Genomic DNA, 282,147 nt, shown 5'->3' with positions numbered 1-282,147 from the left:
ATCCCTCCGCTCCAACGTGGCCCCACTCCAGCTCCAGATTTGTACCTGCCCAGAGTCTAGACGGCCCATATGTCCTCCCTCGTGGCCTGAAGCAAAGCCTGTGTCAGCGGGTCTGGCAGCCTTGAACCCGTTGTTCTCCTGACTGTTCCAATCCATCTCGAACACGTTGTCCCTGAAACCATTATCATTCCTTTCCAACAGAATTTATTAAGTGGGAAGAGATTCTGGGAGACTCTCAGGCAAATTCCGTCGCTTTGGCGCCTGAAGCAAACGGCCCCTCCAAGCCTGGTTTAGATCTGCCTGGGGTGCCAAGCACTTCCCTGGCTCCTTTGCCTGAGGGCGGGCCTGAGATCAAAGGGAGCAGCAGCCACAGACCCTCTTAAACACAGGGCTCTTCTAGTAACTTCCAAACCCTGCCAACATCGGTGAGAAGGGAGAAATCTGAAGAAGACCTCGGGGGGAGCCGCTCCCATACCGAAGGGGTACAAAGTGAGGGTCACCCTTCCCACCAACATTCTAGGCACTGGGCCTGCATCTGGGGAGCGGGGGGGTGGGTGTGCGTGAACCCGGCGCTGCATTAATGCTGGTATAAAGGAGCATGAGGCTGGTTGGCCTTCCAGAGGTCTACAGTTTATAGAAGCATGCTTTGAGCACCTGCTGTGTGCAGGGCATATAGTAAGCACCCTGGGGTGGGGTGAGGGAGAAACAGAACTGACTCGTGTTTGCATCTGGACGTGTACACAAGCAGCAGCCGGGAAGCAAGGCTCAGCTCGTGGGTTGATCGCGGTGGAAACGGTGTGGATGATCCGCCTGCTGTAATGCGGGTGTTTTTGCTGCAACAAAGGCAGCTCAGCTGTGCAGGGAAGAGGGCCGTGAGCTGGTCCGGGGATAAGTAGGATCTCGATTTATTGGGGCTCTCCCTGGGCTGCTCAGCAGTGCTGGCCCTTGCCCTTGAGCCAATCTGGGTGTCCTCACATGGCATCCCCAACACAAATCTAACTAACTCCAATCTAGGGATAAATAAGGTAACACTTGCTAAAGTTTTCCAAAGGAGACGGAAGAGAAATTTATCTCACGCTCAAAGAGCAAAACCTTCCCCCAAACTGTTTCTTTCCGCAGGGCTCTGATCTTTGTCAGGGTTTCTGTTGCTACTGGAGCTGCCTCATCCGTCCTTTACATGCCCCCCAGGTCTCCTTCTCCCTGCTCTCCGAGCTTCCAAGCCATCTCCCGTCTCTGAATTTCCATTCAGAAATCCATTCCCTTCAGCTGTCAGATGATTTAGCAGGAGGAAGAGCCCAATGACTGTCTGACCAGAGCTATATACTGTTACGGGCTGAACTGTGTCCCCTGCAAAATTCATATGTTGAGGTCCTCAGGCCCAGTTCCTCAGAATGTGACCTTATTTGGAGAGAGGGTCTTTAGAAAGGCAGTCAAGTTAAAACAAGGTCATTAGGGTGCGTCCTAATCCAGTATAACTGGTGTCCTTATACAAAGGGGAAATTTGGAGACAGGCAGGAATATGGGAAGAACGCCACGTGGAGAGACACAGGGAGAACACGGCATCTGCAAGCCAAGCAGAGTGGCCTGCAACAGATGCTCCCTCCCAGCCCTCAGAAGGAACCAGCCCTGCTGACACCTTGATCTTGGCCTTCCAGCCTCCAGAACCCTGAGATGAGACATTCCTGTTGTTTAAGCCCCTCCCCACCCACGCCGCCTGCCTTACTTTGTTACAGCAACCCCGGCGAATTAATCCACCTCTGCAGGAGCCCCTGGCTGAGTGGGGCTTCAGCTCATCCTGCTGCAGAGGAGAGGAGCAAGGCAGGCATCCCAGCAAGGAGACCCAGCAAAAGCCAATGCCTGGGGACAGAGCATCCAGGGAGGCCGGTGGCCTGGCTCTGGGGGAGGGTTGGTGATGACAAGCATCAGAGAACAAGGCGGCCAGGCCAGGCCAAAGGAGAGGGGGGCTGGGCTGTGGAGCCCAGATGTGAAATGTATTGCCATATTCATTCCCTCTTTGTTCCACAGAGGTTGCATGCAGCTGCATCCAGTTTCTCCAGAGCCACAGCTCTCTCGAACCCAGGGTTCACTCTGGATATCTTCACGGTAAGTGTGCTGCCTCTGTGCCGGCCCCCAGGGTCACCCTGTCCACCACGTGACCGCAGCTCCCGTTCTGAGACGTTCAGCTCCATGCTTACCTTGGCCTTATTCTCTGGTCAGCCTCCCTCCCTCCAGATCGTCACAGGTCCTCTCTGTTCTGTTCCGTGTGTCCCCTGAGCCCCTCTGCTGGGGTCTGACGGCCCGCTCCGCGCGGCGAGTGGACCACACGCTGCAGGACGGGGAACGGGAGGAGGTCGGGGCTGGAAGTCAGGAGACAGCTTTTCTGAACTTCAGTTTCCTCATCTACAGAATGGCCAGGCGGACTCCACTGTCTCCCCAGTTTGAATCTTCTAAGGATCTTTAAATAATTGTTACCTCTTCATAGAACAGGTATTCTGACAAAAAGTGGGGCAGGAAGGGTGGGAAATGGGGTCTTCTGGTCTCTCTGGGGTTCCCCAGCAAGGCAATCCCACAGAAGCCAGGGCTTTCGGGGCAAGCTTTTTTCCGTCTACTGATGGAATCAGGAAGTCTCCTCTGGGGTCGGTGCCAGAGAGAGGAGCCCCTGGCCACCCACCGCGGAGGGTCCCTCTGGCTCATCCTCCGGTGGCCATTCTCCTTGTCGCCGCCAGGTGGCGCTGCAGGACCATAGCCCTGAGCCGTCCTCAGCCCACGGCTCCCCCAGAGCCCTTCCTTGGAGAAGAAACCAAGAGGCTAAAGCGTAAACTCGAGGCCTGGCCTTCTTCTAACGCTCCAATGCCTTCTAGAGCCTTTCAAGAGTTGACTCAAAGGCATCTAGCCTGTCCCTGCCACCTGACGTCAGAAGTGGCAAAGTGCTGAGAGCCCGGCTGCCGGAATCCACACGGGCCAGCACCCAAGGGTCTGAGCCCACCGTCCTGCCATGCGTCCTCCCTCCCGGGAGGACTGCCTTCCCCTTCGCCCCCCTCTGCTCCAGAAAACCAGAGCCACGCAACATCCACAGACACCCGCTTCAGGGAGGAAGACCTCTGTGAGTCTCGAGGTCACAAAAAATAAACAGAACCAGACAAAACACCAACACCAGTCTTCACAGATGGAGCCTTCTGGCTGGGAAATCAGCTTCCCTCCTCCACCTACATTCCTCCTGGAACTCCTCCACACTCCAGGGGGAACCCACACTACAGCACCCACACTCACCACATACACGCATACACACATACACATACCATGTAAACACATACACCACGTGTACACACTACGCACACACATGCCATACGCCAAGTACACACGATACACGCACCACATACCACACACGGAACACACACCCCACACCCCCCACACACACATGCACACACTCACCACATACACCTCACGCAGCAGCTTTGAAGGGTGATCCCAGAACTGGCCCCTGTGTGACCTTCACGCTGACTTGGAAGCAATTGAGTGATCATCCTTCCACGTGAAATGCCAGGTCACGAGAACGGCTGGCCAACCCCCCTGCTGCATTCACCTGCAGAACTTGCAGTGCAGCGGGCGGCACAAGTGCAGGCAGAGAAGGACTCGGGAATAATTCTAGAATATCTGATCAATACGTGTTTCCTCGGACCTTTGCTTTTTTTTTTTTTTTTTTTTGCGGTACGCGGGCCTCTCGCCGCCGTGGCGTCTCCCGTTACAGAGCACAGGCTCCGGACGCGCAGGCGCTGCAGCGGCCACAGCTCACGGGCCCAGCCGCTCCGCGGCACGTGGGATCCTCCCGGACCGGGGCTCGAACCCGCGTCCCCCGCATCGGCAGGTGGACTCTCAACCACTGCGCCACCAGGGAAGCCCGGACCTTTGCTATTTTTGTCAAGAGTTCTAGGCTATTGAAAGAAAAGAACCATCAATGAGGTAATGGAAAGGAGGGGATGAAAGCTGATAGACCCCAAATCACATCTTTTACATTTTAGGTAACCTCTTCGGCCCTAACCCTTGGCTACTAATGAGGGAGGATTTTCTTCCCTTTTCTTGCAGAATAAGGGCCTGTGTGACCCAGGAACAACGTTCCTTCCCTTCCAGAGCTCAAGGGCAGGTCACTGCTTGGCATTAAGCCAAGAGCAGAGGCCAGTGAGACCATTGGAACCCCTAAGGCCAGAGACCCCAGAGGGTCGGCCAGGCCAGCACTGTGTGAGGGTCAAGGTCAGGCCACCTTCCCTCCAGGCCCATCCGCTGCCCACAACAGCCAAGGTGGTGTGTGAGCCAGAGAGAAAACGCACCGGCGGGGGCCCTCACCCCCCAGGACCGGGCTCCCTACGGATCTTGGAGGCCTAAGGACGGTGCTCAGGGCCAGGACAGTGGTCAATACAGACGTGAGAAGCAACAGGCGTCGGGCACCTCGTAGGGAAGGGAGCTGCGAGTCCCCTCCAGCTCCGTCTCAGCCCAAAGGCCAAGCAGAGAGAGGGGCCAAGGCTCTGCACAAAGTCATTCCTTGAAGCCCAAGTTCCATCCAGGCATCTTGAAGGAGAAACACTCAAAGCCACTTAGACCCACCTGACAAGTTGGTCATTAACTTGGTGCCTGGGAAGGTAGGGTTCAGCCTGCCAGCCCCTGTTTCTCAACAGTGACAGGGTGTTGTCCCCCAAAATGAGAATTGCCAGGACTTGCAAGATGATAACCGTCGCCCAGCAGGTTCCAGACAGTTAGCATGAAGGGCGATTCAAGGTGTGAGGAATCTCGAGAGCTGAGCCTCCGTTAGGGATTTGCTCTAGTCCTTCCGGCAGGGGTGATCCAGCTTCTGCATGAATACTTCTAGGAACAGAAGGCTCCCCCTTTTCTAAATCGGCCTGCTCTGTTGTTGAGAGTTCATTCTTCATTCTTCTATTGATGCAAACTCTGCTTTCAAGAATTTTGACCCACAGGTCCAAATTCCACCTCTGAAGCTCTGCAGAGAGCTCTTCTCTTCCCACGATGCAGGATGACCCAGGACTTGGTCACTGATCACTGTCTGCAAGGGGGGCGGGGGGGACGGTGTGAAGGAGCGAGAGGGACCACAGCCGCTGGACCAAGGCCACTGGCCACACTCATTCCTGGGAATCACCCAGAGCCGGCGGCTGGGGTGGAGCATATTCCTTTAAGGATCTCAGATTCTGGGGGTTGAAAGGATCCAAAAGCTGGCAGCCTCAGAGGAGAGGTTCGTGGCTCTCGGGGCTGAACCCTTGCACGTGGAAGGGTAGAGGCACGGACGTTTCTGAGACCTGGTGACCCTCATGCCGAGTGTAGACAGTCTCCAAAGGGGGTTTCCGGCAGGCGCCTCCCTACCCGTCTACACGTGCTGTCCGCTGTCAAGAGGTGGAGGCTCGCTCCCTGCCCCCTGCCCCGGGCTGGTTCTATAGCCCGCCTTGACCGATAGAAGGCAGCCGAAGTGACCACGCTAGTTCTAGGCCCAGCCTTTAGAAGGCCTGCCGGTTTCCACCGTCTCTCGGGGAACTCCAGCCACCCTGCAGTAAAGCAGCTCTGACGAGTCTGCTCAGCGATGAGAGCTCCGTGGGGCAGAAGCTTCCACTCCCCTCTCTCTGGCCCGCCTGCTGTCATGTCCACGTTCAAGTTCAGCCCAGCCCTGGAGCCCTCGCCCTTCTCCTCAGGCCTCTGCCCTCCTCTGTGGCGGCTCTGTAACCCTTCTGCCTGCAGCGTGCTGGGCCCGTGCCCGTCTGAGGCCTCCCTCCTTCCCTCCTGGGCCCCCCCACCCCGGCTTCACACGGCCCAGGCCCTGATGGAGAGACGGTGCTGGCAGCCAGAGCAGGGAGATGTCCAGACACGGTCATGGGTTTGATGGATGGAGGCCCTGGTTGATCCTGTTCCCTCTCTGTCTCTCACAGCTTCACTGCAGGATCAGCATCTGGGGGGCTGCCAGAGGGAGAGACGAGCACGGGAAGGTGGGAGGGAGAGTCTGAAGGGTGCGTGGCTCTGTGGGTTCCATCTCCTCCACGGAGCAGTTACAGACATTACCTCATCTCTCCGAGACAGGTCTCGGGATCTCCAGGATTCGAGGGGAAAGTGACTCTCTTTTCCTCCCTCCCTGCCCTGCTCACGGCACCTCCCCCCATGTGGACCCAGGGAGGCTGGGAAGGCCTGGAAGGGAAGAGTGGGTGGCCCAAGGGTGCTCCTGGGAAAGAGAAGAATCTGCCCGGACCCCTTCCCCTCAGCCCCAGAGAAAGGGTCCCCATGAGCCAGAGCTACACCCTGCCTCTTGGGGATGTGAGGTGACCCTCTGGGCTGGGCTGGTTGCCTGCCACCACCTCGGGCCCCAAGATTTGGTGGCCCCACTTCTCTTTGTCCCTGCACCCCGGCCTTTGAGTCCAGCTTAGCTGTGTGTCTGCGTGGTCCTCTCCACAGTGAGTCTATGGCCTTCTCAGGACAAGGGCTCCTATATCCATTTCGGTCCCTCAGCTACCCTTCTGCAGGCAATGTCTTTCATATAATAGTTGTGCTCAGTGAGTGAGAAGGTAAATACATAAATTAGAGTTTTGTGGAGTGGAGATAATGGGGAAGGACCTTGACCTTCCCCGGAACCCAGAAGATGGACTTCGGGCCAGACGTCTGGCCCACACCCAGCCCCACTGTCCCTGACCATGACCTGCAGACACTGCATGAGGCACAGGTGCCCGTGGAAGGTCCCAGGGGTGCCAGGACACTTGTCCCCACCCACCGTCTGGTTGTGCCGTGTGCCTGGGGTCAGGCTGCCCACCGCTGCTCCCTGTGGATGCAGAATGGAAGGGAGAGGTTTCTGGGACGGAGCCCATCTCTTGGGCCGCGATGGCGTCCACTCACTTGGCCTGCTGTGGCTTCCCTTCCTTTCACGGGGGCTATTATTGGCATTTCCCACTCATCCGCAAGACCTCAAAGGGACCTTTGGAAACCACGTGCAGGGGAGGAGGGATGAGAGGAACTCCACAGGCCAACTGCTTCTGGAAGTCACTGATCTCCAAACAGGAAGGCTGGTCTTTCCTGTTTAGACATCATGTCTGGAAAGGGGAAGTCAAGACCGAAGTAACAATAATAATTACATAAACCCCTGATATGTTAACATCACTCGTTGACGAAAATGGCTCTGTTTGGGTAGGACCGGCCAAGCCCTGTGGGGCACAGCTCTGCCGTGGGCTGCTGGGGTTGGATGATGAGCTGTGGCGTTTGGAAGGCTTGACCGGGAAGGGGATCCCTTAGGGACACCCCTAGATGCCTGAGGGACCCTTCAGGACCGAGGAGGGGTAGCGAAGGGGTGTGGGCTTCCTCTCAGCCCAGGTTCAAATCCCAACCCGGACCGTGCCAGCTGGTGAACATGCCTGGCTGCTCAGCTCCTCTGAGCTCTGAGCTGGAGAAAATACCCAGTTTCTCTGTGTGCATGGCCCGTATTGCCCATACCCTTGAACGTTTATGAGCAACCTTGAGCCAACTGGAAGAAATGCACAGGCTAACGGCGCAAACTTTATTTAATCTTGAGAGGAGAATGGTTGGATCAAAAAGGGGCAAAGGGGGCTTCCCTGGTGGCGCAGTGGTTGAGAGTCCGCCTGCCGATGCAGGGGACGCGGGTTCGTGCCCCGGTCCGGGAGGATCCCACGTGCCGCGGAGCGGCTGGGCCCGTGAGCCGTGGCCGCTGAGCCTGCGCGTCCGGAGCCTGTGCTCCGCAGCCAGAGAGGCCACGGCAGTGAGAGGCCCGCGTACCGCTAAAAAAAAAAAAGGGGGTGGGCAAAGGGGACTTGGTTTCCAGTGGGAGAAGCCTTCTCCCGTGGAGCCATACGCCGTAGGCCTGATCCAGCTCTCCTTGGGAGCTGATTGGTTCCACCCAGTGAAACCCTCATCCCCTTAGTGGGTGCTAATAAGCTAGGCTCTGCCCGGTGCAGTGACTGTCCACACGCGGTCCCACCATGTGTGCTCAGTGCAATTCAACCCCAGACGCATTTGTTGACAGCTGACCCCGCGTGTCTGTACGCAGAAAGGGAACCAGGAAAACAATGGCGATGGTTCCTTGGAATCCAACACCACCTCGGGGAACCATCTCCTGGCTCTTCCTTAGCCACTGAGAGTGGACTTTTCAATAGCATTTAAATGAATGGGGTCCTAGAGGGATTTCTGATTAAATACTTGAAGACACTTTCTGGGCGTGAGGATTGCCCGTGGAGATTTTGTTTCTTTCATTGCTTTGTTTATTTTAGGATGTTTCAGCTCCAGCCATGTTTAGGGGAAGAACTAACAAAGAAGGAAACCGAGGCACCTTAGGAAGAAGAGTGTGCTTCCTGCTCACACAGCGATTTGCAAAATCCAAGAGCACATCTGGAGAGCTGGGTGAGGCCCGATCGACTCAAGTTAATGTCGCCTCCCGTCTGATCCCAGTAAGCAAGTTGGTTCTGCAGGGCTGTCTGGATTTTTAAATCTGATGCTTGTTTTTATTTAACCGTGTCTGAGGTCTTCGTGAGAGACCACGAAGACATCAGAAATGGTGTTCCCTGAACCTAACACATTGTGAGCAAAAAAATATACATTAAAGGCTAATTGTTGAGCTATAAATTTTTAACACACTGCTGATGAACTCAGAACCTTTTAACGACAGTTGAATGAATAAGCCGTGGCCTTTAGAACAGAGGCAGTAACCAAGGTACACGCTTCTCATCTGCCAGCTGCCAGTGGACACGGGGCAACCACACCCCGCCCGTGTCCCCAGATACACTGCCCCCGAGCCAAAGGCGTGTCACCGGGCCACGCACAGCCTATGACCGCTTTGTCATCTGCTGTCTTCCCAAGACCACGAAAAGCAAACTATCTCTTTCTAAAGAAAGAAGTGACCGCCGAGATGGGGTGCACAGAACTTGCCGCTCCTGTGGCTGAGGTCACTGCTCCAGGTGGGGTCCTTCCCCCAGGGTCGTGGTCACCCCTGGTCACTGAGGCTCCTCTCCACCTGCCTCCACCCACATACCCTCCCAGACCCTGCAGACCGACAGCTTCGTCCCACACACCGGGGACCCTCTGAAGCCAGGAAGTTTGCTCTCCGTCGGCTTCTATTTTGGGAGCTTGGACTTGGCCCTGGAATTTTACAAGCCTAGGAGGAATTGGCGGGGCCTTGGCACTTTCCTTTGTCCCTGCCTCCCCTCCCCACAATGCCCTGCCCTCTGCGTCCTCAGGATGACAGATGCCCGATATCCCACGCAGTCCCAGGCAGATGCGGGAAAGCCAGCTCCCCACCCTGGCCTGCAGTTGTGGAGGGGGGTAGCTGGGAGAAGCAGGGGCCCAAGCCTGGTGAGGAGGACCTGGGCCGCCTTCAACTTTGCAGAAGGCCCCCAACGTGGGGAAAGTCTAAAACTTGGTGATTTTCAGCAGCAAAACTGTATTGTCCAGAGGCGGGCACCATGTCTGTTTCTGAGCTTAGGATACTGAGCAAGGAGGCTTGTGAATGAGCCCCTTGGCGGATGCCCTTGTTTGGGGGAATTATAACCCCCAACCCTAACAATCTTATCCTCAGCTTAGAGTCCCTTCTGTAGTCTACCCTCCTCTATTCCAGAGACCCCCCGAAAGCTTGCCACTTGGCCAGTTTCTTTACGGTAAAAAAAAAAAAAAACTCTCCTGTATAGCCTTTATGTTCCTAAATGGAAACATGACAACCCAGTCTGCACGTCTTGTCTTTGTTCATTTCTCCAGTGTTGGGCCCGAGAAAAATGAATAGGAGCCCAACGTACACTGGTGTGACAAGAGGACTCACCGAAGGCATCCTCCCAGAGTGAGGGACGGATCCGCGCAGAGGTGCAGCCTGCTTCTCCTTTTAGAGCCACAGAAAGACAATTTTGATACTTTTAGAGCAATCCTTTGCCTCTGCTTGCACGGGCCCGGAAGGATTGAGGCTCAGTTTCAGAGCACCCAGCTACTTGATAAAGCAAATCTGTTAATGATCAGGAAAGCTCATCCTTGAAATTGTCATTTGCCAGACAGGAAGCTCCAGTCGCAAACTGTTGTGAAAAATGGACTTCTGGCGAATGAAGTCGGGGCAGCCCCGGCGGGCAAGCCGAGAAGTTCTGGTTTCTGATCTCGTGAGCACCACGCAGTTGGGTTTGGGGAGACTACTCCTCGATGCAGGTAGACCAGTAACTCATGAGCTGTGGGGTTCCTGAGAGCGGACGCTTTGCCCTCTGTGCCCTCACACTGCCTGGCTCTCACTGAGTATCTGCTGGTTCAGTGTTTGTCCCTTGGTACTGAGGGACGCCCTCCCCCCTCAGCCGCACCACCTCATTTCAGACCAATGACACTGGTGTTATAAATAGGATTGGGATAACCGGTCTTCTGGAACTTAACCCCCAACTCCTCACAATTGTACTGTCTTTCTTGGAGCTACACGTAGGACCACTTAGGAGACTTGCCAACCCACACATCTGGTCCCAGTCTCTCCAGACTGATTTTTTGTGACATCTTGAGACCTCTCACCACCAGTCACCTTACAAGTTCCCAGGCTAAGAATGCCCCTCTTCCTCCTTTCCTACCCAGCTTTTGCCCATCCTTCACCCACCTCAACACAATCGTTCCTAATCACTCTCAGACCACCATGATCCTCCCCTGCTTAGCTGTTCAAATCTGAATTACCCTTTTGGGACTTATTCATTGATTTAACAAATATTTATTGAGCACCTACTATATGCTAGGTGCTAGAGATGAAGGATAAATCAAATGGCCCTACCTTCTTGGGGACCTGCCAAGCTTGAAGACTAGCTTCCGATTGTCACTTAGCTTTCCAAGCAGCCTAGCTATAGAGAGAGAACTCAGCAAACCCTTAAATGGTTAAGGATTTCATTCTGGTCTATAGATCAGCCTCTGTGAGTTTGGCTAATGCAAGTTTGACTCAAGAGACAGAGCCATTCTTGGTGTGCTGACAGCAAAGTTTCTGGGCATATGGGGCTGAGAGCCAGACAGAGGGATTATCGAATTCATGAAGAGGCAGCCCCTGTGGGCTTTCCTGAGTTCGTCCCGTCTTGTCACTCTGTACCTCCACAAAGTGATCACAGTCACCTCCTGACCGTGTGGAAATACAGAGCACACACAGATCACCATGGGGCATCCTCACTAAGTGCGCAGACAGACCCCAGAGCATTCACGCTCTGATGGATTGGACCTGCTTGGGTATCGTCTGGCTTCTGCCCTGCAGGGCCTCCATAGGTGTCTGTTCCTGAGCAAAGAGCTGATAAATGCCTGATTTAGAGCTTAAAAAACCCAGAAGGTTAATTAAAAGGAGAGCGTGCTTTCAATGACTTGAAAACTGTGAGCACAGGCCATTAAGTTAATCAGTCCCACTGGTTTGTGCTCAAAAGTGTTTTTAACTCAATTACTTCTAATTCTCTATTAACTCAATAGAAGGAGAGTTTTACAATAATTAACTTGCTCTAAAAAATAAAATTTCAGCCACAGCCTGAGCCGAAACAAGTTAAATCTGAGGGAGGATGTACAGAGAGTCTCCGTGTTGGCCGAGCTTCAAGCTGGTTCCCTCTACTCAATGTGCTAAAATTCGGGGATGCTAATATGGCGATAACGGTGTCATAATTTTCTATTTGTTCCTGCAAGTCTTTTCATTAATTGACTGATGTTGATTTTAGCCAATGCTTGGATCTTAGCCATAATCTCTAGGAGTAAATGATTTTTATAAATCATCATTTATGGAAATTCTATTTTTTATACAAAATCTTCAGTGCTTCCTCTAACATTGAGTATTGTCCCCTTCTCCACCCCCTTGGAATTCCATCTCCCTCACTTAGCCCAGGTCAGACTCATGTCTACATCACAGATTCTCCTCCAGTACGAAGTATTGAATAAATGATGCCAGAAGAGGCAGGGCTAGATCTTAGTGCCATTCGGCCACTTGTAGGCACTGCTTATTTTCTTTCTCTTTTTCTCTTATTTTTTAAATTTATTTTTTAATTGAAGTATAGTTGATTTACAATGTTGTGTTAATATCTGCTGTACAGCAAAGTGACTCAGTTATACTCTTTTTCATATTCTTTTCCATAACGGTTTATCCCAGGATATTGAATATAGTTCCCTGTGCTGTACAGTAGGACCTTGTTGTTTATCCATCCTGTATATAATAGTTTGCGTCTGCTGATCCCAAACTCCCAGTCCATCCCTCCCCTACCCTCCCTCCCCCTTGGCAACCACAAGTCTGCTTTCTATGTCTGTGATTCTGTTTCTGTTTCATAGATAGGTTCATTTGTGTCATATTTTAGATTCCACATATAAGTGATATCATATGATGTTTGTCTTTCTCTTTCTGACTTAGTGGTGCCTCATGGAGCTAAGGGTGAAGGGCTCGAGAACCAGCTACAGTTCAAGTTTCAGTTTCAAGAGTTCAAGCCAAGGGGTGAAACCAGATCCAGAGTAAAAGTCTAAATTCTACAAGGCAGCTCTGGAGACGAGCTGAAAGCAGTGTCAGGAGAGGGAGAGGGGGCAGGAGAACCCCCAGGAGCTCTGGGGTACATCACAGGAAGGGGGGCAGGATGGACATGCAGCCCGGTCCTACTGTTTTATTACCCAGGTCGGAGGTAGCCCTGGACCTGGGCCTATCATGACAGACGCCAGAGCTTTCTTCTACATCGACAGCTGCCCAGATGTGCACCTTTGTACACAGCTGCCGTGCTGTCTGGAAAGCCAACATGATTCTCTATTTCTCTCCTGTTCACATTCGAATTGTAGATGCGTGTGTTTCTTCTCCACCCAGATTCAGCCTCTCAACAGCAGAGAACATGTTTTATTCATCTCCGTATCAACCTGTCAATATTAACATTTGTCGTGCATTAATAATTACATTAATAATAAGAAAAAGATGAACAACTCTCCGGGTGCCAGGCGCTTGGCTAGGTGTTTACGTTAAGGCTCGCATTGACTTCTCAGAACAATCCTGGGCCATAAGGATCAACATGTCCATTTCAAAGATGAGAAAACTGAGGGTCAAAGAGGTTGAGCAAGGTAACCAACTCCTCCATCTGGTAAGTGGCAGACCCTGGCTTCAAACCAAATACGTTCCACACTGAAAGCAGGGCTGACTCCACAGAGGAACCGTATATCCAACTCTGGGCAAGAGGATGAGAACCAGAGTATCTGGGGAGGTGTGACGGGAAGTTAAAGGACTATGAGTGTTTCGGGGAGAGTCAGAGGAAGTAAGAATACAGACATTCCCCTTCTCTGAGCAATATCCAGATACAGCATTCGTCAGCAAGATGATAAGACTCATCTTGTCTCTAGACCCCGCCAGAACTCCCTGCTGCGGGTCCCTCGTGATTGTCTTGGAAGCCAGGAGATTGCCCTTTGCCTTCATAGAATAAGCCTACACACCTGGGAAGCAGGAGGGGTAGAGCTGCTCCAGGCCGCACAATGCAGTCGGCCCCAGCCTTGTGAAACGGGGTCAACCATCTCTGCTAAGCAGCTGAGGAGCTCAGAAAGAGGGGCCCTTTAGTTCTCGGGAACGCCTTGTGAAAATAAGAAGAGAACGGCTCACGTGCAAGGTAAGCCTCCAGCTTGCTTTAATTCTACACGCGAGCCCAGCCAGACTCCCGGCACGTGGGCCAGGCCCAGGGACAGACACTCTTACAGCTCGTGACAGGGCTCTAGGGTTGCCTTTCCGGTATTTCACACACACTGCACAACAGCCCTACACGTTCGGATCACGCATGGAATTGTATCCTCATGTTACAGATGAGGGAAATCAGACTCAGAGACCCTCCCAAGGTCACACAGCTGATATCTGGACACAAGTCCCAGTCCACCAGTTACCCCAGCACTCCGCTGGGACAAAGCAAGGAAGGGTGTGACTCGGTGTTGGAATTAGAAAGGTCCTCTGAGGCCGTCTAATCCACCCCCACCCGTGCAGCAGTCTCCTGGGCTTTGGGCCGAGAGGCACCGCCCACCTCCCCTTGCTCGAGGGTGCTAGGCCTGTACACTCAGCATCCAGAAGGACAACCCACACCACTGTGGGTGGCACCCACTGTCACAGCGTTCATCCTCACTTATCCGCTTGGAGCAGGGCTCCACTTGCCGCTCAGCGGACTGAGTCACTCAGAGCTCAGGCTGGACTGCAAAGCTCTGGGCGAACGAGAGGACAGGCCATCCAGCATTCTGGCAAATAGGCCACATCGACACCCACGCTAGTCTCATGCTGAGGGCAGGCTCGCTGGTTTGCTTCCAAATCCAGAATCTCCACTGCACGGCCTCTTTGAGGCAGTGGGCAGTGAGGGGCAGGCCTGCTCCTACTATAGATGCAAAATATCTGCTGCATGTATAAAAGGATTGTATGAATACCCAGAAGACAGGAAGTGCTCCAAGAAATAACAAGAGAAAGCCAATCCAGTGGCGTAAAAGCAAAGGATATGAGTAGGCAAGTCACGGAAGAGGCAATAAAAATGGCTAATTAATACACAAAAATATGCACAACACAAAACAAATTTAATCTCACAGTTAGATGCTATTACTCATCAGTTGGCAAAACTTAATGTGTTGGCGAGGATGTGGGAAAATGGGCACTGTCTGTGAGAATGCACGCTCATACAGACCTCTTGGAGTACATTTTAGCTGGATTTATTAAAATTTAAAATATGTGTTGTCTTAGACCTGCACTATCCAATATATAATAGTCACCAGCTACGTGTGCTTAAGTTTAAATGTTAATTAATTAAAATTAAACACAATTACAATTTCACTTCCTCAGTTGCAGTAGCTACATGTCAAGCGCTCAAAAGTTAGATGTTGGCAAGTGTCCACCATCTTGGATAGTGTGGAATAGAACAGTTTCATCATTGCAGAGAGTTCCATTGGCCAGCACTTCCTTAGATGCAGAAATTTCACTTGAAGATGTGAACTCTTTAAGAAATAATAACACACGAACCCACATGCACAAGGGTGTTTCCTGAAACATTGCAACAAGAGAAACTAGAAAAACTGGAAACCAGGACTACTAAAAAGAGAATGGTTAAATCATGGTCCATTCATACTATCCTTAGTAGTTTTCCATTTTACTAGAATAAAGATCTCTCGGATACAGTGTTAGGCAGGGAATTCCCTGGTGGTCCAGTGGTTAAGACTCTGGGCTTCCACTGCAGGGGGTGCAGGTCCAATCCTTGGTCAGGGAACTAAGATCCCACATGCCGTGTGATGCGGCCAAAAAAACCGAAAAATAAAGGAAAAAAAAAAAGAAATATAGTGTGAGGCAATGAAAAGCCAATAGCAAAATAATAGTAATAACAGTATTATCCCATTTGTATAAAAACTCATAAAACAAAATTGCATATTTCTGTAAGTTGCTCTATAAAGAATATCGATGACCCAGGATCGGAGGAGAGGGTTGGATCTGTCATTAGCACAGAATCTGACACTCACTGGGCTCTGTCCTGGCCCTACTGAATCACACTGGGGTCTGGGCCAGGTCCCCTAAATACTGGGTGTCTAAGTGTGAAAGCACCAGTGTGCACAGAGCTGTCACCAGCGCACCATCAACACGACAGCAGCAAAGGCCAGCAGTCCTGAGATCTCAGGGCCCTCCCCATTGGCACCAGTGTCCCCCAGTGAGAACTGGCGAGCAGCGGGGTGGCAGCAGCCCCCTGGCCAGTCCCCCCAGTCCACGGGGCTTCAAGGTTGGCCACAATGTTAAACATCAACACAGGGAGGAGGGCAGATGGCCGTCAGCTCAAGAGCAGGGGCAGACATCTGTTCAGACTCCCAAGAGATTCTGGGGAATTGGAGGACAATTTGAGGTGGGGGTGGATTTGCAGTAATTTTGCTTCATGACTGTGAACCATTTTATTCCTAGACCGGTGGATCAGTCTTCTTAGGCTGCCATAAGAAAACAAAACAGACTGGGTACCTTAAACCTGCGGTCCCCCAAAGTTTGGGCACCGGGGACCAGTTTTGTGAAAGACAATGTTTCCACAGACTGGCGGGGTGTGGGGGGAGGTGGGTGGGCAGGGATGATTTCGGGGGATTCAAGCGCATTATATTTATTGTGCACTTTATTTCTATTATTACTTTGAAATATATGATGTAATATATTGTATTATAATATATGATGAAATAACTATACAACTCACCATAATGCAGAATCAGTGGGAGCCCTGAGCTTGTTTTCCTGCAACTAGATGGTCCCATCCGGCGGTGATGGGAGACAGTGATACTCAAAATGTGTTGCTTATGTTCAATCTACTCTGTAATCTCGTTTTGGTTGCTGTCACTGCAGAAAACCCTTCTTCACAAAGATAGGGTGTTGGAAATGGAAGCAGGCTTTCCAGTGCTTTCGTGTCAATCTCAGGATATTCTGCCTTGACTTTAATCCAGAACGTACGGAGATTTGAAGTTGTCTCAAACATAATTTTTAAGGCCACCGTCATCTGCGATCACAAGCAGTTGATCCTCTTCTAGCACGGACAGAGTCGATTCCCCTGGCTTATTCACAAATGGGTCGCAGATCCTTTCCTTCCCAGTTCGGGGGTCTTTTCTGGTTGGGAAGTAATGCTCAAACTCTTCTGAAAGCTGAGATAGGTGACCATGCACCAGCTGGGAGAAAGAAGGCCCTGGCTCAGTCTCTTTCAAAATCTCTGCTAATGACTGAAACATGTCAAAAATCCCAGTGTTCACTCATCACCCCCGTAATTCCAGTTCGGCTTCGAATGCAGCCACTTTATCTGCCGACTTGAACTCAGTTGTTCTCCCCTGAAGTGACAGATTGAGTTCCTGGAGCAGCTTGAATATGTCACACAAGTCAGCAAGTCTTGCGATCCATTCTGTGTCACGGAATTGTGCTGCCAGTGGTGACTATTTTTCTAAAAGAAATCTCTAGAGTGTCTCTCGTAACTCAGAAACTCTGGCCAGTGATCTACCTTTAGAAAGCCATCTCACTTCTGTGCATAAGAGAAGACGTGAGGGCTCTGTGTCCATCTCCTCACAGAGCTGTGCAAACAGACGTGAGTTAAGGGCATATACTTTAACGTGCTTGATAATTTTAATCACATCCTGCAAAACATTGTTAAGTTCAGCTGACATTTTTCGGCTAGCCAGCATTTCTCTATGGATGACCCAGTGCGTAGACTCACATTCAGAAGCGACCTCTTTGACCCGAGTGGTGAAACCAGAAAGCCGTCCAGTCATGGCAGCCGCTCCGTCCGTGCATATGCTGACACAAAATGACCAATTCAGTTTTCCTGATATGTAATCATTCAAAGACTTGAATAGTTCTACGGCCGTGGTGTTGGTTGGCAACAAAAGTGCACATAACATATCCGCGTGCACATCCTCCTGAAAAATATATCACAAAGAAACCATCATTGTGGCCTTGTTGTCAACAGCAGTAGACTCGTCAACCTGGCTTATGTACCACAGTGACTCAATCCTCTCGAACAGGTGTGCCTCGGTATCCTCTGCTATTTCATCAAGTCGTCTAGTTATGGTGCTAGCCGAAGGAGGAACACGTGCCACCTTTTGAACTGCAGCCTCTCCTAAAAGTTCACAACAGAAGTCCCTAGCAGCAGGCGGGCTCAACTCTTCACCCACAGTAAAGGGCTTCTTAGCTTCAGCCATGCAGTCAGCCGCTAAGAATGATGCTCTCGTCAGACGTGTATGTGCAGACATATTTGACGAGGTGGTGGCCTTCAGTAATTGCTTCTGTTTCCGTGTGCACAACTTTTTTTCTTTTGAAAAACTCCAAAAGCTTGTCTTTTAATGCAGAGTGATTGGTGTCCATGTGGCAAAGCAGTTTTGAAGCTTGCATGGCTTCGTTGGATAGCCAGTCGCCGCATATTGTACAAAGCGGGCTTGGAGAACGTGAATCACCTGTTGCAATGAACCTGCAATTTAAGTAGGACTCTTGGTATTTTCTTTTAAATACACCTTTCGGGCTTCCCTGGTGGCGCGGTGGTTGAGAGTCCGCCTGCCGATGCAGGGGACGCGGGTTCGTGCCCCGGTCCGGGAAGATCCCACATGCCGCGGAGCGGCTGGGCCCCTGAGCCATGGCCGCTCAGCCTGCGCGTCCGGAGCCTGTGCTCCGCAACGGGAGAGGCCACAACAGTGAGAGGCCCGCGTACCGCAAACAAACAAATAAATACAGCTTTCTTTTGGTTGGCAGTCTTAGAGGCTTCTGCTGTCTCATCATTGGGTCTTTCCCCCTTTTCAAAGCAGCTCTCCAGCGACGTTTGTTTTGTACTCATTTGGGCTAGGGTTAGCTGTGGGCTTACCAAAACTGTGACTGAGACAAGTGCGCAGTGCGGGAAAGAGGCGCGGACGGAAGTGGTGAATCAAATAATGGGCGGGCCGCGCACGGACTAAAATAAGTGTCGGATTCTGACGTAAAGCCTGCCACCAGCTGCAGCTTATTGTCACCTGCCACTCACTGATAGCGTTTTGATATGAGTCTGCAAGCAGTTGATTTATGATGGTCTGTGTGCAGTCAAACCTCTCTGCCGCTGATGATCTGTATTTGCAGCCGCTCCCCAGCGCCGGCATCACCGCCTCAGCTCCACCTCAGATTGTCAGGCATTAGATTCCCATAAGGAGCACGCAACCTAGATCCCTCGCGTGCGCAGTTCACAATAGGGTTCGCGCTCCTATGAGAATCTAACGCCGTCGCTGATCTGACAGGGGGCGGAGCTCAGGCGGTAACGGGAGCGATGGGGAGCGACTGTAAATACAGACGAAGCTTCACTTGCCGGCCTTCCACTCACCTCCTGCTGTGCGGCCCAGTTCCTAACAGGCCACAGACCGGTACTGGTCCATGGCCTAGGGGTTGGGGACCCCTGCCTTAAACATTAGAAATTTATTTTCTCACAGTTCTGGAGGCCAGAAGTCAAGATCAAGGTGTCAGCTGGATTGATTTCTTCTGAGACCTCCTTGGCTTGTAGATGGCTGTCTTCTCCTCTGTCTTCACGTGGTCTTCCCTTTGTATGTATCTGTGTCCTTACCTCATTTTCTTATAAGGACACCAGTCATATTGGAATAGGGCCCACCCTAATGGCCTCATTTTAATTTAATCATCTCTTTAAATGCCCTCTCTCCAAACACAGTCACATTCTGAGGAACTGGGGGTTAAGAATTCAACCATGAGCTTGGGGCAAGTGCACACAAGTCAGCCCACAAAACTGGTATTGCCTGGGAAACACCAGTTGCTCCTTCAGTCAATCATTTGTTCACTCAAGAAATATTTATGGAGCCTCGTCTCTGTGGCAGGCACTGTATTTAGCCCTGAGGATACAAAGATGAATGAAACACAGGCTTGCACCTCAAGAAACTTGTAATCAGGAGACAAGTGCACAACTCACTCAATGAAACACAGATCTGCCTACCTGAGCCCAGCCACCAGCTGTCTGCTGACCTTTTTTCCAAGCCACCAACCACCATGGAGCCTCCTAGGCTCAGCTCTGCTTCCCTGCTGGGACACCTGCCACTTGAACTCTCTCTCTAATGCAAACTCCTTGCCTGAACAGGGACCAGAAATCGCCAGCACCCCTGGACATCATCCCTGATTCATCATCCATTCATTCAAGACTCATCTATTAAGCACTATGATAAGGCCTGTTCTGGACGCTCAGAGTTGTAAACAAGCAGACATGTCCCTGACCTCAAGGAGTTTATATTCTAAAATGGGGCAACATACAGTGATCAACAAAACAAATAAGTATAATCGCTGTGTTGAAAATAAAGTCATGCGAGGGGATACACAGTGACTAGAGGGGCTATTTTTTTTTTCTTTGCTGTACGCGGGCCTCTCACTGCTGTGGCCTCTCCCGTTGCAGAGCACAGGCTCCGGACGCGCAGGCTGAGCGGCCATGGCTCATGGGCCCAGCCGCTCCGCGGCATGTGGGATCTTCCCGGACCGGGGCACGAACCCGCGTCCCCTGCATCGGCAGCCAGACTCTCAACCACTGCGCCACCAGGGAAGCCCTAGAGGGGCTATTTTAAATAAAGTGGTCACCAACCAGATGAGGTGAATTTTGAGCAGAGAGACCTGAGGACCTGGGAGAGTGAGCCCTTCTGGTGAGTGTCTGCAAAGAGCATCGAATTGAGCAGATAAAACAACAAGTGCTCAAGGTGGGACCATGGACTATTTGGGGGAGAGCAAAGAGGCCAGCCTGGCTATCGCTGTGTGGGAAGATGTGATCTGGCACAGAACAGAGGAGGCACTCTCCTGCAGGACCTGGTGGGCTCTGGTCAGAAATTGTGCTCTGCTTACTCTGTGGGTGATGAGAGATCATCACAGGATTTTTAAAAATTAATTAATTTATTTATTTTTGGCTGTGTTGGGTCTTTGTTGCTACGTGCGGGCTTTCTCTAGTTGTGGCAAGCAGGGGCTACTCTTCATTGCTGCACACGGGCTTCTCATTGCGGTGGCTTCTCTTCTTGCAGGTCACATGCTCTAGGCACGTGGGCTTCAGTAGTTGTGGTGTAGCTCACGGCCTCTAGAGCACTGGCTCACTAGTTGTGACTCACAGGCTTAGTTGCTCCATGGCATGTGGGATCTTCCCAGACCAGGGCTCGAACCCATGTCTCCTGCATTGGCAGGTGGATTCTTAACCACTGTGCCACCAGGGAAGCCCCCCTCACAGGATTTTGAGTGTGATTGCTCACACTGGCTGTTTGGAGGGGAAATGACAGCAACTGTTGGGCAGCTCTATAAGACTCCAGGGAGAGAAGATGGTGCCCTAGCACTGGGGGTGGTGAGAAGTGATTAGATCAAAGGTAGAGCCAAAAGATAAGACAAGTGATTCAGACTTGCCCCCAATTTAGTCTAGAAATGGACAGAAGACATAAAAACAGGGTCAGTCTCTCTCCGTTCAACTTGCTAGTCCGAATCAACAACGCAGCATCACAAATGGGGAAGATGGTGATGCTTTAGAAAGACACCAATGATGTGATGTCTGGTTTTTATTAAATATCATAAGCAAATGATTAAATCCCACAGAAACAAAGGTACGGGCACCATCACAGTGCAAATGAATTTACTCCCAGTTCAGCCAAAGACCAACCCTTTTTCGGATCTGACAGTCAAAATTACTGTGAAGGACCCAGAACAGGAACTGATGTGCCCATCTTACAAATGGGGTCAGAGGGGCAGAGCCATGTCTATATTCTTCCTAGTACCACTGGAGAGAGTGCTGTGTTTTGAGAGTCTCTGAAATGGTGACTGTCACAGAACACAAAACCACTTCAACTCACAATTTCTGATCACAAAGCTGAATGGTTAGGCCTGAGGTCAAGCACCAGCCCAGCCCAGCTCTACCCATATATAGTCTCTGGACAGCCTGGCCCAGGGGACTGGGCAGTGGGTCAGTGGGCAGCATAGATCCTGGCCCTAGTTCCGCTTTGATTTAATGCTGTGACCCAGTTTCTCCATTTATACAGTGGTAACAATATCTCCCTTTTCCTTCCTTACTGGGAGACGAAGGCCCTAGCTATATCCAAGACACTAATGCGGTGGTTGGCAAGACCTAACAGTGCTGATTGGATTGCTGTCTCGGTGCAGGAAAGACAGGATTGTGTAGGGTCAAATGCAATGACTTTACATTGCACCAGAAAAGTGTTTTTGTCATCAGAGCACTTTCTACCATTATTATGGAGAGAAAGACAAGTATATCCAATGTCACCACTTCCTTTTAACAGTGTACCATAAGGCAAAAGAAAGAAAAATACAGCAGTTGTTCCGAAAAGAAGTAAAACTGTCTCTAATAGCAGATGACGTGATTGTGTATGTTGAAAGTCCAAAACAATACACAAACCATTAGAATTAATAAGCGGATTTAACAATGTCACTGGATAGAAGGTAAATATAAAAAATGAATTGTATTTCTATATACTAGCAACAAAGAATTGGAAAAGGAAATTTTTTATGGAGGTATAGTTGATTTATAATATTATATATTTTCAGGTGTACAAAAATACTGATTCAAAATTTTTATAGGTCATACTCCATTTAAAGTTTTTATAAAATATTGGCTATATTCCCTGTGTTGTACAATACATCCTTGTAGCTTATTTATTTTATACATAGTGGTTTGTAACTTTTAATCCTTTACCCCTATCTTGCTCTTCCCTCCGGTAACTACTAGTTTTTTCTCTATATCTGTGAGTCTTTTTCTGTTTTGTTATATTCATTCACTTATTTTTTTTTAGATTCCACATATAAGTGATATCATGCAGTATTTGTCTTTCTTTATCTGACTTATTTCATTTAGCATAATGCCCTCCAAGTCCATTCATGTTGCTGCAAGTGGCAAGATTTCATTCTTCTTTTATGACTAAGTACTATTCCACTGTATGTATATACCGCATCTTCTTTATCCATTCATCTGTTGATGGACACTTAGGTTACTTCCATATCTTGGCCATTGTAAATAATGCTGCTATGAACAATGGGGAGCATGTGTCTTTTCAAATTAGTCTTTTTGTTTTCTTCAGGTATACACCCAGTAGTGGAATTGCTAAATCATATGGTAGTTCTATTTTTAGTTTTTTGAGGAACCTCCATACTGTTTTTCACAGTGGCTGCACCAATTTCCATTCCCATCAACAGTGTATGAGGGTTCCCTTTTCTCCACATCCTCACCAACATTTGTTACTTGTGGCCTTTTTGATGATAGCCAGTTTGACAGGTGTGAGGTGATATCTCATTGTGGCTTTGATTGGCATTTCTCTGAAGATTTAGTGATGTTGAGCATCTTTTCATGTGCCTGTTGGCTATCTGCATGTCTTCTTTGGAAAAATATCTGTTCAGGCCTTCTGCCATTTTTTAATCAGGTTGTTTTTGGGTTTTTTTGTTTTTGCTTTTTGATACTGAGTTGAATGAGCTGTTTATATATTTTGGATATTAACCCCTTATCAGTCATATCATGTACAAAGATTTTCTCCCATTCAGTAGGTTGTCTCCATTTTGTCAATGTTTTCCATTGCTGTGCCAAAGCTTTTCAGTTTAATTAGGTTCTATTTGCTTATTTTTAGGGAAATTTTTTTTTTTTTTTTTTTTTTTTTTTTTTTTTTTTTTTTTTTGCGTTACGGGGGCCTCTCACTGTTGTGGCCTCTCCCGTTGCGGAGCACAGGCTCCGGACGCGCAGGCTCAGCGGCCATGGCTCACGGGCCCAGCCGCTCTGCGGCATGTGGGATCCTCCCGGACCGGGGCACGAACCCGTGTCCTCTGCATCGGCAGGCGGACTCTCAACCACTGCGCCACCAGGGAAGCCCCTCTATTTGCTTATTTTTGAGTTTGTTTCCTTTGCCTTAGGAGACAGACCCTAAAAAACATTGGTACAATTTGTGTCATTGTTCTATCTATGTTTTCTTCTAGGGGTTTTATGGGTTTTGGTCTTACATTTAGGTCTTTAATCCATTTTGAGTTTATTTTTGTATATGGTGTGAGAAAATGTTCTAATTTCATTCTTTGACATGTAGATGTCAATTTTTCCCAGCATACTTACTGAAGAGACTGCCTTTTCCCCATTGTATATTTTTGTCTCCTTTGTTGTAGATTACTTGACCATAAGTGCATGGGTTTATTTCCAGGCTTTCTATCCTATTCCATTTATCTATATGTCTGTTATTGTGCCAGTGCCATACTGCTTTGATTACTGTAGCACTGTAGTATAGTCTGAAGTCAGGGAATGTGATACCTTCAGCTCTTTCTCAAAATTGTTTTGGCTCTTCAGGGCCTTTTGTGTTTCCATACAAATTTTAAAATTATTTGTTCTACTTCTGTGAAAAATACCATTGGTAGTTTGATAGGGATTGCACTGAATCTGTAGATTGCCTTAGGTAGTATGGTCATTTAAAAATATTACTGTTTCTAATCTATAAGCACAGTATATCCTTCCATTTTTTAGTGTCATCTTTAATTTCTTTCATCAGTGTCTTATAGTTTTCTGAGTACAGGTCTTTTACCTCCTTAATTAGATTTATTCCTAGGTATTTTATTATTTTTGATGTGATGGTGAATGAGATTGTTTCCTTAATTTTTCTTTCTGATAGTTCATTGTTAGTGTATAGAAATGCAACAAATTTCTGTATATTAATTTCATATCCTGCAGCTTTACCAAAAACATTGATGAGCTCTAGTAGATTTTTGGTCATGTCTTTAGGATTTTCTATGTAGAGTATCATGTCATCTGCAAATAGCAACAGTTTTACTTCTTCCTTTCCAATTTGGATTCCTTTTATTTCTTTTTCTTGTTTGATTGTTGTGGCTAGAACTTCCAATACTATGCCAAATAAAAGTGGTGAGAGTGGGCATCCTTGTCTTCTTCCTGATCTTAGAGGAAACACTTTCAACTTTTCATAGTTGAGTACAATGTTAGCTGTGGGCTTATCATATATGGCCTTTATAATGTTGAGGTATGTTCCCTCTATACCCATTTTGTGGAGAGTTTTTATCAGAAATGGACGTCAAAAGCTTTTTCTGCATCTATTGGGATGATCATATGATATTTTCCTTCAGTTTGTTAAATGTGGTGTATTACATTGATTTGCAGATATTGAACAAGCCTTGCATCCCTGGGATAAATTCCACTTGATCAAGATGTATGACCCTTTTAATGTATTGTTGAATTTGGTTTGCTAATATTTTGTTGAGCATTTTTGCATCAGTGATTTTGGCCTGTAATTTTCTTTTTGTGTGTGATATCTTTGTCTGGTTTTGGTATTAGGGTGATTCTGGCCTCATAGAATGAGTTTGGAAACATTCCCTCTTCTGTAATTTTTTTAAAATAGTTTGAAAAGAATAGGTGTTAACTCTTCTCTAAATATTTGGTAGAATTCACCTGTGAAGCCATCTGGTCCTGGACTTTTGTTTTTTGAGAGTTTATTACTGATTTAATTTCATTACTGGTAATTGGTCTGTTCATATTTTCTATTTCTTCCTGGTTCAGTCTTGGAAGATTGTACATTTCTAGGAATTTGTCCATTTCTTCCACGTTGTCCATTTTATTGGCATATCATTGTTCATAGTAATCTCTTATGACCCTTTTGTATTTGGGGGATGTTAGTTGTAAGTTCTCCTTTTTCATTTCTGATTTTATTGATTTGGGCCCTCTTTCTTTTTTTCTCAATGAGTCTGGCTAAAAGTTTATCAGTTTTGTTTGTCTTTTCAAAGAACCAACTCTCAGTTTCATTGATCTTTCTATTATTAGTTTAAGCCTGAGGTAGTCTTAAACTTTGCTATAAATTTCCTTCTTAGAACTGTTTTTGCTGTGTCCCATAGATTTTGTGTTTTCATTTTCATTTACCTCCACGTATTTTTTTATTTCTTCAGTGATCCATTGGTTGTTCAGTAGCATATTGTTTAGCCTCTGCATGTTTGTGTTTTTTGCAATTTTTTCTTGTAGCTGATTTCTAGCCTCACAGTGTCATGGTCAGAAAAGATGCTTGATATAATTTCAATTTTCTTAAATTTACTGAGGCTTGTTTTGTGGCCTAGCATGTGGTCTATCCTGGAGAATGTTCCATGTGCACTTGAAAACAATGTGTATTCTGTAGCTTTTGGATGGAACATTCTATATATATTTATTAAGTTCATTTTGTCTAATGTGTCATTTAAGGCCAGTGTTTCCTTATTGGTTTTCTATCTTGATGATCTGTCCATTGATATAAGTGGGATGTTAAATTTCCCTACTATTATTGTATTACTGTCAGTTTCTCCCTTTATGTATGTTAACATTTGCTTTATGTATTTAGGTGCTCCTATGTTGGCTGCATATATATTTACAATTGTTATATCTTCTTCTTGAAATGATCCCTTGATCATTATGTAATGTTCTTCTCTGTCTCTTGTTACAGTCTTTGTTTTAATCAATATTTTTAACTGAAGCTTAGTTGATTTACAATGTTGTGTTAATTTTGCTGTACAGCAAAGTGATTCAGTTATATACATATATATATTTGCTGTACAGCAAAGTGATTCAGTTATATATATATATATTCTTTTGCTGTACAGCAAAATTAACATGGCATAGTAAATATATATATTTTTTCTTATATATACATATATTATTTTTTATATCTTTTCAATTATGGTTTATCATAAGATATTGAATATAGTTCTCTGTGTTATTCAGTAGAACCTTGTTGTTTATCCAACAGTCTTTGTTTTAAAGTCTATTTTGTCTGATATAAGTATTGCTACCCCTGCTTTCTTTTGATTTCCATTTTCATGGAATATCTTTTTCTACCCCCTCACTTTCAGTCTCCGTGTGTCTTTATATCTGAAATCTCTTGTAGGCAGCATATATATGGGTCTTGTTTTTACATCTATTCAGCCCCTCTATGTCTTTTTATTGGAACATTTTAAAAATGTTATTTACATTAACATCAAAAACACATCAACTATCTAAGAATAAGCCTAACAAAAGATGTGCAAGATCCCTATACTAAAAATCTGCAAAATATTGTGGAAAGAAATTAAAGATCTAAATAAATAAAGATGTATACCATGTCTGTGAATGAAAAGACTCAATGTTTTAAAGATGCTAATGCTCCCTAACTAGATCTATAGAGCCAATGCAATCATAATCAAAATCCCAGCAAGTTTTTTTAAGAACTTGGAGAAACTGATTTAAAAATTTATATACAAGCTCAAAGGATCTAGATTAATCAGGAATGTTCAGGACTTCCCTGATGGTCCAGTGGCTAAGACTCCATGTTTCCAATGCGGGGGTGGGTGGGTTTGATCCCTGGTCAGAGAACAAAGATCCCACATGCTGTGCGGTGCAGCCAAAAACAAAAAAACAACAAAAAAAAGAATGTTCAGGAAAAGAAGAACAAAGTTGGTAAGCACATTTCAAAGTGCAGTAATTAATTTCAAAGCTGCAGTAATTAAAAGAGTGTGGTGAAAGGATAGACATACAGACCAATGGCACAGGATGTAGAGTTCAAATATATATATATATATATATATATATATGTATATATATTCAATAGAGAAAAAGAAGGGTCCTTTCTTCTTTTTAAAAAAATAAATTTATTTATCTATTTTTGACTGTGTTGGGTCTTTGTTGCTGTACATGGGCTTTCTCTAATTGCAGCGAGTGGGAGCTACTCTTCATTGTGGTGCACGGGCTTCTCATTGCAGTGGCTTCTCTTATTGCAGAGCATGGTCTCTAGGCGCGCAGGCTTCAGTAGTTGTGGCACGCAGGCTCTAGAGCACAGGCTCAGTAGTTGTGGCGCATGGGCTTAGTTGCTCCATGGCATGTGGGATCCTCCCGGGCCAGGGCTCGAACCCGTGTCCCCTGCATTGGCAGGTGGATTCTTAACCAATGCGCCACCAGGGAAGCCCTTTGCACCAAGTTTTGAGTAATTTATTCAGATATATCTTCCAGATAACTGTTTCTTCTATTTATATATAATTAATTTCTTTGGTTGTGTTTTCAAATTCCCCTATCTTATTTTTATTTCTAGAAGTATTTTTTTTCTCAATTGACCTGATATTTTTTTCAATATAGTAACTTTGTTCTTTTCTCATATTTTCAATTTTACTTTTAAGTTCCTATAATAATTTTAAGCATATATATTTTATAGCCTACACTTGATAATTCTAATATCTGATTTTCTTGGGGTTTTGATTCTTCTGTTTGTTGTTTTTGCTAGCTTATTTCTGTAGTTTGAAATGTTTGAGCTCATATTTTTAGGCTTTCTCCAGTGGACTGTTGGCCTGAGGTTGAAAGCCTCATCCTTCAGAAGGGATATGTGTTTGTTTCTATCAGGCATCCCAAGAGCTTTACTGACCACTAATCATTTTTAGTTTTAGTTCTTAGAGATTACCAGGCCACATCTTCCTGTTTCTCTCATTTCTTAATGAGTGAAGTCTTTGTTTATTTCACTTTTAAACTTTATGTGTGCTTTTGTACGTGTTCACTGATTTGATTCTTACAGCATCACATAACTGGAAATAACCTAACTATCCACTGTAGGAGACCAGTTAAGTAAATTGTGGTATATCAATTTGGTGGAGTGTTATTCAGTCACTGAAAAAGTGAGATGGATCTATATATGCTGAAGTAGAACACTCTAAAAAGTTATGTGAAAAAAAAAAGGTGCAGAAGAGCCTTATAGTTTGCTGACATTTACATTTCAAAATTATATTATATTACAATGCTATATATTATATTATATAAATGTTCCATACATGTGTATGTATATATACTGTTTATGCATGAAAAATTTCTAGAAGAATGCTTTTGTTACTGGTAGTTAACTGGGTAATGAGACTGAATAGGTGTGGGACATTTGAACTGACTCTTTTAAAAAATGAGAATATATATTTTTTTAACCTAAGGATTTTTGTTCATTTGTTCTTGTTTATTTGTTTGTTTAAAGATGAAAGGATGAGAGGAGAAATGTCAAAAGAGAAAAGAAACCCATTTCACAGCTATATCATGTGGTTGCTTCAGTCCCACTTTCAAAGCCAGCAATGAAGTATAGGAACTGGTACCAAAGGAACAATTGTAACGCATCTCAACAGAACACCTGTTACCTGTACCCCCACCCCAGCCCTGCCCCACCTCAGCATCTTTACCAATAGTTTTATTACTTCTCTAATCATTCTCCCCACAAGATGTTGAGAACAGGAATAAGAACAGGTATGCTCCCTCTCAGGGGGGAGGGGAAGCTGAGTCCAGGGCAAGCCCTAAATCCTTAGGAAGCCCACCAGGCACATACACTGTGCTTCTCTGCAGCTCCACCTAGACAAATATGTCACTTGGCGCTTTAAGAACTTCTTGGAGCAGGAGTTCTCGTGTCAGTCATCTCATGTCCAGTGTCTTTGAGGGCAGAGCAAGTCCTATTTCCAGTGTAGCCTTAAGCACCCTTCCACTCAAAGCTGGACATCAGAGAAATCTCAGCATACTCTAAATTCTTGCGTAGATGCCAGGCCTAATGCCTGCCTTCAGGACACAATTAACCCCCTGACCTTCTCAAGCTTGATCAGATGCCAGTAAAAACTCATGTCAAATCCAGCAGTAATAACCCACAGCGTCTGGGCACGTGGCAGGAAGCAGACAGATGAACCCGCTACACGACATCCTCCTCCTCAGGCTTCACCACAGGCCATATGTTCCCTCCTCCAGGTGAAGACAAAAGAGTGTGAGGGGGGCACAAACCTCCACCCTCCCCCTGCTTCATTAAGAATAACCTCTTAGGAAAACAGCTGAGGAAATGAAAAATCTCTTGTTATTTCCATTAGGAGATATTATTGTCCAGGTTTTAGTGGCATTTGGACCTTCTCAAGGTAGAAGCTCAGGAGTCACCTTTGATGTCTTTGCGTCTTACCTCCCACAACCAGTTCATCTGCAATCTCATCAGCTCTATGTTCAAAGGATTTCCCCAGTGTGTGTGCTGCCACCACCTGAGTCGAAGTGATCAATCTCTCTCTCTCCCCTACTACAATCAAGTCTCTTACCAATAGCCAAAGTAAGCCTTCAAACAGGGAAGTCAAGGTACATCAGAGCAGGTCACACTCAAGGTATAAGCCCTCCTGAGAGCTCCTCAGTGACGCTTGGAGTCCCATCCCCACGGGGCACACGGCCCCCATGATCTACCCTTGCTACATCTCTCCAGCCTTGTCCCCCTCCCAACCCAGCCCTTCCTATGACTCCGCAGCAACACGCTGGACTCTTTCCATTCCTTGGGCATGATAAATGTGTCCCAGAGCCTGGGGTGCTCTCTCCAGCCTCTTTCCATGGCTGGCTCCTTGTCCTGGTTCCTCAGCTCTGGTCACCTTCTCAAGAAAGGCCCTCCCTGGCCACTCTTTCTGGTCTCCTGTTGCCCCTACACACCCATTGCCTGGTTTTCTCTTCCTCGAAGCACTTAGCAGTGTCTGCAATGAATGCATTCTTTTACTTACCTGTGTGTCCAGGTGCCCACAGAGGTAAGCTCCCTGACAGCAGGAACCTGCCTCTGTCTGCTTGTTCACCCATGTGTCCTGGAAAGCTGGCTAGTGCCCGGTCACACCATAAGAATTTATTCAATGAATGGATCATCTTTCCAGAAGGGGAAATGGCATGGATGGAGCCATCCACGTTCTCTTGCTGCTGGGTCAGCATTGGTGGCTGCACCGGGATGGGATGACCTCTCATACAAAGCGAACCAGCTAAGGCAGGAGACTAATCGGGACATGTGGCCTCGCTACCCTCCATCCAGGCCAGTTTTACCAGTGAGAGGTCCTATCTATGTCAGACACACACATACGCTCAGAGTGTGGCAAAGAGAGCAAGGGAAATCACACACTGGCTCTGGAGGCTTCTGCCTGACGTGACACAAGTCACCTCTACTGACAGTTCATTGGCCAAAGTAAGTCATGTGACCCCATCTGAGCTTCACCTCTACTGACAGTTCATTGGCCAAAGTAAGTCATGTGACCCCATCTGAGCTTCACCTCTACTGACAGTTCATTGGCCAAAGTAAGTCATGTGACCCCATCTGAGCTTCACAGGACCAAAATCACTAATCCTCTTTTTATTTTTTGGTACTTCACCGTGTTCCCTATTTACTAGGTTTATAGTCAGAGAACAAAGCTCTATTGGGTAAGGAATTGTGGCAACTCCTCCCCCACAAAGACCACACTTCCTCCTTTCCTTTAGTTTTCAAAGAGAAGAGCCGTGGTGAGGAAATGCCACATCTGGGATTTAGAAAGTCCTCCCTGCCGACTGGAAGGAATGGATGGGTGTGCGCAGGGTTGGAGACTGGGAGACCAGTTAGAAACCGACACAGCCGTCCAGGTGAGAAGGAAGGAAAAGGTCTCCAGGGATCTGTTTCTGTCAGTCGGGTGAATGGATATTGCCCTTCCCTGAGATGGGGACACGGGAAGTCACCGCCATGGGCCCGTTGAGGTGTCCCATCGGGACAGGTGCAACCTGTCCAACCCCAGAGACCATGACACACCCCAGGATTGGGTTGAGGGGAGTGAGGTACAAATTTTAAGGAGGTGCTCAGTCCTATAGGTCTCAGGGTCTTGCGAGTGCAGGGCTGGCCCTGAGTGTGATGCCTCCTTACATTTTGCACCCTTGCACCTCACTCACTCGCCTCACCCTAACCTCGATCCTGACAACCAGAGCACCATGGGCCCGAGACGCTCTTCCCAGGGCCCTGTGAGCATCATTTTTTACCTGCCAGGGTCAGACTCAGCCTCCACAGGACCCCCCTGTGTGGTGGGATGGCTGGACACTGACCCTGGCCCCCAGGCCCCCGCCACTGCCGTCGCCAGTGCCCTATTTCATCCACCTCTGACGTCTTGTGGATTCCCGTGTCCGCCTGCCTGGTCCTTACTAAGCAACCTGGACATTCCAGGTCTCTACCGGATGCCACACACCCCTCTGGGCCCCGTGGATCCGGCCTTGCTGCAGCTCCGGGGCCCCTGCCAATGACTGGAGCCCCGTGGAGGCTGCCAGCCATACAGAGGACGCCTGTGAGCCTCACAGGAGATGCTGGGGGCAGGGGGGCGGCCGACACAGAGCTGGGCCCTGGGGCCAGCGCCGTCACGTGGCGAAGGCATTTACACAGGCGGGCTGCCGTCCTTTCCTGAGTCTGGAAATAGGTCTGCCTGGTTACAGGAATCCCACAAACACAGCAACGCAGAGGGAGGCGGGACCAGAGACTCAGAAGCCTCCCAATTTCGTCTGAAAGCAGAAACACCCAGCCGAAAAAGCCACAGGGCACAACCTGTAATCACTGCTTAAGAAGCTGCAGAGACTATGTTTCCAGGAGAAGCAGGAGCGAAGGGAACTTGCAGAGGACCCGAGCGTACAGGCCAGGAACCCCCTGAGCCAGCCCCACGGGGCCCCCTTCCAGAGCCCACCCGAGGCTGTTCCAGCTCAGACGAGGGGTGAAAGCCCCGGGCCCTCCCTCACTGGCCCTGCTCTGTCGCTGGAACTGCTTCCCTGACAGGAGGAAGGAAGCAAGCACAACTCCTGGGCCCTCCTCGTTGGGTGCCACTAACTCCCCAGCGCACCTGGAGTGTGCAGCCCAGAGGTCGCCCGCCGCCCGCCCCGCCTCCTTCGTCTCCCTGGGGGCGGAGGAGGCACTGCTGTCTTCCCAGCCCCCCCACCCCCACCCCCACCCCGCCTGCCAATCGAGCTCAGCCCCCAGCCCTGCCGGCCTGCGGAGAGGCTGGGACCGGGCTGGACACGGGGCGCCAGCTCACACTCCTCTCTTTCCTCCTGCCCTCTGCGCCCCCACCTCTCCTTCCCTGCTCTCCTTCGCTCCGTCCCTGTCTGTCCCTGGGGGTTCACCTCCCCGCAGGACTCCAGGGGAGTAGGGGCCCAGGGGGCCAGGTAAAAGGCAGGACTCCCCATCAAATCCGAATATCAAATAAACAACCGATTTGGTTTTTGTGGGTTTTTTTGGTACAAATACGGCCCATATTGTATTTGCTAAGCCGAGGGCTGGGGAGGCTCCCAGGAGTCCCAGGGCCCGCAGCCCCTCTGTCCTTCTCAGCCAGGTACCTGGTGACAGAGGCCGCATCATGGCCCTTCCCAGGCAGCCCCTGTACTCACCGTGCTCTTTCCAGAAACGGGAGTGAGATGGGGAGGGGAAGAGGGTGGGAGCGGGTACCGGAGCACCTAATGGCTTCAGGATGGGAGAGACTGGGTGCAAACAAGACGGGCCATGAAGGCAAATCGAGGCGTGAAACCCAGCTCTGGCTCTCATTGCTTCTGCCTTTAGGGAAGCCGTGTTCCCTCTCGGAGCCCCCGTTTCCTCATCTGGAGATGGAAATTCTAGTGCCTAGCTGAATAATTAGAAGCAATGGATATAAAGTGCCAGGTTCACAGAGACATTGGAAAACAGTAGCTACTGTCACGCTGGCTGTTGTCTGGTTAGTGTCGCCTGGTGGTGAACCAGGTGTCTAAGACCCTGCACTGTCCCTTCTCTAGAGAACTTGATGGGCAGCTGAGGTACCAAGCAGGTACCGTTCTATAAGGGCCCTTGCTGGGCCAGCAGGCCTGGAGCCTGGCCCTGGGGATGGAGGGTGACCGGGCCTTGCTCCGGAGCGGGACAGGCCTGGGGAAGCGACCCAGAGCCATGGTGATTGCCCGGGAGACCCTGGGAGGAGTGGGCGTGGCGTTTTCAGGCCATCCATGTGGCAGGCACCACCCTCAACACCCTCACACCCCACCTCCCCTGACCCAGGTGTCGGTCTGGTCACCAGAGGGTCCCAGACACGCAGTTGCTCCTACAAGTCCTGGGAAGCCAGCCCCGGGCTCACAGATAGCGGCGACGTGGGCCACAGCCGACCGGCGTGTGCCTCCCAGGCCAGAGGCCGCGGGGAAGGCAATTCCACAGCCTAGGAGCTTAGGGAGAACGAGAGGAAACATTTGTGCTGGCGAACACCTCTCAGCGGGGTGTCCTTTTGGGGTCCCGGCTCTGCTTGCGGGGAGGGCTGGCCCTGGAGGTGAAGGGTCAGGCCAGCCTGCCCAACCCCCATGCCTGGGACTCCCAAGGGGTGGCAGAGATGAGGTGCCAGTTGCCCTTGCATCTGTTTCCTCCGGGACCAGATGCGGAATTTGCAACGGTGCTGAGAAGGGGCAGCGCGCCTGCCCTGGCGGGGCCCCCGTTGCCTTCGTTCATGTTTCTGTTGGATACGGCCTCTCTCGCCACCAGCACTGCCTGCGGCTCTTCTTGGCAGCCCTGCTGTCATTTCCCGACAGAGCAGCCAATTTGAATGTAGACAAACATCTTCACCTCCAGATGCTTAGTTATTCTGTTCTTTTGAAATGGGGAGGAAACGCTTCCCAGCCACCTGAAGTTCCTTGGAGGAAGACAGGACAGAGCAGCAATTAGTGCCATGAACTGGGATCCCGGAAAGTCTGCGAGGGGCCTGGGTGTGTGCAGCCCAGGACTCCACCTGGGAGAGCCGGGCCCCGGCTAAGAAGCAGAGCACGGGCGGACATGGTGGACGATGTGGCTCGGGTCTACGAGGCACCGGAAGGTGTCTGTCCCTGGGCACCCCTTGTTCCCTGGCCACCAGCACAGGTGGCTTGCTCTCCCCGCACTACCTCCCGGAAAGGAAGGGCTACTGGGATGTGAGGTTTAAAAACACAACTTTCCTCCCATCCCCAAGGAGGAAGAAAAATCCAAGGAAGTTACAGGAAAGAAAGTGATCAGACGCTATTGACCACTTGGATTTTTCCAACAACTGTCCGTGACGGGCCTGGTCCGGGCCCTAGAGTCAGCGGTGGATTCGCCGTGTCCTGAGCACAAGGGGCTCTGCAACGAGGAGCAAAGAGAGGCTGCGCTCTGCAGCAGCCACACCGGTGACGTGAGGCCCCACTGCCCACATCACCGGCTAAGGACACACCAGACACCCCGGGATGCTGAGCCTGCAGGAGGAGGCTGATGCGTCTGAGGGGATCCTGAGCCCTTCTCTGCTACTTATGGCCAAGGAGACAGAACATCTTGGGTGTGGAAGGGACACCTGCTGATCCGCTCTGCCAGCGAAGTGAGCCCGTGGCTGCCGGCCCACAATTCCCACCCCCCGCCCCATTTAGTCCAGACCGGGTCTCGAGACCTTTCCCACTGGGCAGTTTCACTCTGGCGTCCATGTCCCATCCACCGCAGCCCAGAATGAGTGGATCCCGTTCCCCAACCCCGCCCCGAGCCTCCCAGATCACAAACCCACGACTGTGCTTATGCCACCCCAACTCTCTCTGTGCCCAGGACCCTGGCCGGGAGACCCAGTGCCCCCTGACCTCCCTCCTGACCACTCCCACCCGTGGGACTCACTGCATTGCCTTGGGGGCTTTCTGTGAATTGTGCCCTAAAATCTGTCCCTGGCTTCTGTTCTCTGGTTGTTTCTGGTAATGCTTGTGTTCCGCTCGTGAGTTGTGAAGGGTTGGAGTGTTCTGATCTCCCTCCACCCTCTCGACGCTGAATCCATGGTACTGTTTAAACGAAAGAGTGAGAAAGTGTACGAGTGAGTCAGTGAGCTTGCATGTCTTCTCCTCCAGAAGGATTTCCCTCTAGACCAGTGGTTCTCGCCTTGGCTGAATATTAGATTCACGCTGGGATCTTTCAGACACCCTGACGCCAGGGCTGCATCCTGACGCATTCAATCAGAATCTGCGGGGAGGGAACCGGCCATGTGTGCGTTTCCAACCTCCTGGGCAGGATGAAGAACCCACCTACCAGGCCCGTACTTCTCAGACGTTACAGGGTGTGTGAGAATCCCACGTGGATCTTGTTAAAAGGAAGATTCTGAATCCGTAGGGAGGAAGAGGGGCCTGAGATTCTATACTTCCAACAGGCGTCAAAGTGATACTGGTCCTGCCCGGTCCACAGGCTCACTTAAGGCACTGGATTATACTTGGAATTTTGGGGAACTGCCCTGTGTACAGCCCCAGCGGGGCCCTCTCACACTCTGATTGCTGGTTTCCTTCTCACCAGCCTGCGGGCAAGGTCACAGCCTTGCTCACCACTGAGCCGGCCACTGATAGCGCGAGGTAGCGTTCAATCACCGCGTGCGGGCGTGCGTGCACCAAGTAATTAACGGAACAGAATGAATTTCAAAGCGTCCAAATCCATAGTCCCACGGGTGCTCCCACCCCAAACAGACCCAGGGGCCTCCAGCTCATTGGCAGCACCCAACATCCTCTCCGCGGGCAGCCCGGAGCCCACCTGGCTGCCTGGACCGCTGGCCATGCGGGGCCAGAGCTTCGAGGCTGCTGGACTCAGAAAGGCACATCCTGCAGCTGAAACCCACACCAGCTGTGGCCGCCTGGCGCTCCCTAAGGAAGGGTGGGCCCAGCGCAGCTAATAGAGGAGCCGGAAGGAGGAAAGGGCAGGGCTGAGGGCTGGCCCCGGGGGAGATAAGCCTCTAATGATGGCCGCATCCGATCTGCCTCTCCTTCCTGCTAATCCTAAATCACAACAGTGTGAAATCTGAGCAAGTGTGAATGCCTTGCGCTCCAGCTGTTTCTCTTGTCAAGCCCCAATCCCAGCCTGTCCAGCAGGAAGCCCCGGCTCTGAGGATGTAGCAGTGAGATGCTGCAGGGCTGTGGCCCTGTCCCTGCAGGAGAAGAGGAGGGACGCCCCAGGCTGGGTACACCGCGGGGACCCCATCCTGGTCTCCGTTGCCCGGCAGCCACCGAAGCTCTGGTTGGGCCCCCCCCCCCCGGTTGCGGTCCCTCTCTCTCTCCCCAGGGAGCCCGAGGACCAGGCAGGACCAGTACCACTTCGGCGCCTGTTGGAAGCGTGGACTCTCAGGCCCCATTTCCTCCTTTCGGATTCAGAATCTTCTTTTTAACGAGCTGCACAGGGTATGCACACACCCCCTGTAACGTTTGAGAAGTGCGGGCCTGATACGTGGGTTCCCCATCCTGCCCCTGCCTGGGGAGCTTGGAAACACACGCGTGCCTCCTCCTGCCCCTGGGGGCCCCCACTTCTGCCTTCCTACCCCTGGGAGTCTCCCGGGGCCTCTGGGATGCAAACCCCGTGGCAGGGGATGGACAGGGGCAGCTGCCTCCCCGGAAGCAGGGACCCCGGGGAGACTGCCGGCCAGGCCAGGCAACAGGCCAGGGAATCCCCTGGGGGCGGCTCAACTGCTGGGGCTGGATTAGGGAGACGCAGCAACGAAGGCTGCTTCCGGGGGCTTCTCAAGCCCACAGATGGGCGGATCCCGGAACCCAGCCCACACGGGCCTCCAGGAGGAAGTGCCTGGGGAAACACCTGCCGGCCCTGGGTCAGAGCCCGGTGCGGGGAGAGCTGGAGACCGATGACCTGGGGTGCAATTCAGTCCCTGAACGGGGCTGGGAGAGCAAGGGGGCAACAGGCCAGGCAGGGCCAGCTGCCCCCTGCCCTGCTGCTCTCCCTGCCCTGTCAGGGCCTGGCGGGCGTGCTGACAGGGAAATGTAGGTAAGCGCTCTGTGCTTTTAGAGCTGAAAGGGTTCAGGGAGCTTCTGGCGACACGGGCCCCTTTCGGTGTTGTTGCCGCCTTCACAGCCCTCCCTCCTCTGCCGTGCACCCCCATGCGGGCCCCGGGGAGAGGCCAAGGCCACATCCTGGTGACTCGGCTGCCCCACCCTGGGGCTGATTGAACCGGAGGGCCCACCTACCCCGGGGGCCAGGCTGGCCCACCCAGCTGTCAGGTGTGCAGCTTGCCTGCCGCTGGGACTCCGGGAGCCCGGGTCGCACCCCGATTCCTCTCACAAAAAGCTTCCCCCTGAATTTGAAATAGATGGAAATTCTGGTCTGTGCAGGCGCATTATTCTTGTAAGATCCCTAGGCCGCTCAGCTTGACAGCCCTGGGCCTAGAGGCCAGGCCAGCTGCGGGGATGCCCAGCCTGCCTCGCCTGCAGGGCGACCTCTCACCTCTCTCCAAGAGGGTCCTGGGAGCCGAGAGGAGTGCACAGATCACAGGCGGACCTGACTTTGGTCCTAGCTCCAGGGGGGCGTCTGGATCCCATGAGGTCTGCCGGCTGCCCTCCTTCCTCAGGAATCCGAGGCTTCCTCTGGCCCCCTGACCTGGGGTGAGGCCGCCTGCCGCCTCCCGGCCCCGGCCCCGTCACCACATCAGGCAACAATTGTGCTTTGGCCCTGGGATAGCCCAATATCCAGTTTCCAGGAAGGTGGACTGCATTATTTGAACCTGAAACACACCAGGGGTAATAAGATCACTCTGAGAAAGCTGAGAAGCCTGTAATTTATTGAGAAGAGCTTGGCAGGCAGAAACCACCAGCCTCCGCAGTGACCCCGGGGAGGGGGCAGTGCTGGAATTAAAGAGTCCTCTCCTCACTGCCAAGTGATTCTCTCTCGGTCGGGAGGCAGGGACCTGGGGGCCCTAGAGCAGGGGACCCAGACTCACCCCATAAACTGCTGAGACGCAGTGGCCGTTTCTGAGGTCCTGAGGCTCCAGTCAGTTGCTGGAGGTACCCTCGTCAAATGCCCGGGGCCTCCCCAAGGCCTCTGGGATATTTCAGACTCCCTTGATCTACCATGAGAGGGGCACGCTCTCCAGCTTCCTGGAGAAAGCCCAGGACTTTTCCCAGCCCAAACCCTCAGTGCACAGGCTAAGCCCTTTCTTATGAAGACCCCGAAAGTTCAGAATTCAAACATGTTGAGGGGCAAGTAGAGACAGCGTTTACAGTGGGTCAAAAGAGGATGCTGAGTGGTGGGTCTGTGATCTAACGAGAAGCATGAGGTGAGATGCTTGATTTGCTGGGGTGCCACTACACCGAAAGGGACCAGAAAAGAGTGAGGAATTGAGGGATGCAGAGAGGAACCTGCCACTGTTGGATTCCACCACGTGCCACTGAGGGCTTCAGACGTCTTGGACCGTAAGTGTTACAACCCCCCTCTTCAGATGAGGAAACCGAGGTTCAGAGAATGAGCGCCCACCCTCACGAGTCCATCTGACTCCACCGGCCCAGGCTGAGTGGGTACAGTCTGGCCTCCGCACCTCAGTCCTCCACCATCAAGCCTGCATCACAGCCCTTCAGCACTCATTGGCCTGTTCCGTTAGATCTGCAGAGAAGAATGGAAATTAAGTGGTGGAGGGAAAGAAGAAAGAAGACAGTGACAGAGAAGGCCGGGGCCTGGGAGAAACGAAGGAGGGGAAGGGGCATAGGGACGGTGACCCGAGTCAGGTGGATGGCCCATCACTAACCTCTCAGGGCCTCTCTCCCGGCCTGTGGAAACCCAGTGTCCGAGAGCCCACTTTTCACTGAGCTGCTTGGGTGAAGCTCATGCTTATGAAAGTTTGAGAACCATTGGGGCCTGGGTTGGACTGTCCACTGCGGCAGCCGCTAGCCATGGGTAGCCATTTAAGAGGAAATAAATTAAAATTCAAAATTCAGTTCCTCAATCACCCAAGGCACATTTTAAGTGCTCAGTAGGCACTGGAGGCTGGTGGCTAGCGGACCTCACTGTCCATTTCCAGCTCTGCCCTGTTGCCCAGACACGGTAGAGGTTCGTGGCCCCTCCTCGGGCGTCCTCCCTGTGTCCTCAGAGGGTCCCCGTCTGCATGTGTCTAACAGAGACCAGCAATGTGCGTCGGCTCCCAGCTGGTGTCCCCAGCTCCACTCAGGCTCCAACCCAGACCTGCAGTTCCTGGTCACCAGGTGGCCACTATGTCCCCTTAGGCTCTGTCCTCCAGGGTCTCCGCAGAAGAGGGACCAGTGTGGAGAGACCAAGTGCCTTGGGACAGGTGGCCCCCATTCATGTTCCTGCCCTCACAGTCAAGACGTTGCTTCTGAATGGCAGGGGAACAAGATTGGGGGTGTCCTAGAGGACGCCCACCTGGGACCAAGGTCACACACAAGCAGTGCTGTTCCCCGCTCACAGCCCAGACCCAGGCAGGCGAAGGGATGGGCCTCAATTGTCAGTGGTGAGGGGGGTGGAGCCGGACTTGCATCCCCGCGGCCAGGGCTCCTGGGCCCTTGGTCTCCCTCTGCGCTGTCCCTCCAAGCCTGGCCTGGGAGCGTCCTGGCCTTCGGTTCACAGGACAAAGCCCGTGTCCCGGCCCTTCCTCTTGTGGGTCTGGAAAAGATGCCGAGCTGGGCCCATCTCGCTGATCAATGTCAGGATATCCCTTCTTCCCAGTTGAAAAGAAAAGCAGCTCAGGAATTTCCAGGCCTGGGGCGGCCTCCTGTTTACTCCTCTCAACCTGCTCCGGCCCATAGATAAGGAAGAGCAGCCCATTCTCTCCCTGCGCCCTGCATGTTTCCTGCCCGACTCCAGGCAGCTGCTTCCCAGTGGGCTTTTTCCCAGGGGGTCTGGTGGGCGCCGCCACAGGGCCTGCAGCGTGAGAAAGCAGGGGACGGGGGTGGGGGGGGCGGTGTCCAAGGCAAGTACCAGCAAGCAGGAAGGTGGCGAGAAAGGGCCCAGGCCAGCATGGCCCCGGGCACCCTGTAAGAATGAACCCACAGTAAACCATGTCACTTTCCGCAGAAGACAGGCCCCTTCTCCCCCTCCAGGGCTGCCTTACCTCTGCATCTGATGGCAGCCCAGATAGGAAGCTGACCAACCCCACTGGCCACCCAGCCAGCTGACGCCGTAAAGGAGAAACAAACCTGACTCCATATTGGATCTGTTCCCTTAGCCCTGACCCTTGTGCTCTGTGGCCTGCTGGTAGTCAGGCGGGCTCTGCAACTTTTGTAAAAGAATGTTGCCGATAGCCTGAAATACACAGGAGAGCCCATTCTCAGGGCTCTGACCTTTAAAGGCATAGCGCTTTCCCACTCACATAGAGATAAAAAGTTGCAGAACAGAGAATAGCAATCGTCTTGTTGAAGTTTTATGGGAACACGGTGACCAGATCTCGGCACTAACAGCTGCAAGAGCAAATGATTCCAGCACATTCCAGCAAGAAGAAGTCTGTAACAACCAAGCACAACCCCTCACCTTTTAGTACAAAAGAAGCCCGAATTTTAACTTGCGTAAGATGGTTCTTTGGGACACTAGTGCACCACCTTCTTGGTCTGCTGGCTTTCTGAATAAAGTCACTGTTCCTTGTCCCAACAACGTGTCTCTCAATTTATTGGCCTCTGATGTGGCAGCAATACGAGCTTGGGCTTGGTAACACATCCTTCCATCCATCCAACCATCCATCAGTTTACTTATTCATTCATTCAAAACTTAGCAGACACCTCACAGTGCAGGTTGAATTAATTTAAATGAGGATCATGTAAAGGTAAGTTACAAACTATAGACAAATATTCTACCACCATAATATGAAAGATAACTTTAAACAATAAAGGTTATAAAGTTGGGGTAGAAAATATCTCTGTGATACCCCAAGAATATAGTGGATGAAAACATTGATACAACTTTTGGAACATAAGTAAATACAGCTTATTTAAAACACGATGATGGTCACAGTGAGACAAACTGGAGTGGGATAAAGTTTTTATTACACTGAAGTATTTGCACAAATATATATACTGAAAACAAGTTTAAAAACAAGACTTCAACCTAAGTCTCTGGTTTTTAAACTCCAAATCCCTTGATATGTTTTAAGGTCTTGCTGCTTTATATCAGGATGATTCTAAAAATATATGAGTCTATTTGAATCCTAGTTTCAATATTTTTCACATCTCCCACTAAAAAAAAAAAAGTCTTACTTGTGCAATTACTTGCTTTGCAAATTCCCTTTTCTTGGAGGGCATCAATTTTGCTATTTAAGGACTGTAGCTTTCTTGAAAGCAGAGGTTCTACATCATCAGAGGCCCTCTGCTGTGCCCTGAATGCAATGGACTTTGGGTAAAGTTTTGTTACTTCAGCACAGCAAGGTGCTGAAGAGTGCCTGATCTCAGGAGTTTAGTCTAGTGAGAGAGAGACAGATAATCAGACAATTATAATAGCAGGTGATGGATGCAGATAGCAAACCTTGGTATCAGAGAGACTCCCTACTCTAATTACCTGTAGCTCCCTTCAGAATGGCCCAAACTGCTTAAAAAGATTGATGAGTCAGATTCTCCCAAGACCGAAATATGACATCAAAACACAGAATATAAAACCTTCCCTCCATCTCTGACAGGGCTCAAGATGAGTTCTCCCGGCCCAGGGTGGTTTTAAAGAATCAACCCACAGATGAAAAAAATCGCAGTTTTTGTTACAAAGGCAGGATTTGTGCCGAAATTAGTTTTCTGAATCATAGTGATTCAGAGGAAGGATTGAATTTTGTCTCAAAATGGGCTTTTCTAACCTCTGCTTACTGTCTGATGGCAATGTGTAGATATTTAAGTGCTGTATAATTTGCCATGATTGGCCGGGAAGGCATTCACCAAAGGAAATTTACTGTACCTACCAATCACAGCCTAGGGTCCTTTTCAGGGCAGGGCAAAGAAATTCAAGTTGGGATCTGTGAAAGAATTATTCAGCAATTCAAGATTATTCAGTATCTATCTGTCCTACCTGATATATGTGACTAATAACACATACACTCTTCAGAAAACTGAAGGTAAAGAGATCAAACTGTAGAAAAGAACAAACATGAGTGAACTTCAGTCTGAGTGAGGACGTTGCCAGAGATTTGCATGTTTCTCAAAGCCTTTCCTCAGATCTCTGCAGGAAAGGAAATTGTGCCGCAGGGAGGATAAAGCTTGTGGCTTTACACATCTCATCCTTTAAGGCTACATTGAATTAAGCACTTGCTTGCTGCTAGAATGCAGAGAACTAGGTCACCCCGCAGACCAGAGAGCTTCCCAAGGTAGAACAATGGCTCTCACGGGAGTGGGGAGCCTCCAACAAAGATCACATTTAAGACTATTTTAAAACAGATGCTATTTGATATTCTCAACTAGTGTTGAAAACATCTGGTAAAGTTTTGCTTAGAGATACTCCTACTGGACCTTTTTTTTTTAATCAGTGATATTTGTAAATGATCATGTGATGTTGCAAAGGCAGTAACACTACAGTAATTTTTTAAACTCTTAGAGGTTGGTTTTCTTAAGCAGGCTGAACGGGCTCTTTGTAATCGTGTTTAGATTATTGATTTATGTAGCAAATCCTTTCCCCTTTAAATAGCGGAAAGCTCAATTCCATTTCATTGATCAAAAATGTCCAATTACGATAGAGGTTGAGCAAATTTTACCCTGATTGTTACTTTGTTGCAAATTAAAACCAGCTCTTATAAGAACCTTACCTGGTTCCAAAGAAAAATATCTCTTGCTGCAAAGAAACTACCCTTCACTTTTTGGAAGCTGTAGATTACATTACAGAAAATTACGTGGAAAAAAATACGATTCGATGGGTAAATGTCACAGTATAGCTATTCCAGTAGATTTGAGGACATCAAATGCAACTCTAGCTTTACCACGATAGTCACAGGGTCAGGGATACCACAGAGTCTTTAATAACAAGCACAAGAAGGGCTTCCCTGGTGGCGCAGTGGTTGAGAGCCCGCGATGCAGGGGACATGGGTTCGTGCCCCGGTCCGGGAAGATCCCACGTGCCGCAGAGCGGCTGGGCCCGTGATCCATGGCCCCTGAGCCTGCGCGTCTGGAGCCTGTGCCCTGCAACGGCAGAGGCCACAGCAGGGAGAGGCCCGCATAACGCAAAAAAAAAAAAAAAAAAAAAAAAAAAAAGATAATAATAATAAGCAAAAATCATGAAATGTATCCAACTTTACGTGTCAGGTGAGAACGGTGGAGGTGTTGACCAGCATTTCAAACGCTGGCTTAAATCCCCTAAGAAGAGGGCAGGTGCTCTACAGAGCTCCTATCAACAAGTTGGGCCACTGACTTATCTTCTTACTGAAAATGAAAAGTAGATGGTTCTGAAGTTTCCCTAAAAGAAAATCCTTGTGGAACGGCCAGGCTTGGAAGAGTCATTTCTTATACTATGACTTCTGAACTCAGAACATCATTGCTTTATTTCCTGCCCCACTCCCAACTTCATACAGCATTCTCGTGCCCCCAGTCTCAGGAAGTCAGACTTACGGGCTGCAAACATCCATTAGGCTCTGCTGAGTTAGGAAACCATGTCCTAGTTGGCACTTGTGTTGTCAAGTTCATGTTCTAACTGATGGATTAGGGGAGTTGAAAGAAACTGTGTTGATTTTGGTTACTTAATGAGTTGTTTTTATGTGTGCATGCTGTGGTTTCAAAAGCCGATGAAAAGAGAAATGACACTTTTTTCCCATGAAAAATCTAAAATTAGGGCAGTTAAAATATTGTTAAGAACAAAAGGCACAAGATTCCACTAATCAACCATGGATATACATTACTTATCTTTTTTCCCTGTATATTTAATGCAAAGATAAGAAACTTAGTGTATAAAATTAAACATTAATGAAAGTGGCTGTTTAAAAAAAAACGCTGTAGATTAACATAACAACTAGAGATAAACTAAATGCCAGCAAACATTTTGGAAATATCCACTAGGGTATAAAGGGTATTTGAACACGATAGTTCTTTCTGCATTAAAAAAAAAAAAAAAAATCCCCTCTTGAGATTCAACAAATCTCTATTTTTATGACTATGTCTGAATCTTATGAAGAAAACCCAATGGAGTCTTTGGATTTTTTTTAACGTCGGCTTAACTTTTTCTTCTAAAATGACTCTCCTTATTAAAGAGAAAAGACACAGCTGTTTTCAAACTCATTGTTTCCTCATATTTCCTTCAGAATCTGTCCTCACCCCGGGCAGAAAGATGGTTTCCATGTGAGACTATGTGAACGAGGAACACTTCCTAATCTCCTGTAAGACCGCATTTGTAAAACTACTCCTCAAATCACCCGTTGCAAAAGTTTTAAAATTGGGAATGATTAAGGCTGGGGCAAAGATTATCGTAATGAAATTGAATATAATAACAGCTTAGCAAACTTTAAAGGACGTTGTTGTAGGAGGATGTGCATTTTATAGCAATTATAAAGGAGAAATGAATATACACAGATGAGGCTTTGTATATTATCTTGCAAGAAAAAAAAAGGGAAAAAAAGTTTTGAATAAACTATTCAAAATTGTTTGAATAGTTTATTTCAAACAGTACAGCTCTTCTCTGTGAAAAACTTTGTGCTGTTGGCCTATTACACTTTTCAATCAAGTAGGGATTTGAAAAGTGACCTTGCAAGGAAGAAGTCAGGAACAAACTTGGTAACAGGGCGAACCTCAGAGGTGTGTTCTGTTGCAGTAACGGAGAGTAAGAACATCCTTTTCATAAAAATACCCTTCAAGTTACAAATATTTCACAGTGAAAGGACTCTTTCCCCCTACTACAATTTAGCCTCTTCTCTGTTTTGCAGTCCCTCTAGGACAATGGATGAAATGTCTTTGTGAAACAGAGCTAGAAATAGTGATCCTTTGCTGCCCAGCAAGGAGGAATAATTTTTTTAAAAAAGCTTTCTGGTCCCAGGTAACAAATTCTCTAGAAAATTCCTGCATGAAAAATACAGTCAGATCAAAGTCCAAAGTCTGTAGATGAAATCAATGTGGATGAAATCAAGGTTCTGGCCACAGTCAAGGATGAGGGTAATGAAGCAGAAGGGGTGGGGGTGGTAGGGAAGACAGGCCCCCCTGGCATCCTGGAACCAGAGCAGGTGCACAGCAGGTCAAGAGCAGCACAGGACTGAGGCCCAGGGGAGAAGACAAAGGACTTCTCCTCTCCTCCTCCTAGGTCCATTTCACTCCAGTTTTTATTTTCTAAATGAAATGACAGCTCACCTGAAAGTCTCTCAGGTTGGACTCTCTGGAAAGAAGTTTGCTTCTCCTTTGCCCTTCAATTCAATCTGTGTCCATGCTCAGTAAAACAAACAAACAAACAAACAAAAAAACAACAACAACAAACTTGGGGTCACTACATTTTCACTGGCCAACTATATGTTTACACATTTCAGAAGAAAAACAAAGAATCTAGTGCTGGGGATTGTGACTCCTATTTTCAAGTGTTCCCTTCTCTTCCTTGGAGTTTTCTAACAGAATTAAGGGCACTACAAGGAGGTCAGCTCGGTGCTTTGTGTCCATCTAGAGGGGTGGGGTAGGGAGAGCGGGAGGGAGACGCAAGAGGGAGGGGATATGGGGATGTATGTATACGTATAGCTGATTTCCTTTGTTATACAGCAGAAACTAACCACTGTAAAGCAATTAGACTCCAAAAAATGTTAAAAAAAAAAAAAAAAAGAATTAAGCGCACTAGGAATGCACATATGATCCCGAACGTCAGGGTTACAAAGGAACTGGTCCGAAGAGGCAGCTTAGCAGCAGCATGTGTGGGAGAGACCTAGTGGGTTGAGTTCCCTTGAAGCTGCATGAGAAGCAGCTGTAAGGCTTGAGCCAGAAGTTATTTCCATCTCTAAGTGAACTACCAGAAGTACCATCCTGTCTCCCTGGGGCTGGTCCTCCTTCCTGTGCTGTATTGGAGTCTGTTTTGGGTACCACACTTGGGCAGGGAATTTGATAACCTTACTTATCCAGAGACCATAACTGCTCAATCAGTGTTTGAAATGCTTAAAACCTGGTCATGAGAAGAACAGTTGAGTGAACTAGGGATGTTAGTGGGAGGACACGATTACTGTTTTCAAATCGCTTTAGGGATGCCATCTGGCAGAGAGATGAAAGATGTGTGTTTTCACTTCAGAGAACAGAATGAGGACCAAACAGTGTAGAAAAACTACAGGACAACAGAGTTGGGTTCAACCAAGGTAGTCACGTAGTAAGTTTGTCACTGAAGTATTCAAGCAAAAGCTGGAAAGCTGCTTACGGAGATGTGGTTTGGTGCAGGTGGGTTGGAGTCAATGAATCACAAGACCCCTTCCAACTCTTTTTTAAAAAAATATTTATTTTATTTATTATTATTTCTTTTTGGCTGTGTTGGGTGTTTGTAAAGCTGCGGCGAGCGGGGGCTACTCTGTTGCTGTGCTGTGCGCGGGCTTCTCATTGCGGTGGCTTCTCTTGTTGCGGAGCTCAGGCTCTAGGCGCGTGGGCTTCAGCAGTTGCGGCTCGCAGGCTCTAGAGCGCAGGCTCAGTAGTTGTGGCGCACGGGGTTAGTTGCTCCGCGGCATGTGGCATCTTCCCCCACCAGGGCTCGAACCCGTGGCCCCTGCATTGGCAGGGGGATTCTTAACCACTGCGCCACCAGGGAAGCCTGCCCTTCCAACTCTTGACAGCTTTTTTCAGGTCCTGAATAACACGCAGATCTAAGTTGGAAAACCATCCTTAGAAAATAACTTTTGGAAAGAACGGTGTATTTAGAAATATTCCCTCCAATGTTCTTCAGAGGACCAAACTTCCCAGAAGGAAGAAGAATGCAGTGGAACTCTCCCTGTCTGGGGCAGGAATGCACACAGTATCAGATGACACCCTGTGAGGACGCTATGTCATCTGAAGAATTACCCAGAAAGTGTGCTCCAACAGCTCAAGGACTGGAGCTTGAGCTCATACAAGACACATGAGTGTCATTTAAGATGCTGGCTGCAGGCTCAGCATTTCCAGGTTAGTTGCCCAGTAAAATCACCCGTGCACATCCTGAGACACTTGAACCCAGGAGAAAGCAGCCATCCGAACACATCCCCCGAGGGGCAGAGATGGAAACAAACCTGCATAGAACAAGTTCCTCTATTCTGACTGCTTCAAGGGGCTGGGGCTCATCTGACCTGGGGCTCTCTTGGTCAAGATGCAACTTATCTTAAGAAATGTAGCACAATTTCAGGTAATCACCTCTCTTCATCTGTGCTTTCCCTTCTGTGACACTAAGATCACTGTCGCCTGACACAAGATGGTGCCCATGATTCCTGGGTGAATAGATGTAACCGTGGAACAACTGTACATTTTGGCTAATGTGGACAAAAGACACCAATTTAGATATGAATGGGTCATTGGCTTCATGTAAAGTCTACCTGTGCAGACAGGTGGAATGCACTATTTAAATGCTTGGCGATTCATTTCTGAATGAAGCCTCACCAAAAATAGAAATTTTAATGTTTAGTTACTGGAGCCCAACTGAAGTAGCTCTCTTAAAATCAGTGTTTGTTTTGAGCCCTCAAAAGTCCTTATTACTGACAACCAAAGGCACCAGAATAAGGGTATCAGGTAAATACAACTGCCAGGGAGAAATGAAAGTTCTAGAAAATTCAAACTCTAAATCTCTGACTCACTGCTATGAGAGGGGAGAGAGAGAGACAGACAATAACTTTTCAAGCTGGGTATAAACGTATAAAAACAACTGTACTTTTTGAAAATATAAAATCCCAAATAGCTAACACTTATTAGATAAGTGAGTTTGTTGATTGTTCATATGGAATCTAAAAGTATCTCATGGTTTTTGACAAAGTTAAACATGCTCGTTCCTGTATTTTTGGACTCCTTTTCTAAACTTCTGGATTTTACTTCCATTTCAAAGGAACAGTTGAGGCACTGGTTTGATACAATATTTATTAAAGTGTTTTTATTAACAAACTTTCGCCAGAAAGTTCCGAGTGTGTTACTACAGCAGGCACGTTGGCTTCAATGTTTGGTATTTGACAGTCCACAGAACTGCACTTAACTCTGACAATCCTGCCACGACTTTGTGGATTGTTTGGGCAGGACCTATAACCAGCCTCCGCCATTAAATGGTTAAAGACGAATTGGGGTTCACTCTGATTTAAGTGTTCTGAGTCTACGACGACATCAGTCTGTGACAGGCCTGGTTCCACTTGCCTTTCTGCCTTGTCAGTCGGACTCACTGAACTGGAGTCCTTGTTCGCAGCCCCTCCACTGCCCTCCACGTCCCTGACGTCTCTGTTTTTACAGGGCCCCCTTTGGTGAGGCTCAGGAGCACAGCACGCTTTGTGTGAAGCTCCAGCGCTTCTGCAGACCAGTGACGACGGCTCTGCCACCTTTGGAAGATGCTCTTCTAGGCTCTGAAGACTGGGTACGCTGGTCTTACTGAGTTTTTCTTGGGCCTGAATGTGCTGACCCGGGTGGTAGAAGAAACTCCTGGGCACAGAATTCTGCATTCCAGGAGGCTGCCCTCTGCCCCGTAGGCAGGGACAGTGGTGGATGTGTGGGACGGGAGGCAGGAAGCCCTCGGGGGCTTGGTGTGCAGCCTTCAGAGGAGCCAGGCCGTTCTGGACGTGCAGGAAGCTGCTTGCAGTGGGAAGGCACTGGTGGCACAAGCAGTCACCCACCTGCTGGCAAGACGGCAGGCCGTATTTCAGAGGTTTGTAGGCATGTGGGCAGCTACACCTCTGATTCAGAGAGAAGAAGTGACACATGGTGTGCTGTTCAAGAGAGGGCTGCAGCAAGGCAGAGCTGGTTTCAGTTTTGGTGCTTTGGTTGAGTTCGCTGTTGTAAGCTGTGCGTACAGGCATCCCTAACTTCTTGGCCTGGCTGTTGAAAAACTCAGAGCAGATGTGGGTCTCTTCGTAAGCGGCCTTCTCGGAGGCCATACAGCTGTGGGCGGCCAGAGGTTCTAATTCGTAAAACTCGTGCTCCATTTCAGCTTTTTGGCCCCTGGGATCTAAATGATAAGCATTCACGGTGTGTGTCTTGCTTTGTCCCTTGTCACCAGGACTTGGCGACAAGGTGTGGGAGAAGGCACTGCACTGGAGTGTTTTAGGTAAAGGAATCTGACCACAGGTGCCCTGCGGCCCAAGGCACCGGCACATGCACTGAAAGAAGAAGGTGGCGAAAGCCCAGCTGACACACATGATGAGCATCATGAAGGTGCCCAGCTGGGTGTAAGCCAGAACCGTGGAGGGCATCATCATGGCCCCAGCCACGAAGGTGGTGAGCGCGGCCATGGCGATGGCAGAGCCCATGCGACTCAGAGAGAAGATCACCTTCCCTTCCCGGTCGGCATCCGGGGCCAAGCGGTAAGCGACCCCGTAATGGACGGCGAAGTCTACAGACAGGCCGACCGCCACCGAAATGGTGACCGACTCCAAAACGTTTAGCTCCCAGCCCAGCAGGACGAGAGAACCGACGGTGACAAATATAGTTCCGGCGATCGAAATGATGGCATAAAGGCTTATGATGATGTTCCAAGTCGTAAGGAGCATCACACTAAAGGCCACGGCCACGGAGAGCCCCATGGCGATGAGGGTGCCGTCCGAGAGGCTGTCCTGGAGGTCATAGAACTCCAGATTGCTGACAAACCAGCCGTGGCTGAGGCCCTCGGGTGCAGAACTCAGCTCGTTGGAAATCCACGAGTCCACCTCTTTATAAAACTGGTGCATCTTTTCGTAAGCCAGTGTGAAGAGGTAGGTGCTCTGGAACTCTAGCACGACTGCCCTGATGGTATCATTGATATCGAACCTCGGCCCTGGGGTTTTGCTATCCAGATGGTAGCCCGTGCTCCTCTCCAGCTCCATGATGGCTCTCTTGATGCACAGCTCGAAAATCTCCTGCCTGTAGGGGAAGCTCCAGTGGCTGCAGCACGGGTACAGCGTAGGCTCATCGCAGTCCTGGTTTTCCATCCACTGCTTGAAGGTCTCAATGAAGCAGCTGGTGAAGTCCTGTTCGTCAGCCTGGTGGAAGAACGTCTGGTTTCTCAGTTTCTGGCAGAACTGCAAAATCCAGACCTGGGAAGCTGGGCTGGCGATGTTGAAGCCGCTGTCTAAGGTCAGCTTCCCTTTGCTCTTAGGGTTTAGGGGGTTGCCGTTGTCCTCTGGGGACACACCCCAGATGACCGTGATGGGCATGTGAAGCTCCTCTCCGTGGTGGACGCGCTCGAACATGAAAAGCTTTTTGTACTCGGCGTCGTAGCGTTCAAAAGGGTGGGACGACCTGAACACCTGGAACTCGGACAGCTCCAAAGAGGGCAGCTTCATCTTTGGGTTTATGCAGACGATGTAGGCCCCGCCCACAGTTAAGGCCAGGAACCAGACCAGCCATAGGTAGCGAAACTTAATGACGATGCACGGCAGTACTTTCTCAAAAAAAATTCGAGACGCTTCCGAAATGGCAAAAAGGACTTTGTAGCACTTCTGACAGGCCACCGTCCAGCAGCTTTTGTTATCGTATATTTGCTGCTGGGGCTTCTTGAAGCAGCTGAAGACATGGAGGAGATAGCGCTCGTGCAGGACCACCACGGCCGGAAGCCACGTGACCATCAGAACGTAATTCACCAGTATGGCTGTCCCCGCGTACACCCCAAAGCATCTGATGGCCGTGATGTCGCTCACGTAGTTGGCGTAGAAGGCGGCGGCCGTGGTAAAACTGGTGACGAACATGGAGAGGGCGGCGTGTTGCAGCGTGGTGCTCACCGTCTCCGCGGTTTCCGCGCGGGGCTTGTCGAATTTGGTGTAGTTCCAGACGTCACACAGGACAAACGCATCATCCGCTCCAATGCCCACCAAAATAATGAGTGCGGTGAGGTTCATGAAAGGGAAGAACTCAAAGTGAAACACCACGCGGTAGAGGAAATAGGACACAATCAAGGAACTGATGATGGCAAACATTGTCATCAGCGTGATAAACATGGACTTGGTGTAGACACACATGACCGAGAGGACGATCGCGATGGCGATGGCAGGATACACGGTATCCATCAGAAGATAATCCTGAAACAAACTGTGTTTGATCCCAAACTCAATGCCGGTGACGGTGGTGACGCCGTCGGAAGCGTTCCAGTTTTCGAAGTTGTCCAGATAAATGTTCATCATGCTCTCCCCTTTCTCTGTGGGCGAGAAGAGCAGGCTGTACTTTAAAGCGGGTGTGTAGTCGGCTGTCTTGGGGGCCATAAAGTCTTTGTCCACCAAGTAGTGCAGGATCTGGTACACAGCGTTGTACTTGGTACATTTTCGTGGCACGTTGGTGCACTTGAGCTGGTCCTTCCTCCGGGCCGCCATGTCCCAGCAGTCTGGCTCCAGGGTGCCATTCTGGTAGTGTTTGGCGCAGGTCCGAAGTAGCTTCAAGGTATGGGAAACGTCTCGCTCGACGATTTTCTGGCAGGATGATCTGTTGTTCAGAATAGCGATGTAGTTCCCCAGCGTCCAGCTGGGGCAGCAGGAGGCAGCCGTGGTCCTCTGGCAGAGATCACCAAACTGGGGGTGAGACCTGATCTGCAGAGACAGAGACACGCGGAAGAACTGACGTTTAAAATCAGTTCACAGAAAGGTCTGAATGACGGTGGCCTTGAGGGACTGGAAAGTTACAGAAGGTATAGAATCATCCTCTGAATGAGGTTATCAGTTTGAACACAAGGTGAGTTTTCCCCCCAAACCTGCTCTCTTGTGCTGCAGAAGGCTCACTAGGTTACTTCATTTGGAACAAGAAACTCCTATTTGGGGATGACATCCAAGTGCGAAACAATTTCCATCAATGCCAGTTGAGTTTCAAAAAGGAGGTAAAATTAACACCTCTTTAGTAAACAAGCCTTTTCAAAGTCACTTTAAAAAGCAATAAAATGGATAGGCTGTGAAGCTTACTGTATGTATACCTATGGGATTAATTAAGAGAACAATTGCCCAATTGATATGTAAAACGAATTTGTGGCTTTGCCTAAACTTTCTGGTAATCAGCATGAAATTTTTGGTGACAAAGGTACTATATTTCAATCAACTTGGAGGCAAAGATGAGAGTCTCTAGATAACTGTCAGACTCAAAAGAGTGATTCTGGTAATATCAGAAGCAGTGATGCCAAAGACGCATGAAAAACCTGGAATAAAATTGTTTCCTGATATATGAGTAGAGGGGGAAAATGTTCCTAAATTAAAATTATATGTGTGTGTGTATATATATATATATATGATTTTAAATAAACATATAAAAGTAATAAAACACTTCAGTAGGAATTTAATTATTTCTTCCACATCTTTCAAAGTTTATTCAAGTTGGCTAACTCCCCCTTTTGGGGAACTTTCTGTTTCGGTAAACAGGTGTCTGCTGCATATTAGTAAGTATAACAATTCTGGATTTAACGTGGATAGTATTTCATTTAGAACACTATTCCTGGAGAGGGCTTTCCTTCTTATGACTGTTCTTGTTATAGAAAATTGAAATTTGTTCCAATGTCAAAGCTGGCATTGCTAAGATAAGAGTGAAGCCTGCACAATCCCATCATCTTAAAAATCGATAAATTACAAATGGCCCCCTCTTCCCTGAGGGCGAGAATAAGAAATATTCCCCCTGCTCTTGAGCCTGTCCAGAGACTTCTCCGGAAGTGCCAGGGCTAAAGACGACCCACTCCTATCACTTTCCCTCATCTCTGTTTACCAAAGGTTGTTCCAGGGAAGAAACTCCAAAGTTCAAGAAGGGCATGAGTATTTTTTTTTTCTAATAAGATTAAAACCACCCTTTCCCTTTTATTACAGTAGGCTTTATCAATCATGTGTTGAAATATTTTCTCAAAGTAGAAGAGAAGTTGGCACAATTCACCTCTTTAAGAACTTAGACTTATCCAAGAACCAAGTTACTTGTAACTTGGCTATGAAGACACTTTACTGGGACTTACTCTGTAGGGGAAAGGTGTAGATGAAAGGAGACTGGCCATGTATTGGGAATTGCTGAAGTCGGGTGACCTGCAGATAGGGATTCATTCTACTATTCTACTTTTGCCTCTGTTTGACAATTTCCATAATAAAAAGTTGGGTTTTTTTTTTTTTTTAAGATACTCTATTGGGGGTAAAGAAAAATGAGCCAAAGGGTTATTATACAAGTGTACTAAAATAATGTTGATTTTAACACAGGTTTAATTTTTAAGCTCATTTTTTAAAGAGCGATAATTACTTGACATTTCATAAAATAGGATAATTAATATTTAATTGTTTCTGGGTTAAAATATTCACATGTGCTTAACTCAGGGGAAACTGAACCACCTAATAAATAACAGGAAACCCTGGAATAGCATCTCTCAGATAACCAGGTTTACCCCACAAAGGAATAACAGGCAAGTCCTTGGGGTCAGCGTGGTGAACTGAAAGAAAGGTAACACAACCCCAATGTCTGACAGGTTTCAGATGAAGAAAATGAACTGTATCTATTATGAAACCCACTATCAGCTAGAAGGAACATATTTGTACTTGCTCAAATAACCAAAAGCCAAAGATAAAGGAAATAGGGTTGCCAGCTAAAACTGGAAAAGAAAGCACAGAATTCTGTCCTTGAATAACCCCCCTTTCAAAGAATTGCAGGGGTTTTTTATGTGTATATCTGACCCAAGATTTAAAAGTTGGACATGACAAACACAGATCAAATACTACTCTGATGGCTGCTATCAAAAATAAATGCTGGGCTTCCCTGGTGGTGCAGTGGTTGTGAGTCCACCTGCCGATGCAGGGGACACGGGTTCGTGCCCCGGTCCGGGAAGATCCCACATGCCGCGGAGCGGCTGGGCCCGCGCGTCCGGAGCCTGTGCTCCGCAACGGGAGAGGCCACAACAGTGAGAGGCCCGCGTACCGCAAAATAAATAAATAAATAAATAAATAAATGCTAATGAGCCTCTGGAGGGCCAGTCCTCACATTCAAAGGTGATGGCTGATGTACAACCTTTGGAAAACAGTTTTTGAGGACTCTTTTACAGGGTAAGAAATAAGGACACAGAGAAGACATTTATCCTGAGTTGGATGCCAGTGCCCTGAATCTAAAGGAATGGAGCTCAAGGATTGTCTAGGCTTTCAGGGAGTATGTCCCCATCCATCCATCCATCCATCCATCCAAAAGGAAAAATATTTATTGAGCACCTATCAAGACAAATAAGGCAAAGTGGTCCTGCCCTCAAGGGGCTCACAGGGAAATCAGACAAGAAAACAAACCGTTACAAATCAACACGAGAAGCAGCATATTATGTGTAAGGGTCTATGTGAACCTGTGGACAGAGTGCCAAAGTCTGTAAGTGCGATGGGATAACGGCACAACTTAGTCATCTGGGACGGAGATAACTTCACACAGTCATATTTTATATTGTGGGGCTTAAAGAGCTTGGCAAGCAGGTGTATCTTTATGCAGAAGGCAGCTGCATCTTTGCCATGTTCTTGGGAAAGGGATTGACAGGAATGATTTTGAAATCTTTGAAGTTTATGAAAATAAGGATGGAGTTAATGAGAGCAATTTCTTGCAACTTTTATGAGGAATGCCCTTTTCATTCTAGGCATTCACAAATGGGATTTTTAGGGATCATTTTGCTTATGTGGTGATAACCCGTCTTTGCACACCTCCCTAGTTAAGATAGTAGCAGGGGTGGAGTTGGCTTCAAATAAGAGTAAAGGAAGAGGAGAGAAAAAGAAGAAACCAGCAGAGTTTTAAATGATACCTTAACTTTCAAAACTAATGGCCAAGTTGGAGATATGTTAAGAAGCTAAGGAAAGAATAAAGGGAAGAAAATTAAGCCCTTAATACCAGGCTAGACACTCCTTCCCCACGTGACCAAGTTCCTCATGTATTGAAAGTTGAAGGGAGCCTAGAGAGGAAGAAGAAAGCAAGGGCTCCATAGCTCTTTTTAAAACAAGCATCAGGAAACACATTTCTGGGGTCCTCGAAGCGTGTGAGGGGGGCATTCCAGCTGTCCACAAAAGCTACCCGAGTAGAAAGGGTCTTAGGCACCAAATTTCAAATCCCTTCTACAAGCTGATTCCTCTGAGCTCCAACATCTACACTATGCAAAGACTAAGAAATAGGGTAAAGGGCTTCCAGCAGAGTCAAGATTAGAGACACACACACTTCTTTGTTACTAATGCTGCCAGCGTGTCCTGTAGGAATGTCAAAGTGCAGAAAAAAGTAATGAAGAAGATCAGGGGAGTCAGCTGAGGCTCCTTTTGAAAAAGTCTAAATAAACAAGCATTTCTGTGAGGACGTAGACGCAGCATCAGAAACAGAAGCTCTTCACTCTGGAAACCAGCGCCCATCTGAACTATAAGTGGCATGTAATTTAAATGGGATCTGGAATTTGAACTCAACGTATCATCAACACAGGCAGGCAGCCACTGAAAGACCTGGTCTCGTGACATTACACTGATTACCAGATGCTTTCTGGAGTCAACCCACCAACAATTAAGCTTTTCTGCTCTGTACCATTTGGTGTGTGTCCCATTCAACTTGATAGTTGTTAATAACCAAGTGGTTAGGTACAATAGCTAGGATTTGAGGGGGGGAAAAGGGAAAGACTGCCAAGTAGCCTCAGGACATTTATTATGGCTCAAACCGCCATAATAAATAAAAATCCTCAAAGGGTCTTGTGCTGGGAGACTCAAAAAAGTACAGTAATAATCTGAAATCTGAACTGTTGACCAATAGTTATTATTTAAGATATCACTGAATACATTATCTCTATGAGAAACATGTTATTCTGGGTTCATAGCAGAGTTTGAGACTAGAATACAAGGGCATTTGCAACTGGCAAAAAAGTATTTAATTTAAAAAGTTAAAATTACAACCATGCTCCTTGAGGTAGTATTTTGGGGCCTTGATTCTCTTTATTCATTTACTGGTGTGGATCTACAATTGGCTTGACCATTCATTCAGATGTACGTGTCTTGGGTCTGTTCCTCAAATTTTCACAAGAGCATCATCACAAATTGTTATGTTCTTGACAGGGATTACAGACTTGAACTCACAGCTATCCAAGCCTTATTATGAGCCCAGTAGGAAAAACAACTCAGACAAGCAGATATCTATTCTTTTTGATAGCCTAAAGTTTGCAAATGCATCAAGCCAAACCATTAGAAACTCTGTATTTAGCTTTCATTGCTTTATCCCTGTAGAAATGCTTCTGCTATAATGTTTTCCTGCTACCAACCTACTTGAGATATGGTTTACAAACCAACTAAGAATCAATACTGTACCTCTCGTAAACCTGCTAAGAACTTTCTTCACAACATCACACTTCTTTTATGAACCCTACGGGAACAATCCTTTCCTGTCTTAGTAGGAGGAAAAGATGGGCTTCTTCTAAAAAACACATTTGTTACTCTACTTAAGTGACTTTTGTCTCTGATCATGAATTCCTTTTTGCTCTGGCTGCCAGGGAGGTTAGAGACAAGTTTGAAGCTCACCGCCACTCAAATATACAGAATTGTGGGGTATGCATTATTCTGTGTTCCATCTCATCCTCAGCTTTATTATTTTCCTCCCATTATTGTCCCTTCATGTAATTCACTCAACTTCTTTATCTTATCCTTTCTGTATACCTTTTTGTAAGCTACCGATTGATGCTGATTTTTATCATCTGAAATATATATAAAATAATATACTGTTTTCACTTATGAAAGCTATAATGGCACAGTACTGCTTACTGGCTTTTGAGTCCCTAAGAGTCTAAGATGTATTCACAGAATAAATTGCTGGATCTTTTAAAAAGTATACTTATTCTAGGCCATGATGATTCTTTGACGTTCAGTTGAGTGGGAAATGGTATACACAGCCAAACAAAGCAAAACACAAATATGGGCAGTGGTAATCTGCATTATGGAAGCATAAAGAATGGTGAGTAAAGGCACAGACTATGGAATTAGACTTGGCTGGGTTGAAATCCTGCATCTGCCACTTGCCACCTGTGTGAACTTTTCTCATCTATAAAATAGGCAATAATAATAATAGTGCTTCATTCGTAACACTGTCACGAGGATTAAATGAAATAATTCATTAAAGTGTTTGGCACACTTCCTGACAAATATTAACACCACTCAATAAACATCAGCTTTAGTCAACTGAGTGAATTCAATCACTCTAGTGTCTTCCAGGGAGGGAAGGTCTCAAGATTAACTGCAAGGGTAGAATAACGAGATCTAAGAGGTATAGAAGTTAATGAACTGTTCTCATCCAAGGTGTGATTATAAAGTAACCAGACTGGCTTAACTTCTCTAAACTTAACTGCTCATCTGTTAAAATGTATATCAACACATATATGTGGAATCTAGAAAAATGGTACAGATGAACCTTTTGTAGGGCAGAAAGAGAGATGTAGATGTAGAGAATGGGCATGTGGACACAGAGGGGGAAGGGGAGGGTGGGATGAGTTGGGAGATTAGCTTTGACATAAATACACTACCATGTGTAAAACAGATAGCTAGTGGGAACCTGCGGTATAGCACAGGGAGATCAGCTTGGCGCTCTGTGATGACTTAGATGGTGGGGGAGAGGGGGAGGGAAGTCCAAGAGGGAGGGGATATAGGTATACATATAGCTGATTCACTTCATTGTACAGCAGAAACTAACACAACATTGTAAAGCAATTTTACTCCAATTTTTAAAAATGGTGTTATTCCAAGGTCACAGGTCCATGGTGAGAGAAGTAAAGTACCCAGCATAAAGCCTTGCACATAGCAAGTGCTCTACATATACACTACTTTAGAGTTCACCTTCTATATGAGAAGGGTTGTAACCCACAACAAGAAGTATGTTCATAGCTTCTAAATAACCTACTGATAGCTGTAGAACAGAAGAAAATGTGACTAATAAAAACTGACCACTGATGAAGAAACTTTGGGTTATTTATAGATAGTTTGTGACTTTGGTCTATTTGGAGCTGCACAGAGACAAGATGTCACTCACAGAAAATCCCGATATCCTAATCAATGCAAAAGTTATTTTCAAAATATATAAAGAGCCTTTCAGAATGAAGAATAAAGTCAGGAGATCTGGGACCAGCCAACTAGGTGACCTGGGTAAGCCACTCAGTTCTCAGAAGGTACTTCTATCAGCACAATGAGATGCTGGTCTGTGGCTTATCTCAGAGAGTCCTTTCTACCTCCTGTTCCATTAAGAAACCCTGTTGATAGAACAGGTCATTGCACTGGATTGTCAGTCTAGCTCTTAGCAGGGCATGTGATTAGATTTTCAACTGACCAGTGATTTTACATTTTTTTTTTTTTTTTTTTTTTTTTTTTTTTTTTTTTTTTTTTTGCGGTATGCGGGCCTCTCACTGTTGTGGCCTCTCCCGTTGCCGAGCACAGGCTCCGGGCACACAGGCCTAGTGGCCATGGCTCACGGGCCCAGTTGCTCCGCGGCACGTGGGATCTTCCCGGACCAGGGCACGAACCCGTGTCTCCTGCATCAGCAGGCGGATTCTCAACCACTGCGCCACCAGGGAAGCCCTGATTTTACATTTTAGAATTATGCTAAGAACACGGGTTCCTTTTCTACCTGGTTACTGTGCTTGGGCAAGGCCATTAGTGACATCAGACAGAAGTTTCTACTTGGAGAAACTACCTCTGAACACATGAAACTGACAGCTCTTCCAAGCTGGGTAGGTGACTTTACACTTTCTGGTGCTGTCTTCTTGCATCTTTCTGTCTTGTAAAGCAGCAAGGTGTTTAGAGTTCAGAACAATCTGGATTGGATTACTTTGGCCATTTCCATAGATACTGTATTTATGCCCTTTGATGTCCCCTTTCCTAGCCTGTGCCCTAAATCTTCCTGTGAGGTCATGGGCCCAAATGACCCATTGATTGCCAGAAAGGTGAGCATTTCATTGCATAATTAAGATGCTGACAATCGCCTCAGGGGGAAAATGGAGTGAACAATGAAACTAGATTAGGAAGAGAAAATACAACAAAAGAATTTTAAAAAAAGGCTTAACTATTATCCTGAAAGGAAATAAGCTGTGAAATAATACAAAAGACTATCATGGACAAAGAACATGAGTGGGAAAGAAAAAGAGTGCTTTATTAAGAAAGATGGTTTGTTTTAAAGATGGGGAAGCAGAGACACTTTGATCCTGGGATCCGAAAGAATGCGAAGCCACTCTGCTCGTGTTTACTCCTCGGCAGGTAAGCCACTTGAGTGCTTTCATCGGATCAGGCACCAGGGTCAGCAGTAAAAGGAGTTTCAAAAGTATAACCTTATTTGTGCTAAACATATTTCAGTTTTGCTTTACATACCCTTGAATTATCTACATTGCACATTGATTTAATTGCAGGTAAATTCCACAGTGTCTCCCCTCCAGCTGAAGTAAAAACTACTCTGGAATATCGGTCACCTGGTGATAGGAGGAAAAAAAAAAGAAAAAGGTTTATGAATTATTCATTTATCTCAGAAGACTCAGCGTTCAGAAATAATTCAAACTGGGAAACCACCTGGGCAATTCATTAGCAGTAGGGAATCCTGTCTTTCATTAAACTCCAGGAGAAAAATGTAAAAAACTTTTCAAGAGTAACGCTATAATATTGCTTTAGCTCAAAGCCTTTGTCTACTCACTATATCTTAAAAATCGTAGTAGTTATGTAACGTATCTAGTTCTGATCAGACTATAATTAGGAAGAGCAATCCGTAAGAACTTTCAGCAGAAAATCAACTGAACGCCTCCCTCTTAATTTCACAACACATCACCCCAATGGTATATAAAATCAAAGAATGATGCACCCGGGAATATCAAGAATGGATTATAAGGATGTTGGCAGCTAACTAGAGAGCAAAGACGGCAAGTGATCAGCTTAAAAGCACTAAAAACAGTCAACTGAACGCAGAACGCTGGCCAGGATCACAGACACACTCCTCGTTCTGGTTGAGTGTTCAGAGTTCTAGAAAAAACATTTTGAAAATTATACTAATACAAAATATATTTCTGTATAAGGGAGGTTGTGTGATATCCTGGAAAGAGCATGGTCTTTATAGAGTTCGAACTGGGTGTAACCAGGTTCTGTCATCTACTAGCTGGATGATCTTAGGCAACTAACAACTTCTCTCAGCCTCGGTTTGGTTCCTCATCTGTAAAATAAAGACAGCAACACTTTCCCAAATAGGTGTGAGAATTAAATGAGGTACTGAAAAAAAAGGGTGCTCAGTAAGTACTGTTTCCGTTTCCTCAGCCATTAAAAAAATTAATATGAACCAACTGAAACAGAGTAGATTCGTTTTATATGATCTAAAATGCCTAATGGTGCTGACAAAGAAAATCAATTTGCAAACTTATGAATATAGCTTTATTACATGAAAAACTTCGTGGTCACGAAGTTTTCTTTAGTAAACTCTTGTCTTCAAGACAAATAAAGACCCTGAGGTTTGAGAAGACCTAGAAACATCAAAGACCCAATCAGGTCCTCTAGTGATCTCAGAAGACAGGGAAAAAAACATATTCTAGAAGGATTTTCAACAACAACAACAAAAAGCTGAAACCAGAAGAGCTTCAGTGTTAATATTCACTTAATCAGAAACTGGAGTTATTGCAATTCCTCATCCGTAACCATGAGGGCGAATCAATGACTTTCAAACTGACACATGTTTCCTTGAGGCCGGGAATTCCTCCTTCCTGGCAGCTGCACAGAGACCAGGCTGACTCTAGGCTACAGCGAATTTTATTTAGTGAATTTGCTGCCAACATTTAGAGATCTGGTGATTCCACATTGAAATCTCGATTCCTGGCCTCTGGGAATTTCTTACAATCTTTGGGCCCTCATTTTTTCAAGGCCACATGCTGCTGCATCAATCACCATCCCTTCCCGCATTCTTAACCCAGCTCACTTTTTTCATTCATATATGAGCTAGGTCCCTGAGGCATTCAAGCTTTGGACCTCTGGACTTCATTTTGTTCATCTCGCTACCTGTAATGTCTAATGACAAGGCTGGCACAAGAAGGCTATTAATATAGGTTTTTTTGAATGAATCAAAAATTGAGATAAATTTTTGACAATACTGTAGATTATTTCAGGGTTCAATGCAAAAAATGTACAAGGAATTTTTTAAATGCATTGAGATTTGGGGCAAGGTCAGGAATTTTATTAGATTTATATCTTTCTTGAAACTGAATATAAGTCAATCATCTCTCATTAATTTTTTTTTTTTTTTTTTTTTTTTTTTTTTTTTTTGCGGTATGCGGGCCTCTCACTGTTGTGGCCTCTCCCGTTGCGGAGCCCAGGCTCCGGACGCGCAGGCCTAGCGGCCATGGCTCACGGGCTTAGTTGCTCCGCGGCATGTGGGATCTTCCCGGACCAGGGCACGAACCCGTGTCTCCTGCATCGGCAGGCGGATTCTCAACCACTGCGCCACCAGGGAAGCCCCTCTCATTAATTTTTAATTTTAGGTAAATAAATTCAGATTACTGAATTTTGACTGACCTGGAGAAGTAAAATTACAAGTTAATTAAGCTAAAACCCCGTTAAGCATGATAGAAACAGTGAAGCTGTGTGACCAGCCGCCTACTTCTGACAGTCTAGGTTATCAATCATGTTCAATCCCAGGAAACTCCGAAAGGTTTGTCATCTACGATGTCACTCACTTGGAACGTCACAGAAAAAGCTGTCCTTGTGGAAGTTCCAGTCAACTTCTCTCTTCTCTCTCTCATAATGATCATCTGACCATCTCTCATCCCGATGGCTGGAACGGAACACAGTTTGATCTTCAATCAAGTCCTCACTATTTCAAGGCTGAGAAGCCTTACTGGTAACAATACAACCTCAAAGTCATGACCTATTAAGCGATTGATATTAAGTCGGAAGGATGAACATAAACAACCAACATTAATTTTCTCACTTCTGAAAAAGGAAGAAAAACCCCAAACCCTCACTAATATACAACAAAATCTTAAAAGACAATGACAATTTCAACAAATTCAGTGGCAAAGGTTTTGAGCCACACATTTTAGGTGTAATCTTTTTGCTCAGGCAATGTTTAAAAGTGGGATCCGTTAGCAGTGGTTTGTCTAAAAGTTAATCAATGATTACCTTTTGGCTTGTTCATCTGCATATTTAAAGGGGTAATTTGCTAATGTTGCTTTGTATCCTGTATTTTTCACCATGTTATTCCATGTGACCAGTCTCTGGCCTATTGCAGTCCCTCTTGGTTCAAAACCCTAAGGCAAAATATTACAAATTCCCATTAGTGTACCTCATTTCAGGCGAAGTATAGTTATAACAGCTTGGGAAGGCAATGTCAAGGTGATGTATAGCTTTCAACAGAAAATATACACGTTCCCCACAGCTACTCCAGAGGCGAACTGCATTAAGACAAGATGACTTGACATAATAATGATCACCTATTTACTGTGACAAACAGTTTGATTCTTTGGTATGTTACATGTCTCAGGAAAGAGGAAAGAAAAACGTATCTGAAGCTTCTCTTCCAAATTCATACCTGGCATTTATTTTTATGTTATTAAAAAATCATGGTCAAATTAAATTGTGTTATGCATGCAACAGTGTTTTACAAAGAGTTTATCATTATCCTTGCTCACACTTTCCTTACTATTCCACTTTCGAGGGACATTAACTTAAAAACAGACCCTGCTATCTCTCAGTAATACTGAAATTCCTTTAACGTCTTTGGGAAAAAAGGTGACATTCAGTCTTCAAGACTTTTTGAAGACGTTTTTACAGTCTGCAGATTCTCCAATTTTTCTGCTTTTTAGTTTAAACATGGAGACCAAGAAGCAAATTTCCACATTTTTGATGGTGAGCAAGTTACCTGACCCCTTTTAAGAACCCGAGAATACAGACATGTCTCTACTTTTCAGAAAGAGAATTGTATACTTACTGATGGCTTGAGAAGGTTTTTAATAAAAGAGATGGGATACTAAATAACATAATGCAACATGTCTTAAAATACTTAATCTTTTGAGATGATTGAGGTCTAAAGAAAATAAACAGATTCTACTGGCTCAATTCTCCTTACCAGCAATGGATCAGAGAAATCAGGAAGCTCTGGCACTAATACTCCAACCAAGGCACAGACCACGATGAACACGGTGCACATGCCCAAGACAACCACAGGCCAGTCTGCTATCAGGGCTGCATAACTACAAAAGCAGAGAGAGATCACAAAGAAAGCCTCTTAGAAGCAGAGTAAAGTTTCTTTGCTACCTAAGAGAGCAATTTGTTAAATCTTCCTATTTCAGACCTAGCACAGGTATTTATCAGTAAAAGATCTCATGAGATTATAAGCATTTCTACATAACTGTAGTAGAAAATTGGAAGATCACTGTCGTCTCATTTTTTTTGTGATAAAGTAGCAGTGGTCAGATGCTACAGGCTATTTGAGAGTAAGAATAATGTCCATTCCTGACAAATAACATTTCACTGCTCCATCTGTGCCTGGGAAAAAGAAGCTCTTAAATCTACACTTTCGAAGTGGAAAGAAATATATTTTACCAGAGGCTCCATCGTCCTTGCAGTGTCTTTCAGAACTTTTGTTTCTCCAGTTATTCCTTTCTCCCTACTTTTACTCCATCAGTTCTTGAAAAAGAGCTCAGCCCGTAAACAGGTTTAGGTAGTGTAAGTCATAAGAATAACCAAACCAAACTGAAACCTCCCCATAAACCTATTAACCTTCCATTTAGCTAAAACTTTCATGAACTTAGCCACTAGACATTGTGAGCTCCATGAGGGCAGAGACTATTGATTGATTGACTGGTTGATTTAGTGTAGTATCAGTGCCTAGAACAGTGCCTTTTAAAAAGGTGCTTGGTAGGGCTTCCCTGGTGGCACAGTGGTCGAGAATCCGCCTACCGATGCAGGGGACGCGGGTTCGTGCCCCGGTCCGGGAAGATCCCACGTGCCGCGGAGCAGCTGGGCCCGTGAGCCGTGGCCGCTGAGCCTGCGCGTCCGGAGCCTGTGCTCCGCAACGGGAGAGGCCACAACAGTGAGAGGCCCGCGTACCACAAAAAAAATAAAAAATAAAAAGGTGCTTGGTAACTATCTATTGATGCGATGAACAAAACCCATGTATGTACCTATCCTCCCCTCACTCTCTAATCACCACAGCCTGACTTTAGTTTCTTACTACGCCTCAGCAACTCCTCTCTGTTACCAAATGCCACCATTAAGCCATTTCTTCCAACACCCTTCCCACACCCTCATTCACCACCTCCCACTGAAATATCTGTTTCTGGGCCCTTCCATAAGATCCTGGACCATGCCTTCCTCACCTGATGCTTCCAGATCTCAGGAAGAACTGAGTGCTCCACAGAAGTTGACTAGACTGAACTTTTCTAAAATTCGAAATGTATTCTGCCAACTTCAGATTTCTTGAATTTTAATTAGAGAAAAACTGAAGCATTTAACTTGTGGACAATTATTCTCAAATTCTCAACAGTGTTATTTAGCTCACTGGGCTGCTCTGATGGCTATTTCTGGCTCATTTGAAATAGGCTTCTTGCTCATATACTTTGAGGTTTTTTTTTTTCAAAATCATGCTAGCAGTTTAAAGAAAGCTAGTGGCTTTAACCATCATTCTGAAAAACAACTATTATATGTCTCTAAGAATAGACAGCTGATTTTTATATTCTGATCTCTCAAATTCAGAGATCTGGCTTTGCGGAGATATTCAAATTAAATTTTAATAAGGAAGTTAAAATATAATATAATTATGCTTTAAGGGAGCACCCGCACGGGCATTTTTCATTATTGTTCTTTTAAAAGCAGCCTTCGGGGGCTTCCCTGGTGGCGCAGTGGTTGAGAATCCGCCTGCCGATGCGGGGGACGCGGGTTCGTGCCCCGGTCCGGGAAGATCCCACGTGCCGCGGAGCGGCTGGGCCCGTGAGCCATGGCCGCTGAGCCTGCGCGTCCGGAGCCTGTGCTCCGCAACGGGAGAGGCCACAACAGTGAGAGGCCCGCTGTACCACAAAAAAATAAATAAATAAATAATAATAAAAGCAACCTTCGGAAAATAAAGAATAATAGCCTGCACCCGCTAGGAGTTCCAGTTGCTCTCATGCTTTACATAGAGTATTATCTCATATAACTCTCAAAACAACTTTATGAGATGAAACCGAGGCACAGGCAGGTTAAATAACTTGTTAAAAGTCACAAGCTGGCCCAGCTCATAAAACAAGCACGTCCTGGAGGTATAATGTACAGCATGGTGACTATAGTTAATAATACTGTATTACGTACTGGAAAGTTGCTTAGAGAGTAGATCTTGAAAGTTCTCATTACAAGAAAGAAAAAAAAGGGCTTCCCTGGTGGCGCAGTGGTTGGGAGTCCGCCTGCCGATGCGGGAGACGCGCGTTCGTGCCCCGGTCCGGGAAGATCCCACATGCCGCGGAGCAACTAAGCCCGTGAGCCATGGCCGCTGGGCCTGCGCGTCCGGAGCCTGTGCTCCGCGACGGCAGAGGCCACAACAGTGAGAGGCCCGCATTTTTGTAACTATGTGTGGTGATGAATGTTAATGAAACTTATTTTGCAATACATACGAATATCAAATTATTATGTTATACACCTGAAACTAATATAATGCTACATGTCAATAATATCTCAAAAAAAAAAAGGTCACAAAGCTAGGAACCTAGGTAGTCTGGTTCTAGAGTCTGGCCTCTTAACCACTATGGTATCATCTCTTGCTTCAAACACAAGAGAAACAGAAGACATCAGGAAAAAGTCAACTTGCCACAAACAGATGCTTCCCCAAAGTGTCATTTGAAAATTAAATTCCTAAGCCACACTAATAGTTAATTTCTCTATGCAAAATCACCTAGACCCAAAGGACTTTAAGTTTGAACATTATTCACTAGACTGTAAATTCTGCATTTAAAAGCTCATTACAGAAAAATTATGCTAGATAAGATGGAATAACTTTTTAAGAACAATTCTGAACGTAATGAAAACAAATCACAATATGCTGATTGTAGTTGTTCAAATGTAAACACCAAGTGGTCAGAAGCCTTCGTATTTCTGGAACACACCCAAAGCTTATATTCTCTATACTTTATTTCCTCTTCTACCAAATGCAAACTAAGATGAAAGTAACCAGTTTGAAGCAATAAAGTCCTTTGTCAATAGCACTTTTGAGACTTTCTGTTCATTGCTTCAGACTTTACATTTTAGACCTTTAAAATATCAGCCCTATGAAATGAAAATGGCCCCAGGCTTACACAATTACTCATTATACTTTATGTTAAATGGATCAATTTTCTTTCAAATGAACCAGAAGGTATGCATTTTTACCTACAAACATGTTATCAATAGAGGGCAGTGGGCCCCAAATTGCTTAGTTTTCATACCGTGGTTTAATTTACCCATATAATGACTTTTTGTTTGTGTTCTTGAAAAATCTGCACACATGCATAGCAACCTTAAAAACCTCATTCAATAATTGCTTTTTCTTGCCTTTGAAAACATTTGGTTTTGATTTTACAGCACTGCTCTATACCATATCCATGCACTGACTACACATGGAAACTTTACGGCATTAGTGATTTCAGCACATTTCTTCCAAACACGTTTCACCTTACTATATTACAAGTCCACTTCCTCACAAAGCAGATGTTTCACATGCTAACCTCTCCTAGAGACAACTGTTCGCACTTAAGAAATGGAATCACCATCCTGAGGACATAAAGCACCACGGGGGGGAAAGCCCCAGCTATTTTGAGTAAATGTCATTCAGACAAGGGGTTTTTCTAAACACCACAAAACTGCTGAGGCTATTTCTGCTTCCTGCTGTCTATTCTAAGATGTTGTGTAACTATGGGCACCACGTGGGAAACAAAAGTTTCATGTATAAACCGAAACCCAGACAATGGCTGTAATATTAAGGGAAAAATCTAACAAAGCAGGAAAACTGGAGAAGTCAAGGAAATTAAAAATGACCTATACATTTTATCGCTATATTTTTTGGCTAACTCCCTTCATGGTGAGTCTGGGTTCCAAGTACCTATTCTAACTAAGTTTAAATTTGAATAAAGAACCTGCACATTCTTTTCTGTGCATTGGAAGAATTTTCCAAAGGACCACTCTTTTTACTATAGTATGTTCCTCTGTGTACCATTTACTACTTGTCTTTCATCGCCTGATCTTAATTTTGTACATCTTTAGACCACACACACAATTGTAAACGCAATCCACTTCTGTAACTCCTGGGTGACAGCAGGCAGTCATTTTCCAGTGACTGACCAGGTAACAAGTTTTCCTCAAGGCCCTACTGCTGTATCAGCTGCTTAGGTCAGGCCCGCAGTTGCTATCCGTGGCACTGCTCTGTAAAAAAGTGTATCCATGGCACTTCTCAGTAGGTTCAGTCTCAAATAGTACAGATATGAAGGACTCAGAAGAGCAGAGTGAATGGATTGCGTTGGTGGGTAAACGGTGGATCTGAGTTAAGTGGACAGGCTGCCTGGCACCCTGGTCCAGGCTGTTCCTGCTGTGATGGGTTTTCATGAGGCTCCAATGGGAAGTCCCTCAAATATCCTCATAGATTCTCAGCCACCTTATTATTGGCTTTATTCTGGGAAAAGATCAGAAATAACTGTTAAAACAAATGAAGTGTCTTACAGGGCTAACTTACTCTGTAGTGACATTATATGGGGGCCAGTTTTAAATGGGCCATTTGTATTACAATAAGGCCCTCCACCGTAAATTTTCCTCTCAGCTTACAAAGACTTTTTTCTTTTGCCCTTTGCTGCCTTTCTGGAAACACTCTTCTCTTTCACCCCTTCCTTTCTGAGCAGAGCCAGGCTTTAGAGAGTATGAGTACCTTGGACTTGAGGCCTCCTTTTCCCGACCAACCACCCAATCCTTAACCCCTGATAGCTTGACTTTTGCTCTCATGACTCTTCTGAAACTGCCAAAGTCAACTAACTCTCTTGGTTTTCATCTTCTTTGACCTGAGCAATATTTAACACTTCAGCTATACTGCTTGCTTCCTAAAATAAAAATCTCTTCTTCCTCGGTTTCTTTCTTTCTGTTTCCTTTAATATCTCTCCCTTATTCCTCTTGGCCTTTAAGGGTACCCATTTCTAAATGTTATTAATCATAACATTTCTAGTGGCAGCAACTATCAATTTAGTGGGAGGAATGATTGCAGCTTATGGAATTTCACAGAGGAAAACAGTACAGCACTCTTTCTTTCTTGTGAAGTAATAAACTCATTCAACAATTAACATTACATATTAAGAAGGCAGGCATTCTGGGAATAAAATAATAGCAGACATGGATATTATCCTCAAGGAACTTAGAGCCTAATTCAGAAAATCAGACAGGTGCACAAATACCTACAAAATCAGGTCAACAGAAGGATACAGATAAGATGTTTTGCGAATTCAATGAAGGAAGTGAGTACTTCCAGCTGGGGTAGGAAAGGGGAATCAGAAAAGGCTAATTTTAGGAAGAAGTTGTATTTATATGTGTATATACTGAAAAGAATAAATTCAGGTTTTTAAAAATACCAATCTATTAACAGAGACAAATATATACGAATCTTTCAAAACATAAAACTTCTGGTCACTTCAGAAGATCCTATTATTTCTAGAAAAATGGAAATTCATTTTCTTCATATGCCATATTTACTTGTAAAACCTCTCTCCATCTTTTTTCCATAATTTTTTTTTGCAAAACTGGGTAAGTAAAATGTAGTATATGCATACAATGGAATATCGTTCAGTCTTACATAGGAAGGAAATTCTGACACATGCTACAACATGGATGAAGCTTGAGGACATTATGCTAAGTGAAATCAGCCAGTCACAAAAGGACAAATACCGCACTCTTCCACCCATGTGAGATATTAGAGTAATGCAATTCATAGAGACAGGGTAGAATAGTGGTTGCCAGAAGCTGGGGGGAGAAAGAAATGAGGAGGTACTATTTAATGGGTTATAGAGGTTCAGTTTGGAAAGTTGAAAAAAGTTCTGGAGATGAACAGTGTGACGGCTGTATAATAATGTGAATGTACTTAATGCCACACAATTGTATACTTGAAAATGGTTCAAATGGTAAATTTTATGCTATGTCTACTTTATTACAATTTTAAAAATATTTTTTAAATGTGAAAGGAGTTTACTAACTAACATTTATGTAGTAATTTTACTCCAAAGAAAGGATGACTCTCGTGAGATAGGCTTCAGAGTTATTCGCATCTGAGCTTCTTTAGCAAATGAATTTCAAAGATCACTAAGAACTTCTTAAATAATATTATATCTGGAACCACAATGTGCACGATGTACAAGGACAGCTGATGAGACGATGCTTTTTTCAGAACCTCTTGTCCATTTAACATTTTGCTTTCCTGCTATAAAACGAAAATTAAAATTTTCCACATAAACGAATACCTCCATCTTAACATGACAGCAAAAGTTTTAGAAACACAGACAACCCAGCTGAAATAAATTGCCATGAATGTAAGTCGTGGTAGTTGGCTGAACAGTTTTTCTCTTAATAAGTAGGACACTGAGAAGACAATCCATTACAGGAAAGAATTCAAAACAATTAGGCAAATATACATGATTAAACCCAAATCGCATTTAAAGGCCAAATGTCTCCCTTGGGATTAAAACCACTTTTGGAGGTACAGGGTTCCTCAAGCAGCCAACTCAGAGGAAATTTAGTTTTCCTTCACAAAAATATGAACGAGGAAGGCGAAAACAGCGGCAAAATGTGAAGAAAATACTAAAAGGGGAAAAGCATATACTTATTTAACAAGATAATCCAGACTACTTTACCTTTTTGGTAACTTGAAAGGTCTGGATGGGCTGGAAAAAAAAAGCAAAGGAGAAACAATCAGAAACAAGGCATTGTAATAGAAACACATGCTTTATATATGTATTTAACATTTTACTTGTTATCTCTCTTTACGAAAAAAATCCTGGAAGGCTTGAAAAGGACTCTATTTGAGAGATTTTGGATTTAACAATGAATGTTGACCATCTTGTATACCAGTAGGGGGCATCTTCCCAGACTCTTATCACACCCTCTTAAAGGAATCATAGTCATACCGTGTAACATTCCCCACATCTACAGCTACAGACCCCCTCATCTCTCTCACAACAAGAAGCCACATACAAGTCTCCAATCCAGGCTGCTTCTTACTTATCAAGGATCCCCCAACATCTTTTTTTTTTTTTTTTTTTTAATAGGACATCGATACCTTCTTCAACTAGAAATATTGTATTCCTTCTTCAGCTACAAGTCACTACTCATGTTTCACCATTCTGGAATGCAGTGGTTCTCACAGTGACGGATGAAGATCCCTGGGAGTTCCTGAGATCCTTCACAGAGTTTGTGAGGGCCTCCCTTTTCCAACCCCCATACCTGTTTTAAAGCTGGGTTTTCTCCATAATTTTGTATATTTCAACCAAACAGCAGACTGCAGTAGATGGCAGAAGCAGGTATGAGAATGCTGCTGTCTTCTCTGAAGCCACACATCAAAGAGACTTGCAAAAATGTGAAATGATACTAATCATCTCACTAAACATTTTTTTTTTGTTTTGGAAATGATATTGTTTTTCATGAAAAATATTATTTACATTAACATGTAAAGGGCTTACTGTCATTATTTCAAATAAGTTAAATTAAAAATTTTTAATTTCTGTTTCAATTCCAGTATGGCACATATCAGATACAACACACATAAACAAAATACCTTTGGACCCTTAATAATTTTTCAAAGTGTAAAGGGGTCGTGAGATCAGAAAGTTTGATCACCATTACGCTAATACTGAGAGTATACTTAAATATTTGCTGAATAAATGAATAAATTTCCTACCTGTGTACTCTCTCCTAACCTGAAATCTTCCACCAGGCTGTCCCATACTTTGAGGAAATAAAACAAAATGAAAAATCTATCTTCTAGTCTTTCTACTTCAAGCTATTACTCTTCCAGTAATTAGAGCCTTATTTTAGAATTTCTTTGAGATCTAAAGTTTCCTTTCATATTTTCCCTCTCCATTACATGTCTCACTAATATACATGTATTCATTCTTAAAAAATATTTATTTAACTCCTGTTACAGCCATGAATGAGACCAACAGGGTCCCAAACTTCATGGAACTTGCATTCTAGAACGCACTTTGCATTAATCTGTTTACATGAAAGATGCACATATTCTAAATTTCATGCTTTATGTACATGTTCTCGTTAATGAGTCTAAGCCCCTTAAAAATACTAAACTCAAGGAGATGGAACAACTCCAGAGAGTGCAAGCACTGGGAACAATGTTAGAGAAGAGACACATTCCAATTTCATCACAGTCCTATCGGTAGAGATGGGCCTCAGTTTGCCTTTGGTCATTCAGGGTCGTAGGAACAGAGCTGTAGAGAGAACTCATGTTTCTTGATTCCTAATTTGCTGTTCTTAGTCCTGTGTGTGTCGGTCTGTAATACCAGGGGGGAAAACGACATAGGGATAAATCATAAAGTATTCATCTGTCATACAGGAAAAGAAGTATTATTTCTTTTGGGAGCTGTGGAATTTAAAGTCAGAGTTTCCAGTAAGAAGAGCATAAGAGAACTTGTTGCTTTACGAGCAAGTATGAGACCAAATATTCACAGCATTACTAAAGAAAGCCCCTCAAAGTGCATTCTTCTTATATATGTACAATAAAGAGAATTCAGTTTTAAAAGCTAAAAACGGACATTAAATCATACCCAGCGACCACATCTTATTTGTGTTCACATCTCCATAACCTAGTAGAATGTGTGGTCCTTTGTGGATGTCAGATCAGAGTTTGCTGGATTAATGAATGAGCATCTTTTACTACTTTTCTCAGGTTCAACAGCTTTGAAGTCAGTAGTCAATGGATAGCAAGAAAATGAGGACATAAATAGCAACAGGAAAATTTAGTTTTATTTTCTATTTGTTTATCTCTCTTTCTGTTAAACACACACACACACACACACACACACACACACACACACACACGCACTTTGTAACTTCAGCCCATTCCTATCTGCCAATCCTAAGCTCCTTTACCACTTTACTATATTTTCTAAGTTTTCGTTTGTGCCTCTGAATCCTATAATAGAGGCCCTCTTATTCCTCAGTGCTGCAGGCCTCATTAATTGGTGGCTAATCAGAAAGGTTAAAGTAAAAAATTCTAAAAAAAGTGCCATATACATTCCTTAAATATCTAATTGTAACTTAAATTTAAATGTATACTCAGCTGCCAATCTTGTCTTACTTATCATACTGCATTGTCTATGATTTCCAGTTTTGGAGGACTTCAGATACTTGTGAATAGCCTGAGTTCACTAATTACAATATATAATATAAGTTTTGGTGATTTCCCCCCAAATCTTTTACAGTTGTTTCTCTCATGCCTAATTCAATATCAATTTTGTGGATGTGGTTAAGCCAGGCCATCTGAGCGCAGAGGGAAAGATCACACCTACAACCCCAGGAGCTGGTGAAGCACCTGGAAACTTGCTCTACACAAACGGGGCTTTCAATAAAAATGTCTGCTACTGAAGAACTCATGAAGAACACTCGTTCTGGGGGGGTAAATCTACCAAGGGAAAAACCCCACCATCTTCTCAAATATAATTATATATTGATTCTTTAAATATGCGTTTTATTGAGATATAATTCACATACCATATAATTAATCCATTTAAACTGTACAAGTTAATGGGTTTTAGTACTTCCACGGAGTTGTGTGTCCATCACCACAACCACAATGCTTTTTTTTTTTTTTTTTTTGCGGTACGCGGGCCTCTCACTGTTGTGGCCTCTCCCATTGCGGAGCACAGGCTGAGGACGCGCAGGCGCAGCGGCCATGGCTCACGGGCCCAGCCGCTCCGCGGCACGTGGGATCTTCCCGGACCGGGGCACGAACCCGCGTCCCCTGCATCAGCAGGCGGACTCTCAACCACTGCGCCACCAGGGGAGCCCACACACAGTGCTTTTTAAAGAACATGCTATCTGAACGCCAATGATGAAGCTATTAATGAGCTTTGCGAGAAAATTTATTTTTTACAGAGAGGGAGAGTAAGACACTGACCAAGGAAGCCAATCGCTTAACCTGTATACAAAGCCTTAATTTTTCACTCCCAGTTTTCAAGTTACACATCCTCAAAACTACCTCTTGAATCGCCACAAGAAGTTAACAGATTTTGCTGTCTTTAGATCCAAGGTGATCCCCATGGCCAGAGCTCTGGGATAAATCATACCAAGCAGTTGCAAAAATATATTTTATTATATACATTTTGGGTTGTAACAAATGTAAATATTCTTTTTCCTCCTACTCACCCCCATATTAACTTTTTTTTTAACTGAGAAATTCATGGATCTATGACTAGTTTGCTCCCACGAGACAGAAACAAGTACATATTCATCACATTCTTTCTGCTTGAGTAAAGACCTCATTTTATGTTAAATTTGAGACAATAAGTAGAGATTGTTGACATCAGTTGAAAAAGAAAAACTAAGGTTACCACAAAGATACCTCCTGGGAAAACATAAGTTCCCTTTGAAGTTTTTATACTAATGGACATGACAAACAGATGTTTGAAACACCAAAACCACAACTGCAGGTAAAACATGAAACCTGTTTGATTTATGGTTTATGGTGTTGCCATCTTGAATTATGCCCTACAATCTCTTACCAGAACATACCTGTTTAAGGAGGCAAGCAAGGGAATCCACCACATACTTCCGTGATCAAAAATAGCCTTCCTCCAGCTGTACCCTCTTTCCGATTTGCTACCTTTAATAGCTATCTAATAAAATCTGCAGAATGATTTTTTTCCCCCAACCTCAGTCTTGTGTTGCTAAATAACAACTGGTAAAAACAAACAAGAGAGAAACCATGTTTTTCAAAGGTTCATTCATTCACCTTTTAATATTGTCTGGTCAAAACTCATGCCAAAAATCAAAAAAACAAATAAAAAAGAATAATCTTATGTGGGAACATCTGCTTGTTCTTTGGTCAGGGTTGTAGGCTTTTTTTCTGCTGAGAAAAAGTCCCAAAAGGCAGATGACATTTGCATGCCCCATGACACACTCCCACAGGCTGTAGCGTAAATAAGCTTGGGTTGTGCACAATCCCCAGATGACTAGCTGGAGTGTCTCTCTCCCACTCAAGAGAGCATTTCTGTGTGCGAGTGGATGACACTGACGTGATTGTAGGGCTAAGCTCAACTCTGCTTTCAAAACAATCAATAAGGCACTTATAACTCAGTACTCATAATAAGTAATTAACTGCCCCTGGCACTTCACACTTGAGAACTGTAACAGCAGTTGAGAACCTTGGCTCCAGCTCCGATGACCAGTGAACAGTGGTATGTGCACATGTATCGGTCAAGGGACCAACTAACGACACCGTAAAGGTCTCAGAAGGAGGGAAGGTGCGGGGTGCAGAGTGGGGTGATCGTGACAGTGGGGGTTGGGGGATGCAGAGAGGCAAGGAAGATTTTTTTAAAAGGTAATTTGTATGTGAGGGAAAAAAGTTAACAAGAAACAGAAAAAAATGTAGAAAAGCTACAAATGGCCTGATTTTTTGGTTTCCCTCACCTTTTCTCTGTCTTTTGATAATTTTGGGGAAGACAGTGGGAGATTGTAGGGTGAGGGAAACGGGACAATTGAAACATGAAAACATGCTACCCGTCTAGAGAACTCAATTGTTGACATAGCTGCAGAATTAATATCACGACTTAGAAAGGGGCAGTATCAAGTTTCACAAATTCCAAATAGCTCTTCCTAGCATTCAGGAAAATCAAAGCTACGGGAAAAAAAGAGCTTTGTATATTTCTGAACAACTAACATGCTATGAAGGACATATATTTTCTACTTCATGGCAGTAACCAAATTTAAATAAGAAAGTGCTTAAAGTAGCACATTTTAGTCTCAATAGTCCCATCCTTTAGTCCCATTGGATTGTGCCACATTGCCTTTTTGTAAAAGGGCATTTTGCAAGCAACATCTTTAGCTCATTGCTGGTATGTTAGGAAGAAAGTATCTGAAAATAAAGAATCCACACTTTGATGAGCATTCTTTTGAAGATTTCCAACAAAAACAAAACCAATCTTCATCACTAAGTATTTCCATGAATCACCACTGGCACATTTGGGGTCTATCGTGAAGATGAAACAGACACCCTGTAGACAAGCTGAGCTCGGCCTCTAATTTATCTTCAGGCACCAGAGCTAAATGTTTATGGTCTGTGTCAAGTGATTTGAAGGATAACAATAACCACACTACTTGCGTAATGCATGTCCTGAATGCTCAAGAGCTGTTGACTCAAAAGTACTGGTCATCTTGCTGCCTCAAACTGTTGTAACCGACCAGAGTCCCACTACTACACAAAATAGAAAATAAACTAGGAGACCAAGGATAAGGTTGGGAGTGGAGGGCTAATATTTTAAAGAGCATGTAATAAACACCTATCTCTTTATAAATGTTAAAAAAGAAATTCAGCATAAATTAAATAAATATTTGAGCATGAGGAAACTGTCTTTAAGAAAGTAGTGAACGAAGTAATTAAAAGATGTGAGTTAAAATAAACAACAAGGACCTACTGTATAGCGCAGGGAACTATATTCAATGTCTTGTAGTAACCGATTATGGAAAAGAATCTGGAAAAGAATATATATATATATATATATGTATATGTAAGAAAAAAGATGTGAGCTCAAGTCTGGACCCTGAAACTCATTAGCTGAATGATCTGAACAAATCCTTTAATTTCTCAGGATTTGTGAGAAATGGATAATACCTGAAAGTGAGCTGTATGAGTAACAGTTTTCTGTAAACTGTTGAGCGTTATCCAAAGATAAAAAGGTCTAGCTCCCCCTCCTCGCCCTCCCCCTCATCCTCTGCTACCACCACCACCGCCATTACGAGTAGTTCATCTGGAAATGGCGTTCGAGCATCAGTTAAGCAGTAATGCAGAAGACTAATGAGGAATGAAGTGTAATGCCCTGCTATTCATAAGCACTGTGAACCTTTATGATTTACTTTACAAGATTCAGATGGCGCTTGCTGCTAGCTGAATATAATAAAAATAAGTGGTATCACACCCGCAAGCCTAATCAGAACAAGAAATTGTTAGAACTGTAAGAAACCCTAAAAGTCATCCTTCTAATCTTTGTTTTCACATTAACAAAGAAGGAAAAGGGTCAAGGATCACAGAGCAAGTCAATGAAGAGCCAGGTCTGGAATGCAAATTTTCTGACTTGATCCTGTACTTTTTGGCCGCAACCTGGAAGAGAGTGCCCTGATGCAGATGATGAGAAGCTGCTGGTGAACCAAAAACGAAAAGGAGGGCAGAACAGGAAGATCTTATTCAAGAGCAAATGGTGTGTGTTCACGAAAGTGCACATGCAAGGATGTTCACTGAGGTGTCGTTTACAGGAAGGAAAAAAGGGAGAGCAACCGAAAAGTCCAGCTTTAATGGATGCTTCAATGAACGGTGGTACATCCATACTATGAAACACTGGACAGAATGAATGCACAAACGTACACATACACATACTGATATGGAAAGAGCAGCAAGACAAAGTGAGAAGTTTCAAAATAATTCATCCAGTATTTATGGGAAAAATGATATACAAAATATGTAAATGTATGCTAAAAACTCAGAAGGGAACATGGCAAATCAATAGTCTTGTTTACCATGAGAGAAGGAATCAAAAGTGAGTTTTACTTCGTATTTTTGAATTCTTCATGAGAATGTTTCATGAATTCGTTGTAAAGTTAAAAAGAAGTGAAAAAGAACTTTATAAAGGGAAATTGTATATGCATTCATTTAGGTACATGTGATTGAAATATTTTCTTTGAAAATTTCTCTCACTGATACAGAATTTGGGGAGAATGGAAGCATCCCAGCTAACTATATACTAGAAGAAAATAGGTAACGCTATACACAGATGATAAATTTTCAAAGAACTTAAAACAAAATACATTTAATACAAAATCTAGAGTTAATTTTGTTCAATTCAAATATTTACTGCACAGTTCAAATGACACCAAGTACTTTGATCTTCATTGGAATCACCTGGTTAAGCTTAAATAAAGAAAGGGATTTCCAGGGTCCTTCCCAGGGATCTGGTTCAGTAGGTTTTGGAATAGAGCTTATTACACAGTCAGAGCTTGAACCACTGTTTTGGACAATTTGCCAGGAAAATGTGACTTCCAGACAAGAAACAATTAGAGAATAATACAAGAAAATAATTGAAACTTAAAGGTATAGGACAAAATATTAAGTGAGTGGGGACCAGGGAGATAACATTGGAACAGCATACCCCAAAGAGTAGCTCCTGAACCTGACGTAAGTAGAATTTGAACTAGGTCTTGAAGGACGGATAGATTTCAGACAGATAAACAGGAAGCAGAGGGAACGGAAACAGACGCTGTCGAGACCTAAGCCAGACACTCCCGTAGCAGCGTGAGCGATGTCAGTACGACTTAGGAGGGACTAGCGCGGAGGGTAGCTTATTGGAGTAGGCGGGAAGCAAGCAATAGAAATAGGAAGCTGCTGAAGTTTCTTGGGGGCAAGAATGGATACAATGAAAACACTATTTTACGATGAATGATCTGGTGGCAAGGTGCAGGAAACACTAAAGATAAGAAGATCAGGTTGGGAGCTAGTGTAGAGTTCTAGGTGTACAGTACTGAGAGGAAAAGAAATGGCAAAGACTTTAAACTTCCTTTAATGATTCAGAGGACCTCTGAGGATCTTATACATACATATGTGAATCAAAATATGAGTATCTATTGTCATAAATATAGTATTATATAATAATATATAGTATTATTAATTAATTATATAATCAATTTTATTAATCATACAATTATATATTTATTACCTAATATTATATAATTATAAAATATATTAATACAATGAATGTACTATATATAATTATATAATCAGTAATATTAAAATAAATATATATATTACAAGAAAAATTCGGTGAAATTTTGGATAAACCAAGGTTTATATATTCTATGTATAACACACTTCCATACTCTGGGTTGTTTAATATTTCTACATAATGATGTACTTTAAGTACAATTAGAAATGCCTAAAACTACAATTAACTTATCTCTATATAATGAATTAAAAATAGTTGTGGTGCTTACTGAAATGAAGCTAGTGATACTTTGAATTACAACGCCAAGGGGTTGTCCAGAAGGTTAATCTGGAAGTTGAGGGCATAGTTTTACAAGTATATTTTGGGGGTTTACATTAAGCCTGATTCAACAAATATATTTTATTACTTTCATTAAGATAAGAAAGATACACAAACATTTCTCCACTTTCAAAATTTTATGGATCATATCTGTAAAAAAGTAAAAATGTTTTGTATTTTCATTACAAAGTACACAAATTATACAACTAAGAGTTCGTATGTTAATTAAAATCTCGGTAAAAGAAACGGCACAGTGGTTGAGAATCCACCTGCCAATGCAGGGGTCACGGGTTCAAGCCCTGGTCCAGGAAGATCCCACATGCTGTGGGGCTATTAAGCCCATGCACCACAACTACTGAACGTGTGCTCTACACCCGCACGCCACAACTACTGAGCCCACGTGCCACAACTACTGAAGCCCGCGTGCCTAGAGCCCATGCTCCGCAACAAGAGAAGCCACCGCAGTGAGAAGCCCGCACACCGCAACAAAGAGTGGCCCCCACTCGCTGCAACTTGAGAAAGCCCGCGCACAGCAACGAAGACCCAACGCAGCCAAAAATAAATAAATAAATAAATTTATTTTAAAAAATCCACCTCAGTGAAGGTCTATTTGCATTCCTGAAAATAAGTTACCTATTTCATTAATAGGATAAGGCCTTCATCAATTAGACTGGAGATCAAAATTATAAACATAATCATAATTCACAAACCTGCCAATTATTTTCTCCAACATTGCTGGTCTCCAATTTTTAGTATAACATGTCTGCATTTTGTTCAATGTTAAGAACTATTATTTGAGCTCCACGTTACAAGATTATTAATCTTTTAAAAATTCATTTCCCACATATTTTGGCCCCCACCAAGTTATTCAGTATCATTCAAGTTTGAGTTTGGAAGGTTAAAAGTCACACCTGCTACCAAAAAACTCTGCGGGGGTGGGGAAGTTAAAAAAATAATAAAAATCCACTGTATCAAAATGAATTCCAACAGTGTAACCAATATCTTGCAGCTGTTGTGATATCTTCATTTTACTGGCCATGAGGATAGATTATTCCCTCAACTTCTACAGAAATTCTTTAGTTATGCTTTTAAGAACAACTATATATATATATATATATAACAATATATAGTGAAATTGATTTTTCTTCCTTAACTAAATTTTCTCATATTTATCCTTTAACTAAAAAGTTAAATTTATATAACTCAATGGTCAGAAGCTTTAATAAAAAAGATCAAAAGCAAAAAAAAAAAAGCTTTAATAATAAAAAATAAATAAAAATTAAAAATAAAAATAAATAAATAAATAAATAAAATAAAATTAAAAATAAATAAATACATAAATAAAATTAAATAAATACATAAATAAAATAAAAATTTAAAAAGCTTTAATAAAAAAAGGTCAAAGCAAAACTCTTAATACAGTTTTTATAAAAATAATACTGATAGAAAAGGGTTTTCTTCTCAAAGTCTGAGGTTAAAAAAATAAAAATCAACTATGCTTAAAAGAATGAGACTGAGGGCTTCCCTGGTGGCGCAGTGGTTGAGAGTCCGCCTGCCGATGCAGGGGATACGGGTTCGTGCCCCGGTCCGGGAAGATCCCACATGCCACGGAGCGGCTGGGCCCGTGAGCCATGGCCGCTGAGCCTGTGCGTCCGGAGCCTGTGCCCCGCAACGGGAGAGGCCACAACAGTGAGAGGCCCGCGTACCACAAAAAAAAAAAAAAAAGAATGAGACTGAGAATAAATGAGAATTTTCTTAAGAGAAATGAGGAAAACCCAACATGGCGGTGGGACCATGTGTCCTCAAGCCGTGGTGAGGCCCACGTTACCTTCTGGTGCCAGGGCAGCTAGGCTAAAATGTAAAGTTCACTGCATTCAATTCAAAGCATAGGTTCTGTCTGCAACCCCAAAACCTATCATACCAAACACCATGAAACCAAGCTGAGGAACTTACTCTAAGAACAATGTACTAAAAAGACCACAGTGAGAAGTAAGAAGACCTGCGGTTAACTGGGGATTAATCTTGGGTTTTTAACCTCTCTGGCTTCAATGTCCTCATCTGCAATATAAAGAGAGTTGAATTAAATTATTTCTAAGGTCCTTTCCTGCTGTGAAATTCTACTGTATTCTCGTGTGCAATTTCAGAGAGTTCCATCACGTAAGTATTTCAACACTCTGCCACGGCAAAAGCTGGGAAGCCAGGTCCCCCTCATCAAAATTCCATGTTGAAATACTTCATGTGAATAATCAATAAACCCTTCCCCCACCCATAAGGTAGGTAAGCACTATAGTGTTTTAAAATGCTTTGAAAGAGAACGCTGGCTCCTTATATGAGTAGCTAGAGAGATTGGCTTTCTAAGTGGCTAGATAAATGGTTTATGAGAAAAAGGGCTATGTACGAGGATGGGGCAGAGTTCCCCAGGCTAATGGCAGATAAATATGAAGAGGGATGAACTGTGATGTAGTACCACATTTTTGGTAGTATGTGTCAAAGGAGGAAAAAATGCTGTAGGAAATCATGCCAAGTTATCAAAGACGCTGGTGGGATAAGAAGTGGTGAGGAATCATCTAGTTCACCAACCTAGTGAGTTTTACCAGAAGAGAAAACATGAAGGAGTGCTCACGTTAAAAGGGTTATTCTGAGGAGATGTATTTTGTGTTTTCTGTTTTGATGTTAGTTTGGTTTTCTGATTATAAAACTAACATACAGTTTTCTTAAAGCCTGAAAAATGCAGAAAATTATGAAGAAAAAAATCATCCATACTCTTACTATACTGATCTAACCTCTGTAATTCTTTTTTTTTTTTTGATCTATTTCCTTTCAGTATTTTTTCCTTTGTGCCTAAATATACGCCGTAACTATGCACACAATTGGGACCATACTGGATGCATAAAGTGTTACCACTTCTGATTATGAGTTTTTCCCATGTAATTAAAAGCTTCTGAAAACATGATTTTTTAGTAGCTATAGAATCTTCCATTATATTTCCCAAATTTATTTAACATATATACATGATGATAATCACATAAATATATTACTTTATGTCTCTTTTGCTTATATATATATCTCTTTCCTCTTTACTTATGAGTATTAAAGCTCTGAAACATCAAAATTTTCCTAGTTTGTGATATGGTTTTTTTTTTTTGCGGTACGCGGGCCTCTCACCGTTGTGGCCTCTCCCCTTGCGGAGCACAGGCTCCGGACGCGCAGGCTCAGCGGCCATGGCCCACGGGCCCAGCCACTCCACGGCATGCGGGATCCTCCCGGACCGGGGCACGAACCCGCGTCCCCTGCATCGGCAGGCGGACTCTCAACCACTGCGCCACCAGGGAAGCCCTGTGATATGTTTTTTAACATGATTTTTTGACATGCATTTTAAATTTTCAATAGCTGGAATTTTCCTTTGTAATTTGATGACTACTTTTATAGTTAAAGAGATATCCTCGATCCAGATGTCAGTTTTTCCCAATTCCACTTACTAATAATCTAGGCCAGTAATAATCTATTACTTTGTGATGCTTTGATTATTATTTTCTGTAAGGCCTCACTTTAAGGGGAAAAGTAGAGTCCAAAAATTCATTTTTATAAAATATATGGCATTTGATATGATCAGCTCGAATAACGAGCTGATCATGATGCACCTGTTCAGCTAGGAGACTGAATTTCCATGGTCTGGCTGAACCATCCAAATCCGTCCTAGTACACAGTTTGGCACCATCTAGTAACAGTTGTTCACTTGGGTTTAATTATCAATGGGGACAAATGTGGATTTGGAGGTTGACTGCTCCTTCCAGGACTACAATAGTGGTAACAGAAATCTCTCAGTTAGTCGGTGCCTATTTGTTAGCCAGATTTGGGGAAACTGGGCTGAGAGAGTATGGAAATATGGAGATCCACTTTCTGCCTCCCTACTTCCTGAAAGAGGGTTACCTATGATCAGAAGATAAGGTAAGTCTGGCCCTGTTTGAGAATGGGGGTTAGGTGGAAGTCGGGAGCCCACTGAGTTTTTGAGGAGTTTTACTCTATTAACGTTTTAAACATGCTAGGGTCTGTTTCACCTGGCCTAGTGGATCCACTGATCCAATTCTTTTCACAGAATCACACTGTTTTAGTTACTCTGGAGTCAAGATAGCCAAGTCCCAGGATGGAATATATTTAGGAAATCCTAATTCCCTTTAAAGAACTAACAGGTTTAGAGTATTATTCTTGCATCTGTAACTTGAAAACAATTTCAGTTAGTGAAAGATCAAAAGAGGTTATTAAATGGGCCCCCAACCAAATACAAGAACCTTGACTCTCCAGTGACATGCACATGCTAAATTACAGTCCAGAACAAAGATTGTAAAGGAAATTTCATAAGTTTTTCAGCTCATTCAGAACAACTTCATAACAAGACAACTAACTGCATGAACCTCAAGGGCTGTATTAAGGCAAGTTTCCCATATGCTTTCCTTGTGAACAGATATTTCTTACAAAGTAAACTCACATTCAATTTTAAGTCAACTGAGCGCAGTAAGTTTTCCCAGAACCTGACTTATGTCAAAGGTTGAAGTATTTTGGAGGAAAAGGCTTACATATGTAGAATCCAAGGGCTCTCTCTTGTCATAAATGTTAAAAACACCCTTTCTTTTCCTTCTTCCTGGCCCTACATCTGGCTCTTCCATATGGAAAACTTAAATCTTTTTGTAATCTTGGCTTACTTCTATCATAAAATCTTTGGCAGAAGGATGGGAAAGATGCGTTACTACCTTCCCTAAGGAAGGCTGCCTAAGGACAGCCCTTTATTTTCTCAGGATTATTAAATCATTCATTTTGTCATCTCTTCTCCGCTCTAGAAATTCCAGTTCACTAAGCACTTTTGAGCAGTAAAAAGTAAAAACACAATTTCTACTCTCAAGTACCAAAATAGGAAGATGAGAGGCTAACAGAAGATGCAAGCGGGAAAGCAAAAAAGGCAAGATATGTGCGAGAATGTGATTATGTCACAGAATACTCTACTTTTCAGATTCCGGAAGAAAAATGCAGCTCACATATGCAAAATAGATAACCAACAAGGACCTACTGTATGGCACAAGTAACTCTGCTCAATATTCTGTAATAACTTAAATAGGAAAAGAATTTTAAAAAGAATAGATACATGTATATGTATAACTCAATCACTTTTCTGTACACCCGAAACTAATACATTGTTAATTAACTTTACTCCAATATAAAATAAAAATTTAAAAATAAAATAAAAACTCAAAAAAATGTAGCTTAGGGGCTTTCCTGGTGGCGCAGTGGTTAAGAATCTGACTGCCAATTCAGGGGACACGGGTTCGAGCCCTGGTCCGGGAAGATCCCACATGCCAAGGAGCAACTAAGCCTGTGCGCCACAACTACTGAGCCTGCGCTCTAGAGCCTGCAAGCCACAACTACTGAAACCTGCGTGCCACAACTACTGCAGCCCGCGTGCCTAGAGCCCGTGCTCCGCAACAAGAGAAGCCACCGCAATGAGAAGCCCGCACACCGCAACGAAGAGTAGCCCCTGCACGCCGCCGCAACTAGAGAAAGCCCATGCGCAGCAACGAAGACCCGATGCAGCCAAAAATAAATAAATAAAATAAATAAATTTATTTTCAAAAATGTACTTAAGTTTTCTATCTTCAAATCAAGGAAAAAAATATACACATATTTAAACAGCAAGGTGGTAGCTCAGAGTGGAGCTTGGTTTACTAAGAAACTCTCCTGGAGGGAGGTAAGTATGCCAGCCCTTAAGCCTTCCTCCTGCCTCCAATCTCCCTCCCACTGCACAGTCAGGAATATAAAAATTAAGAGAACATTATCCCTGCCTTCCAAGTGTATACAGACTGGCCAAGAAGGTGAAAGGATATTTTAGAATTAAAGGGGAGAGATCCTTAAATCCCTTATGTCATTCTTTTAAACCATTCCTATTTCACCAACTCTTCAATAAGAGGCACAAAGTTTAAGTGTTCAGCTAGATGGGTTTTACATCCATGTAACCACCACTCAGATCAAGAAACAGAACATTTCCCAGAAACCCCAAAGGCTTGCATGTGCCCCTTCCAATCAATAAACATAATCAGAAGTAACCAATATTCAGGCTTCTATCACCATAGATTAGTTTTGCCTAAAGGATCACCCTTTTAAAGAGAGCCAAAGATAAAAGTTTAAGTACCTTAGATAGCTAAAATTCAGGTTAGCTGAAGTTTAGGGACATAGATTAAAAAGGAAGTCCCCCCCGGTAACTAACTCCTAGTGAGTCTTAATTGATCTTTTCTCTTGAAGCTTTAGAAATACCTGTCCAAATGACTTAAAAGATAGAGATCTTAGATTACCTATAAAAGGCCTTGGATGAGCAACGGGACTTCGTTGATCTACAGTAAAACTAGTCCTGGTATTGTTGTCTGTCATTATGTTATTTTTGAACAGATTATTTTAAAAAATCCACATTGTTCTGCTTCCTTAAATTTTAGTTTCTTCCAAAGTTCAAGATCTTTCCTGGGTCAACAATATCTAGTTACAGTACGTGGCTATGCTTACACTTAGGGTGCAAGGGCTTCAGTTGAAGGATTACAAAGTGCTCTTCCTCTGATACTTTGTTTGGCAGGATATTTAAATAAAGATGTCCTACAGCCTATTGTGAATTATAGGGATTCCATCACCATGAGAACTACAGACAGGAAATGGGGATCTGAAATTTTTAACAGTTGAGAAGGGGTAAGAAAAAAACAATAAGCAAGGTATTATGGAAATGACAGTCATGTGAAGGGTGGAAAAGGGGGCTCCATCAACAGTGAGAGAGGTCAGAGACGGTCACAGCACATAGGATAAGAAGGAAAGGCATAGGGTGATGAAAAGCATAGAGTCATGAAATGCAAAAAAGAAGACACCTTATGAAGGGATGGTAAACGGGGATTACATGCTATTGAACTAAGGAGGAGAAGAAATGAGATGAGTTTCTCAAAGAGGTCACTGACCCCAGTATCGCCAGGAAAGGAGTGATGGTAAAAGTCAGACTGCAAGGCATTAAAAAGGAAAGAAGTCGTACAAAGTAAAAGCATTAAGTGTACTGATATATTAAAAATAATAATAGTCAACATTTACAGAACTTCACTATGTGCCAAACACTGTCCTAAACACTTGACATATATTAAACTATTTTTTAATTCTTAAACAATCCTATGAGGTAGGTACAGATTTTATAGGTAAGGAACTGAAGCACAGAGAGGTTAAATAAGTTGCCCAAGCTCACACAGTTAGTGTTAGAGGCAGGATTCAAACCCAGGCAATCTACTGCAGAGCCCACCCTCTTAACCTCGATGCTACACTCCACCAAAATTTCAGTTGTTTTCATAATATAGTCGTAGGTGATGCTGCCATGGTTCAGGGGTTGAGAGAGTAAACTGTGCTTTGAGTAAACTAGAGACAGAGGCGTACGTGGAAAAAGCTGCTGGAGGAAGTATATTTAGGAGTTAGCAGTGAGGACTGAGCTATGCCAGACTGCATGAGTCATAATAAGAAAGGTCTACAGTTTCCGTCTTCTTACAGCGAGCACTGTTTGGTAGTCTTGGAGCTGGAGTAAAGGCACCCAAAACCCTGAAGATGACAGCATGGAGTGTGATATTTAGATAGAGAATTCAGTTTAGACACAAAGGAAATGTTACATCTAAAATGTGGAAAATCTATTTCTTACTACTAGCATGTCCAAGAACCTACTGTGTATGTCCCCGCACTAGTGTTTAAGTACACTAGGGACATGGTAGAATCAGATGGGAGAAATCAGGCAGGATTCTTCCTGGGGATCTGTGCAAGGAAGTGCTGTGAATATACCCTTTCCCTGATATAAAAAGGACTTGGGCAGCCTGGGGCAAGTTATCTGTGCTTTTCCTGATTATTTGTGTAATCTCTGATGAGTGGGATCTCAGCTCTGTGGTTTAAAGAATGAATCTGCACAAGTGCTTACTACATAGCTAGCACTCAGTAATTGTTTCTTGAACTACTGCTAAAACTAAAAAAATTTAGCAAAAAAAAAAAAATCATTCTCTTACGTTTGAGCAGCACAGAGATGTGACCAAGAGGAAAGCCTTCACAATCAGACAGACCAGGACTCAATTCCAGGCTCTACTGCTTATTATTAGCTATTTAATTAATCTTTTAAACACAATTTAATTTTTCCAAACCATAGTTTCTTCATCTCTAAAATGGAAATGACCGTAATAGCTCTGAATTCCTTGGGCTGTTTTCAGGATTAAATCAGACAGTGCATGTAAAATATAATACAATGTCCGGTATATCGTAAGGGTTCAATAAAATCATTAATAGTCTTATTATAAACTTGAGACCTTATGCCATTAAAGTCCATTTTCTTCACCAAATACAGGTACAATGCACGACCAAGTTCTACTTCACAATTTAGAAAAAATTCTTTATACTCAGAGACTATTATTCATTATTTTGGAATATATTAGAATATTTGTAATAATAAAACTTACTATTAAAATTCTTAGAAAGGTTATTTTGTTATAAAATTACACAAAAGAGATACTCATGTGATAGCAGAATAAGAAATAATTTAAATATGATCTAAATTGCAATGTTGATGGAGAACTAAATATTCTTAATTGCTTACATGACCAGATATAGTCAAGTACATTATTAACATAGAAATGCTTTATAGGTGATTATATTTCCATACAAAGCTTGTATCTGTGGGTGAAAGAGGAGATATACCTCTTCAAAATGTTCTTCATCTCTTCCCATTTTGAAATCTTGAAGAAGATTTCATCAGTGGAACACGTATAATGTTCCATTTAAGTGTACTCTAAGTTTAAATTTTATAGACTTAATTCACAGTGATGAACTGTTTTTCTTTTAAATCATGACTTTTAAACAGACTATCTGAGATTAGTCCTTTTAACTAAAGAAAAATAAAATACTTGATTTCTAAACTATGTGATACTAAAATCATATTTAAACCCATGTTGAATTTACCTCTCAAGATATATCTAGACCCCTGATTATGACCATTCTTACCTTCAATAATTAACGTCTACATATTAAATATAAAAATTTATGTCCTCTTTATAACTGACAGGAATATGTCAGTCTAAGACAGAAAACTGCTGAAATGTCCATGGATTATGGGCAATCCTACGGCTGAATTTCCTTTGCTGCCTTTCGCTTCTGTCTACTTTATTGCTTAAGCAACCAGTGGCTACTGATTAGCTAAGAAAAACTCACCTCCAATTTAGCTGTTATGTAATTTACAGTTTTCCCCCTGGAGACATTAATACTGCAGAGATGTGATAAAAGACTGCTGTGAAGAATGATAAAAATGTGCATTTTTCACATATTTATAAATCCCCATGACAATTTCACCAAACTTGCTGGCAAAAGAAAAATACCTGACATTTAAGGACATCTCTCCAACGGGAATGCAGAAAGGCAAAACTGTACACTCACAGGATCTACTAAATGTTACATCAATTAGTGACCGAGCCTGGTAACCCAGCAAGGCATTTCTGTGTGATGTTCCATAAGAAAAATATGCTTTGTGCATAATGTACAATATTCCCTGTCTGTCCCACTCAGACTCAAAATTCTGTAAAGCTGGAACGAATCAGGCTTTCGTGTAACAGCTTGAGTTCCAATTTAAGTTAATAAGAAATTATTCTCTTATTAGTAGAGCCTGGCCCTAAGAAGCAAGCCAGAAATTACATTATTGTTTTCCCCTAGTTATTGCAGTACACAAGAAAAGAACTGTGTTATACAAAATTGGGTGAGAATTCCCTCTTATATAATTCAATAATTATTTCTTCTTAAGAAGATAGAGTTCCAGGCCTAGCAGATCAGTAGTCAAAGGGCAGCTATTCTGCCGTTCAGTAAAAGGTGAGGGAAGCAAGGCATGTGAAATTCATTTTCAAATGCATTTTGCCTCTGCCACTTATAAGGGGGAGGAGGGAGGAGCCAGAAGGTCAGAATTGCACGTGCTTCGGGTCGTGTGCAATGCACACCCCAAAAGAGGAATCTAAGAATGACTTTTTCTTTTTTTTTTTTTTTAAAGAAACAGTTTAAAGCAATTAGCATTCTGAAAAGGACAACTGGTTAATTAAAAATATTTTTAAATGACTGACAAGTAGCTTTGCTTGAAAGAAACCATTCTTCCTCAGCCCATGGAGTTAAATTTGCATAGTTAAGCTGGAGGTTATAAGCCAAACAGCCCCATGTGTTACATTTTAAAGTTATACTAAATTATAAAGCACTTGCCCTTAAACTCAAACCTTTCCATGCCAGACTGTTGCCGTGAGCCCCACACAAAACATGCTAAATGAGAGTGTAATATACACTTTTCTTAATACGATGAATAGTCCTCACTAATGGGAGATCCAAGGAAAGCTCCTAAGAAAGCCAGAAAAATCTTATTAAACTTAACTAACTTAAGAGGCTGGAATGCTGGGATGAAGGTTAAAATCTTCAAAAGCCAAAATACTCACCAGATACTAAGGCTGCTCACTTAGAATTTTAGGCTTTGGGAGATGGAGGTCAGGGGTAAGGAGGTTAAAAATAATTAATACAATTTGGAGCTCAATGTAGGGTTTACTTCTGCATTACATTGAGACCTTTTAACAAACAAATAATACATTTAAATAAATATCTCCTGGCGATTGCTTTACAATGAAGTAGTTTTAGTTTCTGGTAGCCAATAATGTAGCTCAATGGCCGACAGCTAGAGGGAAGAGATATGGAAACATATGTATAACTGATTCACTTTGTTGTAAAGCAGAAGCTAACACACCATTGTGAAGCAATTGTACTCCAATAAGATGTTAAATAAAAATAAAAAATAAAAAAATAAACCCCCCAAAAACACACCAAAGTTTCAGAATAATACCTAGAAAACAGAGACCCATAATATTTAGTGTTGGCCAGAACCAAAAAAATTATCTGAGTCTACTTCTCGATTATATATAAGTGGAAACGAAGATACATTCATTAATCAGATTTCTGTTTAAACTTCTAAAGTGTAGGGGGAAAAAGTGTGATACAGTAATATTCACTGATATCTGTCACCTCGTTCCTCACCAGGGCTAGAAGATTCCTCCTCCCTGAACTACCTTTTCTTCCCCCACAAAAAACACACTCCATCCCTTTAAAGGGACTTTCACTGTCAGGTCAAGGAGTTTGGGGAAACCATGGAAGATTTCTGAGCAGAGAAGTGACATAATGAAAGCAGTGTTTTAGGAAGGGGGAGGTGGGCAGGCCCAAGTGACCACAGATGCACAGAGGGTCTGAAGGAATGAATGTATTAACTGTCCATCCTTGTTTCTTACTAGACACACAAAATAGTGTTTAGAAAGAGCAAACGGCTCACCTTCCTGTAGAAATCATCATGCTTGAATCTCAAGCTATTTGATGACTATCAGAGCCCTCCCTGTACCATCCAAATGGGGAGAAGTAATTAATTTACCTAAACCAACAACTCAGCAAATTCACATAGTATATGGCATCAAATCTGGCCCTGGACCCTCTCATTTTGTTCTAAGTCATAATACATACAGACAAAGAAAAACCCCAACTCTTATTTAGGAATTTATGTTTCATCCACCAGTTCTATAATCTGCTGACTGCTTATAAAATCTCTTATACTAGATTTGCAAATATCCTAGAGGTGGCCAGAGCTGAGCAAACAGAAAGGTTATTCTGGGCTGACTCTCCCCAGTGCACAGTCTCCGGGCCCCTCCCTGTCTTCCTCAGAAGGGCTCCAGAATCATTTATGAAAGGAGCTTAGGAGCTGCGGGAGTGAACAGGGTCTTTACCTTTCCTCTCTTACGTTTTCATGAATGAGGCTGTAATTTTTTTTTTAAGTTAGAAACCAAGGCATGGGGGGGGGGTGGTTTAAAGGACAGGAGGAGTTATCCCTGCAAACAGACTCAAACAACAATTAATAAAACAACAATTAATAAAACAGTTAAGGGAACAAAGCCTTTTAAACCTTCTCCCACTGTTTGGGAAGTGTCTTACTCCAGGAGACCAATCTGCCTGATTTTCACTATCAAGATATCACAAAATTTAGTGCTGCATAAAAAGGACTTGACTGATGTTCAATTATTTATTCATTTCATTCAACAATTTCTGAGTGTTCACTAAGTGCCAGGCACCTTGGTAGGCCCTGGAGATAGACAAAAAGCAGTACAAAAGAAATGGTTCAACAAAAAAGCCTAGGGAAATATCATTGAATCAAAGGTATTAGAACTATGTAATTACTGCATATAAAGTACTTAGATACTTAATAAGTGCTTTTTTTTTTTTTTTTTTTTTTTTTTGCGGTACGCGGGCCTCTCACTGCTGTGGTCTCTCCCGTTGCGGAGCACAGGCTCCGGACGCGCAGGCTCAGCGGCCATGGCTCACGGGCCCAGCCCCTCCGCGGCATGTGGGATCTTCCCGGACCGGGGCACGAACCTGTGTCCCCTGCATAGGCAGGCGGACTCTCAACCACTGCGCCACCAGGGAAGCCCCAGTAAGTGCTTTTTATGATGATTCCACAACATTTGGAATCCACCGTTTGGGGGGAGAAGTCTTCTTTGACTAACTATAGCATATTGTTCTCCAAAGGTCGAATGAGATGAACCCAGTAGGCACAATGCCCTGGGCCGCCTCCTCTGAGCTCTTCTCCAGACAAAGGACGCTGCCTGCCAGGCTGCCTCACACTTGCTCCCACCCCCATGTGCTGCCGGCCTCCTTTCGCATATTTCAGGCAGTTCGTCTCCTGTCTGTTTTTGAAAGACCCATTTCACCTCCCATGGCGCTTTCTCTAAGCTATCGTATGACTCCATCTCCCTCTTTGGGACTCACATAACCCTCTAAACTCTGATTTTGGTTCTCAGAGACTGTGGTTATTTTTGCCCCAATCATCTCTCTCCTATTAGACAACAAATGGCTTGATGGCAGGGACCAATCTGACTTTGTGAGGTTTTTTAAAAATTTAAGCTTTGTCCATTTTTTTTTTTTTTTTGTGGTACGCGGGCCTCTCACTGCCGTGGCCTCTCCCGTTGCGGAGCACAGGCTCCGGACGCGCAGGCTCGGTGGCCATGGCTCACGGGCTCAGCCGCTCCACGGCATGTGGGATCTTCCCGGACCGGGGCACGAACCCGTGTCCCCTGCATTGGCAGGCGGATTCTCAACCACTGTGCCACCAGGGAAGCCCCTTTGTCCATTTTTCATGTAAAAAAAGATGTCCTGAGAACTGGGGAGGAGGAGTGATATCATTCATTCAACAAATATTTGAGTTGCAGTGATGCCCCAGGCACTAAACTCCAAAATACCAAGCAGTTGACTCTCTGGTTTGTGTTTTTTTTTAAAAGAGACATAGTTTTGTAGAATCATTTTTGCTGAAAAGAACACAACATAGTACAGCAATGAAAATTCTCCTATAAATGTTAAGTTCTATAAAGTCTTTTAAATTACACCTAACAATCCACTTAAGTTTGGAAAGAAGATGCGGTGGTACAATTGTTTTTTTTCTTCCTGGAGTCAGCGATGTAACTGATCCATAACAATGTCTTTTATGTTTTACTGTTTGCTAAATATTTTACCTTTTTAAACTTTTTTTTAACCGAAAAGAAAAATTTGAACCATTTCTCGTTTTTTCTTTACTCTCTAGAACCTGCTAAACAAGTAGGAGTACTATAGAAAGGGGGTAATTAAAGAATATATTTGCTTCATTCCAAAATGTTATATTAATTTCAAGAAATAAAGAGGGTATTGTTTCCTGACATTTATTATTTAAGAACGAGATGACCAAGGCTCATAGTCTGAAATGTACTATGGACTGTGCAATGTATTCCATGAGGCATAGCACGCTCTAAAATTCATTTATAGTATAAAGAAGTCTCTAAAAGAAATCCCACTAATAAAACAGGCCTTCACTCAATCTGACTGCCAAACTGACTTACTTTGGCAAGCAAGCTTGGAACATTTTAAATTTCACAAACATTATCCTGTTTTAAAAAAGTTAATTTTGACTACTTAAATGTAAAAATAAACCTTGGTTTTCAGTGAAATCAAGATTAAATCTTACCAGACTTCTAAAGTTAACTGTCATAATCAGATGTTACAATTAGTATAAAGTATAAAGGCTCTAAGTCTTTGGGGCTGTAGAGGCCCATTTATTCTCAACAACCCCCCTTTCCCTCTTCTAGAAGGCAAATTAGTGACCGTCTTTCCCACTTGCTCTTTCCTGTAGGTCAATGGGGTAAAAAGTATGCAATTTATAAATAAGAATGAAAAGCAATACATCGTGTATTCATTTAAATCAGGATTCAGTAAGAGCTTGATTTCTGCCACAATACTAACAGAATTAAGTGCACACACAACAACAACAACAAAAATTTAAGAGAAGAAAATGAAAGGAACAAATGTAGAAGGAGAAGAGAAAGGAGACTAATAATTTGGTTCTAGGCACTATGCTATGTGAAAAAAATAACCAGTTATTCCATTTTTACAGAGACAGAAACTAAGGCTGAGAGAGATGCAACATTTACCCAAGATCACAAAGCTATTCAATGGCAGAGCCAGGATTCATTCAAACACAGAGATTGCGTTCTAAAGCTCATGCTCTTCCCACCTCATGTTGTGTAGTGAGGAAAGGAGGAAGCATTGAGGAAAGAAAAGTGAGAGCTGTAATACAGCACTAGCAATTACTTCTAGAGGCTAGCTGTACTTATTTATCTACCTTTCAGAAAAAATTTGTTTTGACATTTGTACTTTAGATCTACTTACAAAAAGCTCAGGCCATAAATCAACTATACTTCAATAAAAAACAAACACAAGGGCTTCCCTGGTGGCACAGTGGTTGAGAGTCCGCCTGCCGATGCAGGGGACACGGGTTCGCGCCCCGGTCCGGGAAGATCCCACATGCCGCGGAGCGGCTGGGCCCGTGAGCCATGGCCGCTGAGCCTGCGCGTCCGGAGCCTGTGCTCCACAACGGGAGAGGCCACAACAGTGAGAGGCCCACGTACGGGGGGAGAAAAAAAAAAAAAAAAGCCCAGGCAACTAAAAATTCAATAAATTGATACTTTCATCTTTGGCTTGATCTGCAGAAGTTTTTGTAAGATGTAACTGTGGTTTCTAGAAGATGTCAAAGGATATTGCCTACTGGCTACGATGTTTTATAATATGGGGCTTTAGTCTTTCAGATTTTTGAAGAAAAGGGATTTTATCTTTTGTCATTTCTTAATGTTATATTTCAAACAAAATACAAGCAATCATACTCCAATTAATTAGAATTATGTTGACCAAAAAGGGTATTTACTGCCAAATACTGCTGTTACTCTACATCATACGTGCTCCATTTGCTGCCACAGAGGTTAAAAGGGGATCTCAGTTGCTTTAACAGAGGCAAAAAAGATAGTCCTGTCCAATAAAAGTTTCTGCAATGATGGAAATGTTCTGTATCTGTGCTGTCCAATATGGTAGCCACTCGTCACATCTGGCTATTGAGCACTTGAAATGTGCATAGCGTGACTGAAGAACTGAATTTTTAATCTTATTGGACCCTCCTGAACATCACAGGTCTAAAGAGAGCAGTTTAACCATTCCTCCCTGCCGAAGACACCTGCCAAGCAGTCCTGGCCAGGTTACTCTTTATGGCAATAGTATATAAAGACAAATGATTATTTGGCTATTAGTAACCTTCCAGTGGTAAGAGAGGAAAAGCGGAGAAGATGAATTTAGAAAACGATACATAGTCTGGTTCTTCTTTTTGGCTTGTGCTCCTGCAAAAGCTCTGATATCTAATTTTTGCGCTCCAGAGAATACAGCAGTCAATATTCGTAGATAAAAGAAGGCTATCTATCTGAGGTCAGCCCATGCTGAAATCTAAGTATCTTACCCTGTCCACATTACCTCTACATCTTTGAAATTGGGGACCATGCTTGCAGTTTTTACCTCTGCCTCCAGCACTTAACACTTACTAAGTATTCATTAAATTCTTGCTAAATAAGTGAGCAACCTTGAATTTCTCCATTCATTGCTCCAACATCTTAGAAGAGCCATTTGAGTTAAGTCTGGCGTTTTGGGCAAATCAGAGACTCTGGGATCGGTGTTAACGCCAAGGTTCACGCTACACTGCTGATGAAGTGTTCAGAGTGATTTTGGGTTCAAATTTCCCAACTAACTAAAATAACACAACTGCCGGGGCTCAGGGAAGCGGGGAGGGTGGAGCATGGCAGGCCAGGTGTAGCAAAGTAAGACCCTTTGGAAAATGATGCTCAGGTCTATAATTTACCCCTGGACGTTACGATACAACATATACAGAAGAACCAGATTTCAAGTGGTAGATTCTATCTCTTTTAACATAATACAAGAATTCTCATTTCTTACTTTTTAGGAAAAAGAGTTCCCTTCATAGAAAGTAACGAGTGTCCTAAGGGGAAACAAAAAGAAAACTTCTGAGAAAAGTGAGTGTGAAATTGGAAAACTAGTAAAGAACCCGGGGAGAAAGGAAATATAGGTTACAAAAATTATATAGTCACAATGTATGAGGAGGCAGGGACTATGTTTATTTAAGTTTTCAGGGGCTGAGCTAATGCTAGAGAGTTCCATGGTCCCCTCTGTGCCAAGCCTTCTTAACTCTATAGCTCTAATTCCTCCAGGGCGCCATGGGGAACATTCAACGTGACCATCTGTCTACAAAATCACCCTCAGAGAAATAAAAATGCATTTGGCAGGCACCCAAAATTACCACAGGTTCCCTACCATGATAATGAGTCTATGGCCATTGCCAAGTATCATTAATGGAGTCCCCATTACAATCAAGAACATTTTTTGCAACACCAAATTAAAACGTAAGTACAGTTTGGATAAGAAATCTTGTATGCTGTTTTTGGATGCAGAACTCCCTATTAATTGTGTCATAGTACCATTACCCCTCCACTTTAATATGGCGGTAAGAAGGTTTCCAAATGAATCATTCAAAACTTTGCTTCAACCAGCACACATGGAACGTGACTGGCTCCTGAGAAGCATTTTCCAGATCTCTGTAGGATAAAGAGCAAATCATTACCATTCAGCCTTCTAGATAACTTGGCTGTATTCAGGATGTAAAATTAGAAAATGCTATCTCTCCTGACCATCCAAATGACCCTTTCACTCTGGCCATCCTCTTCTCTTTACACTTCCTTAAGTAGACTTTTATTTTTGTACGCTTTCCCCTTCCAACTTCCCCCCACCTTCTACGTTCTGCGTCCTGCAGGCAGTCCCTTTATCATGTCCTGGTCATCCTTCAAGGGTCACTCAAATTCTCTCTTCTCACTCAGCCTGCCCCTAACCTTACTAACCTCCAGGGATCCTTCTCACCTCTGAACTCCTGAGTGCTTTATTGTTTATTATCATACTTATTTTATTCTTTAACTCCCCTGGTGATCCTGATGATCAGCTAGGTTTAGCACTTATGGGTATGGGCTCTGTCTCATGGTAGGGAGAGACTACTTTCTGCCATTTTTAATTCCTTAGTGTTCTCAATTAGTCACATTAATTAACAGCTGAGTGCTGGGTATAAGGATAGGAATCTACAAATGAAAAAGCCAGAAGCTTTAAAATGAGATCTATTTGAACTACTTAGTATTTGGTGATAAATGGAATCAAAAGAGAATATCCTAAATGTGATCCTTGCAATGATCTTAATTTAATCAACCAGAAGCTTAACAGAGAGTTTTAAAAAGCAAAAGACATATACAAGTGGTTGATTATAATGAATCTTTTAGATAGATTTATTAGAGCTTAAAGAGTCAAGAAGGGATGAAACAGAACTTACTGTAGAACAGAAGGTGGGGAAAAGGGAAATGGGAATGTGAATGACGGAAAGAAGGCGGCAAATGACCTGGGATAAAATTATATTTTCTATTTGAGTGACTCTTTAAAACATTCTCTATGGTTTAAGTACTTTACAAACAAATAACAACTTTAAAAATAAAACAAAATACCAACCAGGTGGGTGCATTTGTGGTGTAGGTGCAAACAGCAATAGCAACTGAAAATGCCTACGATCTTACATCCGTACACAAGTTTACTCCAAGGCTATCAACCTTTAAGATACTTTTTAAGTGATGTGAATACTCTATACTTATTATTATTATTTTTGTGTGTGTGTGGTATGCGGCCGCCTCTCACTGTTGTGGCCTCTCCCGTTGCGGAGCACAGGCTCCGGACGCGCAGGCTCAGTGGCCACGGCTCACGGGCCCAGCCACTCTGCGGCAAGTGGGATCCTCCCGGACCGGGGCACGAACCTGCGTCCCCTGCATCAGCAGGCGGACTCTCAACCACTGCGCCACCAGGGAAGGCCATATACTTTTATCAAATCATGAATACATCTTAAACATTAATTGAATAAAACTTCATTAAGTATTTGAGATTATCAATTTTTAAAAAAGCAACATGCAAGAAATCACAAAAGGAAAATAGATTTAGAGAGTTAACATTCCTGATAGAGATCAGCCTCTAGAACCTTCGTTCTAAGTTTCCTAAAAGTGTTGGGTAGAATGACTAATAAAAGGCAGCAAAGTATCACATGACATCCTCACTTACAGAATTTCTCAGCGAGGACACCCCACATAACCTATCCCAAACTGCCCTGCTCTCCCTTACACAGCAGCTACATCCATGTCCACATTTGCTTCGGTGGGTATCTTACTGGCTTGGGAAAGACAGACACGGCACCTGGCTTAGTTCCTTGCCCGTAGCACAATTCTGCAAATGCATACATGCTGGGCTGAACCGAAAGGCTGCAGTTTTCATCCTAGGATAACCTCCAACAGCACTGTTACCCTCAATGTAATTGTTACGCATTACTCAGCACGCTAATTCTTTCAAGAAAGCTCAAAGGATCACACTCTTCCGCTGTTACCGCCCCACCCTCCCTCCCCAGAAGCTCTGCTTGCTTCGAGTTCTTCTCCTGTCCTCTCCATTTTAGTGATCAGCATTACCATCTACCCATCTAGTTGCTCAAGCCAGGAAACTGAAAATCAGTTGTGATTCTTCTTCCCTTCCTCCCCCATATCCAATTGTTCACCAGATCTAGTAGATTCTACCTCATAAATCTCTCTAGCTGAAATTACTTCTAAATCCTGGATCAAGTCACCACCAGCTCTCACCTGAATTGCTATAACAAGCCTTCTAACAGTCTCCCTTCCTACAATAGTCCTGACCCAGTTCGATCTACTCTCCCCCATGCAGCTTATGGACCTCTCTAAAATGTGAATCTGGGCTTCCCTGGTGGCGCAGTGGTTGAGAATCCGCCTGCCGATGCAGGGGACACGGGTTCGTGCCCCGGTCCGGGAAGATCCCACATGCCGCGGAGCGGCTGGGCCCGTGAGCCATGGCCACTGAGCCTGTGCGTCCGGAGCCTGTGCTCCGCAACGGGAAAGGCCACAACAGTGAGAGGCCCGCGTACCACAAAAAAAAAACAAAAAAAACAAAACAAAACAAAATGTGAATCTGATAGTGTTTCTGTTCTGCTTAAAAATCTGTAATGCCACACCCATTAGGATGGCTATTATAAAACAAGTTTTAAAAAACCAAACAAACAGAAAAGAACAAGTGTCAGCAAGGATGTGCACAGCAGCTGTGGAGACAGTCTGGTGGTTCCTCAAGAAGTTAAACATAGAATTACCATATGCTCCAGTAATTGCACTCCTGGGTATACAACCAAAACAAGTGAAAGCGGGAACTCAAACAGATATTGTGCACACATGTTCACAGCAACATTATTCACAATAGCCGAAAGGTGGAGCAACCCAAGTGTCCATCGACAGATAAATGGATAAACACAATGTGGTCTATACATACAATGGGACATGATTCAGCCTTACAAAGGAAGACAATTTTGATACATGCTATGACTTGGATAAGCCTTGAAGACAGCATGCTAAGTGAAATCAGACAGTCATAAAAGAACAAATACTGTATGATTCCACTTATATGAGGTACCTAGAATAGCCAAATTCATGGAGATAGAAAATAGAACGGTGGTTGACAGGGGCTGGGGGAGGGAAGAATGGGAAATTATTGTTTAATGGATACAGAGTTTCAGTTTGGGAAGATGAAGAATGTTCTGGAGAAAGAATGGTGGTGATGGTTGCACAACAACGTGAATGTATTGAATTGTACGCGTACAAATGGTTCAAATGATAAATTTTATGTTCTATATATTTTTTCATTAAAAAAAAAGTCGTGCACACACAAAAATCTACACTGCCTCTCCACTGGCCTCAGGATAAAGTCCTGAGATCTCCTAATGTGATTCACAATGCCCCTCAGGATTTAGTCCCAATATACCTCTCCCCTTGCTATTACTCTTTGTTCCTTCAGGGCCTAGTCCTACTCAGCTATGTTGGAGCTGTGCTCACACTACTTTATAAATCTTTATACAAACTATTCCCACTGTCTACAAGACAACCTCTTCTCCATTTGTAATGTTTTCGATTTTCATCCCTGTATGTCCCTTCTTGGCATCTCTTATCACAATATTGTAGCTGCCTGTTTGCTTTTCTGTCTCCCTTCCTACTAGCTTATAGCCCTATGAAGGAAAAAATAAAGTCTCATCTCATTTAGAACTACATCTTTGGTGCCTGGCACATACAAATATTCAGTAAATACTGTTGATTATGTAAATTCATAAATGTAGCAGATAGGGAAGAGTTTCTGGAAGCACACATTTTACAATGAAGTATGTAATATACACAACTGGACACATACCATTCCTTCACAGGCATCTTTAAAAAGATTCTATGTCTGTTGCAGTTTATCAAAAGGCTCAAATTCTTGAGATAAAATTCTAATATGAAAGATTTCTCACATAAAATTCCAGTTTCCTCTACAATCCTTCCCGATGGACAAATATGGCGCTTTTTATCAGTTTGTTTTTTAATGCCATTCTATTTAAAGTTGTATGTACATAGGACACTCACTCCTTTAAAATTAGGTCATTCAGAAATGCTAAGCCAAAGTCCTGAAAATACTGTCAATGCCTGTCATATTGAAACAATTGGTTACTTATCTGTTGTTTTACTACTTTGTGAAGTTTTTTAAAGGTGGGATCAGCTTCAAAATGTAGAATTCTCTATCTCTTCTCACATCCTGCAACCATATAATTTATGATTCTGAAATATCAATATTTATGACCATATAATTTCAAAACTAACCACTTACACTGTTTCATTCAAAGTGGAAAGAGTCTAAAACTGGCCATGTAGCACAGTGCTGTCAGGACCAATCTTCTAAGAAATGGCTTTGGTGAAAGTTTTTATTATAGTTCTATAAACTAAAAGACTCTCACATCTAATATGGAAAAATGTATTCAGAAACTGTAGAAACACGCTAGAGAAGACTGCCCCTGCCCCCCACCCCTTGTCATTTCCCCCATCTTTCTCTTCCTCTCTTTTCAAAAGAGTGAAACCAAATAATTTCAGCAGCATCTAAAATCTGATGGTGAAAAGTATTTATTACTTAATCCCTGTCTGGATGTGACTTTTTTTTTTTTATTATTTATTTATTTATTTATTTTTTGTGGTACGTGGGCTTCTCACTGTTGTGGCCTCTCCCGTTGCGGAGCACAGGCTCCGGACGCGCAGGCTCAGCGGCCATGGCTCACGGGCCCAGCCGCTCCGCGGCACGTGGGATCTTCCCGGACCTGGGCACGAACCCGCGTCCCCTGCATCGGCAGGCGGACTCTCAACCACTGCGCCACCAGGGAAGCCCTGGATGTGACTTTTAAAAAACTTGATATATAATTGCCATATAACATTATACTAGTTTCAGGTGTACAACGTAATGATTTGATATTTGTTTGTATATATTGCAAAATGATCACCACAATAAGTCTCGTTAACATCCATTACCACACACATTTACAAAATTTTTTTTTTCTTTTGATGAGAACTTTTAAGATCTACTCTCTTAGCAACTTTCAGCTATACAATACACTATTATTAGCTACGGTGGCAATGCTGTATATTACATCCTCATGACATTTAGTTTAGAACTGGAAGTCTGTACTCACTCTTTAATTAAAAGTGAATATGCTATATGCATACAATGGATTACTACTCAGCAATAAAAAGGGAAACTAATACACGTAGCAATTAGTCTCAAAAATGTTATGAGTCAAAATTGCCAGACACAAAAGAGTACCTACTGTATGATTCCACTCATATGAAGTTTCAGAGCAAACAAAATAATTTATGGTAACAGAACTCAGAACAGTGCTTCTGGTGAAGAGAGAAGGAATGACTAAGAAGTGGCATAAAGGAACTTCCTGGGGTGACAGAAATGTTCTACATCCGACCAAGGTGTGCATTATACTAGTGTATACATTTGTCAAAACTGATGAAACCATACACTTAAGATATGTGCATTGTCCTGTATATAAATTATACCCTAACATTAAATGAGAAGGTTGTCCTCTAGCTCTTTTAAGACTTTTTATTACCAAAAAAAGTGAAATAATTCTTGGTCTCTATAAAGTACTCAGTATTTTTAAAAATATATTACCATTGCTCACCTGCAGTACATGTGATTTAACTTACCCACGGAAAAAATAGCTGGAAAGCACATATCAGAGAAACTATGGCCTGAAATGGGAAGGAGAACTGGCAATGATAGAGATTTTTCTAGTACTTTTCAATCTACCAGATCTGAAAACGTTTTACCAAAAAAAAAAAAAAAAAAAATATATATATATATATATATATATATATATATATATATATATATTTTTTTTTTTTTTTTTTTTTTTTTTTTTATGGTACGCGGGCCTCTCACTGTTGTGGCCTCTCCCGTTACGGAGAACAGGCTCCAGACACACAGGCTCTGCAGCCATGACTCACGGGCCCAGCCGCTCCGCGGCATGTGGGATCTTCCCGGACCAGGGCACGAACCCACGTCCCCTGCATCAGCAGGCGGACTCTCAACCACTGTGCCACCAGGGAAGCCCCCAAAAATATTTTTTAAAGCCCTATGCTACACATTTATAGGTTTCATCTGCTAAAAGGAATTGTTGCCTTCATACGATCTCAACGTATTACACAGTCACCCAAACCACGTGAAGAGAAATTGTGAGTACACCCATAAGGAAGCAACTGGTTTTGTACTTCTTTTTTGTAAATGTTGATCACTATCAATAATAGTAAATATAAGACTCCTGCTTAGGCAGCCTCATCACAAATATATCTATCCCCCATGTTTAATAATAGAAATTACTAACAATAAAACCTTCTACTGAACTTTATAATTCAAGGCCTAGCAGAGACATCTAACCAGGTCACAGAAGGAGAAAACGGAAGGAAGGGTTTAATTGACTAAGAAGTTAATGGATAAAACAGATATAATATTATTTCATTTGCATTTTAGTAGGCTTCACACAATCCACAAAATATGCGTTTTGTTTTGTTTTGGTTTTTGGGTTTTTTTGGCCACTCCACGTGGCTTTTGGGATCCTACTTCCCCAACCAGGGATTGAACCCGGGCCCTCGGCAGTGAAAGTGTGGAGTCCTAAACGCTGGACCGCCAGGGAATTCCTGAAATATGCACTTTTACTGGTTTCCTTTCCCTGATACATGTTTCTCTCCTCCTTTTGGAGCAATCAACACAAACAACCACATTCATGAGGAATTAGTTGAATGAGAAAGTTCAGCAAAACTTGTGGACCACTCACCTCATGTTGGCTATATGCTGCGGCACACGCTGATGCTGAAAATGGTCAGGCCACGGATGATGCAGGCAGAAGGATGGAGAGGGCTGAAGACAGCACGTTGCCTGATAAACAGGTGAATGGTTTGGACAGAGAGATGCAGAATACTCTGCGTGTGGCTGCATGCAACACGAGGCCAAAGCAGGAGGTGCTGCAGGGCTAGCGTCGGGAGGGCACTCTTGGTGACTGTCATGGGTAGTCAAAGGGTGATGGTATGGGCAAGGATGGCAGCACTGGGATAACATCTGAGGCGCTCTTTGGTTGTCTAAAGGCAGAAAGGATGATCTAACTGTGCCATTAACTTGCAGGCATCCATTTGGACTCACTTTTGTTCTGGGCGCTTCTGTGGGGACGAGCTGCTGGGCGGCAGGGTCTCCATCACAGGCGGGGAGGGCACTCGGGCTGGTAGCACTGGTTGCAATGCTGCCATTGCTCAGAACCACAAAATCGTTGTTCATAGCCATGCTCCAATTTCTGGACCCTAAGAAAGAAAATGATATAAAATCATCCAGTTACAGTCAGGCAGGCAATTATGTAAAAAAGATAGGAAAATGATTTTAAAACAGCTCTTTGAAAACAAGGGTTCTTGCAGGAGTTGTGAAGGCACTGGGGGAAGCCCGGTGCACCTGGAGCAGAGCCAGCCATGGGTTAGGCCTCCTCTTCCTTCCTCCCAGCTACACCGCGCACCTTGAGAGCCCTCTCCTATCGCACTGACCACTTCCTCCCTGCCCCATCTCCATTTTCAGTGCCCGTCTCCTCTCCTCATCCTAGATGTGCAAGTAGCAGTTAAGAATTAGAACATTTTAGGCTGGGGGTGGGAAGGGGGTAGAAGAGACAGAGGATACCAATATCATTCTTTAGCTTTTCAAGAATATCATGCTTGGGGTGTTCTGATATAGGAATAATGGGCAAAATGAAGGGCTCCTCTGAAGCAATTAGTTGTGTAGGTTCAGATAATGTGAATAATCTTAAGAATGCCTTATGTCTTTGAAAAATATCAAGAAAATATGATTTTTCCTCTAAGTCACTCAGGTCCTAGAACAAGAATAAACAAAAGAAAATAAAAACAAATTAGCTAAGCTAAGAACTGTGGCAACCAAGATATCAGATGCAAAAGTCTTATCCCCTAAACCAATGAATGTAATGCTAAAAAAATAATAAAACATGCCACATAAGTTGCCATGAACTTAATAATTTGTTTTCTATGCTATGTCCCACAGGTAGCAATGCCTGCACACAAGAAGAAGAATATTATGGCTGGAATTTGCTTCAAGTGAGATTTTTGTTATTAAGTTTTTCCCTCCACCAAAGGGTCCAGGCCTTCAATGTAAAGGAAAAATTAGTGTTCAAATTACCAGTAATATTTTTCTGTCCAGTCAACAAACAAAGGCAAAAACAGACAGCCTTCTTCCTCTCCCTTTGCCCACTTATCACCCTCTGACAAACATACACAATGTGCAGTAAGAAAAATAGGTCATCAAATGCTAGTGGTCTATTTAACCTACACAGGAAAGCCAACAAGAAAAAAAGAAAACCATTGTTTGGCTCACTAACCCTTCTGGCATGGCATTTTTCTGAGTGGACAAAACAGCTTCTGGAGAAATCTCTCTCCAGCCTCTCCCCACCTCTGTCAGACACACAGGTACTAGAAGAAATCATCTCTTTTCAGTCTGAGTACATGTAATGACTAAACCTGGGTCACCCATGAGGGGTATTTCTGAACAGGGAATGCCAGAAGGATGTGTAACGTTTCAATGTGACCACTAATACCCGGGAGATACTCACTGTACTAGGCAGGATGCAAATTTAGCATTATTGACTTATTTTCCTTTCAGATAGAGCTCATCAAACACTCAAACACACACACACACACACACACACACACACACACACACCCATTCAGCTATATAAACATCAACGCTGTAAGAAATGGAAGAATTAATGTAGACATTAAAAAATGTCTTCATAAATTAATTTAGTGGAAAAGACAAAGCATTTATAAATATCAAAACATATATGTAAATCAAGCAGATGCTACTTCTCTCATCAGCCTTACCATCACCATCACCAATCCCGACTGCCTTTTATAACGACCATTGAGAAGGATTTTTTGGGGGGCCAACCCACACGGCACGCGGAATCTTAGTTCCCCGACCAGGGATTGAATCCACAGCCCCTGCAGTGAAAGCACGAAGTCTTAACCACTGGACCGCCAGGGACGTCCCTGAGAAGGATTCTGAATTGTAGTAAACACAGTTGCTCTCTTCTTCAGTAAATCACTCCTGGGTATAAACACCTCCTATAAAACACTCAAATGATAGCCCCAACACAAAGCATTGGTAGTTAAAAAGTATTATCCAACTAGTGGGAAGATAAGGTAGATAAACTGGTAAGAGCCCTAAAGTGACCCAGGAGGCACAAACTCTAATCTTTTTTCCATCGCTTTCTTAATGTGCCATCTTAGCAAGATCTGCTCCCTTAAGCTTCCTTTTACTGAAGGATATATCCTCCCTTTTGTTGTTAACAAAAGAAAAGGCTGTATGCAAATGTTCTGAAAACAATAAAACATATTAATCAAAGGCCATCTAAAAAGGCACTCGAGTTTTTTAAAAGTTAATTGAAATTTAAGATGTTTATTTGTATGGTTAAGTGAAAGATAGTCTAGAAAATGTAAGAAGCAATTGCTTGATGAGATAAATTGTCATCTCATTGTACAAATACTCCACAGAAATCACAGAGGGCATAAGCTTTCTCTTGCCTCTACCCATGACTCATGTTTCCAAGCCTTCTCTTCAGATCTCAGCCAAGCTACCGGAGCTGATGCAATCTTCTAGGCTGAATGGGAAAATCAAGACCTCCTCCCTCTTGGCCCTTCCATCAGGTTAGAAGGAAGACTTTTCTAGTTTGTCGATTTGTTCTGACCATCCTAGGTTGGTTAATATCATTTCAGAGTCTATTTTTGGTATTTAATTCAATCAGTCATATTGACTATAATCACAGCTGTCAGGTGGGTTACCCTAGTGAGAAGTATCTAACAAAAATCCTCAGTTTTCAAGTGAAACTGGGCTTAAGACAGAGTGCCATCAACCTGGAACACTCACCAAAGTATCCTGAAATCCTCTCTAGACTCTCCGAAATTTCATCTGTTTCCCTATCTTCTAATTAAATCTGCTTGTCGTCAGGAAAAATTATTTTTCTTTTTCTTTGTAACAAGAATTACAACTATCATTCTCTCTTATTTTTATTGCAAATGCATCATATTGTACATAAGAGTTAAATAGATTTTTGCAGGCCAGCCAAGGGACCTAATCACCATGTATAACATTTTTTTCCCCAGTGTGGTAAAATGCACTTCAAGCGCCAAATAACTGACTTACGAATGATTTTGGGGGCACAACTTGTTTTGTAACTTGGAGATTTCTTGTAATGAAGTAGGTACAAGCGGAGAGTAAAGAATAATTTGAACTCTGACTTTGCATTGTATTTGAAGTAAGTCATATAAGCTTCCTATGATTCACTTTCTTCAATCATAAAATGGGAACAATCAAATTGACTTTATAAATAAGTTGTGGATTATAAGTAAAAAATAATAAAAAAGCAAAAGCAGACAAAAATTGTTCTAAGAAATGTTTACAGATTAAGTTCAGTGGATGTATTTGTGTAAGAATTCAGGTGACCAGGAGAACAGCAAAGTTTTGATCTAAAGTAAAGAGTTGACCTTAAGGTCACACAGAGAAAGACCTTATTTCTTTAGAAATGAGACAAATGAGACAAAAATTTGGTCTGAGCCAGAGAGAACAGGAAAGGAGATGAGAGAGTGGAAAATTCAACATCATAAAAATGAATTATTGTGATAAATGTAATACTATGTGATTATAAATGCAGTGATAATAGTATTTATGTGGGAAGTTTAAAATAAGTTTTGGATCAAATATAATGAACAATTTTAAAAGAGCTTTGTTGAAATCACCTGTTTTCCCCAGCGCCATGACACACAGGGACTGCCAAAAGAAAGCTATTCTTGAGACACTGGCTTGAGGTGTGATGGAGCCCCATGGCCATATATTTTAGTGTATTTCCTGTTGTTCATGAATATAACATGCCAGTATCAATACATCTGAAGCCACTAATCTCACACCTCCTATTTCACCTTTTCTATACTAGCATTTTTATGTCCCAAGTGCTTTAGCTGTTTGGGGACTGAGTATAAGGCGTTTGGCCAAAGACCAACTTTTGATTACATTTTAAAATTTAAGATATTTTTCTTTGAGCCTCAGTTCTTCACATGTATAAATCAGGATGGGAATCAATGTCTACCTGAGAATGTAAAAATATTTTGAAAACCATAAAGGGCTATGTATTTACAATGGAAGAATTATTATTATTGCTTGATCGAGTGATGAGAATATTAAAAAATATGGAGTGATGCTTCCTAGTTCCAAAGCTGAAATTATGTTTTAAAATGGCATCAGAGATATCTGTGGCTTAGAAGAAATGGCCTGGGTGGGTCTGAATTTGAAAGCTGACTCTACGGGATACTAACTTTGAGAACCTAGGTCAAGTTACTTACATTCTTAGAGCCTCTAAGTCTTGATTCTTCTTAGAGCTAAATTTGTTTGAAATGCAAATTGGTGCAACCTTCTAAAAGAGCAACACAGCACTACTAATCAAAATTTGAAATACCCTCATCCTTTGACTCACAATTCTACTAGGAGTTTACCCTTCGGATATATTTGAACAATGTGTAAAGATAAATGTCCGGATAAAGATGCTGACTGCACCACTGCTTGTAACCGTGAAAACTGGAAACCACCTGACTTATCAATAGGGGACTTAAATTCTGTCATATCCATACCTTGGGTACTCTGCACAACAAAAAAGAATGAGTTAAATCAGGATTATTGCTAGGGAAAGAAGTCCAAAGTACATCTTCATGTGTGAATAAAACCTAACTGCAGAAGAGCCTATGTGGTATGAATCCATTTCATTAAAAAAGTGGCAGAAACACACATGTATGGTTAGTATACACACAGATAATTTCTAGAAGGACCTAAGAAAATGCTAACATTGTTTCCTGCTGGAGAGTTGGATTGGGCCATTTGGAAGGGTAGAGAAGACTTTCACATTTTACTTTCTGCACTGCTTGCAAATTTACTACAAATGTGCCGTCTTCATAGTAATAAAATATTAATGAAACAACATATAAAGTTTCTAGCACAGTGACTAATAATGAACAGAAGATAATTATTATTAAAATGCAAAAACAGAAGCAAACTTATTTCACCTTAAAGGATAAACAGTCATCTCTTCACTGGATGCATTTTTAATTGTTTGTCTTCCAGTATATATCTGCTTTCTTACAATAGCACCCTACACAATATATCAAATAATTGGATAAAGCAGGAAATCAAAAAGGATTTAAGGAGCAAAAACAGATGAATACAAACTATTCGGAAAAAGGTTTTCAATATATCTTATCTCCCAGATTCCAAATTTTGGGAAACATAAATTATTATTTGTTGGACCAAAGCTATCTATGAACCAAAAGTATCATGACTAGTTTCATAAGCATTAAACAGAGAATACAGAGAATAAATATAGAGGCACTTCAATCAAATGTAAAGAGAAAAGTCATCAGAGCTCATGTGATTAGAAGGTTCAAACAATTACATCCTACTCTGGGCTCAGGACACTTACACCTATAAGATCAAAGGAAATTACCCTGCTTCGAAGACTAAAAGTAGTATCTCATTGAAAATTCTATCATATGGGCTTCCCTGGTGGCGCAGCGGTTGAGAGTCCACCTGCCGATGCAGAGGACATGGGTTCGCGCCCCGGTCCGGGAGGATCCCACATGCCGCGGAGCGGCTGGGCCCGTGAGCCATGGCCACTGAGCCTGCGCGTCCGGAGCCTGTGCTCCGCAACGGGAGAGGCCACAGCAATGAGAGGCCCGCGTACTGCAAAAAAAAAAAAAGGAAAAAGAAAAAGGAAATGCTATCATATAATCATAGGAGGAACTGCTGGAATTATGGAAATTTTATTCATCAACATATTACATGTGAAAATATGCGAATGACACATAATTTATCCAAAAGATGCCATCAAACTATTTAGGTGGCTCAACATCCAAAAAGCGTTATGAAAGCCTCTTAGTAGCTCCTTGCAATTGGAAGCCATAACTTTTTGTGGCCAGAAAACTGTCCAGTTAAAATCTAAAGGTAATGTACGGGCTTCCCTGGTGGCGCAGTGGTTGAGAGTCCGCCCACCGATGCAGGGGACACGGGTTCGTGCCCCGGTCCGGGAAGGTCCCACGTGCCGGCTGGGCCCGTGAGCTATGGCCGCTGGGCCTGCGCGTCCGGAGCCTGCGCTCCGCAACGGGAGAGGCCACAACAGTGAGAGGCCCGCGTACCACACACACAAAAATAAATAAAATAAAAATAATAATAAAATAAAATCTAAAGGTAATGTTGAAGAGAATACACAGACATGTTCCAATTACCACAGTAAGCACTCCGCAAAGCCATCACTATCCTTGACAAACACAGGGCTCAGAGAGCCTGAAGGGACAACATCGGCATCCGTATCAACAGTTACGCTGGTAGCCCTCTGCGGCATTGCCAAGCACTTTCACACACATGATCTCACTTGAGCTTATCCTCCTAATAGCCCTCAGAAAACCAGGCGTGGCAGGCATTACCGCTCTACTTTGCAAAAGAAAACCTGAGACACAGAGTCTGAGATGGTAAGGCCAGGAAGTCTGATGCCGAGGTCTTGAGGGCTTTCTGCTAAACTACATTCCATAAGCTTAGATAATGTATTCCAGAAGAACCCTTTGCTTCGTCGGATTCATAACATCAAACTTAACAATAAATGGCAAGACTGAATCAAAAACAAGATCGCATATTGTAGCCAATCATCTTTTTCAGAAGTGACGTTCCCTATAACACAGTTTCACTCGACAAAATACAAAACACTGATACCAGTGTTTCTCAAACATAGGGGTCACTTGGGGATGTTGCTACGATGTAGATTCTGATACAGTTCATCTGGAGTGGGACAAGAATCTTCCAACAACAAGCCCATACCGTTGGTCCCTGGAACACACTTTGTGTAGCAAGGCCAAAGCACAAACTAGGTGGGGAGGCTACAAGAGAATCAGGCCTAAGTAACGGCAAAATATGCCCAATTAAAGCGGAATGGATGCAACAAGTAGGGAAATGATACCAGTTAACAGAGAAATAAAGTCCTGTTTTTCTAATTAAGATAGAAAAGTAACAAATTTTTTTTTTTTGCGTTACGCGGGCCTCTCACTGTTGTGGCCTCTCCCGTTGCGGAGCACAGGCTCCGGACGCGCAGGCTCAGCGGCCATGGCTCACGGGCCCAGCTGCTCCGCGGCATGTGGGATCTTCCCGGACCGGGGCACGAACCCGCGTCCCCTGCATCGGCAGGCGGACTCTCAACCACTGCGCCACCAGGGAAGCCCAGTAACAAATTTTAATAGTAGAGGTTCTAGTGGATAACCAAGTTTAATTATGGCTTATTTCAGGACTCCTAAACTGTTGTGTACATAGAAATAACAACCAATCAGATTTTAATCTTTTTAGTGTAATGTATATGGATTGAAGCACCTTGCCCAGTTAACTGGGTGAGACAATCTTTTTCTGTCAAGTGATACTAGATAGTGGAGATACCTGGAGTCTTTTTTTCACACCAGGTATAAAGGCAGTTTGGGAGTACCTGTATTTATCATGCACCAAACCTGTTTTAATAGGAAGTTGGTCCCCTACAATGGCTTGATGCTTATCCTAAAATGATGGTGTCATTTTTTTATCACTGGTACCAAGATGCCCTGTTAATATCTAGTGCTACGGCAAGAGAAAAAACAGCTTCTCTAAATGCACCAGAGAAACAGACAAAGTATATTTGTGGCATCTTCTACAGTGGGACTGTTAAAGCTGGACGGTAGAAGGACATCAGCCAGGTTTTTTTCTCTAGGAATATATTTCCCTTCAAAGGGCTATTAAAATGTTTTTTTATCATCTCACTGTGTCAGACACTTTCCTCACAATACCTCTATGAAGATTTTATTAAACCCATTACAGAGAAAACTGAGGGTCAAAAATATTACAGTGTAACTAATGCAAATCACATGATTGGGAGTCAATCTTAGACCAGCGTGTCTCTGAAAGTAAGGCTTTTCAACCAACCTCAAATGCTTCTAGGGCAATGCCAAGTTCAGCTAGCTTTTATAGGACCACTAGAGGCTACTGATATAAAATTCAGTCTGAAGGTCCACGTGAAAAATATCCTCTGAATTCAATATTTCCCAAGACAGTTTTAAAAGGTACAATTCAGCATTCAATAGTGTCAGAGACATATTTCACTGAATTAAAAGAAGTGCTATCTACCCATGTTATCATATTATCCAAACCTGAAAAGCAAGGCAATGGATTAATCTTTGTTGTCATGTAGTATCTGGACTATTGCAAAATAATTTAATTGTGACCTGTCAGCAAAATCTGTATCTTTAATCAAAGAATCAGGCCCTCTTAAGGAACTAAAAAGTATAGTCTTAAATAAAGAAACATAATCTTCTCCCCTTCTGAGATGAATTACATTTTCTTATTTTTCTTTGAGTTCATGAACTTTCTACAATTAAACTCTCCTTCAATAAGAACACTTTAAGTATCTTCATGCAATCACCTATAAGCATTTTATATGTTGCAAAGAATTCTACAGAAATTAGGTACTACTGCTATCATTCCCCTTAATCATAAATTGCAATAAATTAGAGGCCATTTCCTCAAAGAAACAATGTTATACATTTGAGAATCTATACCACTAAACAAACATTTAATAAGAACCCACTAGGTATTACTATGCTTTGCATCACACTAGGAGAAAGCAAACTGTCGCGTTCTAGGAAATCTGAAAGTAAGGGATCACTATTCTTTTACAATGAAAACTCACTGTTGCCTATTAAATTTATATTATCAAGAAGGTAGTTTCAACTTATGTTAACAAACATCATCTCTGAAAATGAAATATACCTGACATTTTTATATAACCTCTTTTAAATTTGATTATACACAAGATGTATAGGTAAAGGCACCAATAAAGATAAACTATAAATGTTACACGTTTCATTTTTACAAAAACCATTCATAATATTTACAAGCAGCTTAATGATACAGAAGAAGAATTAAAATTGTCAGATACAGTTTTCCCCTTGCCCAGATTTACAGAACTATATTGATAGATAAGAGTTAAAAAATATTCAGAAGATATTAAAGTGTATGTGCCGTAGCAAATCTGAAGACACTGAATTTGGAAAGCAGTCTTATTGCTAGATATGAATTAGGTTGTCAAGGCTGAGATTTATACTTATGGGGTGAATGATAGGAATTTCAGGGCTGTGAAAACATCAGTCTCATTTTTCCCATGTTTTATGTTTAATGTACCTTTGGTAGAAGGTCTATGTGGGAAGAGAAATGTGGGTGTAAAATAAGGTTTATCTTTCACAGTCTGGGATAAATGATAGTCGAGAACATTATCTTTTTAGCATAAACACTTATCTACCTAAATATATATTTCAAGAGCACTATCACTACATTGCCGTTATTAAAGCAGTTTTCAGAGATATCTTTTCCAAGTTCATCCACCAAAATTATCATTCCACAAAATATTCACCACTTCTCCCCACACTTACAAGTGTAATAGCCATAAGCATCGACACCCTTAAAAAAGAGAAAGTACTCTGTTATCTCTGAGTTCCTATTTCAGATGAGTTCCAATTCTATAAAGCTGCAATAATTTCTTTTAACCCTAAGTCTGAAGATTTATGTTCAGTTGCATAACTAAGAATATACAAAATAAAACTAGAGAAGTTTCTATACTCAGAAATGCCGATCTCTGGTCTTTCAAAAAAAATTCTAGAAAGCCCACTAAACAGTTGTTATTTAACTCAAGAATCAGCTGAGACATCCATTTGGACCCTGCTGCAAGTCTTGAAGGGAACACAATAAATATAACAAATAGTCACAAAGTTACAAGTCTATTACAGTGGTTTCAACCCATTCTGCACACTAGAATCACTTCAGTAATATGAAAAAAAATTACAGACACAGGGCCCTGGCCCCAGACGTTATGATTTAATTCATATTGTAATGGGGTGTGGCCATTAGCAGTTTTAAATGCTCCCCAGATGATTCTAATGTGCAGCTAGGGTTCAGAACGATTGATGTATACTTTACTTAAATTAATGCTGATCAATTTATAAGAGCAAGCAACTGCCACTCAAAATATTCAATGTTGGTTCAGAAAATATTGCTTGAAATGCAGAATATTGCTGTATATTTGAAGACATTTGGACCTGGTACTCCATGTTAGACATGTATTATAGTATTTGGATTAGCTTTACTTCTTTTGGGGTTACCCTTGACGTTATAAGTGTGGGAACAAGGGTTCAGGGAAGAGAAATCCGTAATAAGACATTGGTTTGAGAGACAGCAGTGTGGAATTCATGTGGAACAATGTTGTAGAAACACAAAACAACTTGTCACACAGTCTCAAGTACTTATAGATCATTTGGATAGAGTTTAGGGTATAGCCAATTGGGCTAACGAGTTTATTTAACCCTCAAGAAAAAGTATCTCCCCCAACCCCTGGTCAGTCTCCAATATGAAGTCCCAAGCTTCTCTATTAAAAGAGCATGTTCCCTAAAGTTTTGTGCCAAAAAAAGAAAGAAAAAGAAAGAAAGAGAGAGAGAGAGAGAGAGAGAGAGAGAGAGAGAGAGAGAGAGAGAGAGAAGGAAAGAAGGAAGAAAAAAAAGAAAAAGAAAAAAAGAAAAGAGAAAGTACTTCTGATTGCATTTTAAGCATTTTAAACATTTCAATTCTAGAGTCAGACAACCTCCAGACACCAGGCCTCCTATCTAGCCTCACATCCTAGTAAAAAAAGAATTAATCACAAGATCCTTTGGTAATAAACAGGACCCCCAAGATGTGATAGGTTTATCTTCAAGCAATAAGATTCCATCTGAAATTATTCTGCCTCAACTAAAATCACAAAACATTGAGCAATCTATCTGTATCACTATAGCTCTTCCCCAGTAGAAACAGGATCATAGGACTGAGTTTAACTCATGTTGTTGAACAGATCACAAGCATGTCTAAAGACACCATGAATGTTTAATACTTAACACATCTCAAAAACCTCAAAATTTAGCAGCTCAAAGGAAAAAACCATCACCGAGATAAATCAGAAGAAAAAAATTCTACATGCACGCATTGTGAGGCAAAAGAATGTGAAGGGATTTTTAAAAAAACAACTTCCATAAAGACAAAAACTGAAATCAGTCACCATAAAGCACTTGAAAGGTTTTGATTTAGATGGTAACCTGTTGTTTCTTCATATTCCACTTAGAATTATCTAAGCTTTTCCCACTAATGCTAAGTATGTGACGCCAGGCTCCACTCCCTGCTGTTTTGTGAAGTTTGAGAAGTAGCAAATCAAATTTCCCAGAGCAGCTCCCCAAATGGGTTCTTCCCTGCAGAGCCCAGCAAATCAAGTCTCAGGGGTATCCTTCAGTCTACCGAGCAACTTGGGAAACATAACTCAAGGTATTTGTGTGAGACAATGGAAGACATCCTTTTACTTAAAGGATGCTGAGATTTACTTTCAGCTTAGAAAAACATCAAATATTTGAATTGGATCAGGAAAGTAAAGTAACTCTTAGCAAGAGTCTGGGTACACCTTTCATAAATCTTTTTCTATTCCTTACTTAAATTATCATTATAAATGCTTGTGTATTCTGCTGTTTGCTTTCTTGTATACATTAGGTGAACTGAAATTCCATCTACATTGTGCAAGTGGGATTCTTGTTTGCTCACAAAGGTAATTAAATTGTATTTTTCGGTTAAATAGGTGAATGTCCTTATTTCGACAGCATATAATAAAAACTATTGTGAATAGTTTCCTTCGAATCTAATATGCGAGCCTGAAATAAGTGAGCCTGTTGAATAGTGATTACAATAAAAGAATAGAAATTAAGAGAGAGAGAACAAAGGGCCACCCTCTTCCCCAAGTCTTGCTTTTTTCATTTATTTAGTTGCTTTGTTTTATATTTTTTCCACAAGGCTGAGAAGTTAAGCAGTTCCTTTGTCTTGATCCCAAACACCGTTTTATTTCCCGTGTTAGGATGTGATCAGGAACTGTAATTTTTGAAAAATCGGAAATGTTCATACAGTCAGTGTGTCAAGGCTGTCCATCACCCATACTGAACTATAAGAGCGTTATAAGAGTTGAACTGTTGAGGGTGCTCTGATCTAATCCCAGAAATGAAAGTAGTTAGAATGAAAGGCAAAGAATTGGTACACAGCAGACACTGAAAAGCAGATTTCCCCAGTTGCCAAAAAAGCATTGAGTGGTTCAATACAAACTAAAAAGACAACTGGGATTACAGTAAAATGTTGAATGAAGCCATTTTATAATATATATCATTTCCCAGACTGAGGCAAGGTTAACATGTATTTACTAAACTGCTTTGTAGGTCATTCATTTCAGACACTTAAGCATTACATATGTTTTCATAATCAATGCAAAGAGTTCATGCTCACAATTCTAAAATTCACGTCTAAGATGTAAGCTATATGAAGCATGGAAGATACATAAAAAATACTCTGCCTTATCTTTGTATACTAAAACAAAAACTGACAAGTGAAGTATAATCATCCAATAAAATGCTCCAATATTTAAGATTTGGCAAAGAAAGCATCCTGATAGTTTATTAAGAGATATAATTTTTAAAAAATAATGCTAAGACTATTTAACATTTTAAAAAGTAGAAATATGTCAGCAGACATTAAAACCATGGGAAGTAGTAAAGCCACTACCAGTGGAACACTCTAGAGTTTATTTACATAGTTTAGTGACTTCCCAGCCATCAAAGGGAATTGGAGTTTTCTGAAATTATAAATTATCATCTAAAATAACCCTTTTGTGGATAAAAAGGACATATTCATTCTTTTCCTTTCAACAGGAATACCTGTTAAAGAAAATTTTAGCAAATTGTAAAGTATGCTCTCTATTTCTTGCATTATCCCTGAAGAAAGTCATTTATGGTCAGTCAATGATTTGCATGAAATACCTCAGTTTTTGCCAAATTTTTATCCACTTGGTTTTAAAAAATTTTACATTTTACTACAAAACATACAAATATTTCCCAAGTTAAACTAGTTTGAAATTTTCTACTAGTCACATATAAATTATCCATTCTAATTTTAAGCAAAAGTAAATATGGCAAATACATTCTGATTTCTACTTTATGTAGTAAATCCAATGATAATGTAGTTATCATTGCCACCATTAAAATGAATACAATGCACAAAACGTTTAATCACCTCAAAAACAACTTGAGGGTGTATAGCGAGATGTGTATTTAAAATGAACATTGATAAAAATTAAACTTGCTGTGGAAGTTTGGCTCGCAAGTGTATATCTTCACGCAACTTCTTTTTTTTATAAATTGGAAGATGTTAATATTTTACTATTTTCTTACAATATTTAATTCACAAAAGTGGTTAAAGTGATTCCTACAATTCTACATCTATTTTTCTACCAACTGGCAATGACAGAAGCACGTATTTTCCAACTTCTGATCTAGATAGTGGTTAAAGAATCTCAACTCATGAAACAGCTGAACAACTTGAAATCTAAAGTTTCTTCCCAACTTCATAAAAAAAGCACATTTGAATAAACCTTAAGAAACAACTTACCTTACCTTACTGTGCTAGACTATCCTTCAAAAAAAACTTCGTAAGATTTTAATGCATTCAGATGTCGTTCAAAGCTTACACTGAAAAAAACTGTGAGCTGGAATTTTAAATTCAATCCAAGAAGCGCACAGCAAAGTTCCGTTTTTAAATAAATTCTCCCCAAATAACACATTCACAGGAGCATGAGTAAATGTATTACCTTTATGTTAAAAGAAGAAACGTCCCTGGTTCAGTTTGGTCTGCAAATGATTGCAGTAGCCACAGCCGAAACTGGCCGCAGGAACAGAGCATACAGAGAGCAACGAGGGAGTCTCAGGAGTAGCTCCTCAGAGCGGTGGGACAGACGGAATGCCAAGCACATGCAGATTGCTTTGAATTAAGCATGTTCGTTCGGGGCTGGAACTTTCCGTGTTTGCTCTCCTATAGGACAGGAGAGTTTTTCTCCTACTTAACCCCTGGGGGCAAGGTCTCAATAATGGTAACAGCTGGCATACAGAGGGGCTTGATCTGAGCACAAGGTCAGCAAGCCAGGATATGAAGGTGACATATAATTTCTAGCCTTTTCCTGCTTCTACAGGGAAATTGCACGAAGGACTGTTTTTAGTTATAACTTCCTTTGATCTTTTGGATTTAAAGTTACTTAGTAGATTAAAGCCATGCTAGCTGATATTATTTGCTTGCTTAGGCTAACTTAAGTGTTACAGATTCAGTTTTCTGACACATAGGGCTACTGCATTTAAACTAACACAAATAAACACCAATCCGTGTTTATTTCCAAGTTCCGGGGATTCTTGTGTTCTTTCACAAATGGCTGTTGAGACTCTGCTGTTAAGGCAGAAAGTTCATAATTTTTAAAAGAGGCAGAGTCTTCTCTATTAAAAAGGCAAGTATTATTTAAAGCAGTTGTAAGTGCTTTTCTTCAATTTTCCTAAACAAAAACAGTTTGTTACATGAATTTGACACTGCTTTTTTATAAATCTGTGGTCCTACTGATGCCAGTATTTAAAATTTCACAGCCACAACAACATAAAAACCTTACAAAAAACTGCAAACAAATGCTTTAAATTTACACATGACATCCATTGGCAAATAAGTGATAATTTACTGCATCCAGGAAATCTAACTTTTCATGACTTCTTTAATAAAAACGTATAAACAACTCTTTTAACAGGCTGTACTGATAGCAATTTCAAAATTAAAGAAGATAACGTGAGTAATCAAAGAAAAAATAGGTAAAATTGGGCTTCATCAAAATAAAAAACTTTTGTACATCAAAAAACATTATCAAGAAAGTGAAAAGAAAACCTACAGAATGGGAGAAAATATTTGCAAACCACATAACTAAAAGGCTAGTAACCATAAAATATAAAAAACGTACAAATCAGCAATAAAAACACAAATACTCCAATTTAAAAATAGGCAAAGTTTTGGAATAGAGGTTTTTCTAAAGAAAATATCCGAATGGCTAATATGCACATAAAAAAGATGTTCAACATCACTAGTTGTTAAGGAGTGCAAATTAAAACCACAATGAAAGACTACTTGACATCCACTAGGATAGCTATAATCAAAAGAAGAAAGAGGAAGGAAGGGAGGGAGGGAGGGAACAAACGTTGGCAAGGATATGGAAGAACTGGAACATCATACACTGCTGGTGGGAACATAAAATGGTATAGCCACTGGGGAAAATGGTCAGAAAATTAAACATAGAGTTAACACATGACACAGCAATTTCACTCCGGGTACACTTGAATCCCATTCTTTGTGGATCCCGCATTTGCATATTTGCCTACAATTTGTGATCCCCAAATAATCCTCAAGGTGTTTCTCAGTCCTTCAGACATGTACATACACAGAGTAGGGGAAAATCTGAGTCTTCCAACAAACATGTTCCCAGGTGAGGCTGAACAAGGTGACACACTGCCTTCTTGTTTCAGTTCTCACACTGAAAACAAGTGTTCCTTTTGCAGTCTATTTTGGTGCCATGTTTTTCACATTTTTGTGCTTTTGTTGGCAATTTCACTGTTTAAAATGGCCCTAAAGTGTCATATGCAGTGCTGTCTAGTGTTGCTAAGCTCAAGAAGGCTGTGATGTTCCTTACAGAGAAAGTACATGTGTTAGATAAGTTTACTTAGGCATGAGTTAATGGTGCTGTTGGATGTGAGTTCGATGTTAATGAATCAACAACATATATTAGATAAGGTATCTTTAAACAGAAACACACACAAAGCAAGGTCACGTACTGACTGTGTGTCAAAAATGTGACCAGAGTCTCAAAGGAACCTAACCCTGTATTTCCCTGCAGAGCAATGACTCAGTATTCACTAATTCTGTGTTTGCAGAGACTTTAAAGAATGTAACTACTGCAAATGAGGGGAATCGACTGAATATATACCCAAGAGAATTGAAAACATATGTTCATAAAAAACTTGTAATGAATGTTCATAGCAGCATTATTCACAACCAAGGAATCAACTCAAATGTCCATCAAATGACGCATGGATGAGCAAAATGTGGTACACGCATACAATGGAATATCATCCAGCCATAAGAAGGAATAAAGCACTGATACGTGTTAACAACATGGATGGACCTTGAAAACACTATGCTAAGCGAAAGCCAGACACAAAAGGTCACATACTGTATGATTCCATTTACATGAAATATCCAGAATACTCAAATCCATAGAGATAGAAAGCAGATTAGTGGATGCCAGGGGTTGGGGTATGGAGACAGAGGACAGGGAGTGACTGCTAAAAGATCTGGAGTTTCCTTTGGGGTGATAAAAATGTTGTAGAATTAGATAGTGATCATGGTTGCATAGCTTTGTGAATACAGTAAAACCCACTGAACTGTACACTTTAAAATGGTGAATTTTATGGTATGTGGATTCTGTCTTGATAGGAAAATAAGGAAGGTATAACATTCTAGCCATTAGCCCAATGGTTCTCAAATGTGAGTGCGCATCAGAATCTCCTAGAAGGTTTGGGAGGAGGCAGATTGCTGTGTCTCAGCCCCAAAGATTCTGATTCTGAGGTCTGGGATGGGGCTGGAGAATTTGCTTTTCTTCATGTCCCCAGGTGGTGCTGACTCGGCTGGTCTGAAACCCACATGTTGAGAACCAGTGTGTTAAACACAGTGTATGAACTTCTAGAGGGTAGGAAAGGTAACTTTCATCTCTGTATCTTCTAAATTTACCTAGAAAAGAGCCAGTCTTGGGGATGAAAAAGACAGGGAGGGAGGGAGGGAGGGAAAAGGAGAAGTATTTACTCAAGTAAATATATTGAAAGAGTCAGTCCCTGAAATCTTAGGGTATGCTGGTTTCATGCCATACGTATGCCAAATGCTGTAGTACCTAAAAATCCCCCAAAAGGAATTACAGAATTTAAATGAAAATGAAGGCATTTTTAACATTCTTTGATCATCTGAATAGTACTCTGGTTTAGTTTATTAAAACAGCTAATCCCATTTCATTGTGCGTGTTACTGCAAGAGAAGTAAACAAAGGTTCTAGAGTTGTGGATCCCATAAATTACTTTAAGAAACCTCTTAAATTAGTTAAGATGTCACGGAAACCGAAGACCTGAACTCAACTCATAAACGTGTAAATTCTTATTTCCATTTTTAGCAAAGGTACTGATTTGTACATTTAATCACTTTATTTAAAAATGGGTCTGGGTTAAAATACAATTACAATGCAATTTAAAGTACACTTCTGGTATTGTGACATGGAATCCATTATTATTTTGTAGATAATAATCAGGATTATTTCCAAGCTCTTTGTATGTTTCTCAACATATTAGAGTGAAAAAGAAAATGCTAATAACCTTACAAAGTTCTAAGCTTCTCTGAAAACAGTATCCCTTTTTTTCTTGGATCACATTACTTAGGTATCTTTCTTCATTACTAGGAACATGGAAAGGTTACAGGAGAGGGACAGAGAGACAAGAGCTGGCCAGAGAGGCACAACAGTTATACTTTTTAAAAAGTGAAAAAAATCACCTGCTGGTTCATTAAACTCTTTCACATCTGAACTCAATCCAAAATGTGATTCTAGATGTTGTTATATTTATTGACATTTAGAAGTCCCATCTATTAATCTTTGTGTGTGTGTGTGTGTGTGTTAAATGTCAAAACAGTTACGAATGAATAAACCGCAGTCTAAGGTAGATGGTAGAGTTCTGCTTCAGCAAGATTTTTACTTCGGTAGGGTCAAGTCAATAGCTTTGTCATTGGAAAGTACAAGTTCAGAAAAGTAATGACAGGAAAGTTCTTCAGATAATATTCTACATTGTGTTTTAGTGTTTCTAGAGTACAGATTGTTAGGTACACGCTAAAGACTTCAGCCCAGAACATTATTATATTGCTCAAGTCAGAGCCAGAACTGTGAAATCAGTGGAGTCCTAAAGTGCAGTCTCAGGTCTGCTACTCACTAGCTCTGTAACCTTGAACTAGTCACTTAATCCAGAGGTTAGGGCCTCCTATTTACAAAGTCCATACATTAGATGAAATAATCTCACAGGTCCCTCTCGACTCTGATTTCAGTTTTTATGAATTTGGATACCACTCAAATGGATAAAAACGAATCCCAGTTTTACTATTCAAATTTGGATTAAGGAAAAAACTATACAGTCAATGTTGAGTCAGTGAGTTTGGAGCAAAGACCATAATGCAAGCAAATTGGAGCAGAAACAAAATAACTGTTATGCTAAAATTCCTTTCCATCAAGGTGGAAATATGTGCGTCAGTCTTACATATCCCTCTCACCTGAATTTACATTTTAAAATCTTATCACTTCTTTTAAAATCTCATTTCCTGTTGAAAACTCTACCTCCAAAAGCTACCATTCTTACCAATGAAAATGTTATCACCTTGCTTATCTTCCACAGTTTGACATCTAAAGAATCTGCTCTTCTCCCTCACAGTCACCTCCAGCCCTGGAGTCCTTATCCGTGTCCTCTTCTAGTTTTCCTTGCTTTGTACTTTCTTCATACAGATCTGATAGTCAGCATTTATTTACTTTACAAGCCTTTTACTGTGCGAGCCTTTCAAAGGTCTCCCCTACACTTGCTCTCCCACTTTCTTTTTCCTCTAAGGTTGCGAATGTTACTGAAAAAAAGTCACCAGAGAGGGAAGCAGAGACATAAACCAAATGCAGACTCTCACCTCTGGAGGGTTCTCCGAGCTACTGAGATTCTTCTCATCTATCACAGATTCTTCACTGAAATCCCCACAGGGGCTGCTGGAAATCTTTCCCATGCTCCCCACCTTAACCCTCTCTGTGAAAAATGCTATCTATTTTATGAAAAGGAATGAAACTTTTTGACCACGAGTGCCTGCAAATATTACCATCTCTACCCCAAACTTTTTCTGGAACTCATCCCTTATCTCTCAAAATGTCCATGCCTCTTACCTAAATTAACTACTTACACACTAGGTCTGTGCTACCCAATAAGGTAGCCACTAGCCACATGCAACTACTTATAGTTAAAGTAATTAAAATTAAATGCAGTTAAAATTTGTGCACTCAGGTTGCACTAGCCACATTTCAAGTGCTCAACAGCTACATGTGGCTCGTGGCTACTGCACTGGACAGAGCAAAGAAAAAACTTTGCCCATCACTGCAAAGCTTCATTGGCTAGCGCTCCCCTAGATCTACAGGCTCCAGATCACTGCCATGTTTCTTTAGCCTGTCTCACTTGCCCTCCCCAAGTCCATCTACAACTCTTCCTCTTTGCCAGCTCCTTCATTATTTCCTTAGAAAAAATGTTTCCTTTGCCCCCAGCCTAAACAAGTAATCCTTCTCTTGGCCTGCTAGCGTTCAGGTCTATTTTTTCCTTTCCTTTCACTGCCAGGCAATACTCAAGCCTCACCTCCTCTCATTCCTTAACTTCTAACAATCTTACTCACCATCTAATACAACTGTTCCTTCAAAAACAAAACTCAGTGGTCCTTTCTCAATACGCATTTTCTTTTTTTTAAAAAAAAAATATTTATTTATTATTTATTTATTTTGGCTGCACCAGGTTTTAGTCGCAGCACACGGGATCTTCATTGTGGCATGCAAGATCTTTAGTTTCGGCATGCGGACTTCTTGGTCGTGGCACACAGGATCTTCGTTGTGGCATGTGGGATCTTTTAGTTGCAGCATGCGGGCTTCTTAGTTGTGGCATGCGGGATCTAGTTCCCTTGCCAGGGGATCTGGGCCCTTGCACTGGGAGCACAGAGTCTTACCCACTGGACCACCAGGGAAGTCCCAATATTCATTTTCTTTACATTTCTTCATTTCCCAACCCCACTGGCAATCTCTTTTCTCCTTGCTCAGTTTCCATTATTCTAACACTCTCTACCTCTTTAACCTCTATCCCATTTTCTTGGCAGATCCTCTGAATTCTTATTCTAAATCTTAGGCAATGTCCAAGGCTCTGTCCTCTGTCCTTTCTGCTCTATACTTGCTGCCTATATCATCACATTGAACCTTTTTTCAAAGTTCCACTTTTGCCACTTTTGCTTTCTAAGGACATTTCAATATATGTGTCCTGCCAGCAGCTCAAATTCAATAAAGTACAATACAAATTATCTTATCACGTTCAAACAACTTATTGATTTTCCTATTTCTATCTACACAGTCACTTAAGCCCCCAAATTTTAACTTAAAATATTCATTTATTGAACACCTGATCTGCACCTTTGACCTTTACACCACCATGTACCCTTATTTATTTATTTTCAAGACCTAGCCATTGTCACATAAACCCTCTCTTCCTTTCCATTCCCTATCCCACTTTCTAGGTACTATTCCCTGGAATTACTGCAACAGCCTACTAGATGTGACCTAATCTACGGTCCCCTAAAATTCCAATCTAAGCAACACAGAGCTTCCAGATTCATCATAACAGATAGACCTAACCAACCTGCTCTTCAGTCCAGACAACACTAATGGCTCCTCCATGCCACTAAGTAAAGTTTAAACATCTTACTGAGCTGGCATGCAAGACCCTCCAGTATCTGGGCCCTTTCCCTTCCTACTCAGTCCCCTTGCCAAACAGAACTTGCTTTACTCCAAACAAGCTTGCACACAACCCCTCAGTGCTTATGCTGTTCCTTCCACTTGCAATGGTCTTTGTTCACATTTCCAGCTGCCATCATCCCATCCGTTCTTTACAACACATGACAAACAACATATCTTCCATGAAGCCTTCTCTGATTGCCTAAGCCAGGAATTCTTTCATCCTCTCCTAAGTTATTGACCCTGAGAGCTCTCTTATGGCACTTAGCATGTGTGAATTTTTTTTATCATGGCCATTTGTATACCTCTCTTACCCTCTTAATCTACACCTAACAGCACAAGCTCTTTTATTATCATTTTCATATTCCTTAGGAAGATCTAGTACCTGGTAGGTACTTGACAAATACTTATTAAAAAATGATTTTTTACAATGTGTTACTATTACCTATACCCTTTATTAAACAGAATAAATGTAGTTTTGGAATGTAGTCTGCAAAATAAAATTCAAGACACAAAATCCTATTTTCCTGCTGATTTAAATGGGCCCTAAGGACCATTTCCACTATGGCTGTGGGAAAGAAACAACAGCCAAGATTCAATATATTTTAAGTATGACTGCAATATGTTGCACTTTTCTCTGCTTTTATTTTTTAAAATTTATTATTTATTTATTTGTTTATTTTTGGCTGTGTCGGGTCTTAGCTGCGGCACACAGGATCTTCGTTGCAGGCTCTCTAGTTGTGGTGCATGGGCTTTCTCTCTCTAGTTGTGGCGCGCCAGCTCCAGGGCGTGTGGGCTCTGTATTTCATGGCATGCAGGCTCCAGTTGAGGCACGCGAGCTCAGTAGCTGTGGCACGTGGGCTTAGTTGCCCCACGGCATGTGGGATCTTAGCTCAATGACCACGGATGGAACCCACATCCCCTACACTGGAAGGTGGATTCTTTACCACTGGACCGCCAGGGAAGTCCCTTTTCTCTGCTTTTAAATTCTGAATATTAAATTGCTGCAGAACACTAAGAGATGTCAGTAATTGGCTTTTCACCCTTTTCTCCAAACCAGTAGATGTCATTCCAGAAACTAATATGCAAGCGTATTCCTGGGCAGTTTTTTAAAATTTCTTTTTGTTTTGTTTCTAAGGTAGGATTTTCCTTGGCATGAGCAAAAATATTTTTAAGCAACGAAATTAAGTGAGTTTTTCCCCCGCAGTGAGCCATTCAATTTATGGACAATAGACTTTCTGTTTACTTGCCAATTGATCTTATTGTAGCAAATACGATTTCTGTGATAAAAGGCCTTGTAAACAAGTGAATCTGGGAAATCTTAATTTTTATTCATTACATCCTTTGCTTGGTTTCATTAAAAACTAGGTAACCGTATGCATTTTTTCAATAATCCAGAAAGCATTTTGGTCATCCAGAATGAAATGCACTTATCACTACCAAAATTTTTAATGAAGATCAGAAGCTGGGATATATATTTTAAGCAAAGAGCACAGAGGTTAGTAACTTTCAGAGAAAAAGTAGTCTTTTTTCTGTGAAGGAAAAAAATCTTACTAGGCAATACAAAACAACAGGCAAAAATTTCAGCTCTCCTGACCTAACAAAAAAATTGCTACTACAAAGAACTTTTTACATGTGAAAAATAACTAAAGCAAGTGAGTTTATTACAGGTTTCACGTTGGTATTCTGGTGAACATCTTGTCTTGACATGAGCACGCCGCACGAGAGCCTTTCTCCCACACAAAGCATGAAGAATGCTGTATATTTTAGAGGAGGAGAGGAGGCTCAGATTAGATAGTTTTATATCAAAAACAAGCTGGATCATTTCAGCCATAACAAAATAACTAGACTATAGATCATCTAAGAATATAATCTCGTGACACACGATGATTTAAAAGCAAAGCACAGTGCAGCCATGGGCTCTGGAGAGGTTCCAAAATATTTTTGGTTTGCAGTATAGGATTTCAAAGTAAGATATTTTACTTTTACAATAGATGCTCCTAGCATGAAATATACTCCTAGAATGAAGACTAGTGTGTCTTAACTCTAATCTAATTAGAACATTATTTTAATGGTTTCAGCTGCATTGTTACCAAACTTTAAAGGACTCTAAATGAATGTGGTATTACAGCATATGTTAAGAAGGATTATGACCAATAAATTGACATTTTCTGTAAGTCAGACTTCTAATATTTATGGAGAAAGTTACACTTGCTTTACTTATGTCATGAAATAAAAATACATGCAAGTTAATTTTCCAAAAGTCAGGCTTCATAGGAAAATATATGTGTCACTTGCATACAAACACCTGTCATCACTGCTAAAGGCTTAGATTAAGTAACACTATGACACATCACATTCTCTGATATAAAATGAAGTTGTATGGATGAAAGTAAATGAAAATTCTAATCCTATTTTATTTATTTATACTTTTTATAACATGCGGTAATATTATGTTTGGCAAGGAAAGAACCTTAAATTACCCGAACTCTAAGACTAAGGACGTTTATTAGGGTTAGATAGTTCATAAAAGTGGTGGGAGTTATTTTATATGTTGAAAACACACTCATTAGTTATTCAGAAGTTCAAGCAGTTCAAAATTATGAAACTCATGCTATGTCTGGCTACATATTTCATATTTCATATGTTTATATGAAATAAAATTCTGTGAGATGGCTGTAAAAAGATAAGAAATAATGCAGTAACAAACGGGAAAGGAGTAAGGATATTTATTTCTAGCAGAATATAAGAATATGAGATATATACTAGAAGACTAAAGTATCCCAACATGGCAGTGCTGTCAGACTCAAAATATAGGCCTGGCTGAAAGAATACATTTATAAATGGGATGCATTAGAAACTAGGATTAGTTACTATGGACAGTAAAGGTTATTTTTTTTTTCCACATTATCTTTTATTTTTGATGTCTAGTGTTAGTAACATGTATAACATCTACAGTGTTTTGTATCATATAAGAAAATATTGATGTAAGTACTGACAGATAATTCATCCTGCAAGCAGACAATGCAAACTCCCAGTATCAATAAATACAGTACCGTACTTAAAATGTATTTTCTCTTCCTTATGATTTTTCTTAATAACATTTTCTTTTCTCTAGCTTACTTTATTGTAAGAATATGTATATAGAACAAACAACATACAAAATAAGTGTTAATTGACTTTTTATGTTATCAGTAAGGCTTCCGGTAAACAGTTAAGTTTGGAGGAAGTCAAAAGTCAGACATGGGGCTTCCCTGGTGGCGCATTGGTTGAGAGTCCTCCTGCCGATGCAGGGGACACGGGTTCGTGCCCCAGTCCGGGAAGATCCCACATGCCGCGGAGCGGCTGGGCCCGTGAGCCACGGCCACTGGGCATGCGCGTCTGGAGCCTGTGCTCCGCAATGGGAGAGGCCACAATGGTCAGAGGCCCTCGTACCGCAAAAAAAAAAAAAAAAAAAAAAAAGTCAGACATGGATTCTCAACTGCACAGGGAGTTGGGGCTCCTAAACCCCAGGTTGTTCAAGGGTCAACTGCAATTCTCTTCATACATTATTGGATTTAATTTGCTAATAATTTGTTGAGTATTTTTTTCAACTATGTTAACGAGAGATATTGGTCTGTAGTTTTCTTTTTGTAATTCTTTGTCCGGTTTTGGTATTAGAATACTGCTTGCCTCAGAATGGGTTAGGAAATATTCCCTCTGTTTCTATCCTAGTAAAAGGTTATCTTAACATATTTAACATATTAACTTAATAGCATGACAAATGCCACTTCTAAAACACTGAAACAAAAATCATCACAACGACTGGTGGTCCTCAGGAACAAGGCATCTTTGGCACATTCATTGCAAACCCCCAATGCTGAACGTCTAAGCAAGCTCTGGGCGGTCATTACCATACCTGAATGGTAGACCTTTCTGAGCTGCCAGCCAGAATGGACCTCCTGGGTATGTACTGGTAAAGCTCCAGCTCCAGCGTTGGGAAGTGTGGCTACAACAGGGAAGACGTCCGACGCCCATACCAAGCCACCATGTGTGTGCTGTGACATGTACTACTACAGCTGCCCCCAACCTTTCTGGCGCCAGGCACTGGTTTCGTGGAAGACAATTTTTCCACAGACACAGCGTTGGGGGGCATGGTTTTGGGGTGATTCAAATGCATTACATTTATTGTGCACTTTATTTCTATTATTATTTTGAAATATATGATGTAATATATTGTATTATATGATGAAATAATTATACAACTCACCATAATGCAGAATCAGTGGGAGCCCTGAGCTTGTTTTCCTACAACTAGATGGTCCCATCCGGGGGTGATGGGAGACAGTGATACTCAAAATGTGTTGCTTATGTTCAGTCTACTCTGTAATCTTGTTTTGGTTGCTGTCACTGCAGAAATCCCTGCTTCACAAAGATAGGGTGTTGGAAATGGAAGCAGGCTTTCCAGTGCTTTCGTGTCAATCTCAGGATATTCCGCCTTGACTTTAATCCAGAACGTATGGAGATTTGAAGTTGTCTCAAACATAATTTTTAAGGCCACCGTCATCTGCGATCACAAGCAGTTGATCCTCTTCTAGCACGGACAGAGTCGATTCACCTGCCTTATTCACAAATGGGTCGCAGATCCATTCCTTCCCAGTTCGGGGGTCTTTTGTGGTTGGGAAGTAATGCTCAAACTCTTCTGAAAGCTGAGATAGGTGACCATGCACCAGCTGGGAGAAAGAAGGCCCTGGCTCAGTCTCTTTCAAAATCTCTGCTAATGATTGAAACATGTCAAAAATCCCAGTGATGGGGGCTTCCCTGCTGGCACAGTGGTTGAGAGTCCACCTGCCAATGCAGGGGACACGGGTTCGTGCCCCGGTCCGGGAGGATCCCGCGTGCCGCGGAGCGGCTGGGCCCGTGAGCCATGGCCGCTGAGCCTGCGCGTCCGGAGCCTGTGCTCCGCAACGGGAGAGGCTACAACAGTGAGAGGCCCGCGTACCGCAAACAAACAAATAAATACAGCTTTCTTTTGGTTGGCAGTCTTAGAGGCTTCTGCTGTCTCATCATTGGGTCTTTCCCCCTTTTCAAAGAAGCTCTCCAGCGACGTTTGTTTTGTACTCATTTGGGCTGGGGTTAGCTGTGGGCTTACCAAAACTGTGACTGAGACAAGTGCGCAGTGCAGGAAAGAGGCGCGGACGGAAGTGGTGAATCAAATAATGGGCGGGCCGCGCACGGACTAAAATAAGTGTCGGATTCTGACGTAAAGCCTGCCACCAGATGCAGCTTATTGTCACCTGCCACTCACTGATAGCGTTTTGATATGAGTCTGCAAGCAGTTGATTTATGATGGTCTCTGTGCAGTCAAACCTCTCTGCCGCTGATGATCTGTATTTGCAGCCGCTCCCCAGCGCCGGCATCACCGCCTCAGCTCCACCTCAGATCGTCGTCAGGCATTAAATTCCCATAAGGAGCACGCAACCTAGATCCCTCGCGTGCGCAGTTCACAATAGGGTTCGCGCTCCTATGAGAATCTAACGCTGTTGCTGATCTGACGGGGGGCGGTAACGGGAGCGATGGGGAGCGACTGTAAATACAGACAAAGCTTCACTTGCCGGCCTTCCACTCACCTCCTGCTGTGCGGCCCAGTTCCTAACAGGCCACAGACCGGTACCAGTCCACTCCCGGGGCTTGGGGACCCCTGTACTACTAGATTCTGGCATCCCCAAAAGGCTCAAGATACTATAACTGGGGCTAGATAAAACCTGCAGCAGCCAGTTGAGGCGTCCTTAACCTTAAACATCTTTAGAGAAGAAAATTCCACAACTTCCTTTGTTAAACTGTTCCAGGCACTAAAATAACCTAAGATCACAAAGACTTTTGACAAAAATGTAGGGAGAAAATACTTAAAGTGAATTTAAACATTTTTATTGCTTTATAACAAAACTCACAACCCAACTGTATATGGAAAATTACCACGATAAATATGTAACAAGCACTGGTTCAAGCACTGTCTTTGCAAAGAAACACCAAAGGAGATGGGAATTCTGTTACTCTGAATACAAAGCAACAACAAAATAAGCTTACACGATTACTGGCATCAAAAAAGTATTTATTAAGCAGGTCATTGTATCATACATACACACAACCTCTGCCTTAAAAAGAAACAGAGAAGAGATACTTATCACGATGTTATTATCCGGTATTTAGACTTCACAAAGGTCTATCACTGAAAGTGCCTTACCCTAAAGGAGAATGGAGGATGAAAAAATTGAGAGGTTGAAGAATTAGAACTAGTTAGTTCTTTGTTTTATTCCTAAATTAAGGCGTCTGCCTTGTTTTGTCACCCAATAGTCTTTGCTTTCCTGGATATCTCAGTCAACGATGAAGAATTCCTAAGTATGTGCTCTACTTACTAGCTTCAAGCCACATTTCCTTACATAGTACACCATCAACACAGCCCTCAGTCACAGCGAAGGAACGCTATGCACTCCCCCTTGCCATCCCTATGGGATATTAGGCAATGCAGTGTTCATTCCTTTCTCTGCCAAGTGGAATGCCTTAGTAATATGCATCCACACCCTGCTGGCTTTGCAAGAAGTCAAACCCAGCATCAAGGATCCAGCTCAGATGCCCTATATAGAAACAAGTAGAACTGTCACAAATCTCTAAAATGATCCCTAATCTTGCATAAAGCTAAAATGTACCATTTACTTAGATCAAAGAAACCTAACTTTTGGAAATAACTGCTTTTCTTAGTCTTGGATTATATTTGCAATGATGGCTACTGTTGATACACACTGACAACTGATGCTCAAACACAGTGTCCAGGACAGCTACAGTTGAACTCAGATTTTGTAAAGCCAGGAGTATAGGAGAGACTCAGTCTTTGCTACTGTGATCTTAACTTCATTACCCTTTTTGATACCGTCGAAGACTAAATTTTACAAGATCTCTCATTATATCTCCTAAGAGGGGGCAATATTGACAGTGCTTAGGCTCACAGTGATAAATAACTCTGTATCCTTTTCAAGAGGGTAAGTGAAAAAAATGGGGAGGTGAGCAAGATTGAAAAAGGAGGTGAGAAGATTGAAAGGAGGTAAGACCCTGGTGTCCATGTCATCTTGTCTCTGAGGTTAAAGCCCCCTGAACTGGTCCAAAGAAAATTTGAATCCAAATTAGTAATAATGTACAGGCCTCACCATGTCACAAGAAAATTTTTTTTTTTCTGATCCCAACTTCAAAGCATAAAACTAATATCCCATTGGTATAATATATTTTAAAAGGCAATTAAGTATGTATATAGTAACACATTTATTTCTGGATTCTGGTACTAGTATACTTGGAAGGTTCAATTGTGGGTTTGCACAAGTCTCCCTAAAAGAGTTTTTATTTTTTTTTAAAGTTCCTTTTAAAAACTTAAATTCCTGTCCTTTTGATCAAAACTAACTTCAAATAGAGGAACAAGGAATTTTATAACAGCCCGAAGATTTTAATGATTTCCTTTGGATCACCTGGCATCAGAGTATACTGGCGTGGGTAAGAGAAACATATAACAGCATTAGTTATATAGGCAGACCATACCTATTTTTTGTTTAGAATCTTATTTTCTGTTTTTAAATGAAATACTCTCACCTTTAAGTACAAATCGGGGAATAAAATAAGTTATCCCTACTTGGCTCTGGAGTGTACCAATTATACAGAAACAAGGAGTGTTTGAGTCCCAAATTTCCTAAAAGTTATCTCAAAGATGAATGCTAAGAAGAGATTCCTATTTCATTTTTATATTCCTATCTACCCTTTTACTAAAGATTTAATGTTAACATCTTGCGACTTTTTTTAAGACAAAAGATTTTTTAATGAAAGGAGAGGAAAATAGGAAAAGGAAGACTATCTCGGGTAAAAGCTTGTGCTAAGCACATAAAGGAATATAGTTCAAGTAGTTTTAATATGCTGTAAACCAACTTCTTTTTCAAATAAACTCTCTAATGTGGAAGTTCACATTTTGGATAATATGGGTCTAACAGTAACATCTCCACTCTTTTTTGAAACATACAAGCTAATATTTTAATATGTGAAAGCAAATTATCTGATCCGTGAAAAATAAATTTAATCCATTAATTTATTTGCTTAATTCTTTCATATTTTATAAAATGATTCAGTCTTAATTTTATATTTCACTTCTAGCCATTTCATAGCTAAACTTTTTAGGAGAATACAAGTGACCAAGAACCAAGGAGAAAGGGGTGGGGGGCAATACTTTTTACAACATCAGAATAAATCTTAATGTACTGCGTTCTGGTCACTATTTTTTATTTTATTCTAAAACTCTGAAGTATAGTTCGAAGTTTGTTAAAGTACAGTTTTGTTTTTGCTTTTCGCATTCCTGCTATAAAAATCTGGTCCTGTGGGTTGAGAGTCCTGCACATTGCCTCATATCCCAAGATCACTTCACTGCATATGGCAGCTCTACTTCATTCTTGCTCCCACTACATCACATATCAATACTCAGACTTGAAAGCACTTCCCTATCACACTGCTATTTTTCTAGCTCACATTCTTTAGTGAGACCTCAAGTCACCAAATAAGTTCAACAAAAGTTTACTGAAGCTTCTGAATATAGTGGGGTTACCTTTTATTTTCTGCTGCCTAATGAGCTCTGAGAATAAATTAAAGTTAAAAGGAACAATTTGATTGACACATGAGTCAACCCCCTATAATTAAGAAATCCCTTGTAGAAAAAGAGTTCAACATATGAGGAAACTAAAGCCAGTAGGGATAGAAGAGGAGGGAGCAAGGAGACAAGCAACACAAGGCAGATGGTAAAAGGAACATGGGAAATGGAAAACAGCTGGAGTATCAGTGTGATCAACTTAAGGCACACCCATGAAATAACGAGAAAGAGAGCTTCCCTAGTGGCGCAGTGGTTGAGAGTCCGCCCGCCGATGCAGGGGACGCGAGTTCGTGCCCCGGTCCGGGAAGATCCCACGTGCCGCGGAGCGGCTGGGCCCATGAGCCATGGCCGCTGAGCCTGCGCGTCCGGAGCCTGTGCTCTGCAACGGGAGAGGCCACAACAGTGAGAGGCCCGCGTACCGCAAAAAAAAAAAAATAATAATAATAATGGAAGAAAAGAAGCAAGACAGAAACTGAGGCAGTCTGAGGGGGAAACAGGAAACTGAGGGGAGAGGACAAAATAGAACACTGAAAATAGATAAGGCGGAAGAGAAATTCGGTGTCTTAACGCTGTAATCTAACACAGAGTGGTAATCTGGGCTTTTCAAACAATTTAATAGGAGAAAAGAAACACAAACGAAGAAAACTGCAACATTACACCTATCTACAGTTACTGCAAAGCACTCTTGCACACTGTGGTTCTGCTTGAAATTCCAACTGATTTTTTTCTTAGAACCCCATACCATTCATTCTAATGCTGTACACACAGGTACTTGGTTAAAGCACCTTAGTAAGAGTTTAGGAAAAATAGCTGACCACTGGACTTCCAGAAACAGGAGTCAGCCTCCTCTGGCCTACGGACAAGGGTCATCGGCGCACTGGTTGCTGCCTGCCAGCATGCACCCACTCCTTGCTACTTCTTGAGATGGCCCCCACCGCCTCACTCCCTCAGTAAAATGATCTCTTCCATCTGCAAAGGAAATTAAAAGGCACGGGATATTGGCACCCTTCCTTTGAAGAGTTCCTTAACTTTGCTCTACAGACTTACACTTGAAACACAGTAAAATCCATTCTCCCAGTCCCCTTGTTGAAAGATACCTTTGTCTCCTAAACAATTCAAATTGCAAACAGCAAGAGGCTTTGGTTTAGAGAAGATATTCTCCAATACTATGATATCCTTACTTTATACTAATACCTAATCAGCATTTATTCAGTCTAAAGATCAACTATGAACAAAGTGAAAAATAGGTTTAACTGTAAGCTACAATAACATAAAGAGATGGAGGCTTTCAAATGCTCTAAACTAATCATCAGGAAAAAGGAAAACACAACTTGAGAAAATATAATTTACCAAAAAAAAAAAAAAAAAGGAAGCCCCTAAATTGAATCCTCTTAAATCTTAAAGAAATGTATATTGCTCATTTATAGAATACAAATACTAGATTTTACCTAGAAAAAGTCAACTTTTTAATAACGATGCCATCCCATTTCTCTCAATACAGAGATACCCCCATGCCTTCCAGAAGGGTTCCAAAAGGTTGAGAAGAGCCCTCCCAATCACTCTCTTACATAAATCCTCAAGCCCAGCCAAACTATCCTCAAAATGAGTCTTGAACTTCACCTACATACAATTTGCGCAATCGCTCCTTCTCTCTCACTACTCAGTCTCCACGAGATTGACAAAGCAGAATCCTACCTATTTCTTCAAGGTACAGGTAAATTTCCTTTTCTCTTTTTAGACTGCTCTGCCTCACAGAGATCATTCTCTCTCTTGATTACCAAACTAGTTTCTATACCATGTATTGAATATTTAGTGTCTGAAGAGCATATATTTTTGTAGTTGGAGTAGTTAATGTTCTTGTTTAACATATCATGTTCACACATTCTCAAAGAGAAGAAAAAATTCTTACACCTCTGAAATTTAATCAATTTCAGTATTATTTTGTATTTTTGCCCACACCTCCCCTCTGGGATAGCTTTTCTTCTTGTTGAGTGTAACTTTTAGTTAGTATTTCTTCTGGGGAGGTTAGATGTATGGTAAACACTCGTATATTTGAAATTGTCTTAATTTTGCTCTCATCCTGGAATAACAGTTTAGCAGAGTACAAAATTCTATATACCATTATTTTTTTCTCAGAAGTTATTAGTTCACTGTCTTCTGGCATCTATGTTGCCAATGAGAAGTCTAGTATAGGTTGAACTGTAATTCCTTTAAGTAAAGCCTTTTTCTCCCAATATGAAAATATGTTTTCATATTTTCTCTTTTGTTTGATGTAGTTCTACTACGTTGTTTCTTGGTGTGGATTTACCTTTATTTATCCTGTTAAGTACCTGGGTGTACTTTTGATGTGATGACTCATGGCTTTCATCAATTCTGGAAAATTTAAGATATTATCTCCTCTGATCTTTGAACAACCCAAATATACTTATTTTACAACCTTGCTCAAAGTTGCATAGTAGTGAATTCACGTTCTAATTTTTTTGTTTTTTTGGCAGGTAGGGGAGTTTTTTTTTTTAACATGTTCTTTTGGCAATTAGTTTTGCAGGCTCATCTTTTAATGGGAGCATTTTTTATTTTGTTTTAACCTGGTTTTTCTTTCTTCCCGTCTTCTGAAAATTGTTTTTGTAGTTGCTTGCACTCGTTCCCTCTCCCAGCTGGATCTTGTACAAATTCTTAGCTCTATAACAGTCCAGATAATAATACTGTAAAACTTCAGCTCTGTGGTGATATTAGGGATATCACGGAGCCAGCAGACAAAATGACTCCGTTTCTGGCCCCTAAGCTGGGTTTTTATCCTACTTTCTCTCTTGGCTCACAGCTTTCAGTAACACTATGGTCCCCCAAAGTTGGCAGAGCTGGCAACTTTTTAGCCTCCGGTCACAATAATGGAAATCCGGTTGGAGGAAGGGTTCTCCTCACTCCATCCCCTTCTTTAAGCAGTGAGCCTGGCTCCATTCCCCACCTCCCAGGGAGCAGTGGAGCAGCTTTCTGCTTCTGGCCAGACGCTTGGCAGGCTCACAGTTCCAGCCCTACCTACAACTTGCTATTTCTGACCACTTTCTGGTCGTCTGAGATGTTTGCTTTGATTTTGAGTCAGCTGTGGCATTATCGCTTTCTCTTTTATTTTCTGTCATTGCCATGTGGAGGATGGTGCTGAAATAAGACCTTTGGAGCAATCCTGACCAGAACGCTCCTGTATCTCTTGTCTGAACCTGAGTGCCCAGTGTGGAGCCAAGTACAGACTAATTCTAGATAAGTAACTTTCACACAAAAAGTGCAGGTAGATGTGCATATACGAAAACATGTCAATGGAATCTTGAATCATGATAAAAGAGCATTAACACATTCATAAACGATCACAGTGGCATATATGTTTTCTTTGCGCTGATTAAAAATAACCATACTTGGGCTTCCCTGGTGGCGCAGAGGTTGAGAGTCCGCCTGCCGATGCAGGGGACGTGGGTTCGTGCCCCGGTCCGGGAGGAGCCCACATGCCGCGGAGCGGCTGGGCCCGCGAGCCATGGCCGCTGAGCCTGCGCGTCCGGAGCCTGTGCTCCGCAACGGGAGAGGCCACAGCAGAGAGAGGCCCGCGTACCACACACACACACACACACACACAAAATAACCATACTGTGCCTGTCAACCACATGAATGTGATAACTGTGTAATTCATAACGAGCTTGAAAGGGTTATAATTTTAAGACAATGAGTGAGTTAATTGGTCTAAAACACTCACCACAGTGCCTGATCTATCTCTTCCTGAATCCCTTTGTTCTCTATATACAATGTATTACTGGTGATATAATTTTAAGAAAAACATATATTGAATCAAAAACTGAAATTAACATGAATCAGTCCAAATCCCTTTTTAATTTAGCACATGTCATTCTCAGAAGTAACCCATCCCAAGAAGCATTTTTGTAGGAGGTATATACTACAAGGAAGAATAGAGGGTATTCCAAAGCACATCATGAAGCAACAGGATACAATACATTTACAAGGTGTGCTATAATAATCACAAAAAAGAGAGTTATAATCCCCAGCAATTCTCAAAAAGAAAAAAAAGAAAAAGAGGGGAAGAAAGAAAGAAAAAGAAAAGGACAAAGAATAAAAAAATCCATCAAGGGTCTTTAGCACTGGCCAAGAGAAAATGGTCTCTGTTTTTGGAAAAGGCATCAATTTATTTTACACTGAAATATTCTTGGAATGGAGAAAGTAAATTCATTAAGTTATTGATTTCAAAAGAAATAATGCTTAAGAATATCCAATTGCTTTTGATTTAATTCTCTGTCCATCACAGAACCTCTCTGATTTATAATTTTACCTTCCAGGAGAATAAACACAGCAAATGGAAGTGTATTGTTCTGTTTTGAGCTAGTTTTGTTCCCACCATAACATAAAAAATTGACATTATACTTTACAAATAAGTCTCCAGTTACTTCTGGCTAAACTGATAAGTGTCCTTCTACCAGCAAAGCTGAAAGCCTGAGGTTACTGCACCAAAGTACAAATGTCTCTATTTTGTTTAAAACTCTATACATTTAATGATTAATAATTTCTGCACAACTACACTAAATCATCAAATATTTCTATCGTTCAGTTTACAGTTGGAAATTAACCTTAGTGATCATCTCTTTTGTGGAATCCCTAATCTCATGGCTGTTATCTGTTACCTGATGAGCCTGCTGATACCAGAATTTCCTGGAAGGCCCATTAAAACACAGATTGCTGGGTCTTCCCCTTCCCCAGGACTCCTCACCAGATCCGGATTTAGTCGTTTCGGGCTAGGGCCCTGGAATTTACATTTCTAACAAGCTCCCAGATGAGGCTGAAGCTGCTAGTTGAGGAACCAACTTTGAGAACCACTGTTCTAGCTTGTTTCCCTTCTTACTATATCCTACAGAGTTAATCAAACGAATTCTCCTCATAGCAGACATTCATGTAATACCTAGAGCTCTCTTACTAAAGCTACTCAGTTTAACGTTAGCCCCTCTATAAATTAGATTCCTCATTTATTCTGACCTCATCTCTTGTCCAACCTAGCAAACCCTTTCACAATTCTTGCCACTTCTGTTCTCCCTCCGCTAGAAGGCTCTCCTTTTCTGCCAATAAATTTTCACTATTTTCTGAATCAATCTTCAGTCACTGATTCAATAAACATTTACGAAGTACCTGCAATACGTTAGTTACATGCTTGGTGCTGTGAAAAATACTGAGGTCAAACCCTTCCATAATTAACCTCTAATCAACTCCAAACACCCCATGACTCTATATCTATCTTAGAGATTAAATTGTTTAAACAATCAAGAACTACCGAAAACCCCCTCCCCGCAAACATTTCAAACTGGTTTTTCTAGGAGTGGAGATGGATATAGTGAGCCTATTATATTCTCTTTCCTGGTCCTCTTATAAGCTGGAATACATTTTAGAAAGTTCTAAAAAGAGTTAAGGTTTAATAAAAGATGCCATTATGTATAAGCTGAGTAGATTTGCAATATCTTCCTCTCCGTAGTAGGTTTTAAAAAAGTAATTGCTAGTAATTATAAGTTGATGCTTGGTATTCTTTCCAGAGAGAAGGAAACTGAAATATTTGAGGGCAGAAATAAAACTTAAATCTTAGTATCTCTGGAGTTTCACAGAGCACATAACAGAGGCTCAGACGTTAGACAGAAGGATGAAACCACACAACATCTGTTAAATTTCTCAGATAAAATATTTTTATAGATAATGCTATAGCAATACATATCAAATGGTAACATTTTACTCACTCTTTTGAATGAAATATTTTTAAAATCCTCAAAATCCTATGAGTACATTTTAAAATTTGCTTTTACTCATGCTTACTTAATTTTTAAATAATATTTATTCATATTCTAGTACAAATCTGAATGAAGGCATACAAGTTATCCGAAACTAATAACCCTATGGAAAAATGGAATTATTAATGCTAAAAGAAGCTTTCACATAGACCCAATTAAATCAATGTTATAATTCTATTAAAGCATGACAGAAGAGTCCATGTAAGTGCAATAAAGTTTCATGGAAATTCAGTCTGATACTAAGAATAAATTATATTCTATGAAAGCATAAATTATAAATAAGAAATAGTCTTACGAGAAGTCTGTAATTCCTCAGAAATTAGCCAACATATTCTTATAATCAAATTTATGCATTCAGTTTTCAGATAGCTACAGTGATGCTATATACTGTTTGTACAGTCTGCATTTGAAAAATGAAGTCATTCTTTAATTAGCTATTTCTATGCAAAAGTTAATGGATGTTTGAAAATGAGTTTTGTTACATGATTCTGTAAGCGTACTCTGTAATAACTAACATTACCACACAGCTGTATAAACATATTTACCATGACATATTCTTCTACCACAGGTGTATATTTTCCATTCTGAGCATTACTAATATGTATTTCATACTAGACTGATTTGGAGTTAACACTGAAGGGAAGAAATTTTTCTTAAATTATTTAACTACCAGTAAAATAAAATGTTAACCCAACAGAACACTTAATATGTCATAATCCATCTTATTTTTGTATTTTTTGTGCTCCAACTTGCTCCTAAAAGGGTTTATGGCAGCTATTTAATTTCCTTTTTATTTTATAAATATTAACAATAAAATCCTCACCTGCAAAGTAAATAAGATCAGCCTCAAAATAAATTAGGATTTGCATTTACCGGCAAACATCACTTGCAGCATGAGTATATTTTATATTTTTCTAGTAACATAGTAAAATATAGTTTAATAAGGTAAATAAAATATTCCAATAATATAATCAAATAAGTAGAAATCACTTTCTTAGGACATGAGCCCCTGAATAAACTAAAGATAAATTACCCTTTCTAAATTTAATATAAAGTATCATATTAAAAGATGTCAGAAATGAACTTTTAGCCTCTTTTGAACATCAAGAATGCTAGTATTAATTGATAATGAAAAAGTCTAGAAATATGTTAGTATATAAATAACATCGTTGGTATAGGTGAGAACAAATGGCTCGGTAATGACATCATGATGTAATAGACCAAAGGCTGAAGGATCACTTAAGAGCAGAGGCTTAGGAAGCTCCCATAAATATATTTTGGAGATTACTTTTTAGTTTTGGAAAAATAAAATAGATGAAAAACCTCACATTGGCAGGTAATCAAACACCTTCCATGTTTCATGTGATTTCTAAAGGTGTCTAAGCCTTTACATAAAGGACAGGAGAATATTTTTCAGCTGTGGTCCAACAACTATTAGCTTCATCCTCCCTGATTAGGAAGAGGAATAAGCAGACTACATTTCTTTTCCATAAAAGGAATCTGAATTGCAGGAGTACAGAGCATATACGCTAGGTTTTATTTGATCTGAACACAAATTCGGAAGCAAACTAGGAAATTTTAAAATATATTTAAGCACTAATTTGATATTTATTCACTCTGTCTCCTTCTGAGGGAATATCCCAAAGTAAGTCTTCTAAAGACAAATATCATATGATATCACTTATAGGTAGAATCTAAAATATGACACAAATGAACTTATCTACGAAACAGAAACAGACTCACAGACATAAAGAACAGACGTGTGGTTGCCAAGGGGGTTGGAGGGTAAGGAAGGGATGGACTTGGGGTATGGGATTAGTAGACGCAAACTATTATACATCGAATGGATAAACAACAAGGTCCTACTGTATACTGTACAGCACAGGGAACTATATTCAAAATCCTGTGATAAACCATAGTGGAAAAGAATACAAAAAGGAATGTGTGTGTGTGTGTGTGTGTGTGTGTGTGCGTGTGCATGTATGAAACTGAATCACTTTTCTGTACAGCAGAAATTAACACAACATTGTAAATCAACTATGCTTCAATAAAATATATCTAAAACGAAAAGTAAAACAAAAACAGAAGAACAGATCTCTTCCCTAGCGTCTGAGCAACCTTCTCAGAGCCTGGGGATGTCTTTGGTATCTGATAAATCAAGGATTTAGAGTACTAACGTTCGGTATACTTAGAAGGTAATGTCAAATATGCCTGGCACCTTCTAATTTTACATAGTGTAGATTAAGGTCACACTACACCTCAGGTTTCTAAATAGTGATCACAAAGGCAGTCTAAATAACACGAGCTCTTCAAAATCAGCTTACAGAGTTATTTGTTTTCTCACTCATTCTAAAGGGAAAAACACAACTTACGCAACTTGATATAAGAAAACCTATGCTCCAAATTCTTCACATTATTATATGAGTAGATATATTTATATATACAACTTTACATTTTAAAACTTACTTTTTACAATTAATGCTTACTTAGACATACCAAAATATTCACCCATTTCTTTGCTCGTATTGATTCTTGCATCTCATGCTTTCCATCTGGGTTCACTTTCTTTCTAGCTGAAGCATATGCTTTTACAGCTCTTTTGGCAAAAATCTATGAAGAGTATACATCCTCAGTCTCTGCAGGTTCCAAAATACCTTCTTTTCACTTTTACTCTTAAGTTATTTCCCTCAGTACTTTCAAGATAGTTTTCCACAGCCTTCTGGCATGTGTTAAGAAGTCTGGGGTCAATCTTAATTTTCATTCTTGGTACGAAACCTATCTTTTGTCTCTAGTCACTGTTAATACTTTCTCTTTTTCTTATAGATGACTATTTCATACTTTTTCTTGGTTCTTCAACCCCTGACAAATCCTTCTCTATCTTCACGTTGGGCTCGTGACCTGGGTATCTATTTCACTACACAAGCAATCAGAAGATACCTTCTACAACTGCAAACCATCACAGCTACTCACCTACCAGCACCTGTACACAAATTCGTTTTCTGCCATCTTGCCTGTTTCTTGAAATAAACTGTTCTCATTTCTAAGGCTAACCCCTACACTTATGTATTAGATTCCATTCCCTTTCACCTACTAAAGAACACTGTCAAGCAATTCTCTGAATAGGCAGAGCACTGAGGTTTTTAGGGAAGGGAAAATACTCCGTAAAATACTATAATGATGAATACATGTCATTATACATTTGCCGAAACCCACAGAATGTACAACACCAAGAGTGAACTGTAACGTAAACTCTGGACTTAAGGTGATTATGGTATGTCAGTGTAGGTCCATCAATTGTAACAAATGTACCACGCTGGTGGGGGGGACACTGATAGTGGAGGAAGCTAAGCATGTGGGGGGGGAAGGGGGTATATGGTAAATCCCTGTGCCTTCCTCTCAACTTTGCTGTTAATTAAAATTGCTCTAGAAAAATGTCTATTTTTAAAAAAGTAGGTTCTGGGTTTTTCTGGTTGTTGCTATTTTCATTTAAAGCTTCACTACAAGCAAGGTTCAGTCTTTCAGACTATCCAGTTATATATCACCCAGTTTGCAAATTTGTTGAGGGTCACTACTTTCCCATATTCGGACTAATCCATTACTCCATAGGATCTCCAACAGAACAAAGAAAACAGAAGTACTGAAAATCAACAAATTAAGTGTGTAGTAAAGTCAAAACCACTCATCAACTGGATTTTCTTTTTTATGTATCTCAACTACTGATACAGATAATCCAAATTAACTGTATCATGTAAATTTGTATGTATGACATAAATGTTTCACATATATTATCTCATTTAATCCCCATTCTTACCTGTAAAGGCAAGTACTATGATTAACCTCATTTTATCAGTGAGAAAACTAAGGCTTACAAAAATTGTCCCAAGTTATTTGATGAAAAAGTGGCAGAACTGATCACCAAACCTAGGCAGTTTGAATCCAGAGCCTAAACTCTTAACCATTGTACTATCAGTCTCAATTCTCAGGATTAATGTTAATAAGGAAATGTACACTATCCAATGCATGAATCCTATGAGGATTTTAGGAACTAAACTACCTTGAATTTTACTTATTTTAATTAATCTTACTAATTTACCTAATTACACAGCACATATTATACTTTTTAATTAAACTTTATAATAAAATTATTTGAACTCTTGAAATCAGAAACCTTTGAGGGTGTTAAAAACAAACCACTGTTTTTTGAAAATTTTTATTAAGGCAATCTCATTCCTTCAAGCCAGACAATATAAAATAAGGCCCTCACCCTTTGCAATGAACACATAATTTAAATGGAGATTTTATTTTGCATACTCAGTCCACGTAAAAGTTGGCATTCAATGCTCATAATTACTCTCAACCATTTATTTAATTACTATTAACCATTTCACCAACTTGGAAATCACACATGATAATTCATCAGTTTAGAAGACATTCTAACTTTCCCAGGCAGATACTGAAAGCAAATAACCTTAAAACTGTTTTAAATTTCCCCTTAGCATTAGAATCTGAGACTCTATTTTGTTGATTTCTCCCCTAAAATCAGCAGGTTGAAAATTTTGGGAGACAGCACAATGACATGGAAAGATTGTGTTTTTAAACATAATTTTTGTGAACTTTGGTTTTCGCAGGGCTTTACTGTAGGAATAAACTGAAAAAGGTTATATTCATACAAAGTGTTATTTTATATAGAAGCTGCTTAAAAAGATATTTACAATTTATTTTCTAAAAAGACATTTAAATCTTTTCTCCAGCAACATTAAAGATTAAACAACACAAAAGTTAATCTAACTCAATATTAGGTGCGTGCTTAGAAAAACCAGATCCGGGCCCAGGTACACTAACTAGATAATTTAATTTAAACTAGTCAAAAGCTGAGCTCAGATATATAAGAGATAGATGTAAGGGAATGAAAGTAATGTAATACAATCAAACCCTGATGCAACCTCACACATTATCTATTAAAAATGGAAACCGTAGCTTCTGCAGTGAGCTGTTCTGCTGTGTGGGTCATATGAGATGATGCATTTGAAAATGTTTTAAACCACGAGGCTTTTTTTTTTTTTTTTTTTTTTTGCAGTACGCAGGCCTCTCACTCTTGTGGTCTCTCCCATTGCGGAGCACAGGCTCCGGACGCACAGGCTCAGTGGCCAGGGCTCACGGACCCAGCTGCTCAGCGGCACGTGGGATCCTCCCGGACCAGGGCACGAACCCTTGTTCCCTGCATCGGCAGGCGGATTCTCAACCACTGCACCACCAGGGAAGCCCATGAGGCATTTTTAATTGAAAAAGATTATTATTGCTATGATGCATTTGAAAATGTTTTAAACCATTAGGCATTTTTTAATTGAAAAAGATTATTACTGCTATCATTAAACTAAAAATTCAGCAGGAAGGGTTTCAAGAGTTATAAATTATCTAAGAACTTTCCATTTGTTTTTCAACAGAATCACTTTTACACTTTAAAGAACACTCTATGCCACATTTTTAAAAACTAAGCTGAAACTTTAAGAACTGTGTTTCTTCCCCTGCTGTATGACCTCAGTCTTTAAAAAAATAATTCTCTTTACCACCTCTGAAAAAGAAATTTTGATACTGGCCTAAACTTTTATAATACATCAGCTAGTGTGGACTTTTTCCATTCAACACAATGTTTATGTCCCTGCAGTTAAATTTCTTCCATACACTATAAGCTACAATCCCTGAGAAAGTGACCAGAACTTTACAAATAAGAGGATTTAATAAGAAAGCTTATGTTTTTTTCTCAAAGAACATAGCTAGTGAAAATCAGATGTCAACAATTCATCTGCAGGACATCAAGACACAAAGCAGAAAAAAAATGACAGCAAAAATGCACTACTGACTCTGAAGATTTAAGACTTGGATTGAAAAAGATATATTCTTATGATTCAGATTAGATATAGAATTTTTTTTGAAAGTAAGTCCAAAACGGCATACTCTTGTTTTTAAGGCATGTGTAGTTTAACTAAAACCCTCAAATACTTTAGCCTCTGAAAATACAGCAGAGTAAATATAATAAAACTGGTATGTATTTTAAAAATATAAAACATTCAAATGAAAGTGAAAGCTACAGATGTTAAGAAATGTTTCCTTAAGGGAATGGGGCCTACCTCATTATTTCTGGATTTAACTAAAACTACTAGGTGCAAAATTAAATTATTCATGACACTGAATTGCCTCCTAGAAAGTTTAATAAAGCATCTTAGAAATACAGACCAACTCCCCATAAATTTAAGTGACAAATGCTTTTTCCAAAATACACAAAACTAGATGCTAACAATATTTTAATTATTTTAAAAACAATTTTATCATGTTATTTTTAAACTTTACTGAAATGTAATTTACACACAACAAAATGTACAGATGTTAAGTATACAGTTCAATGAGTTTTGACAAATGGATAGATACATCCATGTAACAACAAACCCAATCAAGCTACAGGATATCTCCACCACCACAGAAAGTTTTCTTGTACCATATTATAGCCCATCTCCCCAGCGTGTCCCACCCTAGGCTACCAATGACCTAATTTCTGTACTCATACATTACTTTTGCCTGTTCTAGAACGTTGTAAACGGGACCATATATTATGTACTCTTTTCTGCCAAGTCTCTTTTACTCAATACATGTCTGTGAGATTCATCCATAATGTTGCATGAATCAGTCTTCCGTTCATTTTCATTGCCGAGGAGTAGGCCACTGAATAACTATACTGCAATTTATTTATCCATTCCCTTACTGATAGACATCTAGGTTGTTTCCAGTTTTTGTCTATCATGAATAAAGCTGATACGAACATTCATGAATAAGTCGTTTTGTGGGCATATGTGTTCATCATTTCTTTAGGGTAAATATGAAGGTATGGAATTGCTGTGTCGTAAGGTACATGTATGTTTACTAAAAAACTGCCTGTTTTGCAAGTGGTTAGGCCATTTTACACTCCCATGAGAAATGTTCTATTTGTTCTGCTTTCTCTCCAATACTTCTTATTCTAAGTCTTTTTAATTTAAGCCACTCTGGTGGTTGTAAGTAGTATCTCATTGTGGGTTTTAAATAATTGAAGTGTTTTTTCCATCTTTGTCCATTTAAAAAATTGCCATATTATTGTGTTGTAAGAGTTCTTTAAGGTATTTTTTTTCAGGCACTGTGTTACAAATGTTTTGTCCTACTTTATATCTTGCTTATTCAGTTTTAAAATGGTTTCTTTTGAAGAGCAAAAATTTGTAATTATCTTGAAATCCAATTTATCAAAATATTTGTTTAATCTTATGAAAAGTGCCCTTTTTTGGTCCTAAGAAATTGCTGTGGTCTGAATGTATCCCCCCCAAATTTGTCTGTTAAATCCTAATGCCCAACGTAAGGGTGTTAGGAGGTGGGACCCTTACTAGGTGATTAGGTCATATGGGCAGAGCTCTCATGAATGGGATTAGTGCCCTTATAAAAGGGGCTCCAGAGATATTCCAAACTCTTCCCACCATGTGAGGATATAAGAGAAGTCTATAACCTGGAAGAGGGCCCTCACATGACCATGCTGGCAACTTCATCTCAGACTTACAGCCACCAGAACCGTGAGAACTACATTTCTGTTGTTTATAAGCTACCCAATCTATGGGCTTTTTTGTTTGTTTGTTTTGTTTTGTTTTTTTACAGCAGGCTGAATGAACCAAGACAAATCTTTGCCTACCCTAAGGCCACAAAGATTATCTGTTTTCTTGTAAAATTTTTGGTTTTAGGTTTTACAACATTTAGGTCTATGATTTATTTTTTGGTAATTTTTTTGATAACCAAGCATCTTATATTGAAAAGACTGATTTTTCTCCACTGAATTACCTTAGCACCTTTGCTGAAGAATCAATTGGCCAAATATGCATGGGTCTATACCTAGACTCCTTTCTGTCCCACTGATCCATTTGTCTATCAATAATGTTCTTTTAAAGAAGTAAATTGTACATTATATCCTCTATCTTGAAATAAGGAGTCTAGAACCAGGGTGACTGCTGATGCATTCCCAGCAACCCTTCATAAAGAAATAGTAACTCACAGGTGGAAAAAAATGGCAAAAGTTTGATCTTCAGTATTCTTTAAAATGATCAGTTATTCTTAAGACAGTAATTATAAGCCAAGGTAATATTAAAATGTGTTGAATTCGTTTTGAGTTGATTGTTATTCAGTTAACTACTTGGATTTAATACAGCAGCAAAAAAGCACCAAGGGGTGAGGGGTTCCTCTATAAAAGGTCACCAATAAGTCTTTCAGAATTTCCCCATTATGCTTCAGTTGGCCTTCAGCCGGATCATGCTTCCTTAGCCTCATCCTCGGTCAGCTGTTCCTAACCATAATCACCCAGCCCTGGCATCCTAGGTCGGCCTATTTGCCCACCACAATCAAGAGGTGTGAGTTCACTCCTTCTTAAGAGAGAAAACTGACCACGCTTTAGATTTTGAAATTCATCTATATGTCCACATATCCTTAGTTCCACCCCAAGAAGGAAGGAGAAGAAAAAAAGAAAAGGTCCTACTCAGATGCTTATTTTTCTACCCATATCCTTAATTTTATCCTTTGGGTCAAACTGGCATCTTAGGTGGCATTCCTGAGATTCAGAAAACAAGAAATTGAAATTCCCAGGAATTTTCAATATCATAAGTTATTCTGTATTTTTCATACCCTTATTTATGTTTGTAAATAACAAGTGTCAGTAATTATATATACAGTGAATAATTTTTCCATGATAGGGTTATACTACAAGTTTCAGAGGTTTTCTATATAACACAAGAGATTTAATAATAAAGGTGTGGTTTATTATTATTATCAACCAAAATATATTGTGACAAGAATATATATTTCAACAACATGTAAAAATGATCTGGACCTGATATAGACATCTAATAATAGAAAACATTAAATGAAGTGAACAGTAACACAAATGGCCAATAGAAATCACTTGAAAATTGAAAGGTAATACCACAAATATTTGATATATAAAAGTCACCATTTTTAAAATGGAAATTTTAAAATGCACAAAACAGAGTCTTGATCTTTGTTTCATGACAAACACTCCAGGCATAGAAAATTTTTTCATTTTACATAGATGGTGTGATCTTCAAGTTGGGCATTCAGGTACATTTTGCTTCATTTAAGCTCATTTCTTTTTTGAACAATGAAATTATTTTGTCTGCTTGCCCTGTTTCTGGTTTTGCCATTAAAGTCAATAGTGCTTTGGTAATTCAGATGATAGCTCAGTTTCTGATTTCATGTTGGAGTATTACGTGGCCACATTCACATCTCTTTGCATTTGTTCTATTAAAGTATTTACAAATAATCATAGCCTGTGGCAAACACCAAACACTGGAAACCTCTGAACATTATTAGATAGTATGGGAATTACATAAGGTTTGGGTCTCCTGGCAGGTTAATAACATAACATAGAAGCACGTGTCCAAATTACCAATTTAAGAACTTATTTGCTGTCAAAACTTGTTATTTCTTGGGACGTCACTCATTGGAATCATACGAAGTGGACTATGTGAGTAAACTTATTAATACTTATTTTGTTTGCAAGACTGACTAACAATTAGCGGTAGACAGGGCACGGAACGCACACTAATACATGGCAACGGCCACAGGCAAGACTGCTTGTGAATCCTCTTCTCCTACGTGCTCCTATCCAGGGTCTCAGAAATGTGCATCTTAACCCGTGACTCTCTGTGTCAGTCTTTTCCGCTCTTGCTTTGGACTTGATATCAATGGATTCCTTTGAATCCACAATCTCTGCCTTGGTAGCTAAACTTTAATTCTTACAGGAGCATCATTATACTTTCCCCATTTTCCTGATTTCTCCACCATTTGGAATCTGGAAAAAAGGAAGCAAATCCCACATGGAAATATATCTCTTAGATATCTTTATCTCCCTACCTATCCCCCCAGCCCCTCCCACCCCCCTTTGATTTTCTGCTCTTGGCTTTCGATCATGCCATCTTCTATAACTTTGTGCCCCCCTACTTATCCCGTTCCTTTCATTGCCAATTCTTAACATATTTGACTATTTATAGTATAAGTATATAAATATATAGTGTATAAATACATTTTCTATATTTACTCCTTCCACTTTCTCATTTGCTTTTTACCCCTCAACACACAAAAACCTGGTTTCTACTTTCACCAGGCTGCAGAGTCTGGTCTTACCAGGTTGCTACTGACCTCAAACTGACAAATGAGATCTCTTTTCAGGTCTCATTCTACTTGACCTCTGTGTAGTATTTGATGCTAATAACTAGTCCCTCTTTCTCAAAACTGTCTCCTAACTTGGTTTTCTAAGTAGTATTCGATCCAGTTTTTTGAAATTAATATTATTCCATATTGCTTTTTGCCTTTTTGTTGGCTTTTTGTTCTGTCCTCCTCTTTAAATACAGGTGCTTTTCAAGGTTCTAAGTTAAGTCCCAGCCCCCTCATCTAGAAAGAGTCTTCCTGAGTCATTTTAGCCAGCTTTGACCTAAATGCAGTTGACACCCAAAAGCTTATCTGCAGCCTCAGCCTCTCTCTTGACCTGCAGATACAAATTTCTGTCTACTTGGTATCTTTACCTGGAAATGGCAAAAACACTTTAACTCAACACGACTAGAGATGTAGGAAGTTGCCTTTGATTATTCTTTCCTTCACACCACATTTGGCTGGCCGTGAGGTCCTGTGTATCTATTCTACCTTCAAAGTGTTTCTGGAATCATCTCACTCCACTCTCGCTCTCAAGTTTCTATGCCTCAGCTACACTTCATTCCTTGAATGAGCCATGCTTCTCTCTAACACAAGACCTTCACAGATGCTGTTCTCTCTTCCTGAAAAAAAAGTGTTTTCCCCTCCCCTCTTCCTCACTTTGCTAACTCCTAGCGTTATGGGTTGAACTGTGTCTCCCCAGAATTCATATGTTGAGGTCCTAACCCCCCAGTACCTCAGAATGGGACCTTACTGGTAGATGATGCAGAGTAATTTGTTAAGATGAGGTCATACTGGAGTAGGGTGGGACCCTCCAATACGACTGGTGTCCTTATAGAAAAAGGAAGTCTGGACACAGACATGCACACAGGGAGAATGCCATGTGAAGATGAAGGCAAAGATCAGGGTGATGTGTCTACAAAGCAAGGAACACTAAAGACTGCCAGCAAATCACCAGAAGCTAGGACAGAGGCATGGGACAGATTCTCCCTCAAAGCCCTCAGATGCAACCAACCATGGACACCTTGATCTCACACTTCTAGTTTCCATAACTGTGAAGCAATAAGTTTCTGTTGTTTAAGCCATGTAGTCCGTGGCACTTGTTATGACAGCCCTTGGAATCTAACACACCTAGTCATTGTTCAGGTCTTAGCTCGAATGTCACTTCCTCCAGAAAGTCTTCCCTGACTCCCTCAAAATGGACTAGTCCCTCTTCCCTCACTTACATGGTCTCACAGCACTCTTTACTTTTCCTTTATGGCATTTATCAGATTTGTCTGAGTGACTAATTGTACTAATATTTGTCTCATCTTCTAGTCTATAAAATAGATCAGCACAGGTACATGATTAGTTCTCCCTGCATTACTGGTTTTGAAGCACTGATCCCCACCTGAAATGATCATAATCATTTATTTATGTTCCTTTTTATGGCTTGTTTCTCCCTCTGCAGAGCAAAACCCCAGTTTATAGAACAGTGCTGGGTACATGGTTGGTGTTCAATAACTATCTATTAAATGAACTAAGGCATAAATAAACTCCAAGAGGAGAACCCATGACTGTTTTGCTCACTATTGATTGTATCTCCAGTGTTCAACATATAGAAGTTGGTCATATAGAAAGCACTCAATAATTATATAGTATGCTGAATGAATGAATGAGCCTATTTACTAACGATAGGCATTTTATTATCAGGAAGCTTAAAAATATTAAAAGTTTGGAGATTGTAATCTTCCATACACTAAAGGAAATCTTTTTCAGTAAGAATATGTTATTCATCTATTTACCTCTGCTTTTCAGTTGATATTCGATATTTAAGAATATTTGCCAAAAAAAGAACTCAAAAGGCTAAGCTCTCAAAAGGCTCAGCTATGACTGATCTCAAAATGTTTTAAATTCATGGAACGAAGATATAAAACTTTTTATCACTTTCTTTGTTAAGGTTTCTTTTCTAAAACAGCAAAATGGAAAAGGCTTTTTAAAAGTTTTTTCAAGATTGTCAAAAATGAAAAATTGTCTTCCTTTGAACGCTATGTATTGCTGAAGTAATGCCAGCAACATTAAGACATTTTTTAAAATAAATTTATTTATTTATTTTTGGCTGCGTTGGGTCTTTGTTGCTGCTCTTGGGCTTTCTCTAGTTGTGGCAAGCGGGGGCTACTCTTCGTTGTGGTGCGCGGGCTTCTCATTGCGGTGGCTTCTCTTGTTGTGGCACATGGGCTCTAGGCACACAGGCTTCAGTAGTTGTAGCACGTGGGCTCAGTAGTTGTGGCACACAGGCTTAGTTGCTCCACGGCATGTGGGATCTTCCCAGACCAGGGCTCAAACCCATGTCCCCTGCATTGGCAGGTGGATTCTTTACCACTGCACTACCAGGGAAGCCCCCATCAAGACATTTAAAAAAATTACTTTCACCCATTATCCCATGTCTCTAATAGGTATTTTCCTTTTTCTACGTTTCTTGTAGCCTTTGATCCAAAGCATATATATTTTATGTAGCTGAATAACATGTGATTATGACTATAAGAGAAATAGTCACATGGGGAAAATGATAAACCAACTAAAAGCTACATTTTGGAACAAAAACAGTATACAAAACCAAGAGATAGTGTCCCAAGTGCTACTGTTTGTTTTCTGTCACCTCTAATCTGAAAATCTCTTGAAAGAGTGCCTTTTAAACAGGAATCTTTAGGAATTGCAGAAAAGCACTTATTGGGGGGAAAACAGATTCACCTATCATCAATCAGTTCAACAGACAAGGTGCACAAGGTAACTGGACACCAAGCAAAACCCTGGCTTTCAAGGGATTAAACATCAATTTATTTAATACTAGCTTCCTTAGATTTTGAGGGTTTTCCTTCTCTCACTCTTAACCTTAAAAATTCTTGACCTCACAAAGGATCTCAACACCCTTTGCCAAAATCACCATAATCAGAAATATAATACATATGCTACTCAAAGTATAAAATGTATTTTTAAAATAATTAGAATCTTAGAAAAAATTATTTATCTTAAATGTTTCAAGATTAAAAAGAAGTAAACAACCAAATAAACCAAGAAATTTCTTAAAAGTCTTTCAAATAGAAAAAAAACCCACAAAAAACTGAACATAACCAGTCACTCAAGATAAGGCAGTTAATAAAATGACATAAATAGAAACCTTAAGATTTTCATAGCTCTGAAAAAAGTTAACATTGTTGATGTTTAGAAAGATTTGGTTACTCTCACCCAGTTTGTGAGAGAAAATAAGGACTATTTGAACACTTTCTGGTTTATCTGCTATCTTCAATGTGCAACAGCATTTGTTATCAGAATACATTCTGATAAAAAACACTGAAAAACTCAAAATTTAAAATAGACCCTCCAGGACTTCCCTGGTGGCGCAGTGGTTAAGAATCCGCCTGCCAATTCAGGGGAATAGGGGTTCATTCCCTGGTCCGAGAAGATCCCACATGCCGCGAAGCAATTAAGCCCATGTGCCACAACTACTGAAGTCCGTGCGCCTAGAGCCGGTGCTCTGCAACAAGAGAAGCCACCGCAATGAGAAGCCCGCGCACCGCAATGAAGAGTAGCTCCCCCTCGCCGCAACTAGAGAAAGCCCGCGCGCAGCAACGAAGACCCAACGCAGCCAAAAATAAGTAAATAAATAAAATTAATTCTTAAAAAAAAATAAAATAAAAGACTCTCCCATTATTGTGGACATTCTAATTTCATCATTTTTATACTGCCCCACCCTCAGCATTCCCTTGCTCCAGAAAAAATTAACTAAAAGTAGAACTTTTAATCCTTTTCATTCAATAAAAAAATGAAAATTTTGCTTTAAAAATTCTTTCCTTTTTAAGATTGGCTTGTCCAACACATGTAATAGCTTGAAATGTTTACTTTTTAAAAGATGGTTGGTTCAATATGTATTTTCTATATATTTGCACGTAGAGATTTGCTTCAGCTCATTCACATCCATGTGGTAGTCAGCCTGTATTTCACATGTGATGCTTAGTATGATTGGCTAGTATGATTGGCTAGTATAAAGTTAAAATTTACTAGTGGGCCTTTCCCGCCATTGCACACCCGTCACTTAGAAGTGAATGGGGGAAACTCAAGTAGGGCCACGATGTGACTATTTTCGGTAACTCTGTAAAGCCAAACCATCTAGAAATGATCTTAAATGAAACAAGTGGTATGAAATGCCAACTTGTTCCTATCATTCAGGCAGATGCACTTTGCAAACCCACCCAAAACTGTGAAATCCTAAAAGGCCCATAGTTAATATTCTAGGGATTTGTAGCCAAGGACACAGAAGGGTCCCAATCTGAACCCAGGATCAGTAACTCAGATTAGTGACGGAAACAATCAAATGATAACAGGTCAGCAATGTCACTTCTCTGCTATTATGACCTCCAAACCCCATTCCAACCTGCTAAATTAGGACAAATGCTCTGTTTCCATTCTCAAAGACATCAATATTTTGAAAATGAAAACATTAAAAACAAAACCAATGTGATATTTATAAATAATTATCTATTCAATAGTTCAGGAAACTATTATGCCTGAAACTAACAAGTATTTTAAACCATGAATTTCAGTGTAATGGAGAAGAAAAAACTTTGACAATTTCTTTTAATCTCAACTGCCTGAAAAATATCCAGATGCTCTGGTTATGATCAGAAGAACAGCCAATCAGAAGGATGGCAAGCAGGCAGGAAAATAAGGGCTTGTACTTCAGGTATTCAAACAAGTATTTTAAAAATGTGCCTGTCTTAACAAGCAACATTGTAAGGTGTAAGAGGGTAACACACACCAGCTTTCAGTTTCCAATTTCCCATTAACCTGACATCAGGGGAGAAACCTGATAACTTGGTATCTCTGAAACTGGACCTTCAGCTTCTGTGATTTTTTTTTTTCCCCACTCAAAGTCCTTTTTAGCTGGTTTTTAAAAATATTTCAGCTACACACTTTGTGTTTATGGATAGTTGTGCATTTATCAATAAACTGGCCCTTCTCAGAAATGTCTGCAGTTAAAACATGCTGGTGCCTGAGAATTCTGGGAGATGCATTACACCGAACTGTAAGTTCCCATAAGGAATAATTTTGAACGCTAATCCTCTGCCTTTAGGTAAACCAGATTAATTCCAAATGATCTCTCTGGAAACTCTTTAAGTAAACATGATGTTTCAAATCACTTGTAGCTATCTTCAACTCCCTTTTGGCAAAGGATTTTTCCTTTTAAGCTTTCTAGGTCAAATGATTGGCCCTGTGTAAGCGAAGATTGCCTTGAGTCACTCTGCTTCAAAGGAAACGCAACAGAAGATGGTCTCTCAAAACAGTTCTGACATCAAAGTACACTCCAGCTTCCTATACCTTTGGAATTGACAAGGTTAGTCTATGCAAGCTAAGGAACTTCAAAGAGCTGGCCCCCAGCCAACCACATTTGTGCTCAGTTGCCTCTGATACTAAGTTAATCCTCCTTAAGTAAGAAATGCAGGTATTATTGACCAGAGAGAGCTAAACTGTGTCTTCTTAGAGTCAGCGGAGCTTTGTCTGAAAAGAAGTTTGGGAGCTTTGTTGACTTTTTCAATGTAATTTAGAGCACATAGTAAGTACTCAATAAACATTTTGTGAATGCATGAATGCCAGAATCTGATAGCATACAAAACAAGGGCAAACTAACGGGTGTGGCAGCCACTCCCATCATCTGGAGTGTTACCTAATAAACCTCAGGATGTTGCTCTGCTTCCTGCCTCAGATGATCTCTCAGCACTCACTATTCAGATCTGCCACTGCCTAGCTAGCTCTCTTTGTCGTCTGAATCAGAAAAACGTACAGGAGAAACATAAAAGGAATTTGTGCATCAGCGCCGTTACCTAATTTGGAGAGGCAACACTGAAAAATCTTTTCCTTCAGCCCGTTATCTCCTCATACCGGAGATGGCGGGACTCTATATGCTATATTACATAGATTGGTTTAAGCCTATACATTTCCTTCCAAGTTGCCCTCTCCAAGGGTTTTCAAACTTACTCCTATGGCAGAGCACCAGAAAATCGTGATGGTCTTTAGGAAATACCATGCTGACTCTTGGTGAGATGCTATAAAACAGGATATGTTTAATTCTGTCATACGAACTAGGAATAATTTCATAGCAGACGGTATTACTGTGTATATATTTTTTAACAAAACGCAACCAAGGGTCCATATATCACAATACAAAATAAGCTTATGAATTTTATATGATCATCAGTGATGATATGATTTAATTGTTCATTTGTCTTCCCATCTGTTTACTAACAGAAAGTAGAGAACTTACAAGAGAAAAATTCAAAACTGAGCAAATTCCATCCATTTGTCATTTTTCAGCCAACTTGGGAAAGACCACCTTTGCTATACCTAGCAAAGACACAAGCTAGGAGCTTGTGAGATATGAATGCTTGAGAATGAAACTATGACATAATCAGGGAGAGTAAAATAGAGGGGATGACTGCACCTCTGAAGCAGCCCCTAATTATGCCCCTGGCAAACGTCTTCAGAGAAGTAGACTGAGTCTTTCCAAGGTCCTAGACAGCCATGGCAACTCCCTCCTTAGCTTAGGAAGAAGGGTAGCACCTGGGGGCCCAGAGACATTTTCAGGGGATCTACAAAATCAAAACTATTTCCATGAAACAATATTAAGTCATTATGTGCCTTTTTCACTCATTCTCTCACAAGTGTCCAATGGAGTTTTCTAGAGGCTACATGATGTGCAATATTGCAACAGATGGTGTGTAAAAGTAGCCAGGAAAACCCAGCTGTCTTCTATTAAGCCAGACCTTCAAGATATTTGTAAACAATGTAAAACGATGCCACTACTCTAATTTTTTATTTTGGGAAATACAGTTATTTTACATGAAATATGTTAACATGCAATAGGTGTTTTTTTAATGACAATGAATATTTTAAAATTGTTTTAATTTCTACCATGGTAAAGCTTGATAGACATGACTCACATAAACAAAGCTCCATGAGGTCCTCAACCAATTTTAAGAGTATAAAGGGTTCTACAGATCAAAAAGTTTGACAGCCTCTGGTTTAGAGAGTAGGAAATGACTAGTCAAAGATCGAAAGGACAGTGCTAAGGAAAAGAAGTATATCAGAAACTTAGATGTGGGCTCAGAATAAATAAAACCAAAGCAACCTGCATTTTCACAGGGCCTGGGTGAGTTAATTCATTTATATTTATAGCCCTGTCCGTGTCATAATTATTTTGTGTTTTGCAAATCCCAGAACTCTCATTAATTGGGACTAGAGCTATTTAACTTAATTTAATTAATGTAATACACTAATTAGTCACTTAAAGATCCATTATCCTCTGCTTTTGGGGGGGGGAAAGAAGGGATCTTGTGTTGCCATAAATATTTAGTTCTGAATGAAGAGCTCCAAATTCAAGCCTAAACCACATGGGGTGGTCAAAAAGAGCTTCTGAATATTAGATACCCTGGAAACGCCCTGAGGAGATTTTTATTCAGTAGAGATGGCAAATTACAAACATCTGCCCTCAGTTTTTTTTTTTTTTTCAAAAGAAAGTCATCTTTTCTGTGCTACTTAGCAGTAGAATCTAAACTTTTTTCTTCTACCCCCCCATTAGAAAAGTATTCTTGAGCACATATCCCTAATTTAGAATATAAATTATAGAAATGTACTTCTGTACCAAGAAATTAGGTAAATTCAAACACATACAAATTAGAAAATTTAAAAGGACAGACGAAGGAAATAATAAAGTAAGCCTTCTCTTTTATTTATTAATGGTTCCAAAACTGTTTCATGAAACATTGTTTTCTTGTTTCTATATTGATACAGTGAGAACACTGTTATATATGCTTTTCTAAAGAAAATCTTGATTTAACCCTTTGTGATAAAGGTATTTGCAAGTCAGTTTCCCATTTCAGTTTATTTAGGTATTTATAGTGGCTGTCACAGTGGGGGGAAAAATCTCACAAATTATATACAGATCCAAATGGAAGAAGCATATCTTTAGCTGCATTACCAAATCATGACATTTATTTTTCAATTCTACCCATTAGTTGTTAGAGGTTTGTCTTCATGTACTGAGTGTTAATTAAAAATCTTAAAATGCCATAAGTGGTGACTTCAATAGCTAATACCTCAAGGTACAACAGGCACATAGAGTGAAATTAATCATTAATAACATGCACATATCTAAGAAGTTGAAGAACTGAGTTTCAAAGTCAGCGTAATAAACTTTTTTTTTAACATCTTTATTGGAGTATAATTGCTTTACAATGGTGTGTTAATTTCTGCTTTATAACAAAGTGAATGGGCTATACATAAGTGTAATAAACTCTTGTTACTCAAAGTGTAATTCACACCACTGCATCTGCTGCTTGTTATAAATGCAGATTCTCAAGCCCTATGCCAGATCTACTGACTTCAAATCTTTTGAATTAGATCCTCATATGATCTGAGAATCATATTAAAATTGAGAAGCACTGGGTGTGTGGCCAAGATGGTAGAGTAGAAAGACCCTGAGCACACCTCCTCCCACCGGCACATCAATCTTACAACTATTTACAGAGAAACTAGCAATGAGAACCTGAAGACCAGCAGAAAAGATCTTCTGCAACAAAAGATATAAAGAAAGGAACACAACAAGAGAGGTAAGAGGGGCAGAGACATACAGTCAAGACCCACACCCCCAGGGAGGTGACCCCAAATGGGCAGATAATCACAACCGCAGAGGTTTTCCCCATGAAGCAAGGAGCCCACGCCTCACATCAAGTTCAGGCTACCCAGCCTTGGGGTCCTGAACCTGGAAGATGAGCCTGCATACTATCTGGCTTTGAAGGCAGAAGGGCTTGCTATCAGGAAAGGCAGAGGGTGTGGGAAACGGGGACTCCACTCTTAAAGAGCGCACACAAAATCTCACATGCTCTGACACCCAGGGCAGAAGCAATAATTTGAAAGAAGCCTGGATCAGACCTACTTTCTGATCTTGGAGAGCCTCTCAGAGAAGCAGCAGGCAACTAGGACTCACCCTAATGACACAGATGCTGGCAGCAGCCATTCTGGGGAGCTCAGTCTACCAGGAGGACACTGGTGCTGGTAAGAGCCATTTTGGAGTATGCCCTCTAGCTTATTAGTGCCAAGACCCAAACTCACCCACCAGCTGGACAGCACCAGTCCTGGAGCCCCCTAGGCCAAGCAGCTGCCTGCACAGGGACACAGCTTTAACCATTAGCAGGCCAGCAGGACGAGTATGTGCTCCTGAGCTCCCTAGCAGCTGGGATCTAGCCTTGCCCACTTACAGGCTGACACCATCTCTGGGACCCCCAGGCCTGCAGCCAGAGACCCTGGGACAAGCTCTGTCTACTAGTGGTTTGGTACCAGGACCAGAACCCCCCACACTGTGCAGCCAGGCACACTGGGACATGGCTCTGCCTACCAATAGCATGCACCAGGATCAGTACTCCCCAGACCCCAGGCCTGGCCACCAGTGGGTGGCACCAGCCCTGGGACAATGCCAACTCCAGACCCACCCACCAGCTGGCCAACACCAGCACTGGGACTCCAGACCTCACAGCCAGCCACCCTGGGACTGGCTCCACCCACAAGCAGGCCAGCCCCAGGGCCCAGCTTTGCCCACCAGCAGCCAGCAGCCTTTGCACTAGGCAGGGCCTGGCAAACAAATGGGCTGGGAGCCTGTCACACCTACCAGCATGCCCACAGTAGTCAACCCTACCATGACAGAAGAGCCAACACAGCCACATTGGGGGCCCCCCCTAGAGAATATGGCTCTGATGAACAGAAGGGAGTGTGCTGTTAGATGCCATAGGATATCACCTACATAAGGCCACTTCTCCAGGATGGGGAAACGTAACGAACCCTATCAATATACAAATAAAAATAGAGAATCAGAAAAAATAAGGCAACAGAGAAATATTTTTGAAATGAAGGAACAAGATAAAAACTCAGAAGAAAAACTGAGCAAAGTTGAGATAAGCAATCTACCTGATAAAGAGTTCAAGGTAATGATCATCAAGATGTTCAATGCACTTGGGAGAAGAATGGAAGAATACAGTGAGAACTTTTAACAAAGAGTTAGGAAATACAAAGAATAACCAAACAGAACTAAAGAATACATGAACTGAAATTAAAAATACAGTAAAAGAAATCAACAGATTAGATGATACAGAGGAACAGATCAGTAAACTGGAAGATATAGCACTGAAAATCATGCAAGCTGAACAGAGAAAAGAAAAAAGAATGAAAAAACATGAGGATAGTTTAAGAGACCTCTGGGACAACATAAAGCATACTAACATTTGCATTACAGGGGTCCCAGAAGGAGGAGAGAGAGAGAGAAAGAGAAAGAGAGAGAGAGAGAGAGAGAGAGAGAGAGAGAAAGAGAGAGAGAGAAGGACAGAGAAGACATAATAGCTGACATAATAGCTGACAACTTCCCTAACCTGGGAAAGAAAACAGATATCCAAGTCCAGGAAGCAAAGAGAGTCATACACAAGATCAATCCAAAGAGGTCCACACCAAGACATATAGCAGCAGAATACACATTCTTTTCAAGGGCACACGAAACATTTTCCAGGATAGATCACATCCTAGGCCACAGAGCAAGCTTCGGTAAATTTAAGAAAACTGAAATCATATCAAGCATCTTTTCCAACCACAATGAAATGAGATTAGAAATCAAATAAATGAAAAAAAATCGCAAACACAAACTCGTGGAAACTAACCTATATACCATTAAACAACCAATGGTTCACTAAAGAAATCAAAGAGAAAATTAAAAAATACCAGGAGACAAATGAAAACATAAACACAATGATCCAAAATCTATGGGACACAGCAAAAGCAATTCTAAGAGAGAAGTTCACAGAGATACAAGCTTACCTCAGGAAACAAGAAAATTCCCAAATAAACTACTTAACTTTACACCTAGAGGAACTAGTAAAAGAAGAACAAACAAAACCAAAAGTTAGGAAAAGGAAAGAAGTAATAAAGATCAGAGTGAAAATAAATAAAATAGAGACTAAAACAATAGAAAAGATCGATGAACCTAAGAGCTGGTTCTTTAAAAAGATAAACCAATTGACAAACCTTTAGCCATACTCAACAAGAAAAAAAGAGAAAGGATTCAAATGAATTAAATCAGAAATGAAAATAGAGAAGTTACAACTGATACCACAGAAATACAAAAGATCACAAGAGATGACTATAAACAATTATACAGCAATAATGGATAACCTACAAGAACTGAACAAATACTGAGAAGTGTACAATCTCTCAGGACTGAATCAGGAAGAAATAGAAAATATGAACAGACCAATTACCAGTAATGAAATTGAATCAGTAATATAAAAAAACTCCCAACAAACAAGAGTACAGAACCAGATGGCTTCATAGGTGAATTCTATCAAACATTTAGAGAAGAGTTAACATCTATTCTTCTCAAACTATTCCAAAAAATTGCAGAGAAAGGAACGCTTCTGAATTCATTCCCAAGGCCAGAATCACCCTGATACCAAAACCAGACAAACATATCATACAAAAAGAAAATTACAGGCCAATATCACTGATGAACACAGATGTAAAAATTCTCAACAAAATATTAGCAAACTGAATTCAACACTATGTTAAAAGAATCATACACCATGATCAAGTAGGATTTAGCCCAGGGATGCAAGGATGGTTCAATATCTGCAAATCATACATCACATTAACAGACTGAAGAATAAAAATCATATGAACATCTCTAGAGATGCAGAAAAAGTTCCTGACAAAATTCAACATCCATTTATGGTAAAAACTTCACAAAGTGGGTATACAGGGAACATACCTGAACATTATAAAGGCCAAAATAAAAAACACTGTTCTAAAACATGTGACATATATATCACTTGAATGTCTAGTACCTAAGAACACATCACCTGTCTACAGGCACTCACTAGAAAATTCAACTTCAAATGGTCTGATATCTATACATTTTAAAAACCCTGAAATGACTTATATTTGAGTCAGAGATACATAACTATGTGCTTCTCTAGACTTTTTTTAACCATGATAGTTAGCCTTTCTAGATAAAAGCTTCCATAAAATCATGACTTAATTATTATCTTAGCCTTATAGATGGCACATCAGTTTAAGAAACAATCATCATATTTTCTGAAAAACTGCTATTAGTCCCATAAAATGTGCACTACTCAAGGGCATGAACCAAGTATTAGGTATTTTGTATCACTGAGAAACAGTATAGTGCCTCAGTACTTAGTAGCAATGTAATTAATATTTGCTAAATGGATGTATGAGAGAATAAATACAGCTATTACACGGGCCCTCACTCTTTGCAGGCGTTGTCATAAACATTTTATATATATTTTTATATCCTTACAACAATCCTACTTCCAATCCTAGAAGTAGGAACTGGAAGCTCAGAGAGAGAAAGTAACTTACCCCCATTACATACTTGAGAGAAAATGGATTTAAATTCAGGTCTGACTTCAAACCCGATAGACTAGACCAGTGGTTCTGAAACAGCTGAATATCAGAATCATCTGGGGGACTTTAAAAAAATAGATTCACACTTCTCTGAGGACAACTTTTTATACTGCTCTGACTCTTAGAATCATGATGTTTCACATAATCACAATACAAATAAACAAATAAATAAAACCCTAAACTGAATACAAACAGTAACAAATGATCCTAAGTGAAGGTTAAGTTGGGAACTCCCTGTAAATTTTCTGAAGGTTTTAAATTATTCCAAAATTAAAAGTAAAAAAAAAAGAGAAAGTCCCTGAGTCTAGGTGAATGAGTAAGAATTCCAGAGGAAAGAGACCGAGGAATTTACATCTTTAAATAGCCCAAGTGATTGTGATGTAGTCACCTGGCAGGAGTCTGGGAACCTAATTAGCAGCCAGGATTTTGAGAAAAAAAAAAAAAAAAAAAAAAAAAAAAAAAAAAAAAAAAAAAAGACAGAGTCCAATCAGTTATCATTTGGTGAGAGCCAACTACTCTCCAGTTGACAGATGAATAAGACAAGATGGGTTCTTGTCATCAAAGAGCTGTCAGTCAGGTAGCTATTTCTTAGAGTCAGAGTCCTGGTCAGCTTATAGTATGATTGCCCTCCATTTTAGTACAGAAGATGTATTTTGCATTTTGTCTACTTGTAAGCAAATTTAGCATACTGTCAAGTTTCCTTGTTTAAGTATATAATTGTAACACTAAACATTGTATATTTCCAGAGTCTTATGTATATATCCAATAAACCTTTTGCAAGCACATTTATAATCATATGTGTATAATTACAGACCCATGTATGCTTATGCCTATGCAACAATTTCTTGTAACTCTTGCATAGTCTGTCTCTAAACAATGTGTGATCTTTATCATGGAAAATGTGGAAACTGAAAAAAGTAATGTTTCTGTAAAAAACTTTGTACATATGTACACCCTTGGTTGTTGTTGCTGCTTTCCTCTTTGTCATCTTTTAAATTATTTTCTTAGCATAAATTTTCATGCTTGGAATCACTGGGTCAGAGGATATGAACATATTTATAGAGCTTAAATTGCACTGTCAAATTGCACTCTACACCCCACAACCTGACAAATACCGGGCGTTATCATCTTTAGAAAACAAAAAAAGTTAGTTTAAAAGACATGAAATTATTCTCCTACCTTATTTTAACTGGCATTTCTTTAATGGTACTATCCCAGAAGTTTTTTTGGTATATGGAGATATACACTTTTTCTATATTTATATATATTCTCTATATATTTTTCTATATTTATATATATGTTCTAAAACCTGGTCCAATCATAATCTTACACAATTCACTAAAGTTTTACATGTGGCAGTCTTCAGCATTCTTTCTGAAAACTTTCTTTGCAAAAATTTATCTTTTTAGCTTATATGTATTTAAATTTTTTTCACTATATTAATTTCTAAATATTTATACAGATATGCTACTCCAATATTTAATATATTAATTGCCATCATCATCATTTATTTCCAGTAGGTTTAGCATGTCATAAGAAGATAAGGAATTCATATAATTCCATCATAAAATTCTTTTCTCTGTCCTGTCAAATTCCATAGAAAACCAAGTCAGAAATGACAAATGGCCTAAAAGTAAAACATACAATATAGGAAGTTTTAAAACTGGAACAAAGGAAACACACATAGAATATTTTTCTCCATTCATTCATAAATTACAAAGACAAAAATTTAGTTCTTTAACATTAACCTGCAAATTTGCAATATTTCTGCTTCCCTCCCTAGACAAAGTATAGTGCAGACAAGAGAAGATCCCACCAAACTTCAATTTCCCTTTCTTTCTGCCATTGTACTGGAGTTCTTCTAAATATTTGCCATTCCCAGATTACTAAAATAGAATGAGAAACTGCTCCTTTGTAGTGCAGATGACAGAACAGCCCTCTAGAAGTAAAGAAAAACTCACATGCCTTCAAGTGAGGAATTAAATTTAAAGGTTAAATCTTAGAAGATGAGACAAAAATCATCAAAAATTAAATTATTGTTTTTATTTGCAAAATTATTTGCAATGTACAGTATTTTATTCTGGATTACCTCACAGCATGAATACATATGGTAAATAAACCATAATGAAAAAAATTAAGAAAATCTGAAACTTCATGTCAATTTCAGATAGAAATTAGATAATTCCTTGTATGTTCATACAGCATTTCCTTTAAAGATCTGTCAAAATTCCAATTCTATAGAAATGAAAATATCTGCTTTTAATCAATAATTCATTAATTAACATTAATTAAATGTTAATTGTTAAAATAAAATCCATAACCTTCCCCAACTTAAAATTTCTCTTTTGTTGGTCCATTCTTGTTAACTGCCTTCATAAATGTTTTAATTTGGTACAATAGTCTTATTTCATGCGTACATGTTGGATACACAAAGACACATAATACTCAAAAAATTATTCCAATCCACTCTTTTTAAAATAGGAATATCTTCCAAAATCTAGAATTAAAGATGGTCAAATCAGTATTTTTCCTTTAAATCAAAGGTATAAATGACCTGTAAAAACCTTCAGGCAAAACAACTGAAAATATTATGTTGCTAATTTTACAAGTTTGAACTATCCCTAATGCCAGCAGGCTTTTGTCAATAAATCCATTACAGAGTTGCAGACACAGCTCTTCAACATTGTACAGAGAATTGCAAGAAGGAAGAAAAAAAATAAAAGCACCTGTGTGAACATCTTTTTCCTTTATTAAAATCCATTAATGTGAACTGAAATGTTTCTTTATCAACAACTCTAAAGGACATTGACAAGTCCTGCTTTAGTAAGATATAGTAGGCCTCTCGGTTTTCTCAAACAAGTTAAAACCAATTTTCCTATATATAACACTTTTCTAGAACTCTTCTAGACAGTACATTTTAGGATGACTATCCAAGTTACATGTGGTCTTCTCTCTCCACTCTCAGGAAAGTCACACTTTCCACAGAACCATCTTTATTCTTGAGTGGTTCAATCAATAAGGATAATGTTGTCCTCTTTTTAAAAAAACTAAGTTCTCCCTTGTGATGAATAGCCTACACCGTGGAAAAGGAATCTGCTACGAAAGCCTGGGAAGACTGCATTCCCTAGCATGGAATGTCATCATGCAAATAAATGATTTTGAGTAAATAATGTTCATTCTCTCTATGATTACAAAAGTGGTACATGCAAACTGAAGAAAAACTGGACCACACAGAAAAGCATGAACAGTGAAATAATCGCCCATGATCCCATGCCTGAATACCCTCTGAACATCTTGGCACAGGTATTTTTAGCCTTTTCTTTTTTATACGTCCATGTCTGTTTCTCTTTTTGAAATATAACTCAGATTGTGCTTTCGGCTTTCTCCCCACTTAATATCACAACAATCACTTTCTCAATTTAAATTTTTTAAATATAAACTGTAACAGTTGCACATTTCACATATAGATACATTATAATTTATTCAAACATTCCCCTATGATTGAACATTTAGATCTCTTCTGATTTTTGTTACAAAAAAACCCCTCAATGAATATCTTTATGCATGACCTTTTTGTAAATTTATTATTATTTCCCTGAAACTCCTAGAAGTAGAGTCTTGATACATATTATAAAGTTGCTCTCTTGAATGTTCTGCCCATTTATATTCCAAAAGTAACCGCATGAATGTTCATTTCAACAGATCTTCAAGGACATGGAGTGTTTATTTTGTTAATCTAATAGGTGAAAACAGTATCTTATTTTAAATGTACACTTCTTTGATCACTAGAGAAACTAAATCTTTTCTGTTATATAGTAGTAATATATATGTCCTCTTTCGTGAATTGCCTTTTTGTCTGTTAAGATTTTTTAGTCTCCTTATCAATCTGTATTTTTAACAATTTATATTTCATAGGTATCAATCTTGTCATTTTTTTTTTTTTTTTTTTTTTTTTTTGGTACGCGGGCCTCTCACTGTTGTGGCCTCTCCCGTTGCGGGGCACAGGCTCCGGACGCGCAGGCTCAGTGGCCATGGCTCACGGACCCAGCCGCTCCGCGGCACGTGGGATCTTCCCGGACCAGGGCACGAACCCGTGTCTCCTGCATCGGCAGGCGGACTCTCAACCACTGCGCCACCAGGGAAGCCCAATCTTGTCATTTTTGATGCAACTACAGCATGACTAGCTTGTTTTCTGTCTTCTCCTTTTGTTTATAACTTTTATGTCCTAAAAAAGTGACTTTAAGTTTAAAATACATTCTTCATAATCTATAGGTAAAAATGTAGACAGCTGCATTTTGCAGAAAGTGCAAATTCTATAATATATGGATATTCCTTATATAATTTCAAAAATTGCTTCAGTCCTTCAAGTCATCACATGATATCACATGAGGTTACTAAAAAATAAATAAACAGGACATAGTTCACTCATTTCATCACTACCACCTCCTTCACCAACACAGTTACTCCACATTTTTTAACAACTACTGCTAAACATACTCACGTGAGGAAACAAGCATCAAACTTGCTTGTTTGGGTTTAAAGCACTTCAACATATTTTATATGGCAAAGGAAATGGAAAAACAAAAATATTTCACTGAGGTCTTAAACAATAAAGCCTGGTGTCTTATCGCCAGAGAGTAGACAGTCCCTTAAGATATTAAATAATTGTTTTTAAAACAAATGTTACACTAACAAGTGCAATTAAAAAACTAAGTCTTCAAGAGTCCTTCCTTGAGAGAGTCAATTTCAGGATAAAGTAAAACTACTAGAGCCCCTCCTCTATTATAGGGCAGTCTTTAACTGCTCAAAAGAAGAGACGAAAAAACAAAAAACCAAGCTGTCACATAAACAAATGCTAATTAAAATGCTGCTTTTATTTATATCCCCCAAAGCAGGTATTTACATTTCATCTCCTTACACATAAAATCGTACTACTAGTGTATCAAAGGGCAGATCTCAGCTTTCCTGTAATTAATTTTTTAAGATTACAGAGGTTCCCTTAAAGATCTTTTAAGAATTAAACAGAACATTTGAAGATTTTGCTTTCAAAGTAAATAAACTTAGAAAAAAATATAACATGTTATACTTCCACACTACTTTAGGGTTTACAAAAATGCGTTATCCATTAAGTGTTGTAGCTGATCATCATAACCCCTATCTTTCACATAGGGCAGCTATGCTGACAATAGGACACGATTCCCCATAAAGCGAATCACAGAGCAGACCTCCCTCCCTCAAGACCTTTCTGTAACACCCACTGTGCCTCCTTATAAAGCCAAATGTCTGTGAGCATAATGAAAGTCACTGAGCACCTTGGAGCCAACCTAAGCATTAAACCTAAGAACTCCTGGTTAGAAATGAGTAATAAAAAGCACTACCTAAAAAATGTGAACAATTGGCCAGAAATTAATAACAATAATAAATTAAAATTAACTTACTCATAACTCAATTACACTCAAAACATTCAGATGCTATTTTAACTTATTACATAGGCTAAATTTAAGTTTGCTGATAACTCATGCTGGCAAAGGTGCGGGGAAGTGTACACTGTTATACCTGTGGGAGGTAATGTAAACTAGTGCAAACTTTCTAGAGGACAACACAGTAATTATTATTAATAGTTTAAAAATACATCTTTAGGGCTTCCCTGGTGGCACAGTGGTTGAGAGTCCACCTGCCGATGCAGGGGACACGGGTTCGTGCCCCGGTCCGGGAAGATCCCACATGCCGCGGAGCGGCTGGGCCCGTGAGCCATGGCCACTGAGCCTGTGCGTCCGGACCCTGTGCTCCACGACGGGAGAGGCCACAACAGTGAGAGGCCCACGTACCACACACACAAAAAATAAATAAATAAAAATTAAAAAATAAATAAAATAAAAATACATCTTTAAAAATACCTTTAACCCAGAAATCCCTAATTACCACAGGAGTTTTCCCTATGACTAACCAAGAAGTTCATGAAAATAACATATACAGGGATGTTTGTTGTACCATTCTTTATTTAGTGAAGGAGAAAAAGAAGAAAAAAAAAAGGAAGAGGAGAGAGAAGGGAAAAGAAACAAATTATCCATCAATGGGTAACTAGTTAAATAAAAGTCTTTCCTATAACAGAATTGTATGCAGCCATTAAAAAAATGTTTATCTTCATAATTCTCTACTTTTAAACTTACACTTTCAGTCCTTGATTCTTTCCTTCCCTTTACTTACCAGTTTGCAGAATAACAAGTTGGTTCCTTAGCATCCTCTAAATGTGACCAATAAGGAAAGAAATGTTTTTCTTTTTTCAACCTATTTTTAAAAGCCAGCCCACACCTTCTCTCCTCTCATCCAATTTCCGGTCACCTCTTCGTTGCCGGAGGCGACTTAGAAATGCTTCAGAAACCAAGGGGAGCAGCTCCATAGCAGGGGAAGGGAAGGGAGTGATCTTTCAGAGTGAGAAGCAAGACACCAACAAACTCATTTATCTATCACCTGCCATGTGACACAGGGCATGGTGCCTTGGACATAGTAAAGCCTCAACAAGTATTTGTTTAATTCATTAATGTATGGAAAACATTTTAAACATTAATGTGTTAAGCACTTCAGTTGAAGGAGGGGTAAGCATATCAGTGGTCATTTTGGTAACAGCGCTTACACACAATGGAATCTATTTAGAATACTGTTAAATTCCTTGGTATTGGTTCACTATTTATTTTAGGCTCTAACTTTGTATAATACAACATAAACGTAGAATCTGTACAACTAAGGACTCTATTATATTGATATTTAAAGAAGATGACCATTAAGGTGAGCAATTATTGTTAAAAAGGATTATTGGGTGACCAACACTCTCTTCTGATTGCATAAAAGTTAAAACAAACTACCCATTGGTTTGTGGATGCAACTTCAGCTTCTTCATTCTTGTCTTCTAAAAGGCCATCACCACTAGCTCTGATTGTTCTGGGCCAGTTAGGCAGACCATTTTCTAGGACTCCCTCACAATGCCACATTGTTTAAAGTTGTTTCCAAACTGTCCTTCAAGCATTTCTTCTGTTCACCCGGATTTATGAAATTCTGGCTTAGTGGTCAGCATCTTCTAATTGCTCTTCTCACACCCCAAATTACGCAACAGGGCCCACAGAGTTCTGCAGACCTGGCCTTCCTACTTCTTCAGTATTATGCGGCACCTCCACTCTCCCCCTGGAAGTCTCCACTCCATCCTATCAGCCAGCCTCCTTTCGGGCCCTTCTAATGGCTATGCTCCCTCCTACAACATTTCAGGCTGCTCCCTCAGGTTGGACCGCTCTACCCTCCCCTCTTCACTGAAGTTCCTGCTCCTTTTCTTCAAAGCCCAGCTCTAAGGCACTTCTCAGGGAAGCCTTTCATGACTTCCCCTTGTCCTAGTCAGTTTGAGCTGCTATAACAAGAGTACTGTGGACTGGGTGGCTTAAACAACAAACATTGATTCCTCACAGGTTTGGAGGCTGAAGTCTGAGATGAGGGTGCCAGCATGGCTGGGCTCAGCTGAGAGCCCCCTTCCTGGTTTCCTTGCACGGCAGCTAGGAGACAGGAAGCGAGCTCTCTCAGGTCTTTTCTAAGAGCATTAATCCCATCATGCAGGCTCCACTCTCAGACCTAAGTATTTCCCAAAGGCCCCACCTCCAAATACCATCACATTGGGAATTAAGAGTTTCAACACATGAATTTGGAGGGGATGGGCGGGCACAAATACACATGGGCCATAATACCCCCTATTAGAAGGACTCATAGTACCTTGCACCTGTCCTTTAAGACACAGATCACAGGTACCGTTTACTTTTGTTTGGGTCATTAATTGATCATTTATTTCACCAACTAGACTGAAGTTATGTAAGGGTGGGGACAGTGCCTGTTCATATTTTATTCCCGGTGCTTGGCACTTCTGCATCTCAAGAACTAAAAAAAAGTACTTTAGGTATGTTATCTATTCCTCACAACAAACTGGGAAGGAGATATTATTATCCTCATTTTACAGATGAGGTAACAATCTCAGAGACATACAGCAACTTGCCCAAGGCTACAGAGGCAAGAAGAAGCAGAGAGAGGACAAACCCATGTTTCTCTTACTCCAGTGGCCATGTTCTTTCTCTCTCTTCTTGCTGCTTTTAGAACATCTTCACATATCTATCTTAATTTGTATGCATGTGAAATAATTCAAACATAAGATATCTATCTTAATTTGTATGCATGTGAAATAATTCAAACATAAGAGAAATATAAAGACTAATATAATGAATATCCATGTACTTGTTTCCCAGGTTTATAAAAGTCTTAACATTTTGACTTATTTGCCTTTTTTTTTGTTTAAATAAAACATTACATGCAAAATGGAGGCCCTGCAGATCATTCTGGAATCCTAGTTCCTTTCTTCCCTCCAAAGAGGTAACCAACTCTCCTAAATTTGGAGTTTTCATTCCATGCTTATCTTATATTACTACATATGTATCTATAAATAATATATGTACTATTTTGCATGTTTTCAAACTTTATACAAATACTATCATACCGTACCTATCATTCTGCAACTTTATTTCTCAATGCTGTTTTTGAGATTTATGTTCACACACAGCTCTACTTCATTCCTTTTAACTGCTTAACAGTATAAAGACATCAAAATTTATTAACCTATTCTTTTCTGATAAACACGTAGGTAGTTTTGATATGTTACAATTATAGACAGTGATGTAAAGAACCTATTTATGTGTGTCTCCTGTATATATGTAGGAATTACTCCAGTGTATTTAAGAAATGAAATAGCTGGTAAGAAGGATTTGTGAATAGAAAATGCAAAACTGCTCACCAAACTGTTGGTACTCTACTTTCATTTTTAATCTACTTACTAAAGATTAAAGACATATCACAGGGACTTCCCTGGTGGTGCAGTGTTTAAGAATCTGCCTGCCAACGCAGGCGACACAGGTTCGAGCCCTGGTTCGGGAAGATCCCACATGTCACGGAGCAACTAAGCCTGTGCGCCACAACTACTGAGCCTGTGCTCTAGAGCCCATGAGTCACAACTACTGAGCCCACGTGCCACAACTACTGAAGTCTGCGTGCTTAGAGCCTGAGCTCCAAAACAAGAGAAGCCACCACAATGAGAAGCCCATGCACTGCAACAAAGAGTAGCCCCCTCTCACCACAACTAGAGACAGCCCATGTGCAGCAATGAAGACCCAACATAGCTAGAAATAAATAGAATAAAAAATTTATTTAAAAATAGACATATCACATTATATACTCCAGAAGCTTAATCTTATTATTTTCTTCCCCCACCATGACTGATCAGTCATACCTCTCCCCATATACACATAGCAAGCAATGAATGCTTATGAAATAAAGTGAATATCCAAATCAGGGAAGTAAGAATAGCAGTTAAAAATTTATTAAACATTTGTTCTGTGTCAGACACTATTTTGAGAATTTTAAATAAATAATACCATCTAATCTTCATGAAAATCTTAAAAGGTAAATACTGTTATTATGGCATTTTGTTATCTGATAGATCAAATTTCCCTTCATAACTCTCCTTTTCAAAATTTTCCTATTTTCATATTTTTTTCTTCCAGGTTAGCTTTAGAATCATGTACGTATCTTAAAATGCAACAGTAAGATCAAGAATGTTTAAATTTAAATTCATAATAAAAACATCTAATAAATGTTTTCTGATTTTGTTCCCTATCCAAAATACTCTTTGCCCCTATAAGTGATCAAGAGAGGCTCTGGCCATTTCCCCTCTTTTTAGGCTCCTAGTACGTGGAAAAGGGGAAAAAAAGCCAAAATAGAGTTTAAATAATTTATAGTATATTTTATAGTTTAATGTCTTTAACACAAAGACAAAACACATACAATCATATATCATGACCTTATTGGGGGATAATATTAAAAATTTAAATCTAAGGCCCTCCAAGAATGTAAGGCCCAACCTCAATGACCCACCAGTCCAACCCCATTACAAGCCCAGAATTCTCTCTCATTTTCTATCTTCACCTTAACCCCTCCACAAAATTAGTAAACTAAAGTAATGGTTTCCTTTGACCTGATAAATATCTAATTTTCACTTGGAGTTATAATAATAGTAGGTATAAGAGATGGTCAGAATTCATGAAGGGTTAACTTTAATGTTTCACTTGAAAAGGAAACTATGCAAACTTATAATTTATAAAACTAAACTATGCAAATTTAGAGGCCTATAAGTTACATCTCAAAATGCGGAAAGAATCAAGGAGAAGATAAGATCCCTCTATTTTTCTTTATAATTGTTTCATCATGTATAATTTATTATGTTCCTTTGTAGCCTGAACCAACTAATCCTTAAAGTTATCATGAGCTTTTAGATCAGATGCCCCTGGTTTCTGCAAGTTTTACTGGCTCCTCAGAGAGAAAGAATTCACTTGTTAAAATGTAGTGCTTGAATCAGGTCTAGGTTACAATCTTATGGTCTCTTAAAGATATTAATTTGGAGCTACTTTGGTGAAAAAATAAAAGCTTTCTACAAGAGCAACTCATAACACACCTTACTCAAGAAAAGGGTTAGTATTTTGTTTTCTCCAGCCCAAATACACTCAAATTGTTACTTGTATTTTTTTTCATAGTTTTTAAATTGACTAGTTTTTAAATTTTATGTGAAGAACAGCTTTGTTGATGTTACATGAAACCTATGACTAACAGACTCCTGGTAAATATTTATATTTAAAAATATTTTTCTTTTATTAGTACCTCTGATATAAAACAAACAAACAACCTCTTAGGACCTGAAGCATCTCTAATGCTGGAAAAATACAAGGGCATTTACACTTATTTAGAGTTATTGAAGGCTCAGAGCCTTAGAACTTATGAAAATTCACAAGATGCAAAGAGTTTATTTTGTTCCCTTTTTAAATAAAAACTTTAATTACACTACATGTACATTTCTTGGCAAAAGGAAGGTTTGAGTCTTAACTGAATCAAGGGCATTATTTTTGAGCCTTGGTTTCCTTCACATGGAAACAATATTCACCTTTCACTGGTGAGTATACTAATCTAATCAGTTCACTGCTAAATACAAAAGATTTCTAAAATAAAATAAGAAAAAATACTTAACATTATGTAAATCAAGAATATGAGCATTAAAAAAATTTGATCTTAGGGAAAGCACATCTAAAAATTATCTTCAAGATATTTCTTTCTGTATATATGTTATTACTGAAGAATTTCAGTGAACAAGAAACTACCAGAGTTCAGCAATTTAGTGGCCAGATAATCTGTCTGTTTTCTTCTGTGGGAAATTCTCTTAACTAACTTCACAACTACAAGTTAATTTAAAAAATCATAAATACAAAAAGCTATAGATTGATTTTAAATTTTGTTTGTTAGATCTCTTTAATACAAAAGTAATAGATGCTTCCTGTAGCAAGTCAAACAGTATAACAATAAATGAAGAAATAGTTAATCATTCCTCCACCAAATTTAACTCCATAAAATGATAAATGCTAATAGCCTGGTTATTCTTCCATGTTCAATCAAATAATTGGGGTGGCCAAAAAGTTCGTTCGGGTTTTTCTGCTATACATTGTACGGAAAAACCCGAACGAACTTTTTGGTCAACGCAATAATATATAAACATCTCATATATATATACGTATATATATACTCACACACATATATATATACGGTTTTGCTTTAGTTTTAATGAAATATATTACACTGCAACTTGCCTTTTGCACTGCTATCATGGCTTTGCCTTCCATCAGAAGACACACAGTAAACCTAGTCTTTTTAATACCTATAAAAACACTGCACACTATGGATGTACCATAATTTATGCTCCTCATAATCATTCTCCCTCCTCTTTTTTTTCCACAATATATGTATTTTATTATATTATTTTTTCTTTTGAATTTATTTTATTTTTTATACAGCAGGTTCTTATTAGTTACCTATTTTATACATATTAGTGTATATATGTCAATCCTAATCTCCCAGTTCATCTCACCACCCCCCACCACCACTTTCCCCCCTTGGTGTCCATACGTTTGTTCCCTACATCTATGTCTCTATCTCTGCCCTGAAAACCGGTTCACCTGTACCATTTTTCTAGGTTCCACATATATGCCTTAATATACAATATTTGTTTTTCTCTTTCTGACTTACTTCACTTGTATGACAGTCTCTAGATCCATCCATGTCTCTACAAATGACCCAATTTCGTTCCTTTCTATGGCTGAGTAATATTCCATTGTATATATGTACCACAACTTCTTTATCGATTCAACTATCGATGGGCATTTAGGTTGCTTCCATGATCTGGCTATTGTAAATACTGCTGCAATGAACACTGAGGTGCATGTATCTTTTTGAATTATGGTTTTCTCTGGGTATATGCCCAGTAGTGGGATTGCTGGATCATATGATAGTTCTATTTTTAGTTTTTTAAGGAACGTCCATACTGTTCTTCATAGTGGCTGTATCAATTTACATTCCCACCAACAGTGCAAGAGGGTTCCCTTTTCTCCACACCTTCTCAGGCATTTGTTGTTTGTAGATATCCTGATGATGCCCATTCTAAATGGTGTGAGGTGATACCTCATTGTAGTTTTGATTTGCATTTCTCTAATAATTAGTGATGTTGAGCAGCTTTTCATGTGCTTCTTCGCCATAGGCATGTCTTCTTTAGAGAAATGTCTATTTAGCTCTTCTGCTCATTTTTGGATTGGGTTGTTTGTTTTTTTAATATTGAGTTGCATAAGCTGTTTATATACTCTGGAGATTAATCCTTTGTCCGTTGATTCGTTTGCAAATATTTTCTCCCATTCTGAGGGTTATCTTTTCGTCTTGATTGTAGTTTCCTTTGGTTTGCAAAAGCTTTTAAGTTTCTTTAGGTCCCGTTTGTTTATTTTTGTTTTTATTTCCATTACTCTAGGAGGTGGATCAAAAAATATCTTGCTGTGATTTATGTCAAACAGCGTTCTTCCTATGCTTTCTTCTAACAGTTTTATAGTGTCCAATCTTACATTTAGGTCTCTAATTCATTTTGAGTTTATTTTTATGTATGGTGTTAAGGAGTTTTCTAATTTCATTCTTTTACATGGTCCAGTTTTCCAGCACCAATTATTGAAGAGACTGTCTTTTCTCTATTGTATATCCTTGCCTCCTTTGTCAAAGATTAGTGGACCATAGGTGCATGGGTTTATCTCTGGGCTTTCTATCCTATTCCATTGATCTATATTTCTGTTTTTGTGTCAGTATCATACTGTCTTGATTACTATAGCTTTGTAGTATAGTCTGGAGTCAGGGAGCCTGATTCCTCCAGCTCCGTTTTTCTTTCTCAAGATTGCTTTGGCTATTTGGGGTCTTTTGTGTTGCCATACAAACTGTGCAATTGTCTGTTCTAGTGCTGTTTGAAATGCCGTTGGTAGTTTGATAGGGATTGCACTGAATCTGTAGATTGCTTTGGGTAGTATAGTCATTTTCACAATGTTGATTCTTCCAATCCAAGATTCTTCCAATCTGTTTATGTCATCTTTGATTTATTTCATCAGTGTCTTATTGTTTTCTGAGTACAGGTCTTTTACCTCCCTAGGTAGATTTATAGCTAGGTATTTTATTCTTTTTGTTGCAATGATAAATGAGATTGTTTCCTTAATTTCTCTTTCTGATTTTCATTGTTAGTGTATAGGAATGCAAGAGATTTCTGTGCATTGATTTTGTATCCTGAAACTTTACCAAATTCATTGATTAGCTCTAGTAGTTTTCTGGTGGCATCTTTAGGATTCTCTATGTATAGTATCATGTCATCTGCAAACAGTGACACTTTTACTTCTTCTTTTCCAATTTGAATTCCTTTTATTTCTTTTTCTTCTCTGATTGCCGTGGCTAGGACTTCCAAAACTATGTTGAATAATAGTGGCGAGAGTGGACATTCTTGTCTTGTTCCTGATCTTAGAGGAAATGCTTTCAGTTTTTCACCATTAAGAATGATGTTTGTTGTGGGTTTCTCGTATATGGCCTTTATTATGTTGAGGTAGGTTCCCTCTATGCCCAATTTCTGGAGAGTTTTTATCATAAATGGGTGTGGAATTTTGTCAAAATCTTTTTATGCATCTATTGAGATGATCATATGGTTTTTATTCTTCAATTTGTTAATATGGTGTATCACATTGATTGATTTGCCTATATTGAAGAATCCTTGCATCCCTGGGATAAATCCCGCTTGATCATGGTGTATGACCCTTTTAATGTGTTGTTGGATTCTGTTTGCTAGTATTTTGTTGAGGATTTTTGCATGTATGTTCATCAGTGATACTGGTCTGTAATATTCTTTTTTTTTGTAATATCTTTGTCTGGTTTTGGTATCAGGGTATTGGTGGCCTCATAGAATGAATTTGGGAGTGTTCCTTCCTCTGCAATTTTTTGGAAGAGTTTGAGAAGGATGGGTGTTAACTCTTCTCTATATGTTTGATAGAATTCACCTGTGAAGCCATCTGGTCCTGGACTTTTGTTTCTTGGAAGATTTTTAATCACGGTTTCAATTTCATTACTTGTGATTGGTCTGTTCATATTCCCTATTTCTTCCTGGTTCAGTCTTGGAAGGTTATACCTTTCTAAAATTTGTCCATTTCTTCCAGGTTGTCCATTTTATTGGCATAGAGTTGCTTATAGTAGTCTCTTAGGATGCTTTGTATTTCTGCAGTGTCTGTTGTAACTTCTCCTTTTTCATTTCTAATTTTACTGATTTGAGTCCTCTCCCTCTTTTTCTTGATGAGTCTGGCTAAAGGTTTTTCAATTTTGTTTATCTTCTCAAAGAACCAGCTTTTAGTTTTATTAATCTTTGCTATTGTTTTCTCTATTTCTATTTCATTTATTTCTGCTCAATCATTATGATTTCTTTCCTTCTACGAACTTTGGGTTTTGTTTGTTCTTCTTTCTCTAGTTCCTTTAGGTGTAAGGTTAGATTGCCTATTTGAGATTTTTCTTGTTTCTTGAGGTAGGCTTTTATTGCTATATACTTCCCTCTTAGAACTGCTTTTGCTGCATCCCATAGGATCATCATGTTTTCATTGTAATTTGTCTCTAGCTATTTTTTGATTTTCTCTTTGATTTCTTCAGTGATCTCTTGGTTATTCAGTAACATACTGTTTAGCATCCATGTGTTTGTGTTATTTACATTTTTTTCCCTGTAATTGATTTCTAATCTCATAGCTTTGTGGTTGGAAAAGATGTCTGATTTCTTCTCTTTTTAATTTTTGAATTTTATTTTACTTATTTATTTATACAGTAGGTTCTTATAGTCATCCATTTTATGTACATCAGTGTATACATGTCAATCCTAATCTCCCAATTCATGACACCACCACCCCCACCCCGATATAATTTCAATTTTCTTAAATTTACTGATGCTTTACTTGTGACCCAAGATGTGATCTATCCTGGAGAATGTTCCATGTGCACTTGAAAAGAAAGTGTAATCTGCTGGTTTTGGATGAAATGTCCTATAAATATCGATTAAATCTATCTGGTCTATTGTGTCATTTAAAGCTTGTGTTTCCTTATTAATTTTCTGTCTGGATGATCTATCCACTTGTGTAAGTGAGGTGTTCAATTCCCCCACTCTTACTGTGTTACTGTCGATTTCCTCTTTTAGAGCTGTTAGCAGTTGCCTTATGTATTGAGGTGCTCCTATGTTGGGTGTATATTTATAATTGTTATATCTTCTTCTTGGATTGATCCCTTGATCATTATGTAGTGTCCTTCCTTGTCTCTTGTAACATTCTTTATTTAAAGTCTATTTTATCTGATATGAGTATTGCTACTCCAGCTTTCTTCTGATTTCCATTTGCATGGAATATCTTTTGCCATCCCCTCACTTTCAGTCTGTATGTGTCCCTAGGTCTGAAGTGGGTCTCTTGTAGACAGCATATATATGGGTCTTGTTTTTGTATCCATTTAGTGAGCCTGTGTCTTTTGGTTGGAGCCAAAAGACATTTTAATTTAATACATTCACGTTTAAGGTAATTGTCGATATGTATTTTCCTGTGGACATTTTCTAATAGTTATGGGTTTGTTTTTGTAGGTCCTTTTCTTCTCTTGTGTTTCCCACTTAGAGAAGTTCCTTTAGCATTTGTTGTAGAGCTGGTTTAGTGGTGCTGAATTCTCTTAGCTTTTGCTTGTCTGTAAAGCTTTTGATTTCTCCATGAAATCTGAATGAGATCCTTGCTGGATAGAGAAATCTTGTACCTACAACACTTTCATCACTTTAAATATATTATGACACTCCCTTCTGGCTTGTAGTTTCTCCTGAGAAATCAGCTGTTACGTTTGATTACTATGTGTCTCGGTGTGTTTCTCCTTGAGTTTATCCTGCCTGGGACTCTCTGTGCTTCCTGGACTTGGGTGGTACTTCCTTTCTCAAGTTAGGGAAGTTTTCGACTATAATCTCTTCAAATATTTTCTCAGGTCCTTTCTCTCTCTCTTCTCCTTCTGGGACCCCTATAATGCGAACACTGTTGTGTTTAATGTTGTCCCAGAGGTCTCGTAGGCTGTCTTCATTTCTTTTCATTCTTTTTTCTTTATTCTGTTCCGTGGCAGTGAATTTCACCATTCTGTCTTCCAGGTCACTTCTCTGTTACTCTGCCTCAGTTATTCTGCTATTGATTCCTTCTAGTGTATTTTTTATTTCAGTTATTGTATTGTTCATCTCTGTTTGTTCTTTAATTCTTATAGGTGTTTTTTCTTTAATTCTTCTAGGTCTTTGTTAAACATTTCTTGCATTGTTCACTTGCTGGGTCTCATTTTGAAATACTCAGAGACTGCCCACCTAGTTTTTCCTTAGAGTTTATGCCAGTAAATATTGACATGGTGACCATATCTGTCACCAGCTATTTCAACCATAATGCTGTGTATGCAGTGGCCCAAGGGCTCCATGAAATGCTTTTGGTGAAAATGGAAATGGGATCTCCAGGACGTAGAGGCCAACCTATGCTTTTTCCTGGGCAGGTAAATGCCCTCCAGAAGCAAGACCTGCATTGATCACCTGATGGCATCTGGAGGTGCTATACTGCGATATAACATCATGACCATGCTTTTGTTTCAAGATTAACAGAATCAAACAAAGTGGATGGAGTTAGTTTTAGGCATGTCTGCAGTCGTTACAGCTATTTGCAGAATTCTGCCATTGGGAGCTTCAAATACAAATTATTTAATTAGAAAGTGTATCAAGGGACTTCCCTGGCAGTCCAGTGGTTAAGACTCTGGTCTTCCCATGTGGGGGCACGGGTTCAATCCCTGGTCAGGAAACTAAGCCCCACATGCCTCACGGCACAGTCAAAAAAGCAAACAAAAATAATAATAATAACAACAATAGAGGCTGCCTCTATCCGATGCTAGTCCATAAAATAAAATAATTTTTTTTAAAAAGTCATATGAACTTTTATTCTTCATTTGTTAATATGATGTATCATATTGATTGATTTGCAGATACTGAACCATCATTGCATCCATGGGGTGCAAACTGAATTCAATATTATGTTAAAAGGATCATACACCATGATCAAGTGGCTATCATTTATCTGTTATTCTGCCTCAGTTATTCTGCTATTGATTCCTTCTAGTGTATTTTTCATTTTAGTTATTGTATTGTTTGTCTCTGTTTGTTCTTTAATTCTTCTCTGTGTTTGTTCTTTAATTCTTCTAGGTCTTTGTTAAACATTTCTTGCATCTTCTCGATCTTTGCCTCCATTCTTTTTCCAGGTCCGGGATCATCTTTACTATCATTATACTGAATTCTTTTTCTGGAAGGTTGCCTGTAGCTACTTCATTTAGTTGTTTTTCTGGGGTATTATCTTGTTCCTTCATCTGGTAGAAAGTCCTCTGCCTTTTCATTTTCTCAGTCTTTATGGGAATGGGGTTTTCCTTCCACAGGCTACAGAACTGTAGTTCTTTTTGCTTCTGCTGTCTGCCCTCTCATTCTCCCTCCTCTTAATAGATATAATAAATGTACAGACTCTTTCCAAGTGTCTGCCCCAAATTTAACATCAAAAGAGTCTCCTTTCCCTTTATGTCTCCCTCTCATTAACTCCCCCTGCAATCAACACACTGGCCTGAGCAGCATGGAGGACAGAAAAGCTTCTTTTGCAAAATCAATTTGACATGTAAGGCTACCCTTCGGTGTCCTATATTTTAACATATATCACTGCCTAGACAAATCTGTACCAAAAGACACTGAATTCTTATATTATACAGTAGTTAGAAATCTATTATTTACAATAAAGATATACTGGACAGGGAACCATAAAACCAAGCTCTATTTCTAGCTTTGCTGTGAGTGAGTAATGTGACACTGTCAAGTTATTTAACTACTTGGAGGTCCATCTCCTTCTCTAAATAATGAATTGCTTGAACTACGTAATTTCCAAAGTCTCTTCACACTAAAGTCAATGATAACTATATTGTTCAATGAATACAGACTTTATGATAGCCCAGAGAGAGAAGTTTACTAAAAGAACCTCTGTATAACCTCAACAAAGGTTTTACTAACAAATTAACAGTACATACTATATTAAAAGAAAAAATATTGTAACTAAACAAGAAAGCAAAGTTTAAGTACTTTCAGAAGAACATAATTACATATTTACAGACAAATAATATGTTAATCACAATTATAATGGCCAATTCATTCAATAGTATGCCTAGAAATCTTATATTATTATATATGCTTGGCTTGGTTCCCATTATTACAGATCTTAAAAATAAAATTAATTTCTTTTAAAAATGTAGCAAGTGCTGAATGGCCATCAGGAGATTGGGCTCCACTTCTGCCTCAACCATTCAGTTTCTAGATTAAGTTTTTTCATCTGTAAAATTAAAAAGTAATTCCAAAGCTTTTAGGATTCATTCATTCATTCAACAGATCTTTACCAAGTATTTACAATGTTCCAGGCAGACACTGTGCTTTTGTACTAGGGATACAGTTGTGAATAAGAAACATGGCCACCCTAGGCTATTCTCATCGCTAAGACAGTATCAGTTTATGGTTCTGCACCTCAGACTGTTTTCTAATTCAAACTGGCCCTCGTCTTCAACTTCATTTAGTTAAATTTTAATATACATATTTTAAAATATTCATGTATCATTTTTGCAAACATTCTGCTGCACTGTTAAAGAACAGTGTTTATAATGTTGAGGTACATTCTCTCTATACCCACTTTGTGGAGTTTTGACCATAAATCGATGTTGAATTTTGTCAAGAATTTTTTCTGCATCTCTTGAGATGTTCATATGATTTTTATTCTTCAATTTGTTAATGTGATGTATCATATTGATTGATTTGCAGATACTGAACAATCATTGCATCTGTGAGATGCAAACTGAATTCAATATTATGTTAAAAGGATCATACACAATGATCAAGTGGCTATTTCTATTTACAGAGATAACCAAAACTGGCAACAAGGAATCTATGACATGACAACACCACCCACCCCAAAATACTTTTCCAACAACAATTTTAGGATTTTAGCTTTATATGCCTATACTTAAAAGATATAAATCCAGAGGAGTGGCCAAGATGGCAGAATAGGAAGCAGTGAGCTCACCATCTCCCATGGGCACACCAAATTTACAACTATTTACAGAGCAACTATTGATGAGAAAAACCAGAAGACTAGTAGAAAAGTTCTTCTACAACTAAAGATATAAAGAAGGAACAACCACGAGATGGGTAGGAGGGATGCAAAGATGGTGCAATATCTGCAAATCAATGTGATACATGACATTAACAAACTGAAAAATAAAAATCACATGATCATCTCAAAAGATGCAAAAAAAGCTTTTGACAAAATTCAACATCCATTTATGGTAAAAAGTCCACAAAGTAGGTACCAAGAGAATGCACCTCAACATTATAAAGACCATATATGATAAGCCCACAGCTAACATCATACTCAATGGTGAAAAGCTGAAAGCATTTCCTCTAAGATCAAGAATAAAACAAGGATACCCACTCTCACCACTTTTATTCAACATAATATTGGAAGTCCTAGCCACAGTAATCAGACAAGAAAAAGAAATAAAAGGAATACAAATTGGAAAAGAAGTAAAACTGTCACTGTTTGCAGATAACATGATACTAAACATAGAAAATCCTAAAGACTCCATCAAAAACTACGAGAACTCATAAATGAATTCAGTAATGCTGCAGAATTCAAAATTAATATACAGAAATCTGTTGCAGGGAGTCTCCTGGTGGTCTAGTGGTTAGGATTCGGCACTTTCACTGCCACGGCCCAGGCTCAATTCCCAGTCAGGGAACTCCTGCAAGCCACACAACACGGTCCAAAAGAAAGAAATAAAGAAATCTGTTGCATTTCTATACACTAACAAGAAACTATCAGAAAGAGAAATTAAGAAAACAATCCCATTTACAACTGTGCTGAAAAGAATAAAATACCTAGGAATAAATCTAACTAAGAAGGTAAAAGACCAGTACTTGGAAAACCATAAGACACTGATGAAAGAAATGAAAGATGACATTAACAAACGTAAAGATATACTGTGTTCATGGATTGGAAGCACTAACATTGTTAAAATGACCATACCACCCAAGGCAATCTACAGATTCAATGCAATCCCTATCAAAATGCCAATGGCATATTTCACACTACAAAACAAATAATTCTAAAATTTATATGGAATTACAGAAGATACTGACTAGACAAAACAATTGTGAGAAAGAAGAACAAAGCTCAAGGTATTAGGCTCTCTGGTTTCAAACTATATTACAAAGCTACAGTACTCAAAACAGTATGGTACTGATACAAAAACAGACACATAGATCAATGGAACAGAGTGTCCAGAAACGAACCCAACTTATATGGGCAATTAATCTGTGACACAGGAGACAAGAATATACAATGGAGAAAGGATAATCCCTTTAAATAAATGGTGTTACTAAAACTGGACAGCTACATGCAAAAGAATCAAACTGGACTACTTTCTCACACCATATATAAAAATAAACCCAAAATGGATTAAATACTTAAATGTTAAGACCTGAAACCATAAAACTTCCAGAAGAAAATATAGGCAGTATGCTCTTTGACACAGGTCTTAGTAATTTTTTTTGGATATGTCCACCCAGGCAAGGGAAACAAAAGCAAAAATAAACAAATGGGACTACATCAAACTAAAAATCTTTTGCAAAGTGAAGGAAACTATCAACAAAACAAAAAGGCCACCTATTAAATGGGAGAAGATATTTGCAAATGATATATCTGACAAGGGACTAGTATCCAAAACATACAAAGAACTCATACAACTCAACATCCAAAACACAAACAATCCAATTTAAAAATGGATTGTATGCAGAAGACCTTAATAGAAATTTCTTCAAATCTGACATAAACATGGTCAACAGGCTCATGAAAAGATGTTCATCACCACTAATCCTCAGGGAAATACAAATTAAAACCACAATGAGAAATCACCTCACACCTGTTAGAATGGCTATTATCAAAGAGACAATAAATAACCAGTGTTGATGAGGATGAAGAAAAAAGGAGGGCTTCCCTGGTGGCGCAGTGGTTGAGAATCCTCCTGCCGATGCAGGAGACATGGGTTCGTGCCCCAGTCCGGGAAGATCCCACATGCTGCGGAGCGGCTGGGCCCGTGAGCCATGGCTGCTGAGCCTGCGCGTCTGGAGCCTGTGCTCCGCAGAGGGAGAGACCACAACAGTGAGAGGCCCGCCTACCACAAAAAAAAAAAAAAAAAAAAAGAAAAAAGGAAACCCTCATGCTGATGGGAATGTAAATTGATACAGCCACTATGAAGAACAGTACGGAGGTTCCTTAAAAAACTACAAATAGAACTACCATACGACGCAACAATCCCACTACTGGGTTTATACCCTAAGAAAATCATAATTCAGAAAGAGTCATGTACCAAAATGTTCATTGCAGCTCTGTTTACAATAGCCAGGACATGGAAGCAACCTAAGTGTCCATCAACAGAAGAATGGATAAAGAAGATGTGGCACACATATACAATGGAATATTACTCAATCATAAAAAGAAATGAAACTGAGTTATTTGTAGTGAGGTGGATGGACCTGGAGTCTGTCATACAGAGTGAAGTAAGTCAGAAGGAGAAAAACAAATACCGTATGCTAACACAAATATATGGAATCTAAGAAAAAAAAATGTCATGAAGAGACTAGGGGTAGGATGGGAATAAAACACAGACCTACTAGAGCATGGACTTGAGGATATGGGGAGGGGGAAGGGTAAACTGTGACGAAGAGAGAGAGTGGCATGGACATATATACACTACCAAACGTAGGGAGGATAGCTAGTGGGAAGCAGCTGCATGGCACAGGGAGATCAGCTAGGTGGTTTGTGACCACCTAGAGGGGTGGGATAGGGAGGGTGGGAGGGAGGGAGACATAAGAGGCAAGAGATATGAGAACATATGTATATATATAACTGATTCACTTTGTTGTAAAGCAGAAACTAACACACCATTGTAAAGCAATTATACTCCAATAAAGATGTTTAAAAAAAATTAAAAATAGAACTACCATACAATCCAGCAACTCCACTCTTGGATACTTATCTAAAGAAAATGAAAACACTCATTTGAAAAGACATACGCATTCCTGTGTTCATAACAACAGTATTTTACAACAGCCAAGATATGGAAGCAACCTAAGTATCCATTGACAGATGAATGGATAAAGAAGAAATGGTATATACATGTACCATGGAGTATTACTCAACAATAAAAAAGAATGAAATGTTGCCTTTTGTGACAACTCAAACGAGCTTAGAGAATACTATACTACACGAAATAAGTCAGAGAAGGGCAAATACCACATAATTTCACTTATATGTGGAATCTAAAAAACAAAACTAATGAACAAACAGAAACAGTCATAGATACAGAAGACAAACAGATGTTTGCCAGAGAAGAGGGGACTGAGGGTGAGAGAGATAGGTGAGGGAGATTAAGAGGTAAAAACTTCCAGTTACAAAATAAATGAGTCATGGGTATGAAATGCACAATGTAGGGAATATAAGTCAATAATAATGTAATATCTTTGTATGGTGACAAATGATAACTAGACTAGCAATGATCCTTCTGTAATGTACAGAAATATCAAATCACTATGTTGTGTACCAGGAACTAACATAATGATGTAGGTCAATTATACTTCCAAAACAAATGAAGACACTCATAGAAAAAGAGATCAGATTTGTGGTTACCAGTGGCAGGAGGTAGGGAGGGGGAGGGAGAATTGTGTGATGATGGTCAAAAGGTACAAACTTCCAGTTATAAGATAAATAAGTACTAGGGATGTAAAGCACAACGTGATAAATACAATTAGCATTGCTGTATGTTATGTATGAAAGTTAAGAGAGTAAATCCTAAGAGTTCTCATCAGAAGGAAAAAATGTTTCTTCATTTTCTTTTTCTTTTTTTGTATCTATATGAGATAATGGATGTTTACTAAACTTATTGTGGCAATCATTTCATGATGTATGTACATCAAATCATTATGCTCTACACCTAAAACTTATACAGTGCTGTATGTCAATGATATCTCAATAAAACTGGATGGGGAAAATAAAAAGCCCGAAACAACAACAATAAATAAGACAACCTTTAGATTGCAACAAAAACATAATCATGAGTTTAAAAAAAAAAAAAAAAAAAGGAAGAGAAGAATACATAGAACCTTTAAAATTCTTTAAAACCTTGCCCTCAACAATTCAATCTTGGGAAAGAAGACTGTTTAGGTAAACTGCTATAAAGTTTTTCTTTACAGAAGACTTTCCAGACTGAAGTGCTTTAAATACCTTGATTTCTCTACTCATTTTAAAAGACACAGACTCTTGACACTCCCCCTTGTATACATGGGGGAAATTTTTTAAAATAAATGTTTCTATAAAGGGTTAAAGAAGCTATGTTGGAGAAAAACTTCTTTAAAACGAAAATAATCAATTCCCGGCCAATCTGATGGAAATGTCATACTGAACATAAAACTAACCCCCTTGTTTCTTTCCTACTTTTCTGGTACTGTGACATGAGAAATTATACATTGTGAATTCTACACTAGAAGTTACAATGCATATGCTATATTTAACATATTTTAGTTAAACAGAAAAAGTAAAAATAGAATAGTTCTTAAGCAAGTTTCTAGGGATAAACGAAGTTGGTGTGCCAGTAGTTGTTAGTTTTAATTACATCAGAGAGAAAAATAGACCTCATTTCCTGAGGTTTAAGGGGAAAAAAATCCACTTCAGGAGGTACCATCATTAATGGTTGTCCTAAATTGTAAATCTATAACCCTTGAGGGCATAGGTGAATGAAACCCTACTGGTTTTTCCCAAGATTACTCACAGAGTTAGTAATATAATTTGGCAATGATTCGTAAGGTTATCAGAAATTTCTAGTCCCTTGCTCATAAGTTACCTTCAAGCATTCTTGTTTATTGCAGCTTAATGACAAGCAGCAGTGAAATGGAAATTCTTTTTGCCTGACAGCAGGGTGTATAAGAAGAGAATTCAGATGAAGAACATATTTCACATCGCCAGAGCTGACAAAAGTGAAAAATGTGCCAGACAGCCTCTGCAAGCTACAATTTTTGTAATTAGAAATGCTGAAACCCTTTCAATGGTGCTGCCCACATTTGAGGGTTTTTATACAAAACAAAGGAACTATTTTTCTTATAGAGCAATTTTATTTTTATTTATGACTTTCTTATGAAAAAAGGATTGACTTCATAGTCATTGAATAATTTATCTAAATTCATTCTATAAATGGTAGAAAACAAGAATATTCTTATGGAGTCATATCTCATCTTGTATGAAAGTGAAAAATGAAGATATTGGAAAGAAGAGAGCCATTTGTTCAACAAAGCTTTAATCAATATCTACCTCATGCCAAGCACTGGTCACAGCCGGGAGGATGTACAAAGATAATACCACAACTATTTCATTTACTCATTCATTTACTCAAATACTTAAAGTATTCATCACTTAATGTCAAGGCTGGACAAGACACTCGAGATACAAAACAATACCACAGAGCTAAGTTTCTCACTGTTGGAGATGGGAGTTATAAATATAGGGGGAGATTAGAATAAATCCTGGGGTGTTGGATTTCAGTGGAAAAATTAATATGAACTCTTAATTAGTTACAGAACTTTAATTTAGACATAGACATAGATACACACACACACACACACACACACACACACACACACATTTTCTAGCTCAGTCTGTGAGATCTGAGACTTGAGAGGGTCTAGAACCAACGACACATTAGTAGCAATGAGCCAATAACCCAGATTTTAGTTTTTAAAAACCATTCTCCACTAAAAGGAACCAGGGCACCTTAGAAAAAGGCTGAGTCCAGGGCTGGGGCAAGGGAAGTACACAAAGAACCTAGGATAGCTTGTTATACCAAAGTAAGAAATTCTCAAAGAACAATGATGACATATGAAAAGGACAGAGGAGCAGTCACTGGCCAAATCCAGAATAATTCAAGCATCAAAATAATTAATGACAGTAATGCAATATAACTCCTTGAATAAAATAAGAATCTATGAGTTTGAATAATATAAATTAAAAATAAAGAGGAAAAAGGAAGTTCTTCCTTAGAGCAAAATGCCACCTAATAAATATGGAAAGATAGAATGATGGATGCTTACAGCTATTGGGTGAAAGTTTCATGAAGAACAAGATATTTACAGTTTCAAAGTACCTCCCCACAAATTACATATTAATTACAAAGGAAAAATAGTAATTTTACAGTGGAGAAACCTGGTAGACAGAATTTAAACAAGTGAAAATCAGTAATATTTGTACAAACTGATATCATGTGCTTACTGATACTGAGAAGGGTGCAACCCCCTTTCTATTGCTTTTCTGCCAAAACTACAAAACCTCAATCTGATCATGAGGACAAATTAGACAAATCCAAATTGAGGGATATTATACAACATGATTGACCTCTACTCTTTAGAATATGTTAAGGTCAAAAAGGAAAACAAAGGCTAAAGAACTGGTCCAGATTAATGGAGGTTAATGAGACATGAAAATTACAGTTGACCCTTGAGCAATGCAGGTGTTATTCTGCATATGACTTACAGTCAGAACCCCATATCTGCAGTTCCTCTGCATCGATCATAGACTGTGTAGTACTGTATTGGGTTGGCCACAAAGTTCGTCTGGTTTTTCCATAACATCTTACAGAAAAACCTGAACTAAGTTTTTGGCCAGGCCAATAGTCACGACCTCAAAACGGCCTGAAAAACACTGTTTTTGCCTGTCTTCCACTCAGTGCAGGAATGCCACATGAGAAAAAGAGTATTCCCGAAAAAAACAGGGTGCCTGCAATTCCTTGGTAGGAGCTGGTCCCACAGCACTCTTTAGCTAAGGGGCAAACTGAACTTGACTGATAGCCTCAAAGTAAGGTCCTGTTTTTCCTAACAACGAAGTTAGGCATGCAGGAGATTTCATGAAGCCTTAGACAATATAGTGCATTAACTCTAGTATGCCATTCAGGACCTGAAGGACTCTGGCGTCTGCATTACTCTTCGTGGAAGAACACACTGCACCCAAAGTCTCTCCTGTGTCTTCTGAGCAACATCAAGGGTAAAAGGCCGTTGGGATCAAGTATTTCTATGTAGAATTAGAGGGAACAAACTACTTTCTTCGTTGGATAGCTAGATGTCCACAGCTTCAAAACTGCCTCAGGAACACAGTTCTAGCTGGTCTTATCTTCAAGTGTCTAAGTGAGTAAACCTGAGTTGCACTGAACAAAACACTGTGCCTACAATTTCCTCTGGGATCTCATACAAGACGACTCTCACCTCCTGGGAAAACTAGATTTTAGGTCCAGCCAGAAAAAAAAGTACAGTTTTTCCCTCAACATTGCTAGGCATTTGGCAGATCCAAAGTCGCCTAGACCAAACTCAGATATTAACTTGGTATCCAATTCACCAAAAGCAGAACTCCATATGTCCAAAGTTTATTCACGTAGGGCCCAGGGTGCCCAATGTGGCTCTTGTGGCTAGTCAGAAACTCCAGGTAATTTTGCTGTGTATTCAAGTCTGCAATTGGAGACTGATGAGAAAACCAGTACTTCAGCCATTTGAAAGCTCAGTTTTGGGTTGGCCACAAATTTCATTGGGTTTTTCCATAACACCTTAAGGAAAATCCCAAACCAACTTTTTGGCCAGCCCAATAGTATTTACTATTGAAAAAATATCTGTGTACAAGTGGACCTGCATAGTTCAAATCCACACTATTCAAGGGTCAACTGTAAATGGAATGTTTGTTCCTGGATTAAATACTAGACTGAGGAAAAAAAATAGCTATAAAAGATACCATTGAGACAATGGACAAAGTTGACTACGGACTACAGATTCAAAAAAATAGTAGAAAATAGTATTATATCAAGGTTAAATTTCCTGATTTTGATAAGTATACTGTATTTTATATAAGGGAATGTTCTTCTTAAGAACTACATACTGAAGTATTTAGGGGTAAAGGGGCACCATGTTGGCAACTTTTTCTCAAATGGTTCAGAAAAACATTATGCGTATATAAAAAATTTCACAGTTAGAAAACAATTGGTGGGGTTCCTTGGTGGCACAGTGGTTGAGAATCCACCTGTCAATGCAGGGGACACGGGTTCAAGCCCTGGTCTGGGAAGATCCCACATGTTGCGGAGCAACTAAGCCCGTGCGCCACAACTACTGAGCCTGAGCTCTAGAGCCCGCGAGCAACAACTACTGAAGCCCACGCGCCTAGAGCCCAAGCTCCACAACAAGGGAAGCCACCACAATGAGAAGCCCACGCACCACGACGAAGAGTAGCCCCCACTCGCCACAACCAGAGAAAAGCCTGTGCGCACCAATGAAGACCCAACACAGCCAAAACTAAATAAATACATTTATTTTTTTAAAAATTAGCAAATCTGGGTAAACAGTATACTGGATATCCTTGTGCTAACTTTGTAAGTCTTCTTTAAGTCTGAATTGATATCAAAATAAAAAGTTATAAACAAATGAAACACTGTAGTTAATTCATTAATGAATGTAGTTATTCAGTTAACAGTTAAGATTTTACTATATGTCAGATAGTGGACAAAAATAAGTAGAAAACAAGATTCCTACCCTTCAGGACATCCCAGTCTTAAAAGGATTGCTCAGCCTTTCAAAAAACAAGTTGTAGAATTATCTTACTACCACTCTCTTTTAATGCAGCCAAAACTCCTCATGAGGAAAATGTATTGTGAAGGAGTAGAACATTTTCCCCACTATACTAGAAGTTATATAATAAACACTCCTAAAAATAAGTAAATTTATCTCCTGACAGAATTTTTGTTTTAAAAAATATTTGAGTTGTGATATAATCTACATTGCAGTAACATTACTAAAGAATTGGGGGGTATAACTTGCTTTCTTAATGCCAAATATTATGTTTAAATACCAAATTAATCATTCATTGTGATTTGAAAGAACAATAAAATAACACAATGATCAGGAACAACAAATGATGAAAAGGTGAAAACATATTTGTGAAGTACAGACCTTTTGGTGTTAACTGGAAACAAAAAGTGATATTACTTAAGAAAGACATGGGTGCAGACATAGAATAAAAGGACAGAACTGAAGGAATATACTCGAGTCATTGACACTTGTTGAATGCTTACAAATAGGAAAAACCCTTACTTCACAACCAGATTGGATTTTCCAAAGACTGAACAAATGGTAGTGACATCACTCAAAAATAAGATAGAAAGAACAAAAGTAAACATCTACTGGGCACTTACTATGTGCTGAGTAAAGCACTTACTATGTGCTTTATTTTACCTAATCCTCACAACAACCTCCATTAGGTAGGAACAATTCCCCCCTTATACAGATGAGGAGACTATGTTTGGGAAGAGAAGTTGAGAGACATGGTTAGTAAGTGACAGACAAGGGATTCAAAACTCCAGGTTTGTTTAACTCAAAAGCCATGCTCTTAAACACTACATAATCTGCTTTTCAATGAGATATGAGGATGATTTCAGTCAAAATATCTGAAGATCTTCTATATGCACATACTATGATAGACACTGGATAGACAGTGAATAAAAGTAACAACATAATCTGTGATTTCACAGAATTTACAGTCTACTATACCTAACTCACTGGAACAAAAGTGAAAAATTAGTAGCCTTCTTTAATAAAATACCTAGGAATAAACCTACCTAAGGAGAGAAAACACCTGTATGCAGAAAACTATAAGACACTGATGAAAGAAATTAAAGATGATACAAACAGATGGAGAGATATACCATGTTCTTGGATTGGAAGAATCAACATTGTGAAAATGACTCTACTACCCAAAGCAATCTACAGATTCAATGCAATCCCTATATCAAACTACCACTGGCATTTTTCACAGAACTAGAACAAAATATTTCACAATTTGTATGGAAACACAAAAGACCCCGAATAGCCAAAGCAATCTTGAAAAAGAAAAACAAAGCTGGAAGAATCAGGCTCCCTGACTCCAGACTATACTATAAAGCTACAGTAATCAAGACAGTATGGTACTGGTACAAAAACAGAAATATAGATCAATAGAACAGGATAGAAAGCCCAGAGATAAACCCACGCACATCTGGTCACCTTATCTTTGACAAAGGAGGCAAGAATATAAAATGGAGAAAAGACAGTCTCTTCAATAAGTGGTGCTGGGAAAACTGGACAGCTACATGTAAGAGAATGAAATTAGAACACTTCCTAACACCATACACAAAAATAAACTCAAAATGGATTAAAGACCTAAATGTAAGACTGGACACTATAAAACTCTTAGAGGAAAACATAGGCAGAGCACTCTATGACATAAATCACAGCAAGATCCTTTTTGATCCACTTCCTAGAGAAATGTAAATAAAAACAAAAATAAACAAATGGGACCTAACAAAAATAAACAAATGGGACAAATGGCACAGCAAAGGAAACCATAAACAAGATGAAAAGACAACCCTCAGAATAGGAGAAAATATTTGCAAATGAAGCAACTGACAAAGGATTAATCTCCAAAATATACAAGCAGCTCATGCAGCTCAGTATCAACAAAACAAACAACCCAATCTAAAAATGGGCAGAAGACCTAAATAGACATTTTTCCAAAGAAGATATACAGATTGCCAACAAACACAAGAAAGGATGATCAACATCACTAATCATTAGAAAAATGCAAATCAAAACTACAATGAGGTATCACTTCACACCAGTCAGAATGGCCATCATCAAAAAATCTACAAGCAATAAATGCTAGAGAGGGTGTGGAGAAAAGGGGACCCTGTTGCACTGTTGGTGGGAATGTAAATTGATACAGCCACTATGGAGAACAGTATGGAGGTTCCTTAAAAAACTAAAAATAGAACTACCATATGACCCAGCAATCCCACTACTGGGCATATACCCTGAGAAAACTGTAACTCAAAAAGAGTCAAGTACCACAGTGTTCATTGCAGCACTATTTACAATAGCCAGGATGTGGAAGCTACCTAAGTGTCCATCAACAGATGAATGGATAAAGATGTGGCACATATATACAATGGAATATTATTCGGCCATAAAAAGAAATGAAATTGAGTTATTTGTAGTGAGGTGGATGGACCTAGAGACTGTCATACAGAGTGAAGTAAGTCAGAAAGAGAAAAACAAGTACCATATGCTAACAAATATATATGGAATAATAATAAAAAAAAAAAGGTCCTGAAGAATGGCTCTCCCCCTAGGGGCAGAACAGGAATAAAGACGCAGATGTAGAGAATAGACCTGAGGACACAGGGAGGGGGAAGGCTAAGCTGGGACAAAGTGAGAGAGTGTCATGGACATATATACACTCCCAAATGTAAAACAGATAGCTAGTGGGAAGCAGCTGCATAGCACAGGGAGATCAGCTCGATGCTTTGTGACCACCTAGAGGGGTGGATAGGGAGGGTGGGAGGGAGACGCAAGAGGGAGGGGATATGGGGATATACATATACATACAGCTGATACACTTTGTATACAGCAGAAAGTAACACAACAATGTAAAGCAATTATACTCCAATAACGATGTTAAAAAAATTAGTAGCTTTCTTTATAGTGAAATGTATTATCAGTACTTAGAAGTTACAATAACGTAACCATCAATGACTTAAAAGTCTTGGGGAAGAGCATCCTCAGAATTAAATGCACAGTCACCACAAAATAAAGAGAACCTATAGGGAGAATATTCCTAGCCACTTGGCTATGATTTGATTGACTGTACTAACATATCTAAAGAAATACATTAATTCAGAAGAGAGGTGCATCAGCAATGGAAGTGGAGAGAAAACAGAAGGGCTGCCAGAGAGAGGGTTCCTTTGCCTAAGGACAGCCACATTCTGGTGAGAAGCACTGCCTTAATGTGGAGGAGGATGTAGCCCATTGCCATTAAATATCTTAAATTTTTAGTTTTACCAAAACAATCCATTTACAGTGTTAAAAGTAGTTCTACAAGGCAGATAATGGGAGTGAGAAAGTGGTCCCCTGCCCCAACTTTCTCCAGCTATCACTTTCTAGTCCTTCCACTAGCATTTCTAGATAACACGTTCATAACTGCTTTTTACAATTTTAAATTTCAAGCATTACACACTGACTTCCTACTATAGATGGATGTGGATTTAGCTGTCTGTAGCTTTCCCCTCCCCCCTTTCTCAATATAGTTCTATCACGGCTGTTGGTTAAATCAACATTGGGTGTTTTACATTATTATGACTAAATATTATTCCCAACTGAACCACTAAAAGAATGATGATTGGATTTTGTTTCTTGAAAAAACGTTTCCTTCTAATTAGCTGCCTATGCTTTTGTTAATTTGCTCAGTTTTCTATACATCTCAATGATATGAGGATAATTTCAGTCAAAGTATCTGAGGATCAATTATGCACACATTATGTGATAATGAACAAGATGCTCTACAATTCCTGACCTCACAGAATTTAGAGTCTAGAATGTATAACCAACTGGGACAATATTAATTTACCCCAAACTCTTCCTGGAATTCCTCCTAAATTAGTCAAATAATCAGACAGCCTGGTTTTCCTCTAACTGTATTTTCTTTTTTCTTCCACCTCCATTTTATTTTCTATCTCAACATCTTTTTAATCTACTTTTTTGGAAGACAGTCTCAATTTTCTCTCTCAAACCTCCCACTGAATTAATAATCGTTTAAATATTCAGAAGAGTTTATTCTTTAAGGGATCCTTTCTAGAGTGTCCTATTTTTTTAGAGATACAATATCTTCTCTTACCTCTGAGATTTTAATTACAGGTTTTTGAAATGTCTTTTGCTAGTACATTGTTTCTGTTCCTTTCACATTCTTTTTTAAAATTTTCCTGTTTGTTTTGGTTTCTTTCACATTAAAGACTTTTCCTCTAACATGTCTGTTCAAGTTAAGTGTGAGACAATAAAAAGATGAGCAATAGCTGTATGTAGAAGGCAGAACTTACTGTAGTAGATTTCACCATAGCAAACCAGTTTTTTTCACTGGGGACCCCAATGTCCTTACATGTAGCTCTTCTTTCTTTAGCTGTTCTTTTTCCCTGGAGAGATACCCTCCATTCTCCTGTGTGTGTTTGTTGGGGTAGAGGGAGAGAGGCGGTAATGAGCCTGGCAGCCTTCTGTGTGCTAGCCAAAGTGGGTAGAGAGAATTACAACTAGTAGGCAGACTCTGGTTTTGATCCTGTTAAAACCTAAATCAGACTATGTTGCCCCAACTGATTCTGAGAACATCAAGTCCTTACAATGGCCACAAAGGTCCCACATGATCTCTACCACCCAGCCCATGCTCCTCATCTCTCACTCCCCTCCAACCAACTAACTTCCTTGTTGCTTCAGGCCTGCCTCTACATTAGGGCCTTTGCACTGGCCATTCTTTTGCCTGCAGCACTCTCCCCCATGATCCCCATGGCTCATTCCCTGTCTTCCAAGTCATCGCTCAAATAACTCCTACTATGCCACCTCGTTTTAAACTACAACCCCTCCCACCCTGCACTCACAACCTCCCTTACCCTACTCTATTTCCTTCTTCCATAAGTATTTATCACCTTCTAACAAACTATACAAATCACTATTGTGTCTACTATTTATTGTTTATCTCCTCTCACAAAAACAGAGTTTGGTCTGTTTTTTATCACTAATATATCCCCAATACCTGTAACAGTGCCAAGCACATAACAGGTATATGCCCCTGTCCTTAACTATGCCCAATTCAACAGTTCTAGAAAATATACCTCTAGTCTTCCGTAAGAGTGGGAAAGGGCAGTCACCTGGCAGCATGCGGCGGAAACAGGAGCCCAGGAATCTTACTTTTCCTCATATAATGTTCAAACAATTCTCCTGTTTTCAACGCCACCAGCATGCCTGCTTTCAGAAATATCTGGTACCTTCAACTTTTGTCATTTTCCAGGGCTCCGCTCTTCAATTACTTTGCTTCTTATTTGCTTCCAACCTTCAAATGTTTAGGACTCTGTATTCTCCGCTCTACTGAATCAGGAAGTACTAGTCCATCCACTTTCTATCTTCCAAAATTCTGTTCAACTTTTGTCTACTGTTTTCACCTCTCCATTAGACTACAGTCATTTCAGTGGGGCGCAGAAAATGGAGCATGCGGTCATGGTCAATCTACCATATTTACCTTTACTGCTAAATATCTGAATCCTACAACCAACTCCCCTTCTTTATATCCCCTTGCTCTTCAGGAAATCTCCTGATAATGATGACTTCTTACACAGGTATACTCCAGTGATAGCTAGAAAACTCATCCTGTTTATTCCTTTTAGCAGGTAGGAACTCCATATACATTGGGCTATGACCTTGGTAAAGTCTCCTCAGGAGACATATCTACACTTAGGATGCTGACACACCACCAGACCAAAGTCACACTAAAATAGTACAACCTTACAAGCCTTTTGGGGGATAGCCAGCAAACCTTTTGTTTTTTATTCAATGGATAAGTGGATTAATTTATCCACTTTCCATATTTATTCATTTTCATTTATGAAAATATGAATATTTTCATATTTTAAATTTCAACAGAATAGAGCTGAATTACCAAAAAATGGGGAGGCCTAAAAAAGAACTAGAAGATAAATATAAGTAGGTAGGCACGTGGGTGGGCAGGTAGACAGACTGGACAGAGATAATTTATAATAAATATATAATCAACCATTTGCTGAGTACCAGATATGCCCTGGGCCTTATATAGGTACTTTATATCTACCATATTGTTAATCCTCACACCAACTTTATAATCTATTATCCCATTTTATAAATGCAAAAACTGACACTCAGAGATCTTATATCACTAACCTAAGGTCACAGATCCAGCAGAGATAAAGCCAGAACTTTATGCAATTCCAAATTCTATGATCTTTATATTATACAGACTGTTTTTTTTTCTTCTTCTCTTTTTAAAATTTATTTATTTATTTATTTTTGGCGGTGTTGGGTCTTCGTTTCTGTGCTAGGGCTTTCTCCAGTTGTGGCAAGCGGGGGCCACTCTTCATCGCGGTGCGCGGGCCTCTCACTATGGTGGCCTCTCTTGTTGCGGAGCACAGGCTCCAGACGCACAGGCTCTGTAGTTGTGGCTCACGGGCCTAGTTGCTCCATGGCATGTGGAATTTTCCCAGACCAGGGCTCGAACCCGTGTCCCCTCCATTGGCAGGCAGATTCTTAACAACTGCGCCACCAGGGAAGCCCCTACACACTGTTTTTAAGCATCAATTAAAACAGGTTAAAATGCAACATGATTCTGACTTTAACAAAATGATAATTGGTGATAACATTTTGAATGTTTCTGAAAGTTCTACTAATTTTGTAACAAGGATTCTAAGAAAAATGAAAACATATTGTCTATCCAATTCAACATTCTGTCCGCAGATGGCAAGCAGCATCAAAGGATATTTTGTGGTAGGAAACAGCTGCTGTCTATGACACCAACTTCAAAAACTTGGGGCAAGTCCTTAATACATCCTTATTTTTCTTTAATACCCTACTGTAAGCCTGTCTTCCGTTGTATTATGTCTATCATCAAGGTCATAACTATACTAGCCCTAAAACAAAGCCTAGTTATGTCAGTGTGAAAAACGCCCACTATCTCCAGTTGCTGGAATTTCAGGCACATTATCACTGGCTTCTCATGGGAAAAAGTCAGACACTGCCTTTAAGTTCAGAAAACGAAAATTAAACACAGTAAGCAGCCATACCTGGATTAGTAATGAATGACAGCAACACAGCCTGGAACTATTAGTTTCATCTGGGCCGGAAGGAATCTCAGTGGAGGAATTTTTGGCTGCAGCTCTGCTATTTGCTGAGAATTTTGAAAATTAAACACTGATCCACTAAAAATGGAATGTGCCTATGCAGATCACAGTAGTGTGTAGGCAGTTGCAGCCAAAAGTTGATATGAGATCTAATAAAGGACTGCATGTCAGAATAGTTTTCAATTTTTCCAACTGAACTGAACAAAAAATAAATGACAGTGATGGGGCTCAAAATATTCACACCCTGAAGCCGCCAAGCTAAATAATTTAATATCTTTTTGAACAGAAAAGCCTTTTCCCCCAGGACATATTTTTCAAAATATTAAATGTTCTGTTAGTTTAGCTTTCCCCTTGCGAGCAGCTGCATTCTTTTTTTTTTTTTTTTTGAAACTGGAGAGTGATGGTCTCGCCTCTCCTATAATTGGAGAAAAATTCCAGGCACATTAGATAGGAAGCATTCAAATCATATACTATTATTATAGCTTATAAATTATGGTACTCTTAATATTATGCAAAATTTGAATAAGTCAAAATATGCTCAAAAGGTAGGGAGAAAAACATGTTTTGAAATAAAAAGGAGGAAGCATTTTACACTGCAAAATTAAGCAAGTCATCTCTCTACATTTTGTTTCATTAAGCATGGAAAACACTTAGCAACCAACTAAGATTAATTGTGAAAAGCAGAATGCCCTGCTATAATGAGGACTTCACCCTTGATTTAAGAAGTATGGTGATGTGGATCTATCTACCTGTACATAATAACGATTTCCATGTGCTAATCCTGTGAAGGTTAGGACTCATTACTGGCTAAAATATGTTGCTTTCTAAATAGTTCAGTGTGTTGGTTACTTCCACCTATATTCTTCTTAATGAAGATAATATATTTTCCCATTTAATTAGATAATTAAAAACATAACTTTCAGGGCTTTAAAATATTAATTGTTTACATCTATCATTTCTAAACGGTATTATACAGCTCCACAGTGTGGAAAGTTCAAGTGTTGTATTTTCCTTACTTCCCTTGGTACAAAATGGCTGTGTGAGGAGAGGGGCAGAGGAGGAAATGTCAGAAGGAGGAAAGAACAGGGGAGACCAGGTGAAAGGGCCTGATGAGGTTCCTTTTCGTATGGACTCTTCAAGAGTTGGTATACAAACCCTCTAACTCAGGAGGGTTCTATGACAAAGAATTTGCTTTTATTTTCAAGTTCTTTGCTTTGCTTTGTATCTAGTAGGAGTCCCCTAGTTAAGGGAAGTGAGAGGAGAACAGGAGGGCAGCAGAGACCTCTCCCTTCTTGATAAACCTACTCCCATTGAGAACCCTGAGTGTTCTCTAAGGGACCCGTAAGCTCCCAAGACAAGTTTGAAAATGATTTAGACTGAACTGCCTCAGTTCCCCAGGAAACAAACAGAATTGCTGGCGCTCTAGAGAAGCCACTCCCCTAGCCCCCCAAATCTTGAGCATCTCAAGAAGTTGGGTACCCCCACTCATCTCCTTAACACTCAGGTTTCAAAGCACAGTCTTCTGGGAAGCCGTTTACAATGAAACAAACAAACAAACACTGGATCAGAATACTTAGGTTCAACAGCAAGATCCTCCTCTAGTCAACTAAAAGGAGGGCACTGAAGCACTCCACTTTATCACCTGAAAAGTGAAAGGGTCAGGATTAGTTTTGGTAACATTAAAATTATTCCTTAGAGCCCAGTGTTCAGAGCTATCTCCAAAACAGGCACTCTAGGACATCAGTTTCTATGATTCAGCCTTGTTAAAGGATCTACTCGTAAGAGAAACACAGTGATGAAAAATAATAAAGCTCTTCCAGTTTTACTCCCCCATATAGGCTGTGGTCAACATATCTTGCATATATATCTACATGTTTTCATTTCCAGAGCAAATTTTATGTTCCAAGGTACAAAAAATTTTTAGATTACTAGAGCTCCTTCTTTGTGGAACAGCCAAAAATCATGGCCTGCCATCAACTTTATTATTAAAACACAGAAAACAGATTAATCAACACTAAGTGAAAGGCTCTACTTTTTCTAACAAATAACGATTGGCAGCTGGCATTATAAAGCAAAATTTACTCCCTCCTCAGGCCCTACTCATTTCTTCACTGCACTTTGCACTATTTGTATATGAATATATACAGTATGTATACATATATACATGCATATGCATATATATGCATATGCAAATATATATATGTGTGTGTGTGTGTATATATATATATATACACACACACACACATATATATATATATTTGTTCTTCTTAAGGGCAAGAACCTTAGGTGCCATGTTTAGTACTGTACACCCAGCTCCTAGCACCTGCCTAGGCACTCAATTTATTTTTGTCATGTATGAATACAGTGCTGTGTTAGCTAAGCTCCACACAGTTATGGCACTTAGCTAAGCCAGGATTGATTACCAGTATTTTTTTAAAAAGATGGGGCCACGGGGTTTGTGTTTGTTAATTTGGTTTGATTTCTCCCCAGTAGAATCAAAGCCTTTGAAAATGGGCATTTTATTTCTGAGGTCAGAATTATCAGCACAGAGATGAAAGAAGCACTATTTTCAAAGGAATATTTTTCTTCTCTAGACTTTTACACATGATAAGACATATGAAGAATGTGATACTTGGGTATCTCCTTTTCCTAGAGGAGTTCTAAATTTTTCAGGCTGTCACGATGATTCACGTGAATGACGATTTTAGTTAAGAAAACAACTTTGCCTCTTTGACCAACTAGGAAAAAAATACCGAAAGTCTACATGACTGTTTTGTCATAGTTGACATGCCTTCCTTCAAAGGCTTAAAAGAAACCCCAAATGCTGTCAATTGGGGCTTTTTTCCTAGTGAATTTATAACTGATTCCAACTGTTTTTTCACTATACAATTAGCTTCTAAAATATTGAGTGCTTTGTTTCCAGAAATGGAAAAAAAAATAAAATTAAATGGAGAAATATCTACTTTGTTTTAAATTAAGCTGGCCATTTTTGTCATGAATATTTGAAATAGCGAAAATAATTTTATGGAATACGTAATGTTGTATTTCTAAAACCACTAACTTTTTTTTTTTTTTTTTTTGTGGTACGCGGGCCTCACTGTTGTGGCCTCTCCCTTGCGGAGCACAGGCTCCGGACGCGCAGGCTCAGCGGCCATGGCTCACGGGCCCAGCCGCTCCGCGGCACGTGGGATCTTCCCGGACCGGGGCACGAACCCACGTCCCCTGCATCGGCAGGCGGACTCCCAACCACTGCGCCACCAGGGAAGCCCAACCACTAACATTTTTAAAAACAAAGCTGATGAGTACAAATATGAAATCACAACACAGTATGCAACAATTAATGAATAACTTGGGAATTAAGTTCCTTTATAATAAATACTATGGTACAAATCTCATGTACTCTTTGAGTAGAGAGAACAAAGTAGTGAGCACCTTTCCATAAGTAGAGAGGCGCCCTAATACCAGTGAGGCAAACGGCAAAAAGGCCCAACAAATCATCTGGGAGGGAGGGTAGCTATAGCCCATGGAGCAATGGTTTTCAACCTTGGAGAATTTGTGAAACCCTGGTAAAGAACTACAGAAACTGTCCCTTAAAGAATGAGTCTTCATAAAATTTTGTATACAATTTCAGGGGTTCTTTTAGGCCCTCTGAAAGGCATTCAGAGATCTCAGGTTAAGAGCCCCTGAGGCAGAGATACAGGAAGGCCTATGAAGTGTAGAAAGTGTAGCCCACTGGGCCTGTCAGACAAAGTAATAGGAATTGGGAAATTTCTAAAGATAATAGAAACTTGGGGTAAAATGGGAGAAAACAGAGAGTTAAAAGAAAGAGAGAAAGAGTGAACAACATAGGAGCGAGTAGAGTAGAAAGAGAAGTGGGAAAATGAGAAAACTAAAGAGAAAGGGGAAAAATGAGAGTAAGCAGAGGAGAGAAGAAAGTTGGAGCAAAAATGCATGAGGGGAGGATGTCTGCTTACATTGAATTTTTTATGGCCAGCATTTACCAAGTCTTGCTGGAGTGCAAATAACACAGTAAGCATTTTTCATGTATTTACTCACTTAAATCTCACAACTACCATAGGGGATCCATTTTATACATTTCACAGCTCAAGAAACTGAGGCACAGAAAGGTTAACTATGCCGTTCAGTGGGCTAGCAGCAGAGCTGGGATTTAAACAGACCCGTTGTTTGCTCCCAGAGCCAGTCTCTACATTTTTATAGCAATGCCCACTACCCAGCCTGTCTTTCTGACACTTGAAAGGTATGCCCAGACCTCTCCTATTTGTATTCCTCCTGAAGACAATTTTCTAATAATGAAGGTGACACCAGGATGCATTATCTTTCTTAATAGACACTGTACCAAAATCTAAATTACACTCTCATCCAGATCTGAAATTGTCATGAGTTTCTTTTTTATCCCAGCTTTACTGAGAGACAATTGCCATATAACATGTGTGTCATGATTTTCATTTCAACTGCAATGGTACTTTTATTTAGGTTTTTGATCTTTGGAAATTCCGTAATTCCACTTGTCAAAATACTTCAAATGCATTAAAAGATTATCAAAACTGTAAAGAAATACAGCCTGTTAACAGTCCACTAATATTTACTCTGAATACTCACTATGGTGGTTTGAGTTCCACAGCCTCCTGGCATGGTCCATGTTTGTCAGATTGGTTGCCAGCTGTTTCACTTTAGTTATTTTTAACAATACTGTTTTGTTAAAGCTGCCTTCCCAAATCACGGATATATTTTTTAGCTACATTGGTCTTGAAAGGTTTATGTTATACAGATTTGGTCCATTGCATCGCAGTATGGTTTTGATTTAGAGGGCCTTTTTGGTATGGATCCTAGGTTTCCAAGTAACTACATTCATCTCAGAGTTTCAGCAATTGGTATTTTTCACATGATTACCAAGCAAAAAATAGAACATATGCTTCAAAGCTGGGGTACCCTCTCCTAAAACTGTGTTTCTCTTTTATAAGTGAATGGTGAAAATCATCTTGTCACAGGTGTGGAACATATATAGAACAGATGCTTAGATTTTATAATGCATCAACTTGATCCTACACAAATATAAATTAATTACATAATTTTAGTCACAGAACTAGAGGAAGCATTCAGAGGAAATAGTGTTAGAATGAGGTACTGAAATCACCATCATTTTGTTAATATGTAGTACAGTATGTGCATTCACTATTCAGGATAAAATATGGAGTACATAGAGTTAACATCTTTAAAAGCAGAAAATATACAAAAGAAGCATTCCAAAAATGTGGCTTTTCACCTTTTTTGTCATTGGTATTGTACAAGGATTAGGGGGTAGGGGGTCGGGGACAAATATGTACTTTGAGAAACAGTTCATGGGAAGGTAGCATAAAAACACTATTTAAATATTCTCATCATCCCATCCCTGTGTGTAGGAAAAAGTCTCAGTGAATGTGTGCAGTTCTAAGTATTTCCACATCAGTGGAAGGCAGCTAAAAACACTGGTGTGTGTGTATGTATACACTTTTCACATTATTTGTATTTGTTTGTTTATATGACTATTTCTGCAACTAGACTGTGAGTTGCTCAAGGTTGATGTTGTGACTTGTTTTATGCTCAGGGCCTCACATACTGAGGTGCTCAATAAACATCTGTTAAATGAAATAAGACATAGTCTCTTCCCTCAAAGAGCTTGTAATCTAGAACACCTATAATCCTGAATAAACATCATGTAATCTTGGTTGCATTTTTTTTTTTTTTTTTTTTTTTTTTTTTGTGGTAGGCGGGCCTCTCACTGTTGTGGTCTCTCCCTTTGCGGAGCACAGGCTCCGGACGCGCAGGCTCAGCAGCCATGGCTCACGGGCCCAGCCGCTCCGCGGCACGTGGGATCTTCCCAGACCGGGGCACGAACCCATGTCTCCTGCATCGGCAGGCGGATTCTCAACCACTGCGCCACCAGGGAAGCCCTGCATTTTTTAATATAATTTATCTGTATAAACAGAATGAGCTCTTGACATTTCTATAAGCATAGTATGAAAAATGAGGTGCTCTAAGTTTTTATGGAAAAAAAGAGATGCCAGTATTTCTTACTACACTTTTTCCCTTTTTTTGCAACTTACTCCCCTACTATTTTAAAAATTAATTCCTTTTACATTGAGATGATAATAACAATAATGGCTAATATGTGTTTGCTACTTTCTACTATATGGCTGGCATCTAATCATTTTATATGCAATTCTCATTTAAGGCTCACAATCACCCTATGAAGTACTATTACACTACCCCACTATCAGGCATGCAATGGAAGAAACAAACATATAAATAGAACATAAAAGTACAGAAATAGAACAATGTAAAACAGAATCCAATGGAGACAGCATTTCAACTCACTGGGGAAAAGATAAATTAATCAATATTAATGTTGGAATAACTAGCTATCCATTTGGAAAAGCAAAATATAATTAGATCCTAGAATAACCGCCCCCCCCCCAAATCTTAGGTAGGTTAAAGATTAAAATGTTTAAAATAAAAGGCAAAAAAAGTGATATGAAAGCCAGAAACACCTTTTTTTTAAACAGAGATTTACTATTCTCAAGTTTAAAATTCGATATGGCTCCTTTCTTCCTTTAGTTCTTTTCAGCCAATGGAATAATTGAGCCAAAATTCACTAGGAGGACCTTCCTCCCTCTCCCTTCTCTTTCATCCTTTCTCCCTTCCCCTGGGCTGGGCACAGCTGCTGGGGAGAGAAGAGTCAGCATGTCCTGGGGCAAAAATTTGGCCAGTTGTAGCCAGAAGATTTGTGATATATAAGGGAAATGAGCAAATAAGTAAATATATTGCAGTCAATGGAAGACAGGTTTCCTAACATGGAAAGAGGAAAGCCTAGGTGGGAAAACCCCATGATATTGGATTACAATTAAAGGTATAGGTATAAACTCATGGTTATTTATATAGATGGATTGATATAAAAATAAGTATAGATACATATGTTCTATATATATATATATACCTGTGTGTATATACCCACACATGTATATATAATTTCCAAGCTCTGTCTGCTGACAAGACCTAAAAGCAATGAGGCCTCTGTCCGCTGACAGGACCTAAAAGCAATGCTAGTATCTAGATCTTTGTTTCTAAATACCATTCTCCACTAAAAAGAGCCAGAGCTACTTGGAGAAATGCCTGAGTACAGGGCTTAGGCAGGGCAAGTACAAAATGAGCCTAGAATATTTTGTTATGAAAGAATATAAGAAAGGGCTCAATCACAGGGACATGTCAAAAGGACACAAGAGTCAGCTTTGAAGTAGCCTGTTTTCAATGGCCATTCCTAGTATAATTTGGGCATCAAAATAAATAAAAATAACACAATCTTACGTGAAAAGTATGATATGTCTGCATATCTAGACAAAAACTGAAAGATAACTTTATTAGTGGCTATGTTGTGATGGAAACAGGAGAGAAATACATGGAAACAATTTTTAAATCATGCTTTTTTTTTTAAGCCTCTTCTCTCAGCATTTTATTTATTTATTTATTTGTGGCCACACTGCGCTGCATGCGGAACTTCCCCGACCAGGGATCGAACCCACGCCCTCTGCAGTGGAAGTGCAGAGTCCTAACCACTGGACCACCAGAGAAGTCCAAATCATTCTTTTATACAGCAGATACAGTAGCTTCACTACAAAACTTTAAAACTTTGAAGCCATAAAAATTAACATAATGGAGGCTATGTAACACGTAGAAAACTAATTACAGTGGGTTAAAGAAAGAAATGTTCTAAGAATCTGGCTGTGCCCCAACATGTGTGCATGTGGACAAGGACTAAATATCCTGCTATCACATAATTCAATAGTGTGAAAATAGAATCCTTGTCCATTCATCATAAACCTTTTCCTTGTCCTGTAGTCCAGTCCTGGTCACAGGCCATACTATTTCCTGGAACCATAAGCTTTAGCCTCATCTTTACTCTCCATCCAATTCATCCTCACTCAATTAACACCTCTCAAGTAAATGATCTCCAAGATATGTTGTTAAATAGGGAAAAAGGAAAAAGGGGATATTACACTGTTTTTAGTGTACTACAATTTGGATAATAAATTGTAAAATAAAATACAAGCACACATTACATATATGCTTGTATGTGCATAAAGTCTCTGGAAAGATATTTAAGAAACTGGTATCATCTGCTGCCTCCAAGGAGAGGAACTGGTTGGCTGAAGGGCAAGGTTAGAGAGACTGATATTCTACCTTTATTTCTTTTGAATTTTGTACCATGTGCTTATGGTATCTATTTTTTAAAGTAATCTAAAATATATACAAGGGACTTCCCTGGTGGTGCAGTGGTTAAGAATCTGCCTGCCTATGCAGGGGACATTGGTTTGAACCCTGGTCCGGGAAGATACCATGTGCCATGGAGCAGCTAAGCCCGTACGCCACAACTACTGAGCCTGCGCTCTAGCGCCCACGAGCCACAACTACTGAGCTCATGTGCCGCAACTACTGAGCCTGCGTGCTGCAACTACTGAAGCCCACGCGCCTAGAGCCCGTGCTCCACAACAAGAGAAGCCACCGCAATGAGAAGCCCGCGCACTGCAACAAAGAGTAGCCCCCGCTTCCCGAAACTAGAGAAAGCCTGCACGCAGCAACAAAGACCCAACGCAGCCAAAAATAAATTAAAAATTTTTTTAAATACTAAAACTAAATTAAAAATATATAAGCCATTACCCATAAAACAGTGATATTTATCATAATCAGAAAATGAGAGATCATATCCTCTTATAGCTTTACAGATTTCCAGCTTTACTGAAACTTTGACTAGAAGAGTGTCAGAAATTGACAATAATTTTTTTTTCTGACAATAGTTCTTAAACTCTCTCATACTTGTTACCTATACTTATTCATCATAAAAATGACATTCTGATTTTATTAGTCAGTATGTCAATGTTTACATCATTGAAAATGCTTTCCAAAAAAGTCGACCCACCTTCTATCTTTTTTTCTTCCTAATGAACACCCACTGCTCTTACTCTACATACAAATCATACTAGCTAGCATAGACAGAAGCAATCAGAAGGCAACATTCACTCAAAACAACAGGCTCAAAAAAAATAAATAAATATACTTTTATTTAGTTGTTGGAATCCTATTAAAAAAGAAAATTACTTTTTAAAAAAGCTAAGTAAGCTTTCATTTTTATTTACTTCCTTACTGAAAGCTAGACTGGCTTTATTAAAATGAGACAAAGTAGACTTCAGAATAAGGAATATTGCCAGGGGTAAAAACAGAAAATTACAAAAGTATCACTAGGATGATTTTAAAAATTACTCAAGCCTATTTTATTCTAAGAGCAAGATTCTACTGTGTGGATTGAGAACAAAATAAATAATAAACCAACACAAAAAACTAGTTAATAAACTAAAAATTTAAACTTTATTTTAAATGAGTTGAATTTTTTTCAAAATTAAAAATTAAACTGGTAGAAAACCAACATTTTTTCAAAGTATCCTATAAATTCAACCTGACAAATTTACAGCTTACTTAAGTAAAAATATCAAAGGATACTGACTAGTCACTGAAAATTCAGCTTCATCATAAATTATTCTAAATATTGAAGCATGCCAATGATTCATACATTCCAAATACTACATCTCAAAACATATTTCCAACCAAAAAGTTTATCGGAGAAGGGAAAAGAAAGTAAAGAGTAAGGCTTCAAAATTATCTTATGATAGAATTGGCATTAAACTACCTAATTGAAGTCCAGATAAAGCCAAAATACACAAATACACACACAAAAACAAATCAGTTCACAGTCATAAGGAAAATAATTCAAAACAAACTAAACATGTTGTTCAAATAACCAGAAACTCATCATGGACTGTGTTAGGTAATGTTATTGTAGTAATGTGAATAACACTGCAAATCTACACGTTTCAGAAACACTTGTTGAAAACAGATGTAATAGTTATGTCATTTTTGTCTTTTATCTTACATTGAAAAATTACACTAATGAAAACAACTCTGAATAAAAAATACCCTGATATTTTTTTTAAAAAAGAGTTCTTGCAAGCAATAATGTCTATGGTTAAATGTCGAAACACACATATAAACTATTAGATTGTATCAATCTAATCATTCTGTCTTCCATTTCTTTTATTTGCCTTAGAATGGCAAACAAAATGCAAAGTCAATTTTGAATGTCCATGTAACATTAACTGCACCTTTCTTCGGCATTTACCACAAGCAAAGTAAATTATTTGAGTATTCTTTTGCCAAACTCGTTGGCTAGCCAAAAACAAGCAGTAAGTTATCTTCAGTGAAAATTTTACCTTTTTAGTCACTAGATTACAGAAAGTCATTATTTTACCTTGATAGATAAATGATAATTAGCAGTTTTCTTGAAATGTACAGTCAAAAAGTTGAAGCATCCCACTTTTAGCCAGGTCAATTAGCTATAAACCCTAAATGCTGAGCTTGAAGTTTGTCCAGCAATTCTCATTCTTCTTTATATTCAAAATACCTCTTTCAAACAACTAAAATAAAGCGATTGTTGAACACACTGGGTAGTTATTCTAAACTCTGCTTCACAATATCTCAAACTACTCACTGAGAAATAGAATTATCAATACAAATCCCACTGTAATTGTTTCACTGTTTCCTTGCCACGTGGCACGGTGCCACATTATGTATTTTTTGCATTCTGACATACTCAATGTCTTACTTAGAAACAGCTTTGAAAATTGGCTCATGGCCTATTTGCAACTGATACTATATAGCTTAAATACCTTTCCAACAAACTTTTACTAACTTCAGAATACTCTGGGATCAACCATTAAAATGTTTTTGTTTCGGTTACAGCACTAATGAACACCAAATGTTAGAATTTGTTTTAACGATCTAATATATCAAGGTTTTTCTTAAAAGGAAAGGCTGGATCAGCTATCCATTATATAATGGAAGGCAGATTAGTTAGTACTGATATAAATAATACTTGAAAGATTTAATACTTAAGTGTGGAATCAAGCATTAAAAAGTTAAATTCAGAAGGTCTGCTCAATTAGCCATAATATTTTTTCCCTATAAAAATACCAAACTCCTGTGCTCCCTTCGGCAGCACATTTACCAAACTCCTGGTTTCTAAGCTACATTTGAAAGCCTCCTTCCCTCCATTCCTTGAAAAGCCAGTTAACCTTCTCTTTGATTTCCCCATTTCTACAAAATGGGTGATACTACACTATGCTTTACTATACTTTCTTATACCACAAAGGAATATAAAGCATCAAAGGAAGTAAAAAGGATTTGGAGGAAATCTCAACACATCACGTCTATTAAAGCCTGGTAAGAACACTGGTTTGACAAGATTTTAGGGAACAAATGTGTAAATGCTACTTTAAAAATACAAAAATAAAGAGTAGAGAATGGGCTATTCTAGATATATTCTTGAAATGAATGCTTAGCATGTAAAAAGATAGCACTTTAAGAGCTATTGCAATTCCCTTGGCTTCTTTCCTAACCCTGAAACCACACCTCAACAGGGGTGTGATACACCAATATTTTCGGCAGAAACCGTGACAGTGACACCATTTATCTGCTTTTGCTGCTGCTCTGGCTCCTTTTGATGATGGCTCTTCTGTGAAGTGGCACCTGCTTTGGACCTCCCCAACATCTAATTATCTTAGCTGCTACAGCCACCACTATTAATCTCATCTTTCTTTTCCAGCACCTTTTCATTTTTTCTCTTTGTCATTTTTTGATTGCAATTTCCGATTTAACACTTCTTGACCTTCAGTCTGGACTTTTATAGAACTCAACAAGCAGATGCCTTCCCTTTTGGTTTATTAATTATTAATCACTCCTTTTAGCTGTAATGGTTGAGTCTTTGGTTCTTGTTTTTTTACCAGTGCTCAAAAGAGATTTTCTTCTTTCCTTCTGCAATCATTAGAGAAGATCTCTCCTCTGCCTTAGTTCCATGTTTTATTCTAATCTCAGTTGGGATATGGATCACTAAATAAGGTTTTACAAGATATACCATATTAAGAATTTGCAATAGCTTAATCTAAAAGAAATGGTTTGGCAAGCAAATAGCACAAGTAAGATTCATGTAATAAAAGTTAAAAGTTTTGAAAGAAACATTTTAAAATAATCTCAGTATTTCAAAAGTATCTATATATCTGCACCTGAACTAAGTACAAGTTACTGTTATTTATTCTTTAAAGAACTTCCACCCAGAATCTTCCACTTGAGAATACTTTGTTAGTATAATTTTAGATGAAGTGTTTACAGTGATAAAATTGCATTTCTTTAAAAATCACTCTGTATTTTTTTTACACTATTTTGGATTCACATAGATTCCCCAATTAGTTGAAATTAATGAAGTTTATCATTCTATCAAGTACAGAGATTAAAAGTCTTTGAAAGTAACATGTCAATAAATACAAGCTACCATAGTGTAATAAATTCAGGGAAGGCACACTGCACCTTAAGTTTCTAACAATTTCTAACATTAAATATAAATAAATCAATTTATTAACTATAAATGAAATAATAATGGCAGATTTTTGATGAGTCAGTACTTTGAAACCTCATTAAAATAATATACTGTTGGGCTTCCCTAGTGGCACAGTGTTGGGAGTCTGCCTGCCGATGCGGGTGACACGGGTTCGTGCCCCGGTCCGGGAAGATCCCACATGCCGCGGAGCGGCTGGGCCCGTGAGCCATGGCCGCTGAGCCTGCGCGTCCGGAGCCTGTGCTCCGCAACGGGAGAGGCCACGACAGTGAGAGGCCCGCGTACCGCAAAAAAAAAAAAAAAAAAAAAAAAAAAAACCACACAGAAAAACACAGCATACTCATTAAATAAGCTTGATGATAAGTACAGTGAATATTACTGTTAGAAATTTTCAATTTTAACAAAATTTACTATAAATAATAAGATAAGCTCACTAGTATGGGCAGTCTTCTGGGGGAGATGGAAATAATTTTTAGAGCTGCTGTTAAAAAGAGGAGTCTGCTTAGTGTGGTGGTTAAAAACAGACTCTGAAATCTAGACATGGGGTCAAATCCCAGCTGAGACACTTACTAGCTGGAAAACTTTGAGCAAGTTACCTATCCTGTCTGTGTCTCAGTTTTCCCATGTAAAGGGAATGATGATAATAATAACAATAATAATAACCACCTCATAGGTTTTTATGAGTTTTACATGACTTACAGAGAACAGTACAAGGCACAAAGTAAACACTATATATATACATTTTTGTTAAATATACTTTTATTTAGTTGTTGGAATCCTATCACAAAAGAAAAATTACTTTAAAAAAAGCTAAGTAAGCTTTCATTTTTATTTACTTCCTTACTGAAAGCTAGACTGGCTTTATTAAAATGAGATAAAGTAGACTTCAGAATAAGGAATATTGCCAGGGGTAAAGAGGAACACTACATAATGATAAAGGGGTTGATACATCAAAAAGACATAACAATCCTAAATATGTATGCACATAAAAAAAGAGATTCAAAATATATGAAGCAAAATTGGATAGAACTGAAAAAAGAAATAGACAAATTCACATTTATACTTGGTGACTTCAATATTTCTTTTACAATAATTGATAGGATAAGCAGACATAAAAACAAAAAGGATGTTGAAGATCTGACAACACTGTCGCCAACTTTACTCGACTGACATTTCTAGAACTCAAAAGGAAGGAGTCAAACATCTCGGCAAAACAAATGAGACATTTATAAAAGAAAGATTTACAGATGAAAATGATATTTATCCCAAATCACAAAGGAGTACACATTCATTAGTCATTCATTCATTCAAACATTTATTAATAGCTTCTTATTTACCTAGCACTGGGCTAGGTGTTAGAGTTACAAAGATAAATAAGATAAAATCTGGGGCCCAAGATTAATCAGGTACTCTGCTCACTCTTGCATTTATTAAGAATTTAAAGAAAATGTGATATAGTATATGGTATTTAAACGGTATAACTACGCACAGTAACGTGGTTTTGTTGCTGTCATCACTTTTTAAAGAATCCTTCTAAACATACTGCAAATAAAAGCCGAAGGCTGGTGATGTGGACGGACAAGCATATCCAAACACATTTTTCTCCTCACTCTTCTCTCAGAACCCAGCAGCTGATTAAAGAATATTGGAAATGAAAGCCTAGCTCTGGTGGCTAAACTTAAAAGAAACTAATACTGTTTTCTGTTATCAAATAATTTTGATCACTCTGAGAAAAATGAGCAGGAGTAATTTGAAGCATGCGATTTGCCTCTTTTCTCTGAAGCAGACTTAATGGTTGCTCTTACATCTTCAAATTTTTGTTGTGGGTAGGCTATACTTTTCAACCTGCATCTTAGCATTTTGATATAGGTATCTTCTTTCTAACCTGGCCTTATATCTACTTAGCCTTATAATCTCTAGATTAGATTATTTAAATCGGAGACACCATGCACACAAAACTAAATACAAAACTAATACAAATAAATGGTACAAATAAATGGTCAAATGGCATTTAAAAGAAAACTTTTATACAGAAATTTTTTTAAAGATTTAAGTCTATAATCCTTTTAGGAGCAGACAATAATTACCAAAATAATTCTCTCCCTCTGCACTGCCTTAGCAGTTTGGATCAGTAACATAGTCCCAAATATTTAGGAAATGTGACAGTACATTCTTAGGAAAAGTCTCTCAAACTTCTATACTTCTCTACTTCTTGCTAGACTATTCCATTGGACAAAATTAGTTGTATGTGTTTATCTTTAAATTGCTTTTAAACAATTTTTTAATTGTGGTAAAATATACCTATATTTTAGGTATATTTTAGGTATATATATATATATATATATACTTAGGTATATTTTAGGTATGTTTTATATATCTATAAAATTTACCATCTTAACCATTTTTAAGTGTATTGTTCAGTATTGTTAAGTACATTCACACTGTGTACAATGTCCAGAACTTTTCATCCTGTAAAAATGAAACTCTACAACTCATTAAACAGTAACTCTCGGGCTTCCCTGGTGGTGCAGTGGTTGAGAGTCCGCCTGCCGATGCAGGGGACGCGGGTTCATGCCCGGGTCCGGGAAGATCCCACATGCTGCGGAGCGGCTGGGCCCATGAGCCATGGCCGCTGAGCCTGCGCGTCCGGAGCCTGTGCTCCGCAACGGGAGAGGCCACAACAGTGAGAGGCCCGCGTACCGCAAAAAAACAAAACACAATAACTCTCCATTTTCTCCTTCCTCCAGCCCTCTGAAACCACCATTCTACTTTCTATCTCCATGAATTTGACTATTCTAGCTACCTCATATGAGTGGAATCATATACTATTTGCCTTTTTGTGACTGGCTTACTTCACTTAGCATAATGTCTTCAAGGTTTATCTGCGTTGTAACGTGTCACAATTTCCTTCCTTCTTAAGGCTGAATAATATTCCATTGTATGTATATACCACATTTTGTTTAACCAGTCATCCACTGATGGACACTAGGGTTGCTTCTTTTCGCTATCATGAATAATGTTGCTATGAACATGAGTGTAAATTAAATGATTCATCAAAAGTTCATATTACCAAATTATTCAATGATGCATATGAAAGGTAAGAAAAATACAGGAAGTCAAGGAAAATAAATTCAACACTTGGTTTTCTAATAAAGGGTGCTAATTTCCATTCAGTGAAATGGTAAAAAGAAAATAGCAAAAAGTCCGTTTACTTATTTGATTTGTCACTAAGTTCTCTTTCTTTCATAACTAGTTTTAAACATCTACTAGGTCAATTGAACAATACCTAATTTTGATATCTAAAAGTAATACATATCAAGAATTTATCATGCAGGAATCTCCAGAAATATTTTTCCGTGGCAAATACTCTTATAATTTTATGGGAAAGCTTAAAATGATGCCTGATTTTTTTTTCCTGAAACATCCTTACAAGCTCATTGACTGACTGACATTTTTTTTTCAAGCTCTATATTTCAAAGAGAAAACATTTTTTCGACAAGCATTTAATGACATAATTAATGAAAGCTATCTAAAGGTTTAAAATATCAAGAATGAGGAACTATTATTCTTCTGAATAACATTAAGTAAAAGCTTTTCTATTTAGACAAAGGTACTCATGAAGTGAACATAATACATATATGCACATGTCAGAGTACTTTCTTCATCTCCTGTTAATAATACGTTATTATGTGTTCAATAATCCTAAAACCTTGAATTATACGTTACAACATTCAATTTTCATACCAAAGTGGCATTATTGTGCAGCATTAGCTATGCTACCTTACAGTCTCATTCTAAGAACACTGGTCCAAAGCAAATGCATTGTGGGCTTGATCCTCAGAGCCACTAAAAATCCCTTCCTTTAAGAGGTTTCCAGATTGTTTACTCTGCTGTCACTGGAAAATATGCAGTAACTACGTGTACTATATGGAAAGAGGTCCAAAATTCATTGTTTCATTAAAAAGTCAAATTGCAAGACAATTCTGAAAAGACACAAGAAAATATTAACAGTAGTTTCTTGGAGTCAGACTGGGAAAGTGGGTAGAAAAAAGGACTTATTTTCATTTAACATACCACAGGAGATTTTTAAGGCAGTAAAATTATTCTGTATGAAACTGTAATGATGTATACGTGACATTATACATTTGTCAAAACTCATAGACTTGTACAACACAAAAAGTGAATCTTAATGTGAAGTATGGACTGTAGTTAATAATAATGTAACGACATTAGTTCATCAATTGTAACTAACATATACGCTAATACAACATGTTAGCAATAGGAGAATCTGGTGGAGGTGGGAATAGAATATGGGAATTCTCTGTACTTTCACTCAATTTTTCTGTAAACCTAAAAACCTCTCTAAAAAAATAAGTATACTAAATAAAAAAGAAATCTGTACTGTTTTAGTTTTAAATGACAAGTTCATGCATGCTAAGAAAAACAAATTTTAGAACTGCTAAGAACTAAATATTTTAATCACATGGCTTACTATTCAGTATTAGATATTTTGCTATTTGAAGTAGATTAGCATCCAGAATATAAAAATGTACAGTACATATGAACTAAGAGATAATAATTACCCTGTACAGGTGGGTCCTGCTTTATAGTACTATCTATATACTATATACTATACGAGAAGTATCTATACTCTGGACCATTGTTTCTCACCACTTTTTTCATTATCATCTCCCTATGATGACTTTTTAGATGCCATTTTCTCCCAAACCATGCTTACCCATGAAATTTTAATGCCTCCAAAATACTCACCATTCTTTTGTATTATTATGAATATCACCCCCACACACACATAGACTATATCATTAATTTCCTGTTTCTGTACCTTACAGGCAAAAAAGATGTACTCAACTCTAATCAGCCCCTTCAAAATTTTAACTGTGGTACTCCAAATTGCACATAATAGGGTTCAGAGAACAGGTACTAAAAGTTTGGATAAATGCTCTCAAATCGCTCATCAATGATTCTATTCTAAAACCTAACATATCTAAAACATGTATGAATTATCCCAGGAGAGGAAAAAAGGAGAACATGTCAATCATTACAACTTTTTGATGTTTTAGCACATTTAGGGTTCATTTAGCCTAGAAAATTAGGCTAAAAGAAAGAGCATAAGTAAAGCCCCTACCAGCCTTTATGTTTTCTAATGAAATACTTCCTTATCAAAAAATGTTTATAGGCAGTAAAAAAGGAGAGGCACAGGAATGCATTCCAACATTCCAGAGAAGGGGTTTCCTTAAGAAAATGTTATTAAATATTAGAACATGTACAAGTGTGCCAGGAAACTGACTGATTATATCCAGGAGTATTGAGGAAAAGTTGAGATTGTGTAACTTGTACTCAGCAGGGAAGGGAGGAAGGGGAGAGGGCCTTCTTGGCAAATGCATGCTAAGGGGCTGCAAGGTACAGATTCTGAGAGAAGCCAGTAAAAACAGGATCATGTTCTCCTGCACCCAGCACCTCTGAAAAGTATGCTTCTAATAGATGCAGACCTCCACCTCTGGGCTTCTCTTCCTCAAATGAGCCAAAGGCTATCTGAATTAAGGGAAAGAAACTAGATTAGAGCATGCCCTTCCCTGCCTTCAAAACTTAAAGGTATCAATAAATCAGGCTTTACCTTTGGGATTTCACATATACACAGTGCAATTTTTAATGCACAGCCACTTAGAATAACTTATTTCCACTTATCTGCTGGTGTTTAAAATTTCTTTAAGAAGATAATTACTTTCCTATGATAATTATGGATAAAAAAGCATTTAAAATGAAAATTAAAAATTTAAAGAAGAAAAGGAAGAAATATATCAATAGGTTTAACAGTGTTTTCCCCTTTGTTTATAGTGAAAGTGTTATTTCTGCTATGGAAAAAAATTTAGAATAAAATTTTTTAAATTGGCTTGATTAAGCATTATCTTTCAAATTTTCTTCCTAAAATACAATTAATCTACAATTGTAAATAAGTCATATCAACTCACCAGTCTATCAAAATTGAAAAGACAAGACCAGTGGTCTTGAAAGAAGATAATCACTAAGTAGAAACAGCACAGGAATGGACAGAAAGACCAAGTTCACAAAGACAAGTACAAATGACTGTTACCAATGTCCAATGAGAGAACCAGCATAGCATATAGTGTGTTAAGGGTGTGAGCTCTGGTACGAGAATGTATGTGGGTTCAAATCCCAGCGCTGGCTCTTCATAGTTATAAACTCAGGGTACCTAAGGGAGGTATCTTAACTTCTCAAAGAATTAGCTGCTTTATCTGAAAAATGAGGATTCTAGAAGTCACTATCACATAAGTTGTTTTAAAGTTCAAATGATACAATGCCTTTAGCATAGAGGTTGGCACATTATAAACACTCAATAAATGTTACCCTAAAAAAAAGACTTTATTAATATGCGGCGACAAATTTGAACGTACAGCTCTTCAGGCACACTGTTAAGTAGGAACACTCCTACTGAGCTGTAGGGCACAAAACTACGGAGTTCCATTGGCTTTCATGAAGATATCATTTCAATCATGACCAATGCATTACACAGAAGCTCTGTAAGGGTTAACATTAATATTACAGACTATAAAGAAACAATCAGGCAACAGCCATCTAGAAATGCATGAACACTGAAGCTGGCACAGATGTGAATCTGAATGTTATTCAACCTGAGTTTCATTTTTCTTATCTTAAAATGAAGATAATACCATTTATCTGACAAAGTTGTTAGAATAATTCATGTGACATGCTTAGCACAGTGTCCAGCACATTATAAGCCACCAATAAATGATACTAAGATAACTACTATGATGATGATAGGCACTTTTCTTCTCTTATAATCAGATAACAAGAGAAGAAATGGAATGAGACTGTTCTATTTCTTTAAAAAAAAATACCTGGGCTGTTTCTTTTTTTTAAAAAAAAAAAAAAAAGTCAGAACCACTACCCATTATTACTTGGAATGCAGTTCTTTCTGAGAGCAGGCTGAAATATATACAATATATCATTCCTATCCTTCCACAAAGTCAATTTGAATGGATAAGTGAATGAATGAATCAATGAATAAATTAAGTAAATAAATAAATCACTGAAATGACTTCGATTCATACTGATTAATTCATTAATTTAATACTGAGACTGCTGAAATATAGCCACTTCGGTGACATACTACGGTTGCTACCCATAACTAAAAACTCCTCACCAAGCCACAGCTGATGGAGCAGTAGTGGCATAAAGTAGAGATGGTATTAGAAGAGTTTCAGCTTTGTTCTGCAATGTTCTAACTCTCTCTTATTATAAGAAAGAGAATTATTACTAGGATTAATATATAATATACAGTGGAATAAAAAGATATTAGCTTGAAGTGAAAGAAGCCAGTCACAAAAGGTCTCATATTGTATGATTCCATTTATATGAAATGTCCAGAACAGGCAAACCCATAAAGACAGAAAGTAGACTAGTGCTTGCCTAGTGTTGAGGTGGGGAAGGAAGGGCAAGGAGCAGGATGAGGAATGACTGCTAGTGTATATGGGGTTTCTTTGGGGAGTGTTAAATTTTTTCCAAAATTAGATGTGATGGTTGAACGACCAAATGTGAATAAACAAAAAACCACTGAACTGTATGATCATGTTTACTGACTTTTCTTTTTCAGGAATGTCAGTAGTTAAAGCTCCAGGACTTGGTTCTGTAAAAAGTATTTTTTTTTACAATAAGCTGGCAATATGACACACTATTACAAAACTTCCTTAAAAAAGAAATTATATCACCATCACCAAAAAGTAGTATCTACCCCTTAAAGTAATAAATCAATAATGTCTAGGTTTATCTCAAAATCATGATCTCTCATTTCAGTGATATGATTAATGATTTACACACTTTGAAAATGAAATTTCCGCTAAGATGAGGACTGAATGACTCAAAGAAATCATATCTAAACTTATTACCTACTAAGAAAAAAAGAGTCCACATAAGAATGTATGTTCTACACGCTTGGGCTAGCTTTTATTTGTGGCTGTACTGCACACTAAGATACTTGAGACCCTTCTGCAGTGGACACTATGGTTCACTGCTCAGGTCTTGTGCCTAAAGACTCCATCCCCCAGTTGCCAAGAATGTTAGCTACTGTTGGCTCACAGCCAAGAGTCACACCAGGAATTGCCCTCACCCAAAGCCCCCCATCACTAGGGGGAGGTGGAGTACTATTAGCCCCTGGTAGGCGGTCGTACAGTTGTTAAAACTTTCACAACTAGTGATCTGGGATGAAACACCAGTAAAAGGGAAATGCACTGATGGATATCACATCTCAGGCTCTGTGAAGTTAGGGGAAAGCAGTAATTATAAGAACTATGCAATCAGATGACTCTTGTTGGGGGCTACTGGTGCAACGGGCAATTGACTGATTAATCATCAATGGAAGGTACAGTACAAAAGTCAAAGGACCTCCTCGGCAGCATATAAAGAGCCTCTCATCTCCAACAACAACAACAACAAAAACTGAAGCTTGGGCCCAGGACTGAACACAAGGGTAGCTGAGCTCCAGGCTGAATTTTCAATCCCCTCAAATCAGCTACACCAAGATCAGGGTTCTGATTAGGAAGGCATGGAACCCTAAGACTTAGCATGAGGACATCTGGGTGATGTGCTTGAAAATCTTGAATCTCCAGATTTCCAGGAACTATCTTATCCTGAGGAATTAGCACTTCCCCTTGCCTGAAGATGATGCAGAGGTTTCTACCTTACAAGACAACCTATGTCCTCCAGGATCAACCTCCACTTCCCCTACGGGCCTCTAGACCAATCACAAATAACCATGCTTCAGAAGGGCTGAATGTGCTGAGGAAGAAAGGGACTATGTGCTGAAGGAGCTGTAGGACAGACTTAGCCAACATGTACCCTCAGCAGCTGGAAAAGTACATGTAGGGCTGGATCCTGAAGACGCTGGATCAACAGAGATGGAATATAAAGTTGGATAAAGGAGAGCTATCTAGGTATCCTCCCATGATACAAGATTTAACACCTTGACAATGACCCTGGAAATGATACCACCCCACAGCTAAGATGGCTCTTAAAGGCTTGGAATAAGTGATGGTCCACAATAAGTGATGGAAAAATGCCAGAACTACTGCAGCAGACAGTAAAGTGAAGCAACGAAAGGTTCAGAGAAGTCAGGATCCCAGAGAGCATATACCAGGTATGGCTGAAAAAGCTGCCTGCCAACCATACTCCACAGGAGGGTCCAGAGGTCATTACATTCCCCAAAGCAGTAAGGAATGCACTGCTGAGAAGGGCACCAGTATTGCTCAGCTCAGTGGTAGCTGTCCTCGTTAGGCCAGTTTGACCAGAGTAAATACTGTTAGAGAGCAGGATTCCCTGAGGTACAAAGACCTAGCCCCATTCCTGGATCTGGGATATCTCTGAAGGTTGACCCCAGGTCCAGAGCTCCCCACAGAATTGAAGCCTTAGTTGCAACTGCACTACGAGTTAGCTCCTCCCTCTGCCTCAGTCCTGCTTCACAATGCTTCACTTCCCTACTGGTGTCGTTTCCAAGAGAATCACCTCAAAAACCTCTTGCACGCAAAACTCTGCCTCAAATCTCTACTCCCTGGAGAACCAGACCAAAACAATCTTAAACATCTCACAATGCTGGATGAAATAAAACAAACATTCCCTTAAATACATAGAATGAAATTAAGTACTGAGAGGCCAAAACTTAGACAGGAACTGAAAACCGGAGCAGTAAGCATGAATTGATTGCGGTTGCTGTGGGGAGATATGCTAGTTTCTATAACCAAGAGGCTTGAATTTTAACACCTAACAAGCAGCTGGAGATGAGGCCTTAACCTTGAGAGACAGAGTTAGAATAAAACCCCTCATAAAACCAAGTTCCCCAGCAAAGAAGCTTAACTATCTTGGCCAGGGTTCTAGACAGACAAAAAAAAGTCTACACTGAGAACTTGAACTGTGGGCCAGCCTTTACAGAGGTTTGAAGTTCAAATTCATACTGCCTGCACAGTTCAAGATATCCGAGGCTTGGAAACATAAAAAGACTGACTACAGGCCAGTAATACCCCTGGATACCTAGCAAAAACAAATATAAAACTACTCTGGACCCAGAGAATTCCCAAAAATAAAGCCTCACTAAAGATGAGCTTATAATCCAAAGTTACAAAGCACATGAAGAAATAACCCACCATGAGGGAAACAGAAGACACAAAAAACAACAGAATTAGACAATAAAAGCTTCAGTTAATAGTACAGATAGCACTTATAAAGTATGTTTTAAATTATTTAAAAACATAAAAGACATTATAAAACATATCAAAAAGACAGATTTTGGGGGGAACATAGAGTTTTATAAGCACTGAAATAAAAAGAAAATATACATTGGGTTAAACTGCAGATTAGACACAGCTTAAGAAATCATTAATTTAAAAAAGAGAAAGCTTAGAAAATTACTCTGAGTGCAGATGGAAAGTGAAAAAATGGCATTAAGAAATACAGAGCATAGGATAGAAGATCCAGTAACATCTTACAGCAAATCAAGAAGAGAATAGAATGAAAAGCAATATTTGAAGAAATAATAGGTGAAGATTTTCCAAAAATGATGGAAGGTATTAATCATCAGATTTAGGAACCTCCAACATAACCTATCCCACTAAGATGCACTATGAAGAAACTATAAAAAAACCAAAGACAAAGAGAGTATCTCAAAAGCAATCAAAACACACTGTCTCAAGATGAAGAAACTAAATGGTATACTGCAAACTAAAATTAAATACAGCAAGACATTAAGAAGGCTCTATACTGATATTACTGTCATTCAATAAGCACATCTGGAAAAAAGAAAGGGAGATGGGATGACACAGCATGTGAAAGAAGGAACCATAGAACACTCCTTCCTCTCAGGAGACAGAGAGCTTGTCAAGCAGTAAAAATACAATTCTTTTTCTTCTCAGGCTTCATTAAAATGAGAGAAGGGAGGTAAAGAAAACTGAAAGAAGGAGGGGTGGAGAGAGATGCAAAGTTCCCTTTCTTTAGAAGAGACTATCAAAAGGTAGAATAAAAAAGTCTCTAAAGACAAAAGAATTATTGGGAGAAGAATTTGTATAAAACAAATTCTCAAGAAAAGCCTCTAGGATGAAGACAAAGATGGTTTGTTCATGGGTAAGACCAGTGAAATTTGAAAAATTATGGGAAATTAACTTATAAAAAGCATAATGATATAAAATATAAAAATGATTATATAGTGATTAAAGCAGGGAGATTAAAACTAAACACAGTAATGGATATTGTGGTTGCCTTCCCAATGACCAGGGCCCCTACTTTGCTTTGGTAGTACTACTCCTGCCTCACACAACCTATATGTTTGGAGGGAATACAACCACCCTCACTCTAGCAATAAGACATAAGACTCAGATGCAAGGTGTTCAGTGTAATATCCCCCACTTCACCCTGACGTCTGGAGATGTTTTCTGGGAACTTCTGGGAAAGAACACCTCTCCTCCTCTGTATGATGTGGTATGAAATATGACGCCTAGAACTGCTGCAGCCATTTTGCAACCATGACGAAAGCCAGCCTAAAAACAAAATCAGCATGAAGATTAGAGCAGAGCTGAGAGAACTACACAGAAACAGAGCCAGAGTCTTGATCAAATAGCACCTGAAGACTGACCTATCTCTAAACTCTCCGGTTAAGTAAATGAAATAAATCCCCTTTGTTTTAGCTAGTTAGGTTTTCTGTTATTTGCAACTAGAAACATTATCTGATATATAGGATATAAGGTTAAAGCACTATTTGACTTAACACTAAAATTTCCACTGATTTAGACTCAATACAAGTTTTAGACTAGAAATTTAAGATGTCATACAGAAATAGCTTAGAAAAAAAAATAAGAATATGCTTGACCTGGGAGATTTTTAGTAGTCGCAAGAATGTAATTTGCAGGAGCCAGGAAAACTGAGCATTCCAAACACCAGAGGCCCTGCATGTGCTAACACAATTGTGTAGAAAAGGGTAACGATGCTGGAGAAAGAGAGAAAACAAGACATTCTTAAATGAGGTTTGCCTCTGAAGAAATCCAGAGAGCATCAAACTATTTCTTCTTACCAGTCTTTTTGTTTTCATGCTATTTTATTTAAACTTTGTTTACTATTTTTAAAAACTGAAAGATTTCTGGTTAAAAGATAATACATACATTTATCTCCACTCGCTCCCAAAACTCCACTAAAAAGACAGTAAAGGAAAAAACGTTTAAGTATTAAATACTAAGGATAAAAACAGAAGGAGATTAAAGACAAAAGAAATTAATAAAATTTTGGAAGATGGAAAACAAAGGGGTAAATATTTTCTGACTTATTAGCAGAACAGATAAAGTTGAAACCGAACTATCTGTAGTTAAGAGAAGGATGCCAACAAGAAAATAATTCACAATAAAGAATCTAGAAAGGCATAGAATGGAGCAGTTATGAGTGGGGCTAAAATCAGGAGGATGACAGAAAGTTCACATAAGGAACAGCTAGACACTCCTTTCCAATTCTCCAACTCTCGCTCTGGCAAGAGAAAAGCACTTACTCTCTGGTAAAAACTGAATCTGACAGACTTGACTTAAGGGACTAAAGGCACTGAGTGTGAGGATAAGATACTGTACTGAAAACAAGGAGAGTAAATACAAGTTTACATACTAAGCAGTGAGATCAACCCCTACTCCCCAACTCTCTTCTACTCAACTGCCATAAACTGATGGCCAGCCTTTTCCTGCCTACAGAGGAGACAAGGATTCCTCCTTGGGAAGAAAAATCAGTCCAAGAGGAAAGATTGTTAGTTTTAAGAGTCAGAGATGTCTCAATAAAATGAATCTGGTCTACAGCTAACAGCCCTAGAGTGAAACCCACGCACACACAGTTTCCACTAAGATTTTCAGCATTAATTAAACATTTGAGGAACAACTGAGAAATGATTCTATCATGAAAAAAAAAAAAACAGAATCAGATAGAAAAACAAAAAAAATTATACAGTACACAAAGAAATCGTTTTTAAAAATCTAAAATTCAGTGAAATGAGATGAAATTGTATCCATAAAACAAGAACAGGGGATTACCTAAAAAAAAACTCAGAAAACAAGAAAAAACTTTTGAGAGCAGAAACTTAAAATATATATATACTAGTAAGACTGAAAATAAAGCTGAGGAAATCTCCCAGACATTAGAAAATTAGATCAAAATCCAGAAGATCTAATATTAGACTATAGAAATTCTAGAAGACAGAAAAAGGAGCAGAAGATATTATCAAAGATATAATAAAAGAAAATTTCCCATAAATTCCAAGAAAAATAAGTTATGGGGAAAAGTGAATGTAATCATAATAATCACTTTGTGGCTCAGCTATGAATGATACATAATTATAATAATGAAGACGGTGACTAACCAAAAATTGTACTAACTATTACAGGAGAAGAAAGTTGAGGGGGAGAGGGAAAAGAACTGATGGGGGGGGTATAAAAGAGCTAAATCTTCATTTGCCTTATTAAAAAGTCAACATAGAGTGACTAAAACTGAAAAATTAAGAAATAAGATCATAAGTAACATTGAAAAATATGGAAGTAAATACCAGAAGAAACTGCTAAAAGAGAATTAAAAATAGTTGCCTCTGGGGATAACAAACCACGGTTGAGAAGGAGTTAGCCAAGGATCAATGTTTTTCATTACACACTTTACCTCATTACTTGAGTCTTCAACATTAATTAAACTTACAAACTAACCTTCATAAGAGACAACATTTTATAACATTAAGTAACATAAAAGAATGGAAATATTTTAATATTAAATATTTTAATCTCTCCATTTTTACATTCTTTTATATCTTAATTAAATTGTAAATTTTTCTCATACAGGTCCTCTTACCGATTTCTTATTATTTCATTCTAGACAAAGTATATTTTTGGTTACTATTATGAATGACACCATAAAAATTTTGTTCTCTAACTGGTTGTTGCTAGTTATTTTACATCTTTTTAATTGAAAGAACACTTGTTTTTAATTTTCTGAAACCCACTGATAATAGAAATCATTTTCATGATCTTTATATTTAGCATTGTGCCTCACCACAACAGGTAGAAAGTAAATATTTAACAAATAATAGAAAACACTGACAGAGCACTTACTATGTGTCACACACTAAACTAGGCAATCTCTAGTCTTCACAGCTCTTTAAGGTAGTATTTAGGCAGACTGTAACAAACTGTTAACAGCTGTAACAAAGGAAAACAAAAATACAAGGGCTTAAATAAGATAGAAGTTTATTTCTCTCTCACATAACAGTTTGAAGGTAAGTGAGCAATCTAGGGCAGGTAAACAGCTCTGCTCCAGGGAACCCAGACTAGCTAGTCGGTTGTGCCATCTTCATCAACTGGCGTCCATCTCTGGATCCAAGGCTTCTGCTTCAATTCTTGTCATTTCCCAAACAGGACATCCAGGGCAAATGACCTCTTTAAGAAGATGACCCCAAAAGTTGTCCACATCTCTTCCTTTAACATCCTAATGTCCCAGACTTAGTCATAGGGCCCCTTTTAGGTGCATCTAGCTGAGAAATGCAGCTGTAGTTGGGTGTTCATGGCTGGCTAAAACTTGGGGCGGAACTGGGGATTCCATTTCTCAAAAAAAAAAAAAAAAAAAGAATGGCTCTTAGGGCATAGTTGGCAGTCTTTGTCACAGGTATGTATTATAATCTCTACTTTATAAATGTAGAAACTGAAAATCAGAACTATTTGCCTAAGGCCACATAGCTAAAAATAATTAAGCCAGGATTCAACTCCATCTTGATCCTATACTATTTCTACTAAATCATGTTAAATAACAATAGGAATGCATATATATTGTAAAATGTCTTGCTAAATGTGACAGAACTGGATTGGTTCTAACCAAATAGTCCTGGGTATCCAGCAGTAGCAGCCTCTCCGCCCACACTGGTATCAGCCTCTCCACCTCTGAGGGGATTAACCCCACCCCTGCATCTAATGTCGCAGCTGGGGGCATTAGAAAGGGCTCTAATAGTTTGATTGGTTGGCTGAAACATCAAAAGATGGCCCACCATGAGCAAATTTAAAATACCTGACACCTGGGTCCCCTTTTGATTTAATGCACAAGGGATTCAAAGGCTTAGGGAAACTGGAATGTTAGAGTGAACTGTCAAATAAGAGCTACTCACCCACAATGGGAGGGTCCAGAAGACACACCTTTCACCAATATTCTGAGAAATAAATTTGTGAGAGGAGCCCCAGCAACCTTGAAGAGCTTCCTGATTACTCTTCTCTGTAAGCCAGACCTTACACTGGGAACTGCAACCATTCAACCAGAAAACCTAAATGTAATGGGAATAATTGGGTCCCAGGGTGGCAGGCGCCAAGTGGCAGCACTCAGCTGCCAAAGGCAAGGTGGGCATAGTTACCGTAATGACAACAGAGTCAAAGCAGCGATTAGAACAGTATGATTCATACAGACCTACGATGTTGGCTAATCATGGTATTGCTAGAAGTGAAACAGACAGAAAGTTTACTAACTTTTTACTTGATCTGAATAAGCAAAAAAGTCTAGGTCAAAGGAACAAAATTCTAACTCAAATCATAAAAACAAAGAGTCATGGCCCCTCAATCAATTCCTAGACTTGAGCCAGTTTATAGACCCAAACCCCTTAAATGAAAGGGAGCCTGGTTCCCTTGAGAAAGGACCCCAGTACACTACAAAAATGTATACTGTTAATTGTTCTCTCAGCCTTCCCAAAGGGACCTACAGCCTTTTACCAGGGTAACTATGGACGGTGGAAAAGAAAATAATGAGACCTTTCAGGGACTAATGGACACCGAACTGACACTGATTCCGGAATACCCAAAACTACGGCCCTCCAGCAACAGTAAGGGCTTATGGAGGACAGGTTACCAATGGAGTTTTAGCTCAGGTCCATCTCACAGTGGGCCTAGTGGGCCCCTAAACCCATCCTGTGGGTTCCCCAGTTCCAGAATGCATAATTGCAATACACATACTTAGCAGATGGCAGAATTCCCACATTGGCTCCTCCCTGACCTGTGGAGTGAAGGTTATCACGTTGGGAAAGGCTGAGTGGAAACCATTAAAGCTGCCTCTACCTAGGAAAACAGTGGATCAAAAGCAATACCACATCCCTGGTGGGACTGCAGAGATCAGGCCACCATCAAGGACTTGAAAGATGCAGGGGTTGTGATTCCCACCACTCCCTATTTAACTCTCCTATCTGGCCTGTGCAGAAGACAGATGGATCTTGGAGAATGATGGATTATGGTAAGTTTAACCAAGCGGTGACTCCAATCGCAGAGGCTGTACTAGATGTGGTTTCATTGCTTGAGTAAATTAATACATCCCCTGGTACATGAGATGCAGCTATTGATCCGGCAAATGCCTTTTTCTCCAGACTGTCCATAAGGCCCACCAGAAGCAGTTTGCTTTCAGCTGGTAAGATCAGTGATACATCACTGTCTTACCTCAAGGGTATATCAACTCTCCAGGTCATAGTTTACTTCACAGTGATCTTAATTGTCTTTCCCTTCCACAATATATTACACTGGTCCATTACACTGATGACCTGACACTGACTGGACTAGTGAGTGAGAAGTAGCAACTACTCTAGACTAATTGGTCAGACATTTGCATATCAGAAGGTAAGAAATAAATCCGACTAAAATTCAGGGGCCTTCTACCTCAGTGTAATTTCTAGGGGCCAGTGGTGTGCATGTCAAGATATCCCTCCTGAGGTGAAAGATAGGTTGCAACATCTGGCCCCTCCCACAACCAAGAAAGAGGCACAACGTTTAGGGGCCAGTGTGGATTCTGGAGGCAACACAGTCCTCACTGGGGTGTGTTACTCCTGCCCATTTACCAAGTGGCTGGAACAGCTGCTGGTTTGAGGGGCAGCCCAGAACAAGAGAAGGTTTACAATAGGTTTAGGCTGCTGTGCAAACCGCTCTGCCACTTGGGCCAAATGATCCAGCAGATCCCATGGTGCCTGAAGGGTCACTGGCAGGTAGGGATGCTGTGTGAGCCTTTGCAGGTCCCCACAGTGAATCAAGGAAGAGGCCTTCAGGATTTTGGAACAAGACCCTACATCATCTTCAGATAACCATTCTCCCATTACAAGACAATTTTTGGCCTGCTACTGGGCCTTAGTAGAAACCAAATGCTTGACCATGGGCTACCAAGTTACCAAGAGACCTCAGCTGCCCATCATGAACTGAGTGTTATCTGACCCATCAAGCCAGAAAGTTGGGCATGCACAGCAACACACCATTGTCAAGGTAAGTAGAGATGATACACAAGGTAAGTAGAGATTCTAGACTTCTGACTTCCATTCCAGAGCTCTTGTCACTATCCTATTCTATCTTCCAGTGAAAGTAAGGTTTGTCCTGTCACAATTACAATCATTCCCAGATGTTAAACGGTTTAAACGATAATTTTTTCTTTCTAGTGATAATAAAGCTCTAGTCCCAAGTAAATCCTAAAGTTTGATCACACATTACTATTTCTCTACATTTACTGAGAATTCATCAAGCAATGTTATCTTACTAACATAAAGCTAAAGAAGGAAACCTTCACAGTCACAGTAGTTTCCCTGTACGAATATTTCTAAACTCTAGTGTGCTCACTTACGTCGTTAGTATAGAAGAACTTAAGCCTGATTTTTTTTCCCCAGTTGTGTTTACCTTCATGGTCACTAAAAGTTCCCAGTACCAAGTTTGTGCTCAGAGAATGAAACACCATATTCCTTCTATCTCAAGAGTCAAAATTATTCATACTTAACTACAAGCTCTATTTGCTTTATTTGATACTTCTTGCTACTATCCTAAATACAAAATAGAAATCCACAATGCCTGCTGAATTAAGCTAAATTTCTAAATAGATGCCAAAGGTACCTAAAAGAAGTATAAAATTTACCACTGCACACCATTTCTTTCAAGTTTATCTTCTTCCCACCCCAGAGTGGGAAGAAAAAGTCCACGCTGAGATGTTTCCAAATGTATCTGACGTTTTGTTTTTAAACAAAATATATTTTAAATAGTTTGGGGAAAAAAAATTTTAATATTTGCAAGGCAACAACTTACTTACTTTGTCCATATCATCTAGCACAGTAGTGATCATTAGGGTTGGAAAATCAACTGTATTACCAAAGATGGGCAGGGGGTGGGGGAGTAGATGACAACTCCAGTACAAAGAGAAGACGATATAACTGGTCTATCTTATAGCCTGACTCCAATTTAGTTGGAGAGGACTATTAGTTATCTTTGTCAGGGATACAAATATAACCCAAGTAAAATTAAATAATAAATGACCCTTTCAAAATTTGAAATTATCTTTTTTTCAATGAAGCTGCTTATGACAGCTAATATATACCTTTTGAGTTACTGCAAATAATTCAACACAACTAATATGGTGTTTTGCTCTCTCAGAAATCTAGGAAAGAACACAGTATATATTTAATCGAAAAATAAATACTGAAACTCCCAAGAGTGACACTCATATGAGTTAGCGCTCATATTATATTAATGGAATGTACTGCCAAATGATATACAAATAGTTAGACATTAAGCCTAGATCAAAAAATACTACCCATCAGTAACTGAATCCCTGCTGTGCACCTGGCACTGTATTTGGCACTTTAAATATTTCTCCACCCCAACAATTTTGCAAGGTATTTTTCTATTTTACAGCTGATAAAAGATTCAAAAGAAATTGATTAACTTGCCAAATATCACATAGCTCACATGTAACAGAGCCAAGATATGAGTCAATAGTTCACTTTTAGGAAAAGTAACCTGAAGGATATATTTAGCTTACTAAAAAGAGTCATAGGAGCATGTTTTTAAAAATATAAAGCCTTAACTATCAGTATACTAACACTGTATGCATACATAAAAATACAAAGAGGGTAGCATTTTGAAAGCATGCAGCCTGGATGACACATCAGATGTGTAAGCAAAGTCTGCAATACGTGGCTGTGACAGAATGTCTCCACAGTAAGGCCTCGTGTATCCCATTATGATCTAGATTATCTTTCCTGGACCCAGACCAAATGCCTTTTCTGGATTCTCCACTGAACTGCTAAGTCTGTCTGTGTCTGCCTAGATTTTACCCTAATATTTTTGTTTTCAATATGTGTGTCCTCCAGATTCCCATCTACTACCTTCCTCCTTTTTATCTGGAAGAACCTGTTGTTAACTTCCCATCTCTTTACTTTAGGGATTAGCCCACAAAGAGTTAGCTTATCTATCCAGCCACAGAATAGGGTGCTATGCTCTGTTATCATTTTTTCCTAAGATGGAGAAGGAATAATCAAACTTCTGAGGAAACAGGGAAACAGAAAAAAAAAATGGTAAAAGTTCTTACACTTAGAGACAGAGAACATGAGATAAGCAAAACTGTACAAAAATGCTGGGTACACAGTGCTGCAATAAACAAGGTCCTGCCCTCACAGAGCTCACAACTTCAAGACCTGTGCCTTAGCATTGTGGGTACTTATGACACGCTGTCGGCCTCCAAAGACTCACAATCTACCAATGACACTTCACATTTCAATAGCTCTTTAGAACTTTATAAAATCCTCTCTTAGCATCTTATTTAAGTTTCACTGCAACAACCTGAAATAGAAATAACTATCCTTCCCTTTGCTAAAGAGAAAATAGATTAAGAGCACCAACATGTTGTGCACAGAGTGACATGGATAGTAAGAGGGGGAGCCAGGAATCAAGCCCAGGCCCTCTGGCTCCAATTCTACTTCACTGAGGGTCTCTGAGGAGGAGTCTGGTTTCTGTCAAGTGAACTTAGACCCCAATTCATAACATGAAATGAATGCCTCATACCCCAACATCATATCATAGTGTCACACGGTCATGGCAAAGCAGTGGTCTTATGAGGAAAGTGGTCAGGAGCCAAAGGGACACAATTCTAAAGACTGAGGCACAGCAGCAGGCCTGAGCCTTTCCTACTCCCTTCTCCTCAGGCCAAACCCCGTTTACCACTCTCCGTCACAAGTCTCGCTCTAAACTGTCCAACAACAGTGTTAGAGATCAAAAAGTATGACCATTATTATGGTCATAATAAGCAAGCTACAAGAGGGTGGTTGTGGGCTATCCAAACGTTAAATACTGTGAACCCAAGATCAGAGCCCATGAAGCGTCCCTGAACAAAAAAGGAGATAGTCTGGAAGGACCTACATAATACCCACACTTTTGCCACTCTAATATCTGCTGCTGTGAGGTTGTACTTGTGACTTAGCTCAACTATCCACACCACTTCATTAAAGGTCTATTCTCAAAGACAGGGATGTATTCCACTCTCCGTCTGTATTGGGCTGTGGAAGCTATGATTCTGGCTGTCCAGCACGCTTTCCAAACTCACTTTTATGATTAAGAAAACACCACCAATGACAAAACAAACAGACATCAATCCACCTTGTCTTTGTGAAAATTATTCCCCACTACATGTGGTACGGGTAGGGTTGTCAAACACAGAGCCCTCGATGTCTCCATTCCATTCCTTGGATGGGTACAAGACTGTTCGGATTAACTGTGATTCCTCTGGGGTGCTTTTCAATTTTATCTTTAACTTATTTAAATTTAAACTTAAAATTTTAATCTAATTTATCTTGTATTTATTTTCACTTTAAATTTAACTTAAAATTAATTCAACAGTATCCAAAAGAAAGCAAAATTATATAAAACAATCCTTCATTTAAAAAATCCTCAACTGAAAAACTGCTAAGTAAAATAATAAAATTTTTGTTAGTGATGAGAAGATAGTTTTCTATATATTTTATGATCAGTAACCCAAAATGCAGGTTCTTTCTTAAAAGAACTATTAAGACCGTAAACATTAGAAAATTTGATAAAATCAGTGACACAGTGATTTAGCAAATCTGTCATCACAAACCAACCAAGCACTGTCGGAGCGGGTCCAGACACCTGTGCAACATTACTAAGCCATTGAGTAGTAAATCAGGACTCAGACCTGGAAGTTTAGGCCCTCCAGGGTCTGGGCTCTTACCCATTACCCTATTCTGTTGGTTGGTTAATGAATGGATGATCAATCATCTCACAGTTTCACAAGATTTAGAGTTTCCTCAGATGATATTCAATGTCCTACATGTCCCAGCTCCAATCTTCTCTACTCCTCAACATGTGTCCCATACACTAAATACACCTGCAATGTCCCACCTTCACCCCAGCTCCCTCTACTGGGTATTTCCTCCTCTACACCTATGCCTCTTCAAATCCCAGCCCAGGTCATTACGTCCATAAAGTTTTCTCTAATCTCTTTGTCCTGTGATAATTCCTCTCTCATCTGAAATACTACAACACTTACATTCATCAAGTACAGCTGTGGGGTCTTTAAGGATAAGGGAAAAGAAGTTATGGCTGTTTATAAATTCTATCCAACATCAAACAGTCTATATGGGCATTTAGCATATATCTGTTAAATTTAAGATACATTTATGGGCTTCCCTGGTGGCGCAGTGGTTGAGAGTCCGCCTGCCGATGCAGGGGACACGGGTTCGTGCCCCGGTCCAGGAGGATCCCACATGCCGTGGAGCGGCTGGGCCCATGAGCCATGGCCACTGAGCCTGGGCGTCCGGAGGCTGTGCTCCACAACGGGAGAGGCCACACAGTAAGAGGCCCGCGTACCGCAAAAAAAAAAAAAAAAATTAAGATACATTTATTATCAAAAAAACCCACCACTGGCTGATATAATCTTCCCCTTTTTTTACCTAACTTTAATTCACAATTCCATATATGTATGTGTGTATATAAATGCCAAACTGTGTAATACTTAAAATAGAGTAGTAGCTTTTACCAGATAATAATGCTGAAATTCTCAATGTTGAAATAACCTAGGGAATTCCCTGGCAGTCCAGTGGTTAGGATTCTGCGCTTCCACTGCAGGGGGAATGGGTTCGATCCCTGGTTTGGGAAAAAAGATCCCGCAAGCTGAGCAACTCGGACAAAAAAAAAAAAAAAAAAAAAAAAAGAAAGAAAAAATAAACTAGTTTTTAAGGGGATAATCATCAGAGAAGCATTTCACTTTAGTACAATCAAAGGTCAGCATATTAAAGATTCTATACAACTAGTATGTATACATATTCTGCAAGAGAAAGGACCCACGAACAATTTTAATACTAAACATATGTTGAAAACACTGCAGGTATCTAAATCCAAGAGGTTCATCAGTCACATGTCACCACAACAACCTTGGCAGGTTCTTCACAAACTTAGATACCATTCTTTAGGGATTAGGCTCCTTCTCCATCAACCCTAAAACAAAAGGACAGGGAGCAGATCTAAATAAAACGCAGAGGTTGCGGTCTCACAGATGCTGACTTACTGTCATCACTAAAAGACGGCCGCCAATTACCATACATGCTATTCGATTTATAAAAATGTAACGGCCTAATAGCCATAGAACAAAGCTAAATCTGCTAATGGCAAGGACCATGAGGGGAAAACCAACCAAAAAGTACTATAGAAATCTTTCCACTGAAACTTGCTTTAAAGAAAGCGGAAGAAAGGAAGAAAGGAAAGGAGGGAGGGAAATAAGTTCCAATATGCATACACAAATTGCACAATCTTCCTTTCATGGCAATGGCCCCAAAAATAAAAAAATAAATCAACTTGCAAAGAGTCCTTTGAAACAGCTGCTTGACTTCATGGTCAAGTTATGTGATCTGTAAGACTTGAAGATACTGAAGTCAGTGATAAACACCAAATCACATGACCCACTTGAGGAAAAGGCACAGAAATATCTGTCTGGAGTTTATACTGGCTGTGCAAATGAATGTACTTAGTCATTACTCAACATCACCACTCACAAAGCAAGCAACTGTTTCCCCTTGAATGCTCATCTTTTCTATTAGCACTAACAAGTCACTGCCAAAAACACTAAATTAACACCGCCCACTACAGAAATAATAACTTAAACATTAACCTTAACCCATTAAAAAAAATATGGGTTAAGCATCTTTTCAATTAAAATATTTTTAGTGTTTAGTGAGCAAAGGAAAACACATACATCTTAAATAGATAATCATATCACAAGTTTATACGAAAGACAAGAATATAGAAAACACTGCTCTAAAGTTATTTTCTACTTCTAGATGTCCTCCTATTATTTATTGCTAAATAAGGAGAACAAGTAAAAAATAGTACAGGAACTATTTTTCACAATGCATGATTTTCTCACTTGAAAATCAAAACATGCATGAGAAAAATTTCTCTTGTATAAATATTTTATAAAAAAGGAAAAACTATTTTTGAGCCTAAAATGTATAAAGAGAACTGATAAAGTATGGTTATCATCTCTTTGAAGATTACTGAGGCCCTTGAAGAAGTCCACAGAACAAACTCTGCAAAATTCCAACACAAAAAAGTTTTTACATGTTCATTATAATTTCAGACTGTTATAAATCTTCTTAGAGTATCTGCTCCTACCTGAGCTTTACAAGTGGCAATCCATGCTCGTATCAAGTAATCCTTACTTAGTTCATGTTTATCTCAGAATAAGATGCAAAAGAAAACAATACTTCATGTCCCATTAAAAGATTTGTTTTCAGATTTTTTTTTTCTTCCTCCAGAGGGCAGTCAATATAAGCCTCCAGTACAGGGAGTTTTTTAAAGTTTTTTGGAAAGTGATTTGGTGGAAACCATTTGGTCTTGTAGGAGAGGAACCCCTCCAAGTTCTCAGCTAGGTCGCCAGAACAAAAGATAGATTAACAAGAAAAAAAGCATACAAATTTACTTAATATAAATTTTACGTGGTACAGCAAACTTCATAAGGAAAAAAAGACCAAAGAAATGGTTAAGTCTTAGCGTTTTCATACTGGGTTTGATGAAGAGGAGGGAGTTATGGAAAAATATGACAGGATAAAGAGGAGTATGAGCTGGGAGTAGTAAACAGGGGGAAACTTAGCAAGGCCAGTTTGTTCAAATTCTTCTCAGTGTCCATCCATCTTTAGATATAAGGATGCTCCTTCTCCTTGGGGCATAGGAAGGCATTGCTCACATGGGGCTCTTACAGCATGCTTCAGGGTCAGAAAGTCCTGCACCTGCCATTTCTCAAATACCTTCACCTTAAATTAGTCAACATGGGGCTTCTCTGGTGGCGCAGTGGTTGAGAGTCCGCCTGCCGATGCAGGGGCACGTGTTCATGCCCCGGTCCAGGAAGATCCCACATGCCGCGGAGCGGCTGGGCCCATGAGCCATGGCCGCTGAGCCTGCGCGTCCGGAGCCTGTGCTCCGCAAGGGGAGAGGCCACAACAGTGAGAGGCCCGCGTAGCACAAAAAAAAAAAAAAAAATTAGTCAACATGCCAAGGTGCCATATTTTGGGGTAGCATGTCCTAAACCCTGTCATTCTCCACATGAAACTTCCCCAAGAAGTTTCATAGTCCAGAAACTGAGTTGGCAGAATGTCCCATAACCCACTGAATCAACCTCAGTCCTGGAAACTGGTCAGTCCATTCCAACAGTTGTGTCTCATTTCAGGAGGTGGTGGTATAGGTAGGAGTATATGGTGTGAGTAATCAAGCATTTAATAAGGGGCATGTCTATGGAAACAAAAAAAACCCACAAAGGTTGATGGTTAGAACAAACATAAACTCAGTTTTTGAGTCCAGAGGGCAGTCAGGTAAGACTTCTAGATGTTGGGCTTAAAGCATCTTTAGGTGATACAGTGAGGACACGCAGTAGCAATCTGATGGATTTTCCTGGTTTGCAGTTTAAAATGTCTCTGGTGAGGTCATCAGGTGTTCCATGAACTTTCTGAGTGGCCCACACAGCAACAGGCATGAAGGTTGCCCATACATGATCTGTTGTAGTGATTTCTCTGAAGTTTAAATCAAGTCAGCAGCCTCAGCTTCCGGGCTTCAGGAAAGGACAGTTTTAGTTCTCAATGATTCCAAGTCAGACGGGTGGGAGAAAAACTGGAAATGTTAATTTAGAGAGTTGTAGCCAAATACTGGAGGAAACTAGAAGAATTCAGGATCCAGTCATATTAACAGGTAGATAAAACCTTAAAGACAATGAACAGGACTAGAACTTAAGACCCATAAGGGTGTGCTATAGCTTCCTATTGAAACATTATTTTTCTCTCTCTAGTCACCCCCATTTCTAGCAAAGATAATAAATGACTAAGTTGTTTGCAAAATAAGCCTAGTCTTGTTCAATTTGGCCTGATATTTACATAAGTGCAGCAAGAATAGTGATTGACCATATAGACCTTTTTTAAGTTTGCTTGGCTGGACCTTTAAATAAGGAATCTCAAATTAGACTTTTAAAAGCCTCTCAAGGCTGGGTACCCAAGCCAGAAACTTGCCACCAGACTTTGCCTTCAATACATATAGACTTGGCTGAATGTCTCTCTTCTTGAGTTCCCAAAATATTTTAAGGTACTTGAGTCTCCCTGGAAGTGACCTTCCTCACTTACCTATAATGCTGAGTACCCTGTAAACCTTGTACCAGGCCAAGTTTTTTGTTTTTTTTCCAAGAGGGTTTATAAGCATTAGCTCCATAAAGACCACCTTAGTTCCTTAAATCTGTCTGGTCACATATAATTTTATATATCATTCTCCAATATAACACTCCAGTTAAAGCCTTGGTAATACAACCAGTGTTTTTATTACGTCCTATTACAAGGAAAACAGATTCTTATTGGACTTATGCAAATAACTATAATGCCATGAAAATAAAAATATTCAATAAGAGTTTCTGAATTCTGGAAGGATCAGGTAGGGAGAAAAGTAATCATTTCATCTTTGTTCACAAAGGTATACTTTACCAAATTGCGGTAACTTATAGATAGCTTAAGAGAAAAGAGAAAAACAAAACATTAAAAAACCAGCAATGTTTCAAACAAAAGTCATTTAAAAAAACTACAATTATTCCCATCAATTCATTCAATCTCATGTAATTAATACTTGTTCTGTTTGATCTTGAGTTAGCAGTTTTATGAATCCATGAACTTCTTCATTACTTCAGAAAACTCTTACTCAGTCCACTGGCCTGGTCTCAAAGTTATTCAAGTGATGGCATCATGGAGCTGTCTCACTTGTAGCTGACTGTAAACACTTTCAGGGAAGAATCAGGAGTAAAACACACCTGTCTGCGAATGACAAAAGACTTTGAAATGGCCATGGTTAAAGATCTGATGAGAGGTCATTATCATGTAATGGACAAGGAAATTTGTTTATTTCAGTGACATACAATATTTTAACACAATGACCAGAATTTTGACTGATAACATAATGCTGAACATATGAACATCAAGTACTGACAAATTTCGATCAATTTCATACCATTTCTGAAATACTTATATTAATAAAATGCCCTCATACAAATAAAACCTAAAGATTTACCATCACTTTGACAATGCTTCCCATGCAGTTTAATATATCAAATAAACCTAATTAGTTTAACATTTCTCTTTTACAAGGTGGAAGACAAATCTTTTGAGATTTTCTGAGGACCCTCTGGGAAACCCCAAAGTTAGTTTAAGTAAAAAAAAGGCTTTATTTAGAATTTGATTTAGGGAAGTTTGTCAAAAATGTCAAAAGGTTTGAGCAGTTGATTAAACAGAATCACAGATGATTATAAAATAATACTTAATTACTTAACCAAAGTGACAAAAAAATCTTAAAGGCAGATACAGAAGATTATACAGGTGTTTACAAACCCTTAGCTTGTTTAATCTTAAGTAATCAAATATCTGATAAAGACAACTGTGAAGTCAGGAAATCATTCTGATAAGACACAAAATTTGGTTCTGCAAACAGATTACTTGAAAGATAAAGAAAAACCTTTTTACAATTTTTAATAAGAGAAACCAATAATCCAAGAAAACGTTTTCATTCTAGTTATATACAGTATACTTTTGATATTAAGGCTCATCTTTTTAAAATTTAACTTATAAATAAATCTATTCAACTTAGAAGCTTGACCACACGTAAAATTCCTTTTCCTCAAACCTTTTACATCCCCCCCCTTTTTTCTATATACACTCTGTTTTTGTCCCACACTTTTCCTCTTTCTCATTGTGGAATGGCCAGTCGTTCTATTTTAGGATAAAATTACTTTCTTTTCCCTTAACAAAAACACATTCTTCATACTGTGTATACTTTTCCTTATCAGAAACACATCCTACTTTCCTTATATACTTTGGATACAGAGGTTATTTTTCCCTTTGTCCTCATTAATCCTAGTAGTTTCACTGACATAATTGATAAGAATTCTTAATCCTTAGTAACCTTAATTTTCAGTGAAAATTAGAAAGCATGCAATTGTGAATGCCTACTACATACTAACATTCTGTCGTAGCTTCGCAAATTTATAAATATACCACTTCACAATTTCTAGAGGCATATGCTTCCTCTCAGTATAGCTTTTTGGTGTGGCACAGAACATGTTTGCTAACAGAACCAAATATCTTCGGTCTCTACAAAATTTAGGAAGCCAAAAGAAGATAAGTTTTATTCAGCAAATTAATGTTTCAGTATTTTATCTTATTTGGAAATGATCTAGATATTCAATGAATATCTATCATTCTAACATAACTTAGTATATTTCAAGTCACCAGAAAGATTTTGGAAATTATTTTTAAGTAGACATATTATAAAATATAATTATTCTTGAAAAGTCCACTTATAAACTTTTATCCTACTTACATTAATTCACTTATTCTTAACAATTATGCCTGACTTACTCATGAAAATTTCATGAGACATTAAACAAAGCTAGCCATCATTTTAGGTTATTTTTCTTGTTGACAAATCAGGCAAGTATAAAAAATATCACAAATGCAAAGAATCTAAAAAGTTAAACATGATTCTCCCCATGGTTATTTTGTTTGTTTTTGTTTTTTCTTTTTTACTGTTGTGCTTGACATACATCAAGCAATTTATTTTTATTACACATTTTGTTCTTAGATTGGACTTATAGTTTCATAATCTTTATCTATTAGAGATAATATAAGCTTGTTTGACTACTAAGCCTAGGTAGAAAAATAAATGGCATGTCTGCATTATATTTAATAATGACAACTCTGAAGGCATACCTGTTTTTATTTTACCAAGAATATTAAAACTAGCTTTATTTACCAAAGTTTAGCCCAGATAATGTGAACTTAAAAAAAGTTTGGGTTAATTTCTATATTCCTGAGAATTTTAGGAATACTTAATTTATATAAACGCTCATTTATCTCCAAGCCAATTTGAACAGAACTCCTTTAAGGAATTTTATAAATTAATTTGGTAATACCTTCCAGAGATAGAAAAACAACACATATACATAACATGCATACACAGACATAGACATACATACAGATAAATGCAAATAAAGATTTTATAGCTTTCATTCTAAAATTTTAGCCATGTGTCAGTAAAACACAGTAATACAAAATCACTGGATTTTATCCACTTTATTTGTATCTTTATCTGAATTGTTTCTGGCAAATGGGACCACTTGAGGTAACTTACTCAATATGAGGCTAATGCTTTTTACCAATATTTGTGAAGAAGACTTTTTAAATTTTCACTTTCCTTGATATATATACTCTTATGGAGGCTGTGAACTATATTTTAGGCAAGTGACTGAGGAGACATCTAGCAGCTGTCTGGATGTCTCTAAAGCTCTTCTGAGTATATAAAATATTCCATCCAATTAGCCTTCTTCCTTTTCAACCTCAGATAGCTATTCTGGGGGGGCCCTGGGTCCCCTGAGAGCAGGAGCCTAGAGTTCAAGTAACTGAGGTGCTGGAGTGGAAAAGGTGTGGCACAGATGAAGAGACAGGGGCTTGAAGCGGGACCTATCAAAGGAGTCAAGGAAATTGAATGGAAGATCAAGGGTGGCAAAAGGAGAAAACGGGCATAAGCAATGGAAGAAAGAGGTCTTAGAGGAGCCAGTTTGAGATCTTAAGTCTCCCAAAGAAACCAATGAAGTTCCAAATTATCCTCAGCAAAATTATGCCAATCAGAAGTGAAGGAGACAGAGTTGCTGGAACATATAGTCAGCAAGAGCTCCAGAAGGGAGTTTTAGTCAATTTAGAAGTTCCCATGGGAGGAGCAGGACCAAAGAATAAGAACAGAGAGGGCTTTAAAAAACAAACCAAAGAAACTCCTATAAAGTGCTGAATATCAGCTTCCAATTATGCCAACTTCTGACCATAGAGCTACATTATGTATAAAACAGAAGGCATCAGCTTCATGTACAGCAGAGCACGTAAGGGCTATAGCTCTGAAGTCAAGTTGCTCCCATTCAAATCCCAGCTCTACTTACTGTGTAACTTAGGCAAGTTACTTAGCCTCCATATATCTCGGTTTCTGTATCTGTGAAGCTGGCATAATAATGGTCCTTAATAAGATTGCAATGAGGATGAAATTAGATAACAGATGTAAAGCACTTAGCACAGTGATCGGCACACAGTGAACACTTAGTATTTATTAGCTACTCATGTAATTATTATCCTCTTTCTAAAATTGTTTTATAACACCACACTAGCAGAAGTGTCCAAAATCACCTTAAGTAGTTAAAGAAAGAAATTATGTTCTCACTCCCTGATGAAAGTTGATAATTCTAATGCCCACCATACAACATTCCACAAATATAATAACCTGGATGCCAACACCGAAGAACCACAAATTAAATCATTAAAAATTAGTAAGGCATATAGGTTACTACTAATCTACTCACGTGAGCCCAGAGATCTAATTACTAATAATTAGATTACAGTATTAAGGGACTAATGAAATTCTTCTATACTATATTGCTGCTGAAGTGATCCTGAGGCAGGGGATAAATGGACCCCAGGCTGGGCGGCTGGAGTTTGTCCCCTGTGGACAGGTACTCCAAAACAGCAGGAGCGAGAGAAGAGCTGAGCCCTGCCCAGATAACAGAGACCACATATTTCTCATTCTCGAAGTCAAGGAGAACTTCCGGACTGTACATGCGCAGAAAGGCTCCTTGGGTCAAAAAGGGAGTGATGTCGGGCTTCCCTGGTGGCGCAGTGGTTGAGAGTCCGCCTGCTGATGTGGGGCACACGGGTTCGTGCCCCGGTCCGGGAAGATCCCACGTGCCGCGGAGCGGCTGGGCCCGTGAGCCATGGCCGCTGGGCCTGCGCATCCGGAGCCTGTGCTCCGCAACGGGAGAGGCCACAGCAGTGAGAGGCCCGCGTACCACAAAAAAAAAAAAAAAAAAAAAAAAAAAAAAAAAAAAGGGAGTGACGTCAACCTACCCATAGGCCTCTTCTATAGAATCCATCTTGGCTAAGAGATGCGTGCACACATGCGGGAGGACCCTGAGATAAACCAAATATGGACTCAGAACCAGACAAAGCAAGATGATTGGCCAGAGGAAACCTAGAAGAAATGCCCCATATAAATGATTCAAACTACCATGAGGGTGAGACTCTTTCTGAGCCCGCCCCTGTGTGCCTATTCACACATACTCTTTTTCCTCCTAATAAACACTTTACTTGTTTCACTTCTTTCCGCCTTTGTGGGAATTCATTTCTCCAAAGCCGAAGAAGGGCCAGGGCCTTGTCACTGGCCACTGGTCTAGTGGCTCGGATTCAGCGCTCTCACTGCTGCAGCCTGACTTCAATCTCTGGCCAGGAACCGAAACCCTGCTTCAAGCCGCTGCAGGCCAAGGCCACCCGAAATCAATCTTGAGGGGCAACCATGAAAAACCATAACAATGTCAAAAAGAATCCAAAACCATCAACTATCTGTAAACACAGCAATTCAATCTGCCCCCCATCTTCCAGCTTTAGCAGCTGGCAGGGAGGGCAATATATTTGAGATATTAGCTATTAAAAACACCTTAGTTCTCTCATGTCCCAATGAGTAAAAGGATCTACTGCAGATAACTCTAAAAGTTTGGTTTGCTTTTGACCTTGACAGCCTAAGAAAACCTAAGTAGTTCAGGGAAAGTAACACCTTTATCTAAAACCTCTCAGTTGGGGGTGAAAAGGAAAGACTCCCAAGAATGCCTGAATGCTTATACTATCCCCCAGGGAGAAACTATTTGCGACTGAGCTGTTAACTGGCTGCTACCACTGTCAGTATCACCTGAACAGGCTTCTAGCCCAGGAATCTAATAACTACTTACTAGGTAGCCACTAATTTACTCTTCATTTCAAAGCAGCCTTTTTATCCAGGTTTAAAAAGAATGAAACTGTCTAAATGTTGTTTTGGGTTTTTTTTTGCAGCAGCAGCAGATGGAAATGCATTTATCATTAGTCTCCATTATTCTTTTCAGCTGGCAAAAAACTTGTGGTTGTAAAAGCAAAGAAATAAAAGATTTGGGGTGATTTTAATCAAAGTTTGCATTCTAACCCTGCCCTGCAGCATGCTGTAATATGAGGAACATTCCTGCCTCACATTCCCAAAGAAATGAATTTTTATGTGAATACCCCCTACATTATCTGTCACCTCTTTTTTTGTTGTTGTTTCTATCCATGCGGCCAATATTAGGCATCTACTACACTTTATGCTAGATGCTACATAGCACCATCCTTGAAAAAAAAAAAAACACTCATCAATAATAAACTGACTGCATTAATAAAAGTTTGAAGTGGAATAAATGAATCATAAAACACTTTTAGGAATAGGCACATATACAAACAAAACAATTCTAGACTCAACAGACTGCTCACACTGTCTAAAAAGCACTGTAGGTGTCGGCACCAAAATATTTAAGGTGCTTTTGAAATGCAGAGGAAAACAGTGTATAATCAAAAGCAGATGGCCTTTAAAATTACTTCCACCATTTATAAGTAGTATAAACTTAGACAAATTATCTACTCTCTCTGAACGTTCCTCATCTCTAAAAGGGAAATATAAATGTTTACCTTATATAAGGGTTGTTGTGAGAACTGAATATAATGTATATTAAATGCTCAGTACAGTGCCTGGCATATAGTATATTATCAACAGATAGAGACTAGTATTATTAGAGACATTTTCAACAACAGGACACATTTAGTAGCGACTCTTACTCCTTGATGGAAAAAATCCATTGTGTCAATAGAACTTATAACCATTCTGAAAAACAAAGTAAAATCATAAGTTTCATAAAAAAACATGTAATTTGGGGTTCCCTGGTGGCGCAGTGGTTGAGAGTCCGCCTGCCGATGCAGGGGACACAGGTTCGTGCCCCGGTCCGGGAAGATCCCACGTGCCGCGGAGCGGCTGGGCCCGTGAGCCATGGCCGCTGAGCCTGCGCGTCCGGAGCCTGTGCTCCGCAACGGGAGCGCCCACAACAGTGAGAGGCCCCCGTACCACAAAACAAACAAACAACAACAACAAAAAAAACCATGTAATTTGACAACATATAAATTAGGAAAATTTCTTTTGGCAGGTTGAGAGATAGGAACCTGCAACTAACAGACGAGTTACATTTTACAAGAAGAGTATTTAAACAAACAAACAAACAAACATAGTGAGATTATGGAGGGAAGACCTGGAGAAGGAAAAAAGTCAAGAAGTAGCTATACCTATATGTCAAAAATTGAAAAGGTCCTGTCTCTTCCCCTTATTTTTTCTCCTCTTCTCAACTCCTCTAAGGAAGAAATATGTTCTCTTAGACACTGGGAGTCCAAAAAAAAAAAAGGAGGTCTGAAGTAACAAGGCAAACAAGCAATCTCTATATATGAAACCACCTGCTAATTCTTTGAGTCAACAGGTTTTTTTGTTTAGTTTTACAAATGTTTTCACTTTAAAATACATATAACTTACATAATGTACCTTGGGATTAGGTCTATCAGTCATTCTACCCTTACTCTGAATTAACTTAATCAAATAATTATGGATTAGCTATCAGTTATGAGAGAAATGGATTTCATCTGGAGGAGAGATTAAGGGACAAAAGAGAGTAATGAGTGATTTTAATGCATGGGGCACTTGTGAGATGAGAAAGCATCATTATCCAATGGAGGAAATAACAGCCAGGAAAGGAAAAGATTGCAGGAGAGTGTGCACCAAGCACCAGAGAACAAACACTAACGATCACACACCACTTACTGGTTTTTTTTGTTTTTTTAAAAAATTATTTATTTATTTATTTTTGGCTGCGTTGGGTCTTTATTGCTGTGCATGGGCTTTCTCTAGTTGCAGTGAGAGGGGGCTACTCCTCATTGCGGTGCACGGGCTTCTCTTGTTGCAGAGCACGGGCTCTAGGCACGTGGACTTCAGTAGTTGTGGCATGCGGGCTCAGTAGCTGTGGCTCATGGGCTCTAGAGCGCAGGCTCAGTAGTTGTGATGCACAGGCTTAGCTGCTCCACAGCATGTGGGATCTTCCCAGACCAGGGCTCGAACCCATGTCCCCTGCATCAGCAGGTGGATTCTTAACCACTGAGCCACCAGGGAAGTCCCTTGTTTTTTCTTAAAGACAGTAATTGCCAGCGTGTCTTATTGAAGACCAAATGCTACTATAGACTACCAATACTTATCAACTGTAGGACTGTGAAACAGAATACCACATACTTTGAAACACTGGGGTCTGAAAATATGAAGTTGTTCTATCTTCTGATCAAACTATAGAAAAATCATTATCACTCAAAACGTAATGTTTATTTAATTGCATCTTTGGAAAAAAATAAGGATCACCAGAAAGAAACATTCAAATTTGCTTCTCCTTACAGGCCTCTTTCAAGCTTTTCTGAACTCCTTTGCTTATGAATGTAGACATACACAAATTTCTCAAATTTAAAGCCTAGCATACAGGGGCTTCCCTGGTGGCACAGTGGTTAAGAATCAGCCTGCCAACGCAGGGGACACGGGTTCAAGCCCTGATCCAGGAAGATCCCACATGTCGCAGAGTAACTAAGCCCGTGTGCCACAACTACTGAACCTGTGCTCTAGAGCCCACGAGCCACAACTACTGAAGCCCGCGTGCCTAGAGCCCATGTTCTGCAACAAGAGAAGCCACGGCAAGGAGAAGCCCGTGCACCACAATGAAGAGTAGCCCCCGTTCACCACAACTAGAGAACGCCCACGCGCAGCAACGAAGAGCCAAGGCAACCAAAACTAAATAAACAAAATTGGAAAAAAAAAAACCTAGCATACAAAATTATACAGAGAAGCCCTCTTTCAGCTTTAAGGTTAAAAGAAAGAACCTTCTTTAACAGATCTTCAAGCACTGCAAAGGCTCCTTAGAATGATAACAAAACACACCAAGTCAGTCTGAGTCAATTGCAAACTCTACCAGCCTTCTGAACACAAGTGAAATGGTTTCCAGGTCTGGTTCAGAAATAGTCACACCAAAGTTGAGACAGATACTCTATGCTTCATATCTAGTAATCTCACTATTGGATCCTGAGCCCATGGGACTTTCCTGGGGGTCCAGTGTTTAAGACTCTGTGCTTCCACTGCAGGGGACATGGGTTTGATCCCTGGTCAGGGAGCTAAGATCCTTCATGCCACGCAGCATGGCCAAAAAAACAAAAAAACAACCTGAGTCCATACACCGAAAAAAATTTGTCACTTGATTACCACTGAGTCTCCATTCTTAAGTGTTTTCGTATCTTAAGATACAATTATCATAGAAAACATCATTTTGTTTAACCAGTTATCTTTGGAGTTGACGTCCATCAATTTTTTTTTTTTTTTCCTTAAACCTAAAGGGAATGACCCTCTGAAGAGGAAAGGGCGAAGTTACTTCAAAATCTTGTACTTTCCATTTTCCTTCCCAACCATACCTTCAGAGTTAAATTCCAAAGTGTGTGTGTGGGGGGGGAAGACAGGAGCAATAAAGTTAATTGGAGATAGTGCTGTAGTAAAGTACATCCTTTCAGTTTGATGCAATGGAATTTTGCAGTTGAAATATGGCCCCCCAAAAGGTGCACAGTTTATTCAAAAAAGAGCTGGCTTGAGGATCACAGAGGTAGAGAAGTACTATACAGAGTCAGAGATATGCACCTGCCTGGAAGTAAAAAACCTGAAGCAACAAGCATGCTGAAAAGTTCCCTAGTGTCTCATTCCTGTCTTTTAATATAATTTTCTCCTTTGCTGGGGGGATAATAAAAAATAGTTGAGAAGAAAAAAAGCATGATAAAGAGCTGCAGAGGTGACGTAAAGAATAAGGGAAAGGGAAGTGGGAAAAAATGGATCTTATTCTAGTGATAGCTTCTATATGACCCTCAGCCAGCTGCCATGATGTAATAATAATAAATGCTATTGCTTATTGAGTACTGTGTGCCAGGCATTATGCTAAGCACATTATATAAACTATCGCCTTTACTTCCTACAACAGCTCCGTACATTGGGTATTATTACACTTATTTTACAGGTAAGGAAGCTCAGATTACACCTGAAACCTGGCAACCTTCTAAAAAGGATCCATTTACATCTGATAACATTTCCTCTATGCCTTATGTCCTTAAAATCCTCTCCTAGAGGATTTCCAAACTCTTGCCCTATGCTGCTTACAGAGAGCACCTGAGTTTCAACAGCTACACGTTTCTCTATTCTTAACCTCTAAACAAAGAAAGTTCTCTCAGTAACTTCTCTTGGTCCATGTGTCCCCTACTCTTAAGGTCCTTTGGAATATCCCCTGTGAATCATCCAATGGCTCACTTGTATTTACCAGCAAAATCTCTTCAAGCCCCAGGGGTATCCCATGTCACTATGTGCCCAAGTGTATATGTTGTCCATTTGGATATATCTTACTATATACACACTTCTCTCTGCCCTCTCCCTCCCCACGGTGTCACTGAATGGCATGAATTTAACCTCTATTCTCTTAACTATTAATTTATATTCACTCCCTTAAATAGAGATTCAAAATCCCTCTCTCTTCAGAAAACCTGCCTGTGATTAGCATCATTTAACTGTAATCATTCTTGTAGCAGAAAGGCCCTGGATTGGAAACCAGATCTGGTTTCTAACCTTGGTTCTTTTACTTGATATGATACCTGGGCAAATCAGTCCACCTTTCTAGGACTAGTTTCTCAACCATAAACAAGGGGAATTAGACTAAATAAGCTCAAGACTAATTCCCAGATCTACAAATATTTTTATGCAAAAAGATTACCAAAAGCATTAACTTATAAACATGGAAAAATTGTTATAAATTTTTAAAATTACTTAAGGCACCTTAGATTTTTAAAAAATTAATACACAACATATTAAAACCACAAAAGCTTTTAAACTTCAAAGGGTGACAAGGTTGATTAAATTGTCCATTTTCCATTCTTTATTTGACACATGACTGAAAACCCAGGTAATCCCTTAAAAGACTACTAGGCTATGAATATACACACTCTCCTATTAACTAATCACTATGCAATATTTCAAATACCACATATTTGTTTAATATACCAAAAGCATTCTAAATACTACCTGTGATGATTAGTTTTATCTGTCAACTTGGCTAGGTTATAGTAACCCAGTTACTTAATCAAACATTAATCTAGGTGTTGCTGTAAAGGTATTTTGTAGATATGGTTAATATCTACAGTAAGTTGACTTTAAGTAAAGGAGATTACCCTTGATAATGTGGGTGGGACACATTTAATCAGTTGAAGGGCTTAAGAGCAAAAACTGAGGTTTCCCAGGGAAGAAGGTATCCTGCCTCAAGACTGAAGCAGCAACCCGAACTTGATCCTGCCAGCCTGCCCTACAAATTTTGGAATTGCCCCTCACAATGTCATGAGCCAATTCATGAAAACAAATCTCTTTTAAAAAACACACACATAGGGGCTTCCCTGGTGGCGCAGTGGTTGATAGTCCGCCTGCCGATGCAGGGGACACAGGTTCGTGCCCCGGTCCGGGAAGATCCCACATGCCGCGGAGCGGCTGGGCCCGTGAGCCATGGCCGCTGGGCCTGCGCGACCGGAGCCTGTGCTCCGCAACGGGAGAGGCCACGACAGTGAGAGGCCCGCGTACCGCAAAAAAAAAAAAAAAAAAAAAACACACACATATACAAATGATATTGGTTTTGTTCCTCTGGAGAACTCTGACTGATACACTAACATGCTGAATACTCAGACTGGTATTTTGTTCTTCTTTAAGTAAGGATTAACAGATGTCTGTTTCTTGTAACCTCTTTAAAATATTAAAGCATTTAAAATATGTAACCGGAATGTTATTTTTTAAGTTAGTATTTCCTACACAATGCCAACAAATTAGCGACGCTATTATCTCACTGTGCTTTTCTTTATTAAAATACATAGGGAGAAAAAGAAAAGTGATGTTTTCCACACTGAATTTTTAAACTCCAAAACTGATTTCAGAAGATTCTAAGATTCATTTTTTCTCTCATTTTCATGGCTTTCAAAGTGTTTCATAACTAGCCGTTAGTATAACATGACTGTGAAGAAAGTCGCTTATCAGACCAATTTTAAAGATTAAGGAACCAGGGCTTCCCTGGTGGCGCAGTGGTTGAGAATCCGCCTGCCGATGCAGGGGACACGGGTTCGTGCCCCGGTCCGGGAAGATCCCACATGCCGCGGAGCGGCTGGGCCCATGAGCCATGGCCGCTGAGCCTGCGCGTCCGGAGCCTGTGCTCCACAACGGGAGAGGCCACAACAGTGAGGCCCGCATACCACAAAAAAAAAAAAAAAAGATTAAGGAACCAGACAAAGAGAAGTAGTAGACTTTGCTCTACTTTATCAAGTGACATCTGCAAAATCAATCTGGAAATTCTCCAACTCTAAGTTTTATTGTTGACCCATCAATTAGTTAGTCCTCCATGCTACACTGACATAGAAAAATATTCTAGAATCACAACATACACAGAAACCATTAAGGACATAAGAATGACATATTTAGTATTCAATAGTATCAGTTCACATGCTGGTTCCATTCAAAAAGTATTACTGATACCACGTACCTACAAACTTTTTCTGTAAAGGGTCAGTAGTATTTAGGCCTTGCAGGCCATAAGGTCTCTGTGGCAACTACTCAACTCTGCCATTGTAGCCCCAAAGCAGCCAATGGCAGTACATAAATGAATGAGTATGGCTATATTCCAATAAAACTTTATTTACTAAAACAGACCAGCTTTGGCCTCTGGGCCATAGTTTGCTGACCTCTGATTCATGAAATCATGGAGCTGGAAAAGACCCTGGAGGTCATATGGTACACTCCCATTCAATGCCAAAACACCTCTATATCCAGTGCCAGTGACCATCTGGCTCAGAACAGTCTCCATAAACAGACTGTTTTCCAAGCTAGATTGGTTATTCCTCAATGAGGGACTTCAAGGATGGGATATTTTCCCACAGTGTGGAACTAACCAGAGCACTGTGGGTCATTTAGCATTCCTGGTTCCTGAAGAGTAAATGCTACCTACACAAATATACACCTATCACTATGACAACCAAAGCTTTCTCCACATATTCCCAAATCCCATGGGGTAGGGGTACTGGTACCCAATGGGTTAAGGTATATTGAGCTATACTGAGGTGGGATATGTGGCAACTGTCCCACGCAGCCATTCCTCCTTCTACCTATGGCAGACATGACTAATCGATCAAATACTCTCTCCTAGTGAGGCTGGCCTTTGCCTCAGAATTTTTAACACAACGCTCAAGACAACCATCTCCAATGAATCAGAATTGTGATGTTAAAACATATTTGTCATCCCTAATCTAAAAGGATAGTTCTACACACACACACTCTGAAAAGAAACTGGCTTCCTTTAAGTTTACAGAGCTGAAAAATAACACGGTTTCATTTTAAACCCTAAGGCATGTTTTGAAAGTTTGTGAAAATACTTCTTGGTTGTGACAATGACTGAGGACACTGAAGGCACTTGGTGTACTGAGGAATGCCACACGTCCTGCGACACTAGGGACAGTACTGCACAACAGAGGATTATCCTGCATCCCCCATGATGTTTTAATATCCCACTAGAAATAGATGTGGATGAAAAACCTGTTAAAATTATCTAAGCCTAGACTGTAACTCCATTTAACACATAAACAGGAATTCTCTTTTTCACATTTTTAATAATCACTAAGTCCTCCCAAAATGTAACTGCTCTGAAAGTCAAAGTAAGACTGTACTTAACTTTTCTCTGAATTTTGCCAAGTTATTCACCATTTTGGAAAATCATCTCAATGACAGCAATATAACTCAGTGTATGTAAGTACAATTTATCTGAATAAGCCTGCATTTGTAATGATTTCCATCACAGTAATTCTAGACACAGGTACGAAATGTTAACCAGTTGGTATATGTAGAGCATATACATATTAAGTATATTTAATGACTATTTTTATTTCTCCTTTATATTACAGTTAGAACATTATATTCATTTCTTTGCAGTCAGGTTTGCGAGTAGTTACAGTATATCTATGAATTCATTTCAGGATAGTAAAGAAGGGACTATAAAACATTTGTTATAAAAATAGAGTGTTGGCTCTGACAGGTTAAGAACCACTGATCTAAACTAATGAAGCCTTTTTGACCAAATTTCGTTAACACAGACACAAATCTTGCCCAAAACTTGGAAACAAATCTAATGTGCTTCAAGGGTTCAAACACAACTTTAACTGGCTATCTGAAGCCATTTTTACATAAAAGCACTAGATCTCTCAATATAGGTACAGCTTCCATATCTCCTTTTCCCTTCTGTATAAAATATACAAGAAATGACTGTGAAAGCCAAGTGCTTAGGACCTCTAAGTCCTCCAGCACACTGGAGCTGTTGCTGTGATTACTTCTACCCAATTGTGAAGAGAACTGGCAGTGATTAATAGAGTCAATGAAAGAACCCAGTCATCACTGAGGCAACTGCCCTTGAGCAATAGACACAAAGCTCCTACTCTGAGAAAGTCCATTTTGCAAGAGGGCAGAAATGTTCAATATCTGCACTGTCTATATAAGAGACTACTAGTTTAAAATTTAAAGGTTTGACATTGACTAAAAGTGGAAATAATCTCCACATAAGTCTATCTATTTTATATATATATATGTTATATATATATATAACACACACATATATTAATGGACTAAAGCCATTGGCAAACCTAGCTTCCAAGAATACTAATTATTGTTTCCCTCTATAAGTCTTTTTTTAAAACCTTTTTATAGTTCATGGCAGTTTTAAAGTCTTTAGAGTGCCGATAAGAGTCCATATATAGTTCAAAGACTAAACTCCAAAGCAAAACCATAAACATAAGCAAGGTCAGGTCCCAGAAACTTTCTTTAAATCAAGTTTTCAACTATTCTAGGTTAAGTGGTGACATTTAGTTTTAAGAGCTAAGAGAGATAGGTATATTGGAACATAATTCTAATGATTTACTTTTTCTATTCTTCAGAGACATGCATGTAAAAGTGAGTGGTAGGGAGCAAAAAAAATAAATAAATAAAATAAAGGCTTTGTAATGGCCTATAAGTAACTCTTGGGTCTCCCAGGGAATAAGGCAACCAGATCCAGAGAACTAGCACTTGTCACACTTCTCTGCAGAAAACTTTGTACAAAATTATCCACAAATGATCTGCTTCTAAACCCTACAAGTACAAGGCGCATTAGCTATTTAGCTATAATCAGCCCAAAGCCAGCCCCAACTCAACACAAGCTTTAAGGGATAAGTATTATAAATGAAGAAGACACAGCTGAAAAGGATGGCTAAGAAGCAAACAAGAATATTAAGACCAAAATACATCTCTACAGGCTAAAATGCTGGACTGCTGAAACACAGGCAGGAAAAATTTAATACAGAGTAGGTGTAAGGTCATGTATTTCAATTTAAAAATCAGCCATACAAGTACAGGGACCAGACTAACAGAGAGTTCCTGCAAAAATCTGGGGACCTTTGGCTTACCAAATGCTTACTATAAGAGCAAGATATGTCTGCTTACATATTAATGCAATGTTGGACTTCAATAATATTGAATATGCAGTAATAGAAAGAGTATGGTGTCCACCTTACAGGAAGTAATAGTCCCACTATATGCTGCCTTGATCAGACATCTAAAATAGTGTAAACAATTACAGAAGCCGTATTTTCACAATACTGACAACCTAGAGCATCCAGAATAAGACAATCAGGATAGTGAGAGATCTAGGTATTGGCATTATTTAACCTGAAGAAGAGATAATAAGAGACAGTTTTTTAAATATGTGACAAAATTTTAAATAGAAAAGAAAAAATAGATCTATGTTTCTCTGGCTGATATAACTAAAACCAATGGATAAAAAAACCGCAACAGGTAATTTGGATCTGTTATAAATAAAAGAATAACCTTATAACTTGAGCCACCCAACAACAAACCAAGGTTGTATAAAAAGGAAGTGAACACCTTGTTTCTCTATGTATTCAGGCAAGGGCCTAAAGTCCTCTGGGGTAATAAGTGTTATAAGGGTACCCAAATCAGGTAGAAGATTGGATTAAGGGACTGCTACAGGTTCACTCCAATTCTGCAATGATATCATTTTAAGGGCGGAAGAAAAAGTACAAGTTGAGTCAACAAACACTTTATTTCCCTAATAGCAAGTTATGCTGGTAAAAGGGGAGAAGAATTGAGAGGGCCAAAGTGATTCTAAGGTACATTTAAAAATACATGGTACATAAGGAACTCAAAGTGAGATGCAGTGGAAAAGGGCACTGGATTTAGAGTTAGAAGACTAAGGTTGCATCCCAGTTCCAACTCAGCCTAGCTCTGCAGGATGTAAGGCAAGTCACTGAACCCTTCTGTAGTTCAGGTTTTTCCACCTCAGAAATAGGGATACCACCTGTCCTACCCTACGGATCAGATGACTGTATAAGAAAAGCACTGACTAAATAATTGATACATAAATTATCATTGTTATTATTCTACATTGATCAGAGTCTTCTAAGCTCTGTTCACCACACTTTAAAAAGGATATGGGGAAAAAAAGGATATGAAACAAAATACTAGCAAACAGAATCCAACAACACATTAAAAGGATCATACACCATGATCAAGTGGGATTAATCCCAGGGATGCAAGGATTCTTCAATATACGCAAATCAATCAATGTGATACACCATATTAACAAATTGAAGAATAAAAACCATATGATCATCTCAATAGATGCAGAAAAAGCTTTTGACAAAATTCAATACCCATTTATGATAAAAACTCTCCAGAAAGCGGGCAGAGAGGGAACCTACCTCAACATAATAAAGACCATGTACAACAAACCCACAGCAAGCATCATTCTCAATGGTGAAAAACTGAAAGCATTTCATCTAAGATCAGGAACAAGACAAGGATGTCCACTCTCGCCACTATTATTCTACATAGTTTTGAAAGTCCTAGCCACAGCAATCAGAGAAAAAAAAGAAATAAAAGGAATACAAATTGGAAAAGAAGTAAAACTCTCACTGTTTGCAGATGACATGATATTATACATAGATAATCCTAAAGACGCCACCAGAAAACTACTAGGGCTAATCAATGAATTTGGTAAAGTTGCAGGATACAAAATTAATGCAAGAAATCTCTTGCATTCCTATACACTAACAATGAAAGATCAGCAAGAGAAATTAAAGAAACAATCCCATTCACCATTGTAACAAAAAGAATAAAATACCTAGGAATAAACCTACCTAAGGAGGTAGAAGACCTGTACTCAGAAAACTATAAGACACTGATGAAAGAAATCAAAGATGAAACAAACGGATGGAGAGATATATCATGTTCTTGGATTGGAAGAATCAATAGTGTAAGAATGACTATACTACCCAAAGCAATCTACAGATTCAATGCAATCCCTACCAAATTACCAATGGCATTTTTTACAAAACTAGAACAAAAAAATCTTAAAATCTGTATGGAGACACAAAAGACCCCGAATAGCCAAAGCAATCTTGAGGGAAAAAAATGGAGCTAGAGGAATCAGACTCCCTGACTTCAGACTATACTACAAAGCTACAGTAATCAAGACAACATGGTACTGGCACAAAAACAGAAATATAGATCAATGGAACAGGATAGAAAGCCCAGAGATAAACCCACACACCTATGGTCAACTAATCTATGACAAAGGAGGCAAGGATATATAATGGAGAAAAGATAGCCTCTTCAATAAATGGTGCTGGGAAAACTGGACAGCTACATGTAAAACAATGAAATTAGAACACTCCCTAACACCATACACAAAAATAAACTCAAAATGGAATAAAGACCTAAATGTAAGGCCAGACACTATAAAACTCTTAGAGGAAAACATAGGAAGAACACTCTTTGACATAAATCACTGCAAGATCTTTTTTCACCCACCTTCTAGAGTAATGGAAAGAAAAACAAAAATAAACTAATGTGACCTCATGAAACCTAAAAGAAAGTTTAACAACTTTCTATAAACTATAAACAAGACGAAAAGACAACTCTCAGAATGGGAGAAAATATTTGCAAACAAATCAAAGGACAAAAGATTAATCTCCAAAATATATAAATAGCTCATGCAGCTCAATTTAAAAAAAAAAACCCAATCAAAAAATGGACAGAAGACCTAAATAGACATTTCTCCAAAGAAGATGTACAGATGGCCAAGAGGCACACAAAAAGCTGCTCAACATCACTAATTATTACAGAAATGCAAATCAAAACTACAACAAGGCATCACTTCACACCAGTTAGAATGGGTATCATCAGAAAATCTACAAACAACAAATGCTGGAGAGGATGTGGAGAAAAGGGAACGCTCTTGCATTGTTGATGGGAATGTAAATTGATACAGCCACTAAGGAGAACAATACAGAGTTTCCTTAAAAAACTAAATATAGAATTACCATATGACCCAACAATCCCACTACTGGGCACATACCCAGAGAAAACCATAATACAAAAAGATACATGCACCCCAATGTTCATTGTGGCACTACTGACAATAGCCAGGTCATGGAAGCAACCTAAATGTCCACAGACAGATGAATGGATAAAGATGATGTGGTACATATATACACTGGAATATTACTCTATCACAAAAAGGAACTAAATTGAACCATTTGCAGAGATGTGGATGGACCTAGAGACTGTCATACAGAAGGAAGTAAGTCAGAAGAGAAAAACAAATATCATATATTAACGCATATATGTGGAATCTAGAAAAATGGTACAGATGAACCAGTTTGCAAGGCAGAAATAGAGACACAGCTGTAGAGAACAAACGTATGGACACCAAGGGGGGAAAGTGGTGGCGGGGGGATGAATTGGGAGATTGGGATTGACATATACACACTAATTTGTATAAAACAGATAACTAATAAGAACCTGCTGTTTAAAAAAATAATAATAAAACAAAATTCAAAAAAAAAAAGGATATGAAAAACCTAGAATCCTAATAGATCAACCAAAATAAAGCCTTGTAACTTGACTAAAGAGATAGAAAGCATGTTTTAGGTAGAAACCCTCATGCAAAAATGTCTTACCCAAGGAAAGGTAAAAGGTATTTATTATAGAATAGGTTGTATGTTCTTAAAAAGGATGTTGTTTAGTTGTTTTCTACAGGAAGAAGAAACAAGATTCAGAACGAGAAGAGGTGGATTTAAATGAATGCAAGGGAGTTTTCAGTTAGGTCTAGGGAATAACATTTTACATGCTTGTTTTCATCAAATGAAAATGTATAAGCCACAAAGCAACAAAAAGACAAAGGAATCCTACCTGTCAAGATGATAAGACCCTGGAAGAGGCTATGGACGTTTAGAATTCAAAACCTACCTGTCCTGGATTGGTCAACATTTACTAGCCTTAAGGGAGTCAAATCAGATTGTCTCCCAAGGTCCTTTCTAGCACTAGAACTCAGAGAATTAGAACCAATAAATAACTGTTTATTAGGAGAAGAAATAAAGTTAGCAGTTGAACTCAGGAGTATATTTTATATGAGCTTTCTACTTTAATCAAAAGTGCTCTTATTAGTCATGTACCACAATGTTCATTGCAGCTCTATTTATAATAGCCAGGACATGGAAGCAACCTACCTAAGTGTCCATTGACAGATGAATGGATAAAGAAGATGTGGCACATATATACAATGGAATATTACTCAGCCATAAAAAGAAATGAAATTGAGTTATTTGTAGTGAGGTGGATGGACCTAGAGTCTGTAATACAGAGTGAAGGAAGTCAGAAAGAGAAAAACAAATATCATATGCTAACACATATATATGGAATCTAAAAAAAAAATGGTTCTGAAGAACCTAGGGGCAGGACAGGAATAAAGACACAGATGTAGAGAATGGACTTGAGGACACAGGGAGGGGGAAGGGTAAGCTGGGACGAAGTGAGAGAGTGGCATGGACATATATACACTACCAAATGTAAAACAGACAGCTAGTGGGAAGCAGCTGCATAGCACAGGGAGATCAGCTCGGTGCTTTGCGACCACCTAGAGGGGTGGGATAGGGAGGATGGGAGGGAGATGCAAGAGGGAGGAGATATGGAGATATATGTATATATATAGCTGATTCACTCTGGTATAAAGTAGAAACTAACACACCATTGTAAGGCAATTATAGTCCAATAAAGATGTTTAAAAAAAAGAAGTGCTCTTATTCTTAAGTGATAAAGCAAATAAGATAAAATGTGAGAGAGTGGCAGGGACATATACACACTACCAAATGTAAATTAGATAGCTAGTGGGAAGCTACAGCATAGCACAGGGAGTTCACCTCTGTACTTAGTGACCACCTAGAGGGGTGGGATAGGGAGGGTGGGAGGGAGGGTGACAAAAGAGGGAAGAGTTATGGGAACATATGTATATGTATAACTGATTCACTTTGTTGTAAAAGAGAAACTAACACACTATTGTAAAACAGTTATACTCAAATAAAGATGTTAAAAAAAAAAATAGATGAATCTGAATAAAGGGTATACAGGTGGTTCCCTGTACTATTTTGATTTTTGCAACTTTATTCAATTACTGTGAAATAGTCATCATTTAGGTTTAAAATATTAGGGGTTGAATGATACTTCTTATCTTACTAGTTCTTGTCGGAAAGTCTAGAACTTGATTATGTATCACTTCCTAGGGCCTGCCCTCCCTCCTCTGCTGTAATTAAGACAGTTCACTCATATACAGTGGTTGGTTTTCTCACATCTACAATGTTCTCATCAATCTCCATGCCTTGATCCTCTCAATTTTGAAAATAAACTTCAGTATTTGTTTTTTATTCACATTTCAACCCTTCCCTCAAACTTCTCCAAGACTCCTAATAACCATATAAACTTTGACTTCCCAGCCTCTGCCAGGTCATTCTCAGGGAGGTGGGAGAGGTGGGAGGGATTTCTTTCCCAGCCAGCTGCAGACAAAGAGGGAGCACATTGTCTGTAGGGTATTTTAAAACAATAATAAAAGCAACTAAAAGTCTTTCTGCCTTTTCTCATCACCAGGCACTGGCAATTAGAAACAACATTAGTGTTGAGACACTGCTTCCAACCATTGCAGACAGCTCCAAACATCACCCCTTAATGTGTCACCAGTAACGGTCAGCCTTCCCAACCTCTGCCAAAATCTTTTATCCAATAGTTTTTCTTTTCCTCAGGATCTCAAATTAAAAACAAAACAAAAACTAATAATAACAACAACAAGGACTAAAGGCAATCAGTGTATTTTCTACAGTATTTGTAATTGTGAAGTATATCATTATCACTTTAATAGAAAAGCTCATATATAATTTAATGTGATGCCTCACTCAAAACAAAACTAAGTAGAGTCCATTTATATAAACCAGATCAATTATGATTTAGTATTAAACCTATTTTTCAAACGACAATAATGTAAACAAATGGTTCACAGCCATAACTTAATGCCTGGAGGCTGGAAAATTTGCCAAGATTTATGGGATCAGACTCAGCAGAATAGACAAGGCTCTAATAACATAACTGCAGTCCTTTATGGCTGCTCTGATCGCCCTGCGTCACACTTTGAGGGCCAGGTCATCCTAGACACTATGAGAAAAAAGGTCTAACTCGGTGAAAGAAAAAGGACAAAAAGAGATACTAAAAGAAGAGATCGACTATGTCTCGGCCAACCTTGTTGAGGGCCATCTTGCATCAAAGGCAGTGCAGCAGCTGGATGGTAAATCAGCAGATCAACAACACTCTGCTTGGTATCTCCCTGTCCAGCAGTATTCCTCAGCTGTAACAAATCCTCCCGATTCTACCCAAAGGCAGGGAATGCCTTTCTCACTAGGGTATGCAGATAACTGAAAATGGACTAGATAACAATAAAATTGATAATCAGAGTACAGAACCAAAAATCTCAATATAGCAAGTTACTTCACATATGGTTATTAAAAAAACCAAAATGTGCTAGTATGTGTATATGAAGACACTTTTGACTACAGCTGTTTTAATCGTTCTTCCAATACACAGATACACATTTCACTGCAGCAGAAATAAAAAGAAATAGTAAATCCATAAGAATAACTAGTAATTTGCTGCACCCTGATAAAAAAAATGCCACTATTGGTTAAACTGTTAAATACATCTAAATCCTACAGAATAACACAGAGTAATCCTACAGAATAAACAGAATTTATCTAGAGAAGGCTAAGAAATGTACTCAACAATTAGAACAAATAACAAAAATTCCAAAGATTATCCAGAACTCAAAGCAATCAAATTTCAAACATACTACTCAGATATATAATTAAAAACTTGCCACAGAAGGCTGGGCTCTTGTGTTTCAACAATGATCACATCCTCTCCTATGAACTAACATCTAATGGCCTACAGCCTCTCTCCCAAAACCAAGGGAAAAGGGGGAAGAACACATTTTTAAATCAAGATTATATAGAAAAATCAGATCAACCTTTCGGAAAAACAGTATTGTCTACTTTAAAGAAATAAGATTAAGACATATAGAAATCTACATAACAGTTAATTCAATAACTTTAAAGGTCAGTGTCATCTTTTCACTTTCTAATTTGAAAAACTATTCAATTTGCTCACTTCCATGTTACAGCATTGTTTATGTTTAGGCGATGCTTTCCACTTTTAAGTATCAGCTGTGCCCCTAAACATAAGGAAATTATCTATCTTACTCAAGCATGAATTTTCAAGGCCATCAAGAGTTTATAAGCTGTAGTTAATAATACTATGTTGTATATTTTAAATTTGTTATGACAGTAGATCTTAAGTGTTCTCACCACAAAAAGAAAAAGAGAGAAATTAGTAACTATGTGAAGTGATGGTTTGTTAATTAGCTTGACTGTGGTAATCATTTCACAATATATGTGTATATCAAATCATCACGTTGTACACCTTAAATATATGCAATTTTGATTTGTCAATTATGTCTCATTAAAGCTAGGGGAAAAAAGAGTTTACAAGCTAGCAAGACACCAAGCCATCAATAAACATAAATTGTTCTGGTTTACTTGAATTAGAGCAAGACAGACCACCAAATCAGATCTAAAAGATACCTGTACCAATACAGTAGTTTTAAAAATAAAAAATGCTAACACTTGAAATATGAAACACTTGAAACAAGCAAAAGATTCAACCATCAGATATCACCATCCACCAATGACAATGCTAGGGCTCTCCCTAGGTACCTCACCCCATTTGTGACAAAAATACAAATTTGCCATCTATTTAAAGCTAAAGCAGTTTTTGTAATTATGCAGAAGTGAGATACTATATGACGTAGATTAGGAAGTACATATTAATTGCAAGTCAATTAAACATGAATAAAATGTAGACAATAACTAAAATTAATAATAACCTCTGGTAATGATAAAAGCAAGCCCACATAGTACACGATGGCCAATAAGGAAAACTAAAAATGCTAATGTGTATATAACAACAGAACTTGGGTTATCAATATTTAACAATCTACCAATGGCAAATATATGTTTTCTTTGTAGCAGAAACAAAAAGTAACGGTAAATCCACAGGAATTGCTAGTAATTGGCTGCACCCTAATCTAAAATTGCCTTTACTAGTTAAACTCAAAAACTAAATACAATAGGATAACTTTTAGTAAAAATATACTAGAAAGTTAGGCAGAAAAACAATGAATAGTAACTACAGACGTGACGGCACTGGCTTTCCATGTAATTATCACTGTAATTCCAAGCGCATTTACAAGTTCATTCCATGACAAAGGAAATAACCTAAACCCCGCAAGGTAGAGAAGATTCCAAAAGGAAAACTTTGGTTGGCTTGCTGGTATGAAGACAACTTTAAAGCACTATCTGTTTGACAAAGAAATGCAGCATAAGTTGCACCTGGGTGAGGAAGAGTTCAAGTTTTCCCTGGGAATGTAAATTCTTCCCCGAAATGCACACAGGTTAAAAAAAAGGCACATCAAAAAGTCAGCATTAATTGCAAAGGAGGCAATACGAGTTCAGCATCCAGTAGGTGGCTGGTCATCTTTCTGATCCGTTAGGTCAAGACGTCCTTCTCATCTACGACCCTCAGAGAAGGACTGCTTCCCTCCTCTCCAACCTCCCCTGGAAGCCACCCTTTGCCAACTCGTGCCAACCTCACAGACAATCTGCCAAGTGCCGGGACACTCCCCCAAGTGGGACTGCTCTCCTCCGAGATGCCTCCTGCCCAGTGTCACCCGCCACCCTCCTCCCCTTCTCAGGGCCTCTTCGGCCTCAGGGTCCCCGGTGCCTCCCTCCTCAGCCCCTCACGGCTGCCCTCAGGGCTGCCCCTGTCCTCCGACCCCCAATCCTGGTCCCCTCCCTCAAACCTGGGGTCCCGGTTCTCCCTCCGCCCGCGCGAGGTGTCCCGACTCTCCCGTCCCTACCCGGTGTCCCCCGTCCCGCGGCGCGGGGCGGCGACGGGGCGTAGAGGCATCCACTGAGGAGACAAGTGCCTGGGACTCCCCGGCTCCGATCAGGACCCGGAGCCGGGCTTCCGCCTTGCGCCGGAAGGCATTCGCGAGCGGGACCGGAAGTCCCGCCCCACGAGCTTTCTCCCTCCCGCGGCAGCTGGGTCTCACTAGCTCGCAGAGAGGACTCGCGGAGGAGATAGGGGGTTGCCGGCACTCGGCCGGGAGCAGAAGGGCTTACCCTGAAGGGCCGAGGCGCCAAAAATCTTTCTCCCTGCTGCTTCTCTTTCCAGCGGATCAGCCAACCGACCTGCAGTCGGTTGATCAAGGGTCTCCTCTGTGCACGCACCGGGAGGAGCAAGATGACTCAGACACTGACCCCTGCCCTCGCAATCTAGTTGAAAGTTGACAAAAATATAAACAGAGGTTAATCACACCGCAAGGCAGTATTGCTTCATTCCTTAATCCAAATTTTTATCACCTGCTATATATCACTCATTAAACAAGTAGGCTGTAAACAGAAGAAAGCCCCTATCTTATGGAGCGAGGGAGGCACTAACGTCAATGAACCAGGCAGAGAATAAATCAAACAGCGACCTGTTCCTCGGGAAGCTTAGGGTAGTACAGGGACAGATATATGGGCAAACAAGTGCAATGAAACCATCGAACATCAGAGGAACTAGGGCCGTGCTGAAGGCAGTCGTGTGGTGTAGGGAGCTGGGCCGCCCCAAGACTCTAAAGATAATGGCTCCTCCGTTGAGACCGAAATGAATGATGAATAAGAGTTAAAGTTCAGACAAGGTGGGGAAGGGCATGCAGAGGAGAAGGATGCCAGAGAGAGCTTGGCTTAATCAGGGACCTGGAGGAGGGTACAGTTAATTTAGCAAGGTCTGCGATCAGAGAGGCGGGAGGAAGCACGCCCAGATCAGGAAGACTGTGGTGTATTATGCTAAGAGATTTGGACTTTAGACGCCATGCAACAGGGAATCAGCGCATATCTCTAGGGGAATAGACAAAATACTGAGTTATGGGGTTGACCAGGGTGATTGACCTAGTCATCAAAGAAAAATAAGAACTTGAAAAATCGCGGAGAGAACATTTTACCAGTGAGGGTGCTTTCTCAAACTGTCATACCCAGATGTTAAAAACAATGGATGATTACAACTCTATAAAGGCAGGACCACCAGGACGCAGACCCCTGGGGTTGCCCATTGGGCAAATCACCCCAACCGAGTTGCCAGCTGAAGCCTTAGGGAACCAATGGGCCAAGGAGGAAGAAAGTTCATTACAAGCTGCAGTAATGAGAGCCGTTGCCTCTATTTCCTTGCTTGCTACTACTGTTTAATAAATACCCTCTTGCACACTGAGCCCATTTTTCCTTTTTAAAAGGAAATGGCAGGGCTTCCCTGGTGGCGCAGTGGTTGAGAATCCGCTTGGTGGTCCAGGGAACACGGGTTCGTGCCCCGGTCCGGAAAGGTCCCACATGCCGCGGAGCGGCTGGGCCCGTGAGCCATGGCCACTGAGCCTGCACGTCCGGAGCCTGTGCTCCGCAACGGGAGAGGCCACAACAGTGAGAGGCCCTTGTAATGCAAAAGAAAGAAAGAAATGGCATATCAGTTTTTTCCAATTCTTTTCCTTTTGCCAGCAACAAAATATATTGCAATATATGGAGATAGGATTATGGTAAAATAAAAGGAAGACTGGACATCATGTAGAAAGTCTGTACTTAGAGGGCACAGTATCACCTCTGGGTGGAGTAGAAAGACACAGCTTTGAGTGTTCTCCCTTTGGGAAGGTTAGCAGTCCATTTGTGGTGGTACGTGAAATAACCTAATCATATAGTAGAGAGGTGTGTCTGAAAGAAAGGGAAGAAGAGAGTATGTATGTGTGGTGTGAGTTATGTGGGGTGTGTGTGTGTGTGTGTGTGTGTGTGTGTGTGTGTGTGCTGGGCCACCAAGAAATAAAATATAATAGACACTCCATGAGATGTTTCCCTGTAGCTCACCACAATTCCTCTTTTTTTTTTTTTTTTTTTTTGCGGTACGCGGGCCTCTCACCGTTGCGGCCCCTCCCCTCGCAGAGCACAGGCTCCGGACGCGCAGGCCCAGCGGGCATGGCTCACGGGCCCAGCCGCTCCGCGGCATGTGGGATCCTCCCGGACCGGGGCACGAACCCGCGTCCCCTGCATCGGCAGGCGGACTCCCAACCACCGCGCCACCAGGGAAGCCCCACAATTCCTCTTTTTGTAGGAATGGCCCTGATACATAGGCCAATGCCTTAAAGGGCCATATATTCATGCACAAGTGATCATGTTCTAGGGTTTACCCAGGACTGAGGAGCATCCCAGGACGCTGAACTTTTGGTGCTTAAACTGGAATAGTCCTGGGAAAACTGGTCGTACTATCATGTCCCCTGCAAACAGATTAATCCAGATACGAACACATCTGAAACTAGGGCATTTAGACTCTTCCCTCAGGGAATTTCAAACACTGCATAGGGAAACACAGAGAGAAGATGGCCATTAGAGCTGAGTCACATAAATGACAGTGCCCTAAAGAAAAGATCTATTAACACCCATTATGAAGGACCCAGGACCTGCCTGTTTTCTTTGATTACAGGAGATATCCCTGTGTACTTCCAAAAAAAATTTTTTTTGCCTGACTAGCCAAAGAAGATTTCTGCTACTTGCAACCAAAGTAATCTTGCTTAAGATGATCTGCTCCCAGAGCCCCTGAGCCAAATGATCCATACTCACTGCCACAGAAAACTGAAGTGGATGTAGACACAACCCAAATAGGCTAAGTGGGTCTCTCATGCATGGATTTTAGAGTTGACATACAGCACTCCAATTGGTCTCTCTTTCATGTTGAAATAGAAATGTCACATAAACCTAGGATTGGGTTAGGCATGAGCAAGGTGTCCCATGCAGGTAGAGGAAAAACAGCCAGGGGAACTAGAGGGAAGAGGAGAGAGAAAGGATAAGGAAGAGAGAAAGAAGCAGAAAGAGAAGACAGAATTATCTCAGAGAGGGTCACCTTAGTTCCCATCTTTCCAGTTTTTTATTCCAATCCCTCATGTGGTCCAGCTAAACTTTCTGTCCTTAAATTCTATGAAAATTCTATGTCCTTCCAATAAATTTCCCATTTGACTTGGCTTAGTGTTAGTAGGTTTCTATTCCTAGCAGTGAAACACCAAGACATCAATTCACAAGACGCAAGGTTGCCTTCTCATTCTCTTTTCTGCATCACTCTCTTCTCACCAGAACTTTGGAGTCAGCTTCTCTCCCCAGGCCAACGGCAGGAGGAAGATTTTCACACCTCCACTGCTACCTGGTCCCTACAGGAGAACTGTCAGAGTTACCATGGGGTTGATGGGTGAGGCAAATCATACCATCAATATACAAATCTGGTGGGAGATTTTAGAAACCAGTATTTCAAATTCTTCATCATACAGAGGCAGGAGCTGAAGTCCAGCTAGACGTAGTGGTTTCTCTAAGGTCTAATAGTTCCATGGTCCCAGAGACAGGACTAGTTCAAAATCTTCTCTGTCCGGGCTTCCCTGGTGGCGCAGTGGTTGAGAGTCCGCCTGCCGATGCAGGGGACGCGGGTTCGTGCCCCGGTCCGGGAAGATCCCACATGCCGCGGAGCGGCTGGGCCCGTGAGCCATGGCTGCTGAGCCTGCGCGTCCGGAGCCTGTCCTCCGCAACAGGAGAGGCCACAACAGTAAGAGGCCCGCGTACCGGAAAAAAAAAAAAAAAAAAAAAAAAATCTTCTCTCTCCGAGTAGAGTTACCTGATTATCTGGTGTGGACAGAGGCCGATACCCCCAAGAAGCTATTGTGAAATCCTTAAAATTGTACTACCACCCAGCATCCTCCCCACCTCCCTCCTGGCTTTTGGAGTTTACCCATATCTATATAATGATATCAGCCTGACTGCAGAACCATGACAACTATTCGGGAGACACTTGTGAGTGACAGTGGGTAATAGACATGTTCCTGTGAACCAGGAGAGAACATTTTTCAGGAAAAATTTCCTACTTTTTTTTTTCAGTACTCACTGACTGGTTCAGACAGATAGATGGGTTAATTAACAGAACTAATAAGGTTAGATGTTTAAAAAGTTTACTTACACATCCTACATTTGCTTTATTTCATACATGAGTGTTTTTCTTATCTTTATTTATTCTTTTGACCACCAACATAAACAATAACATCAGTAGCCGTTACATCTAAAACCACATCCTCTTCCCTTTACACATGCCGTAGTTTAGTCATTTGTGGAAAAATAAACTAGTCTATAATGGGAGGTAATCACAACAGCATGTTCCCTGGGGTATAAATAGTCTGGTGCAAAATTATATTAGTAAAAGATTATGAATCAGTGAGAATTAAGGTCATCCAGGGCTCTCCAGTTAATAATTCCCAACTCTACTGCAGGGTACCAAAAGCAAGGTATTTTCTATGAAGATCTCTATCTTCTGTGATCCCAAAACATCGCTTAGGCTATAGTGAAAGTTGACTCTTATTACACTGAGGGTGGTGTTTTCTTCCTAAAGAGGGAGCTGCCCCAGGAATGTTTCAATTCAATTGAAATATTTAAAATCATGACTTTTAATATTTTGGTCTAAATTTTTTATTGTGGTAAAATACAGTAAACATAAAATGTCCCATTTTAGCCACTTTTAAGTGCACACTTCTGCGTCATTAAGTGCGTTCAAAATGTTGAATAACCATCACCCCCATTCATCTCCAGAACTTCTGCCTCTTCCCAAAATGAAACTCTGTACCCATTAAACAATAACTCCTCATTCCTTCTTAAGTCTAATTTTGGTCAGTTTTATAGGTTTGTATATCCCATTAAAATATTTTCAACACTGATTCATATCCTTTTGAGGTAAACATGTTTAAAAATAAAAATAAAATAGTGTCTTATTCACCTCTTTTCCCTTGTGGAATTTAAATGAAACGTGATTTCCACAGGGACACATTGTATAATGATCAGATATTTCTACCTCTAAAACTCACACCAATGGGAATTCCATGTGTAAAAGAGAAACACACCAGGGAAACTTGACATGATACTCATTTATTAACAGAAAGCTTGGGTGGGTGTGTTTGGAAGGTGTTTTATACAGTTTATGATTTTAAACTCCAATCCTTGTTTTTCTTTCTGCAAAAGCAATGGGCATTCCGCAGATCTGACTGGGGCACAAACCACACTTTGTTTTCTTCCCAACAAAATCACAACTAAGCAGGAATGCTCCTGCCAGAGAAAGCTTCACCTGCTAAATTCCAACAGGACTAGGAAAACAAGACTTTCTTCTTCAATAATGATTTCACTCCCCAGTTTGGTAACTGAAATAGGCACACATTTCCTCTCCTAACTTGAAAATCTCACCACTAGGTAGACTGAATTTTCAGCTCTGAGCTTCAATGATACAAACTATTTCCAAAGAAGAAAAATTAGCTACAGGCTGGGAAGATTGAGGCAAAACTTTCCCTGTGAAAACAATTGATGTTATTTCTTAAAGAGGAATATTCCTTCTCTACAAAAGAATCCTGATTAATTAGTAAGGAGTCACTTCCTTTATTTTTAACATTCTCTTGAAAACTTTGAAAATCAAACAATACTGTACAGGTTGGATATATCTGCCTTGAGTAGACATGACAGAATCATAGAGGGTTATTTCTGAGTCCTCTGGTCTTTCATCCTGACATAGACCTTCTCCACTGCAAATACTTACTGCCCAAGAAACTACCCTGAACATAGTGTTGCCAGATAAAATACAGGACACCCACTTAAATTTGAGTTTCAGATTTTTTCGTATAAGTATGTCCCCAAATATTGCATGGGGCATGCTTCTAATAAGAAATTATTTATTGCTTATCTGAAATTCAAATTTAACTGAGTATTCTGTACTTTTATTTGCTAAATCTGGTAACCCTATGGCACACAAGCAAGATTGGTTAACTATTTCTAAAGGAAAGATTTCTTAAATACATCAAGGCTACTTTTCTCCCACCAAAGTATGAATAGAACATTGGACTGTTGATGTACTACATGACAACTATACACCTTTGTATCTTTCTTAATATTTTACAATAAAAAAAGAGAAGCAAGACCAAAGATCTGTGATGGATATTATTAAAAATTAAATGGAAAGTATGTAAGACTGAATCAGAGAAACTGATCTGATCTCCCTGTGGTTATAAGGTAATAACTCATGGATTGGTTGTTATTTAGTATGTGAGTCTAGGAGTTTACCCGAGCACAGAATGGACACGTGCTATTGAACCAGACTAGTCTTTTCACTGTAGTTACTTTCAAAGTACTTTTCTTTAGGGTAGGTTTGGTTGTTTATTTGTTTGGTTTTTGAGTCATGTTGTGTATTTTTTATTCTTCTTTTTCTTTTGGCAATCAAGTAGAAATTTGGTATTAGAGGAGTATAGCCCAAAGAATGCTGGAGAAATTTATGTGGCACTTTTGGAAAATGGAACAGTGAGACTCCATTAACAAATAGATATGGACTCTGCTGACCTCTCTGCCTCTACATTCGCTCCAACAGAGACAAACTGTATATAGTTTCTGAGACATTGCTGCTGCCCTGGCCCAAGGAAACTGCCTACATCTGTCATCTAAGATGCCACGCCTTGAGGCTTCAATGTGGAGGTACTTGCCCACGTCCTCTCCCCACCCAGGTCTCGCTCTACCCCCTGAACACAAAAGAGCACTGCTGAAACCCATCTTGCAAATACAGTTCGTCAAACACCATCTTCATCTTCTTCCTGCAACTCCTCTTCCCACATGGAAGAGAAATCAACATATCTAATTCACCATACTGTCCTTATTAGTCCTTATAAATCAGTCTTATTTTCCTTTGGCCCCACACGACTTTCTTATTCTTCCTCAACTAAGCATACATCCATTCATTTGTTCATTCAACAAATATCCAGAGATCCACTGGTAAACAAAAGAGACAACAATTCCTACCCTTGTGGAGCTTGCATTCTCATGGGAAGGTGGCAGGGTTGGGGGGATGGGGAGAAGGAAATCAACAATAAAGCAATAAAGCAATGTTAAATTTGTTACAATTTAACATATTAATTTAACACGATGATAAATGTTTATTGTAGTCTAACATGCTTATTTAACATGGTGATAAATACTTTAGGAAAAAAACAGGGCCCAATAAAAGGGGTGGGGCTTGCCATTACAATCAAGAAGTGACATTGGGGCAGAGGCTTGAAAAAAGCGCAAAAAAGGCGTGTCTGGGGAAAAGTACACCGAGACAGAAAGAATAGCCAGGGCAAAGGCCCTGAGGCCAGAGCATGCAAATCAAATTCTGGAAATCCAACTCTCAAGCCTGAAACATGCTCCAATGTGTTCAATTCAGCGTAGGCTCTCCCTGGACTCCCTGCTAGAACGGCTGATTTGTTTGCATTTCTGTCTCCACGTGGCAGCCCCACAGACATTTCTCCTTTGGCAGCTGCTCTCTGTTAGGTTTTGCCAGTAGGGGGCATTAAAGCGAGATTGGAAGCCCAGAGGCAGGAAAGGGACTTATTCCTTCCTGTCTACTTCCTGTTTCCTGTCAGCATCATTTATGATGGCCCTTCACCTTAGAAATGGCTGTTACGACAAGTTACCACCTTTAACCCGACTCCCAGCGCCAGCCTCATCAGGCCCCTCACAGTACCTGCTACAGAAATGCAGCCTCACCTCTGAGTGCAACCTTCACTTCCGCCGACTCTCCTTCTCCCTTTGTTTCCACAGCCCTAAAGTCATGAGCTGCTTCCTGCAGCTACTGTCTCCCTATGACTTCAGTGCTCCCTTTTCCCTTTCCAGCAGTCCATCACCCATTTAATGAATTCCCAATACTAAATTCTCTCTGTAAAGATAACTTGGCGTGGTTTCTTTTTCCTGACTGGAACTTGACTGATAAGGGAGCTGGAGTGTAACTTTCCGGAAGTCACAAACCATGTTTTATTCATCTCTGACTCCAAGCACTTAGCACAAAACCTAGCATATAATAGTGCTCAATCAAAATTTGTTGAAAGAATAATGAACAAATATCATATCCACTCACTGGCAAAGTAAATTGAGATCAATGCCTGGACACGTGACACCCAAACCCAGCTATCCCCGTAAGTATTCAGAAAATTGCCTTGGTCTGTCTTGCCGGAGTAGACCATCTGCAGGGTGGTAATGTGAGCAGCAACACCCACTCCCACGCCATCCCCTACACAGAGGACGTTTGTGCGGAATGCAGAGGGCATGGGTGGAGAATGCAGTCAGGAGCAATCAGTCCTTAGGCAGGCTACCACTAGCCCAGGGAGACTTTGAAACAAGAAGAGAGTGTTTGGGTTAAAATTATTTACCAAAAGCGTTAGTGTTTGGTCCACTGCCCACCAAAACCCTGCCAAAACCCTAGCCACTTTCTGACAGGAATTCATAGCAAGACGCTGAACAGCTTATTTTAGTTTGGTCCGAAAATATAAAAGAACATCTCTCTAGGAATACTTGTGCACTGAGGAAATACCACGCCACATTTTAAATGCTAGACTATATTCCTGCAAGGAAATTTAGTTGTAAGAAAAATGAAGCAAATGATACCTGAAAGTAAAACAAAGTTGCCCGGGGCCTTGCACATAGCAAGCATGTAATACATAGTCGTTAAATTCTTCTAATGAGACTCTTCATCAAGGTTGTAATCTAGGATGAAATCATCCTAGAGAACTCAGAGGGCTTTAGATCCCATAACTAGCATGTGAGAGAGAATTTGGCACAGAATCCTTTTGATGTGCTTTTCCACTCCAGCCTCTGTCTCAGTATATAAACTCTCTTTTTTGATTTATTATAATAACCTCCAGACTGGACTTCTTGCCACTAACCCTGGACCACAGCCCACGTTGCTCTCAGTTATTTTTCCAAAGCTCCATTACTTAGTTCAAATTTCAGCTTTGTCACATCCCAGCTGTGTGACCTTAGGTAACTTTATCAACCTCTCTGTTCTTGGTTTCATCAGCTTAAAATGGGGATAATAACAGTACCTATCTCATAGGATTGGTATAAGGTCTAAATAAGTTAACGAATCTAAAAAGACAATGCCTAGCATATGGAAACTGCAATATAGGTGATAGAGATTATTACCACACTTGAAAACATAGTTGGCTTCCTGTTGCTTATGGGATAAAATTCAGTTCATAAGCAGATATGGGTTTTCCTACTCAGAACCTCCAGCTCTCTTTCCAGATTCATCCTCCACCTTCCTCCTCTCTACTTTCCCCTGTAATTACCTATCTCTTCATCCCCTCTGACAAAACCACCCCAGATGTCATGCTCTGAAGCTTCCCAAATGCCCTCCAAGAAGAGGTAATGACTCCCGTCACTAAAGGACTTCATATCTCTGAAGACTTAAGGACCACACTATATGCCATCTCACACATTTGCATATGTGTCTCTCCTCACAGGAATTCAGACTTCCTGGGGGGCAGGAAATATACCAGAAAGGATGGAAATCTTTTTCACAGCAGTGCCGTAACACAGTGATTGACCTACGTAGTATGTGTTCAGTAAATGATGAATAAATGAACAAATAAGTGCGCCAATGAACTAAAAGCAACTCAAAACAGGCAGAAAGAGTTGCCCATTACTTGAAGCCTTCAAGTAGAAGCTGAGTGACCGTCTGCCACATTAATTTAATGAGAAGTGGGTGAGAGTTTGAACCAGATAACCTAACTTCTGAGCCTAAGATTCTAAGAGGAATCCAGGGAAAAGTGTGTGTATATATTTTGCTTGATGTAAATGAACTCAAACTGGACTCTAATATTAGCATTTCATCTTGTCACTCAATATTTTTTTTTTTTTTTTTTTTTTTTTGCGGTAGGCGGGCCTCTCACTGTTGCGGCCTCTCCCGTTGCGGAGCACAGGCTCCGGACGCGCAGGCTCAGCGGCCATGGCTCACGGGCCCAGCCGCTCCCCGGCATGTGGGATCTTCCCGGACCGGGGCACGAACCCGTGTCCCCTGCATTGGCAGGCGGACTCTCAACCACTGCGCCACCAGGGAAGCTCTGTCACTCAATTTTTAAACTAAAAAGAAATGTGTATATATGTACAATATACCAAAAATTGGTTTTCTTTTTTTCCCTCTTTTTAGCTGTGCTGTGCAGCTTCCGGGATCCTAGTTCCCTGACCAGGGATTGAAACCAAGCCCATGGCAATGAAATCGCAGAGTCCCAACCACTGGACCAACAGGGAATTCCCACGGTTTTCAAGCTAATGAATTTTGCAAAAGTTCACAGAAGGAAGAGCTCAGCTTTACTTGTATTACTCACAAGGGAGCATTCTTCCAATGATCCCTTGGAAGATCTGAAAAATGCAAATTTAATCCCTTCCTATTACTAAAGAAAGTCAAATACGGAGAGAGAAGAATGATAAAATGGTAGGTGAAGAACGTAGGTGCTACAAGGAGAGAGTTAAGGAACTGCCAGTGGGACTAGAAGAAAAAATAGACATTAACAGTAAGGTGTACAGTGAGTGACTCTAGATGACTCAAAAAAGCTAGCTGTCAAACAGTTCCAAATCTAAAATTAATGCATTTATTTAAATAATACATAAAATGAGAAAAGTCAAGCAGTAAAAACACTAGCAGTTTTGCCTTGATATACAGTATACATAGCTTGAAAAATACCTCTTTTCATTTAAGAAGTTACTCCCTTTTTCAGAGTGGAGGACTTTCCTTACAAGTGTGACACAAATCATTTTGTAAAACGCAGATGTTAAAGAATAAGCCTGAAAATAAAATCATTCATAGTGACTTTAACAAAACAAGTGAATGTTTAAAATATTAAAAGCACTCAGCCATGACGTGAAATGTAGCTTTTTTTTTTTAATTAACAAAAATAATAGACTGTTTTGGCCAAATCATCTTGACACACTTAAAATATTAGGTTACCCAGTTAACTCAGTTTTCACTTTTCTCTTCCTGTTTATTCATAGACTAAAGAGAAAGATAAACTTTCCCGCTTTTTTTTCTTTTCAAGGTCCCAAAGAGATCTCAATTTACAGAGGTAGATAACATTCTTTCTATACCTCAGAAACCATCAGTTTCTCTGAAAACTGGACTCGCTTCAGGACTCTCCCAGAACTCCAGGCCTTCACATGTCCTTCAAAACATCAAGAACAATCCACTGAACCTTCTTAAAGAGTTCATCCTTAGCAGCTCAAATGAATTTATTACAGTCAGTCATAACTTTTTCTTGAAATATACCCATTTAATTGAATTGAATTTTTGAATTATATGAAAATAAAATAGAATTTTTTTTCAATGAAAGTCTTTCAACAGGAGTGCCCAAATAAAAGGTATAATATTATTCCAAATTTTAAAGCAGTAATTTTCCTACTATTTTCAAGTGGAGGAAGAATTCCTGTCTTACAGTTCATGTGGCCTCCAGCCAGCAGATCTGATTGTAGGCTGGGAAGGGTGTAACCCTGTAAACGAAATGGGAGTCAGCCACCTTTGGTTAAAGTTCACTGTAATCTCAAATATCCTATCCCATTACCCATGTAAGTACACTCAGACTTATCAGATCACTTGAGGAAATTTTTATTTCAAAAATATGATCACTAACACTTGACATTTAGGCCACTAATCATTTTAATGTTGCTGGAACAAGAATTCTGAGAGAGATGGATTCCTTAGGCTCAACTATGAAACGCATTGATCAGCCCTCCCATTTTTCCTCCCTGTTTCCACCCCTTGTTTTGGTATTCACTCATAATTGAGGTGTTAGCTGAAGAAGTCTAAAGCAGTGATCCTCCCAGGGATATTTTTATTTCCCTGAAAAAAATATTTCTTTTTAAAAAATGACTTCAGGAAATAACTAAATGAAGCTGTAACAGGGGCCTCATACAGTTTACCAGAATAGCGCTATAGTCCCAGGCCTTTCCATCCTTCCCAAGGAGGTGTGAAGCTCCACACTGCAGTATCCCTCTACCAACCTCCCTTTTCCCTCGGTCCTCTCCTCCCTCCCCCGCCCCCAAGTTCCTGCAGCTGTTCCAGTGTCGCCAAGTATCTTAAGTTCCTACCTGAGACTGGATGCCTAAAAAAAAGATGTGGAACTTTGAAGAACGATGGCCTCTGCCCACATCATAAATCCAAAAGACCTGAAATGATCAATCCATACGATGAGCCCCTTATCCCATTCTTGGTTAAGGTCTAAGCTTGTGAGTTCCGCCAGGCCATCTCCCCCTCATCCACGCTCTGCATGTTTGCTGAAGTGTTTGCCTGCCCAGGGTCCACAGTAGGCATTTTCTCTTTCTCCAAAGGGCTTGGGTGGAGAGTCTTGGCCTGAATAATTTGTGTGAGCCTGACAAAAAAATAAATAAATAAATAAAATAAAAAATTGAGTCTGGCAAATTGAGCTCAGAGTATTTAAAATATACAAATCCTGTTTTGGGGGACCAGTGGCTTTGCTCCTGGACAGCTATTTCCAGTTTAATGCTGCAGGACCAGTGGCTGTGCGGTTGCCACCCCTTCAGTCCCTTCAGCTGTCTTTGCTGGAGCATCCTTTGCTTTGGGGCTGCTTGTTATTGCTTTCTGGACCTCACCAGAGGTCCGTGACTCTCAACCTCATTTCAGCCATGGCCCCTTCTGAGAACATGATGAAAAATGTACACCTCTTCCCACAAGACAAAGCGTTAGGGCGCACGTGTGCACACACACACAATTTCATATACAATTTGTGTGTGCTCGTGGACAATTCTGTGGTTTGGGTCTTATTTTCAGAAACTTTATATAGACAAAGTTGACCCAATATATTAGAGACAAAGAATACCCTGCATTTATGAAGTCTTTGAAATGTATGGTTCAACACAGCTGTTTATTAGGGGGGCAAGTTTTGAGCAATTAGTCTTCAGAAACCCACTCTGTCTGAGCCAAGCCAAGATGTCTGCTCACCTTAGCCTATTTTCCAGGTTTACGGAGCGAAAGATTCAGGTCTCACTTATTTTAGATACAGGAACGCCAACCAGTCTACAGATTTTTGCCTAAGGCTCCATTTCTATTACCAAAACATAGTTTGAATTCGTCCTTTCTTTTGAAAAATGTCCTGAATAGCTTATTCTTCCTTCTGCAAGCCCATACTCTCCCCCTGCATCACACTTTCTTTTAGAGCTGAGGAAGAAGGAAACATGATCAGGATAAGAAAATCAAATCGTATTTGTTAAATATCTGTGGTGTCCCCAGTCATGAGTTTCAGAGTGTGATTATGTAATGACCCAGCTTGTTGAAGGATAATTGAGTTACAATTATTCTCATGTAGAACAAATCTTGATATGTGAAGAACTTAATGGTGCCATGATAATTGCTGAAGATTATAATTACTTTTGGATTATGATTGTCCGTTAAGTTGACAATGACAGTTTAAGTGCAGTTTGGCACATTATGGAGACATTTTTACATTTATATTACTGAAATATAAGTATAAGGAATGTAGTACTTTAAAAAGCACTTTCAAAGCCTCCTTGATGACATTATAAACCCCCAAACCAGTATTTTAGTTTCTCTGAGCCTGAAAATTCCTGAGTAAAAGGAGAGTAGGTGGAAAAGGAGAACAATAAGCAGGAAGAAATGTTCCAACTTAAAAAAAAATGGTATTTTTGTTATTCAAAATTTCTGAGCATGCACAGTCTTACTAAAGAACATGAAAAGGGACCCAACCTTGAGCAATGTATTTGAGGGCTCAGTACGTAGCCAGCCTGAGTACAATGGAGCGTACAGCTGTGGAACATAATTGGAACCAGATGAAAGGCTGCAGTCCTATCCATCACATCAGCCTCATCAGAGCACTGGAGGCAGGATGGGTGAGTGGGCTGATGCCTTAGGGAATGAGGGATCAAGGATTCTGTTTAAAGGAGGGAGGCTCTGGCAGGGATCTGGTTAGGTTAGGGCTAGAGGACTTTTCCTGAAGCTGTTTCCAAAGCAAGCCTGTGGGGTTTTGATGTTTTGTTTGGTTTTGGGGTTTTTTCGCTATAAAAAGTGCTGGTCCTAGATTGTACTTACTTGGAGTAGCTGGGGGAAGGCTGATGGCGCTCTGGTGTGATGATCCTCTAAATCTCTCTCTGGAGCTTCTCCTACACATGCTTTCCTGCTTCTCCCACCCTCCCCATTCTTCTCTCAGAAATAACTTGCTAGCCACCCCCCTCCCACCCCTTGCCTGAGCCAGGCAAGGCTTCCCATTGATCTTTATTCTCCAACCCCTCTCTACCCCCCCGTCTTACAATGAGCCTCATTTCACTGCTAGCATCACCTCTCCCTGCAAGTCCTGATACTCTGCTTCTGAGTACTTAACCTTAGTGGAGGCTCCTTTGTCATTCTTTCATCAGGGCACTTTAAGGCTCTTCATTAAAAACCCTTTAATGAGTACAATTTATCTCAGAGAGGTTATAGTGACTGTCCCCTGTTATAATAAAAGTGGCTCACATTTATTGATCAGTTTCAATTAATCTGCTCTTCCAAGGACTTTGCACAAATCCGCTCATTTAATCCTCACAATAATTAGAGATTCATTTTGCCTATTCTTGAACTTTGTAATAATGGAATAGTACAGTCTGTACTCTTTTAGTAGCTTCTTTCACTCAACATTACGGCTGTGAGATTCATCTAAATGGTTGGGAGTAACTTTAGTTCATTCCTTTTCATTGTAGTATAGAATTTCATTGAGTTAATGAGAACAAGATTCCCTAGCTTAGGTTTATATGAAGATTATTGTGTTCACAGCACAACAGAGCAAAACAGATAGCTTTTTTTCCTATTTAATTCCAGGATTACTCATGCTTGAGTTTCTGAAGTTCTTTAGGGATATTTTAATTGCACTTTTATTAAGGCTTAGCTAAAAGATAGAAAAGAAGAAGAAAACATTTGGGGTTAAGATTACTTGTTTTTGATTGAGACTAAGTGAGGGAATTCTGAAGCTCTTCTCTGGACTCCCTGCAGTCTTTTAAGGTGGAGGTTAGATCCTAAGAAATTTTGGCAAAAGAGGTAGAAAAAAAGGTCTTCAGAAGCAGAGGTCATAATTTTAGAGACTCGGAGAAAAGAAAGAGCTCAACTTCTAGGTAAGAGTTCTCATTCTCCAGAAGCTGAACTCCCAGGGTTAACTTCAATATCAAGTGGTTTTTAGATCTTAAGAGATCATACTCACAGAGTAGTGTGTGCTGAAGATCAGTTCTGAGTTTGTATGTTTAATCCAAACTTTAACTAGATTTGGATAAACTGACAATTCAAGACTTAGACATTTGGATAGTCAGCTTTATCCAAAGTAGGCTTGCTTTGGAAACAGCTTCAGCTGAATCATCCCCTTTAAGTCTTACTACTTTGACCATGATGACATGGCTTCGAAGAACTTGGCCAAATATCTTCTTCACCAATATCATCAGGAGAGGGAACACACTGAGAAACTGATGAAGCTGCAGAACCAACAAGGTGGCTGAATCTTCCTTCCTTCAGGAGATCAAGAGAACAGAAAAGAAACTGTAGGCTTGTTTTTATTTTTGTTTTTTACAGAAAAGAACAAACAATATATCTTCATTAAAATGTCAAGCAAAAATGTATAATTCTCTTTATTCTAGCAGAATTCCCCTCCTGTTCAAATTAAAGAAATATTTATTGAGCATCTACTGTGTGCAAGTCGCAGCAATAAGTCCCATAAGGAATATAAAAATAAGTGAGACTTTGTGACCACCTAGAGGGGTGGGATAGGGAGGGTGGGAGAGAGGGTGATGCAAGAGGGAAGAGATATGGGAACATACGTATATGTATAACTGATTCACTTTGTTGTAAAGGAAAAACTAGCACACTATTGTAAAACAGTTATACTCCAATAAAGATGTTTAAAAAATAAATAAATAAAAAATAAAATAAAATGTCAACCATAAAAAAAGAATAAGTGAGAGACATTTCCTTCTATTAAGGCACTTATGATTGGGAAGAATAGATAAGTCAAATGACAGATTCATAAATAAATCTTTGGAAGATGAAGACTGTCGGAAAGATACCCCCAAAATAGTAAAGAAGCCCAAAGGAAAGGCAAATCAAATCAAGTTCAGAACAGAGGAAGGACTTTGTGGAAATGTTGATAATGGCACTGGCCTTAAAGGATGAGTAGAAGTTTGATAGCAGAGATAGGATGGAGAGGAGAGTGTACCAAGTGAAAAATAATATCAAAGGCAAAGCCATGGAGACTGGATAAAATTGGACATATTAGGAGAGCAATAAATAATATAACAAATAATAATGCACCATTGGGCTTATAAAAGTGAAATTAGTTAACTACTTTCTCCTTCTAGTCCCGTATACAGGCCAGTAATCTTTTTCCAAAAATATTTTGTATTTACTTATATTAGTTTGCTAGCACTGCCATAATAAAATACCACAGACTGGATGCCTTAAACAACAAAAATTTATTTTCTCATAGTTTTGGAGACTAGAAATCCGAGATCAAGGCGTCAGCAGGTTTGGCCTCTCCCGAAGTCTCTCCCCTTGACTTGCTGATGGCTGCCTTCTTGCTATGTCTTCACATGACCTTTTCTCTGTGTGGGCACGTCTCTGGTGTCACTCCCTCTTCTTATAAGTACACCAGTCATAATGGATTAGGGCCACACATATGACCTCATTTATCCTTAATTACCTCTTTAAAGGCCCTATCTCCAAATACAGTCACGTTTTAAGGCGCAGGGGGTTAGGGTTTCATCATAGGAGTCGGAGGGGTGGGGAGGCGGGGGGTTGGGCACAGTTCAGTCCTTAACACTTCTTTAATAACCTTCTTCTGCTTAGTCTGAGAAAAGGGGTCTGATTTTGCTCCTCTCTCTACTCCACGTGCCTTAGCCCAATGCTGGCACATAAATATTTTTTCACCCACTTTTTGTTAATTTAGGGGTAGAGTGCAGATTATATAGGCTGAAGTCAGATGATGGAGAAGAGCTTTAGATGCTAAAGAGGTTTAAATAGTTTAGAATAAGGAATGAAGGTGGGAGCTATACGATGGATGAAGCACTCTTCAAGAAAATCACTCTGTCAGCAGTTGAGGATTTGTTGTAGGTAAGAGTAAAAGGAGAGAGGAAAGTCAATTAGGAGTCTTTCACTGTGGCCCAGGCAAGGGGGACTGAAGATTTGAATGTTAGGGGCTTTGGGGAAGGAGATGAGGGGAACACCTGTTTCAAAGCTTGGACGTGACAATCAATTTGAAGCGGGAGGGAAAAAAAGGAGAAAAGTGAAGTTTTTGAGCTTGATGACAGAAAAGCATAGTTCCATTCAAGTCAAGAGGTGGTACTCCAGCCGAATACAGTGAGTTTGAGTTGCAGGTGAGCTACATGGATGCTACTGTGGGAGATTTTCAATGCAGGAACTAGAAAGACATGTGCACTTGTCTAGTTCGTTTCCCAGCAGAAAGTTGGAAATGTGGGTCTGTTGTCTGCGAAAGAGATAGCAGAGTAAGCTGCGTGATGCATACAACTTTATTTAATTTTCGTTTCTGCAGCTCCCGGTTCAATGTCTGGCCTATATCTAATGCTCAATACGTATTTGTTGAATGACTGAAGAGGGGATTGAGGCGTGATCTACCTCGCAGGCATTGCAGTCAAACAAATCATTGTTAAAACCAACGGCATGAAAGGAGGAAAAAGAGAAGCAAAGTCTAAGGACATTTAATCTCCCTCACTTGATTTTTGAATTATCGCACTGTAAATTATGAGAAACACAATGGGTTATTCTCAAAATCACATAGAGAAAAAGCAATCTCAGTACCTCTACCCAAAAATACAGGCATCTTGGAGCCGGGGTAAAGGTTAGTAATACGTTATCTTAACAAAGAGCAACACCTAGTGACCAGTTCCAAAAACAACACGGGGACTTTTCAACGAGTTTCTTCGTGAGGATTTTTGCAGCGCTTTCCCACGTGGGGAAGGAAAGTTATAGTAATTGACCAGCTCTGCTGGTGGTAGTGACAATAATAACTAATATTTGTGTGGTATTTAATAATTTGCAAAACACACTCCTATACCTTATCTCATTTGGTAATTGAGATAGATACAGTTGAAGAAAAATTGAGGCTGGGGCTTCCCTGGTGGCGCAGTGGTTGAGAATCCGCCTGCCGATGCAGGGGATACGGGTTCGTGCCCCGGTCCGGGAAGATCCCACGTGCCGCGGAGCGGCTGGGCCCGTGAGCCATGGCCACTGGGCCTGCGCGTCCGGAGCCTGTGCTCCGCAAGGGGAGAGGCCACAACAGTGAGAGGCCCGCGTACCGCAAAAAAAAAAAAAAAAAAAAAAAAAAAAAAAAAAAAAAAAAAAAATTGAGGCTGATGTAGAGAAGAGGAGTGGGGCCTGGGCTGCTTGGCCTGGCCGAACACCCTCTGCTCTCTGTCACAGAAATGGTGCATAATAAGAAGAGGCAGACACCACTATTGGAATAAATAGCTCCATGGAGAGCCAAACAGCTGCATACACGCACGCACACACAAGTGCATGCCCACCATGTGCTTGCATACTCACAGGCACATGCATACACATATGCACACGCGCACACACACACACACACACACACACACATTTTTTTCCCTTTAATCTCAGGTGGAAACTGAATCCAGTTTTTCAAGCTCTCTGTTGATTTCCACTTGAAATCCCCTCAGCAATCTTTGTAAACCTTTTCAACCCTAAAGCCCTGAACTCCAGAGCCAGGCTGCTCTGGGGTTTGAATGTCAATTCCAACACTTCCTTGATGTATGACCTTGGTTGCTTAATCTCTCTGTGTCTCAGTTTCACCATCTATACATTGGGAATAATCACAGAACATATCTCAAAGTCTAGTTGTGGGGTTTAAATGAGTTGATATATCTCAAGCCCTTAAACATGCTTATCTTATAATAAGTGTTAGCTTCTATTTTTTTTTTTATCATTGGATTGTAATTATTTATTTACATTTTCTTTCTCTTCTCCTGGCCTGGTTTCCTCGAGTATAGAGTTTTTGTTTATCTCTGAAACCCTAACACTTATGGATGGCACATAGTAGGTCAAGGTAAGCAGTTACTCTCTGGGATTTCAGAGGAGTAGCAGGATATCTGAACAGTTTTTTAGAACATGATGATATTGAAGGAAATCAAAATATATCACCCCCAAATATGCCACTTTGCCATGAGGATTATTTTGAACTGAAGGCAATCAAGAAGAAGCAGATACTAGAAAAGTTCCTTGCTTTCCCCCTATTTGACTAAAGGCAGGACATACATTTTCAAAGGTGTCTCTCCTCCCTCTCTATCAGGAAAGACAAAAGGAAATCATGGGAGGCAACTTTAGACTCAGTCTGGAAATGGCACTAGCGCAATCTACATAACAAATGTTAACGACTATACTTATCTACCATTAGTTTCCTCCCATACATTTACCTTCCCACAATTTCCTTTCTTGGAAGCCTAAAGCCATTTTCCTTTGTCCTGTCACTTCTCTACAACTTTATTGTTCTTTGTTAAAGATACCACATAAGCCTGAATTCTAAGCCACCTCTCTGAGTTACTCTTCCCTTAGTTTCTCCCACGTATATGTGAGATCTACATGTTAAGATTAATAAACTTTTGTTTGTTTTTCTCTTGCTAACCTGTGTTTATTACAGAGCCCCAGCCAAGAACCTAAGATAGGTAGAGGAAAAAATGTTCCTCCCCGACAATACTTAAGGCAGGTTATATTAGGGGATCCAGTCAGGCTCTCAAGTCTAGGGTTCTGAGCTGTCCCCAACTTTTGAGTTTGGGCAGTCTTGGGTGGGCTGAAAAGTCAGGAGCAGCAACAGGAAGCTGGAAAGGGATCCATTTACTAGAACAAAGGATAAAGAGGGAAACAGGATTCAGGAGTCAGGAATAGGGCAGAAAAACTTGATGTCAGAATTGGAGCAAACCCAACACTGGACTATCCCTGTATCTTTCCTAGACAGATTCAATGGTCTCCTAAGTCTTTCCTGGTGTTAATTCATTCTTGCACAGCCACCATAGTTAGCTTTCTAAGTCTGATTATGCCACTTGCTTGCTCAAAAACGTTCAGTAGCTGCTATGGCTGCCACTGTCTCATCTTCAAACCACCCTTCTATCCTCAGCTTTGTGCTGCTGGGACTGGGACTCTGCAAACGGCTTCTCTGCTCCCCAGATGGCTCCAAGTTAGGCTCCGCCAAGAGAGGGCGCTAGAGGGATACTGAACCGCTGAAGAAGAAAAGGGATTTCTCCTTTCCGCTTCCTGTTTCTGTCAGTATCACCAGAGCAACCCTTCTTCACCAGCACCAGCAGTTGCCTTGGTTCCTTTCATTCCAGTACCACCACTTGATTCCAGTTTGCAGTTTTTTCCAACACGAAGAACCAGCATCATTGTGACCTCTTTAGAGACACCAGCACCAGATGGTCACTGCCCCCTCCTCAGATGTCCAGGGCGCAGGGCCACAGGGCCCCTCCTCTGAGCTCAGAGACACCAACCCTCAGTGGTCTGAGTTTTAATTCTGCAGGGTCCTCTTCCAAACTTCTAAGTGTGTTTTTGTTGTTGTTCTGTTTTTAATTTTGGTAAAATACACATAACATAGAGTTTACCATCTTAACCATTTTTAAGTGTACAGTTCCGCAGTGTTAAGAACATTCAAATTATTGGTGCAACCAATCTCCAGAACTCTTTTCATCTTGCAAAAGTAAAATTCTATACCCGTTAAACAATTACCCCCCATATCTCCCTCCTCCCCGCCCCTGGCATCCACCATTCTACTTTGTTTCTATGAATTTGACTACTCTTAGGTCCCTGATATAAGTGGAATCATACAGTATTTATTCTTTTGTGACTGGCTTATTGCACTGAGCATAATATCCTTAAGGTTCACGCATGCTGAAGCAGGTGTCAAAATTTCCTTTCTTTTTAGGGCTGAATAATATTCCATTGTATGGATGTAGCACATGTTGTTTATCCATTCATGCATTGATGGACACTTAGTTTGCTGCCACATTTTGGCTGTTGGGAATAGTGCTGCTATGAATATGGGTGTACAAGCATCTCTCTGAGAGCTTGCTTTCAATTTCTTTGGGGCATATACCCAGAAGTAGACTTGCTGCATCATATGGTGATTCTCAACACACTTTCCCAAACTTCCAAGTTTCAGTCACTCCAAACTCTTCTTTTTGTTTCCTATGCCCTAGGGGTAGTAGGTGCTCACTTACTGTTACTTTAGTTCTTTTTTAGTTCCCCAATACCTAGTTAATAATTCTTTGCATTAAGTCGTTGCTCTTAAAGGAACTGTTGTGGTTAATTTTTGTTGGCGATTAGTTTTGAGGGAGGTAAGCTTTACAACTTAATCTTTAGTTACGGAATATTCAGATTGGCTAGTCACAGTGTCCTGACTGGATTCTGACAGTTATGCCCACCACCACATGGCAAATGAAAGGCAAATTCCTCAGATTTCTCTGCCCTGAGCTGCTCTCACTTAAGCCTAGACCAGCTTCCAGCTGTGTTCTCCACTCACTCTACCTTCCTTTCAAATGGGGCTGTTTATCATTTGCCCCAAAAGTCTTCAGGTCAATCACCTTATTTCCTCCTCTTAATGCAGTATCAGCAGACTAGACGGCTGGGTACACCTTTGAGGTTTTGGATGCTGTGGTGGGTGCTTTCATGCACATCATTTCATTTTTTACTCACAACCACTTTGCCTCAGCATTTTCCTAGGTTTACTGATAAAGAAATGAAAGCTTAGAGAGGTTAAGTGATCTGCCTAAGTTCGCACAGCTAATTGGTCACAGACCCAAGATTCCAGCAGCCTCAATGTCTTTTCCAGCCTTATTTACCCGTCAAAATCCTACCTCTTTTTCAACGCTCAGGATATATTCCACTTAGCCCATTAAGCCTTGGCCAGTCCTCCCCTGTAGATTAGTCTCTTCCTCTTTCTGTTGCCAAGAGCATTGCGTCTGAAACTTCTTTGGAGTTGTTAGCATGTCATCTTGCTTATGTGTAGTTTTCTCTTAACTGTATTTTTATCTCCTGAGGGCAGGTACCGTGACTTTTTCATCTTTGTAGTTCACCACCAGCACAAGCATCGTGCCTTGTACTTCATAGATACCCATAAATGCCTTGAACATCTGGGGAATGCTTAGGGAGCTTTGCCTCACTAGGGTTCACTTCCTTGGAAAATGGCTAGTTGGTTAGCCTGTGTCTTAGTCCCTTCAGGCTGCTACAACAGAATACCATAGACTGGGTGGCTTATAAAGAGTAGAAATTTATTTTTCAAGCTTCTGGAGGCTGGGGAGCCCAAGATCAAATGCGCCAGCAGATTTGGTTTCTGATGAGGGCTTCCTGGTTCATAGATGGCCATCTTTTTGCTATGTCCTTACATGGCAGAAGGGTCTAGGGAGCTCTGTGGAGTTGTCTTTATATAAGGGCACTAATTCGGTTCATGAGGGCTCCACTCTCATGACCTAATCACCTCCCAAAGTTCCCACACCTAATACCATCACCCTAGAGGTTTGGTTTCAAACCCTTGAATTTCTGGGCAAGGGGTGGGGGATCACAAATATTCCATCTATGGCACCCAGTGACCCAGTGTTTGACTCCTGGGGCCTTGTAGAAGTTCATGTCAGTACAGATACTCCTTTTTCAGTGTTGCAAACGTGTGCTGCCTGCTAAGCTAACTGGAGGATCTCACATCTGGAATCATCTCCTTCGGTTGGGTGGCCACAGCCCAAGGTTTGGTTGCCTTGAAGTGGGAGGCTTAGGCAAATAATAGTGTTTGATTCATTGCTTTTGTGTGGTTTCTGTGTTTGTTGGGATTCACCTGACCAGCCAAATGTTCTTACATGTTCTGAGATGCCAAGATATACTGTAATGACCCTGATTTACCTTCTTATGTGCAGCTATGGAACACTTTGAAGAGATGTGAGCAAGTGCTTACATACTATTTGAGGGGCATCCAGAATAAGGCAGTGGTGATTATCAAAGCATCATACTCTGGTCTGTGAAATTTTACCCTTTGTGCACTCACCTGAGAATCCCATACATGCATAAATTGGAAAATAACATGACACTTCCTTGCTTAAAACCCACCAAAGGTTTTCTCCCCTTTGCACTTAGAACAAAATCCAAGCTCCTTCCCATGGGCCTCTATCTTCATGCCCCAAATCACTGGACACTACTCTGTGTGTTGCTAATATGCATCCCAGTTTTCCCAGGACTGTCCTGGCATAATTGTTAACAACGCATACTTTCATGATCAAAAGTGTCCCTATTTGGACAAAACTATATGGTCACCTTACTTCCTGCTCCCTAGCTCCAGCCATACTTGTCTTCTTTTCATGTCCTACTTTTCGCCACTTCAGGGCCTTTGCAATGCTGTTCCCTCTGGCTGAAAAGATCTCCCCCTCCTCATTTTTCTAGGTAATGATCACAGTGTTGTCAGATTCTCTACACCTTGTTTTCATCAGGTGACGGTCCTGATGAAGATGGAGTGAGGGAGTGTTCTAATTTCATTCTTTACATGTAGCTGTCCAGTTTTCCCAGCACCATTTATTGAAGAGACTGTCTTTTCTCCATTGTATATCCTTGCCTCCTTTGTCATAGATTAGTTGACTATAGGTGCGTGGGTTTATCTCTGGGCTTTCTATCCTGTTCCATTGATCTATATTTCTGTACCATATTGTCTTGATTACTGTAGCTTTGTAGTATAGTCTGAAGTCAGGGAGTCTGATTCCTCCAGCTCCGTTTTTTCCCTCAAGACTGCTTTGGCTATTCGGGGTCTTTTGTGTTTCCATAAAAATTGTGAAATTTTTTGTTAAAGTTCTGTAAAAAATGCCATTGGTAATTTGACAGGGATTGCATTGAATCTGTAGATTGCTTTGGATAGTATAGTCATTTTCATACTATTGATTCTTCCAATCCAAGAAGATGGTATGTCTCTCCACCTGTTTGTGTCATCTTTGATTTCTTTCATCAGTGCCTTATAGTTTTCTGAGTGCAGGTCTTTTACCTCCTTCGGTAGGTTTATTTCTAGGTATTTAATTCTTTTTGTTGCAATTGTAAATGGGAGTGTTTCCTTAATTCCTCTTTCAGATTTTTCATCATTAGTGTATAGGAATGCAAGAGATTTCTGTGCATTAATTTGTATCCCACAACTTTACCAAATTCATTGATTAGCTCTAGTAGTTTTCTGGTGGCAACTTTAGGATTCTCTATGTATAGTATCATGTCATCTGCAAAGAGTGACAGTTTTATTTCTTCTTTTCCAATTTGTACTCCTTTTATTTCTTTTTCTTCTCTGATTGCCGTGGCTAGGACTTCCAAAACTATCTTGTATAATAGTGGTGAGAGTGGACATCCTTGTTTTGTTCCTGATCTTAGAGGAAATGCTTTCAGTTTTTCACCATTGAGAATGATGTTTGCTGTGGGTTTGTCGTATATGGCCTTTATTATGTTGAGGTAGGTTTCCTCTATGCCTGCTTTCTGGAGAGTTTTTATCATAAATGGGTGTTGAATTTTGTCAAAAGCTTTTTCTGAATCTATTGAGATGATCATATGGTTTTTATTCTTCAATGTGTTAATGTGGTATATCACATTGATTGATTTGTGTATATTGAAGAATCCTTGCATCCCTAGGATAAATCCCACTTGATCATGGTGTATGATCCTTTTAATGTGTTGTTGGATTCT

At 40.1% G+C, this 282,147-nt stretch overlaps 1 protein-coding gene across 7 annotated transcripts; it reads right to left on the bottom strand.

Moving 5' to 3' along the window:
* Nucleotides 1-47,859: 47,859 nt before the first annotated feature.
* On the bottom strand, nt 47,860-257,533 carry DISP1 (dispatched RND transporter family member 1). Of its 7 annotated transcripts, XM_067028115.1 has the most exons (9): nt 257,426-257,533; nt 102,196-102,350; nt 101,834-101,934; nt 69,721-69,750; nt 62,964-63,087; nt 62,018-62,145; nt 61,573-61,670; nt 59,240-59,337; nt 47,860-51,487 (listed from the first exon to the last, which is right to left on the bottom strand). In XM_067028115.1, the coding sequence occupies exons 2-9, from the start codon at nt 102,331-102,333 to the stop codon at nt 47,876-47,878; spliced, it is 4,329 nt and encodes a 1,442-aa protein (XP_066884216.1). In that variant the 5' UTR covers nt 102,334-102,350; nt 257,426-257,533; the 3' UTR covers nt 47,860-47,875. The 7 variants fall into 7 exon arrangements, with proteins under 7 accessions (XP_066884216.1, XP_066884249.1, XP_066884227.1 ...); XM_067028148.1 differs by having other exon boundaries at nt 101,834-102,350; XM_067028126.1 differs by lacking the exon at nt 101,834-101,934.
* Nucleotides 257,534-282,147: the final 24,614 nt, after the last annotated feature.

The sequence above is a fragment of the Kogia breviceps genome, chromosome 1 (assembly GCF_026419965.1).
Source record: "Kogia breviceps isolate mKogBre1 chromosome 1, mKogBre1 haplotype 1, whole genome shotgun sequence".
Taxonomy (NCBI): domain Eukaryota; kingdom Metazoa; phylum Chordata; class Mammalia; order Artiodactyla; family Physeteridae; genus Kogia; species Kogia breviceps.
Note: the sequence above shows the minus strand (reverse complement) of the source record. Positions and strands in the feature narration are given on the sequence as shown.

Coding starts and splice junctions, on each gene's coding strand:
- DISP1 (XM_067028148.1), bottom strand. CDS start 102,333: ATGGCTATGAACAACGATTTTGTGGTTCTGAGCAATGGCAGCATTGCA. Junction 69,751..101,833: donor CAGCATATAGCCAACATGAG/GTGAGTGGTCCA, acceptor TTTTTTTTCCAG/CCCATCCAGACCTTTCAAGT. Junction 51,488..59,239: donor GCAATGTAGATAATTCAAGG/GTATGTAAAGCA, acceptor CTGTCTCTGCAG/ATCAGGTCTCACCCCCAGTT.